The 288,358-nt window shown below is 46.0% G+C and overlaps 1 protein-coding gene across 1 annotated transcript; it reads right to left on the bottom strand.

The window, feature by feature from the left end:
- Nucleotides 1–74,826: 74,826 nt before the first annotated feature.
- On the bottom strand, nt 74,827–192,818 carry GFRA3 (GDNF family receptor alpha 3). Its single transcript, XM_078652715.1, has 8 exons — nt 192,083–192,818; nt 155,947–156,207; nt 153,648–153,740; nt 133,426–133,768; nt 127,789–127,898; nt 112,829–112,963; nt 88,922–89,037; nt 74,827–81,888 (listed from the first exon to the last, which is right to left on the bottom strand). The coding sequence occupies exons 1-8, from the start codon at nt 192,195–192,197 to the stop codon at nt 81,736–81,738; spliced, it is 1,326 nt and encodes a 441-aa protein (XP_078508841.1). The 5' UTR covers nt 192,198–192,818; the 3' UTR covers nt 74,827–81,735.
- Between the last annotated feature and the right edge of the window lie 95,540 nt (nt 192,819–288,358).

The following is a 288,358-nucleotide window of genomic DNA, read 5'->3' as shown; positions in this document are numbered from 1 at the left end:
CATTGTTACAGTCTGAGTACAGGAACCCGTGTCCACCCAGGACACCCGAAAAAGTTCCCACAGGATTGGAGCTCCGAGGAGCTAATTACTATGGCTGTGAGGAGGCCTAAAGAAATGACTCCCTGATGGGATGAGCGAAGGGGATACAAGGTCTCCTTGAGTACTCTTGTAGCAAGTGCCTGCGGGTATGCTTGGCCTACTGCACTGATGCTGTGAGTACACAGTGCCTAAGAGTATGATGTGCCTGAAGACCTGAGAATTTGAAGTTGCCTAAAGGTCTGGAGCCCTGAGGAGCCATCCTCCCTGGCAACTCAGGTGTTGGGAAGGCAGTGGCGCACCGAGCGGTCGAGTATCTAAGATACAATGGGGCAAGGCCCTTCAAAGCCAACACCAGATAGTTTGAAGAGGCCTTCCTGCATTATTGTCAAAGATACAAAGCCCTGAGGGTGTAAAGGACTTCAAACAGCTGAGTGTCACAGGGATCAGGAGCCCGAGGGCCTAATGTGGAGCAAACAATAAGAACCTGGGGCCCTGAGGGAACCAGGTATCTGAGGGTAAACCTGGGAAGTAAGATGTAACCAATTTCGGTTGGAATAGGGTTACCATAGCAGCCGGCTCTCTTCTTATGGTCCACATTATGGGTTCTACGGGCTAGATCCCAGAGAGGCAGAGGGATGAGGGTGCGATGGGGCCTGGAGCCCAAAGGTGTTACAATGCGGTGCTCTGTGGGCTCAGTGGAGTCGACCGGTCTGGAGCATGGAGTGTTCAAGCGACTGATGGTGCAGTGGGATTCACAGGCCCAGAGATATATGGGACTAGACATGGAGAATACATTAGGATGTGTCGTTCATTGTAACAGAGAGACTGGGTCTAATGGGGCATTCTAGCCTGAAACTCTTCAGGGCAAAGTGCTGAATGTGCAAGGGCGTGTGGGGACCTGGACACTGAGCAGCTGAGGGTGGATTAGCGCCTTGAGACCTTAGAAGCAGAACAGCCAATGGAGCCTCCTAACATAGAGCTCTGAAGGACAGAGCAGCCCGGGGCATGATCGGAAACACAACCAAGAGGAGCCGAGCATGAGAATGTAATGGGGCCTGACTCCAGACCTGCAGATCTGCGGGGCAGAGTTTGGCCCGGGTTGTAGAATCCAGTGTGGCTGATGGTGCAGGGCTAGGTTCACTCTATAGAAATACCACATGCATACATACATACGTAGAGGAAACCTCCAGGCATGGAGAGCTGTGGAGCTTATACAGCTGTGGAGCCATGAGTCCTAGAGCTCTGTATGCATGCAGACGCATTGTTTCTTTACTAGGAAGGGGATGGGTGTGTGGCACTTGTGATGCTAGAGGGAGCGCAAATGGTGCCCATGCCCCCTCTCCTCTATTTGTCCTGCCTCACCATCACAGCAGCTGGATGTGCCAAGCAAGACATACACTCACCTTGCCACACACATTAGCTTCTGCAAATACCTTTCACTACAAAGCAGTGGTGTTTGCTGAAAATGATTAAATCTGACTTTGTATGTATGTGTATATATAGGTATGTATATGTAGAAAAATATGTATACATACACACATTAAAAATCAGATTAAAATATGTTAATCTAAAATGTTTAGATAGACAGACAGACATATATAGATAGATAGATAGATAGATAGATAGATAGATAGATAGATAGATAGATAGATAGATAGATAGGTAGCTCAATAGATTGTGTGTTGGTGCCCTAGCACAATGCATGATCCCCTTAAAATGTACTTCTAGAGACAACACTGATGTCTGGGTTGACGGATTCAGCAAGAAGTTCTCGACAAAGCAAGGGAAATTAAACACTCTCCTCCTCTCTCTCTACTATTGCACCCTTTCCCCTCTAACTGAAGGTGCAAACGGGATCCTTCCACAGAGGCGGACTCTGGGATTCTGGGAACAGCGGAAAAAGAAGTACGTGTAAACCAGTGTCCAGAAGGGCGGAAGCACTAAGGCTGAACCAATGGCAGCACAGGCTCTGTTATGCCTCGGAAAGGCCAGTAGTGCTGGAGAAATGTTAGTCGCATGTCAGGCTCAGGTCAGTACTTCCAAAAGGCCAGTCCAAAAAGCCAGTAGTGCTGGGGCAGAGTTGCTAGCACACCAAGCTTGTGTCTCAAAATGGTTTACAGGACTGAGGCAGAAAAAGTCAGGCTTGGGTGTCCAGAGGTCCAGTTCTGCCAAAGACATTTCAGGTTAGGTTGGTCTTCTTTGGTTGGAGAAACTCGGACACCTGCCTCACCGGAAATCGTGTTGGGTTCAAGTTTGGATACATCTGGGTTTGAATCAGAGACAACAGCTGCGTGTGCAGAAAGCACAGTACAAGAGATGAAAATTCCAGCTACATTACATGTAAGGCTCCATGTTTTCCGTTTTTACTGATTTTTACAGATACATACAGACAGAAACCATTCATTTTCTTGTTTGTATTTATTTTTAAATGTGGATAAAAACAGAAATTGAGTGCTTTTTGAGTGATTCTAAATACACTTTGGCATGACTGCCATGTCAATAGCTGTGTGGATTGATAGGTAAGGGGGTTTAAAAAGGAATTTTAGTAAAGAGGCTTAAACAGCAATAGATATGCACTAGGCTGATACGGAAATGTTCATATGTTCATACAGGTCCACTGATTTATCTTCTGCGGCTGTTCATTTCACTGAAACCTGGCAAGCACTCAAGCATGACTGCATATTTATTGGTTAAATAAATGTAGAAATATACCAGTTTCAGATGTATTTTTTTCACTAAACCCATAATAAATATGGATAAATACAGATAAAGTTGACAAAAAATAAATATGGATAAATACAGACGGAAATGTCAAAAAAATAAATACGATAAAACCGGGAGCCTTAATGTACATGTTAGTCAAGCTTAGGTGACTGGCACTGCTCCATCCATACAGCCTGCCTACAGATCTTTTGGTTTCACGCCAGGCCAGTTCCCCAATATTGCTCCCACATTACAATATTGTAGTGCTCTCTGTAAGTTTCCTAAAACTCTAGACGGGAACAATGCATGGACCTAATGCGCTGCAGGCAGGGATTTAAGTGGGCCACGTCCTGGCGGTGCTCAGCACAGCAGTCCTAACAAGTATTGGCATAGTCAATAGGTCTTGCCTTTGGGACCTTGTAAGTGTTGAGCCAGAGCTATTGCCAATGTCTTTAAGCTTTGTTGTAGGTCATTATGGCTGCTGTGCAGCATGTTGAAAAGTTATAATAAAAAAGTGTTATAAGCATTTTTGTTACCTTATATATAACCAAACAAGACGTTATGCATGACCCTATTAAACAAAAGAATTAACATGAAAAATGTCTTCACGTTTTTTTGTTCTTGCAATGCTTTCTGTGATGAAGTGTATTTAAAAGTAAATAAAACAGTGCTACGACGCAGCCAGCGCCGGATGTCTTACAGCTTTTTTTGTGATTGGGGTGTGGGGCATAAATAATGGGGGAGTGTCGTGGAGTGGTGTAGAGTGCAGTAGCAAAGAGTGTAGTGCGGTGTAGTAGTGTGAGGTAGAGTGCCTTGGCATAGAGTAGAGTGGAATGGTGTAGAGTAGAAAGGCGTAGAGTGGACTTGTGCAAATAAGAGTGCAGTAATGCAGTGTGAAGTAGAGTGGTGTAGTGTGGAGTGGTGCAGGGTAAAGAGCAGTGGCGTGGAGTGGTGCAAAGTAGAGTGAAGTGGGATAACATGGAGTAGGCATGGTATGGTAGTATACTGCTATTAAAGACAACACATCTTCAATTGGAATGATCATTACATTATTTACCAGTACAGTGGTTTTGAATGATATGTTTTTTTCTTGTTGCAGTTTTATATATATCGCAAACTTGACCTGAAGGTATCAGAGCACTTAACAGGAGCACCAGTTACATTACAGACGGACACATCCATTTTTTCTTTTTTTTTTAGGAACAGTGAGATTAAGTGATTTGCCCGGAATCACAGGATGTTTGAGCCTCCCACCAGACTCAAATCTGCTTCCCCAGCTTCAAGGTTGGCCGTCCTAGCTGTTAAGCCTCACCCTCTACCCTATGTGGTAATCTTCCACATATATTTGAACCAACTGGTACAGATCAAGTTGTCAAAAGAAATCCTAGTCTTGTGTACTTTCTCTGCAGCAGTATTCTAATATAGATATTTTCCTTCAGTCTAGGCACAGTGTACAGCTGCAATTATGACCATTTAGGAACAGTTAGGATAACTCTGAGGGATGAGAGTTTTCTACAGATTGCTGTGTGCAGATTGCAGGTCAAAGGTTTTAGCTATGGTAGGGTCATCTCACCATTTCATCCTTTTGAAATTGATAATCTGAATGCTTTTCTACAAGACCTAATATTAGGTAGCAGCTGTACTCAAAACCTAGTATGAGGTGTGCCTGTGTAAATGGCCAACGAAAAAAGGCAATAGGTCTTGCCTGTGGAAGAGCTAGTTGGTCCACACAGGCCCAGTACTGTGGTGTCTGGTTTTCCTGGGATGCACCATCTTGTTTCTGGGTGAAATCCATGGACCCACAGTCCTGTGGGGGCTAATCAATCATCCAATGCAGTGCTTAGGAATGCCTGCATAGAATGATAGATAAACAATGGATAGGGTGTATACTGGTGTTTGCTCCTTGGTCATTCCGTGAGAACACCTGATGGAGTACTCATAAAGATAGATTATTTGGGGTACTTGGAGGAGTCGCCTTCGTGGCGAATATTTGGGTTGACGACAAGGGACGCAGAATATTTGGGGACGATCACTGAATTTACAATTAATGGAGGAACACTAATTTGGGGACTTATCACAGGGCAGCACCAACCTCCTTCCTCCTCGCCTTCTATTCCGACGAGGTCCAGCTACATATGTCTGGATCCAGCTGCATAGCTACAAAATATTAAGCTTGTCATGCGTTTACGTTACAACTGACGAATGGAAGTTGTAGCCCACCCCAAGCCCCAGGCTTTATTCTGTGGTTCGCATGATTGAGTTCATTCTATTCTGGTGTTTGAACCCCCCGACAAAGGGTAGATTGTACTCCGTCAGCGGATTGAATTAGAGGAATATTCATTTTACCGTCACTTCGCCCATGCAGGATCATGTGATCTGCATGTCAAGTCAAGTCTTTGGCTCCTCACAAATTTTGTTGGATTCACAGCAGTGGGGCGGGAGGTAGTTTAATGTGGTGAGCAACGGATTTAGTCTGGGTGTGGCTGGGACGACAGTGCAGGGGAAGAGTCACTGGGGCCGCATAGTCGATGGCCAACTTTTAATTACTGCTTCGATAGTTGTAGGACGTAGCACACACAGGCACACTGTGTGGGAGGAGCTATTAATTTTTTTATTTGTAGGGGTGGGAGTAGGTTTTTAACCTTTCCTTTGTCAAAGAAAAACAAGCAATGGCTGAGTGGGAGGAGGATAATGGATGAAGTAGCAACAAGGGTGGGCGTGGGGATGTAAACAGCATCGGAAAAGTGAAACAGTAGGACAACCATTGCGGTATTGGACTACAATCAACTGTGGAACAAAGGTGCAGAGCACCGCATGTTCCAAGCGCATACAGCACAGCGCTTACTGTAATGGAAGCCCCTTTCCAAATGTCCATCCACTGCAATGTTAGAGGACGCTGGTAATGGTAATGAATGTGTACAGGATCACAAACGGGTTGGGAGCAATTCACAGAAAGAAACAAGTGGCACAGGTTACTCTTTCCCTCATTAGTCGCACTGATGCCTGCTGGCTAGCAACGGGTGCTGATATGAGAACGAAAGGTAGTGACGGGCGGGAGGTGGTGGTGGGAGGGCACCGTGAGCTGAGGCAAAACAAAAAGTAGTGTGCCAACTGCCAAACCTGAATAAGTGGTCAAAAGTGAACTGATCCATATAACTGGGTCAGTCGCCAGGGCAGAAACATACAGGCACAAGGTGGGACAAAGACAACAAAGGGACCATAGGAAAATACGATTTTACGAGGGGTACTACAAAGAACAAATTGCAAGCGATAGGCATGACCAAAGCCCCTAGACTTAAATCAGCATGCCTCGCTGAGCAGCGCATGTGCGCTGCCTCTAGGCTCGAACTAAAAAGCAGGTGCCGAGATTGGTCCCTATTGGCTCTCCATTTTTGCCTTCACCCTCAGAATGATAAAAAATCTTAACTCTTCAGCAGTACCTCCCTTAACTGATTTGATGTAACTTCAAAGAGACCCGTTATAGTTCTTTCACCCTCATCATTTTAGAACTGAAGCATTTTCAGTATTCCGTACAACAAAGCCACAGTTGTAGCTTATTTATCCTATGCAACTAACAACCGTTGGCAAAGGCAATAACCCTGGCTTGGTATAGGTGTAATGTTACTTGTTGTATTATATATTTGGTTGCCTGACAGAAGCAGCAAATTACCAGTCGAGCGGCACACTATGTTAAGCACAGACTTTTTTCCACCCATCCTGGAGCATCCACACGCACAGCTTGTACGGATTTGGATTGTTTTTGTTCAATTTGGTGAATTTTTTTACTTTTTATCTGTACTTTGAACTTGCTGACGGGGATTGCTGACGAAGTGCTCCTGAAGAATTCAAAATTTGCGAACATACGTGACAAGAATTTTCAATTCTATTAAGGACAAGGAGGCGAGGATTATGCTTTCTCATTTCTTTAATGAAATGCCCAGCAGCCAATAAAACAACCAAAAACTACATTTCCCATGAACACCAGGGAATGACCATAGAGACTACAGTATAAAGGGTCCCAACATTAGTCCTTCCTCCTCTTTCTTTGTTGTGGAAACAGTTCAAGGTCAAAATAAAATCCAATATAGAATAATAAAAGCAACTCCAAACACGCCGCAGAAATCCAAAGGATCTGGAAGCAGGCCGTAGAAGAACTCTGGGTCCGTGAACCAGGAGAAAGCTGAATTGCAGAAGGAAGGCGGCAAACTCTACTTCGGGTCTGAACCTGAAAGAGATATAGAGCCGTAACATCCAAATAATGCAAGAGAGTCAAAAGCAATCCAGGGGGGGGAAAAAGAACAAGGAACATATGTCACAGTAGTATCAAATAGATTGCAGAATATAACAATGCACATCAAAACAACGGGTGGGATAATCCTCGCCTCCTTGTCCTTAATAGAATTGAAAATTCTTGTCACGTATGTTCGCAAATTTTGAATTCTATGTCAGGACAGGAGGCTCTGATTATGCTTGTTTAAAGCTGGTTCACCACCACAGAAGCAACATTATCAATCGGCTTATAATAAAAGGATTTGAAAATTGAATCAGAAGACCAATCTGCGGCCTTCATAATGTCAACAAGAGTGACCCCCATGGAAAAGGCTTTAGAGGCCATTGCTCCACGAGCAGAATGTGCACCAAACACAGATACATCAATGCCCGCTTCGGACATAAGCCAACGCACCCAGCGCGCCAAAGTAGCTGGAGCGACAGGGCGAAATGGTTTCTGTAATGCAATTAACAATTGACCCTGCATGTCGGAACGTAAAGAAGCAGTACTCACCTCATAATCTTTCAGGCATTGCACAACACAAAGATTGGGATGTGCGGGAAAAGACGGATAAGTAATGAGCGAAGTATTACACTTAGTCCGTCTGGAAAGGCGAAAAGAAACACCTTCAGGCGTGAAACTGCGACCCGCAAGATCTAAAGCACGGACATCCGAAACACGCTTACAAGAAAGAAGACACAGCAACATGGTCAACTTAGCAGACAATTGTTTACGGGACAAAGACGAATTGGAGGGCCAGGCCTCCAAGAAACGCAGGACAATGGAAACATCCCATAGCGAGACATACTTAGAAGTGGGAGGTTTCGAGAGATGAATACCCTTAAGCAATTTAGAAACGAAGGGGTGTTCCCCAGCTGGTTTGCCATCAATTTGGACGTGGCCAGCTGAAATAGCGGAACGAAAATTGTTGACCGTCCTATAAGCCAGACCTGAAGAAGCCAGAGACGCCAAAAAATTAATGATCAAACAGACATCCGCTGAAACGGGATCAGCTTCCCATTGAGCACACCAATCGCACCACCGCTTCCAAGCACCTTTGTATCGCTTGTGAGTATTGGGAGACCAAGCTTCACTAATGAATTTGGAAGCGTCGCTCGAAATGCCCGAGATCGTCCAGCGATCCCCGAGATTCGGCACGCCAGCAACTGGAGAGAGCCTGATAGAATCAGGGGATGCGGATCTTCTAGAGGATCCAACAAAAGATTCCACTTCTGGGGAAGTAGGAGAGGTGGCTCGCAACACATCTCCAGGAGAACCGGGAACCACGCTTGAGCCCTCCAGAACGGAGCTATCAGAATCAGTTCCGCACGAAACCGTTTGGTGTAAGCCAGAACCCTGGGAAGCATCATGAATGGGGGAAACGCATAGCACAGAGTCGACGGCCAATGCTGAAGAAAAGCATCCGTGGCCAGAGGTAGCGGATCCGGTCTCCAACTGTAAAACATGGGTAGTTGTGTGTTGAGGCGAGAGGCAAACAGGTCTATGCGACACTGACCCCAACGCCAAAGAATGGAACGGAACACTCGAGGATGTAACCTCCAGTCGCTGAAGTCCCGAAGATGTCTGGAGTGCCAATCCGCAACTTGATTGTTGCAACCCGGAAGATACTCCGCAATAACAGTGATCTTCTGCTGCAGACAAAAATGCCAAAAGTCTTTGGCTATCTCCGCCAACACCTTGGACCGAGTCCCGCCCAGTTTGTTGACATATCGGACTGCGGACACGTTGTCCATCCGGAGAGGAATGCAGCAACTGGTTTGACGCGGAGAGAAACACTTGATCGCAAATGAACCCGCTAGGAGTTCCAGACAGTTTATGTGGAGTGACAACTCCTGAGGGGACCAACGACCTCCCGTCGAGACAGGACCGCAACGGGCTCCCCAACCCCATTGACTGGCATCGGATTCCACTATCAGTTCCGGCGACTGTCCGAATAGAGCTCGACCATTCCAGGCCTCCATGTGGTCCAACCACCACTGCATCTCCCACTTCACGTCCTCTGACAGAGGAATTTGATCGGAGTACCTGAGACCTTTCCGGAGATGCTGAATCTTCAGACGCTTCATCGCTCTGTAATGGAGGGGACCCGGAAAGATCGCCTGAATGGAAGAGGCTAACAGACCGACTACACGTGCCAACGATCTCAGTGACACATTCTGTCTGGAAATAATAGACGTTAACTCCCTCTTGATGCAACAAATCTTTTGTCTGGGCAAGAGGAGCTGGCAAGAGATGGAGTCTATCTGGAAACCCAGGAAATCTATTGACTGAGTGGGAGTCAAAACTGATTTCGGAATATTGATCAGAAACCCGAGAGACTGCAAAAGACCGATGGACCACTGCAGATGTAGCAGAAGCCGAATCGGACAATCCGCCATAAGGAGGATATCGTCCAAATAAATAATCAGTCTGACCCCCCGAGCTCGCAAGTGTTCCACAACTGGCCTCAGTAGTTTCGTGAAGCACCACGGTGCTGACGAAAGGCCGAATGGGAGGACTTGATACTTGTACCAAACCCCTCGCCAATGAAACTGGAGAAACCGACGATGAGGCTCGAAGATGGGCACCGACAGATACGCATCCTTGAGATCCAAGCGCACCATCCAGTCCCCCTCGCGCAGGAGATCCCGCAAGAGATGGATGCCCTCCATTTTGAAGTGCCGGTAAACCACCCCACTGTTGAAGTCTTACAGGTTGAGAACCAGACGAGATCCGCCTCCCTTCATCTCGACCAGAAAGACTGAGCTGGCAAACCCCGTCGGATGACGGACGGTTGGAACAATCGCCCCCTTTTGGAGAAGCACATTTATTTCTTCGGAGAGACAAGCCTGATCTTGAAGGGAAAAACTTAAACATGGGGGAGGACGGGTCTGATGCACAGGGTGATAGAACTCTATCTTGAAACCTTGTACTGTTTCTAGCACCCATGCATCGTTGGAGATCAAGCGCCAGTTTTCTAGGAAAAACTGTATCCGACCCCCCAACAGCACATCGCAAGCATGAATCAGGCTCACCTGCTGAGTTGGAGTCCTGGTAGTGTCCTTGTTGTCCTCCGGAGCGACCTTTTCCATACTGGCCTTTCCCCTTGCGGGAAGGATAGAAGTTTGCTCTCGTGGAGTAACCGGAGTCTTGTGTTCCACCACGGTGCGAGGGGTTACCCCGGTTGTACTGTTGAGTGTGGCCACGGCCGAACGAGCGTCCACGTCCTCGTCCGGCCCTTGCAAAAACCGGACGCATAGCCCGGCGCAGGGATGCCTGCGCTTTGTCAATGCCACTGAAAGTTGAAACAAACGTAGTAAGTTCTTTTAAGAAGGGTTGTCCAAATAAGAGACCCTGCGCGTCAGGACCAGACTCCGATGTTGCAAGTTCGGACAGCTTCGGATCCAGCTTCAAAAGAATCGACCTACGACGTTCAGCAGACACTGCGCAATTGGCATTACCCAACTGGCAGATCGCTCTTTGTGCCCATTCGATTAGTACGTCTGGGTTCACAAGAGCAGAGGCCTCCTTTGCTTGAAAGCCCAAATCAAGGATCTTAGTAAGTGGTCCAAGCATGTCCAACATTTTGTCTTGACAAGACCGCCACGAACGGTCAAGGCCCTTTTTCGGGTCCTTAGCATATTTTTTTAAATACGTGACCATCATAGGGTCGACCTCCGGCGTTTCGGCCAAACGGTACGCGAGGTCTGGCCGTGGACATTCCGAGCGGAGTCGTGCACGGACTGAAGCCTCAAAAGGCTGTCGAATATGAGCCTGAATGTAGGCTGCCACAGCAGGCGAAGGCAACCATGAAGACGAGTTTGGATGCAAAATATCAGCCGGCTCAAAAGTGAGCACCGAAGGACGCTCAGGTGCGTCCACAAAATGTTCCTTACGGACACGCTTCTTAGGCGGGGGTGAAGCATGGTCCGAAGACGTGGAAGACTGTACATTGTCCGAATCAGTATCATGAGGAACAGAAGTACTGGAAGGCGCAGACGCCAAAGTCTTGGCCAGTCTCTGGAAATCCGATTTATGGGGATTAACAGGGGATTTCGCGGATTTGTTTGAAGGAGGTAGCCAGCCTTGCTGCTGGGAATACACATTCAAATGACGCTTCAGAGCATTAATTGCACGTACCAGTGCTTTATTAACCGACTTTTGGACACCTTTATCCAATTGTTCCACCAAATCATGCTCCAGGGAGCCTTCATCCTCATCCCCATAGTAGTAATCATCAGCATCGTCGTAGTATTCAGCCATTCTACACCAGCGTAGAAAATTAGAGCCCACAAGATGATTACAGCAAATATTGAGTGTCAAAACACAAGTCAAGGGGGAGTGTTAGACCCCACAACAGGCTTAATCAAGAAGCAGGCACAAACCTGACCCTGAAAGAGTTCAAATGTGGATGGAGCAAAAGCCTGCGCAGCTCAGAAACACTCTAGGCAGAGCCTATGCCACAAAGGTACAACCGGAGCCTTCCCCAGACTCCAGTGTCACACGGGGTTAATTATTTTGAGACAGGTTGTGGGCAGGGACGATGAAACTACCGTCGTCACTCAACCGGCGCTGAGGAAAGCTCAGAAAAACGGAAATAAAGCGACGCGCATGCGCGACCGCTGCCTGCCACCAAAAGACCGTCTCGAGAGCGCTCGCGCTCTCCTAACAAGACGGAAACCCCCGCTCCCGCTCCACCAGAGTCCGTGAGCAGCAGATATGCGCCCGGACTGAAAACGGAGGTGAGACACACGCTCCGTGCACAAACACCGCTGCGCACCGACAGCCAAGGAAATTTCACACGCGGAGACGGAGTCAGAGAACTCCAACGACGTGGCAATACAACGCGCTACAACCAGACGCGCTACATAAGCAATTAAGGCAGTAATACAGTAAGCAAATACAGCAATACAGATATCCAATAGCAATTATAAGGTAGAAAAACATAAAGCACTCAACTGGCTGCGGAGCAGCAAAGAAAGAGGGGGAAGGACTAATGTTGGGACCCTTTATACTGTAGTCTCTATGGTCATTCCCTGGTGTTCATGGGAAATGTAGTTTTTGGTTGTTTTATTGGCTGCGGAGCATTTCATTAAAGAAATGAGAAAGCATAATCAGAGCCTCCTGTCCTGACATAGAATTTGGCATACTTCTTGCGGTTCCTGTTGGCTGTTTTTGCTGTGCTTTATTGGTTGTTTAGAGCGCCCTGCTCTTATTTGCAGTGTGGCTCTTGTCACGCGCATTTGTTATTGTCTTCAAGCTTGCGGCGACTTTTGGGAGTTTTAAGAGTATCTCCCATGTTTTTGTAATTTTCGGTATTTCCCTGGATTCACCATATTGTGTTTGTGCGCGTGCTAGTAATCGCTCTATAGATATTCAATTGCCTTAGCAAAGCGCACGAGTCAACCGCGTTGTTGTGATTCGTCTTCAGCATTCCAACTATTCCAAGGACGTTTACCAACGAGATGCGCGTCATCGACGCTTGCTCTTCATCTATTCGTCACGACGGACGTTTCACGTTGACTACGAGACGCACGTCATCGCCGCCTGCTCTACATCTTGTCTTCACGGCGGACCGTTTATGCTGAAGAATCGTTTTTCAACTTTATATGCCCACCATATTGCTCGGGTTGGTTTGTATATGCTGTGCATGTCTGGGTGACATGCCACCTTCTTTACTTTCTCTGCGGGCCTCGGTGACACGCACACCTTTCGTTTTCTAATTTAAATTCTCAGTGTATGACATTTCTTTTTCATTGTTGTATTAACCAAATTATCATTATAATTTATATTATATTTATATTTTATTATTACCATGAGTACTCTTTGTGGAAATCCTCCACCTCCTTTTTACTCAGGTCCCAACCAACCCAGCATGAAATGGGAAAATGGTACAGGAAATTTAATAATTATTTGCCAGCCATTAATGGTGACAGTTTTTTAATGTAAAAAGAAAAAAAGTGTTACTTTAAATACTTTGGGAGGTCATGCCGAAGATGTATTTGAACATTTACCCCCATCTCCTACTCCAGCAGGAATGGAGAGTGGTGATAATGATTGCTTTACAGAAGCAATAGACAGATTCACTGAACAACCCCATATTGTTATGGAGAGATATAATTTTTATACTAGACATCAATTACTAAATGAATCGGTTGATGCTTATGTTGAATGCTTAAGACTATTAGCAGCTGAATGTGATTTTGGGGAGCAGGTAGACAAATATATTCGTGACCAATTAATAATTTGTTTCTCCAATAAAAAACTTCAAGAGCAACTTCTAAGACAACACAATCCATCTTTACAAGAGGCTATTGAAATTGCTAAAAGTGTTGAACGCTCTATCACCTCTTTCAATACTGTCAATGTTGACAGTTTATCTACATTTCAATTTAGATATTGCCCAGCCAGAGGTAAATAATGTTACAAATGTAAAAAAAACAGGTAATTTTGGATCATTTTGCCAAGCTAACAAGAGGGTTGCCAGTCTCTCTGATGTAAATATTGTATATTAAATACATTTTGAAAACACCATTATAACCATAACAGAAGGTGATTTTCAAAATCACAAATTAGGTCAAGTTTCTCACAATTATATTGATTCTGAGCCTTATGTGACGCCCATGTGTACTATTACTGTTGATGGCAAAGAAATAGAAATTATGGCTGACTCCGGGTCTCCTTATACTATTCCTTTTTCAATACGTCATGGAAGGATAAAACATTGGAACCTAATAATATTTGCGTCTACGGATTCGGTTTTAAAGAGAAAACTATACTTGGCACAGTTTATGTTGCTGTTGATGGTGTGGATGGAAACACCAGGGAAAGTTTAATATCACTTTATGTCCCAATGCCAAAACACAAGTATGTTTAGTTGAAGATTTACAAGAAGTACATAATGATCTTCAAAACCATGAAGAAATTGTCCAAGTCATTCTTAATAAACATAAACATTTTTTAGAAAAGAGTTAGGAAAAGTTAAAGGATTTTCTCACAGAATTGTTTTAAAAAATATGCTATTCCTTCAAGACATAAATTGAGAAATGTTCCTTTGTCTGTAAGGAATGAATTGGCTGACATGATCAAAATGTTGTGTGCTGATGGGGTTATAGAACCTGTCAACGCTTCGGAATGGATTTCTCCCATAGTTTTAGTTAAAAAACTGAATGGTGAACTTAGGATGTGCCCGGATTTGAGGTCTGTAAACAAACAAATTGTCATGGAATGTCACCCTCTACCTAAAGGTCAAGATTGTTTAGCTAAATTAGATGGTGCAAATTTTTTTACCACTATAGATCTCAAATCAGCATACCATCAGGTAGAATTAACAGAGGATTCCAGAAACATTATCACGTTTATCACATCAGAAGGCACTTTTTGGTACATTAGGATGCCCTTTGGCCCTTCTTCAGCTGCATCAGTGTTTCAAAGGTTAATGAATTGCTTTTTTTGAGATACTGATGGAGTTGTAGTGTTTCAGGACAATATCCTGATTTTCTCTGACACTGTTAAAAAACATCAGGAAACTCTTGACAAAGTATTGTCTGTGTTGTGAGATAAAGGTATGACCATTCCTCAGGATACATGCAAGTTTTTCTCATCTGAAGTTGAGTATTTAGGTCATCAGATTAATGGTATTGGTCTTTTTTCCTAAGAAAGACGTTCTTTTGTCCATCAAAAGTGAGTAATCCTCAAGACAAGGATCAACTTAAAACTTTCTTAGGATTATGTGAATATTATCTAGATTTGTTCCTAAGTTTTCTGACATAGTCCTTCCATCAAGACTACTGCTTAAAAAGGGGTGCAAGTTTTTGCAGGCCACTGATCATTCCCAAGCTGTTATTGCTATTAAATCAGTTATTGTTGGTTGCAATCCCTTGTATACTTTTTCTTCAACTGCTACCAACGTCATCAGTGTTGATGCTAGTGCCATAGGCCAAGATGCTGTATTTAGTAAAATCAAAGCAAACAATGAAGTGACCACTGCGTTCACTTCAAGACCATTGTCGATTGCTGAGTCTAAGTACTCTACTATTGAAAGGGAAGCTTTGGGCTGCTCTTGGGCTGTGGAACATTATAAAACCTATTTATGGGGCAAGTCTTTCAAACTCAAGACAGATCACAAACCATTAATTTCTCTTCTTTCTAACAATGGTGTTGGGAGAGCATCTTCCAGGTTGGTTCGCACTCTTGCTAAATTGTATGAGTACAATTTCGAAGTTATTTATATTCAGGGTGCTAAAAATATGAGCGCTGATTGCTTATCCAGATTATTATCAGATTCTCAAATTCCTAATCAGATTGGATGTTTTGAAGAATGTGTGGTTGCCTCTGTTGATGACATGGTTCTCTCAATGTCTCAAGTTATCTCAAAAGAAGAATGGTCAAAAGCTAGGGCATTGGATGAGGAACTTAAACTGGTACAAAAATATATTGTTGAGGGTTGGCCTTTAGAAAGGAATCTAAGCAAAGAACTTGCTGAATTCTGGAAAGTTAGAGAAGAGCTCTCGATCAACGAAAATCTTGTTTTAAAAAATTATTCTTTTGTGCCTCCGAAATCCACAAGGCAAAAACGTATATCTATTGCTCATTTAGGTCACTTAGGCCAATCTAGTACTATTAAAAAAGTTAGAGATTTATTTTGGTGGCCTTATATGGAGAGTTGCATTTTTAATTTTGTTAAAAATTGCTCTTTATGTGCGGATTCTGATAAAGTGTTTAAGTTACAACATTCAGATCTTGAACAAATTTAAGTTCCGGATACTCCATGGGAGAAAATTGCTATTGTAATCTTCGTATAAACACCAATACTCAAATCAATGTTAACTTCTTCATATTTATTTTCTTCAAATGAATATATTCCTTTAGTGATTTCATACACAATATTTTTTTTCGAAATTATTAGTTCATACTCCTTTTACTCCTTATGCTCCAATGCATTTCGGTATAACACCCTTCGTCAGGGAACAACAAGCTGTAAATAATATAAATTAATCTATTACATGAGGGGACTCTTTGTTTGATTAAATCAAATGGTTAGAAGTGGCATTTGACAAGTTGTGCTGGATATCATAATTAATGCTCTGATGGTATTCAAAACAAGTAGACAGTATTTTGAAAAAAACGTGGTTAGTTTGCAGCTGAACTGACTAGTGCCGTGATGCTGTTCAAGATCATTCTTAACTAATGGCAGTGAAGTTAGTGCACTGCTACCGGATCATTCCAATTGAAATACGCGAGTTAATAAAGTAAGATGACCCCCTGTTTAGTTTTGTACTCAGCATGGCCGTTACAGGTTATTGAATCTCACCTGTGTAGCTATTTCGGAGCTGCATGCACATTAGTATTAAACAAGGTGGACGGTTAACGTGGTGGGTTAGAAAAAAAAACGTGACCTTCATTTTCTTTAAAAAATTTGCAATTTCAAACAAAACTCAAAGCGGTGACTTCTGTTGATTGAAATGCAAAACGATTGAGACAAATAACTGACGGGAGTAATCGCGCATAGGCGTGCTCCGTTCGTGTTGCTCCGTCGGTTTGTAATAGTCTGTATCTCGTTTAGTAGGTGGTTAATTAAATGCCGTGCAGAGTGTAGACAGCAATAACGGACTAGGTTACTTACTCCATGGCCGCCATTTTGTAACGGGGTATCTAAGGGTGTATTAGGTGTTCTACAATACCATTCCATATGATACATTCAACTTGTTTACGCAATATATTGCCGGAGGGATTGTAAATATAGTGAAGGACTGCTAAAAGTGAATGTACAACAGAACAGTAAACCCCCAAAAAAACAGATAATATCTTCACAGTGCGGTGCATCTGTAATAATGACCCTATAAACAGTTGCATCCCAAAGTACATGTATAGTCAACTGTCCCACAATAAAATGTGGTTTGTCTGATTATATGGATCTTCCAGAGACTGCTATAGACCACTGATGAATTCTATAGGGTTTCTATAAGTTACAAGTGTATTCCATCCTACCGAATGGTTTCATGGGTTCAAGTAGTTTTATCCAATAATTCTCTCTCTGTAAGAGATACTTGTTATTGTCTCTCCCTTCCTCTTTAATGATGACTAAAGGAATATATTCATATGAAGAAATTAAATATGAAGAAGTTAACATTGATTGGAGTATTGGTGTTTATGCAAAGTTTACAAACTAATCTAACCCCTGTTGGGGCCCAGTTGTGCCTGAGGGGACGTCCCTTATTGTTGGGCACGCAGCTCACATTTATCCCAGTGTACATGACCGGAGTGCACACCCAAAGAGCACACAAAACCGTCTAAAACTCATCTTGAAAATAGGTTGTGTGTGAACAATTTTACTTTAGAAAATTGCTATTGACATTCTATGTCCTTAGTAAAAACATCCCTTGAACACAAGATGGATGCGATGGCAATCAATGTGAACCTCATCAGGGCAGATCAGGGGAGACTGAATGAAAAGTTCAAGCAAGTGGAAGTTACTGCCGCAAGTCTTGTCGGAGATGTGACGCAGCTTCACGGAGAGGTACCCGAATTACAGGGTCCGCAAAATCACAGACCTAAAACTTGATGACTACGAAGGACGCCTTCGACGCAATAATCTCCGTATTTTGGGAATTCCGGAGAAATCGGAAGGGCAGTCCCCTGACCTATTTGTGGAAGACCTCATCCTCAAACATTTACAACCTAAGGGCCTCAGCAAGTTCTTTGTTATCGAACGGGCACGTAGGGTCCCGGGCGGGCGTCCCAAACCTGGCGCTCCCCCACGGCCAATCTTAGCCAGAGTTCTTAACTATCGGGACAGAGACATCATCCTCCAGAATGCCAGAGCGGGGGCCCCCCTCCGCTATGAAAATGCAAGCATAACCTTTTTTCCAGACTTTACGCAGAGGGTACAGAAGCAGAGAAGATCGTTCCTCTCAGTGAAACGTGTACTCAGAGATAGGGGCCTCAAATATTCATTGTTATTTACCGCGCATCTTCGGGTTGAGGCAGATGGGACGGCCTGGTTTTTTGAACACCCCCAACCTGCGGCAGACTGGATCGAGCACCATGGGCGAGGGGCCCTGGAGAACATGACGGAAGGGAGAGCGAAGACGCTCGTCCTGCCTGAGGAAAGGGTCGTATTGACAGGGATGTATGACATTACAACGCGTGCTTTTACATCGCATGCCTTTACAACGCAAGTATTACAACGCAGTCCATTACAACGCATAGTGCTTTGGGGTGCTGGATAGTGAATAGTTTAATTTACTATTCCAACTCCAGTCCCCGTGGACACTAGGGAAGGTTATTGGATAGTAAATTAACCTATTCCCTATCCTAGAGCGCCCCCCAGAGCAATGCGTTGTAATGGTTGCGTTGTAAAGGCTCTGTGATGTAAAAGTTGCGTTGTAAAGGTTGTTTACCTATTGACAGTTATGTTTGGATTGAGTAATTGGGTGGCGGGGTACGGGTGGGCCGGGGGTGAGGGGTTTCTTATATCCGGTCCTCGTAGCTGGGGACACGGTTAGGCGTGATGCACTCGGATCACCGCAGATGTACATTTAACTTGTTTGGGGTCGGGGTGGCGGAGCATCTCTTCTTTCCCCCCCATCTCTTCTACTTTTAGTTCTTTACAAGGGGGACAGGCACTCTGCAAGGTTCTGATGGGCAGTTTTAGGCCCAGGGTGCAGGGTAGTGGGGTGGGGGGTTGTGGGGTGGGGTGTTTTATTTGCGTGTAGTTACATTGGCCAATTTTGTGAGTAGCATGACTGAGGCAATTGACTTCTCCATCAGACTCAATGCATACGCAGTGGGATAAGAGTGCCAGAATCCTGAGTTGGAATGTTAACAGGCTTGGGGACAAGATCAAACGAAGTATAGTCCTTCAATATATTAAGAAGCAGGCCCCAGATGTCGTTCCACTTCAGGAGACACAGTTGATTGGCAGTTCATATAAAGCTATGTGCCGGTTTGGATATAAGCTTGTGGCACATGCTGGGTTTACTACAAGTTCAAGGGGAGTGGGTATAATGCTGAAAAACACTTTCCCTCTTAATGTGGAATCTACCTGGATGGATGACAGGGGCCGTTATGTAGGTATTACTGGGTCCTGGGAGGGGTGCACCATCACTCTAATGTCTGTCTATGTCCCGCCTGGCCTCCAGACTACCACATTCCAAGACCTGCGCACCACTCTCCTTTCAGTACTTGAAGAAATGTTGATATTGGGAGGGGAATTTAATTTGGTGGGTTCGGGCATGTTAGATTGCCACCCTCCACGTGAGCTGGGGCCTTCACATGGGTGGATGCCGGATTTTCTGGAGGCCATGGGTATAGTGGAAGGTTGGCGCACATACAACCCTGATAATAGACAATACACTTTCCATTCCGGGGCTCACAGCAGCCTCTCCAGACTAGATTATATTCTGGTTCCGGCATCCCCCAGATCTCTTACATTTATGAAATCAGGCACTTAGCCAGGGGTATATCCGATCATTCGCCGATATGGGTACATATACTCTTTGATCAGGTTAGAGTGGGTAGGGTGGTCCCGATTAATCCCTGGTGTCTACGTAACCCCAAAATTCGTAAAGACCTCACTAAGACAATAGACATTTATTTCGACGAAAACTCAGGCACGGTAGACTCCTCCCAGACACTCTGGGAAGCATTCAAAACAGTGATTAGAGGGGAAGCTCTGTCCCTTATATCGGGACAGAGGAAGGAACAATGAAAGGAGGTGTCTGCTATAGAAAATGAGATCCACAATTTAGAGCGAGAGATGGAAGTGGCGACTACACCTGCCTTGCTCCACCTGTTACGCCTTAAACAGGAAGAATATAGGGAGCTAGTGACAGAGAAAGCTAAGACGCTAGGCAGAGAGAAACTTGGTAGGATCTATGACCTGGGGGACAAGGCCGGGATATTGATAGCTTGGCTCGATAGACGTGAGTGGGCAAACAGACTGGTCCCAGTTCTTTAGGACGCTCATAATATTCGCATAACTGAACCCCAGGAAATAGTAAGTCACTTTGCCAGACACTTTGACCTGGCGTATACTGCAGTGGCATCCTACACCGAGGATGAATATGCTGAACTATTAAAGGACATTACACTTCCCTCTCTCTCCTTAGAAGACAAGCAGCTATTAGATAGTCCCCTGACGAAAGCCGGAATAGCACAGGCGATCAGATCTCTAAACTCGGGTAAAGCTCTTGGCCCTAACGGCATCCCAATTGAATTATATAAACTTAGCCCTGATAAATTGTCTCCCTATCCTAAAGATATGTTCTAAGAAAGCAAAGAGAAGGGTGAACTGCCAATGGACCAACGCATAGCCAACATAGTAACCATACATAAAGAAGGCACACCCAAAATAGATTGCGCCTCATATAGGCCAATCTCCCTCCTTAATGCCGAGCCAAAAATCCTTGCTAAGGTCCTAGCGAATTGTCTAATTAAAATAATTTCAGAACTGGTGCACCCAGACCAGTCTGGCTTCATACCGCATTGAAACACGGCGCTAAACTTGCTTCGAGTTCATGGGGTCCTGGGTAGAGCAGGCACGATACTAGAACCAGTGGTCTTTTTTCCCTGGATGCCACCATGGCATTCGATATTATCGAATGGCCTTACCTCATAGCAGTCCTTCAGAGGCTGGGGTTCAGCCAGGAATTTATCCGATGGATCAGACTCCAGTATTCAAAGCCAATGACACAAGTTGTGGTAAACAATAGAAAATCAGATACTTTTGTTTTGAGTCGGGGCACCCATCAGGGATGTCATCTCTACCCTCTCCTTTTCGCCTTAGCATTGGAACCCTTGGCGGCATGGATCCGCCGAGATCCAGTCATTCGAGGTATGTGGTAGTCACCTGAATGGGAAGACCGCATTTCGCTCTATGCGGATGAAATTTTATTGTATTTAACAGATCCCGAAAAGTCTTTAATTGCTGTCTTGGATATACTGGAAGTGTTCGGTCGATACTCCGGTTTTAGGATTAACTGGACCAAGTCCCACCTATATGTTCTTCAGGGTGACCGGCCCGCCTTGCCCCACAACTGTCCAATTCAGTTTAGTGTCGCAGGATTCAAATATTTGGGGATTTTTCTGTCCCTGGACGCTGCACTTCAGTATGAAAAAAATCTCCTCCCACCGATGCTTTGCTTAAAGCGAGATATAACCAGCTGGAAGTCTCTTCCCCTCTCTCTCCGAGGCAAGGCAGCTCTTTTTAAAATGATATCCCTTCCCCGTTTCCTTTATGTCCTTCAAAATTCGCTCGACCCCGTCCCAGTGAAATATTTTAAAGAACTTGAACACCTCCAAAGAGACCTACTGTGGAACGGGTCGCCACGTATAGCTCTGTGCAAACTCACATTAAAGTGGTATGTTGGGGGCATCAGCCTACCGGACATAAGAAAATATTATTGGGCTGCACACTTAGCCGCTATCAACCAGAGTACATACGTAGGACTTGACAACCCGAGCTACCATATGGATAAATGGTTACTCCCAGGAGGAAATTACAATAGATCTCTACTCGAAACCCAACCGGTTCAGACTGACAGGCCCTACGGGGCACTCGGTCAAAGTGTGGCACGCTGCAAATCGATCCCTTGGGTGGGAGGGTAAATTAACACATGCTACCCCTCTATGGGACGCTGCACAACTGGGTGACCTGTGGACATCAAAGGGGTTTGATAGATGGGATTTGATTGGCATTTCGCAAGTTAAAGATATCTGGGAAAAGGGAGGAGTAAAACCCTTTGCCACCCTCCAGAGCCAACACGAGTTAGCTGATACAGAGTTGTTCCGCTACAGACAGGTCAGCCATGCACTACACTCCCTTATCCCGAGGGGCAAATCAATTCCCAAGACATCCCCGCTAGAGGACAGAATACTAGATGGCCACATTCCAGAGAAGACCATTTAATTGATTTATAATAAATTAATACACAACAAGGAAGATCCCCTTTCAGGATTGTGACAAAAGTGGGGGTCAGACGGCATAGAAATGGATGAAGAGGACTGGCAGGAGGTGATATCATCTCCTCGCGTGGTGGCCATTCCAGCTCGGTTACGACTAGTTCAGCTTAAAATCATGCATAGGATGTATGTGACCGGCCCCCGGTCAGTACAGATGGGGAGAGCGGAAACAGATGATTGCCGCAGACGTTGTGGCCAGACTGGTACCTTTTTGCACACTATATAGGAATGTATACTCATTCAAACCTATTGGAGGGAAATACACGCTGTGATGAGGGCTGTCCTTGCTGTTGACATCTAACCTGAACCACGCAGATGCTTGTTAAATATGTGGGACCGACCGACCTCCCTACCTATCAAACACAATGGGCCACTCTGGGTTTCATGCTTGCCAAACGAAACATTGCTCAGGCTTGGGGAGCAACAACTCCCCCCACTCTGGAAGCATGGGAGTCTAGTGTGGACTGGTGTATGTTGAGAGAAAAGACAGTGTATACTGCTCGAGGCTGTCCCAAAAATTGGTCCCCCATATGGTCACCATCGAACTCCTATCGTGGAGATATTTGCGCTCCCTCACAGAGTATTGAAAATGACGATTTGTTTTCTCCTTGACTGGTTCTTACTGTAAATGTAATGTGTAACGATGTTGCCTCTAAATGTCATGCAAACATGGATATCAAGCTAATTGTTATGTGCTACTATGCCAATGTTGGTTAAATAAAAAGATTGTCAACAAAAAAGGACAGTCAAAATTTTCTGGTGATTTTGTGATTCAAAAATTGGTAAAACATCTGTTCTTTTAAATAATTGCTCTTGGTGGAGCATTTCAATAAATGCTAAAGTCAATGTTTCCATTCCCAAAACTTCTGCATGTTCCTCCAGTCCAGATTTTGCCAGTGATTCAATAATTTTGGAAAAAGGAATGGACGCATAGTGTTATCCTTCTCATGTATGTGTTGATAACCCTGTTTCTTCTTCCAGCTCTTCCATGTCAGCTAGTTTCAAGAGACAGAAGTTATTACCTAAAACATTTAAAGATTTTGTATTCTTTTAATTGTTGTTCTTTTAATGTACTTATTGTTTCCTCTTTTATGTAAAGAAGGAAGATATGTAATAGTAGAATATTTACTTACAATGACATCTCTTGCATTCTCTCTCTATGGATGCATTCTATCCTGTATCTGTGGGCTATCATTGTATACCTTTGAATAAGTTGCATTTGTTCCATTTTCTGAGGAGCAGTTTGTATTGAGTTACACTGCTGACTTTCAGAAGGTGGATGCTCTAATAAATGACTCTTTAACTTACAAGAGTTTCCTTGGATTATTGGACTTACTTCAAGTCCTTTCTAGAGGATGGCTCAGTGAGTTAACACTCGCCTGTGACGTGATCTGCAGATTATATTGCTTCAGTGCAAAGTGCTTAATTTCTAAGGACTTAATGAATACTGCTGTCATGTATACAGACAACGCGAACACACACTTGAATCAATTCCAGGCATATTACAGTCATATAACAAACACATTTCATAATAAGATTCTCTTGGTCTTTCTTTTCTTCTTTATGTTATCCAGCCAGCCAACATGTTTCGTCATCTGGATTGTTACCCATGGCTTCCTCAGGGCTGTCTTCCTGTCATGTAGCTCTCAAGTACCTCTAAGCAGGTTATACTTCCGTCCTGGCAGGCACTTTAGTGGACACCAGAATCTGGATTTTTTAAAGCCTTCAAAATCTTCCAAATTGAAATTCATCCATATATATGTTGACAATTATGAGGTTAATAATAAAAGGAACAAATCACAAACAGCCTGATTCATGTACGGGCCGTTTTGCGTGGCCCTAATAGCGAATCATAGCGACTCGCTATTGAGGACACGCAAAACGGCATTCATGTAGGAATTGCTAAATCAATAGCGATTCCTACATGTTCTCTATTTGCGAGTAGCAATTTGCTACTCGCAAAAAAAGGAATAACTCCCCATTCATTCCTATGGGCCAAAAGGCCCATAGGAATGAATGGGGAGTATCCCTCATTTGCGAGTAGCAATTTGCTACTCGCAAATCAGATAGCGATTTTAAGGGTGCCAGGGGTGTCCAAAGGACACCCTGTAGCACCCCTAAAATGCACAATTGAACAGGTGTTGCGCACACACATGTCCAAAGGACATGTGTGTGTGCAACATGCAACTTAGAAAAATGCTTTTAAAAGCATTTTTCTGAGTTTTTGCTATTTACCGAGAGGTCTGACCTCTCGGTAAATTGTGGAAAAGTAAATTTTGCCATGTTGTATGTGCCTACGTGTTCCCCATCTTATGTTATATGTGCATGATCGATATGCATGTATACCCCTCTGATCGATTAAAGACGCAATTACAGTTGTGTCCATCTCTAGTATGCCAGTTTCCAGTCATCGTGAAAGCAACGAATATTAGGCCTATGTTAACCTACGTTGCCACATTTTACAGTGTGCACGTTAATTCATTGAATTGTCCCCGTTTCTAGGCCTCAAAAGGGCCCGGACTTAGATTCAGCTCCTGTCTCCTGAACCCTCTCCGAGGAGCGATACAGTCCCCACCTGCATCCCTGACCTTTCGCTTACTTCATGCCTCGCAGTGCCCGGCCCGGCCTGGCTCTGCCTCCCAGTCTGCCAAGAGTATGTTATGATTCTAGTTATCAGTCCAGCCCTCCTTCTCTGCATTCCTAAGTTACTGAATCGCATCAATAGTTTCCGTCATGGTCTAGCCTTACTGTCTCCATGTAAGAGAAATACTGTATTAATATTCATAGGATATTCCTCGTACACGCAATACATGTAGAATTATGCATGCATCAGTCCTAATGTCTAGTAGCCTTTGCCCTGATAACTTTTGGATTCTATCAATATGTACTCCAAACACCAGATACCAGATATGCCTTAGGTACATGTCGCTCTGACACTCCAGACTTTAGTCTCCTCTTCTAGCGCAGAAGTCATAGCCCCCAGTTCTTCCTGGTAACACGTCATTGCCCGTTTTCGCGCACCACTAGGTTAGAGGTCCCAGCTGCTTAGGTAGCCCCCTCCATGTTTCCGCCCCATTTATGACACTTCTGTTACGTTTACATCACATGTCTATGTATACGCCCTGTACACGCCTTCTTGTTACATCATTTTGCCCTTATCTTTCGCGACTGCTACGAGTCACGCCTACTGCTACGCCTACTGTATTGAATGTAATGCAATTGTTTTGATATATACTGTGAACTGTTACAAAAAGTTACCCTCCCTCCCTTGTCCTTTTCCATTCCCTGGCAGCTGCCATCCCGTACTATTGCAGGCTGTCCTGTTCCTGTCCTTTATGCCTGATTAAAGCCTGTAGACTCAAGCTACCTCGAATCCTGACTCTTATTTATTGAGCTATCTGTTTCATTCACTGTATTAAAAAATAGAACCGGTAATTAATTATTTATTTACCACATAATGGCGCCCGAACATGGACTTGCCCTTTCCCCACGCGCCGGAGAAGCCACGCAGGCCCCCTGATCCTCTGCAGCCGTGACGGAACCATACCGTGCACGTGCAGATATTTCTGCTTCAAGTATCCCTCAGGCCCACGGAGGAGACGGAGGTTGCGGTCCAGCATCCAGACGAGGCGGTGAGGAACGCGGCGAGTCCCGACCAGAGCCCAAGCCGAGAGTCCAAGGTCCGAGGTATCCGGAGGCCCACCTGTAACTGAAGTCCGAAGTTCGTAGTCCGTCGTCGTAGCAGTCCAGTCCAGTCCGAGGCCTTCCGTTCTTGCTGCCCGGTGAGTACCGTTGCTGGGGTAGTATCTAGACAGGGTCAATTAATTTGTCTCTGGTCCGTGGGTTTGGGTACGCAGATCCAACACGAAGTGTTCACCTAGGTGGACGCGGGTCCTGACGTGTCTCTTTATGGGACCGGTAAGTTTCGCGCTGTTTTAGCAGTGCATCTAGTCATTCTAGTAAGTTCTGTTCTCAAGAAATCCATGTGTTCTGTCCGAACTGTTATTTTAAGTGTTATTTCATGTGTTTTCAATGTCGTGGTATGAGTGATTTGTTTTTCCAGTTATTATTGTGTTTATCGTGTATTGTATTGTGTCCAGATTCCAGCTTAAAGAATGCCTCTATTCTCGAAGTTACGTCAGTTAAAAACCAGAAAAGGATTGCTCGAGGAAGCAGTTCCTGTCCCGCCTAGGGACAGTCCAGGTCATTTTATGTATCATAAGCATGGCTTAAGTGCCATATTATATCTAGACTTATGGGTGGATTACACCAAGGAATTAGAAGAGAAATATAGATGGCCCGTATCAGGTACGTGGGATGCCGAGTGCATCATGCGAGTAGAAGAAGCATTATGGAAAAAGAAAGCCAGACAGTCCCAGAAAGATGCCATCGAGTTATGGCGCAAGGAATCTCATAGAAGAACCGAAAAAGAAATCAGAAAAACAGAATTAAGTAGGGAATCCTCGGAAAGAGCCCAAGAAAGGGAATTGATCGAAGTAGGTGAACGAGTTAAAGCCGAACAGTCAGACAGACAGAGAAATGCCCTTATTAAGGGTATGTATCCTCTTCTTGCCGAGGGCTTGCCGAAAGCAACCCCGGAAGCACCATGTAATTTTCCGCCGCCATTAGTTCCGATTAAGCTACGTCACAAACCGACCGCAGCTGATATTTTTCTCTCGTCCTATTTGGACGACACAGTCCCAGCCTATGCAAATCCTGTTCCGTCTGCTCCTGTAAATAATGTAATTCCTGTTCCTTCAGCTACCGGGGCACCCGTTACAGCACCTGTTACGGTACCCCCGGTCCAGCCTACAGTACATGTACCCGCTACATCAGTCACTCTCCCAGCACGTACGATACCCGTAGACGATTCTAGTCTAGGGGCCACGGGGGGAAGTCCTCCTGGAACCCCGCCTCAACCCAGACGTATAACGTTACTCGAGCTACATGAACGAGCGTTGCAGCGTTCGCCAAAAATTCAGTCAGTTGCAGATATCAAGCGAGCCCTTACCGAATGCCGTTATGATCCAGTCCCAGGCGATGATGATATGGTCATATATTCATTGCGTGTAAGACGGGTGACCGAATATTTGGACACCCTACCGAATATGAAAGGTTATCTAGACAGAATATATCGTTTCATCCGTACAGGAGTAGATCCAGAAAGTATTCGCGACGCCATGGTTCAAAGAAAAGTCGAGATTCAGCTCATGCTTTTAAAGTTTCTAATTAATTGTTTAATAAGAGAACAAGATTATCCGGATAAAGATCCGGAAGAAATGAAAGTCCTGACCAGGTGGAGTGACCATATAGCCGAGGGAAGACACAAGACACAGAACTGTATAGAGAGTATGTACAAGAAAATCCGTAGGGAAATAATAAAGTTACACGAGAAACGAGAAGCAGCACAAGTAACCGAGAAAGAAGACAACTCGTCTACTGAAGAGGTAGACGACGAGAATCCCTCCAGAATAGCGTATGTAGGTAGAACTAGACTTCCCGACCGACATTCACGCCTAGATCACAAGAAAGTTTTCCCTCCTCCAGCACCAGAACAAGGTTCTCTTGAGCAAGTATTCCAAGGTACCGATCACATTCTGAAATCACGAATTGGTTATAGTGAACTTAGTACCATGCATGAACAAGAACTAGCCCGATCAGCAGTCCGGTGGACTACTGATTCTACCACTTTTCCAGACGAAATAGTGGCACAAATGTTTCTGAAACTGCCCCCAGCCGAGCAGCGACTGGTGGGTATGTATATGATCCAGCACCTCATTACACTGTATGAGGGACAGCATTCTGATCCAGGTCCGTTACATGATGTTCTGAACGAGTTACTCCAGTATAGATGGAGAGGTCTAGGTACTGATTTAATTAGTATTATTCTAGAACAGCGCCACAAATATCGAACGTTTCTGAATCCGCATTTTGTTCGTGTCCCACCTCCAGAAAGTAAATCATTTTAAATAGATAGACAGCATCCGTTACGAGAAGTACACCCAGTTAGGACAGCGGGTGGTGAACTAGAACGAGTATTTGTTTACACCCCTATCACAAAGATGGAACTCTTAGAGATGAAAAAGTTAATTCCCTGTCACGACAAGGATCCAGCCGGGTTCCATCGAGAATTAAAAGACATGCTCCGTATGGGAGAATACACGTATCCTGATATCATTAAAATGTTAAAGGTCCTGTTGCCCGCAGGGGTATATGAAAAACTCAAGGAAAAAGAATGGGAGGTGGGAGAGAAAAAGATAGATTGGACAGCTCTAGAAGCTGAAGATAATTCACGAGCACCAGGTACCGGTCTTGGGGGTAAAGTTAAAGAATTGCCCGAGTTATTGATACAGGTTTTGCCAAGATTACTAGCCACGAAAAAGGAAGATTGGGATGCAATCTCAGCTTGTAAACAGAAACAGGATGAAGACACTAGTGATTTTTATTCTAGATTTGAAAAATGTTTTATTATTAACAGTGGTCTGAAAACGAGTAGTGAATCGTACCCTCATCTTTTTGTTACCAAACTAGTCGAGAATTCAAGTCCACAAGTTAAAAATCGAGTATTGAAAGTCGAAAGTAGTTGGCAAGCTAATACTCCGTCACAGATGCTCCAAATGCTCCAGTATCACCAGAATAGAATCAGGGAAGAGCAAGAACACGAAAGGAGACGTATGAAAGACACAAAAATGAAAGTATTAGTTGCACAATCTGTTCCACAAGACAGTCAGAAGAGGGGTCCGAATCAAGCCAGTTATCCTGCAGCTCCCGTTAAAGGGACATGCAACTACTGTAAACAGCCAGGCCATTTTATAAACGAGTGTGCAGTTCTGAAACACAACATAGCTACTGGTAAAACTAAAGAAAGACCACGTCCGTCTAGACAAGAACAAGTTTCACAGACTTCTCAGCCACCACAGAATGCACAACAGACAGTTCCAGCGCCGCAGCCTATCGCTGCAACACAACACGTTACACAACAGATGTACCAGTACGCACAGTCAGAGTATCCAGATTATCAGCCTTATTCATGAAACAGCCTAGAGAGGGAGGTAGGCTTGCCTCTCATCGAGATACCTGTAGATCAAGAGGGTCCCTATGTACACAGTCAAGTATTAGGGAAAGACAGAAAGTTTTTGATTGATACAGGGGCAAGTAGGACTACCATCAGTCATGACGAGGTTCCAGGGGCTCCGCTCTCAGGCTCTAAAAATGTTTCCCTTGGATTTTCAGGAAAGCCGATTGTTAATGAAATTTCTAAACCAGTTGCTCTAGAAGTTGGTCCATTGTCCCGAACTACTGATTTGTTACTCACGAAATCATGTCCAGAAAATTTGTTAGGCATTAAGACATTAAAAGAATTAGGTGCAGTAATTTGCTGCTCCCCAGAAGGGGTCCGATTGTTCCTGAGAGACTTTAACCCCTTCCACGCTCATGACGAGCTGGGCTCGTCATGCAGTAGCCTCCTGCTACGCTGATGACGAGCCCAGCTCGTCATGAATAATGGTGTTCATGATTTCCCAGCACAGGGGAAAAATCCCCATAGCATTCAAGGTGTTAAAGGTCATTATGTATTACGTGATTTTGATCCAAGATTATTGAATGTACCTCAGCATTTATGGGCGCAAGGTCCAACTGATGTAGGTTGTATGCATATCACACCCCATAGTGTGACTCTAAAACAAGGTATAGTTTTGCCACGAATCAGACAGTACAGATTGCCACCTGAGGCTGTAGCAGCCTTATCCAAAATTATTGACGAACTTATTGCTCAAGGAGTGGTTGTAGAAACTGACTCCAATGTATGTAATTCTCCTATCATTCCAGTCCTGAAACGTACTGATCCAAATGCACCTCCAGTATATCGATTAGTGATTGATCTTCGGGAGCTTAATAAATGTATCATACCCCAGTATCCAGTAGTCCCAGATATTTCATCCCTTTTGACAGCCATTGATTCTGAAGCTACGTTTTTCACTGTTATTGATCTCAAGAATGCATTTTTCAGTGTCCCCATTCATCCAGACAGCCAGTACCTTTTCGGTTTTTGTTTAAATGGAAGAAGCTATAAATTCACACGAGCTCCTCAAGGTTTCACAGAAAGTCCTAGTATTTACAGTCAAGCACTTAAGAGACAACTAGACAATATCCGCATGCCAACTGACACTGCCCTGCTCCAGTATGTCGATGATCTACTGATCACAGCCCGTTCTGAACGTGACTGCGAGCGTGCGTCACTCACGGTTCTGTATTTTCTGGCCGAGCAGGGGCACAAGGTGTCCCCTTCCAAATTACAATTCTGTGTCCAGCAAGTGGTATACTTGGGACACTTACTGTCCAAGTGGGGTAGGCAGTTGACACCAGACCGTATCCAGTTAATAGCGAGTCTTCCACAGCCCAAGACACAGAAGGAGGTACGAGCTTTTATTGGCCTTACTTCTTACTGCAGACAATGGATTCCTCAGTATGCATTTCTAGCCAAGCCACTGATACAGTTAACGACACAGGAGGCAGCCGTATCGACTGTCCTCCCTTGGACCCAGGAACATACACTTGTTTTTAATGAATTAAAGAAAGCCTTATGCCAAGCACCTGTTCTAGCAACACCGAACTACAGTAAGCCTTTTACACTTTTTGTCACAGAACGTGATGGTGCTGCATTATCTGTTCTCACACAAGATCAAGCAGGACAATACAAGCCCTGTGCTTATTTTTCGAGCACATTAGATCCAGTAGCCCAGGCTCTGCCTGCGTGCCTCAAGTCAGTTGCAGCCACAGCTCTAGCTATCAGACAAAGTGATTCCATAGTGTTAGGACACTCCCTGACAGTACAAGTTCCACACTCCGTGGAAGTTCTTTTAAACCGAACACAGACTCAGCACTTGACAATTGCACGTATAACAGGTTATGAACTGACACTGTTCCAGCCACACATAGAAATCAGACGCTGCAACATTCTGAATCCCGCTACACTGTTACCGTCAGTTACTTCAAATCCTGCCACACATGACTGTGTGGAAGTTGTTAACACTATGACAAAGCCAAGACAAGACCTGACAGACATTGCATTACCTAATCCTGACCTGACACTTTATGTGGATGGTTCATGTATGAGAACAAGTACAGGAGAACTAGTAGCCGCGTATGCAGTGACTACTGACACTGAAGTTATAGAGACACATCGTATTGACACCCTGTCTGCTCAAGCAGCAGAGCTAGTAGCTCTGACCCAAGCCTGCATACGTGCCAAGAACCTGAAAGTAAACGTATATACAGATTCACGTTACGCATTCGGAGTTGTACACGACTTTGGAGTGCTCTGGCAGGAGAGAGGTTTCATGACTTCTCATGGAACCAAGATTCAGCATGGTCTCCTCATTCAGGCTCTGTTAGACGCAATACATTTACCGACAGCTATCGCTATCATGAAGTGCAAGGCACATACGAAAGTTACTGACGTCATTTCCCAAGGTAACGATCTAGCAGACCGAACAGCCAAGCTTACAGCTCAGACCCCAGACATCCCAGTTAACACGACACAGACACTCACTCCAGATCAGACTACTTGTATGACAGTCAAAGACCCTACACAAGATGTCATAGACATACAGTTACATGCTACTCCCGAAGAAATCAAGAAATGGTCCGAACAAGGAGGGGTCCAGACAGATCAAGGATGGTTGACGAAGGGAAAGGCCACATGGTTTCTCCCCGACTCTATGGTTCAAGTCATTATTAATACCGCACATAATCCAGCACATCTAGGAGAAAGAGCTATGTTAGACAGTATTCAGAACCTTTGGTTCAACAAGCACTTACGAGCTGCAGCCAAGCAGAAAGTCCGTACCTGTATGATATGTTGTCAGTTCAATCCAGGGAAAAGTGTCCCGGTGGAACAAGGTGGATTCCAACCTCCTGACCACCCTTTTGAAGTCCTCCAGATGGATTATATTCAGATGGAGCGATGTCGAGTATGTCCTTGTAGTTGTATGCGCTTTGTCCAGGTGGACAGAAGCATATCCAGTCCCAGTCCAGCAATCCAGTCGCTGACAGCAATTTCAGAGAGTGGATCACCACCTCCCTGGACTCCGTACTCCCACTAAGAACTAGGGAGGATAAAAACGGAAAACCTGGGTCCGCCCCGTGGTATACCACTGACCTCCGACTCCTCCGTAAAAACTGCAAAAGAGCCGAACGGCTTTGGAGGAAAGACTGGCAGCACTCCAGCAAGGATGCATACCACAATACAGTCAGACTCTACAAAGATGCCATCAGGCACGCCAAAGCCTCCCACTATGACACGCGGATTACAGAATCTTCTAATTCAGCCAGGGAATCCTTCATAATCGTAAAGGAGCTGCTCAAAGTACCCCATTCACCGTCCTCCAGTGTCCCATCGGTGGACCGAAGTAATGACCTAGCCACCTACTTCAACGATAAAATCGCCCGTATACTAGTTTCCCTCCCCCCTCCCGGGCCCACCAGCCACTTGGACAATCCGACACCCCCCAGTCAAACCGAAAGTCATCCTCGTCCTCAACTTGAGACATTCAGGCCAGTAACATGTCTGGAAGTCGAGCGAACCATGACCAAAATGAGAAGTGGTTCACCACTTGATGCGGCTCCCATCAGATTCCTCAAAACCGTTGCCCCTGTCATCGTTCCCACGGTCACGGAGCTCATTAATAGCTCACTTACCCAGGGATCTGTCCCTGCCAGCTGGAAGAGTGCGGTGGTAAAAGCACTCCTTAAAAAACCTCAGCTCGATCCAGCAGACATGGGAAACTATCGACCAATTTCTCTCCTACCGGCAATCAGCAAGCTAGCTGAGAAACTGGTCAACAGACAATTGTCCCAGTTCTTTGAAACAAACAACATCTTACGGGAATCCCAAACTGGTTTCCGCCCGGGCCATGGCACAGATACTGCCCTCCTCGCCGTCATCGAGGAGGCAAGGCGCATACTGGATTCAGGAGGGTCAGTGGCAGTGATCCTCCTGGATCTCAGCGCAGCCTTCGACACAGTCAACCACCGTGTCCTCCTCCATCGGCTCGCGGCAGCAGGGATCACCGGGACGGCACTTAGTTGGACAGAATCCTTCCTCACCGGACGCACGTTCCAGGTATGGGACGGCATCTACCACTCAGCCACCCTCCCCCTCACAAGCGGGGTCCCTCAGGGATCTTCCCTGAGCCCGACGCTGTTTAACGCATATATGGCTCCCCTGGAAGACGTGGTGACACCATTTAACATAAAAATGGTAAGCTACGCTGATGACACTCAACTGGTCGTCTCTCTATCCCAACTAGCCGACCACCCAGAGAAACTGGCGAACTGCCTTACCCAAATACACAGCTGGATGAGTGATTCATCACTAAAATTAAATGGGTCTAAGACCGAAGGGATGCTCCTGGGAAAACAATGGGCAACCATCCCCCCAACAGTCTGGCCCGACGTATTCGGAGAAATCCCCTCCCCGAAGCGTGAAATCAAAACCCTTGGAGTATGGCTCGAACCGGAGCTCACCATGAAGACGCAAGCGGCCAAAACTGCTGGCACCTGTTTTGGGCTCATGCGCACCACCCGTAAGATCCTCCCATTACTACCTCCTCCCTCTAGGAAACTTCTCATCCAGGGGCTAGTTTTGTCCCGTCTTGACTACAGCAATATGGTCTACCTGGGCGCTCCAGAGGCCACCCTGACTAGACTACAGCGGACACAGAACGCTGCGGCCCGTCTGCTCACGAACCTTCCTTCGAGAGTGTCAGCAAAACCAGCCCTCAAGGCCTTGCACTGGCTCCCTGTTCGCCAAAGGGTGGAATTCAAAGCCATGTGTACAACACACAAACTTATCAACGGATCTGGCCCTACTATCCTCAGCAGCCTGGTCACCCCCTACAAAGCATCCATATCCCTCCATTCAGACAGTGAGCACCTGGCCAACGTCCCCAAATTCAAAAGGACCCGCACCGGAGGCCGACGATTCTCGGTGCAAGCGGCCGTGAGATGGAATTCCCTCCCACGCACCCTCAGACTGGAAGCCAGCTACCTGACCTTTCGCAAAAAACTGAAAACGCACCTATTCCCGAAATAACTGTTCCTCCTCCCTCCCTCTCCTTACAGGATAAACAATCTCCTTACAGCGCGGGGATGCCCTTGGGTCACCAGGCGCTATACAAATCGCTAAAATAAAAAAATTAAAATTACACAGCCGCGACCACTGCTAGGCAGTTGGTTCGTGAGTTCTTTCCCCGCTATGGACTCCCTAGGGTCGTGTATTCAGATAACGGCCAGCCATTCTCATCTGAGCTCATGAAACATGTTTCCCTTCTGTTAGGGTACCAGTGGAAGTTCCATTGTGTGCGCCATCCTGAAGCAGCCGGTCTCGTAGAGAGACATAATCAGACTCTGAAAATACGCATTGCAAAAGTATGTAAAGAAAAAGGTGTAGACTGGCTAGTTGCCCTGCCAGTTGCTTTATTTTATATGAGGATGGTTGCACATTCCAGATCAGGTCTGTCCCCGTATGAGGTCGTATTCGGCCGCCCCCCAAACATGTGGGGTACACCTAGACCCCGCAGTATTACAGATGTTTCCAGTAATATGCTGACAGATTACCTAGCTTCCTTGATGTCTGCCCTACACTCTTGTCGTTCACAGGTTGCCGCCGCATTTCCAGACAACACCGAGGTGAAACCGCATGAAGTCGTTCCCGGTGATCACGTATTTGTCCGAAATTTTGATCGTTCAAGTCCGCTGGAGCCCCGTTGGAAGGAGCCTCGCATGGTATTGCTAACAACAAGGACCGCCGTCAAACTTGAAGGCAGGAAGGGGTGGGTCCACCTGAGCCATATTAAAAAATTCCATGGATTACGAGAAAAGACTTTTGCTAAGGACTGCCTTATTCCTAAAGACTGCCTAAAAACAGACTCTGAACTCAAAGTTCCCCTGTTAGAGAAAACTCCGCAACAGGAGTATAAAGAGAAACTCCGGTCTAGTAAAATAAGTCAGCCAGTTTAATTGTCTAAGTCCCTCTCGGGTGAAACGGTTAGACAGGTTCCTGACATGTATGAAATAGACCCCCACAGTGAGAGAGTTAGTCAAAACTCTAAAAGATGTATTATTGTTCTATGTTTTCTATTATTTTTGAGTCTTATGGTTACCTGCACAAGTTATGCTTTACATTTATGTTTTCCAGTTTCACATGTACATATGTTTTCTAATGCTACAGTAGAGCACACATTTAGTGATCTGCCTCCTCACGAGCTATCCTATCGTCTTGCTATGCGAAATAACACATTCATTCGAATGTTGCATTATTCACACCAGACCAGCAATGTCACCAATTGTTGGGTGTGTGGTCGACTCCCCCCTTTCCAGACACCGAAGGGAGTTCTGCCACTCTTTCCTTATCCGTTCTCACATAATGGTTCATGTGGAGCATGGTCCACTTTAACGTCATCCTCCCATGATATGTCCCTTCTGAATAGAACATGTTTTCCAGACAAGCAGGGTCTCTCCCATAGAACAGGGTTAGATCTAGAAAATGAAGTATATGATTTAGGTAATTATTCTTCGAATTTCATGGTCTTGAATGTTCAGTCCGATACTACTCCAGATTTGCCTGCTATTTCAGTACTACCAGTCAAAGGCGAATTATGTGTCAGAAAGAATGGTTCCGCACATGTAGGACATAGTGATTGTACTACTACTGTCGAGTATAGTGACAGTGGGAAATCTATTTTCAAAGCCTCACGTCATTCTTATTTTGTCTGTGGTCAGACCGCATATGTTCGTCTGCCCCTCGATTGGGATGGAACATGTTATATTGCCTTCCTACTGCCACCAGTTTTTCTAGCCCCATCTGATTATCACAGAAACACACATCTAGTACACGTCAGACCTAGAAGGGAGATCGAGTCCCCAATTGTCGATCAAACTGAAACTACTCTAGAACAGTATCAAGACTTCAATAAAGGTTTCTTCTTCTTTATAGGACCTATCCAGAATAGTAAGTTAATACGTAGGTTAACCAGAACCCTTGAAGCAGTAGTGAATGAGACTACTTCTGCTCTAGGTAACTTAACTGAAGAGCAATCTGCTATGAGATTTGTCGTGCTCCAAAATCGTCTCGTTCTTGACGTCATCCTGGCCGATAGAGGAGGAGCATGTAGAGTCATCGGATCTAGTTGCTGCATTTTCATTCCTAATAACGCGCCGTCTGTTTATTTAGCTATAACCAGACTTCATAAAATTGCCCATCAGTTACACCAGAATCCAGGCACCTGGACATGGTCCGGTTGGTTCTGGAGTATTATATCTGCCTGGGGATGGAAAGTATTGTCATTCCTAGGTATTGCAGTAATGATCATATTCAGTTGCTGCCTCTGTATACAATGTGGCCCTGCGATTTGCGGCATGTGCGCTACCTCTTGTATTCCTAGTCCTAAATCCCGTTCCAAGACAATTCGAGACGAGCAGATGATGCTATATGAAATGATAGATGGTATCATGAATATTGATGTTTCCTGAGGGAAACGTAGGGCACAAGGAGGGAATGTGGAAAAGTAAATTTTGCCATGTTGTATGTGCCTACGTGTTCCCCATCTTATGTTATATGTGCATGATCGATATGCATGTATACCCCTCTGATCGATTAAAGACGCAATTACAGTTGTGTCCATCTCTAGTATGCCAGTTTCCAGTCATCGTGAAAGCAACGAATATTAGGCCTATGTAAACCTACGTTGCCACATTTTACAGTGTGCACCTTAATTCATTGAATTGTCCCAGTTTCTAGGCCTCAAAAGGGCCCGGACTTAGATTCAGATCCTGTCTCCTGAACCCTCTCCGAGGAGCGATACAGTCCCCACCTGCATCCCTGACCTTTCGCTTACTTCATGCCTCGCAGTGCCCGGCCCGGCCTGGCTCTGCCTCCCAGTCTGCCAAGAGTATGTTATGATTCTAGTTATCAGTCCAGCCCTCCTTCTCTGCATTCCTAAGTTACTGAATCGCATCAATAGTTTCCGTCATGGTCTAGCCTTACTGTCTCCATGTAAGAGAAATACTGTATTAATATTCATAGGATATTCCTCGTACACGCAATACATGTAGAATTATGCATGCATCAGTCCTAATGTCTAGTAGCCTTTGCCCTGATAACTTTTGGATTCTATCAATATGTACTCCAAACACCAGATACCAGATATGCCTTAGGTACATGTCGCTCTGACACTCCAGACTTTAGTCTCCTCTTCTAGCGCAGAAGTCATAGCCCCCAGTTCTTCCTGGTAACACGTCATTGCCCGTTTTCGCGCACCACTAGGTTAGAGGTCCCAGCTGCTTAGGTAGCCCCCTCCATGTTTCCGCCCCATTTATGACACTTCTGTTACGTTTACATCACATGTCTATGTATACACCCTGTACACGCCTTCTTGCTACATCATTTTGCCCTTATCTTTCGCGACTGCTACGAGTCACGCCTACTGCTACGCCTACTGTATTGAATGTAATGCAATTGTTTTGATATATATACTGTGAACTGTTACAAAAAGTTACCCTCCCTCCCTTGTCCTTTTCCATTCCCTGGCAGCTGCCATCCCGTACTATTGCAGGCTGTCCTGTTCCTGTCCTTTATGCCTGATTAAAGCCTGTAGACTCAAGCTACCTCGAATCCTGACTCTTATTTATTGAGCTATCTGTTTCATTCACTGTATTAAAAAATAGAACCGGTAATTAATTATTTATTTACCACAAAATAGCGGCCCAAAAGTGCTAAATCGCAATTTTTTATTGTGTCATGAATAGCATTTGAGGAATCTCTATTAGAGATTCCTTAAATGCCATTCCTCGCAAATATGCGAATTCTTAAATAGCGATTTTTGCATTTGGGATGATGAATACCAAATGCAAAAATCGCACTCGCAAAGGGCCAGATTCTCAGAATCTGGCCCTTTTGCGAGCGCTTTTACAGCCTGATTCATGTACGGGCCGTTTTGCGTGGCCCTAATAGCGAATCATAGCGACTCGCTATTGAGGACACGCAAAACGGCATTCATGTAGGAATTGCTAAATCAATAGCGATTCCTACATGTTCTCTATTTGCGAGTAGCAATTTGCTACTCGCAAAAAAAGGAATAACTCCCCATTCATTCCTATGTGCCAAAAGGCCCATAGGAATGAATGGGGAGTATCCCTTATTTGCGAGTAGCAATTTGCTACTCGCAAATCATTTAGCGATTTTAAGGGTGCCAGGGGTGTCCAAAGGACACCCTGTAGCACCCCTAAAATGCACATTTGAACAGGTGTTGCGCACACACATGTCCAAAGGACATGTGTGTGTGCAACATGCAACTTAGAAAAATGCTTTTAAAAGCATTTTTCTATGTTTTTGCTATTTACCGAGAGGTCTGACCTCTCGGTAAATAGCGGCCCAATTTTGCTAAATCGCAATTTTTGCAAGTGTCATGAATAGCATTTAAGGAATCTCTAATAGAGATTCCTTAAATGCTAATCCTCGCATATTTGCTAATTCCTCATTAGCGATTTTTGCATTTGGGATTGTGAATCCCAAATGCCAAAATTGCACTCGCAAAAGGCAAGATTCTGAGAATCTTGCCCTTTGCGAGTGCAATTTTGCTTCATGAATCAGGCTGTATGCTACATGAATCAGGCTGTAAATGTCTTCACTATCTCAAGGCGCACCATATCCTGTCACTCTTCCAGTGATCTGACAAGGACGCTGATCTGCGTCTTGCCAGCAGGAAAATAAATACTTCAAATTTCAGGAAGGGCAATGTATTGTGCCCAGATATTTACGATTTCTAGTGAGGACGCCATTACGCGTCCTGACGACTCGCTATCTCCCGCTGTGTTCATACTGCTGTCTACTGCAACTTCCTGTATATAGTCATTTACCCTTATACTTTTGTATTGAGCACGCTTTGGGGCTGCTGTTTTGTTCACCAGCAACGCGTATTCACTTTTTCACACTGAGCACATTTATTTGGATTAAATAATTGCTTTATGTCTGTTATGAAAAAACCTTCTGGTTAGTAATCTATATATGGCTGGTCATTATTTTCTGTTTGCCATTTACTGTCTGCTCTCATCCATGGTATACAGCAATATAAACTATTGAATCTTTTTTCGTAAATGATACCTGGATGGCCATTGTTGTCTCTCGATGTAAGTACAACCCACGTGCACCTAAGATGTAGAAGTTGCTCCTGATGTTTATTCTTAATCCTGTTTTAAGGCAGTGCACCAATTGGAATAGTATCACCTGTAATTTATAGATCTTAAAAATGGCAGACGTGCGGTATGAAAAGCCATCTATATGCTCTTGTTTGAACAGTATCCCTGAAGAGAGTGAGAAAAAGGATGTCCTGCAATAGGGCTGAAGAGACGTCCTTGGACTGGTTCAGGGCTCCAGACACTCCAGGAGTGGAGAGGTGTGGTGCAGTGGCCAGGGCAGCTGACTTCGGAGGACAGGGTACACGGTTCGATCCCCGAATCCGGCGGCAGCTCAGTTCAGCACCATGTGACTCTGGGCAATAGCTCACTTAATTTCCACGATGGCCCCCAGCGCCTTGAGACCTGTAAGGGTGAGTAGTTCGAGCTTTACAAATACAGATTTACATTTTATATTTACACTAGATCACCTTGTTGCGTAGTGCCATGAGGTGTGGCGTGGAGATTACCTGGCTCACATCTCACCCTTTCAGGGTTAGGGGGGTAGTAGCATTATTCATCTGATTGCAAGACCAGTGGGGCAGTATCTAAAGCCTGAAAGAGTGATTCTTATAACCCTCTGACGACCAAAAGCATATATGTCCTGTGCTTGGAATGGGCAGTGGACAACCATCTTCCTTTATTCTGGAAACTGAGGAGAAGACATGAGACCAAAGTATTGATGACCTACCTCTCAGAAACCTTTGCCACTTTAAAAGTCCCCTGGGAGCAAGATGGCAGCCGCCTAAGAGGTCGTTAGCGATGCTAGCTGGCAGTGGTGGTCCGTTTGCTGTATGAGACCCGACTAGGAACGAAAGAAACTACTCCATCAGGTTCTCACATGACCTATCCCCCGCTTCTGATGCTGTGCTCCCGTGAGTCCCTGTGGACACACCAACCCGCAGCGGCGCCTCAGTTAATTAGGCGCAACGTGGAAGATTACCTGTTGCGATTGTTGCATCGGCTGGCGAGGGAAGGTCTCGGTATGGCCCCGAAGGTTGCGACAGGTGGAGCTGCGCCAAGGCAACTGCGGCAGCAGCCGCCCGTAAATCTCGCAATGAGGCGGCGGCGGACCCGGCTCCCGTGGGAAGCTCCCCGGATGCCCGCACCAACTGCGCTTGCCGGACCCGCCCGCATCAAGGAGAGGAAGAGGCGGAGTAACTGGCGGAGGACCTGCAAAGAACCGCCTGGTGGGTCCCTCAGTAGTGGAGGGATGTATGACATTACAACGCATACTTTTACATTGCATGCTTTTACAACGCGGTTTTTACTACGCATACCATTACAACGCATAGTGCTTTTAGGCGCTGGATAGTGAATTGTTTAATTTACTATTCCAACTCCAGTCCCCGTGGATAGTAGGGAAGGTGTTGGATAGTACATTAAACACATTCCCTATCCTAGAGCGCCCCCCAGCGCAATGCGTTGTAATGGTTTGCGTTGTAAAAGTTGCGTCGTAAAGGCACTGCGTGGTAAAAGTTGCGTTGTAAAGGTTGTTTACCGTAGTGGAGCTATTGCAGCGAGCAAAGGAGCCGTCTGCTGGTGGGGAGAAAGGTGTTGTGGCTGAAAACAGCGAAAACAGTCCCGGGAGAAGGGACGGCCGGTCCTGCGATAAGGAGGTGAGTCCGGCATCTACCAGAGTGGAGATCCAAGATGTCGCAGACGGATTGAGTCTGATGAACACTGGTCTGATTTTCTGCGCTGGAGACAAGGGTGGCGGCGTGGTATTGCCTGACGCGAGTGATCCCGCTCTGGTTGATGTTGCTACGGTTCCCCTCCCTGAACAATCGGTTAATGTTGTGTTACTTGAGGACTTTGGCGAAAAGGGCAGCTCAGGCAGCAAGGGGATTGGTGGTAAGGGGAAAGGGACATTCAATAAGCAAATGGTCGGTCCACCCCGGGCTCGGGAAGAAGAAGAGAAGAATCAGACTAACAGGCAGCTTATGGCCGTGGTGTCAGAAAGTAATGCATTGATTGTTGCGGGAGAGCTGCTAGCGGATAAAAGTAGGGCTGAGGCTGAGAAAGAGCCCAGTGACTGTTTCTTGTCTGTCTCGGAGGGAGCGGAATGGTCGGATGACATTTTGAGCACATCGCAGGGGGCTAGTAGCCTAGAGTCAGTCCCCAAGGATAGCGAGGAGGATCGCCCCTTAACAGCTAAAAAATCCGTGGGACAAAATGGTATGCAAAATAGAGGAAGGAAAGATCTATCAAGGACTATTTGCTGGCACTCCACTTTCGGGCTCCTCTGCAAGAAAAACCCCAGTGCTAGTGGACGGTGCCCCCCCACGCTGGATATTATATATGAAGCTATTCTGGCTCATAGAGAGGAAACCCGACAAGATAGCCAGAAAGCTCAAGCAGGGATGAGAAAAATGCTGGGGGTTGTTAGGAAGCTCTCTAAGGCAATTCTCAAATATGGGAGAAAGAGTGGCGAATTTGGAAGAGAGAGTGGTGGATATGGAAGCGGATGCGACTAGTGCTGTAACTCTGGTTGAGGCCCAAGAGGCTCAAATTAAAGACATACAATGGAAACTAGAAGACTTTGAAAATAGACAAAGAAGAAACAATCTTAGAGTTCTGGGGGTTCAGGAGGGCTTAAAAGGGTCAGATACTAGGAGCTACATAATTGGTCTTTTTAAGGCAGCTTTTCCTGAACTGTCCGAGTTGAATTGGGCAACAGAAATTCAAAGAGTTCATCGTATTCCGTTTAAACTGCGAGCACCAGCGAAGGAGGGTGACTTTCTCCTGCGGCAAACTATTTCTGATAAAGCAAGACCGAATGCTAAAAGATCAAGTGGTGGGATCTCATTTTTTGTACGGCCGGATTTCTGCCATATAACGGTAGAAAGGCATTTAGACAGTGGTTACGTGATTTAACAACATTCAATGTATAGAGCTACATTAAGACAATTGCAATCCTGTTCAGTTTCTTAGGAATGGATATCGGTTTATTAGTTCCACAACCAGCCGACACGTGTTTCGTCGCGTGGGAACAAATCACTGCCACTCCTCAGGGATTCGGACACGACCTCAAGTCTCATAGATTTGGAGTGATGTGTCTACAAAGTCGGATAACGTGTCAAGATAGTAGTACTCCCCGTCGTCAACGAGTACTCCAGACAAGTTATTTGAGTGGGAGGAGAGGGATGACGATAAATGCCCAAGGTGACATCATGGGCCTGCTAACTTGGTGCATATGTTTTACCACTGTAGTATGTTAAGTAAGATCTGTGCTGAGATTGTGCTGAGATTGAACATTTTTGGGAGGGGCTGCTAGGTGTTAAGATCAACCTATCCCCTACCCTAATGATATTGGGAACAGATTGCAACCTGGGTTTGAAGAAGGAAGAATGATGAACCGGGCCTTTGGGTCTGGCGGCGCAGGGCACGCCTGAAATCTTCAAGTTCACCTGCCTTGTTGCACAGAGACACGGAATACTCTGTTGGCGTAGAAAACCAAGTTTATTAGCTGCAGCTAAGCACAGTTGTCCAAGAAGTACATCAAGTAGGTTCTCAGGAGACTGCCACTTTACTCCGTGGCTCACAAGCTTTTATCGCCAAAATACATCTGTACAAACATACACCCAATCAGTGTTCCCTCGAACGTGCGTGCCTGTGCACGCGTGCACATCAGTGCCTCCCAGCATACAGTTCTTTGTGTTTGGCGCGTACACATCCCTGAGAGCATTCGTTCGCGCCACCACTGCAGCGCGAAAAACTGGCATTTCGATCTTGCATAGGAAAAGGTATTTAGCAAGTGCTCCAGGAAGGGAGCACTTGCTAACTGTTTTCTGTTTTCTAGAGTGTGGCTCTGGAGCTCATTGTGTGCTTTTGAGTATTCGTGTTAATTTCAGAGTCCATAAGGAGCTGCCATTAAGATGAATGCTTAAAAAAAAAAACACACAATCGGCCCTGCAGCCACACTCTAGGAAACAAAAGAAATGCAGCACCAAACACAGTGTGTGCTTTTAGAATCACCTAAAAGCACACACTCTGTTTGTAGACTGGTTGCATTTCGTCTCTTAATAGTGCTGAGCTGCGGGGTGATTGTGTGCCTTTTTGGTAAAGTTTTCATGTTTATTGCAGGTCATGAAGGGCACTGCCATTAACATGAAAACGTTAACAAAAGCACAAAATCAACCAGAAGCTGTTCTCTATTAAGGGAAGAAATACAGCAAGCATACAAACGCGGCATTTGCTTCCAGGGACCAGGTGACATATTTGAGGACCAACGGCCCGGGCAATGAACATGTAAATAGAAATAAAGTGATTAGTGTGAACAAACAAGTGAGTGAAGTGATAGATTGTGAAAGCCTTGCTTTTACTTCCTCTCCTTTTCTCCGAAGGCTCAGGATCCTGCCGTGTCGGAAGGGAGGCATCCAGAGGGCAGAAGATATGCATTCTCTACCCTTAACTTGCACTTCTGAGGGGTAGCCATCAGCGTGGACTCTCAAACTCCCGTAGCCCGACTGTTCCTCTAAGGGCCTACACAACAACAACCCTTCCCAACACATCACAGGAAGAGCACTTGACTGGAGTGGAGCTGCAACCTTGGGGCCTTGATGTGCGTGCAGTGTGAATACAGAGTAATGTGACTGTATGACTGTAGGGTGAGTGAAGTGCCCGTGTGACTGCAAAGTCAGATATGTGACTGTACGAGTGCAGGGTGAGTGGTGTGCTTTTGTGCCTGCAGAGTGAATTATGCAAGTCCACTGTATTGGAGCATGGCGAAGGATGTGCCTGTGTGAGTGAGTGTGTGGAGGTTCATTAGTGTGCCACTGTAAGAGCTGGGGTGAGTGATTGGGGTGCATTGGGAGTGATGTGTTTGTGTGAGCTTACAGTGAGTTGTGTGACTATGAGTATACTGGATGAGAGGTGTGAATGCACTCAGTGAGTGGTGTGCACTAGTGAGAGCAGCGTGAAGGGTATGATTATGTGAGTGTAGGCTGAGCAAAGCGGTGTGCATCTGTGAACGCAGGGTGGGAGGAGCGATGTGTCTGCATGACTATAGGGAGAGTGGTGAGTCTTTGTGAGGTCATTTGCATATTCTCAATACATTTTTGCAAGTTTTTGTGAAATATATGTTGGAAATGCACCATTTGCGGCCATTTTTTTCTAAATTTTTCTTATGAAATAGTACCAAACTAATAATTAGTCTCATTGTAACCCCGTCTCCATGGTTGATTCAAGCTCAATCGCTGCACTCTCTCGTGCTTTCTCGCACTTTAAATTCACCTCAAAGTTTTCAGCCTCACCTCTTTTTAAAAGCACCATCCACCACTGCATAAGCTTAAAAGTAGAAGCACAAACCATTAGTCTCCGAGCCATAGATTTTCTGTCATCAGCACTTGTTCTCCGTTTTTCAACAAGAGCAGTTCAAGCATGAATGGCAAAATGTTCTAGTTTACAAATGTTTTCTACATAATTCTGGTTCTGCAATATTTTCCCCATAATGCATCATCTGCTGCATAAATGGACCATTTTAACAAAAAAATAGTTTGTAGCTCAAATGGATCAAATGTTACTAAAAAATGTGACTAGTGTTTCTGCGAAGTGGACGGCCCTTTGCAAAGGTTGACTGATCAGCTTGTCACTGCTGGTTTAGTATGTCATTGGTGTAGCTACCACCCACCGGTGTGTCCAATCTTCATGGGTGGTGTGATTGTGGGAAAACAGCAGGCAAGACCCGCTCCGTGGATCACCCACGTGATGGCTGGTACCTCCAGAGTAGACTCATAGGAAGGCTGGTTGGGGCACGGCTAATTGATCTGTTAAATTCTGGCCTGCCTGCTCAGCCCTGTTCATGAATATTCTATCTCTGATGCATAGCATTTTAAATATGATGGCGCAGTTGCATGCTCATATATGTTAGACAATTTTAGCTTGCTGAATGGTGCTGCCTCATTGGCAGTGTGCCTCAATTGCAGTATTGTCAGAGGGGCATGAGAATGCGTGGCTAATGCATTTTAATGCGGTGATGCGGACACTAGCGTTAAAATGCGTTAGTCGAAAGCCTGATGCAGCACTACCCTAACCCAGCCCTGAAACTGCGAAAAGTAAAATTATATTACCAACGTTATTATAACTTTATTTTTCCTGCTCAAAGAGAGCACTTGTTAAAGTTTTCATGTCAATCGCAGCACCCATCATGAGCTGAAATTAACATGAAAACTTGAGCAAATGCACACAATCACCCCGCAGCCCAGCTCTATTAAGAAAAGAAGTGCAGCAACATAGCTGCCAAGGTTTAAAATTGCTATGTGGGATGGTTTCAAACCTGCCTTGCCCTTAACATCATTCATGTGGATCTGTATGAGTAGAAATGCACTGTCTCTTCACTTTTTTAAACAAAAGTTTGGAGTGATATTTGGCGCTGCACCCACACGCGCGTCTGGTTACTGGCGCACATAGCCTTGGTTGCAGCGCACATAGACCTTACACTGCCGCACACAGAGGAAAGAAATTAGAGGGAACATTGCACCCAATGCACAAAGTTTTAGCCAATCAGAAGAGTTTGAAAACAAGGTGTTGTGCAACCAGAATGCTCTCTGCTTACATGCTGTGTGTTATCCAGCCCCCAAAGTTAATAAATACTGGTACCCATGGTTCAGTGTTGCAATGGCAGGACATGTCTGTATGCTTCAAAAGAAAGGTTGTGAAATAGGAAAACACAGGGAGAGAATAGCGAAGGCCAAAAGATAAGATACGGCAAGAGAAGAACACTAAAGGCTAACAGATAGTTGATACAGGGATTAGGTAGTCCAGACAAGGATTAGTTAGGCCGGCTGGTGTCTGAGATTGGTTTCAAAACAAGGACGGAGGGGGTTTTAGACACGTTGCAGTCCAAAGGGCAGAGACACTTCATTCATCGAGCAGCCTGTGTAAAGGCAACACAAAATGGCGGCGAATGTAAGATGGAGTCAAAATTAAAGAACTTCAAGAGGAATCTTTTGTTTTTACTTGTGTGGCGGTTCTTCGAATACTGTTGGCTGCTGGCTGGAACGATTCCATGGCTCCCTCCTTTCAGATGAGGCTGTCTAGACTTTTGGGGATCCATAATATCAAATCCTCTCTTTATTCCCATAGGGTCAGGAGGGTGAGGGAGTGATGCAGCGCTTACCCAGAAAAATCACCAACCCAGGGTCCAGGTGACTCCGGTGGGGCCCATAACACCGAAGTACAACACACCTAGTCACACACACTTTACCCTAGACCCTTGCAAATATATATATAACAATAATGGGTTGAGTGAATTCTCTCCTATGACAGGATACCTTTTAAGCACAGATTTTAACACCAACATTTGTTTTCATCAATAATTCTACTAACTAATCTATGCATCAATGTACCCCGCCAATTAGGTCGATGGACCAATTAGTTGAGTAAGTTGATGGTGATTGTCAAGACCAGCTTAACCTCACTACAACAATACATTGATTTGCATAATTAATTGACTCTAAAGAATCAAAAACACCTGATATCATTTAAAAGATTTTATATAATTAATTTGCATATAACAAAATTAGCTTTTATTCTGTCATTGTTAATTCTCACTGAGCATTGCCATTTCTTCAGGAAATACATCAAGGAAACTGTTTAATAAAAGACATGAAGAGAAAATTCAGGTTCACATTAATTCCATTATTCTCTAAATAAAAAGATCAATCAATCCTTGGTCATGTAACTGAAAGAGAAATTCTTTGTGAAAAAGATCAGAGAACCATAGTTAAAACATGCATTTTAATTCTAAAGATTTCTACACTAAAACCTTCCTACCCATCACTAAAACCCAAACTATACTTACTAACCCAGGCCTCCTCGGGCGGACCTTCTTACACAGGCTAGTGTCCCGTAACAATCTCCAACCTACAGGGGTTATCAGTGAGCCTTCTGGCATAGTTTCAGGCTCCGAGCATCTCTGCAAACAGCTGCAGTACAAACAGCATCTCTGCGTTCAGCTTTTCTCTGACAGACAGACCCCAATTTTGGTGTGATATTTATACTGTATTTGCTGGCTCTCTACCCTCAAATGTTTCAACTCTTGTCGTTTCCCTTTCTCTGATTGGTCATTGTAGGACTTGGCCCTTTTCCCAGAATTATTTTGCTTTTTATTCCTTTAATTTAGGATGCCCCCTATTGTAACAAAAGAGAATAGGCCTTGTGTAGTGGAGATGCCCTGTGTGATGTTAAACTAATGTTAAGGTGCAGGTGCCCTCTTCCCCTAACATGGCTGCCCCTGATCCCTGCTACTGCAGCGTGGTCCATTCAGGCGCATTCTAGTAGCCAGGAGCTGGCTGGAACCCTCCAAACAATGTATCAATACTAGCCTGCCAGCCTGCCCATAGCCAGAATGGTGAAACCTCCTAGAACCTCCTGGAACCTTCTGGAACAGGTGAGGTGACACCAACTGCCACTGCCAACTGTCAACTGGCACTATATAAGGAAAGGGAGGGAAACTTTCCTGTCAGATTGAGGGAGCACGGACCTGGGGAAGAACCTACGCAGGAAATTTAGGCAGTGGGGCCTAGTCAGGGACCTATGATACTGGGAGTGACAGGGCTTAGGTGTTGCCTTCCAAGTGTTGAGGAATCCTGAACTTACCCCCTGATCTGGCCCGGCGGGAGGGGAACCCAGAGTCCACCTGAGGTGACCGGCTGAGGAGATTTGATACCAGCCATCAACTCCAACACCCATCCTTCAAGGAACCCAGAGACTGCTATTTACAAGGGCGCAAGAAATATAAAGCACCAAGAAGAAACCAAACCACCACAGGACTATTGAGAAATCAACCAGGTATTGGCGCTGTGTCGCTCCCCGCGCTCCCTGACGCCACCTGGGACCCCTTTTGCTGGTTTGACACTGTTGTGTGGCCTGTCCTGTTGGTCCTCTGACCTGCTTCCAGCTTAAATAAACTGTCTGCTGGCTAAGCGCTATATTGCCCCTCAAGCGCTTATCTACTGTGTCCCTGTGAGAAGCATGGAGTGGAACGGGGGGAGGCGGACTCTCTGGGTTCTTCCGGCGAGGAACGAGATGATCCACTCCAAGGCTGAACCTTGGATACCGGTGTTGCTGCCAGAGTTCGCTGTGATTCTTGAGGCTATAGTGGCCCTGAAGCGCTAGAACCCTGAAGCGCTATATCTGCCTGAATTGCTGCAACCCGATTGATCTGCTGATGTGACTGCTACTGCGCCCCATGTGGCGCTAGCTAAAGTGCTGACATCCCCCACAGCGCTGGTCAATCGGTGCACCGTGCCCCTGGAGCCCTGATTGAGGTACTCACCGCAGCTGCGCGGGAACCTCTGTGCCATCTTCTGCCCCATAGGCGGCCCCCGGTGCCAGGAGAGGGCCGCCGCTACGTCCGGAGGAGTGGGCAGAGAAGACGTTGTGTTCGGCGTGCCCAGGGGCCGTGTTCACCACCGCAGCCCGGCCTGATTGTGGAGAATTCCCGCGGCAGCCCCGAAGCCTGAGGTAGGCCGCCGCGTATGGTAAAAGGCCGCGCTAGGCCCAAAGGCTGCAGACTCGCCTCACGTGACGGGGGAGCCGTGCGCGTCATCGGCCCCGCCCCTGCAACTAGTGCCCGTGATTGGAGGAGAGGCTTGAAGAGCCAGGCTTTTTAGTGCCCAGCGGCGCCAGGGGCACGCCCAAAGTCTTCAGGTTCGCATGTCTTAGAATACAGAGACACGGGAAACTTCTTGGTGGCGTCAAAGATCGAATTTATTGGCTGCAACCAGAAACAGAGGTCCACGAAGTACAACACCTCGTATATTCGTAGGAGACTGCTCAAATTTGTAAAAACGAGTCACATTCCGAGTCAGAAACCACATTCCGGACAAACACCCATTATTTACAATTTGTCCAATCGTAGGCATTATTACAGAAGGTATCGCATAACGGCAAACCCACTTTTCGGTTGTCCGGCCCACCATCAATTATACAGAAAAGCCCAACATTCCTTCTTACATAAGTCGGACAGTACCCATAATAAAAGGACCACAACCCATGTCATAAAAAAGGCCATAAAGGAAGAAACAGAAATAGATACAGAGCAAGATAAGGTGTGTGTGTGTGTGTATATCAAACTTTACAATGTCCTGTGCTCTGATCCTTAATCTTGATCAGCTATAGGGCAAGGAACTGGTTCAGCAAGGTCAGCTTCAGGCAACGAGGTCAGTTCACTTGGTTCATCCAGAAGTCAGCACGAACTCGAGCCGACGTGTACGTGTACCTAAGACTCGCTCGGCCGCAGTCGACGGCCTATGTGAGGGCAACCAAAGAATGGCTGCCATGCACAAAATGGAACCCATGGTTTGGAACAAAATCTCCAAATACATAGTGAATCTGTAGGTCTAGCATGACGAGATCACTCGTACTTGCCGAACTCACTAGTTACGGTTTGCTACTATAAAATTCGTAACGAAACCATCTATTTATAGAACGGATTCAGAATTCACGGAACCACAGCCCCTCCTTTTGCCCTTACATAGGCAGTCCGCGTCTGAATCGATATCAATATTAATCAGATCATCAAGATGCTGCTGGAGCATCATCCTATTACTCAGTACTTCTCTCTAGACAGGTCCTCTCACACACGTAGTAGCACAAAGGCCACATATGGCAGGACCACACTGTACATAGAGACAGCATGAGAAGAGAATCGCTAAAACCATCCCGATGATCATTAGAATCCTCCATCCCCAAGTTGATAACAGCCCCCAGAACCATCCAGTCAACGACCAATCTCCTTTATCCACATTTATAGACTCGGAGATCTTATGTAACCTAGAAATGGCCTGGTATACTGTAGGAGCATTATCTGGTATGAAAACGCAGCAACTCGATTGGATCAATTTACATACCCCACCTCGGTCTGCAAGTATGACGTCTAAAACCATTCGATTCTGTAATGTCATAAGGCGATCCGCTTGAAGCTCAGAGGTCAAATTACTAAGGGCACCGGCAGTTTCATTTATGTTGGATTCAACCACTCGCGTCAATTGCCGTAGGTTTCTACTATTTGCCATAGGTCCCCAAAACGGTAGGAAACCCTTGAGAAAGTCTTCCACTTCTTGTCCCGTGGTATCTTCCTGATTGAAGACACCCCTAACAACTCTCGTTCTGTGGTAATCTACAGCAGCAGTATACGTAGGAGGTGACAAATATGCGACATAACATGTTCCCGAAAAATCAGGAGGTAACCATGTGTATGCTCTATCATAGCAAACAAAATACGTGCCCTTAGCTGCTACAAACGGTGGGAAAGTTTGGGACGCAAAGACATACGTCTGAGTACAAACACTCTTCCCTAACTGAGCTCTCGGATTCTTGCCTTTACCTTGCAGACAAAAATGACCACGATGGGGTACGATCCAAATCGGAGGTGACCTTTTTCGTCTCTGTTTTTCATTCAGACTAACACTATATCTGGTCACGTTCCATCCGATATAAGCTAATGCCTCATCCTTAGGAATAGTCTCATATGTATCGATATCTCTGATCATATCTGTTATTCCCTTCACCAAGGCACTATTACTCGAGTTATCTTTCATGGAACACAGGGGATAGACTTCGTTGGCATAAATAAACATCGTCTGATATGCCCATACAGACCCATTGTAACTGAATGGCAGAACCAAATAGGGAATACCTCTATCCGTAGTATGTGGCATAAGACCACACACCCAACAATTAGTGGTGTTCACTACCAACTGGTGTTGATGGAGAAGTTGTACAAAGGAATTATTAATAAACTCTGACCTTCTAATCAGTTCATGTTCAGGTAAAGTGTGGAACGAATGCAAAGAAATAGTAGTAGGGAAAGACATAGGTTGGGAGGTAGGTGCAAATGTCAATTGGGTAGCGTAAACAATCCAACCCACCAGAGACAACATCATGCTAAAAACCACTATAAGATAAGTTATTAAAAAACATTTGCTACGAATCAATTTACACAATTCTGCCTTAAAGTTCATTCTTGCAACAGTTCTCTCAATCTCAAAAAACTCCATCCTCTAACCGTGCTGTTTGCGGCAGTTGGTTTTCTTCGCTCAGGTGTGCGTCTGTAAGTCTAGGGAACGCCCTAGAACAAACCAGAACCGTTGACCTTGCGTCTACACGGTTTGCCACTCCAAGTTTTGATGCCTCGACCCTACAGCTGAACCCGGATGGTCGTTCGAAAAAGAAGGGAAAAAAAACAGAACAAAGCGAAACAGCTTCTTGGATGAAAGAGTGCAGGAAGGGCAGAAAGAGATTATTCTTTTATTAGTCCATTGTTTCTTGGTCGCAAATTATAACTGCCTTTACCAGGCACCGTCTGATCTTGGAACAGCAACTCAGGCTCAGTGGTGTCCAATCTCAAAGGCGGAGGCACAGCTGCTTGCAAGATATCGTCGTCCTCTCGCTCAGACCTGGTCCCTACCAAATGTGCGTCGCTAAATGGCATAAATTTCGGCACGCTTTCTGTTTCTGAATCACCAATACCCTCACGGATCCACTGGTCGTACGGTAGAGGTAAAGGTACCCTCTTACAGTGTACGCCGTGTATCCAATTTTTCTTGCCGTGGACTCTTACTGCTGTTTGTGTTGATAAAAGTACTTGGTATGGGCCGGTCCAACGGGGCTGAATGTTCTTGGTCCGCTGGAAATTGCGCACTAATATCCAATCTCCAGGATTGATGGTGTGACCTGGATCTTCAGATGCTTGTGGGAGGTTATCATGAACCTGTTGATGTAAAGCGCGTAATTTAACCGTCAGATCATACAAGTAATCAACCAACACAGGATATTCGATGTCGCTGAACTTTGTTGGTCTCGGCACTCCCCACACGTTTGCCGGGCGACCAAGCACAATTTCGTACGGACTAAGTCCTATTCGGGAATACACTGTAGTTCTAGTTGACAAAAGTGCCAACGGCAACGCATCGGGCCATTGGAGACCAGAACTTGCCTGAATCTTGGCTAGCTTAAGCTTCAGAGTACCATTATAGCACTAGACTAAACCAGCTGATTGGGGTGATTCGCAGCATGAAATTTCTGCCTTATGCCCAAACCCTCACACACTCTCTTCATGATCTGGCCCACAAACTCACTTCCATTATCACTCCACACCATTCTTGGCAAACCAAACCTCGGGGAGGATTCCTTGAGCAGAACTTTAGCTGTGGATACAGCAATGTTATCCTTTAGGGGATACGCCTCTACCCATCTTGAAAAGGCACAGACAACCACCAGGACGTATTTCAGATTGTTACATCTCTCCATGTGGATAAAATCCAATTGCAACACCTCGAATGGATACGTCGGAGGCGCGAAGTGACCGGCTGGAGTTGGGGTTCCCTTGCCAGGATTATGCATCAGACAAACCATGCAGTTCTTGACCAGATTCTCCGCACACTTAGGAATTCCACCATTCTGCCACACTGGAGCCAACAACTTACAAATCCCTTTCGCACTAATGTGAGCCATTCCATGTGCCATCGTAACCACTGCAAGCACATACGCATCAGGTAACAACCATCGCTGGTGTTCCGACAATTCAATCCAACAGCCAGTCGAATCCAACATTCCCGTACTCTCTCTCCACACACTCAATTCTTTCTCAGTAGCTTCAGCCTGAATCAATTTCACACTCTATTGTGTCTTCACACATTCCTCTATCCGGAACCCATCTCGCTGGACCTGCAACATACATTCGACTCGTCACATCTTTCGCCGTTTCTCTCGCTACTTCATCCGCAAACGCATTACCACGACTAACGTCATCTGTCACTTTCTTATGTGCACTGCATTTCACAATCGCAACTTGCGTCGGCAACGTAAGCGACTCAAGAAGTTCATTCACCAACTGTCCATGCTGAATCTTCGTACCATGGGAAGTGAGGAATCCACGTTCCTTCCACAATCGCCCAAAGCTATGGGCGACACCAAACGCATATTGACTATCGGTATACACAGTCACTCTTCTTCCTTTTGACAATACACACGCTCTTGTCAGTGCAATCAATTCTGCTGCTTGAGCTGAATTCTGTGGAATACGTGAAGCTTCAACGATCGTATGCAAAGTCGTAACCGCATACGCTGCAGTCGTATCGCCATTCGGAAACTTAAAGCATGAACCATCTACCCATAAGGTACCATCAGGATTTAAAAGAGGAGTATCTTTCAGGTCAATTCTACCCTTCGTCTCTTCGTCTGTCCTGAGAAAGCAATCATGTTGCTCTTGAACATCTGTCTCGCCAGAAATCGGCAACAACGTGGCTGGATTCAACGTGTTGCATCGCTTTATGTGCACACGACTCGTCAAAAGTGTCAGCTCATAACCTGACAACCGCGCACTAGTCAAATGCTGAGTCTTCGTTCTGTTCAATAAAGTATCCACCGCATGTGGAACCATCACAACCAACGTATTGTCCATCACCAAACCAGCAGACTGTCGAATAGAAACAGCCGCTGCCACTGTAGCTCTCAAGCAACTCAGCAATGCTTTAGCTACCGGATCCAAAGTTGACGAGAAATACGCACATGGACGCTGCTTGTCACCAAACTGTTGCGTCAAAACTGACAATGCACAACCCTCTCTCTTGTAAACATAGAGTGTAAAAGGCTTACTGTAGTCGGGAGTACCCAACACTGGAGCAGAACACAATGCACCACATAATCCAGAAAAACTTTTCTGACATTCGTCAGACCAAGGAAGAGGATTCGGAGTATCCTTAAGAGTAAGTGCCAACAGAGGTTTCGCAAGTAATGAAAAATTCGGAATCCACTGCCTACAGTACGAGGTAATACCCAAGAAAGCACGCACTTCTCTCTGTGTGGATGGCACAGTCATTTGCGCAATCGCTTGAATTCGTTCTGGGGTCAACCTTCTTCCCTCATTCGACAAGAGAGGACCTAAGTAGGTCACTTCTTGTCGACAATACTGCAACTTTGAAGGTGACACTTTATGGTGAAGGTCAGACAAATGTCGCAACAAAGAAAGAGTAGCTTCTTTACAAGTTTCCTCATCATCAGCAGCAACTAACAGATCGTCCACATACTGAATTAGGGCAACACCAGCAGGCAAGACAATTGCATCAAGCTGTGTTTTCAAAGCCTGACTATAGATGGAGGGACTTTCACAATAACCTTGGGGAGCGCGTTTAAACCGGAAGCTTCGGCCTCCTAAAGAGAAGCCAAAAATATCTCTACTCTCCTCGGCAATTGGAATACTGAATAAAGCATTCTTCAGATCTATAACCGAAAACCAGGCAGCTGAAGCAGGAATCATAGTCAGCAAAGCAGTAATGTCCGGAACAACAGGAAACTGTGGCACAACAATCTTATTGACCTCTCGAAGGTCGATCGCAAACCTGTAAACAGGCGGCTGAGAAGAGTCAGTATGCTTCAGAACAGGCAACACAGGACTATTACACACATTACCTCTCGTTTCTTCAATCACATCTTTCTCAATCAAATCATAGATGATCGCTAAAAGCGCTCTTTCACCATCGCTAGAAATCCGATATTGGGGAATACGTGGCAATTTAACATTCGCTTTAAGCGTTACAACATAAGGTGGAATCTCCAAAAGACCAACATCATTAGGACCAGTAGCCCCAAGAGTATCAGGGAGAGAACGTAATTCCGGTGGGAGCCGATCTTTAGACAAATACATCGGAGAGATCACTTTCTTACCCAATGTAAGCTGCACTCCCGAAGGAGAACAATGCAATGTCGCATTCAACCTTTTCAACAAATCCAAACCCAACAAATTTTCACCACAACCTGTCGTTAAAATAAGGGGGGCTTCCAATTCGCAAGGCCCGATGGAAAGAGACAAAGGACTAGAAACTGGATTACGAACTGGGGCGCCAGAGAATCCTACCGAAACATTAGTTAAGCCAGACAAAGGTGCGCCAGGGAGTTTAGAGTGCATGATAGAACTCTTCGCTGCACCAGTATCCAAAAGAAAAGGCTCTACTACACCCGATGTGACTACTGCAACATAAGGTCCACTCTGGTCTACTGGAACTGACACTACTCCCTCCCTTTGTCGTCGGCTATCCTAGCAATCATTATACCCAGTACTCTCGCTCTCAACGTAATAATCATCCGCATAATATTGAGCAGATCTGCCAGTCGGAACATTCTGCTGATCAAAATAATTCATAGAATTCTGTGGGGGAAAGGAACGCTCGTTCTGAGGACACGCGCCACGCCCTCTACCCCTCGATACTTGCTGGAAACCACCACGACCTCTCGGACCCGACATACCACTCGCACGTTGTCGTAAAACAGGACAATCACTCTTGAAATGCCCGTCCTCCCTACAATATGCACACTGATTCTGACCTATGGGCGGCCTTGGAGGAAAATACGCAGGCTTCTGTGATATCCTCTGAAACTGTGGCTGTTGCTGAAACTGCGAACGTTGCTGTGACTCTTGTTGAGTCGGGCGAGGCGGGTACGCCTGCTGCAACAGAACCTTTGTCTTTAAATCTTTAGTCTTTTTCTCTACTCTATCTTCTCATCCTTGTCCCTATTCTCGTAGTACTGTGCAGTCGCCAATATCTGGGACGATGAAGAAACAGCCCATGAACTCTCAGAATCTTTCAACTTGTTACAAAGCTCGGGTAACAAATTAAAGACAAACTTGTCTACGAACAACCTCTGACCACCTTCCGTACTCATACCCTGACCACTATGATCTATAAATGTTTCCTCAAACCTAGTGAAGAAATCAGACACACTTTCATCTTTCTTTTGCTTACATGCGGCTAATTTATCCCAATTCACTCGTAAAGCCGGCATCATTGTCTTCATAAGATCGATAATCCTGGCAGGTAAATCTGCAACTAAAGGCTCAGGCTTCGCTCCTCCAACCTGTCTACCATCTGCAGCAGCGATATTCACCCATGTATCACCTAACTCTGGCGCATGGTCCTCATGACGAATCTTCGCCCACAAAGGTTGGGGAACCTTGTTACCCAACAACATGTCAATGTCAGCTAAATTCATGATGCATGCGTCAACTGTCTGGGACAACTCCTTGTAATATCCAGCCGGATTCTTACGGCAATCAGGTAAAGACTGTTTAAGAGCCAAAACCTCAACTCTCTTCCACTGGACATTTACCCATACTCTTTGAAAATGTGCTGGTATAGCTGGAGGAACATTATTCGCACCAGCGGCTACCGCATCGCGCCATACTGGAGGAACTTCTCTCGGATACTGTCTCACTTTCCTCCTAACGGAAGGATCAGACTCAAACAGTGGCTCAGACGGAAGCTCGCTCCTAAATGCGAGTATTGTCGCAACTGCTTTCTCAACGCCGGGACCCACTATCGTCCCTTTCGCAAACTCGGACTGTACATTGAGTAACTCCAACGGGACTTGACCCGATTCATTATCTTCCCATTCCTCACGGAGGAAAGTACACATAACATCAAAAACGTCCCTTTACTTCGGTGCTTCCCACTGCTGGAAGACATCCATAACTGACTCTAGATCATATCTCAAGATATTCGAAATCCATCTACGAGCCAAAAGATCTAACACTGCCCGTTCTTCGTGACCAGGAAGCTGGCTACGTAATTGTTTACGTACAGAAACAGGGGTCATACTCAATGACCCAAAGAAAGGAGACAAAAGACCAGTAACAGTATCAGTCATTCTTTGTTGAGCAGAAGGAGAAGCTGTCATGAGGACAGGAGACTAAGTATTTTGAGGCGATAGAAACGTAGCAGTAGTAGTAAGAGAAGTCGAAGGTACAGGAGAGTGAGACAAAGAAGCTTGAGGCAGAACTGATAGCAAAGTCGGCAGCCCCAGAGGAGGCTGCGCCGTAGGAGGAGAAACTAGCTGAGGAGGAGCTGGTGGCTGAGCAACAGCAGGAGGTTGTGGAGGTGCTGTAGCGCTCTGCACATATGGGGGTGGTAATCTCAACAAATGTGACATCAAAGGATCCTTTTCAGGGTCCTTTGTTGCATTTTGTAGAAGAGAGGGCAAAGCTGGATAACATTTATCGATGGCCATATTATGTTGCCTATGCAACTCCTCAATCGCTTGATCCTCTTCATTTTCTTTAAACTGCTTAGCAGCTTGCATAATCGATATACCCTTTTCTCTCTTATCTCTTTTAGCTTGTTTAATCTCTTGTTGTTTGGCTTCCTTTCGCCAAAGGCGGAAAGAGTCAAACATTGCCGGCCGGGCTTTCTTCCTGAATAGTACAGCTTCCAAATTATTTAAAATCTCGGTATTGAAACTACCATGTTGAGGCCATCGTAAGACACCATCTTTCCTAGTGTAGCAGACCTTAACTACATTAAACGGAATGGGACCCACGCCATGTTTAGAATAGAGCTCATAAGTCGGAGTTCCAACCGGAGGTATGGGACATGAGTCCTCCAACCGGGAATCCCTGTTATGACCACAACAAAATATCTTCCTAATTTTGCTAAGACCAGGCATCTTCGCTCACTGATCTAGCTTCAAACTTCAAGGGATTTACCACAAACGATAGTCCCGTAAATGTACGAGTCCCTCAGCTTTGGTAATTGCAAGAACCAAATCAAAGACCCAAAGAAACCCAAAACAAAGGACTGGGAGCGACCCACTTATACTTAGCTAAGGTATCAGTCACGCCACCAGAAGACCCGTCTATCGTCTCGCCGTACAAATCATCACAAGGGGGGGTGTCCAAGACAGGGCGACAGTCAGGGCAGCAGTCCTTCGTAGCCGTCAGGAAAAGCGGGAAGCCTTGCAGCAAAAACCTTCAGTCCACGTTCGACATACCGGGGTCGATGAAGTGGGGGCCCTCTTCCGGAATTTCCTCACAAAGATCCTCGCAATCTTTGGGCTTGGACCGGTACCAATGAAGTCGCCCCACGTTGGACGCCAACTGAAGAACTGGGCTTTTTAGTGCCCAGCGGCGCCAAAGTCTTCGGGGTCACCTGTCTTATAATACAGAGTCACAGGAAATTTCTTGGTGGCGTCAAAGATCGAATTTATTGGCTGCAACCAGAAACAGAGGTCCACGAAGTACAACACCGCGTATATTTGTAGGAGACTGCTCAAATTTGTAAAAACGAGTCATCTCTTTTATGCCAAAAAACCACATTCCGGACAAACACCCATTATTTACAATTTGTCCAATCATAGGCATTATTACAGAAGGTATAGCATAACGGCAAACCCACTTTTCGGTTGTCCGGCCCACCATCAATTATACAGAAAAGCCCAACATTCCTTCTTACATAAGTCAGACAGTACCCATAATAAAAGGACCACAACCCATGTCATAAAAAAGGCCATAAAGGAAGAAACAGAAATAGATACAGAGGGCCCGATTCACAGAATGAACTTAAGACTAAATCCTAAACTTACTACTATTTGGTATTCACAGAATGCACTTACTACTTTCGGGATTCACAGAGTGAACTTATTACTTTCGGGATTCACAGAATAAACGTACTACTTTCGGTATTCACAGAATTGATTTAAGACTACTAACTCTAAGTCCGAACTCGGGCCGGAAATTCCGGCCCGGAGGCGGAGCTTGCGGTTTGAGGGCGGAGCTTCCCGTCTGGAGGCGGAGCTAGCAGCTTGTAGGCGGAGCTTCCGGCTCGGAGGTGGGGACTTTAGCCATGGCTGAAATCTCCACCTCTGGGCCGCAAGCTCTGCTTCCGGGCCGGAAGCGCCGCCTCCAGGCCGGAATTTCCGGCCCGAGTTCGGACTTAGAGTTAGTAGTCTTAAATCTATTCTGTGAATACCGAAAGTAGTAAGTTTGTTCTGTGAATCCCGAAAGTAGTAAGGTCACTCTGTGAATCCCGAAAGTAGCAAGTGCATTCTGTGAATACCAAATAGTAGTAAGTTTAGGATTTAGTCTTAAGTTCATTCTGTGAATCAGGCCCAGAGCAAGATAAGGTGTGTGTGTGTGTATATCAAACTTTACAATGTCCTGTGCTCTGATCCTTAATCTTGATCAGCTATAGGACAAGGAACTGGTTCAGCAAGGTCAGCTTCAGGCAACGAGGTCAGTTCACTTGGTTCATCCAGAAGTCAGCACGAACTCGAGCCGACGTGTACGTGTACCAAGGACTCGCTCGGCCGCAGTCGACGGCCTATGTGAGGGCAACCAAAGAATGGCTGCCATGCACAAAATGGAACCCATGGTTTGGAATGAAATCTCCAAATACATAGTGAATCTGTAGGTCTAGCATGACGAGATCACTCGTACTTGCCGAACTCACTAGTTACGGTTTGCTACTATAAAATTCGTAACGAAACCATGCTATTTATAGAACGGGTTCAGAATTCACGGAACCACAGGCTGCCTTGCCCCACGGGCCGCGCTGCCATTGGCGGCCGCGGGCGCGCCTCCCCTCCGTCTGCTGCAATTGGTTTGCGGGCCCGGGGAAGGCCGAAAGAGGCCCAGGCCCGTTCATCGGCTGCCTCCTCCGGTGCTGAGCCCTAGACTGGTCCCGAGACCGGTCCCCCACGCAGCCCGGACTGTCTGAATACCGGGAAGCCCCAAGAAGAGCGCGGGACTCCCCTTGGGCTGCACATCTACGCAAGGGCCCGGAGGGCCGACGATCACCAGGCAAACCCCGGGGGGGAGGGCGGAAGGCCGGAGAAGGCCCCGAGTTTGCCCCTCCCCGGGAGAACTGTTGCTGGGCCCCGTTGGCCCCTGTTGTGCCTGCAGAACGTCTGAGACTGGGCGAGAGCCCCGGTCAGAGCTTAGGGACTGCCCAATTAGTAGCGTTAACCCCTGCCTGGGGTCAAGTTAATTGCTCATGTTACTAGTGCACTGTTTATTACTGCCTTAGTGGAATGCTACTGTGACTGTCGGCACTGGTCATTGTTGATTTAATGACCTATTCTACCCATGCTGGAGGCAATGTGTAAACTTACCTGGTGCCTTGTTCTCTTTGCCTAAGGAAATGGTTATTCTTCCATAGGAAAATGGTGGTTAATTACCCACCAGTAAATGAGGAAATGTTCCATGCTGGGTTAATGAAATGCTGGGGTTGTTATACTGAAATGCTTATTAGGAAGTAATGAAAGGCTATGCCTTCAATGTATGTGCTGCATTGGTGAATTGCTCCCTTTACTCTACCCCAATGTTTACTCTGGTATTGGACTGTTTTAGAGGTCCCAAGGCCCACAGTTTATAGGCCTCAATCCATAAAGGGTTAACCCCTGATGAGGGGCTGTAATAGAATCCCTACAGTGCCAGGATGAAGAGTATTAGCGAGGGCTAGGCCCAAACCCAGGGATTATCCATATTCCGCCTAGTGTCCTGCTCAGCCTAGGGCTTGTGCATGGATTACCTATTATTAAATGTTTACTTCTGCTAAGAGAAGTGGTTACCTCCTGGATGAAATGTTGATGCATAACTAATGAAAACTTCTACTCCTGTTGCTGAACTGCTTAATGCCCTAATCTAGGAAATGTCTACTCCTACTGGGAGGGATTCTTAAAATGAGTAATCCTGATTAAGGAGATGGTTTTATCTGCATAGGGGAGGTTGATTCTTAAGGAAATGTTTTCTCCCATTTAGTGCCGCATTTACGGGAAGCCTACCGTTATTTATTTACATGTTTTACTGCTGTGGAACGCTCACCCTTGTTTGGTGAGAAGTGTGTAATATGCCTACAGAACTAATAAGATGCAATGTCATTTGGTTGCCTTTGTGATGTATTCCTTACAGGTGCTGACAAGGAGCAAGGCTAAGGTCAGGTCTGTGGTTATCTATACTTAATATTACCTAATATTCAACTTATTCCTCTGAGTATTTATTACAAAGTGTTGAAACATATGAATTCTGAAGGAAAACTAATAAGTAATTGACACTGTAATTTTTGATTACCCTGACTCTGCTCTATATAAAAGTTATCTAAATTTTATACAAACTAACTGGAGTGGCGTCACTCATTGCGTGCCCATTTTACTGTCTCAGTGGATGCGTGTGCTGTCTGGTCGCTTTACACGTAAGCTTTCGGATGCCTACCCACTTGTGCCATGCTACCCTCGGGGAACTGGTGACCCCAGTTCCAACAGTCATGACAGTGCAGTTCTTAGCTCTCAGGATGTCCGTTAATTGACAATGTATTTTTTTAACTTTCAGGATGTCCATGAATAGCTTCCTGATTAAAAAGCTGACAGATACAAATTCGACTGTCCATGCATTTCTCAACTTCCAGGATGTCTGTGAATAACTTTGTTTGACAAACTGATAAATACAAGTTCGACTGTCCGCATTCATCATCAGGTATTTAAATGTTCAATGGCAGTGATTCAGCTGTTTCCACGTGATCATTTTTATGGAAGGCATTTGACTTTTCTCCTTGGCAGACATTCAGCTGTTTTCGTGGTTATCATTTTGGCCCACAGCCACTCACCGGCATTCATATCAAATGGCCTCGATCATAGTCAGCTGAAGTTGCAAAGTTTTCAGTGAAGCACAGAGCAAATACCAGTTTCTTTCAGCAAGATGATGTAAGCTTTTTCTACTGCGCAGAACCGGGAAAAGCGAGGCCATTTTGTAACTGGCAACCAGCCAAAACTACGATAAACACAAAAAGAAAATGTAAATAGACAGAATATAAGTGTTTTCTGTCCCCCACCCACCAGTGCTAATATTTATCCTTTAACCTCTTGGCCGCGGCGGTAATTCCGCCGTGGCGCTAGGGGGGAGGGGGGCCGCGCGGCGCCGCCATGCTCGTGACGGTGCCACTCCGTCACGAGCCGCGGTAGCGCTGTGCTTGCGACGGAATGGTTCCGTCACGGCCCAGCCCGCTCAATAGAACGCGCCGCGCAGGCGCGGCGGCCGGGCCGTGACGGAACCATTCCGTCACCAGCACAGCACCACCGTGGCTCGTGACGGAATGGTTCCGTCATGAGCATGCAAGGGGTTAAAACTGTTACCTAGCAGAAAAGCATCACACTGCAAGCCATTAAAAATTAAGCAGAAAAGCAGCATGCAATGCACAATGTACATTACAACATAGACGTGTACTATTACACCACTTAAATGCACAAAATAGATTAAACATGCGTTTTACATCTTTAATTAATATGTTAATCAAACCTATTAGTACAAAGTATTTCCCATATGTAATGTGTGTGTTTTGGTTAATACACAGCAATCAAAATGAATATATTTACTTTGTTATGGGGGTGATTGATCCGAATGGGGTACACACAAAATCTTCTGTACCTCGCTCTATCAGGAGATGGGGCAGAACATCTGTGCCCCCTCAAGGGCTGGAGGGATTCCAGCATATAAGTAGGCTTTTTGCCAGGATATTATGGCTTCCCTGATGCTGATACGTGTGTAGTAATGCTGTGCATATGTCTGGTTCTTGCTATTTTTAAATACACCCTAGTAACGAAACCCTGATCACTGTTTACTGACATATTGACTGATTTATATTGTGATATTTATTGTTTGTATAATGTAATGTTTTCTAAATGATCAATGACTGGTGAAGATGCGAGCCACACACACAGATAATCACCCACAATACTTCCTGCTTAATCCTTTTCAAAGATAGAATATTGAAATCTGTCCCACAATTTACCCAAACTCTAATCTTCACATCTGGTAAAAGAATAACAGCCACAATGATTACTTTTCCTGATCAGCTCACATCTAGCCAATCCCACAAAGTGTTAAACCAAATTCAGGTTTACTCTCTCAAATTAAAAGCAGAATGAACTCTGTACAATCTATTCCAAATGGCACCCCAATTTTAAGCGAAACTGTAGTGAAGGAAGATCAAGATTCATGTAGTTTCAAGTATAATTTATTTCAAGTAGATGGTACAAGGTGGTGTGTCCATAGGTACTAAATAAGGATAATAAATAATAACCCCTTGTGTCCATAGGTACTAATTAAGGATAATAAATAATAACCCCACCAGAAGCAGGCTCCTTTCAGCTCAGCCCCAAGCTCCCAACTGAACTCCTCAGAGCCAGGAAAACCAACATTCTAATACATCATCAATGAATGCTAACATTCCACAAGAAGACAACAGTGTATGAGCAAGGAAGGAGAGAAGCAGACACTACAGAAACCCAAGACCAAATCCTCTTTGGTTTTGTAAGAGCCTTTCTTTTAGCCAATTTCACTGTACTGCTTTGTGCCACCTTGAGAAACCAAACAAAATTAGATTTGTTTGATTCAGTGAAATCCGTCACTAGTCATATATATTTTTGGATTCATCAAGCACCGCATCAGGACCAGAGTGGAGTCAAAGCGCCAAAAATCAATCACAGAAAACTGATGATGACTGTGCAGGTAACAGTGCAATCACCAAGTTTTAATGCCTCCACCCAAGTCGAGATGCTCATGAAGCTATGTCATGTGCTGGGAATGTTCATTCTATAAGAGAGCTGCCCCAGTAGCGATGGCTAGAGCTCAGTTATAAGATCTGTGGGACAGAGGTAGTGCCAGCCAATATAAGAATCAACACAGAGCATCTTGATTTCTAACAAGTTGAGTAATTCAGAGTGGTATGTTAGTAGAAATATAATCTTGCAAGTTATATGCGTAAGATTAAACCCTAAAACAGTTCCTGTGAATGGTCAGAATCTTGTGGAGTTGCCGACTTTGACAAACGGCGCTGAAAATATAGATGAATATAGTTCCAGCCCTGGCTGGTTGGACCTCTGGTACATCTTCTGAAACATCCTGGCAAGCGGGTTCTATTCCACCAAGGAGGGAAACACCAGGAAGACCCATCTGCATTGATACTCCCTCTTCCCGGTGAGAGGCTTCCTTCAAGTTCAGTTTCTGTGATTTAGCCCAGAACACTTCCGCCAGCCAGGACTACCTTTTCCTGCTCTGGTGATTGACTAAAGCACGGCAACCTGGTTTTCTGTAAGGACAAGAAGCAACTTACCCCGACAGCGTGGAATATGGCCACCAGCTGGCTCCAGTTGGAGGCTTGACAGGAATTTTGTGACGGTCACCATTCTTGCACAGCACGTCCCTCACCAGGCTCTCAGGCGTGATGGCTGGTGTCTTAAGCCAGGGCAACCACTAGTGAAAGAATTGCAGGCAGATATCGCTGACCTGTTTTCTGGAGTGACTGCCATCAGAACCTCACAGCTCTGGGTCACCAGTCCCCAGCCTCGTATTAGGCACTATGTAGGCGAGGCCCAGAGGCCTCGTCAATTTCTCCTCCAAGTTTCCCCTCAAACTTCACCAGTGGTCAGAACATTAGTCTGCTGGTTCCAACACACACCTTGGCGTATTCTACCTTTCTTGTGCGGGCATCAACTCATGCTCCTCACCTGGGCCTTCGACTCATGCTCCTCACCTGGGCCTTCGACTCATGCTCCTCATCTGGGCCTTCGACTCATGCTCCTCACCTGGGCCTTCGACTCATGCTCCTCACCTGGGCCTTCCATTAATCCGGGAGATAGGATATCCATAACATATTACTGAAGAGGGAAATGGCCTTTACAATGCATGAAGAGACATGCTTGCCATTTCCTTGCCGGCTCAATCACGCATAACTTAATCACTCCTGCCTTAACCACACATATGCGTGGTTAAGGCAATGCGCGGTCTAGATGCTGGGATGGGCGGACTAAGAAACAGGAAGGATCGGGAGGGGATGCAGTGAGGCAAGTGGGGCTTGTGGTGGGTTTTATGTGGGTTTGTTTTTAAGGGTTGGGGTAGTTTTTATGACTTAGGGGGTGCTAGGGTAGTTTTTAGGACACGGGGAGGTCAGGGTAGTGTTTAGGGCTCAGGTAGTGTTTAGGGATGCGGGATTGGGGCAGTTTTTAGGGCTCGGGGGTCGGGGTAGTGTTTAGGGCTCAGTGAAGTGTTTAGGGCTTGTGGGAAGGGGTATTGTTCAGGGCACAGGAGGGGGTCAGGTAGTATTTAGGGCTTGGGGGGTCAGGGTAGTGTTTAGGGCTTGGGGGTCGGGTCGTTTTTAAGACTTGGAGCTTGGTGCAGGAGTGTGATCTTTATCACACATCCATTTACCAGTCATTCCTTTTGTTAGAATTGGGGTCTCTGGTTGGCACAGGCATGTACTTGTGACAAGCAGTGACCCTCTCCTCTAGTCAGGGCAAGGGACTTACTCTCAGAAATAACCCCTGCTAACCCTCTAGGCGGCGTGTAAAAGCTTTCACGAGTATGGTGCGTACTCCTCCACACCACGGGCCGCAGCTGTTCACGAACGGCGGCGGCTGCGTGTCACAAAGCAATTCACAGCGGGGAAGGCAGGCACAAGGCGAGGTCCGGTCGGCACGGTGCGAGCTACGGCTCGCAGGGGGGCCACGTAGTCACGGTTTGTGGACCAGACGGGTCCTTTCTTGCGGTGCAAGTTACAAGTCAAACAGGCGGCCGTCACGGTGCTTGGGCCAGCGGGGCTGGTCTTTGCGATGTAAGCTGGGGCTTGTCAGGCAGCAGTTGTGTTGCTTGGTGGGACGAGGGTGCCCAGGGCCTTTCAGAGTGCACAGTGGATTTCCACGGTGCGCTCAGCTTTCCTCAGTAGAACTGCGGGGAAAATGCAGCACTCACAGCAGCTTCTCTTTCCAGGAGGAGGATAGAGCCCAATGGTCCTGGGGCTCAGTTCAGGGGGCAAGTTCACAAGCAAGTCCTTGGAGATTGTCAAGATGCACAAGTTGAATTTTAAAAGTCTTTCAGTCTTTTCTTCCTCTCTCCTTCTTGCAGCAAGGCACCCTCCACAGGCCAGTCTCTCAGGATTAGAGACAGTAGTACTCCATGCAGCTTTCCCAGGGCCTTCTGTTCAGGCAGAGTTTCTTCTTGGCGTCAACAGGATCTGATTTCTTAGGAGCAGGGCTCCTACTTTTATACACCATTTCTTTCGTTCTTGCAGGCCAGGGGGGCCTTTGCCTAATCCAGTCAGTCTCTGAGCACTTTGTTTTTCAGGCCCTGGCTTCTTCTTTCAGTGTGCAGGGCAGGGACATCAGGCGCTCCGCAGGAGGTGGAGCCAGCATTGTGATGACAAGTACAGTCAGGAGCACTCTGTTGACAGTCTTCCCTCTTCCTGGACCTGGTGCAGGGCAGAGTCATCAGTCGCTCCCCAGGGGGCGGAGCCAGCATTGTGGTGGCAGAGCACAGCCCTATTCAGAGTCAAGTGGCACTCCCCCCACCCATCCTGGTGTAATCTCTCTATTCACCACCTGTCAACCCCAGCCTGTCCCCTGGAATTCCCCAGCCGTATCACACACAGAAACCAGACAGCAGATACACATCAGAGCAGAGGCGGGCTGAAATGGTTAGGCAAGCAAATACTAACTTTCTAAAAGTAGTATTTGCAAACACAGGATATTAAAATAAATTTTACTAAAATAAGTATTTTATTATTCTGAGTTCAGGCATACTAAACTTGACTTTCTACCATGCTCTCTGAGTCTGCTGGGATTATAGAGTGTAATAATTCCAGCAGCCCATTCTGGCCTATGGAGAGTAGGTAGCCTTACAATAGTGAAAAGCGAAAATGGCTGTAATTCACTATTAGGACATGCCACACACATCAGGGCTTGTCCTACCTTATGCTTACAATGCACCCTGCCCTTGGGCCTACCATAGGGGTGACTGATATGAAGTTAAGGGAAGGTTTAGGGACTGGCAAGTAGGTGTACTTGCGCAGTTCGCATGACAGTACCAGACTGCACGCAGGTTCTGCAATGGCAGACTTCAGGCACATTTTACTAGGCTGCTTCTGTGGGTGGCACAACCAGTGCTGCAAGCCCACCAGCAGCATTTTCATTTACAAGCCCTGGCACTCCTGGTGCTCTTTACTGGGGTCTCACAGTAAACCAAATAAGTCAATCATGGACACCAATCACACATACACTTTTCAGTAGGGAGAGAATATGCACTTTAGCACTGGTCAGCAGTGGTAAAGTGCCCAGAGTCATTAAACCAACAAAAACAGGTCAGAGAGAATATTGGAGGAAGGCAAAAAGTTCAGGGATGACCCTGCAGAGAGGGCCAAGTCCGAACACCTTTAGTACGAAATTGCATGCTAAAGGAATGCTTGGTAAAGGAATGCATTGTTTAGACCCATTCATTGTTGGGGCCACGTAATAGAGACATGCATGGTTTTAGCCATGCCTGCCTCTGTCATACAACCTACTGAAGAGGATGTAGGAATCCTTCAGTATAGTCTGTGCTGCATTTGGTGACTGGATTGCTGCCCACGATGCGAAGTTCATGGGACTCCGCAGTGCTGAAGTCCACTGGTTCATCTAGTGGAGCTTCTTCTGAGGCCATTATTATTATTATTAATTGCATTTGTAAAGCGCATGGTTACACTTGCTAGTGTGTCCCCGCGCTGAATAAAGCCATAGTCGACTCCCCTTCACTGTTGTTCCTCATGGCCAATCAAGCAGCTAGCCCCGTCCTAGCCTTTGGAACAGGTGGGTTTTCAGCTCTCTGCGGAATGCCCACTCTGATGTCTCCAACCGGAGCTTCTGCGGGAGTTTGAAAAAATTTCACCCAAAAATCTTTTAAGAATAATGGTGGGCCAGGAAACCGTTTGGTCAAATTTCTTCTATTTCTAGAAAAGGGTGTTCTCAAAGACCTGGTGCGGGGAGAGGATGTATGACATTACAACGCATGCTTTTACCACGCATGCTTTTACATCGCAGTTTTTACAAGGCATACCATTACAACGCATAGCGCTTTGGGGTGCTGGATAGTGAATAGTTTAATTTACTATTCCAACTCCAGTCCCCGTGGATAATAGGGAAGGTGTTGGATAGTAAATTAAATCTATTCCCTATCCTAGAGCGCCCCCCAGCGCAATGCGTGGTAATGGTTTGCGTTGTAAAAGTTGCGATGTAAAAGCACTGCGTGGTAAAAGTTGCGTTGTAAAGGATGTTTCCCGCGGGGAGAGCATGCCTGATCCTGCTGGCAATGTCTCAACAGGCGATATTCAATTAGGCTATTTGAGAAGCATGCACATAGGTTTAGTGTTGAATTAGTATAGTGAAATATGAAAGTGATTTAAGTGGTGGATAGGCTAGTCAGTTATTTGGATTCAGAAGGTTAGCGGAAGGATAGAAGAAGGTAAAAAGGTTTGTATTTACATAGCGCTTGTTACCCCTGATGGGGTGTTGAAGCGCTTTTTTTTTCGGCCAGTAGCACGCTACTCCGGATACCATATGACTCCACTGCTTTCTTCTTTTGATACCAGGGACTCCCTACATTGTTTTGGCACCGGGCCCTGTGACTCTTGGGCTGAGACCAGCGCTATGTCTATCATAGTTGTGCATCTTCCCCTGGTTTTCATTTCTCTACCGGAAATGGTGCTGGCTGCCCATTTGAGCATCCCGGATCCATCATCCGAAATAGCTGCCTTCAAGCTGTTCTACACACAGTCCAGAGCTGAGCTTACACACCCGCTAAAGAGGGAACTTCTCTACCGGCTGCTGCTCGAAACCTAAAATAACAACAGAAAACAAAGCTGCAAGCCTTAAAACTGCCAACAATTTAGATTGTAAACAGTGGAATACCCAGATTTCCACCACGAGAGATGGAATCAAAGAAAAAGGCTCTGCCAACATCGATGCAGAATGGTTTTTTATAGAAATAAATCGCTCAAAATGAATACAAGGTGTTGAGTTGTTCGTTGCTTCTGTGATCACAAGGTGGAATAAAACAGTGAGGAGCAGACAAGTGTGCGTGGAAACTAGAGAGCAGAAATGAGGTTTAAACAAGTTCTATCCCGTCCAGTTGTTGAGTTGAAACCGCTCACGGGTGACATGGGAATCGTTTTCTGAAAATAAACCTTACTGTCGATGACGTTTCGACCCCAAAGGACTCCGGGAGCATCATCAGGACAAAACACAAGAGTGGAGACTGAAAGCACCAATTAACGAACAGAAGTAAATGGATTCGTGAGTATATGAGGACCGAGAAGCCAATGTTGTTGAGAAAATAAATGGCAGGGCAAATGACATACAACAGAAGATGGGTTGGCTGGTCACGCCTAAGAGTGGATGCCAAAGAGAGAGGGTGCCACTGCTGTTCTAACAAGAAAGGGAACAAGCCAGCCAGAATACCTTCTAAAAAGGGCAAAGAGAGGGTATGATGCACGCGTGAAACCACACCACACTGGTGAACAATGGTGCCACGCATGGTGTAATACTCACAATGAAATAACGACACATGGGTGCGAGGGTCAAAAAAGGTAAATTAAATTAATTGAGAAGGAACCGGTCCCAGGCCATAAAAACACATAAGGAAAGAGATGCAAACAAATGGGAAATAAAGGCTTAACAGGCGTAGACAAGCAACGGATAAGCAGTTGCCAGGGCCTGGGTGTAGAATGGTATCGCGGTGCAGATGTTCAGGAATTCACCAAATGCAAATCAGACCATAAGCTCCATGAAAGGGAACAGATACACTATTTCCAACTGAGATATTGGGCCCTTTACCCCTGCAACAAATTAGCAGCTACCAGTCCCCTATTAAGCTGGGAAAGGTTCGATCCCAGGGTCCCAAGGGGCTTACCGCCAATATTTATAGGGCGTTGGCAGAAGGGGCACCAACTTTATCAAGGACATTTATGGAAAAGTGGTCCCTGGCTTTGGGTCTCGCTGTTCACAGTGGGTGACACTATGGTCTGACATTCCCACATTAGCGAAGAGTGTACAAAATAAAGAACTGATGTACAAGATAACGATGCATTGGCACATATTTCCAGCATGCTGAAAGCAGATGTGTTCCTCAGCAGAAGGAATGTGCTGGAGGGGATGTGGACAAGAGGGAGATACCCTACATGTTTGGTGGCTGTGCCAGAAACTGACCATATTTTGCAAGGAGATCCTTAGCCACGTTCGGGGAGTGATAGGGTACCTGTTGAAACCGAACTCAGAAGTGCTCGTACTGCACATCCGCTCCTTGGAACTGGCCTTTTGTGTGCGGTAATGCAGAAAAAGGAGGAAAGGTCAAATAAAATCTTTGCCTACGGTCACTGAATTTGGTTATGTAGGGAAGCCACAATTACTCCCAGGTTTTCTGGTTTCACTACATACAGATCAGCCACTAAATGTAAATGCGAAATATATCCTGAGCTAAAGTAAACAGTAAAATGTGTGCAAACAAATGACAAGTTGTGTATTTCTTCTTTTCTTTCTTTATTTAACAGAAAATCTTCTCAACACAGTCTAGCCGCCAACACGTGTTTCGTCTATAGTGGTATCGACCACAGACTTCTTCAGGGCTACCAATTTTGGATCATTTGATAGAAATGTCAATGAATAGAAGGTACGTCTCATACGATTTAAAATCCGATTTTTCCAGTTCAGTATATTGAAATTCCAAAGTAAGCTCCAAAAGTAGGGAAGAACCAAATAAGTCACCGGGCACAGAATAAAGTCCTGTACGGTTAGGCGAAAACGGCGTCTAGCTAGTGTTTACTTTAGCTCAGGATATATTTCGCATTTACATTTACATGGTATTGATTTTTTCATACCTGTTTGGATGTCGATGGATGGCCTTCACCTTATCCTTTGAGTTTGTCTTTATTGTCCATATAGAAACTTGTTGTTACCATAGCCATCCAACTCTGCTTCCATCAGCCACTAAATGGTTATTTACTTGTCTCCACTTGTTACCTCATAAGTTAATGTTTTGCCTTTAACTCTTTGTGAATGAAGGTGGAGAGGAGGATGGCAGAAGCCAAATGAAAGCTCACCTCGTTTTGGGCTCGAGGTCCCAGGAGGACCTCGAACTGAGCCAGGGCCAGACATCTGGCTTAATCCTGGCTCGAACTTCCAGTGGCTCGCCCACTTCTACCTACAAATATGACAATTCTGACTATTCCAGGCCACCCAAAGCTATAAGAAGTGAGTGGGCAGCAGGAGTTATTGATTTGTATTCTTTATTGAATTATTAAACACTCTTGTGCTCATCTCAAAGTAAGATAGACAGCGCCACCAGGTGGAGGACTGTCATTAGTGCTAGTGTTGAGAATTAACTGCCGTTGCTGAGCACCGAAAACCACAGGCTCAAATTAAGCACTGTATCCGTCTAAGAATCTATGCACGCAAATCAGGCTTATATGTGTAGATGCAGTGCCACCATTTCATGCACAAGGGGGTCAGTGTTCATTTCTTTCAAAAACAGTTAATGTCCACAATATATATTATGTGTCACGAACATTGGACAGTCCGATGTACAAAGGCTCATTTTATTTAGCACAGAAGTAAGGAAAACGGGAAACCTCACCCGGCCCGGACACGGAAAGGATTGACAGATTGATAGCTCTTTCTCGATTCTGTGGGTGGTGGTGCATGGCCGTTCTTAGTTGGTGGAGCGATTTGTCTGGTTAATTCCGATAACGAACGAGATTCCTCCATGCTAACTAGTTACGCGACCCCCAGCAAGTCTCCGTTTTCTTACTTCTGTGCTAAATAAAATGAGCCTTTGTTCATCGGACTGTCCAATGTTCGTGACACATAATATATATTGTGGACATTAACTGTTTTTGAAAGAAATGAACACTGACCCCCTTTTATATGTACCTAATTATTGGCCCAGGTCAGGTAGTTTTAGGGTATACCCCGTTAAAACTTAATACCATTTCATGCACGTCAGTTCAAGAACAAAGAAACCTCCTAGCATGGGAAGGGACACCTTCCTGCACATAAACAATCATTCTCTCAACGCAGGCACCCTTGTGCAGCTTAATTTAGCGCCAGCGCTAGGGAAAACGCAGGGAGGTGCCATATCTTTGTAAATACTGTTCAACCCTGCGTTTTCAGAATGGCGGAGCGCAGTGCTCGCATTTTGTGCTTAATGCCACGCTCCACCATTCCTTTGTAAATATGCCCCAAAGTGTCACAAATGGAAGCGCTCTTCAACTTTTTAGACCAAAACACATTTAGGCTGAAAAGTTGAAGCATTTGTCATAGTGCGCAAATCCCTTATCTATGCAATGAAGGTGTAATGGTAATCATGGGACAGAAATACAGCAAACACTGAGAGGTTTTCACTCAAATCCAGATCTACTAAAAAAAGTTTCCCTGGCTTTTCAAGAAAGAGCAAAGGGCCATATGTAGGTAAAACGTGTTTTGCGATTCTCAAATTGCAATTTTTAGGAAATTGCAATTAGAGTATCGCAAAACGCAATGTAGGTCGGATTAGCAAAATATTTTGCGAATCCCACATATTCCTTATTTGCTAATCGCAAGTTGAGAATCTCAAATAAGGAATACCTTCCCATTCATTCCTATGGGCTAGAAGGCCCGTAGCAATGAACTGGAAGACATTCTCAATTAGAGAATCACAAATTGAGAATGCAATTTCAAGGTTCCAAGGGTGTCAATAGGACACCCTTTGCACCCTTGAAATAAACATGTGTGCACATGTGGCGCACATACATTCGCTAAGGGCATGTATGTGCGCCACATGGCACTTTGAAAAATGCACAAAAGTGCTTTTTTCAAAGAAATCGCAAATTACCACTAACCTGAAGTTGCCAAAATCGCACAACTTGGGTGCTTCCTACATTGCATTTAAGGAATCGCAATTTGGGATTCCTTAAATGCATTTGCAAAATAAGGAATTGCAAATTTTGCGATTCCTTATTTTGCATGTGGGTTTTTGTGTGCTACATAGCATACTGCCCAAATTGCGATCACAAACGCTGAAATTCTGCGAATTTCTGCATTTGCGATCGCAATTTGGCTACCTACATATGGCCCAAAGTGAATTCAGGCACCAAGAAGGAGCAGACGGAACATAATGTGATCTACTAGTGGCTCGGAGGTGTAACTACATTGAAATTACACACTGTATGCGATTTAACCTTGGACATGTGCCCTCACGGTGAGATGTGTGGAGGCGGGTGTACTTTGAGCACACATATCAAGCAAAACAGAATTCAATCACCTCTGAGCTGGAGGTCAATGATTAAGGTACATTCTAAAATGGTAGAATACGTCATACGTGTATAATTTTTTTTGTTTTATATAGCGTGAACTCGACTAAGCGTGGGCGTAAAATCCGGATTTTTGGGAAATCCGCAATCCGCGTATTTTGCGGATTTCCCACAAAATCCGGAAAAAAAAATCCGCGGACGTAACGGGTTCAAACTCGTGTGCACAATGGCGCCAGCAAGCTGCCAGCGCCGTTGTAAAATAGTTACAAAGTTAGCTTGCACAGGAAGCACTTAGATAAAATAAAGCAGCACCTGCTTTATTTTATCTAAATGCTTCCTGTGCAAGCTAACTTTGTAACTATTTTACAACGGCGCTGGCAGCTTGCTGGCGCCATTGTAAAATAGACAGTGACCCCTGCGCCCTTCGGCGCGATTGCATAGTAACACACACATGGTCGCTGGAACTAGTTGAAGCTCAAATGCAGTGACTCATTCATCAGCCCAGAAACAATCGTGAGCGTCGTGGAGGCTGGGCAGATGTGCCTTCTTCCCAAATCTCCATCGAAAATCAGCTGAGATGCTGGATAGAGGCCTTTGCATCCTTGCCTTTCACGAGCGCAATCCCCGTGCTGTTCCTGTGACCAGGAGGTTCTGTATCTTCATCTGCTGGTCTGATCGGTCTCGGACCTTTTATACACACAAGAGGCATGTGCACTCGCATGGGAGCCCGCCCGTTTGGCCCCGCCCACACACTTGCGGTGGGCACCGTCTTCCCGCCATTTACCCACTATGATGGACAGCTCACTCAAGGGACCCCTGCGCCCTTCGGCGCCATTGCATAGTAACACACACCTGGTCGCTGTAGACAACTCTCTGGCACTTTAGGCAGCTGTAGTGTAGTAAAAGCACTATACATTTACCCAACGAGGTAGCACTTACTGATTATCCAGTAGAAAGTCCTCCAGTTGAGTAGAGGTATGGCACAAAACGGTGGCGTCTTCTTGAATAAATATGAAGGGCAGGGTTCATTCTGGCACGGTTGTCCTGTCACAAAAATTAAACCTCAACAGGAAGCACTTACAGATATCAATAAAGCATGTGCCCTAGTTGAAGCTTAAATTCAGTGACTCATTCATCAGCCCAAAAACAATCGTGAGCGTTGTCAAGGCTGGGCAGATGTGCCTTCTTCCTAAATCTACCGTCGAAAATCAGCTGTGATGCTGGATAGAGGCCTATGCATTTGTGTTCGCACGGGTTTCTGCCCGTTCGCGAGCGTTTTGTACAATAAAACCCTCGCGAACGTGCAGAAACCCGTGCGAACACACAAAAAAAAAAATACGCTAGGATCCGCGGATTTTGCGGATTTTCGAAATACGCAATTACGCAAATCCGCAAATCCGCGGATTGCCGATACGCAAAATCCGCCCATGCTTAAACTCGACCTGAAGTTATCAGAACGCGTTACACGAGCACCAGTTGCATCACAGACCGACACCTTTATTTTGTTAGGCGCGAGGAGGTTACATGATTTGCCCAGAATCACAGGATGTTGAGCGTCTCTGCCGAGACTCGAACTCCGTTCCCCAGCTTCAAGGTCGACTGCGTTAGCCGATAGGCCACATTCTAACTAACTAAATATAGGGTTAAGCATGTTTTAACCATTCACAGCGCTGTGCGAACTGCGAACTTTATGAAATCTGGGCCTGGGTCTACAAACAGTCTACAGATACAGCATGAAATAAAATATACACAGGGCAGCGTTAATGAAATTAAACTTTTTATTTATTACACAACAAAAATATTTACAGCTGTCAAACACAATGAAAGCAGAGTAGAGGAAAATGTTATATATATACATATATGTAAAGTTAACAGTTGGTTCCTTCTCACCATGTGTGTAGTGCCATGTTCTGGGTATTTATCTACAAACCTCATGCATTCTGGGAGATGTAGCACTGGCTCAGTTCAACTCATACACCTGAAAACAATGATTTTTCAAAGAAAAGTCCAGGACTTGAAGTATTGCGTCCTTGCTGATATGGAGGCACCTTATAGATATGTTACAAATGCCAGAAGGTGCAGCAAGCCACTCAAGACATAACAATATTTACACTGCTGACAGCACAAGCATGATGGCACCCTCTCTCTGCCTGTTGATTGGGCTGGGGTGGACCTGCTCACTCCCCTCACAAATCCCTGTTGAATGCCTTCCTCCTTTCTAACACCACAGCATCCTTCCTCCAAGACTATCGCCCCACTCTCACCTCTCAAGGGCTAGTCTCATATAAATCCACTGGCTTTGGGCGAATAGCAAAGGATCATGTGTCATTTACTGTGAACACAGATACTTTCAATGAACTTCTACAGTCAGTCCTCCGACTACTGCCCTAGAATGCCACAGTGGTCAAAGGGCAGAATAGCACAGCTTAACGGGACTAGAGGGAGTCTGGGCCGTCCCTTTCCCACTGCGTATATTAACACCATCGATGCGGCGCATTTTCCCGCTGTGCGCTAAAGATTCGCAAATCCCGCGGTTCATGACGAGCTTAGCTCGTCATGAGCGTACGAGAGGTGTACTTCATGACGAGCTGAGCTCGTCATCAGCGTCGAAGGGATTAACACCGCAAGAGAGTAAAGGTACCTCCACACAAAGGTAAACAAACACAAAAGTTATGGTGGAAATGTGGAAAATGTCCTATCAGGCATTTGCTTAGACACTAGGATATACTATTAGCCAATCTGATTGGATGTTGGATCTTTAGTGGATGAAGGGGTTATTGTACCCATAATCATGCAACACACCATTTTAGTCATACCTGGGACACTAACGAATAAAGGTCATTCATTTAGGTTTACCTCTAGGTATCTTTACAAACATCTGTATCCCAGCGTTGTCGAATCTAAGCTGTGTCAAGAACTTCTTCTCATTGACGTTGATCTGCCCTGGGAGTATCTTCTCACCAGGGTGGGAGGAGGCTGCCGATGATGAAGCATGCCGCAAAATGTGGGTGATGCTTTCTCATCCAATATATTAAACCCAGATCTTTTGACTGGGTGTGAGTGTTTGATTGGTTCAGATGCTCCGTCCATCACCACCCCCTTTTGTACCGCTTCTCATCCAATATGACTGTCTCGTTATCATATCTTAGGTTCTAAGTGAACAACCGTATAGGACATTTTTACTATTTCCACAGTACCTTTTGTATTTTCCTTTCCCACAGAACACAGACTGTTGAGATCCTCAGAGCAGAGAGTCAGCCACCGAAGTCGGCTTTTAGAGAGGGTGAAGCTGGAGACCATACACACATAATACAAAAGAGGGTAGCGGCTGCAGGAACACCGTGCAAACATCTCGAAAGAAGCCAATCCTGCACTGTGGAGATAGGAGGTCAGGCACTCTGCCCTAGCAGGCCCAATGTCAAGCGGTGAAAACTACAGCTCTATTTCTTAACACATTAATCACAAATATAACTTTTACATAAGAGCATTGATGGCAGAGATTGTTACAAATGCACAGATAGAGAACACACAGGGTGCAGTAGTTGCGGACAGAAAGTGCTGGTTTCCCCCCTTGTTAATGGAAAAGGCTGGAGAGTTGAGGGTCAGTTGAAGCAATTCTTGGCTGCTGCAGTGAGATGGGGAAAGATGCCTGTTTGTGCAGCCCTCCCAGACTCTGTGGAGGACTGCACTGTGCAGTGGACTAGGCACAGGATCTAACACAAGAGTGTATCTCCCATCAACCTTATCCTATGGGGAACCTATGGGGAGACTAGAGACTCGCACACGCCACCCATGTAGTCTCCCAACCCTTAGGGGCTTTGGCTGGCCAAGGCTTGGTGTAGTATGACGTGTTCTGTGGTTATGTCTACTGTTGTTTGTGTAAGTCAGAAAGAGTAGAAGTACAGCGTATTAGTATCTTGCATACCTTACCTGCAGGAGAGCTTTATCACTGGAAGTGTGTCTCCTGTGGCCATCAAAGTATATCAGTAGATTAGATGAACTTATAAATTCCTGGTGGGGTGTGTTACTTGGAACCAACATACAGGATTCTTCTAAGTTAGGCCTAAAGAATAAAGTTATCTGTGTTTCCACCTGTACATGTGGACTTTCTTGAATGTAACAGTTGTGTCCATCTCTCTAGCACAATTGAGAAATTTGTTGTCGCTACTATGTGTATTCTTCGCCACTCCCACTTCGGGTGGATTTCTTCTCCTGTCATCCATGGGATGATGGGCTGGTAACAGGACCAGAGGACCTTTCCATTGATGATCTATAGTGTACTGTGATATGCAAGAACTCCCTTTGTAGGAAGATGGTGTGTAAACTCAAGAGAGGAACAGTTAAAGGAAACACAAGGACCTAGATTTAATAAGGGTTGCATGGGCACGTGCCGAACGATATAAAATGTTTGGGCCGCACCAGCAGACTTTTTTAATGGTAAGTAAACAGATACTATTTTTGCATCGCTGTTCATCATGCGTCACCACGCAAAATGTTAGTAAGTATCCTCCAAAGTCTTCCAAATGAGACAAGTGGCCTCCCTCATCACAGGAGAGGAGAAGCAGTCAAATTACAATATGGCTGACAAAAATCTGGCAGGAGTCTGGACCAAGTCAATGGCAGGAATCTGGCTTGTGCTAAGATGACCAGAGACATTCATCATTAAATCGGTAGAGTAACGGTCTAAATGAATGGCGATCTGGGTCTGCCAGTGTTAGTATTTAGAAGCAGTGTATGTGTCCTTCTTGTATGTAGGGATTGTTGTTTGAGAATGTGTGGATGTTTTATGTGTCCAACAGTTTGAGTTCTATGTGTACAAAAAAGCGTTCCTACATTCAACGGGTCCACGTAAATTGTGTGAAAGTCTGTGTGCAGAGTGTGTAAGGCAATGTGTGTTTCAGTGCCCAATGCACAAAGTATTCTGTCTGTTTAGTGTGTACATGCGCATCTAGGTATGTATACTGATTGTATGATGTTACAACACATGCTTTTACCCCGCATGCCGTTACAACAAATTTTTTTACCCCGACTTGCTGTCGGGGGTGGGCTGGAGTTTGGAATAGTATAATTCACTATTCCAACTCCAGTCTGTGCTACAGCAGGGAAGGTGTAGGAGTTAAATCCAACACCTTATACCTCCTACAGCAAGCCATTTTCAGTGTAATGGCATGCGGGGTAAAACATGTGTTGTAATGGAATGTGTTGTAACCGTTGTTTCCAGGCCCGGACTGGCCGTTGCGGGCACCGGGCAATTCCCCGGTCGGCCGCAAGGGTGGGGGCCGTTTTTGGGCCCCTGGGGGCCGTTTTTGTGACAGGGCCGTTTTTGCAGCAAAGCTGCAAAATCGGCCCTGTCACAAATTTGGCGGAAAAGCGGCCCTGGTAAAGAGCTTGGTGGCATCCCCCCTCTCCCCCAGGGGGAGGAGGGGGGCCGGCCGAGCACTTTGCCAGGGCCGGTTTTGGTTCCCAGTCCGGCCCTGGTTGTTTCCCATGAATACATACTATGAGAGAAAACTTGTTGATATACCTACATGGAGAATGCAAGCTTGAATATATGCATAGAAGGCATGAATGTGTTTGAGTCTCTTCAATTCAGTAGAACATTGAAATGTAGGGAGCTCTGTTGAAGGCGATCTAGTGGCTCAGGGCCAATATGGCTGGTAAAAGATTTCTGCTCCGATATTCCAATGTTTACCTTTCTGCTACTTCCTGGTTAATTTAGAACATTCTGCTTTCAGTTAGCAGAATGTTTTAAAAGCTTTAAAGCCCTTCTGGTCAGGCTATAATGGTTATTAAAGGCCCTCATCCTCATTATAGACCCTCGCCTGTGGCTGGGGCTCATTACTCAGGTCTGGGCCTTGAAAAACTGTTATTGCCCTCGGCAGCGGGGTATAGCGCTTAATTAACTGGATGCCTTAGGGGCAATAACGTGAAAGAAAACACACTTAGATGACAATATTGATATACACCACAGGCAGAAATGTGGTGGCTGGGGCATCAGAGCCCAGCGATGGAGATGGTGATGGGGAGTTCCCACATATGGGCCTGAAACTCTACAAGGATCTTAGCATGACACAGTAAGGCTTTAAATACCCCCAGTGTGGTAGTGTGAACATGGATGCGGATTGGCCAAAATGTGAGAGAAAGTGATATCACACAACCTTTGTCCCTTGGAGACATCACATGGCTTATGCCAACTCCAGACTTTAGTCCGTTAAAAGCCTGGGGGGGGGGACATTTGGGGGAAGGGGCAGGAGTGGAACCTATGGAAAGTAAACAGGGCACCTAAAGTTCTGTTTCCTCTCTAGTCCTTCAACTACCTTCATGACTCCATAGATAGCAAGGATAGCATCAGGAGTACCAAGGGGCACGCCCAGGGGACAATTGTTACCCCTAATTAGCACCCACCAATGTAATGCAAAATGGTGGTGCAACCTGCAAAATGTTATGAGGAGTCTTCAAAAGTGCATTTCACATGGCCACTCCACAGACTGTGAAGGGCTTCGGCTGATTGGAGGAGCCTGCAGAGGGGTTGTCCTTACACCATATGGTTGAAGTGTCAGTCATAGGTTATACCCTTCATCCCAGAAGGTAAAATGTGACTCCAGAACCGACCCTAAGCATATGCTCCAGTCACAGAATTGGTGCTCTGGAGCAGGTACTGCACTCCAGAGGGGAGTCTGGCTTCCATGAGAGGTGGTGGAGGGAGCCACACCTCTGTGTACAGCAGCTGGACTGTCCCAGGTGGGTGGACTGTGTCTGCAGGAGCTGTAGAGCAGCATGTGGTGCAGCAACTGAAGGGGCCATACTACAATGTGCAGGGGCTGCAAACCCAGATCACCGGAGCAGAGTCGATAGAGCTAGAACGCAATCTGCATTATTTTAGAGCGGGAGAAGGGTAGAGAGAGAGGGAGGGGAATGGGGGAGGGTAGTTTGGGAGGGAGGAGGGGTATTGTGTGCAATGCCTGCAGAGAATAGCCCGCCAGAGAGCGTGCAGAGTCCAGACGGAAGTTAGCATGCTGGGGCTGCAGAGGCAGGGGCGCAGGCCGGAAACGGGGGCAGACTGTACATTTTCCGCTCTGCCGTTCAGTTAATGCTTAGCCACGTGATATAATCTGTAACATTGTTGTATTTACAGCCCCACTCTCTAAGTGCTAATTGAAGCCTACTGTCGCCCCCGCCGCGGCCCATACCATCCAGTCAGTACCAGTGCTCAATATGGTATTGTCCAAGGGAAGAATGCGCCTCTGTTCCCTCAGCTCGGCCTCCGCTGCTCCATAAGTGCACAGAGGAGATGGCAGGAGTCGCCCATGACTGCCTCGCTGGTCTGGTACATGACCCACATTGCCCCGGGCTTCTTCCTGTTAAGAACTTCCGGGCAAGTGTCACTTCCTTGAAACAAGACCAGGCCCAGTAGCTTCATGCCTGATTGATTGCATGTACACCATGGTCCAGTGAGCTCCAAGCATGGCCGAGCCAGACTCAAAGGTGCACCCAAGGCCGCTAGGTCTTATGGCTAATGCCTGGAGGAAATGGACCCTAGGGCACATCAGGAGAGCAGTGAGCGCCACGCCGCGCCTCCCTAGTGGGTACTGTGCTAGGGCAGGTGGTTGGCATGTCTAAGGGAAGGCATGTTGGCACGTGCAAGGAGAGCTTATGCTGATTGGGATAATAAGTACATGCCATTAGCAGTTCCTGTGCAGAATGAATGGCCTGTGAGCACACCTTGTTATGGTAAAGGCACGTTCATGGGAGCGTCTGCTCGCACATCCATGGGTCTATATGCATATCCACGAGGAGACTGTGTGAACATCCTAGGGAGGGTTTGTTTACGTGTACAATGAAAGCGCTGTGAGAACTGGCCATTGAGTTTGTTCCTGGGAGCTGCCGTGCACAACGAGTCCGCCATCGTCAAACATCAGACCACTGCTGCAACCTTCCTTCCAGTGATATTTCTTAGGGTGTTAACCCCCTCCATAAAATTGTGGCAAGGGTTGGTCCAGCTGTGTAAAGTGGCGCCAAGGGGTGATAGGCTCTGTAAAGCGATGCCAAGGGCTTGTCCAGCTCCCTAAAGCAAGGTCACTGGCTGGCCCAGCTCTTTGCAATGGAGACAAGTGCTGGCCCGGCCCATGACAGCATGGGGCAACCGCTGGTCCAGTCCATGGAAGCACGGGGAAACCACTGGTCCGGCTTAATGAACCCGGGATAAGTGCTGTACCAGCCCATTGAAGAAGCAGTGAGTGCAGAACAGACAGGGAAGAAAGATCGGCTTCTGTCCCCACCCGTAGAATAAGTGGATGTGCTGTTGGGCCCAGCGGGGAGGCTGCTGGTCCAGCGCAATGAAGTGAGTGGTAGGACTGGATGGCGAGAGCTGGTACATCTCGCCGGAGTGAGGGCGGGAGCTTGTCCACCCCGGTGAAGCAGGAGTGAGTACTGGAACAGTCTGCGGAAGCGAATGCAAGTACTGCCCAGCCAAGAGATTTGACAATGAGTCCTGGTCGGCTGTGAGTGAAAGGCTCTGGGGGAAGAGTGACAGTCTCCGGGTTGGTAGTAGTCTTCTACAGTCTTGTGGAATGTCCCACTCAGAGCAGAACTTTGCCCACTGTGCCGTGTCCACTCGAGGTTGCACCCTGTTCAGGAAATGCCAGTCAGTAGCAGATAGGGGGCCCGGCAGCATCAGAGCTGAGTGGCCTGCAGAAGGCCTAGAAGCAGTGTCAGCGGAAGAGAGGGCATGAGAGAGCCTGCGGATGTATTATTAGAAGGGGCCCCGGAGCCCCAGGTGGTGATTTCATGACGTTCAGCAAATTTACCAGTGTCCACCTCCACCACCTGCGGAAAGTAGAAACAACATCCGGTCAGACAGTGGTCAGTACAAACAGAATGCAAGAGACACAACAGGTTGACCACCCACCCTCTCCCCCTGCAAGCTGCCTGCAATTCTGAAACTGGCAACTATTCTCAGTTCAATCTTATTCTTGATACACTCTCCTTCCGAGCCAGTAGTCCTGTAAGTCAACACAACCAGCAACCAAAAGCCTCACGAACACCCTGAATCCTGTGAAAAACCCCAACCTCACCAACCCCCCCTTTAATCGCTCTTGCCAGCTGCCCCCTTTTTCAACCGCCCTTGAAACAAAATCAGCCTCTGTTCTGCCACCCACCCCATCAGCCTGCTACTGGTTCTAGTTCATAAACTTTTATTCGATTATAATGTTACATAATCATAAAAAGTACAGTTTTATAAAAATTCAGAAGTTGATACATTAATACACATATGTTAGTTTAAAAAACGATTTCATGTCGGGCTTTTGTTACTAATTTTAAAAAGATCGCTGTCATTTTAGCTTCATGCGGGTTCTTCGGTGACTGGAGATAGGCGAGAGCTGGGTATGTACATCTAAGTCCGCTTAAACGGAAAAGGGGAAGGATCCATTTTTTCCTGGCTGCTATATAGTACTTACAGAACAGAACAACATGGACCGTTGATTGGTTGGAAACCCCGTCACAAGGACAGCGTGGTAGGCTCCTGGACCAGTTGTTCGGTTCTGGGAATGAGACCAATCGGAAAAAGAGGTCGAACCGTAGTCTTGTCAGTAAAAACTTTTCGTGGTTCGAGAGAAAGAATGTCAGGTAGGGCTGCAGTGACCTACCTGACTGTAAGGAGCAGATTTTTCCATTTTGTGTTTTGGCAATCTCGGCCTGATTGCGAAGTTCTCTTAGATGGTCCATACATAGTTTTTTCAATTGTTTCTTCGAAATGTCCTCTATTGACGGGGGTTCGAGAAAGTATTGCTCCCGGTCAATGTCTTGGAGGAATTTATGAATATAATTAAGCCAGGGTATTTTCCTCCAGTGGACTAGGCCAAGGCATTCGGTGATGATGGATCGCGTGATGTGGCTTTCAGAGTTGCACCATATACGGTGCCAGAGTATAATGGGCTGGCAACGTATGGTGTCTGTCACATAGTCCATTCCTAACTCCCGATGGGACACAAAGATTGGGGAGCTTTGGGGGAGGGCTAAACGTATTTGATAAAAGCGTTCTCCGTTACCTGGAGCTGGTCGATGCTTCCGTAGCCCCAGATGCCTGCTCCATAGGTGGCCACACTATGGCATTTTGCGTAATATATTGTTAGCAATTCCGATGGAGCTGGTTTGCCAAGTTTTCTGGAGAAGGCACTTAGTGCTGAAACTGATCGACGGAAGTTGAGATTTCTAGTTTCAATAGCCTTGCGCCAGGTCATTGCATCGTCCACAAGTATACCCAAATATGGGTATACCGATGTTTTTTCCAGTCGATTTTTGTTAATATACATGGATCTTGAACGTCCGTGCTTTGGACCAATGGTCATTGTGAATGTTTTTTGGATATTGACTTTGAGTCCCAGTGAATCCATAAATACCACGTATTTGTTCAGCTGCCGCTGAAGTTGATTTGCTGTCCGGGCCAGGATGACCGAGTCGTCGGCGTAAAGGAGGATGGGTATTGGGCGGCGTGCTATCTGTGGAAGGTCCTGACTCCCTTCCAACAGTGCTTGTTCAATCCCGTTGGTATATAGATTGAACAGGAAGGGAGCCAGTACACACCCTTGCCTTACTCCCCGGGTTATTTTGAAGGGGCGTGATAGATCTCCTGCAATGCCATAACGGACTCGGCCTTCCGCGTTGCTGTAAAGTTCCCTAAGAAAAGCTAATGCGGATGGATCCACTCCGAGGTTTGCCATGATCTCCCACAACTTGGCATGCTGGACGCAGTCGAAGGCCGCAGTAAGGTCTATGTAAACCAGATAGATTTTTCCTCCTTTCGCGCTGGTATATTTTCCGGCCAAGAGGGTCAGGTTTAGTGCCTGTTCCACCGTCCCGAGCCCCTTCTGGAAGCCATATTGCAGGTCTGTGATGATGTTGTTTTCCTGGGCCCAAGATTGTAATCGGTCCAGGAGTAATCGACCTGCAATCTTGCCTGTGGAATCCAGAAGGGAGATCGGCCGGTAGCACGCGGGGTCGTTGCGGTCCCCTTTCTTGAATATTGGTAGGAGGGTGGAAGTAGACCACGATGGAAAAAGGCCGATTTCGGTGACTGCTGTCATTACCCGGGTAATTATTAATGACCAGTAGTCACTGTTATATAAAAACACGTCCATAGGAACCCCATCAGGGCCAGGGGCCTTGCCGGTTTTAGACGCAGTGATGGCCTTTCTGACCTCGTTGACGGTGAAGCGTAGATTGATCGGACAGAATTTGTCCTCTACTTGTGGTTGGTCTTCTGTTTGAGGGAGGGCAGATTGCGACCCGAAAATTTTTATGAAATGGTGGACCCAGTCAGTTTCTGTTATTGCCACATCTAGGTGGTGAGGATCTGCGGCGTTGTCTAGGAGGGGCGATCTAATGGTCTGCCAGAATGTGGTGCTGTCTTTTTTTAACGCACTCTCGTGAAGTTGAGACCAAAGGTCTTGCTTTATCTGGCGCCTTCGCTTTTTCCGGGCAGTATTATACTCTTTCCTCAGGATTGAAATTTTTTGAGCGTCTCTGGGTTTCTGTTGGAGGGCTTCTTTGAGTGTCGTAAGGGCCTTTCTGCAGTTAGAATCAAACCATCTCTTTGTTGGAGGATTTGCTTTGTTTGCAGTATATTTGAATAGCTCATCCCTTATTGCTCCTTGGATTTTATGGAAGGAGCTAACTATTAGTTCTGGGGAGGCCTCTGCAGACAGACAGGCCCTTGACCATGGTTGAGTTTTTTCGAGAAGCCTTTGTGAGGTAACTTCGGGGTCTATCTTTGACCATTTTATGACGTACCCGTTCTTCTTTTTTAAGGCAAGTGATTGCTGGTCGAGAGGGCTGATTTTTGTTTCGGAGGAGCCCGTTTTTTCCATAACTAGATCCACACTCAGGGGGTAATGGTCACTAATCGGGCTAGACCCTACTTTATAATTTTTAAGTGAACCTTTGCAGGTGTTTGATGCCAGAATAAAGTCAATAGTTGTCATGCAACCACGCCCATGAAACGTGGGTTGAAATTCCTGGGCCGGGTCGACTAGTTCATTGGCAAAGTCTAGGTCCAAGGTGAACAAAGTTTCGTTAAGCTTGTTCCCACTGTGAGTGTGTACAAAGTGTGGGATGGGGTCTCCGGATTCGGTCTGTAGACCGCAGATGCCACTTTCATGGTTTGGACATATTGTTTGGTTAAAATCGCCTCCCCAGATAAAGTTTATTGTCGAGTTTGGGTTACCATTTTGTAGTGAGGATATGTGATCTAGCATATCATCTAGATAGGTACAACATTCCTGGGAGCCTGAGTTGTTATAATAGTTTATGATTACGAGTAAATTCCTTGACGCTGTTGTCTGATGAGTGAGTAGGATAATTTGATACATGGATGTTTCCTTTATCAATTTGGCTGTTAGTGGTAGGATGTTAGAGAGATAGATTTGGAGCCCGCCTTTTGGTCTTCCCATTGTACTTGGCGTTGCTTTCGTAAAAAATGACTTATAGCCTGCAAGATGGAGTGGGGATGTACGCCAGGTCTCTTGTAAGCACAGGATTTGGTGGCTCCTTACTGCGCTCAGCCATAGAGGGCATGATATTTTTTCCGTTAGGCCTGCAACATTCCAGAAGGCTATGCCTATGCTCATAGCCTCTTTTTGTTCCGTGATGGTGGATACTGTCCTTGCATTGGTGTGGATTACGATAGTTGTGTCAGAGTCGATGTTTGATCTTTGGCTGGTATCTGAATCTGCTAGGTGAGGACTGGTTAAGAGATTGTTTGTATCAGGACTGGTTAAGAAATTGTTTGTATCAGTCGATAATGCTTTTGGTGAGCTAGGCGGCTCTGGTGAAGGTGTAGGATGCTTGTTGGCGACGGAATGGTTTACTGACATTGCGTTGCGTTTGTTAGGTGTGTCCATGAAAGGTCAATCGACCATGTCAAGGCACTCAAAACGATTGTTGGTCTGGAAGCCATGCCATCCTTCATAAGCATGATAGGGTCTGTCCTGCCAATAAGGTATTTGGTGTTCGACGTATCTACCTCTTGGTCCTCCCCTGTCTAGGTAGTCACGTGGGTACTCCCTCTGATTCCGTGGTGTTTGACACCAAGGATCCTGATTTCGTGGGTTTTTGAAATGATCATTAGGATAATGGTGCCATTCCCATGGATGAAGGTTATGGTGTTGTTTAACTGGGGGATAAAAGAAGGAAAGATGGCAGGCATCTATTCCCCCTTTTTTCTCAAGTTGGGGCCATGCACAAATATGGTCTACAGTTGCGGGATCTTTACAAGTAACGATGATACAGTCCCCGCGTGATACTTTCTTTGTTTTGCCTATCCAGGCTACCCTTCGGGCTGCAGTAATCCCTCCCGAGAGATGGGATTCAAGGGGTCTGTTTATGCTGAGCCACTGCATGGCCTTATTTTTAAGTGACCATGCAGTTTCTGAGATGCCATCAGTTAACTCGGGTACTCCTGTTAGGACTATTGTGAAGGGAGTAGCTTCCAGAGGCAAATGGACGGGACGCCTAGCTGTGGGAGGTTTTTTCGGCGTGGTTTTAGGTATGGGTGTGTTCTTGGATGTATTGTTAGGTGTTTTTTGTGAAAGCGATGGATTCGAGGGCTGAGAGACAGGCTTTTCTGCAGTGGTTCTACTGCAATCTAGTTTAGCTGTTGAACCTGGTGTACCTATCATGGCCTTGCCTGCAGTTACTACTTGCTGTGGTTTGGGATGAGGTAGTTTCTCCTGCTGGGGAAGAGATGTGTTTACAGTGGGTTTGGGTGCAGTGGACGGTTGTTTTAGAGTCTTTTGTACTGCAAGTGTTGTATTGGAATGGTTAACTGCTTTCTGTACGTGTGATTGATTTTGTTTTTGTTTTATTGGTGGGTGTGAAGTGTTGCGTTGACCCCTTACATCGATCCGGGTATTCGTATCTAGAAGGGTTGCCGAAATTATTGTTAATTGAGCTTCAAGATTCCTAATGCTTAGTTGAATTGGCTTTAGGTACTGATATAATAAGTCCTTAGTTGTAGTGAGAACTTGTGAGGTGGTTCTGCAGGTCTTGCATTGCTCCGGGATATTATCGCTTGAAATTGCCTTGTGGGGAAGAATTGAATCAGAAATGTGTAATATGCTGTTAGAGGTTTCCGAGTTGGAATGGGTTGGTTTAGGTTCCTGGCAGGGGGAACTGTGTGTTCCTTCATTGATTGGTGATTGAATTTTTGAGGTTTCCCCACCTCTCTGGCATTGCTGGGAAGAGTTATCTATGAGTTGGATGTCTCCTTCGGTTAGGCAACCGGCAAGGTCGGGAGTTGCTTCCAGATCATCCATTGTTATTGAAGGATCCGAGTCGGAATGAGTGACCGACAAATCGACTACCGATGGGACTGTGTTTAAGTCTGAGACAGAAAGAGACACGGGAAGAGAGCAGTTTTGGGTGTTTAGATTGATTGGAGAGGTGGCATTCGCTATTGCGCCTAATGATGAGCGCTTAGCGTTTGCACTTATGAGGTCCATTGAAACTCTCTTCTCCATTAGGGCTATACTTTGATTTATTGTGTCATTTACCCGTGATATGAATAAGTCAATTGGGCCAGTTACTCGTGCTACCTCCTCGGCGTGTTTTGATTTGGAATTGGAGGCACTGCGGGTTTTAGGCGGCATGGTTATTTGTTTCTTGGTCGTTGATGAAAGAGAGTAAGCCCGGTCCGGTCTCTTCCGGGCACTAACGGGCAACAACGGGCCCGCCCTTGGCCCGGGCTTCGCCCCGGGCTGCGTCCCGCGCGCGTCCCGCGCAGCGGGTGCCGCGAGAAGTTGTAGCAGTCTGCTGGGGGCGGGGCACTGGAAGGGGGCGCGGCTCTCGCAGGAAGAGGACCAGCTGGAGATGGTGAATGCTGGTCCTCGCAGTCCTGGGGCCGGCGCCTCGACCTCCTCGGCGGCCTCACGATCTCTCACTCAGCAGGGCTCTGACCAGGAAAGGTTGTGCTACTCCTGTAGCTAGAATACCGGTGGCGGGAGCAAGAAACAAGAGTCACAAAAACGGTGGGTCTTCCACGAGTGGCACCCGCGCAGCGGGTGCCGCGAGAAGTTGTAGCAGTCTGCTGGGGGCGGGGCACTGGAAGGGGGCGCGGCTCTCGCAGGAAGAGGACCAGCTGGAGATGGTGAATGCTGGTCCTCGCAGTCCTGGGGCCGGCGCCTCGACCTCCTCGGCGGCCTCACGATCTCTCACTCAGCAGGGCTCTGACCAGGAAAGGTTGTGCTACTCCTGTAGCTAGAATACCGGTGGCGGGAGCAAGAAACAAGAGTCACAAAAACGGTGGGTCTTCCACGAGTGGCACCCGCGCAGCGGGTGCCGCGAGAAGTTGTAGCAGTCTGCTGGGGGCGGGGCACTGGAAGGGGGCGCGGCTCTCGCAGGAAGAGGACCAGCTGGAGATGGTGAATGCTGGTCCTCGCAGTCCTGGGGCCGGCGCCTCGACCTCCTCGGCGGCCTCACGATCTCTCACTCAGCAGGGCTCTGACCAGGAAAGGTTGTGCTACTCCTGTAGCTAGAATACCGGTGGCGGGAGCAAGAAACAAGAGTCACAAAAACGGTGGGTCTTCCACGAGTGGCCTGCTACTGAAAATCACAAACATTTTTTTTACAGCTGACCTGCTAACCACCCACAACCCTCCTAACCACTCCCGACATTCCTGACATGCACCCTCATTCTTGCAAATCACTGAAGAAGACCATCCAGAACCCAGAAAACTTTCATCTGTTCCTGCCATCAACCCTGCAACCAACCCCTTCCAACCACTATGGTTCCCTACCTCCTTCCTGCAGCAGGCCCTCCTTCCTCATTTGTTTAATGGGTATAAGGTGCAGAGCGATATATTACCTGCTGCATTTCAGACGTCAAGGAGGCATCACTGCCGTCCCTCTGGAAGGTGCCCGAGGTTGAGAGAGCCTGAGGCAGCACCGGGTTCAATCCCATCTGAGCTCGAATTGCCATCTCTACAACGAGAAGTTAAATCCTTATTGTAAGAGGTATTTCCATAAGCCGAAACTCGCCAACAGCGCATGGAAAGGCTTGTACATAACGCCGTAGAGTATTTATTGATGTCTTTATATCTACATTTATTGTAGAGGAGGAACAATAAAGTTTGCAGGTTGTAAATTGTTGAGTTAGTTAGTAATAGATATAATCTGAGTAAGTGGGTTTTCGAGTTTCCGGTGAAGGAATATATGTTGAGGCATATTGGGAGATCCACCGGCAGAGGATTCCATAGTCTTGCAGTTACGTGTGAAAAGGCCTGGTTTGGGGTCTTTGATTACTCTTGGGATTTCGAGGATCATCTGAAATTTGCTTCTGGTACATCACTGAGCGAGAATAACTATGGGGCATATTATCAAGGGATTTATCTCCGCTTTTTTGGCTTTAAAAGCCAAGAAAGCGGAGATAAAATTATCTCCCTATCAGCAACAGGGTGCTAACACGCAAATTTGCATGTTAGCACCCTTTTTCTCTACGCTTCCCCTTGCATCTCTAATGAGATGCAAAGGGGGCGTTCCAGAGAAAAATAATAGGAGAAATGTTGTTAAGCGACATTTCTCTCATTATCAAGGATTTCGCTAACCCTGTTAGTGATAAAAAAGCAGCGCTAACCGCGGTTAGCGCTGCTTTTTTTTACACCTGGTATTTTCCTGACTTAGCCATTAGCCATGATTTCCTATGGAAGGTGGATATCATGGCTAAGTTTGTGAGCCCCTATCATCAAGCTAACGCCAAACTTCGAGAGATTATCGTTGGTTTTCCAGCGATAATCTCTCATTTGGCAGTTAGCGCGAGGATTTTGATCACTTCTGAGATAAACCTTGCTAATAGCAAGTTATCTCTGCGATAATTTCTGGTGATGCTTAGCGATAAAAAATTTGTTGTTAAGCCTCGTTAGCGATAAATATCGCTAATCGTTGGTAGAATGCCCCTAAGTGTTGTAAGCAACGTTCACAACCTGCCAATGCATTGAGAATCTGGCATGGAGAAGCACCAGTATTAACAATGTGGCCATCTGATTGGTACTTTCAGCCCAAGGCTGACATCGGTTTCCACTGCCTCTCCGCCATGAGCATGATTTATTTTTTGCTGAAACCAGTCGAAATTTTTGCGAAATAACGCAGTCGTAAAATGAAAAATAAACCGAAATGTGTGTTGATGTAACCTGTCTAATGAAAATTGTACACGACCTCGTAGATATCCTGAAAATTTGACACAGGCACCCCCCTAATCAACTTTACTACACCCTCCCTACATTGAACTTTGGGATATGTAGTCAAACTACAGGTTAACTACGGCAATGTTTTGGCAACAATATCTTCTTTTATTTTCCACGTTAACACCTCAGGTACTCAGTTGGTCGAGCAGCTTGACGTGCTGCTGATGAGAAAATCACATCTTTTGAAACTATGGAGCACATTAGCAAGGGCCATATCGCCGCTTTAGTGGAACTTTTTGCCGCTAAAGGGGCACTATTTTTATCGCCCTATTAGCAAGCTGTCGCTAACAGCAGTTAGCAACAGCTTTTAGGCGATAGCGACCGCTTTGGGGCCCGCTTTGCATGTCAGCGATATTTATCGCTAATGACATGCAAAGTGGGCATACCCAAACTGTTAGCGACTGAATGCAGTCGCTAACACAGCTATCGCCTATTAGCAAGGTAGGCATAGCGATAAAAAAAATCGCGCTAAGTTCGATTATCGCTATAATCTAACGCCTGCTAAAAACATGACTTACCTGTTTATCAAATGGGAGGTGGATTTTCAGGTTAGGTCCCCATTGCGTTAATGCGTGAATATCGCTGAATTTCCAGCGATATTCACGCATTTCGCCACTATCGCTGGATATTTTAGCACAATGGAGAAAAACTTTGCTAATAGCAGGTTTTCGCCGCTAACATATCCAGCGAAAGGCAGCGATAAAAAAAATGCGCTAAGTGCATTTAGCGATAAATATCTCTTTTTCTTGCTAATATGCCCCTATGTTTCCAGAAAAGAAAATGTGCAAGCTTCATAGTGTCCTTTTTGCAAGGAACTATCTTTGCTCTCAGTTTTAAATTTAAAAGATACAGGAAACCTGATAAATGCCTTCACTGTGTGTACAGGTAGCAATTCCAGGATTTGGACAATCAGATACAGTTTTGTTAGTAATGGCCTGGGGTGGTATCTTTATTGGAGGCTTATTTGATCTAATATGTGATCTCTCTAGTGCTAGAGTTAAATCTGATGAGGCTGTCTGTCACTTTCAAACTATGCTTTTAATTTCTCTTCGGTGTCTGAGAATATGAGTAGAACTGGACTGTTGTGTGAATATGGTAGGTCTAAGTACAAGACGCGTTATTAGTATCGAATGCCTTATGCCGTTGCTGAGGTGGAAAGAGCAGCCAGTGAGAGCAAATCTGTTGGGTTCTGTTGCAACCAAAGAGTAGAATTAAGCTATTCATTGCTAAATCGTGGTTCAGGAGCATATATGTATGAATGAATGCAGTATTTGTAGACCGGAAATGCATTTTAGCACTGTACAGGGTTAAAGGCAAAGAAACAGTGAACATATGATAGAAAGGGTAGCCAGTCTGTGTACTGATACTGCACAGTGATGTGTGCCTTCAATTCTTTCCTAAGTTAGAGCAGGGTTGGGGCATTGTATAAGCCGTTTGAGCTTTTATTTTGGAATCTAATAGTGCTAAGCTAAGAAAGAAATTGATCTTAAAGCTGTGATAACCTCTGTCCTGTCTATTGTCTAATGGCCTCATCTGCACTAAATTGTCCCTGAAAGGTTTACTACACACTGCAGCATGTCTCATCAAAGGCCTGAAGAAGTTTAACCTCCTCATCCCAAAGCTGAAGGTTAAATGCTGGCTCCCTCTTGAAGCCTGCATCATCTTGAATATTACTTGCATTACACACAAGGCCACCAAAAAAAGCACTGCAGCAGACCTAGCAGACACAATAACCACCTCCAGCGGATAACGTCAAAGTAGGAGCAAGTACATTGCCAGACTATAGACGAAGACATTTATACGAGAAAAGACCAGTAGACAATCCTGGGTTATCTTTGCACCCAGTATCTGAAAAAACATCCTCCACAAGCTCAGAACTGCTCCTACCAGAGTGCAATTCAAAAATAAACATTGGCAAACCGAAGATAGTGGGCATTGACTACCATCCTTTCGAATTTCTTAATGCTTGTTTTGTTTTGCTATGTTTATTTGTAAAACTGTATTGTTGGAGGAGCTGCCAGGCCAACGTCAATATTTAAAAAAAGCAAAAATACTTTTTGGTCTTGAAAAACAAACATAATCGTAGCGGTCCCCTGGCACTTAAGGGATCATCTTTGTGTGTGGATGTGCTCCTTGTGAAAGAGCTGAAAGCCATCACCCATAGTGAAGTCAGCCAATGGCTGAAGTAGGATGAACATACTCTATGTTATGTTATTTAAGTTTATTTTTATATAGCGCTAGATCACCGACAGGTCTCGAAGCTCTTTAGAGAGAGAGGGGCCAAGGGCCAGTTGGAGGTAGCAGCAACAGCATTGCAGGGGAGAAGTAGTTAAACAGTGTTCAAGGCCTCCCTAAATAAGACAGTTTTGAGTTGTTTCCTGAAGGGGTGGAGTGCAGGTTCCCTGTGAAGGTGATCAGGGAGCTGATTCCAAAGTTGTGGGAGTAGGACAGAGAAAGCTCTGCCCCCTTTGGATATGGTGTTGCAACGTGGGGTGGACAGGCGGCAGGCCTGTGATGATCGCAGTGTACGGCCAGGAACGTAGTTCTTGACGCGGTCTTTAATATAGGATGAGCCTGAATATCAACCTGGCTGCGTTGTTCAGTACCACCTGTAACTTATGGATGAGGCACTGGGGGAGGCCGATGTAAAGGGCATTCCCATAGTCCAGTCTGGAGACAATAGTGGCTGACACTATCGTCTGTAGTGATGCCGTTGAGAAGATGGGGACAAGTTTCCGCAGTTGTCTCATGAGCCCTATACAGGTACCAACCACTGTGGTGACTTGGTTGGCCATGGAGAGGTCGGAGTCTATTTTTATGCCTAGGCCTTTCGCAACTGGTACTGGTGTGGAGGTGTCACCCAGGTCTTGGGGCCAGAAAAGATCATTCCAAGGATTATTTTTTGTGGGAATGACAAGGACTTCTGTTTTGTCTGGGTTCATTTTTAAATAGTGGGCTGAAGAAATGTGACTGCCACAACAGACCAATGAGGATGAAGAGGGCTGGCTGAAAGCCACAAAAAGTATGTATATTTTATATAGAATTTTAGTAACAAGCATTTGCAATGCAAAAGGACTCGCATTTACGAGAGTTTGAGCTATTGTCATTGTAAATGACGATGCCTTTTATTTATATGTCGTTTTTAAAACAGATAAATAAAAGGCATTGTCATTTACAATGCTAATAGCTTAAACTCTCGCAAATGTTAGACCTATTGCATTGCAAATGCGTGTTTTAAAAATTAAAAAAAGCGTTAGGAGAGAGTGTGACCTAGCTGCAACAGCAGGCAGGACAAAGCTATTTGAGAAAATAGTGCTTGGAGGCTGTAAGAGGGGGTGTCACCATGGGAGGTTACAAAATGAGACAATACGGTACTAAGGAGGGACTACTAAGCCTTTAGACCAATAAACAGCCACAGTTTACAGTGGACAGTGACACAAGCCAATGAAAAATGTGGGCGGAGAGTAGGCAGAGCTTCAAGTCCCTACCTCAATACAGCATGCCTCGCAGAGCTGCGCATGCACTGCCCAGGCTTGACCTAAAAAGGAGCTTAAGACATACCTCTTTAGAGAACACAACCTTCATACACAACAGGAAGAACCTCTTCGCACATTCGGCCTCTTTGGAAGTAATCACATCACTGGGCTTCTGAAGTTTGTTGTTCATTAGCTCGATTTGCGTTCTACAAATATCTGTACATACACACATCGATGTACACCGCAATGAAATGCTACACTTAGGAACATACACCCAATCGTAGGTGTTGTGGGGTTCTCGGCCCATGTGGGCATATGAGTGTAGCGACACATCTGTGCCCCTGAAGTTCATGGCTGGAACTGTGTGTTGAAGGCGACAGCCTACGAGAGCTCACTAATGGTAGCCTGCGATATAGGAATACCTCTAACAATGTAAGAAGACCCCAGATAATTTTGCGGCATTGCTGCTAAGTGTTTTGTCTCCTTCTGAAGATGATGCACACATGCTGGCCCTGGGCACCCCGAGAAGCAACCACTTGTCACTTGCTGTTCAAAGGCCTACTCAAGTCTTTTATAGCACTGATTTAGTTTTCAAATACAAATTACATAAAAGAGATGCCCAGGTTACAAATTGTATCTCTCTGCAGTAATTTCAATTCACAACACCATTAACTGGATGAAATAGAACCTTAATGGATTCATGTTTAGTGTGCGACGCTTTCCGAGTCGAGGCACACGCGACATTTCCTGTCATTTGGCAGGACATTTCATTCCTCTTGTGTAAGGCTCTTTGTTTCACTGCAGTACTGAAACATGCCTTCTTTGTGGAAGTGGGACCGTTTCCAGAGGATGTCAGAGGATTTCAATTGCCCCTGTTGTTCTGGGTCTCAATTGACTTTAAGACACTTGTTTGGCCGGTGACCATCTCCAGACGGGTTTCATTCGTCTGAAGACTGTGCCAGCTGAGCACTCAGTGCACGAGCTTGTGCTCTGGGTATTCTATTAAAGGGCTCATCCAGTGTAGAGAAAAGAAGCACAGATCGCTTTACCAAGTTCTGAATCTCCAGCAATTCCCATCAAACGGCATTCAAGAATCTGCCATTGTTTGATGACGTCTGCTTGGGTTTTTTGTTTTTGTTTTTGTTTTTATTTAACCCCTCCCCTGCTGATGACGGAACCGCTCCATCATCAGCCGCGGTCGCGCTGTGCTGATGACGGAGCGGTTCCGTCATGGCCCGCCCGGGACGCCAGCGCGGCGCGGTTTCAGCGCCTGCGCTGAGCGTTCTATTGAGCGGGGCGGGCCATGACGGAACCGCTCCGTCATAAGCACAGCGCAACCGACGCTGGTGACGGAGCGGTTCCGTCACCAGCATGCGCCCGCCGCTCTTCCGCCCCGCCCCCTTAGCACTGCGGCGGAATAGCCGCCGCCAGTGAAGGGGTTAAATGTGATGTCTGCTTGGGTTTTGAAACTTACCCAAACCCATCAACTGGTCCCACACACAGAGTTTGATTTGGTTAAATATGTGTTTGTGGGGGCAACAGGAGTTATAATCCTCGAATGGTGTTTACATGTTTTTGTTAATATGTTGATTGGATATTCCATTTTATATGTTGTTCGACTGTGCGCAAGCAGCGGCGTAAAGCAAATCGATGGGCCTCCCTACAAAATGTGAAGACGAGCCTGTGAGTCTCCCATATTCATTGGTTTTGTGCTGATTGGGGGGGGTCCTCTGAGAGATTGGGGCCCCCACAAGGGTTGGGGCCCTCATGGAGGTGCTGCAGGTGTCTACGTTACCCCCTGTGCGGAGATCCATTGATATCTTTGATATAGGAATTAAGAACATACAAAGAAGTAGCAGGAACAAGAGAAGAAGTAAGGGAGTGGAAATGTTAATCAAAAAAAGATCTAAGGGGGGACCTCAAAGACGAAATTAATAACATGTAGGTAAGTAGATTCAGGTGCAGCACTAGGCTTATCTTTTTTTACGCAGTGTGTACAGATCGGGAGCTTTTGAAGCATTTCTGTTAAGAGTGGATGTCTGTCAAGATGAAGTTGGGGCCCGTGACGCCAGGCCCGCCCCCCAGGACTGACTCCTTTTTCGCGTAATTTCTGGTATTTTGGAATACGCCTTCTTTATAGAATTGTGTAAAATGACACCATTATACTACTTTTCTTAATTTTGGAGTCACTTAGGTGCAAGTCCTCGAAGAAACAGAATGCAAGCGGCTCTTGATTGCAGCGCTGTTGTTTGTGCTTTTTCTTAGCGGAAAGTGTGCCATCCTATCAATTCAAATTCAGTGATGCATTTTGCACTAAACAGTAGCACAAAATGCCAGATTAGAATTTGATGGAATTTTGCATAATATTTTTGATATTTCACATTCTGCAAAAGAAAATTGTTTGAATTTCGCATACTCCTAGCTCAGTTCAAATTTTTTTATTTCATGTTTGAATAAGCAGTTTTAAATAAAACCTAGAATACGTGTCCAAAACAGGAATACTTTTAGAAGAAATTCCATTAGAAGCTGCAATTAACTCTTCAACGAACAAGTAGAACAATGTTACGTCCTTAGAGGGCGATTCTGTCAAAACCGGAGGCTACGAATATGCTTCTCTTTTCTTTACTGTACATTTTCAGCAGCCAACCACATTTAATTAAACAAAAAACTACATTACCCATGTAACCCATATGCATCACATACCACATGCCCCAATCACTGTAGAGCAACCCATATAAGTACAGACGACTCCATTTTGTGACCTCTTTCTTTGCTGCTGCTTCGTAGCCAGATAAGTACATTCCATGAACTTATTTTATTTTAAATATGTTAATGTGATATTTCAGTATTTTACATATGTTTCCCTGTTTTATTCATGCACGCTAATCAATGCGATGATTTCCCATGTGTTAGCGGTGTGATTGACATTACCGTCGAAATTTGTTTATGAAGGTCTTTTGTTAACCCCTTCCATGCTGATGACGAGCTCAGCTCGTCATCAGCGTTACCAGCCGTGTGCTGATGACGAGCTGAGCTTGTCATGAATCGCGGTAATTTAAAAAATGCCGCATACAGCGGGAAAAACGGCCGCACGCATGCGGTTAATAGTGTGTGGTGGCGCGATCGCTCCTCAAACGTCGGCTGTCTTCCGAAACCAAAACTGTGCCGTGGAGTGGGAGCAGAGAGCGATCTACGTCAGTCCTTGAGACGGGCATAGTCCTAGTTCTATCCTGAGCCTCACGAGGCCAACGAGCATGCCTGTATTTCTCCCTTGATGTTTAAACGGGGTCTCGGGCGGTGTCACGCGGAGGACGAGGCAAAATAAAAGAAATTTAAAACATACCTTGAGGCCGGTCCCGCGTCGCTGCACCTGCTCTCCCTACTCCGACAACAGGAACAGGAAGCAGGCAACCAGGCTCCCTCCCCAAAGAGTTGTGATTGGGCTGAGCGCCGTGACATGGCGCTCAGCCAGGGGCAGGAGGGTTGGGCATGTTCGCTATGCGAGCTGTAATGCAGCCTGCATGGAGAACATGGAGGTGCGCATGACTGGTTTGTGTGACCGAGAGGGCCGACCAAACTGTTATTGCACACTTAGGAGTGGGCAAACCACTCCTTCCCTGCTCTGTGAGCAGAGCAGTCCCGCCTGCCCCCAAAGCAGCAGGGCATGTAAAGTTATTATCATTTTATGTTTCTCTTCTTCACACTGCTTAAATGCAGTGGGGCGACGCTCCTCCGCCATAGCGGAGGAGCGTCGCCCCTGATTAAACAGTCAAACTATCAAAGAAATGGCACAGTGGGAGCCTTATCGGGAGGTTTTCCCTGAGGATAATGATGGCCAGTTGCAGCTGGTTTTGGTAGATGCACATGACTGCAGTGTGCAGTAGTCGGTCAATAAGGCCCTAATCCGGACTTTGGCCCCCTTCACTCACCATTTCCACGACTATGCGCACAAACAGGGCTGGCAGCCTTTGATCCCTGCAGCAGGAAGCAATGACGCCCCTACACAATGGGGAAGGCCAAAGCAAATGCCCAGGTTGAGGTGCATGCAGAAGCATTTGAGAAATTATGAGGCAAAAGGGTTTCTAACAATGATAATAGCGCCTACCCTCAGGGACAGCCTTCACACAGCTCCTTTTTCGCCGATCCCCATGAGTCAGATTATGATTCCTCCCACTTGGAGGTCAGCGATGATGAAGATAAACCTGGGCCTAGCAAGAAGAGATGATCTTCTTGCTCTAAAAACCCTAGAGTGCTTACCTTTGAGCCCAAGGAGATTGTACACCCCAGAGCTTCAAATTAGACCCCTCCTCAGGAGGTCGCGGACCATGTTCAATCGATTAGAATTAATCGCAGGTTGTGGTATTAAACCTACTATATATATCACAAAATCAGTATTGGGTTGGGTGGGGGCAGGAAATGTTATGTCGAGTGGGGATTGTTTTCCTTTTTCTTTTCCTTTTGATAACAGGACAGTATAATACATTTGCATCGCGTTACAGTGCTTTACTTGTTGCTATGTTTGTGAAAATACAATAAAGAGATTCGAACAATAAGAAAGGCCTAGACGGTGCACGGTGTAATTCCCAGCACAAACGCCTGGACATTTCTGGCTCATTGACAAAGATACTTTCCATGCCAAAGAATGCAACTCCCCTCTGGATGCGGATGTCCTAGTGGGTCGGGCGCAACGGGCAATTTGCCATCTGGGAAACACCAACTGCGCTATTTCCACAGAATGACGGAGATCTATTCTCATGCGCATCGACCCAAAACGTAATGATTTGGCCACCTCTGAAGCTGGCCTAGTGGCTGATGGACCATTGTTTGGAGGTCCATTTGTCAAAAAAACTTGCTACATTTTGCTCCAAATATTCCACATTGGATAAGGCCCAAATGTCGCCTGAAAAGTGGTTAAAAGAAACCTTTTTGGCAGGGGCCAGGTGCCTTGGAGGCAGGCCCGCTTCTAGCGGCTGGGCCGGGTGGGCCAAGCCCACCCAAACATGAGCCTGGCTCACCCAAATATGAATCTTGGCCCTCTCAGCTGAGACAGCTTCAGTTCCCAGGCACACACACAGCCGCACCCAAGCACTTCACAGGTCTTTAAAAGACCATTTACATGCTACCCAGGCTTTGTTGTTTTTCACCCCTTCTTAGAGCCCCTGCAGCTCCACTCTGCATATTGCTGGAAGAATCAGCCCCCCCCTACCCCCTCCCGAAATGTTGTTCAGGGCACCCCCCCCCCCCAATTTGGCTCTAGTACGCCTCTGCAGCAGAGATCCTCTGCTGTTTAAAATGCGGGAGGCAGTTATTTACCCACATTCGGTGAGGACATTTTCCTCAAAGTGGGAAGTGGCGTTTGTCAGAAGATGCTTATGATCTTCACGAGGATTTTCTTTTTAGAACCGTGGTTTGTGCCCACTCTGCTGTAGCAAATGCTCAGCCCATAATGACGTTTAATCAGATTTGCTTTATTTAATTACAGCCAATCACTTGGTGAAAAGTGGAATAGTCTGTGATCTGCGTGTGGAAACCAAAACTGGATGCGTTCGTCTTGTATAATGTAACCGGTGCTCAGTCAAAGCACTCCAACAATATGGCAACATTAAACGTGAAATGTGGCAGACAGTGCCTTATAAATCAGATCACTCAAGATTCCAGGCACCTGTCCTTTGGATGGAGTCGCACCAGCAGCGCTACGTGTTTATGCCACAATTGAGAGCTCTGGAGCGGAGACTACAGGGCACTGCACTTTTCTCATAGTGCCTGCGGTCAGTCAAAAACGTGTTCAGAATACATGTCATCCATCCTTGGCCTCTCGGCAGTGAGCACAAAGTGGTCACATACTCCTGTTGTAATTGTGATTCTGTTGAAATGGGTGTGAAGGGACCCTTTTGATGGGGCTACACAGTCTTCAAAATAATAAGGCTAAAGTAGAGTAAGAGGGGCATGGCCAAGATGGCGGCGTGATCGGACGCATAGTCCCGGAGCTCCAGCCGACAGCGATCTTCAGCACGGGCCTACCGGCCCTCTAACGCAGCATTCGGCTCTCCCTGCCGGTGGCTGAACCCCCGTGAGTCCGGGGAACTGCTTGAAGCTGGCAGACTTTGTCCCGGGGTCCCCTGGTGCACGGTCGCGGCTGCGGAGCTGAAGCGGCTGTGGTGCCTGGTGGGGGAGGTGCGGCGGACGGAGCGCCGGTGACCCGGCGGAGCAGGCGAGCGCCTGATAGAGCGCTACCGTCGGCGCACGGCGGCGACGGCAGCGGAGCACTGATGGGGGGCCTGCCGACGGAGGGGTGCCACCGCGGAAGGAGAGAGACGGCTCTGCACGGGCGGAGAACTGAGACCGCCCGCCATTTTGTGTGGACGCGACTACCGCGGCGGCGGGGACTAAGGGAGTGCGGGTTCCCCTGAGCCCTTCACCCGCGCTGGAGGCAGGGGCCGCTGAATCGCCTACTGCAGCGAGGGGACTTGCTTGGTTGACGCTGTTCCGCCTGCATGCTTGGCTGACATTGGACGCAAGCCTGATGGAGTAGGAGGGGAGCCGCCATCTTGAGGTTGAGCTGCCGAGCCGCTGCAGTGTGGGCCCTGACGAGAGGAGGAACAGCATTCGAGGCCGGTAAGACAGCATGAGCAGTTGCGAGTGAGGGTGCCTCGTCCCAGCCACCTACTGAGATCCTCCCCGGGGGCAGTGCTGGCCGATTGAGGTGAGAAGTGTCGCAGGACCTAGACGAGAGGGATCGACATTGGCCGTGCTCTGTGGTTGGCGCCTGGCCTATTGTGCTGCGGGATAGCCCCCGAGACTGGACTTGTGGCCTGGAGGGGCTGAAGTTGGAGGCGCGATTGCGGTGGTAGTGGCCTGTTCCGGACTCGGAGCATTTGGTGGCGCTCAGGGGGTCCCTCGCGCTGACGGGAGAGGCTGTGAGGTCTGGGTGCGAGCGTCGGAGATGGCGGGGGATGGCCCCCTCCCCTGAAGGCTGAGTGGCATTGCAGTGGACCGCGAGTTCTGGAGTGAACTGGTGAGTGACGACGCGGCGACCCACTGAGGCGGGTGGACTGCTGCCCTTGAGTGCACTGGCCGGAGTCTGACGCGCTATTGCCCCTGCTTAACCGGGGAGCAACGATGAGGGGTGCTGAGGGGAGGTGCTCACCTGCAGTCCCTCGATGGGCTGCTGGGACCGACGAGAGACTTTGGATGGCAGAGGACCTGGTCCACGTTCCTCGCAGTTCCCGGGGGCAGCTATGTCCACGGCGAGGGTCCGGAAAGATAGGACTGTCAAGGACCTGTTTGCCAAGGCCCAGGCGAATCAGCAAAATACAGAGATGGCGACGACTGCGACTCCTGCTGTTGCGGAGCAAACGGAGGGTGCGGAGCTCATTACCAAGGCCTTTTTGGAATCACTCTTCACCACTTTGCGGGAGGACATTCATACCTTACAAAAGGAGTTCGCCGAGGAGATTAAAGAAATACGTAGAGATGTGGACGGCATAGGGGAACGTGTAGCTGATATGGAGACTAAGAGTGACAGTCAGGACAATGAGATGGAGGCCTTGCGCCAAGAGATAGTGCGGATACACGATCAACAGGTGGACTTGCAGGCGCACGTGGAAGACCTGGAAAACCGTTCACGCCGCCATAACATCTGCATCCGGGGCGTTGCACTGTCGGATGCCACCAAAGACTTTTTGGGGTTCACCAGCGAACTGTTCAATCACATCCTGGGGCGCCCTGTGGACTCAGAGATCCGGATAGATAGAGTACATAGAGTGTGCCCCCCATGATAGTCTTCAGCCCCACCTCCGGACATTCTTGCGTGTGTACAGGACTTCCGGACCAAAGAAGAAATTTTGCAGAAGGCGAGACAGCTGCAGCCTTTATCCTTCAGGGGCCAGACTCCGGTATTGTACCAGGATCTATCCGCCCTCACACTTCAGAAACGCAGGACATTCAGACCGGTCACGGCCTATCTCCAGCAGCACAACATATCTTATAGTTGGGGCCATCCTTTTCGCCTGATTTTTAAGACGGACAATAAGCTACACCAGCTCCGGTCCCTAAAGGAAGCCTGCCGCTTGTTAGGTTTGGATCCACCGGCGGAGGCCGACGAGATGGAAGTGCCCGCGACGGAGCCTGAGGACGGCAAACCGCGGTGGCGACAACAGGGCAGACGGCGTCGTGTCCGTAGGCCCCCTGTTAGCTGTGATTAGGGACGGCCAACGCGCTGCAGTGGAAACTGTTTCTTATGGTCCTGATGCGCCTCACCCTAGCTGAATTCCACGCTGACTTTGCGCATGGTTAGGCTTTTGCATCTGAACTGGCCTTCGCTGTCGGCGGGAGGGAGGACCGCTATGTACTGTTTAGTGTTCCCCGATGCTGTATTCTACCATTCACCTGCGGATGATGGACAAAATCTGCTATTTGAAATGTTTGGGGGGGGGTTTGTTTTTTCTCTTTTTGGGGTTCTTTTGGGATTGGGGTAGAGGGGAGGGGAGGGAGGGGTTCCAGGTCCATGGGTCTCCTTTGGTGAAGTATGGCGCAATGGCCCTGTTAGCTGTGGAAGGCCTAGTTGGCTGCCACTTTGGCTGGGTTGTCAGTCCTCCTCGTTTGGGCGCGCAGCAGGGAGGGCGTGCTTCTTGGCTGATGGGTGAGTGGAGTCTGACGTGAACTATGTCTGCCACTGACCTACGAATTCTTACATTGAATGTCCGAGGGCTTAACAACCCAGTGAAGCACAAAACTGTCCTTTCTTTTTTGGAGCATTCAAAGGCTGATATTTGTCTTCTTCAGGAGACGCATTTATTGCAAAAGGATTGTCAAAGGCTGAAGTCACGTAGTTTCCCATTTCAAATTTTTTTCCTCAGCTTCCACCAAGATAGCGGGGGTGGCCATACTGGTGGCCCAGCAGTTCAGGGGGAAGGTTCTGCAGAAGGGGGCGGAGATTCGGGGGAGGTTGTTATCCAATAGATTTTCCCTGGGGGGGGGGGGTCAGAATTCACGATTTGCTCTGTTTATGCTCCCAATGAGGGTCAGGAAAAGTTTTTCCACTTAGCACTCAGCGAGGCAGCTGCGTCACCCGATCGGCATATTTTGTTAGGGGGGGACCTTAACCTAGTGTTTGATAACCTTCTTGACAGGTCAGGTCAGCGCTCCTCTCAGGCAGGGACTCTTTCTAGTGGGGGGTTGGCCAGGTTGGACGAAATGGAATTGGTAGACCTCTGGCGTAGCTTCCATCCAGGCACTAGGGAATATTCATACTACTCGAATGCACATAAAACCTATGAGCGACTAGACTACTTTTTCGCTTCCACCTCTCTCCAGGCCTTAACTGCTGAGGTAGGAATAGGCGCAGCAGCATTTTCGGATCATGCACCACTGCTGTAGTGTTCTCCTTCCCACCGGTGACGCAAGCCACGCGTTTCTGGAAATTGTGCAGCACGCTCTTACACCATAAGCACGTAGTGGATAAGATCAAAGGGGTCATCGCAGACTACTTATTACATAATAGCACCACCGACACCTCTTTGGCGACGCAATGGGCGGCACTGAAGGCAGTCTTAAGCGGCGAGTTCATTGCGGTCTCGGCGGTGGAGAATGTGGAGAGGGCGCGTAAGAGGGAGGACTCACACAGAAGACGAAGGAGCTCGAACACACACCAAAGGACGGGTGCGCCTAGGGTTTGGAAACAACTGCGTTTGTTGAGGCAGCAGCTAATTGCGCTGGACCAAGATCGAGCGGAATACGCTGCCTTAAGAGTGAGGCATTTGTATTATACCGGGGGGACAGGTGCGGGCGGTTATTGGGTCGCACTCTCCGAGAAAACAGACAGCGGCAAATGGTGAAAGAGATCAACGCTGGGCGTCGGACGCCATCCCATACCTCGGAATCCAGTTAGCGGACACACTGCAGGACACGGTTAGAATTAACTATGCTCGGATTCATCAGACTGTCCGTTTAGAACTGAGTAGATGGAAACACCTTCCTCTGTCCTGGTTAGGCAAAGTGGCTGGAATAAAAATGACAATCCTCCCGCAGATTCTTTAACTATTTCGTGCTATTCCGTTGCGGCCCCCAGACGGCTGGATTCGCCAGACCCAATCTGAGCTTGCTCAGTTTATTTGGAATGGCAGGGGGCCTAGAATGAAGCTCCGTTTAGCAACGTTGCCCCCCGAGAAGGGCGGACTGGGCGTCCCAGACTTGCTGTTATATTATCAGGCTGCCCAGCTGCGAACCCTCGTGGAATGGAGCAGGTGGGAATCCGGAAGACACTGGCTCTTCCAAGACCAGGCAGTTGCGGGTTGGCCGCTCAATGAGATTCCCTTCCTTCGCATGCAACATCGACCCCCCAATCTTTACGCCTCGCACGTTACGAGAGTTCCATTGGAGGTGTGGGATCTCACCAATGTTAAACACGAGTTAACGACCTTCCCATCTCCACTTACGCCTTTGCTGGATAATCCTGATTTTGGGCCTGGGCAGGACGCTTCGGCCTTTGCGCTGTGGCGTCAGGCGGGGTGTAGAATTTTGTTCCATTTATATACGAACGAGGGGGTAGTTCCGTTTGAAGCCTTTAGACGGGAGTATGGCCTGCCAGAATCGGAATGACTCAGATACCTTCAGGCGCGACATTGGGCGCTCAATGGCCAGATTAGGGAGGGGGCGGATCGACACCTACGACCATATGAATACTGGCTGATCACACATACGGCAGATAAAAAGCTCATATCGGATTTGTACCACATGCTTCTAGATCGATATACATACACCTACAACTCGGGGAAGCCGCGTTGGGAAAGGGACCTGGGGCGAACGCTTAGTAGCAAGGACTGGGAGGGCATTTTCTATCGTGTGCGACACTCTGCTTACCATATGGGACTGACTGATACCCTCACTAAAATTGTATCATATTGGTACTACAATCCTGAGAGGCTCCATGAGATTGACCACACGAGGAAGGTGTCCTGTTGGTGTGGGTGTGGTGAAAGGGGCACTCTTGTCCATTTATTGTGGGATTGTGCCCAGATCCAGGGGTATTGGAAGTTAGTCCTTGACGAGGTAAATTCACATATTGATACGGAAATCCCACGATTCCCCCTTACTGCTGGGATTGCCTAACCCTGTCACCTACCCATTGCGATCCCACAGGGGCCGATTAATTGCCATAGCTCTGGGTTTGGCACTACAGAACATTATTTCCCATTGGTGTACCCCAAATGTTCCCACATTTCAAGGATGGTTGCATCGCTTATGGCATGTGCTGGGCATGGAAAAGCTTTCTTTGGTTAGGGCGGGGGAGGGCTCCAAGTTTTCGGAACTCTGGCAGCCATTTTTGTCCCTACTTGCTACTGAATTTAGGGAGGTGACTTGTCCCCGATATCTACGGTTATTGCGCTTGTCACAGGAAGAGGGTTAAGACACACTACAGTGGTTCGTCGTATTGGCACGGGGGGGGTATTGGACCTGGGACGAGGGTGGTGGGTGGGTAGTTCGGGGGGAGGTGGGGGGCGGTGGGTTTTGGGGGTTGGTTATTGTTTTTGCTTTCTTTACATTGTTGTTTGCTCATGCAGGATAGCCGGTTATGGCGTTGGCCCTACAATCAGGTCTGGCTCTACTTGTGTTATCACCAGTGTGCAGGTAGAATAGGGGCATGGTGAAGGGGAAATATCTTTTCTTTGACACAAATGCAAGACAATAGTAAAAATGTCCAGATAACTCTGGTGATTAATGATCCTGCTGTTGAGCAATCCTTTGTCTGTTGGTAGTTTTTAAATGCAGACAAACTGTAGTTTATGTAGATGGCTCAGTTGGTTACTGCCTTGGTTACAGAGATCCTTTTGTTACTTGCAGTTCAGGAGTTATAATCCTAACAGGACAGTGACCTATGAACTGTCATCAAAGAGCCACATACAAACCTGAAAGGTATAATTAGACCTTCTTTTTTTTGTGCAGTTAATATTTCTCCAGTCTTTCATTATTCTAATGTTGCTATAAAGAGTTTGTTAGGGCGGACATACATTTTTAATCAGTAAAGCCCCCCACCCACACCACCACTTGTGTATGCTTTGAATCCTGTGATTGTGCTTTTCCAGACCAAACTCTCTTAAAACATACTGCCTGCCAGTATGGATGACATATGATTCCTACTCCTGGTAATCCTCATTGACTTATGCGACATTACCTACACGCTGATTTATATACTTGTATGATTCACTGTCTCTGCATAATGTGGGCACGATGTAAAGTACTGTGGCACCCTACACTATGAGTAGCGCTAAACAAATAAAGAAGTTCATATGAGGGAGGGGCTACATAGATATGAGAGGCACTGATGGAGGGTGGTAGTGAGGGAGTCTGTGGAGTAGGTCATGAGTTGGAGGGCTATCGGAGAGATGAGGGGCACTGGTGGAGCGTGACATTGAGGGCATCTGAGGCGGGGGTCATGGGGTGTAGAGGGGATACAGAGAGATGAGGGGCACTAGTGGAGGGTGGTAGTGAGGGAGTCTGAGGAGTAGGTGATGAGTTGGAGGGGTTATTATTGAGATGAGGGGCACTGGTGGAGCGTGGCAGTGAGGGTATCCGAGGAGGAGGCCATAGGGGGAGGGACTATTGAGCGATAAGGAGCACCGGTCGAAGGTGGCAATGACTGAATCCCAGGAGGTGGTCATGGGGTGTAGGGGGGGCTACAGAGAGATGAGGGGCACTGGTGGAGGGTAGTAATGAGAGAGTCTGAGGAGGAGGTCATGAGGGGGAGAGGCTACAGAGTGATGAGGTGCACTGTTGGAGGGTGGTAGTGAGGGAATCCGAGGAGGGGGTAATGGGGTGTGGGACTATGGAGCGATGAGGGACACTGGTGAAGGGTGGCAGTGATGGAATCCGAGGAGGTGGGCATGGGGTGTAGGGGGGCTAAAGAGAGATGAGGGGCACTGGTGGAGGGTGGCAGTGAGGGAGTTTGAGGAGGAGGTCATGAGGGGGAGAGGCTATATAGAGATGTGGGGCACAGTTGGAGGATGGCAGTGAGGACATCCGAGGAGGGAGGCATGAAGGGGAGGGGCTATGGAGAGATGAAGGGCACTGTTGGAGGGTGGTAGTAAAGGTATCTATGGAGAAAGAGCTCAGTGGTGGGGCACCAATAAAGACTTTTGCACCAGCGATAAAGCCCGCCCTGTCATGGCCTTTCGGTTTTGATTTATTTAATTAGCAGTCGGGTCATTAGGGCCTCTGTGGAATATATTTTAAAGTATGTGCTCAATTTTGTTTTACTGTTATATTCAAAGGTTTAGGTTTGAGGGTTATTTTCCTAATATTTTTTATCGGGAATAATGAAAATGGAGTCGGATAGTGGCTGATACAGAGGGCTGGAGCCCAATTCAGCTGTGAGCTAGGGTGCACAGGAGGTGCATGGTAGAAAATAGATAATCAGGCCAGGAAAGGAGTGTGCTGCAGAGTCCGGGGTCTCTGCAGGTAGTAATGAAGAGAGATTCTCTCCGAAGACTGGGAATGAGGAAGGCTGAGTAGTGTTACTTGCCTTATACTTCCACCTCAGAAACCTCCTCTTCCCATCAAAGGGACCTTACATGGGATACATTTCAAAAGAAAAATTAAACGTTTGTTTAATTTTCTAAGAGCAGGCAGTGGTCAGTGGGACCACTGCCTGCTCTTAAAAAATATGTTTGCATCCATTCACAAAGAGGAAGGGATCCCCTGGTGACACCTTCCTCTTTCCGAGTGGCTTACCGCCTACTTGAAGTAGGTGGTAAACTTCAAGTGTTTTGCAATTGCGGTTACAAAACAATTATACATACAAATGCGGCCTGCTATTAGGAAGGGATGCCCTTGGAATGCCCCTTCCTAATACAGTCTTGCACAATAGCGTTTGTACATCACACCCTTTTTTGCAGTAACAAACGGGAAAATTGCCCGTTGCGACTGCAAAACAAGGTTGTACATCTGGCCCTTAGTAAACAAAAAGGCAAGTCTGTTGTTATGTGTGCCTTACTTGTAGATTAGATTCTTTGTGCAGATGAAGCACTATTATAGTAGAATAATCAAAAAGAAAATGTGTTTTTAAATAAACTCGGTGTTGGGTGATAGGGCCCCTTGTGGTGTTGGTTCTCACTGTTAGCGGTGTACTCCTAATTCGTAAATAGTTGCTATGGTGCTCAATGGAGGGGGAAATCATCCACACCCCTGATATGTGACCCCTAGGGATCTACCTTACAAGTGAGAACAAGCCCGAGCACTCATACATCAAATGATGTATGAGTGCTCTGGCTTGTTCTCACAGAAAATATGTTTTGTACAGTGCACATCTAGAACACATGTATTTGAAGGTGCCCTCTTATGTGATGATGAATAAAGGAGGCTCAGGGAAATAAAGGTTTGGCTAGGATCACACAACTCGGTCAAGCATGGAAGCCAGGATTGATCCCAGGATTTCCAGTTTCACATTGTGCAATTCAGCAACTAGATGGGTGTCTCATTCTCCTGTATTACATTACAGATTGATGCTTTATCTTCCATGATTTTACTATTTTAGCACATGAGAAAGGAGTTCAACCTATGTATGGATGAGTTTATGAGGTAGTTTTCAAAGAATAATAGAAGGTTACCTCTACGACTGGACTGCTAAGTTTGAAATGGTCGGTGTGAAAACTGCTGGCAGTTTTCACAAAATACTAATTTCTGTTTTTTCAAATGCATTACTGTTTTTTAAGAATTTGTATCTTTGAAAGTACATCGCAAAAAAATGACAAGAAAGTAAAATGTATCAAGTTAAATTTGTGCAGCGAAATAAGTGTACAAATTGCAACAAGTAAATAGCTAGCCTTTCTAATACAATGATGTCAAGGCTTTTGTGTGGTAATAGGGACTTCCTTAATATTGAACTATTATAATATGCTTGGTATTCAAGTACTTGTATTGAATCCTGGCCTGCTGGAATTCGCGGGTTTGCAGTTAGGTCCAGACATTGCTCTTACTTTCAAATAACTCTCCACATGCTCTGTATACACACAGAATCAATCTGTGGTATCTTGGGGACTGTTTGCAAGTAGATATGATGTATTCTAGGGCTTGTAAGCTATCTTCAGAAGAAACTAATTGGGCCCGCAGTGCAGGGGCCGCTCCTACACTAGGGCGGAGGAGCGTTGCCCCACTGCTTTTTCGCAGTGCGAGAAGCAGAAACATAAAATGGTAATAACTTTCAGTTATTAGCATTTTATGTTTGCTTGCAGGTGGGTGGGGCTGCTCTGCGAGCAGGGCAAGGGAGGAGTGGTGTGCCCACTCTTGAGTGGTAAAGACTATTTGGTCGGCGCTGTGGGGCCACCCAAACCAGTCATACACACTCTGTCCTTCTCCATGCTGATTAATTAAAATTAATATTATTAAATTAAACCCCAGCGCGACACCCCCCTAGTCCCCCACCCCTCCCCCATCATGCCAGCCGTGACTGCTGTAGTGCTCCTTCCCGGAAGCACCCTTGGCCTACCCAAATACAAATTCCTGGAGCCGGGCCTGCTCGGGGGGCATGTCAGGCTGGGAATCCTTTCAAAGCTCTCAACAAGGATACTATCCCCCAGGAATGAGTGGATGGTATGGGGAAACAGCAGAACCCTGCTCTTGCCCAAATATGTTATTTCACCAACACATTTTTCTTCATTATTGCGCATGAAAGCACTTTCAAATATGTGAGTTCAGAATACAGCGCAGGTTGGGTCATAGCACTTTTTTACATGACTATCAGCCAGGCTAAACTGCAGTTGTGCTGCTATTCAAAATGGCTAAAAGACGTTGACAATGCTAAAAGCTTTCCGATTGCCAAAACCTATTGGCTTTACCACTGCCTGTTTGATTGGTGACCACTGGCTCTGGAGTTCTCTGCCCCCCCCCCCCACTGCCATTATGTACCCTGCTTCGAGTGTATGCCAGGCCCATATTTTTCCTTTACCTCCCTATATTGGTAGGGATGCCAGGGTCCATATTACGCATTTTCATTGTTTGCGCCAGGCGCACATTTTGAAAGGTGCACTGGGCACAAACAATGAAAATGTGCCCTATTGCGATGAATGCGCTGCCCCAGGGCATTCGTGAACTCGCGCTGGCCTTCGGGCCAGTGAATTCATGTGAAAACACAGAGCAGCTGTTTGTAGCTGCTCTGTGTTTTCCACAGTGCATTGTCACCTGCACTTTTGAAGGGGATTAGAGATCCCCTTGCAGGCGGGTGCAGTCAGTGACTGCACCTGCCTGCAAACGGATGTCTGGGGGTCCATAGGACCCCCTTTCCCGCGTCCAGAGGGCTTCTTTCAGGGGGTGCACTCACAGCGTACCACCTTTTAGGTGGCGCACGGTAAGCGCGTCCCCCGAGAGCTTCTTTGCCTCTGCCCCCACATCGATAATATGGCATGGGCAGAGACGGCATACGCATTCCCTCATTTGCACAGGGCCCACCCCTTTACAAATGAGGGAATGCCCGCTGAAGGTAGTGCTGGAGCTTTATGTGCGCCAGCGCTATCGGTATTACTGAAGGAGCCGCACAAGCGCCTGCACCGTCTTCTGTAATACCAAAGTTTCCCAGGAGCGTGCAGTGCGGGCCCAAACATCCATTGCGCCCCGGGGCACTTACTGTAATACGACCCCAGATGCTAAACCCCCCGCTTTGTGCCCAAACAGCATGCTCTGTTGTTTTTATTTGTAATTTTTTTTTATTTGCTTTCGGGTGCACCTGCCTCCCCTCTCTCCGTAGGTGTCAGCCGCCACTGCACATTAAGCTAGTGATCGTGTTTCGTGCCCTCATGCTGACTCCGTACACAGATCTCATCCCGTAGTATTGCGGCGCGTGTTCCGCGATCGCATTTATGGGCGCCCGTGGGCCTGTAACCAGGGGTCTTAGTGCCTTAGTTTGGCAAGAGTTTGTGTGATGTGTGCCTCTGTATGCCTACGAGCAGGGATCTGGCGTGTGAAACGGGTGTGAACTTCAAAAAGGAGGGATGTAAACATTCAACACTATTGTTTTCCTGCTTAGGATCCTAGGGAAAAGATGCTTTTATGAACATTAAATATTAACGACCCGCGCTGCCGGGGACGGAAGGAGCTTCACAGGGATTTTAATGCGCTCATTTCATTGTATTTTACTTAACAGCTTTTACCTTATCAATCTCTGGCAGAGACAGCACACACATAGTGAGAGACCTAGGTGTCTCTGTCCTACTGGTAAGAGACTTTAGTCGGATAGCAAGTTACTGTTACTACTCCCCAGCCCTGAATATTTCGTTTGAGTGACCTACATAGTTAATTGCTGCAGCATTGGTGGCTGGCTTGCACTGCGGGTGGTGAGTCAGGGGGCACAAAATAAATAAATAAATAGAATAGACGTACTAACTTGCAGCGCAACGTCCTCCTCCCTCGGGCGTCTTCTGCGAAGCTCCAAAAGCAAGAAACTGCACTACCCAATCCTGGCGCAGCTCTCACAGCATGAGAGCAGCACCAGGATTGGATAGAGCAGGCTCTCTCAGCGTTCCTAAGAGGACTGGAGGCCTGCGCTTTCTCTAACCCAGCTGTTCGAGACAGCTCGGTTAGAGAACTTTAAAATGCTCATTCATATCTGGTTGGCCGTCCCAAGATGGACGGCCAAAGAGACATGCACATTTTAAAGTTAAGAGCTCCCTGCTGCTGCCACTCACTAGCACTGGCCCGCCCCATCCTGACACTTAGTTCAGAACAGGTTGCTGAAAAATGAAATGGTAATACATAAATGTAGGAATATTTTATTTTTCAGCTCTGGGGCTTATGGGGTGACGCTCCTCTACTCAAACGGAGAAGCCGCCCCTGCCTGCAGTTCCTGATGAATAGGCCTCGGCAAAACATTTTTTGTTTTGTGGCATGAGGAAGCAAAACAGCTGGGATTTACATAATTTCGCATCTGTGCTCTCTTGAAACATGGAAAGCACATTTCACACAAAAATGCCATGAAACATTACATTTCAGGATTAGTTCTTTGTTCCTGAGTGGTTCTTGAACCACATCAAGGAAACACCCATGAAAAGTGAAACCATGAAGTTTTGTGACACAAAGTTAACTGTGAATTGTTCTGCTCATTAAATTTCCCAGCAGCTAGATTTAGCGTCTTTTGCATTTTGGCAGATTTTTTTGCCGACCTTTATAAAGGTATTTGTTGCGGGTACTTACACCAGGTGCCTGGCTAGCCTGTAAACAAGCATACATTTCTGGCACTTATGCTTGTATCTCCGGCAGTGTCATTGTGTTACCCGTTTTGAGCTAATTAAAGATAGCGTAATGCCCTAAAACAGTAAACTATGTTAAACTTTAAGATATCATCAAGAGGAGGCGACAATTATAGCTATGCGCACTTAGCGCTAGGATAATTATTGCCACCCAACTCTGAATTTTATCGCGGATATAGTGTGCTATCAGCAACGCTTATCTCCACAGCGATAATATTCGGAGTGCAAACTGTCTAACTGTGTGATTATCACTGGAAATCCAGCGATAATCACACAACTTTTGGCGATAGCTTGCTGATAGGGCCTCACATATTTAGCCATGATATCCACCTTCCATAGGATATCATGGCTAAGTCAGTTTCAAAGCAGGCGTAAGGAAAGTAGCGATAACAGAGGTTATCACTACTTTTCTTGTCGCTATGCTGCTTTGCTTGAGGCTTGATAATAGGAGAAATGTCGCTTAGCGACATTCCTCCCATTATCCTTGGGGAGGAAGGCCCACTTTGTATCTCATTAGAGATGCAAAGCTGGGCGTTGAGGGGAAGAAGCATGGATTCACACGTTAGCGTGTCCTTGCTAATAGGGCGTTAGAATTATCGCCGCTTTTCTGCCGAAAAGCGGCGATAATTTTTTAACGCCCCCTTGATGATATGCCCTTTGGTAATGGGATCACACAATAACAGCTGCTATATGTCTTGCTAGGGTCTAGGCAGAGATGGAGAAACAAAGAAATCATGGATAGAGGAGATCATCTTCCCCGGGGATACTGGCCAATTTCCCACTTTGCCTATACCTTAAAACGTCTCTGACTGCCGCTACTTACGCAGACACATGTTGCTGGTGAACAGGTGCAGAATAGCGTTGCATTCTTCCAGAAGGTTCCCACTTCCTTCACACGTGCACCAGAATGAGATGTCCAGACTGGAATTGCTGATGTAATTTGGAGTCAGTGTTGTACCTTCCTCGGAAAAAAAGAAAGAATAGAAGAATTTGAGACTTCAGTCTGTGAGTGACTCTGTGTGTTGCATTCACCGATAAACAAAATCAATTCTAGTTCTAAGACACTCACATACGCATCTTTAATGTAAAATGGTTATTTACACGTCCACTGGAATTCAGTGATTTTGTGGTTGATGAGACAGGAATATCCCCTTCCTGAAGTACACACCTGCTTCCTGCCCAGAATGCAAGTATCAGGTACCTTGACTTGTGATGATTTTGTCTCTAGCCTCACACTAATCTACTGTGTGTTCAGTGGCCCAGGCCTGTCTCTTGACATGAGTGAGGTCCTGAACCTGTCCTGTGACCTGAAGAGGCACACCAAGCGTGCCCTCATTTACTTTAATGGTCTGCTGTCCCTGCCATTGGCATAGCATGTTGAGTGGCAGTGGCAGCTAACCATGTTTTGTTAATTCTCAGCATGGTCAGGCCTTTTTATCTGTATCACTGCAGTGGAGGCCCACGCCGGTTTAAAGTTCTGCTTCTAAGCGATTACCTTGAATCCAGCATTACCATCCAAAGTGTTTGTTGCGCATGTTGGTGTACGTGACCCGTGTGGTACATGCATTGTGCGCATAAGTAGTGGAGGCCTGTGAATTATATTTTTGAAGCCCCTACCCTCCTTCTGTCCACAAGATGATGGTGAGGTTTTTCCATACAGCGGAAGTGTATTGCTCACATTCCTGAAGATGGAGGGAGGAGACCTAGACACTGAAGCAGTGACAGATGAGAGAAGCCTTCCTTACCCTTGACGGTTGTAGAAAAATAACAAAAGATACCTTGAAATCAAAAAAGAAATTCAATTAGACCTTTTGCTGAGAGGAGCTGCTGGTTAAGCTTTCTGTAGCAATACCATTTGGTAGGTGGTGTCAGTGAAGGGAGGGACTGCAGTCAGGGTTGGTAAGCTGAAAGGGACCTCTTTAGGTGAGGCCAGCCTTTTGTCTCTCCCCTAATAACTGTTCAGTGATGCTGTTGATATCAAGGTGCACAAACTCCACAACTCTGAATACTTCTGTTGTGGGTTCTCCAAACAAGAGACTATCCTGCAGTGAGAAGCATCACTCTACACAAAGGCTGTGTCTAGAGAACTACTCCACAAAAGAGGGCCCCTGTTGAAACAAAAAACAAAGAAGGCAATACCAGGTGGGAAAACCCCAAAAAGGAACCAAAATGCCAACTATACTACATTGATCGGGTATAGCTTCACGCTATTGGTCGGGGATAACTCCACTAGCTTAATTGAAAGACATAAAACCACAAATCAGACATTCTCTAAGATTTATTTATTAACCCAATTTTTACATATGATATTTGCTTTATACGTAAAATATTTCATGTCAAGAATGCCAAAGGTCTCCCAATTACATTTAAAGGGAGACGAAGTTACAAATCTACATATACACACTATTATTCCACTCAAGCTAAAATTTCACACTCATACCGACATCTGCTAAACGTAAAAACAACAGTTGCTGGACAGAATGCAGAACAATGTCATACATTCACCCCAGTACAGACATCTGGGCCTAAATCCATCGTTTTTTTGCTCACCAAGCCACCCCAATTCAGACATGGCCATATGCAAATCACCCTTGACCCTGTGCCTCATGGGAACAGTCCAGCCCGAACTACCAAGCCATGTCTTCCCTGGACCGGAATCAAGCATCCTAGGACCGGTTTCTGGCTATCAGCGGTCTTCAGCCATGATAGCTTGACTCCAGTGGCAGGGAGAGCACGGGACTCACGTCTGAGCATACCAGTCCCACTCGGGGATCTGCTAAACATCAGCCATACCCAAACATACACACCTCAACACATTAAAAACATAACATAATGTCATGCTGGGTAATAAACCCAATGTCTCTTAGAATTTGCTGGTAACAGAACAATGTCGAGTGACACGCTCACAATATCATTTGGAAAACAATTCTTCATAGAACATCAGAGGTAGTAATACATTGAAATATCCTCTATATTTGTAGGCCTTGGCTTCCAATCCATGTAGTAAATATGGCCCATATAAACACACTCCCCCAGGAGGTACCCGTGTAGGAAACTAGAGGATCTGGGGTCTCAAGGGTGAGCTGGCGTCCCAACACAACGTATGTTCACAAAATAAGCTCACCGAGAATTTTACAATTTATAGAGAAATGTGATGTACTCAGTACAAGTGTTGGGCATACAAAAAAATTTAACAGATTGTTCTCACACACCACAATGGGTCATGTTTCATCATAGGATAGTCTTCACTCTCCAAAACCTCCGCTTGATGGAGAGTGGGCCGACACCTGAAGTCAGGGATGCACTTCTAGTTAAAAATTGATTTGTGACATTAGTGTGTTAAAAACTAATGTGGCATCCTAAAACAGTTTATTCGCTAGACATGGCACTTGGTGATTAAAATCAATTGTGGAGATAAGGGGAATTAGTACCCCATCACCACTGTTACCAGTAAATATGGGCCAACACATGTTTCGGCGAAGCCGTAAATGTAAGCCACTTTCTTCAGGGTGCTAGACAAAAGACATAAAGGATATGGCAGCAACCATGTAAGGCAACAAGGAAGGGGAAGATATGTCGCACAGGTAGGAGAATGTTACAATAAGTGGAGGTACAGGGTCCGCCTTGTGGAATAAGTATTGACGAGAACTAAATAGACTCCAATCAAGGAGTCAAACGTGCAGCCAAGTCCTCACTAAGGGGACTCTCAGCACCCAAATCTGTAAGGCTGAGGAAAGATAAGCTACACAGGGAGCAGAGGAACAAAAGAATAGAACTTTGGATTCTCAGGTTCTTCCAGTGTGTTATGTTACGGTGAAAGGCCCAAGTCGCAAATATGTCGTACAGGTAGGGGCTAATCTGCAGGTCGAGGAACGTTCGAGATAGAGTCTGTGCTAACCAAAGAGCCGATAAACCAGCTAGAACTAGAGCTAGAGAACAGACTGGAAAGAACACTTGAAAGAAGCACCACCCAAACCGGTTCTGAAAGTGCAGACAGTGAATCAAAATCTCAGGTCTCCTTTTACTGTATAAAAGTGGGAGACACTGATCCACTTGCTTTTCCAATTCCAATTTCTCTTTGACCAAGATAGGAAGTGTTCCATTTAGTACTCAGAGGACTGATGTGCGACCACAGCTTGTGTCTGCCTGACAGCCAGCTTCCCAAACTTGTTGCACTGCACCACATTGCATTATAGAGCAGGATAGCACCCTATTTACTAAGATTGGTTCTGCTACTCTCTTTTACAGTGCTTAGCCACACTTTGACTGCCTTGCAGCGCACAAGCAAGTTGGGAAAACTTTTGAGAAAAGAAATGTTTCTCATACTTTGCGCCTGCCTCAAAGAGGCATATTTATAGGAGCAAAGCCCTGTCTACAAATGTTAGTAGAAAGGGCTTTCCATCAAAAACTGTGCTTGGTAGCTGGGGAACACCCATGTACCACCCAGGAGCTGTCACCTTGATGCAAAGTAGCACAAACCAACACATAGCACTACTTTGAGTTATTTGTAGGCAACTTGCCAGTGCAAATAAAGTTTTGTGGCATTTTTGGTGACTTTGCACCAGATCAAAGTGTCCAGACACCGGTCCATGTGTGGTCCTGGACAACAAGAAGTTTCACAGCAGGCACCTGCTTAAGTTGATAGATGTGATAAACAAAAACAAATGGCCAGACAGGTTCTATTTGAACTGCTACCCCGCCTAGTTTAATGAATTACTAGGTCGGACAACAATTTTGTTGAACAAATTTATACTTTATATAAGATTGTTTTGCAAAAGATTATTCTTATGTCATCAAAAAGAACACAGTAAGTGACACATATATACATTCTACAAAGTGAAACATAAATGGAACAGTTGTATGTCAAACATCACAGAAAATCACATAAACAACTATAAAATGCCTCTTAATAAATTGGTTATGAGGCACCAGTCCTTGGTGGAAATACAAACAGACAAGTGGACATTCTAATTGTTGCTCAAGCCTACTTGTCTACACCAACCTAAGACTTATATGTTCATTCGTAAAGGGTGCTACTTATAGGGGTTGAGCGCGGTGGAATGTGCAAAAGGAATACATTATTTTGTCCCTATATAGCCCCTTCTATTTTTTGTCTTAGGCGGAGAGTCAACGCGTTTCGAACCCTCTATCATTCGGAGGGATCTCCTCAGGATACGGACTGGGGGTCGTTGTCGCTTTTGTGGCCCGAGAGGGTCGTGGGTTGTCAGAAAACGCCCATACGTCTTCTTTATTATTGAGAAAACTGGTATAGACGAACGAAATGGGTACAGGATCTGTGATCCGGTCTTCGGTATTCTTTTTATCTCGGAATTGGAGGAATCTTTACGAGATGTGAATCTCGACTGGTCTGCAGGCGGTTTCTGGCGACAGCCGCCGCGCGCGGTTGTTAATTGGAGAAGTTAATTCGGCCCCTATCTCCCGGTATCCATTTTCTCACCGTGTGTGACACGTGTCACACACGGTGAGAAAATGGATACCGGGAGATCGTTCGTCTATACCAGTTTTCTCAATAATAAAGAAGACGTATGGGCGTTTTCTGACAACCCACGACCCTCTCGGGCCACAAAAGCGACAACGACCCCCAGTCCGTGTCCTGAGGAGATCCCTCCGAATGATAAAGGGTTCGAAACGCGTTGACTCTCCGCCTAAGACAAAAAATAGAAGGGGCTATATAGGGACAAAATAATGTATTCCTTTTGCACATTCCACCGCGCTCAACCCCTATAAGTATCACCCTTTACGAATGAAAATATAAGTCTTAGGTTGGTGTAGACAAGTAGGCTTGAGCAACAATTAGAATGTCCACTTGTCTGTTTGTATTTCCACCAAGGACTGGTGCCTCATCATAACCAATTTATTAAGAGGCATTTTATAGTTGTTTATGTGATTTTCTGTGATGTTTGACATACAACTGTTCCATTTATGTTTCACTTTGTAGAATGTATATATGTGTCACTTACTGTGTTCTTTTTGATGACATAAGAATAATCTTTTGCAAAACAATCTTATATAAAGTATAAATTTGTTCAACAAAATTGTTGTCCGACCTAGTAATTCATTAAACTAGGCGGGGTAGCAGTTCAAATAGAACCTGTCTGGCCATTTGTTTTTGTTTATCACATTGTAGAGGTCCAGGTCAGGCAGTGACAGGACCCAAGCCTTCCCTTGTTTCCCCTGTAAGTTGATAGATGAGCACGCAAAGCCTAGACATCTAGTGACAGCTCCGGCCTGGCTGAAAAAGGCCCGTCAATGGCGGGAAAACAATCTGTTACATCCAGCTTTATCTAGGTCACCCCATGCCTCTCAATTTTTGTTGTCCTATTGGCCAGAAGGATACAATACTACTGTTGGGTTATAAGTGATTAAATGTATCCCCCCCCCAATGACCACAAGATCAGCTCTATAATGGAATGTGATATCAGCAGTTGAGGGAGAGGTGGAAGGTGACTTCATCAAGGCCAGACGTGGAGAGTGACATCATTATGTAGGACAGGCAGTTTGTCCTCTTTAGCTGGTCTCTGGGCAGGGTTGGGCTCCAACAGTGCTGCTTGACACTCCAGAGAGCTGGGCTGTACTTTGTGTAAACCTTGGCACAGAGACCCGGTGAATTAGATCATCACCAGGGCCAGGATAGAAATGGCAGTAGCAGCCAGAATTATTTGAGCTGCAGTGGTTGAGTCTAAGGAGCACACCAGACTGGTCTGACACATGCTGTCCGGTCTGCTTTCCAGAAGATCCTCTGAGAGCAGGTAGTGTGGGAACCCTGAGGGACACGCCCAAGTGTTAGTGAATTATGCTTATTGATAGGCAATTTTTCTCAAGGTCATCCTCGTTTACCATCAACACACTGGTCAAATATTAGTTTCCCTTTGGAGTTTTGGAAAACTGGTAGAAAGAGTTTTGATGAGAAAAACAAACATGGTCTTCATGGCAATCCATTTCACATTTAGGTCCACATTACAAGTCACACAGAGCGGCATTCCTATCAAGTGAGTTGGCTTATCCATACTTGTTTTTATCTGGGTGTGGGAGAACCAGCACCAATTTTACTGTGTAGTAATTCTGTGCAGTAAATTCTCATGAGGTTTTCACTGCAGCAGCAGCCATTCCCCCATTTTTTTTTAAAAAAAGGGGAGCATACAATGTTTCCACTGCCAGAAAACACCCACCCCTTCCTGTTCCTACTCTTCTCAGCCCCTTTCTTTCTTCTCCAACCCAGCACAGAGATCCACGCATACATTTACCATCTGCTCAGAGCAAGTGTTAAATGCACGTGTTAAACCTCACAGAATTGAGAATTCTGTGTGGTTTTATGTGCAGAACATTCTGTCCAACACAGTAATTCCCCACGGGGTTTAACTTGTAACTGCACAGTACTAGGCTGGATTAACTGTATGATAATGGTAAATGACATGCAATTTTACAGTGCCCCAGGACCGTGCAGCTCGTAATGAAGGGCTTAGCAGTAGGTTATCAAATTTAGGTTTTTATAATATTTTTTCATACTGCATATTACCAGTGCTTTAAAATAGATGCTACTAGTGCTCAATTCAAAAGTACACCTGCTATTCTGATGACAGTAGAAGTCAGAATTTGTGCTAACTCACTGAGCCCCATGCGATTATATTTTGTAAACAATATTTAGGACACTATTCTTTAGACTATATTTTCGCAAACAATATTCTAACATGCAACTGATTTGATGGGGTCAAGGGATGAGGGGAGGGGGGACAGTGGTGGGTGTGTTAAGAGAGGTGGAAAAAGAAAATGGGGGAGGGAGATAAGAGGACGGCAGGAAAGGGGCGCGTGTGCTGGAGAAGGAGAAGATAGAATGGATGGTTGTTGCATGGTCCTCAGGGGTGAGGAAAGGTGACAAGGAATGGTGGGATCTCCGTCTATTGTGTAATGCTTCACAATGCATTGTGTGGGGGAGGAGACGGGCCAGGTTGGAGAAAAGAGAACTGAAGTTAGAAATGAAAAAGAACAGGGTAAGTATAAGGAGGATATGGGGCGATGTAAGTTTGAGAGATGGCTTCTAGAATGTGTGGGGCAAGAGGGAAGGACTGAAGGGGTTCCGAAGAGAGAACAGAGGTGGTGTGGGGAGAGATGGGTTGGCAGGATAAAGCGAGAAAGGATGAGATAGGAAGACATGGGCAGAGATGAAAGGGGCAGGTAGTGGGGTGTAAAGAGGTGAGAAAATCAAAGAACACGCTGCAGATTGTTTCCCTCTGGCTCGCACCGCACACCCCATACCTGGCACACCCGCCATCTTAACTGGACTATTGCTGCTTGCTATGCTAGCTAGTTGGTTCCATTTCCTGAGCACACAACTCTCTATAGGATGTTTTCTGTTGAGATTGGCACCTTGTAATGGGGTGAAGTTACAGCCCTCTATAATGTAAAATGTAAATGTAAATTGATACTTGTATAGCACACTACTCACCCGCAAGGGTCTCAAGGCGCTTGTACGAATACCGCTGTGGAACCCATCCTGGCTTTCCCTGTGAGGTGTCCACTCCTGGGCACCCCCAAGGTGGAGGCCAGGCATCCTTGGCGTTGTGGGGGCTGTTGTGGAGATTAAGCAAGCTATTGCCCAGAGTTGCAGAGTGGGACTCCATGATTGGAATAGGCACCGAGGCGAGAATTATCAGGTCCGTGGAATTTTGAGCCCAAGACCCGCCGAGGCGGGGAATTGAACTCTGGTCCCGGGCTAGACCTCTGCATCAGGGTCTGACGCTCTAACCATTGAGCCACACTTCTCCGCCAATCTAATGGGATTGTTTCTCTGAATCCTGCCTATGCAGGTGAATGTCATAGTTGCTCCTGGGTTACTGTTCGTTACTTTGGGCCTGATTCACAAAGATTCTTCTGTGAGTAGATGTAATTATCTAATTTGTGAACGAGGTCTGTTATTTTTCTTGTTTTTTTGTGCCTGATTAAAGAGCAAAAATCCTTTTTAAGCCTCTTGCTTATTTTTCCTCTTTATAATCGTTGACCTTCTGTAAACAGGTGTGCCCTTCTCTATTTCTATGCCCCTCTTGGGAAATTGCCACTTTCTACTACCACGGTATAACAGACCAAGTAGGACTGTACTGGAGTTCAATGTAAAGAACATCTGCCCAGCAATAGACACGTTTTTAGCGGCACTTGAGGAACAGTGGACCCAGTTACTCACCGAAAAGCGCTTCAATGCCTCGTCAGGAGTAGTAAGCGCTATATAAATACAATTACAATATTGTGCTATATCAGCGTTGGCAGAGCGTGCAAATCATGAAGACCGGCATGGAGAGACTGAGAAAGCAACTAAATCTGATAGCATGACAAGAAGCAACACAGAAACTAAAGTCCCTTTGTTCATGTTTACAATTCATACTGAAAAAACCTTTGTAAAGAGTGCTGACTGAGTAGCCTTGAGCAAGCAATGTATGGTGCAAAACATGTCTGCTGAGTAGCCACAAACAAAGGTAACGATAAATCACATTACAACATTGCAAAAACATTGCAAGATACATTGCATAAGAAATTAATAGCACACCCTGTGTATGCAAATACAGAAAAGAGCACTGGAGATGTGTCGCACTCATCTTCTGCCACACAGCTCACAAAGTCAACTCCATGTTCAGCTTGTTGTACAAACCAGGTGCAAAAACACTCCAGCACAAATGACTTTTGTGTTGAATACTGAATGCGTTGTTTTCCCTCCCTGGGCATAAAAGGGAGACTAACCAGCATGTGTCCTTTATTACATTACATTACAAGTTATGCTACTCTCTAATCTTGGAGTATCAGCTGTTTTGCGCTCTTTTCCTCAGAATTTATGGTGAATCCAACTCAGGCCCCTGTCTTCCACTGACTTGTAAATTTGACGAATTTGAGACCATAGCGAGCACAGGACATACTGATTGTAAAAGTTGACTTCGAATTTCTGTCCCATAAGCCACGTTTCATGTATTGATGTAGACAGGTGTTTTTTTTGCCCTGATGAAAGCCACTGACTGAAGCACATAATGTCGACACGTTGACACTTTTTTTCTAAGTCTGAATTGAGACTCATTCCCCATGGAGCTCATAGAACGTGTCCGACCCGAACTTCCTGCTTATTTTGGATTCGGCTTTGATATTTCATTCGGCAATGTATCCACAATCACCCACTCCCTTGGCCGCCTGCACTGCTACTTTTGCTGTTATGTGTGTATATCTAATATTAAAACCTATATGAATGATATAAGGACTGACCTGCAGTTCGAGCCTGATGCTCTTTAACACGTTTAGATTTTCACTACTGCTCAAACTGGGGAATGATCTGCATTTAATTCAAATTAGGAAGCACACATAGAACATGCATGAAATGCAAGTCCCACAAATACACCTTTGGAAACCCCTGATCTTTTGCATGTTTGCTAATTTTCTGTATTTTGTGTAAGCTTCTACCAGTAGCTACCACATTGGCCCATACGATATATAGAGCACCCTGCCCTGCGCCACAGCGGCGCACCTTTAAGTGGTTGTGGTGGTTGCCGACTAGGACAGTGCACGTTATCACAGCAAATGTGCTGTTCCCAGTGCATATGCAAATGAAACTATTGATGGACGGAATGTTGGACAATGCAACATTCATCCCCAGTCACAGGGTGTGGTGAGCATTCTTTTGCTCACCACACCACCCTAGTTTGGACCCAGCCATATGCAAATCAGTCTTGACCCTGTTCCTTGTGGGAACAGTCCAGCCTGAACTGCCAGGCCAGGTCCTCCCTGGACCGGAAACAAGCATCCTGGGACCGGTTTCAGCGCATCACCCTTCATCAGCCAGGCTAGCTTGAATCCAGTGGTGTAGTGAGCACGGGACGCACGTCTGGGCATACCCTTCCCACTTAGGGTGACATATGCAAAAGAAACAATTGATGGACGGAATGCTGGACAATGCAAACAGTGCAGGCACAAAGACACAACTGTACTGGGATCAGCACATTAGTGAAAGGAGTGCCTCTTTGAAGCCACCAGTCCGCCTTTAACTGCAAGCAGCAAAATGCAACCTCCATTTGAAAGGAGGGAAGAGATCCGCCTGCAGCTGTGTGCAGTGACTGTACCCACCTGCAAAGAGATGCTGGGGGGGGGGGGAAGCCCTGGTACCCATAGTTCCACTTCCCAAGTGGCACCTCCTGATGGCCTTTTTGCCCAGTGTGCACGTCTGTAAAATAGAGTAAACAAACAGGGAACAGAGTCCCTCATTTGCCTGGAGTCATGGTCCCATGCCAATGGAGCCCACCCTCTCTGGATTGGTAGGCGCGCATTTAGTGCATGCGTGATGTTTATTATAGATAGGTCACGCAAGTGTCTGCAGTCCCATCTGTAACACCAATGGGCCTCAGGGGCACATAAACCAGACACACATAGGCCAGTTGCGTACCAGGGGCACTTTCTATATTATGGACACTGACGTTGAATAAGAGGAAAAAAAACAGAGCAAGCAAAATTGGTACTTAGCTCTTTGTTGGTAGTGGTAAGAAACAGAAGCTAATACATTTATGCTCATTTTTGAACGACTACTAGGGACTAATTAACCTCGGGAGAGTGTACAAAACGGACAACTTAAGACTTGCCAATGCGTTCATACAGCTTTTGTGACATAGTAGTCTGTTGTAAGATAAATTTGCACTGGATTAGATCAATATAGGGATGGGTTATGAAACTGGTCACTTTTTTTAATAAGCATTTGCAATGCAATAGGTCTCGTGTTACTGAAAGTTTGAGCTATTGGCGTTGCAAATAATAATGCTCGTTAGATTTGTTGTTTTTGTTAAAAAATATCTCAACAGTAGCATAAGTAAGGGAGCAATACCTTATGTGGTTAATAGAGGTCCCTTTACAGCTCCATAAGGACACCTAGTAACAGCCTGTGGTACTGAAATCTTTTCTTGCTTTGTGGATGTTATTTCATTATTTATGCTACTGCTGGGATCTTTTTTAACAAAAGAAAATCTAACGAACATTATCATTTGCAACGCCAATAGCTCAAACTTTCAGTAATGCAAAACCTATTGCATTGCAAATGCTTGTTTCACCATCTTGGCGTTTTTACCACTAATATTTTTTATATGTGACTTGTGTTGTCACTCTTACTGTTTGTTATAGGTTTAGGCTTCAAAGCTCAGTGTTCTTTGTGTAAAACCTGAACTAGCTGAAGGTGGCTTAAATGGCGTGGTGTAATTTAGTAGCTGTTCCTATATTAACATTATCTAAAGCTATGGGGTAACCCAGTATCCCTCAGAACCTGGGCGTGTATGATACAAGTAACAATCGGTTCTGTCGGGTGTTAGACCAATTTCTTTGTGGTATTCGATATTAAATGAAAACACAGTGATTAAGTAAGAACAAACAACTTGAACACAACAGAGAATAAACTAATTTATCTCATTCATAAAGAAGAACGTATTTTACCTCATATTTGCAAATATTCCAACAAAGTCAAGAATTATCATGGCATCACTGTGTTCTTATATTAACAGTCTAGCTGGTAAAAGATTTGTGTGGTAAATGTTCAATGCGATGTAGGTCTGTGTGGTAAAAGTTCACAGTAAAAGTCAGTCATTTAGGAACCGTGTGGGGGGGGGGGAGCATGTGTGGCTAAATGAACTGTATGGTAACCCTCTGTGTGATAAAACTCTGGGAAAGACCTGTGTGCACCGACGAACTCAAGAGCTCCAAGAAGAACTGCCGAGCCCTCGAGAAAGTCTGGAAAAGGGAACCGACACCGGACAACAGGACCTCCTTCAAACTCGCCACCCGGAAACACCACCAGCTGATCCGCGCCGCCAAGAAAACAGCATTCAAGGACCGGCTGGACAACAACGCACACAACTGCAAGGAACTCTTCAACATCGTGAAAGAGCTTTCCAACCCCAGCGCAGGAAACAACGACATCACCCCATCGCAAGACCTCTGCAACTCCCTCGCTTCATACTTCCACAACAAGATCACGGACATACACAACAGCTTCAACAACCAACCAACGCACACCATGACCGAACAACCACCCCCCACCACCACCCTCCACGCCTGGACCCCGATCAGCACCGAAGACACCATCCGCACGATGAACTCCATCCACTCCGGATCACCAACCGACCCCTGCCCTCACCACGTCTTCAACCAGGCCGACGCAGTCATCGCACCCCACCTGCGAGACATCATCAACACATCCTTCGACACCGCCACCTTCCCGGAGAGCTGGAAGCACGCCGAACTCAGCGCTCTACTCAAGAAACCAACAGCGGACCCCACCGACCTCAAGAATTACCGCCCCATCTCGCTCCTCCCGTTTCCAGCCAAAGTCATTGAGAAGAACGTCAACAAGCAGATGGCCGCCTTCCTCGAGACGAACGGATCCCTCGACCCCTCACAGTCCGGCTTCCGAGCCAATCACAGCACCGAGACCGCCCTCATCGCCGCCACCGATGACATCCGAGCCCTGATGGACAATGGAGAAACAGCGGCCCTCATCCTCCTTGACCTCTCCGCGGCCTTCGACACGGTCTGCCACCGCACCCTAGTGCAGCGCCTCGACAACGCCGGAGTCCAGGGGAAGGCACTGGAATGGATCATCTCCTTCCTCGACGGAAGAACACAGAGAGTCCGCCTACCACCGTACAAGTCAGAGGCCACCGAAGTCATCTGCGGCGTCCCCCAAGAATCCTCTCTGAGCCCAACCCTCTTCAACGTCTACATGAGCCCCCTCGCGGCCATCGTACGCAAACACAACCTCAGCATTATCTCCTACGCCGACGACACCCAGCTGATCCTCTCCCTGACCAACAACCCCGCCGCCGCCAGAGCCAACCTGCACGAAGGGATGAAAGAGGTAGCCGAGTGGATGACGACCAGCCGCCTGAAACTGAACTCGGACAAGACGGAGGTCCTCATCCTGGGCTCCTCGCCCTCCGCCTGGGACGACTCCTGGTGGCCCCCCGCCCTGGGCACCGCACCCAAACCGACGGACCACGCACGCAACCTGGGCTTCATCCTGGACTCCTCCCTCTCCATGACCAGGCAAGTCAACAACGTCTCCTCGGCGTGCTTCAACATCCTGCGCATGCTACGGAAGATCTTCTGGTGGATCCCCACCGAGACCAGGAAGACCGTCACCCAGGCCCTCGTCACCAGCCGGCTGGACTACGGCAACGCCCTCTACGCCGGGACCACCGCCAAACTCCAGAAGAGACTCCAGCGGATCCAGAACGCCTCAGCCAGACTCATCCTCGACCTCCCACGAACCAGCCACATCTCCGGACATCTGAGAGACCTTCACTGGCTCCCCGTCAACAAAAGAATCACGTTCCGCCTCCTCACCCACGCACACAAAACCCTACACAACCAAGGCCCGAGCTACCTCAACAGCCGAATCAACTTCCACGCTCCCAAACGCCACCTCCGATCAGCCAACCTCGCCCTCGCCGCTGTCCCCCGCATCCGAAGAGCGACATCAGGAGGAAGGTCCTTCTCCTACCTGGCCGCCAAGACCTGGAACTCCCTCCCGACCGACCTGCGCCTGACCCAAGACCACCTCTCCTTCAGGAAGAAGCTGAAGACCTGGCTATTCGAGCAGTAGCGGCACCCCCCCCCCCCCCCAGCGCCTTGAGACCCTTCGGGTAGGTAGCGCGCTCTATAAGTGTCATTGATTGATTGATTGATTGATTGTGCACTGCGTTGGAGATGTCTTTGTATAAAGAGCAATTCCAGTGTGAGGACATCATATGGTAAAATAGTTGTCCAGAGGAGTAAATTTGTGTTTGGTAACATTGCCATGCGGTTGTCGCTTATGGTTGTTGTCTCAGTGCAGGCCTAGGGACAGCTTTGTATCTCGTGCAGTAACAGTCCACTGTGTCTGTGTCTGTGCAGAAGGGTTCCGTGAGTGTCCCATACAGGAATTCACTGTATCAATAAGGGGCGGTTGGGCTGGTATCCCTTCCTACACGTGAAACACTGCATCTGAGCACAGGCATCCGTGTCCCCAGCAGTGAAATACCATATATAAGGGCGACAGGCCCAGTGTGGTTTCACTATTAGGAACAATGGGCAGCAATACTACTTTATCGGCATGAGTACACAGATTATTTGTTTTACAGCAGCATGGAGTGTGCCAAGCAGGTTCCAGCCCCAAGCAGCACTTCTCTAAAAATAAAGAAATCAATTAGCCAACTATATAGACCAAATTTGCAACTGAGTGCTGTAAGCATAGGAAAGATTTGAACGCATATATTTAATGCCATAAAAACAACAACACGTTGCACATATGCACTATACCAACAGTTTGCGTTTTTAAAGTCAAAAGCACAGGTGCTGGCAATAGCTACTACTCAGTGTATTCACCAATGAAAAGACAGCATTTCTAATGGACAGCAACAGGAACCAATGAACACGATTGGTGTTTTTTCAAGCCCTTATCCTAGATACAGCATTTCTCGAAAACACAGTGTAAGCGCTGCCTAGGCGAGACCTAAAAACTACAAACGAAGGTAAAATGAAGATTTGACAAGGACATGCGAGGTACGTCTCCTTATCTCCCCTCTTAACTGTGCTTGTACATCAGCTGGCATGTCCTAAACCCAGGAGGCCCTCGGAGTAGACATAAAGCCCTCCCAAGGCCTGAGGGGGAGCATACATAAAAACAGTCTAGAAAGGAGAAATGCTAAGAATGGAAAGTAAAGAAACAACAGTAAAATTTACTAACACAGAGAGTGTGCAACACAAGGTTACAGGACTCACCTATCAACCCCATGTAGGACTGCAGGCACGCGTCGCGGTACACGTGAGCGCATGCGCCGTGGTCTCGGCCCAGGAACTGACACTGACTCTGGAAATGGGCCAGACGTGACCTGCAAGCAAACAACCAAAGGTGATCAGAGCCAAAGAGCACTACAGGAGAGCAGCAAAAGATGGAATATTGGGGAGCAGACATTGCTGTGCCATGCCCCTTAGTTAACCCCTTCGAGGCGGATGACGAGCTCAGCTCGTCATGAGTTACGCCTCTCGTACGCTCATGACGAGCTGAGCTCGTCATGAACCGCGGGTTTTTTAAAAACCCAGCGCACAGCGGGAAAACCGCTAGCGCGCATGCGGTTAAGAAAATAAACTCACTGCACGTTGATGCCATATTAAGTGCCGCTGGACAGGCATTTATTACCACAGTGCTCTTTACAAGGTTTCATGTCAGCCCACCACGCCTTGGCTGGAAATACATTAGGGCTATCCCAAATATGTATTTTGCAATAAAAATTGTAATTATTATGAGAAAAATAAAAATCATTGTAATGGGGCTTGAGAATTTTCCCACCCCGAGAAATGTAGACAAGAGCCGATGTTCAACTGTGTTTTTCAATGTATCGAAACAAAATCTTGCACTGAAACCATTACTATCGAAACAAACACCTTGAGGTATAGAATTGCATCTTAAAAAGCCACAAACTATGCTCTGCTTGGACACTTTTTTTCCTAGTCTCAGTTTATTGCGACAGAGTCTGTTAGTTTATTGTCACGAAATGTTCCCAATAAAAAAGTATTCATTGTTACCTTCTATTTTCTCACATCAACTTCACCAATTCATGCATTGCACAGATGTGATGGGGTCCCTGTTAACAGCACATGTTACCAAGTGCATTAATAACATTCTATTGCTTTAGAGACCCTTGTGAAGTGACTGGTAGCTTGAGATGCCCTTTTTGTCACAGAGGGGCGCCCCCTAAACATCACCCACTCTTGGGCAGATTGGGGGGTCACCCACAGTGTGAAGACTACTCCACAAACATGTTTTTTACTTTTTTTAGTGTTTTATATAGTGCAAACTAGACCCGAGAAATTGGGTAACAGAGCTCTTTACATAGCATCAGTTTCGTTACAGAAGGACACATTCGTTTTTAAAGAAAAGGAGCGCTGATGTGTGTGTGAATGCAAGTCAGCAAAGAGGTAACATGGAATATGGGAAGTCAAAGTTAGGGAGGTCCTCTACAAGGGAGCAGAGGTAGGCAACAGGCAGTGAAGGGGAAAACTACAAAAAACAAGATTAGGGAGTGGAGAGGGAGTGCCCTTCGTGGGCACTGGAGGTGGATACGTCCTCCTCAGGAATTCATACAAAACCAAACGGATCCACCTTCAAGGGGGTTCAAAGGAATGTGTTTCCTATCATGGTAGGATGCACACAGTGTTTGTTTAAATACCCCTCACACACCAAAAGGGACCTTGGTGTCATGCTTCATCATAGGGGTCTTCCCGCCCCGCTGAGGGACGGGGCAGGCTACGACCAGCGACTGCACGGGTGCACTGATTTTGCAGTACTATGTGTGATGTAGAGGCAATGAGACGAAGGGTCAAGGGTGGATGCGGGAAGTGAATTAAAAAGAACCTGACCTCATAGACTTAAAAAACCTTAATAGGTCAGGGAGGCTGGTGCTGTTAAAAAGGTGATGTGGTGTTGTCCTGCGGGGTATGTGCAGATAAACCTGATCAAGTCAACATGTTTCGAAGCATCAAGGCTTCTTCATCAGGACTATTCTATCTGTACTCACTATGTTGCTATCAATTTGTGCTATATACAAAAAAGTGAAAAAGGATGCAAAATGTCATGCATTCTTTACAATACCCAATCAGTAATGCTAAAATGTAAGCCCAATCAGTATTTCTGAAATGTAAGCTAGAGTAAGCAGGAGACCATGCTCCATGAGCCTTTTAAACGGGTGGGAAGGAGGATGCCACTGTATTGTCGTGGTCAACAGATCCTCGCCTCTGATAATGCCATCCCGCGGCACTGTGGGACACACCACGGAGCCGCGTAGTAAGTAAAGGGGAAAAGCCAGTAGAGCGGAATATATGAGCACAGACTAGGAAGAGGGAATCAAGGAAAGAAGAGCAGAGGGCGGGTAATACAGGAGCGAAGAGCTAGGGGATTCAGAATACAGGACATTAGATCTTGGCAACAGAGATTAAAGAAAAGCAGAGTTACAGAAATGTGAAATACGGGAAAGAAGCGCTTGAGAAGAGGGGATAACGGAAAGTAGAGCTAGTGGGATGTAGAATACAGGAAGAAAGAGACTGTAAAGCAGGAATATTTACGGAAAGCAGAGCTGGGGTGTGGGAAACAGGAGAACAGAGCTTGTGAAAAGGGAATTACATACAACATAGTTAAAGGTGTGGAATACTGAAGTGTGGCTTAGGAATAGGGAATAAAGGAAAGCCGAGTCGGGGAATGTGGAATACACGAGCAGTGTCATCATAAGAATTTTCGGGGCACTGGGCAAGAAATATTTTGGATCCCCCTGTTAGGATTACATTAAAATTTTATTATCTGTTTTCTGCTAATTCAAGCTTAACTGATGCCAAAAGTATTGAATTATATATTTTACCTTTCACACAAAACAGCTGAAAGTCTGTCCTGGGACCCCAACATTCCTAAAAAATGATACTTGGTAGTGCAACTCAGTGGAAGAGCTAGGCAGAGAGAGTTTCTGATGGAGAGAGTGGGAGAAAAATCACTTTACCAGGAGACACCTTGAAAAGTGTGGGCCTTGGGCAAGTGCCCACTTTGCCCATGCCTTAAAAGAGTCTCTGTATAGGAGAGCAAAGTTAAGGAACATGAAATAAAAAAAGCATAGTTACAAGATTTCAGGAAAGCGGGGATAGGAAACAGGCAATGCAGGAAAACAGTTGGACATGTGGCATACAAGAGCAGAGTGAATAAAGGAGAGCCAGCAGGAAGTGGAATATAAAGGAGAATGGGCGTAGGAAGAGGGCATCCAGTCAGAGATCGGGGATAGTTACCCCTGGTAGTATAGATTTTCGCTCCTGCGTACAGCCCACCCATACAATCGCAGGACGTGGATAGTCACTCCTATCTGAGTACAACTCAGGTATATATACACAGGGTGGGATAGCTACTCCTGGGAATAGAGCTTTTGCTTCTGCGTACATCCCACTATTACATGCACTTTGGTCATTCAAAACGGTCCACTATTTTCTAGATCATATTACCTGTATCATAAGATGATATCTTATATCACGGTGCTTCTTGTTCCCTTATGATCAGTGTTCGACCTGTCAGCTTTAGGGTGGTATTTTTACCTACTCCCATCCTGTTTTTGCTGAAATTCATTTTTTTGGCTTGAGGACTGCTACACAGTGCTAGAGTGCTTGTGCTTACTTCTTAAAACATAGTACAATTAGCCTACACCTATGTGGCACATTTCATTTACTTACAAGTCCCTAGGACAGTGGTACAACTTGTATCCAGGGCCTGTAAATTATATGCTACTAGTGGGCCTGCCGCACTCATTGTGCCATCCACTTAAGTAGTCCTTTAAGAAAGTCTCAGGTTTGACATTGCAGCCTGTGTGTGGTTTAAAACTGCCAATTTGACCTGGCAAAATAAGCCTTTTGCAAGGTCTAAAACTCCCTTTTTAATACATATAAGTCAAACTTTTACGTTTTACATGTCCAGGTAGTGAAACACTTCTAAACATATTTTTCACTATTGTGAGACCTACATCCCCCACTGGTTAACATTGGGTTGTTTTTACATTTAATAAATGATAACTTTTGCTTGGGAACAGGTAGAAATGTCATGTTTGGTCTCTAAAGAATAGTAATTTAAAATTCTCTATAATTGAAAAGTTGGATTTTAAGTGATGATTCTGAAAAATGCCACTTTTTTAAAGTGTCCATTTCCATGTCCTAACTATTTGGTGCCTGCAGCCTGGGTCCCTGGTCCTGGGTCACATGACTGGATTAGCATGGCAGTTGGCCTTTGTTTATTCCTCCCAGACAGTTAAACAGTGAGACTAAGGGGGACTAGGTGTTGGCAGGCTGGGACATCCTGCCAGGGTGAGTGGGGCAGAGTTGTTCCCTGCCCCACTTCCATTTCAGAGGAGTTACCTCATCACACACACACATTGAAGTTCATACTAGCCTTTGTCAGACAAGACTCCTTGGAGAAAAAGCAGAAAGAAAAGGAAATTCCAGAACCATCTGGGGAGGGGGGGGGGGCCAGAATTTTCTTCCACTTCGAAGCTGGCACCTGGTATACAAGTAGGACCCTCAGACTCACTCTTTAATTCACGCCTGGACCTGCGGAGGACACTCAGACGGTCTGTCCTGTACTTTAGAGGACACACAAGCTGCAATGTCAAGCCTAAGCAATGTTCACGGCACAGTCTCTCCCATGACTCTGCCCCTGACTCTGATGGCGCCTACTACAGTAGGCATACACAGGGCCATCTTTAAATGGCTAGAGCGTGGGTGTTTTCCTGTTAAAAAGGAAAATGCAGATTGCTGTTTCAGCAGGTAATTATCGGGCATTTTGTTTTAAAGCGACAACTGATCATTAAAGGGACAGGTATTTAATATATGAAAGAACCTTTTGAATTCCACTGTCAAATGAAGGACACCGATACCATAAATAACTCAATCGAACATATAATGACTGACGAGATCTGCTTATCTACAGGTCACTTGAGGACTCTAACATCGCCCGCTCTGGAGGTCCCAAATAGCCACAATCATCTTATTATGTCAATCATATAAAAAATGTATATATCACAGTGCATCCTGGCATATCATGCTACTTGATGGCCAAGAAGGCAAGCATATACAGGAAGACTGAAACACAGTTATTCCAGGAAGATGTCTGACTCACTTTTCTCTTTATCTACACCTGCCACATCTCACATTTCCTTAAGCTCCCGCCACAACCAACATACGACCCCAGACTGAGAACATTACAAATTACAAACATAATAAAGGGACGTGCAGAGTAAACCAGAGCTGCCAACATAGCACACACTATAAAATGTGAATCTTCCATCATACATTACACTTCCAAGCACTGTGTATCATGACATAAAAAAATGCACCTCGGAGTTTATCATACACAATATGAAAACCCATCCCACATAGGCTCTAAACAAAGTCAACACCCCTCCAACCATACTCCCTGCTTGATGTAGTTGGCTATCCATAGGTGTAAGTGCTTCGGCACCTCACAAAGGGGTAGTTTGTGCTAAAAGCAGAGCTTGAAGATGGGTGTGGGGAAGCAGAAGTTGGGAATGGGGCAACAAAGGACAACAGAGATAGAGGCATAAAACACAAGAAAACAGCACTAGGAAAGTAGGTATAGAGAGTAGCAGTAGAGATGGAATACAGAGAGATGAATACGAGCTTTAGAATATAGAAGAGCAACCCTAGGAGAACAGGGACCACAGACAAGTGTAGCTTTGCATATTTGGGAATGGGGAAGGGTACATATCAGGCAACTGGAACATTAAAATCATGGTAATGGGTGACACCGCAAACTTTAGCGAAAGGTGAACACTGCTATCTTTGAAGCATGGGTAGGCCAATGAGAAGTGGAAACAGTACCTACACACGTGGTCCCGATCATGTTTGCAGGACTCCATCAGCTGCAGACAGTTGCGCTGCTTGGGTTCCTCGTGGGCGCAGTGCGGCACAATAGTATTGCGCCGGCGCTCGGCGCACTGCGCATTCTCGCATGCGCAGAAGAGCATGGACCTGGTGAAGTCCTCTGGAACCTTTTCGAAGAAGTGTCGCAGCTGACGGTGGCACTTGCGCCGGTCACAGGACTCTCCTGTGCTGGTGGCACTACAGGCAGACACGTAGTCATTGCGGTGCTTCCGGCATCGTCGGTTCGCCACGCACATGTGTGCCACATCCAAACACTGATTGTGCCCACGGCCAAGAGAATCTGGAAAAGCACAAACATGTTAGTGTTAACCTTATATTGATCGCCATACACCGTTTACGCGCAGGAGAGTCCTTATTACTTCTTAGTTCTGTTTGCTCCTTCTTTCACTTACTGGTACTTGTGCAAAGATAGATCATTTATCTGAAGTAAAAGTACTCCATGCATGGGGACCATATCTTACGAAATGTAGGGGGGAATCTTCTACCATGATACAGAGATCTCTCAGCATCATGGCACCAGTCCACACCTCTACTGTCAGAGTCTGTGGGCTGCCCCAATTTTTGGTAGTTTCTCTCCAAAGTCACAAAATAGCACATTACTGCAAACAGATTCAATACTGAGTACATCCTGATCCTCCTATTCTCCTTGTAATGTTGTAATTGCTCCAAGTTCCAATTTAGATCTGATTGTCCCTCTGTTTCATCCGCAAACTGTTTCTAGTATCCTTGTGTCTGTGGACAGGACCATAGTATGTTTGGGAAGGAACAGTGCCCTCCATATCCTCTGAAACAGGTGTCATTATTCATACAACCAAACTTCAGTAGATGTGATCTTACACAGTATGTCTTAGGGAGGGTTTTTAACTGCACTAAGGGAAAATCTGCCATGATTTTGCTATGATTGTCACCTCTCTTGGGAATGCTAAAGCTTTGACCCAGGGTCCCCCATCTAGTTACCCAATATTCCTTTCTTAATTGCTTTTAGGATTTAGAGTATAGTAATCTTCCCTCTGTTGGGTATTCATCCTGTAGGGTTTCTTCTCCTATCTCTTCATGCGCAAGTGCATGTTTGTAGCCCGCAGTGCATATAGCAGGGGCTCCTCCGCTATGGCCGAGGAGCGTCGCTCCCCCATCAGCCTCAAAACTTCAAAATAAAAGTATTTATTATTGTATTATTTTTTGTACAATAGCCCAGGCTTGCGGGCTGGGCCGTCATGGAGGAGGAGTAAAGGCAGGGCACTGCTGTCAGTGCGCATCCGCCGTCTCAGGCAGGCCAGACCGTCATGCGCACTGAAACTGTCTGCAACCCGAGCTGCGTTGCCGGGTTAGATAGAGCAAGCACAAGCTCCAGGGCCAGATGTATCAAAGGGTTTTACCTATTCTGTGTCTATGGGAAAATGTGTTCATACATATGGCCCCCAGTCTCACTGAGAGTGCAAATCATCGGTGCGCAAGCCAATCCTGATGCTGCTTTCAGCAGCATGAAAGCAGCGTCAGGATTGGCCGCAGGGGATTCTGGGAGCCTGTGCTAGTGAGGACGAAGCAGAAGAGCAGAGATGAGGCGAAGTGGCAGGTACGTTTTTTTTTGTCTCCTTTGTTTGTCGTCCCCCCTTACTTCCTGCCCCTCCACTCTGCCGGGAAACGAGCCGCTCTCTAAGCCCACTATTAGCCCAAAGTGATGCTTTTTCATTGTGCCTTTTTGTGCCTACCATTGTCTTTATGTGTTCTTTTCCATAAGTCAACTACAGTAATGGTAGCTTCTGGGATTCCAGGCTCGAGTTTCCCTCCATAAAGTGTGTGTAATTTGTCCTTATGTCCATACGCTAACCTATCTAGTCGTACCGATGGTTAGTTTGGAGGTGTGAATGCCCAGACCCTAAGATTTTGAAGAGCGCAAATTTATTGCAGTAATTTATTCCAATGGGACACTTTCTGTTTATATCAATACTGTGATGGCTCTAGATTATTACAAAATCTGGTGCAGTCATTTGAGATTGATAGGCCCAAAGTATTTACTTTCTCTATTATTCGTTTTTCTATTACGTAACCCTCTACACCATCTCTGACAAACCCCATCAATGTACACCACCACTTGCATTTAAAAACATTTCAAGGGTCTTTTTTGACTCCAGTGCGTTTGACCTTTCTTGGGTAGAGTTACTTGGCTTTCTTGTTAAGAATGGCATAGTGTCATGATTGCAATACGTGCAACGCATCACCGTTGACTAGTTCCGCAACCTGAGCTGGGAGCAACACACAGCAAAACTACATGGCAGCATTACCTCCTCCCAGTTTTATAGTCCTGAAGGCCATGGACCCGAGGAAATGTCGCCAAACTCTCTCCTTTCATGCTCTCAGCTATCTGTAACTGGACCCGCTGGTTGATGGTCGCTGTATATATTTGTACTTAAATCTTATTTAATAAAGAAGCACATCAATGTGACAAATCCAAAAATTTTCTTCACTAACATCCCCAGTCACATCACAAAGAAAAGTAACAGACGTTAGACTATTAGGCACCTCCTACAGTCTAGCCGCACTTGTGTGACCACAGTGGATTCGCATTGATTCCAACGCAAAAGGGGGAAGGAAGATAGCAGAGAGACAAAACTTTAGGAATTTCAACAAGAAATTAAAAACAATATCTTGTTATCAGCCTTTGCTTCTTCCTCTCATGGGAGTACCATGAGCTCACCCATCTTCTGTCCCGCCCACCCATCCCTGGGCGAACCCCCACTGATGATCACACAGCCTTCACGACCACCTCCTTCTCACAATCAGAAGAGCTCTCTTTCTTGCCAGGATGTCCATATTTTAAATCCTGGAAAAACAGGAGCTGGTGAACGTCCATCTGCACCACCTACTCTGGTGAGTACAGGGTGACTATAACTTGGCATGAACTCTATATGTAGACCTCACCACTTGCAGTGCTGATTCAATTATTTCTTTGACCCCAAGAGCTGATTTGTCGCTTTTGTCATTTCAAAGAGCGGAGCCTCAGTGGGCAATGCAATTGGATTCTACTATAGGAGGCTCTTTGCATGGTATCCAGCTGTTCTATCGTCTCATCTAGTGTAAGGATTCCGTCAATCACTTTAGTTTTAAAGACCCGGAGAACTGGGCAGTGGTTTCAGTTGCAGCATGCGACGTTCTCAGCCACATGGCTTTTGCGTTGTCTTCAGAAGTTCACATCTCATGCTTTCCGCTCTACCCGTGAAGCCTTCCAACTTCCTCTCCACGGTCTTTCACAGCAGAAGCAATCTCCACAGTTCTTTCCACCAGGTCTGACCACAGTACATTGATCATGCGCATCAGCGCCTTTTCTCCATTGGTCAGGCCTTCTTCCTCAGTAAGCTGTGATTCTTTGAGGGCCCCCCTTATGTTCCTTGATCTCCCGCTCCATAGTTCAAAAAGGTTTCCTTTGTTTGCAGTTGATCATGGCCACAGCACGTTACCATATAGCTGAAGCGATAACTAGATGGGCCGGCAAGAACCCTCAGTCACATCGAGACCATTGCGGCAATCAGCAGCATAACCCCCAGTGGTGGGCAGCCTCTGAGGCAATGCTTCGCGTGGGAGGGCACTTGACATGCATTTTGAAGTACAGGTGCCGGTCCAGCCTAGGGATTACAGGATGATCTTTCTCACTGCGGTTAGTGCACAACTTCCCATGTCTGTCTCCTCTACCCTTCTGGGTGTGATTCATCCACATGAAGAGAAGAACTGCTTCAGGAGCCCGGAGTACCGGCAGACTTTCTGACCTTAGCACACGGAACACACCCAGGACATGTCCAGACTAACGCTATGGGTTTCCAACGTGCGGTGAAAGACTACCTCTACCATACCAAGGAATTTTGCATACCATCATTGAAAGGGGCAAGGGCTGCTACCGTTTTGAGTACCGTCTTTCCTATATTCAAGACGGGGAACATCCATTACGACGTGGTCTTTACACCGCACTACCATTACAACGCTGCTTTTACAACGCAAGTCGTTACCACGACTTGCGCTGGAGGGCGCTCTAGGCTAAGGAATAGTAGATTTACTATTCCAACACCTTCCCTACTGTACGTAGGCTGGAGTTGGAATAGTAAATTATACTATTCCTAAGTCCAGCACCCTACAGCGCAAGTCGTGGTAATGACTTGTGTTGTAAAACCAGCGTTGTAATGGTAGTGCGGTGTAAAGACCGCGTAGTAACGTCATACATCCATTCAAGACTGATTGAGCGGGAGGAGTAGTCAAGGGATATCAACACTCTTGCTACTCACATTGGTCTCTTCAGTTACAAGCGGCTAAAGCTTTGTCATGTGGTCTACCATTGAGGTGTTTCTGGAGGAGAAACGCAAAGTGATTCAAGGATCTCTTATAGCCAAAACTTTAGCGATGATATTTTAGCTTTTGGCAGGACATAGCAAGACACACAATGAAGTTCTTTTCAATGTTTGCATGCTCTTATGCTGCCAACCTCACTCTCAAATACGTAAAATGAAATTCGCTAAGATTCTATGGACACTTTGTATCATGAGGGCTTAAGACTTGAAACAGACAAAGTGGCCGCTCTCATTTCAGTGATGAAGGCACATAATGTCTCCTCCCTGTGCTCCTTCCTGCACATGGCTAGCTTCATTTGCCAGGCACATCCTAAATTTCACAACCTCAGTGCCCTTCTTAAGGTCTCAGCCAAGTTGGGACAATATTTCTGATGGTCTAGTGACTTCCACAACAACTTTGACACCATAATATGCTGTATATCTAAGGCCAGTGGCATGGCCTATTTCAAGTAATCTCTTCACCACAGTTATCATCAATGTCAGCCCAAATGATGCACATACCATTTTAGCTCAACATGAAGGAGACCCAGTCGTACTCCTGAGAAGTGCCAGTCACGCCTCACCAAATCAGAACTAGCATACTCCAGCTCTTACACAAAAATGGAGTCTCTCACTGTGATTTGAGGCTATGACATTTTCATTTGATTCTTTATAGATATTCATTCACAGTCATTGCTGACCACCAAGCTCTTGTGACCATTTTTGGCAACTCCAAGGCTAAAGTACTACAACATATCTAAAGATGGGGTCTTTCCCTCCAGAACTATTTCTGTACTTTGCCCAAACTTGGGAAAGAATGGAACCCCATGCGACTTTCCTCCTGCTTTCCACTCCCTGACTCCTTTCCCCACCCATTGACGGGGGATACTTGAGTTTTGTAGTTCAGCGAGCTGCTAGGTAGTGCTGCCTGAAAAATACAAAATGTGTGCCGCCGCAGCAGATCAGATACTCACTACTGTTTTGCTGGGCTCAAAGCTGGGGGGATCTGAAAACATTAAAAAAGACGAACAGATAGTGTGACTTTCAGGAACTCAAGTAATTTTGCAACATCACTGCTTTCTCACTCAGATCAGCCTCCTGCTGAGCTAAAACAGATTGTTCAGGGCCTTATTTTCCAGAAAATGTGGTTTCCTTATTTTGACCAGCCGGTGGAAGAAATGCTTAGCCCTTGCCATATCTGCTAGAGTTTCAGTAGAGACATTGCTCTTGAAGGGAAACAACCTTTACAACGCAACTTTTACAATGCACTACCATTACAACAAAACTTTTACAACGCAAGATCCCTTACATCGCATGCCATTACAACGCATGACACTACAACGCATACCACTACAACGCATGTCATTACAACGGAGTCATTACAACACATACCATTACAACGCATACCATTACAACGCATAGTACCCTTACACTATCCAACACTTACCCTACTGTTGCACCCCCTGGAGTAAGAATAGTAATTTTTACCCCTACACTATCCAACACTTACCCTACTGTTGCACCCCACTGGAGTTAGAATAGTAATTTTTACCCCTACACTATCCAATTCTTTCCATACATGCAATGTAATGGTATGTGTTGTAATGGTATGCGATGTAAAGATAGTATGCGTTGTAATGGAATGCGTTGTAAAGGTAGTTTTTAAAAATTCGTTGTTGTAATGGCATGCGTTGTAATGGATGTTGCGTTGTAAAAAATGCGTTGTAAAAGTATGCGTTGTAAAGTCATACATCCCTCTTGAACCCTTTCATATGTCTCTGTTGCCAGCCGGATATGAGAAGAAGCAGCCAATGATTCAATTGGTTCCATCTTTCTGGCTAGCATCTGCCCGTAGACATTATTCCCTGAGACTTTGCAATTACAAAGCACGTCTGACTGATAATACCTTCTTCAAATTGAATACTCTTAATGTACGGCATTCCTGCGGCTCTCAAGTTAGTTTTTTCCTTTAAAAAAAACTGTTATGATTTTGATGAATACATGGGGTTCCGACACAGCAAAATAATTGCACTATGACCTCAAGTGAGTGGCATGGTGGAGCACTTCATGGCAAGGCTGAAGACAGTTGTGCAGACGGCAAGCTCACAAAGAAGGACATTTCCAGCATTCTAAGCCATACGAGGAGAGACGCTTGAGAAACTGCTCATAGTACTTCTGGAAAGTATCTGGAGGAGCTGCTGTTTAGAGGGCAAGTACCAGAACTCCAAACAACATGCCACTTCACTTCTCAAGCCAGTCAGCCCGATTGCAAAGAGATGCACGGAGGACTCACTGCATGAAAGACTACACAGATCAAAGTAGATGAGCCAAGCCCTCTTGCCTCGGTCCAGCCGACATAGTTCTGGTTGTTCCATAGGGTCCTTCAGGAATTACCTTACATTTGATCCATACACATACCTCATCACAGATATCAAGGATTCAATGCTTACCCTGTGGAAGGATGGTCACACCATGACTAAGAACACCTCGAACTTCCACCCTCGAGGGTGAGCCACGCGCAGTTACTAGATGAAGTAGACATGTACAGTGGAGACCTGCCCATGGACATTTATGTGGATGTTGTTGTCGTCAACTCTTGTCCTCCTATCCCCAGAAACTTCCTGCTGAGTTGACACCTAACTAAACCTGTCGACTAATCCGGCCTCTGGAAAGTCTTATTATGGTTATCGGATAAGAAACTCAAGTTGTAACTTAATTCACGGGGAAATGTACATTGTCAGTGCGATGCGTTACCAATGGGACTAGTTCAGGTGCCTATGACTAGAGGAGCATGGAATAGAAGCTGATTGGGATGTCCTGAAAATGTGGCATGTTGTCAGCCTTTGTCGTCCAATGGCATCCACCCCACAGGTTTCTGGTGATCCAGTTCCATATCAGTAGGTCATAGCAGATGTGGAGAGGAAAGCCAAAACTGTCTTTACATGCCATAAGCTGTGTGACCTCAACTGAATTCCTCTTCATCTGCAGGAACTGATCTTTGGTTGTCCTTTTCAGGACTCATGAATGGTGGCAGAATCCTACCAACAAGATCTTTCACAGCTGTCCTTACATCTCAACCCCCAATGACCTTCACAGGACAAAGGAATCAAACTTAACAGCATTGCTGCACAAGAACATCAGTCATGACCTGATGTTCTTGTTCTCTGCGCTCAGTCACACTTATTCTGACACACCGTTCCTCTGCTAATGGGGATTGACAGAGATGCTGTGCACCAAGGCATGGACGTCACCCGTGGCTGAGAGCCAATTAGCTGCCCTAGCTGTGCTAGCGTTGAAGATTAGGAGAGGCTGCAGTGCTGCATGGATTACCCACAAGAGAAGAAGTGAGACTCAATACCACACAAATAGTTTATTGCCACTATTAGTAGTCTAGATGAGGCTAGGATAGGCTCCTGAGCGAGCACAATAAGCCGGCAGCCATCTTGGAAATCCACCATCTTGGTAAACTTTTCCACAAGGTATTGTGTGTAGTGTCTGCAAACATGAGACATTTACTTCAGAGTACCTCAGTAGGGTAGTTCTTACTAAATAGTTAACCAACGCAGGTCTGGTGGAATTCTTTATCCAAGAGAAAATTGTGATTACTTAACATGTTTACCTATTTGTGCCACAGATATCTTAATATACTTTGCTTTGTGCTTTCTAATTTGGTGTAATGTTCTCTAACGTGCAATTTGCAATTTTGAGAAGTCTCTTGACTAAGAGAAGAACAGCTGTTTACAGGTTCAGCGCAAAACCGCCTAACATCCATAAATGGATCAAAGATATGGAAGGGTGGGCAAAGACTGACCAGATCCAAATGAAAAGAGCAAGGATGGTTGATAGATTGCTGAGAGTTTAGCAAAATATGTGCTTATAATTCAACTGTTTACGGGCCCATCTAACACCAGACAACAATGAACAATCGAAAACCCCAGCAAATGCTATATTTATTTTTATGGAATCTTGAGTATCCCATCCATAGGGTATAGACACAATTGATATCTGATTAGACATCGAATTGTATTGTAAAGTGTTATAAGTATAACAAGTTAGCTTTGTGAAGTTATATATACATGAATATATCTTGGGCCATGTATACAGGTTCGAACTGTGAGCTAACCCGACTGCAGGAAACGAATATTTGCCATAAAGTGTATATAATTATTTTTGAATCTTAGCAATGTATATAACATAATTGACATGAAGAATGCATGTGTGTTTTTGCCAACGAGAAGTTTGCTTTACGTATTTTTCCCTATTGCATTTACTTATAGTTTGGAAGCGAAATTATTATAATGTATGCATGACTATGTACTACAAAAACTCATACAGTTCCTAAAAAACTCTAATTTGATAACAATGCATGTGTTAGAGCATTAAGCCCAAACCTAGAGGCTTTGACAATGCTTGTTTTTTTTAGGTCGAAGCATACGAGACAGCGCAGTTGTTTGATTGCTATGGACTTCTTGGGGACATTCTGAAAGCTGACCTAAAGCTTGCTTTCTGTAAACAGCCCTTGACATTTTGTTAATATATTGTCACATTTGCTGTGTATTCAAAGAAAGAGGTCACATTTCAGGCTCTGTCTTCCAAGGGAGATTAATGTTTACTTTTCTTTCTCTGACTTCAAAGTGAGAGGATTTATTTGACAATCTGGAGGTGTGAAAGTAAAGGCTTTTTTATAGCACACAGCAACATATACATGTCTATAAATAAACTGTGCAAATATTTCAGAATATATCAAATTTAGGAAAGCACAAATGAAGCATATTTTTGGTAATTCTGAAGTATCTTTTGGAACAAATATTTCAATATGATCAAACAAATCGATTCACTAGGTGATGCCATTTCCGCACATTGTCATTTGTGCGCTGTATAGTTTTATCAGTACAACTGTATGTCTGTGCAAATCTAATGCTCATTTTTAATTGAAAATGGGAAGTCTGTAATGGCAGTATGATACCACACCATGCATATTCCACTCTACGCTACTCCACTCTATGGCACTCTTCTCCACTCTACATCCCTCCACTCTACAACGCTCTACACCATTCCAGTCCACTCTATGACACTCTACGACACTTCCCACTCCACACAACTCTATGATATTATACACCACTGTACTCCGCTCTATGCCACTATACGACACTCTATGCCATTCTACTCCCCTCTATGCCACTCCACTCTACGCCACTCTATGCCAGGCAACTCTACGACATTCCACTTTACGTCATTCCAATATACAGCAATCAACAACACTCTACGACACTCCACTCGATGACACTCTACACCACTTGATGACACTCAACTCTACGACACTCTACACCACGTTATGATATGCTGCTCCACTCTACAACACTCCACTCCAAGATACTCCACTCTACCCCACTCCATTCTACAATACTTCATTCAGTGACACTCTATTCCAATCCACTTTATAACACTCTACTCTACTCTACATCACTCTATTCCACTAAACTTTACAACACTTTACTCTACGGCACTCCACAACACTCTATGCCATTCCACTGTACACTACTGTATGACACTCTACAACACACTATGGCACTCTGTGCCACTCCACTGGGCTTTATTACACTCTACGACACTCCATGCTATGCCACTCCACCCTATCACACTTTACTCCTCTCTATGCTATGCCACTCCCCTCTACTCCACTCCAATCTACATCACACTACGCTACAACACTCCACTCCACTCTATACCAAAGCACCCTGTGATACTCCACTCAAGGTTCCTCCATTCTACATCATTCCATTCTATGACACTATACACCACACCACTGTACCAGCCGCGGCCTGTGCAGGTAAGAGCGGTGGGGCCAGGTGTGGGGGCGGGGGGGAGGGTATTTTGACGGACGAAGGCAAGGGAAATCCCCCCTACCCGGCCCCACCACTCTTACCTCCACGTGCCGCGGCTGCACTGTACTCTACACCACGCCACTTTGCTTCACTTCACTTTAAGCCACTCTATGCTACTTAACCGTAGGGCACTCTTCTCCAATCTACGCCACACCACTCCATGACCCTATTCCACCCTATGCCATTCCACTCTACAACACTCCACTCTATGACACTCCAATCTACAACACTCTAAGTTACTCCATGCCACTCTACTCTACACCACTTTACTCCACTCATTGCTACACTACACCACTCCCCTCTATGCCCCTTCACTCTATGCCCACCGGTCTATGACTCTCTGCTGTACGACACTCCACTCTACAAACCTCAATGCCACGTGACGCCTTTCAATCGATGTTCCTCCACTCTATGCCACTCCACTCTATTACCCTCCACTCTTCGACACTCTTTGCCACTCTGCGACACTCTATTCCACTCCATGACACTATGCGCCCCTACACTCTACAACACATTACTCAACACTATTCTACACCCCTCCACTCTATTCCCCCACTCTACACCCCTCCAATCTATGACCCTCTACGACACTCTACAACATTCCACTCTACAACACTTTAATTCACTCTACGCCATCCTATGCCACTTCACTCTAGGACACTTTGCTCCACTTTACTCCACTCTATGACATTCCACTCTTAGACACTCCATTCTAAGACACTCCATTCTACTCTATGACGCTCTACTCCACTCTACTCCATAACGCTCCACTCTACCCCACAACACTCCACTCTACGACAGTCGATGACACTTCACTCCATGCCACTCCACTTTATACCTCTGTAGGGGAGTCAGGCATGGGTCGCGGGTGGCGAGGCAGGTGCAGACACGTGGGTGGAGGGGGCAGAGTCATGAGGGGGCGTAGGGGGAATGATAAAAAAGAGTAAAAGAAACACTTACCTTGCTACAGCAGTCCATTGTCTCTTCTCCTGCTCTCTGAGGCACAGGAAGCATTGAAAAGGCTTCCCTGACCAATCACAAAGCTGCAATGCAGCGTTGTGATTGGTTTTGAGTATCCTGGTTCGACGCTCAACCATGGAATGGGGGCCTGGGCTTGTTCTCCACGCAGGCTATAATGCAGTCTGCATGGTGAATGGGGAAAGTGCGCATGACTGGTTTGGGCGGCACAAGAGGGCCAACCAGTCATTGCCCACTTAGGAGTGGGCAAACCACTCCTCCCCTGCCCTGCTCCGAGAGCAGAGCAGCCCCGCCCACCTACCCGCCCGCAAAGCAACAGGACACATAAAATGATCATAACTCAAAGTTATTATCATTTTATGTTTCCTTTGCAGTGCACTGCTTAAAAACAGTGGGGCGATGCTCCTCGGCCATAGTAGAGGAACCGTCCCTGCTTCACTGTACTCTACTCTAGGACACTCTACTCCACTCTGCGCCGCTACACTCTACAACACCCCACTCCACGATACTCTCCTCTAAGCCATTAACTTTTAGCCATGCTGAACAGCAGCCACACTGGTGTACAACATGTCTAAAACACATTGGCAGAGCTAATAGCTCCTGCATAGGCAAGACCTATTGACTTTGTCAATGTTTATGTACTTTGCAGTTTTTCTGCCTTCAGCTTTATTTGTGAATAAACTATGCTTTCTTCGTCACTGAACACCCACACCCCACTCATCACTACCGCCTAATGCTGTACCTAAGGATGGGAGTTTTGGGCGGCCATGAAGACTACTTGCTGTACTGAGGCAAACGGGAATCTTTGTTTATGTCTTAATCTTAAAGCACGGCATTAAATCTTACTTACATCCACACACAGTATTATCACACAGCCAAGAGATGACGTGTGGGCCAATGTTCCAAGCACATGCAGCAGACATATGCCAGCTGCTCCTGGGAAGACACAGTTGATAATGTGAGCTGAAATCCAGGGACAGCCCCTCATAAATCCCGGGTTTTATGTGTACGCTGAGCGTAGTCATTAAATTAAGGTAGCTGCGACATTAAAAGCATAGGTTATTTAGCCCCTCGCGGGGACATTTCCGAAAGTCCTTCCCTCTCAGGCGGGAAAGGCGCCGCCAGGCTTGAATTTTAGGGTTACTTCACAGAGATGTAACCCCAGAAACAACCGCTCTGCTTCTGGACTCAGCCAAGGAACCTCAGTTGCGTCTCTAGTGGGAGCCCAGGTGTGTATACATATATAGATATATTTGTTCATACATAGAATAGTCAGATTTAAACATTTTAAGCATACAATATATATATAGTATCATTTAATATATATGTACATGTGATTGTGTGTGTGTGTGTGTATATATATATATATATATATATATATATTCCAAAGTGCCCTGAAGCAATAGGGGGTCACACAACAGAGCCTCGCCATGCGGCTCCTTAATGCAGCCTGCCTTCCTGCTCTTTTTAATGATCCCAATTGCCAACGCGTTTCGAGGAAAAACCTCTTCTTCTCGGGCTTGCCAGCAATGATACACCTGAGCCTCGCACTCCTTTCACTCTGCAGCTTTATTAAATTGCATCACTGCCCCTCAGTGGGCGTGTACTCCGTGCAGGTCTTGATGTGTGCTGGGACATGGAGTCCTGAATGCGAGCGTTATTGTTCCCTTGCAGTAAGTTCAAATGTCTCATTGATTATTAAGGCACATTTTAATCCTGTAGTAGGTTTTTAGCATTATGGCAGACTTAATTTAGCATATTTAGGCACTGTGCTGATAATGTCTTGGTTCGTGCAAAACAACAGCCTCACCCTGCTGGTATGTGGAATTCTCCTCCAGCTTTCGCGGCGATGGTGCTCCTCCTCACGGCCAGGCTGCCGTGTTAATTTTTATAATCCAAAGTGCCCTGAAGCAATAGGGGGTCACACAACAGAGCCTCGCCATGCGGCTCCTTAATGCAGCCTGCCTTCCTGCTCTTTTTAATGATCCCAATTGCCAACGCGTTTCGAGGAAAAACCTCTTCTTCTCGGGCTTGCCAGCAATGATACACCTGAGCCTTGCACTCCTTTCACTCTGCAGCTTTATTAAATTGCATCACTGCCCCTCAGTGGGCGTGTACTCCGTGCAGGTCTTGATGTGTGCTGGGACATGGAGTCCTGAATGCGAGCGTTATTGTTCCCTTGCAGTAAGTTCAAATGTCTCATTGATTATTAAGGCACATTTTAATCCTGTAGTAGGTTTTTAGCATTATGGCAGACTTAATTTAGCATATTTAGGCACTGTGCTGATAATGTCTTGGTTCGTGCAAAACAACAGCCTCACCCTGCTGGTATGTGGAATTCTCCTCCAGCTTTCGCGGCGATGGTGCTCCTCCTCACGGCCAGGCTGCCGTGTTAATTTTTATAATCCAAAGTGCCCTGAAGCAATAGGGGGTCACACAACAGAGCCTCGCCATGCGGCTCCTTAATGCAGCCTGCCTTCCTGCTCTTTTTAATGATCCCAATTGCCAACGCGTTTCGAGGAAAAACCTCTTCTACTCGGGCTTGCCAGCAATGATACACCTGAGCCTCGCACTCCTTTCACTCTGCAGCTTTATTAAATTGCATCACTGCCCCTCAGTGGGCGTGTACTCCGTGCAGGTCTTGATGTGTGCTGGGACATGGAGTCCTGAATGCGAGCGTTATTGTTCCCTTGCAGTAAGTTCAAATGTCTCATTGATTATTAAGGCACATTTTAATCCTGTAGTAGGTTTTTAGCATTATGGCAGACTTAATTTAGCATATTTAGGCACTGTGCTGATAATGTCTTGGTTCGTGCAAAACAACAGCCTCACCCTGCTGGTATGTGGAATTCTCCTCCAGCTTTCGCGGCGATGGTGCTCCTCCTCACGGCCAGGCTGCCGTGTTAATTTTTATAATCCAAAGTGCCCTGAAGCAATAGGGGGTCACACAACAGAGCCTCGCCATGCGGCTCCTTAATGCAGCCTGCCTTCCTGCTCTTTTTAATGATCCCAATTGCCAACGCGTTTCGAGGAAAAACTTCTTCTTCTCAGGCTTGCCAGCAATGATACACCTGAGCCTCGCACTCCTTTCACTCTGCAGCTTTATTAAATTGCATCACTGCCCCTCAGTGGGCGTGTACTCCGTGCAGGTCTTGATGTGTGATGGGACATGGAGTCCTGAATGCGAGCGTTATTGTTCCCTTGCAGTAAGTTCAAATGTCTCATTGATTATTAAGGCACATTTTAATCCTGTAGTAGATTTTTAGCATTATGGCAGACTTAATTTAGCATATTTAGGCACTGTGCTGATAATGTCTTGGTTCGTGCAAAACAACAGCCTCACCCTGCTGGAGACATTTGAACTTACTGCAAGGGAACAATAACGCTCGCATTCAGGACTCCATGTCCCAGCACACATCAAGACCTGCACGGAGTACACGCCCACTGAGGGGCAGTGATGCAATTTAATAAAGCTGCAGAGTGAAAGGAGTGCGAGGCTCAGGTGTATCATTGCTGGCAAGCCCGAGAAGAAGAGGTTTTTCCTCGAAACGCGTTGGCAATTGGGATCATTAAAAAGAGCAGGAAGGCAGGCTGCATTAAGGAGCCGCATGGCGAGGCTCTGTTGTGTGACCCCCTATTGCTTCAGGGCACTGTGGATTATAAAAATTAACACGGCAGCCTGGCCGTGAGGAGGAGCACCATCGCCGCGAAAGCTGGAGGAGAATTCCACATACCAGCAGGGTGAGGCTGTTGTTTTGCACGAACCAAGACATTATCAGCACAGTGCCTAAATATGCTAAATTAAGTCTGCCATAATGCTAAAAACCTACTACAGGATTAAAATGTGCCTTAATAATCAATGAGACATTTGAACTTACTGCAAGGGAACAATAACGCTCGCATTCAGGACTCCATGTCCCAGCACACATCAAGACCTGCACGGAGTACACGCCCACTGAGGGGCAGTGATGCAATTTATTAAAGCTGCAGAGTGAAAGGAGTACGAGGCTCAGGTGTATCATTGCTGGCAAGCCCGAGAAGAAGAGGTTTTTCCTCGAAACGCGTTGGCAATTGGGATCATTAAAAAGAGCAGGAAGGCAGGCTGCATTAAGGAGCCGCATGGCGAGGCTCTGTTGTGTGACCCCCTATTGCTTCAGGGCACTTTGGATTATAAAAATTAACACGGCAGCCTGGCCGTGAGGAAGAGCACCATCGCCGCGAAAGCTGGAGGAGAATTCCACATACCAGCAGGGTGAGGCTGTTGTTTTGCACGAACCAAGACATTATCAGCACAGTGCCTAAATATGCTAAATTAAGTCTGCCATAATGCTAAAAACCTACTACAGGATTAAAATGTGCCTTAATAATCAATGAGACATTTGAACTTACTGCAAGGGAACAATAACGCTCGCATTCAGGACTCCATGTCCCAGCACACATCAAGACCTGCACGGAGTACACGCCCACTGAGGGGCAGTGATGCAATTTATTAAAGCTGCAGAGTGAAAGGAGTGCGAGGCTCAGGTGTATCATTGCTGGCAAGCCCGAGAAGAAGAGGTTTTTCCTCGAAACGCGTAGGCAATTGGGATCATTAAAAAGAGCAGGAAGGCAGGCTGCATTAAGGAGCCGCATGGCGAGGCTCTGTTGTGTGACCCCCTATTGCTTCAGGGCACTTTGGATTATATATATATATATATATATATATATATATATATATATATTTTATATACATCAAAAGCTTGTCCTCGAACAAAGACACAGTCAGTCTTGAAGCACTTTGAAGATCTTGCTGTTTTTTCAAAATAAATCATAGTAGTACCTGCATGAGATTGCGTCTTTGTTCGAAGACGAATGTTTGATGTGTATATATATATATATATATATATATATATACAAGAACAATCCCCGACTTCCAAGTGCTCGACAGCACAAATCAGGACACGACCCACACGGCAAGTAGTTTCTATTGTGTGATTTTATTCCACCAAATAGACATGACGCGTTTCGTCCGGTGAACGGATATATATATCAAAGCTCCAAGGTTCCCATCTGTGGAGACGCACTCTGACATCCACAGCAGCAACCTTCATGAGGTAAAAGCCGGATTGGCGAGCAGATCTAGTTTACAGCATGCCTGTTGATTCACGCCTGACGCGTTTTGTGCTCATTGCACTCTTCAGACGGGGGAGAGTCATTTTGACACAGAGGTCACACCTCCCACTTAAAAATATGAGCACTCCATTGGACGACTCCAATGAGTCTGCGCTGGTTTCTGGGTCTTGTAGTGTGTACCTCAGTTATGTGCCGCTATTTGAGACTTTTCAAGTCCACCAGTGGGCATCCACTCGCACATCCAGCTTGTCAATCCTCCATGGATGCCTCCACATTGAGACTCCGTGGTTCGGAGCTCCGTGGCCCTAAATTTCCAAGTGGTGCATCTCCCACCGCTGGGAGGCCGCGTATAAATCAAAGCTCCAAGGTTCCCACCTGTGGAGACGCACTCTGACATCCACTGCAGCAACCTTCATGAGGTAAAAGCCGGATCGGCGGGCGGATCCAGTTTACAGCATACCTGTCAATTCACGCCTGACGTGTTTCATGCTCATTGCACTCTTCAGAGGCACGACAGTCATTTTGGCATAGAGGCCACACCTCCCACTTAAAAATATGAGCCCTCCATTGGGCGACTCGAATGAGTCTGCATTGGTTTGTGGGTCTTGTAGTGTGTGCCTCAGTTATGTGCCACTGTCTGAGACGTTTCAAGCCCAACAATGGGCCTCCACTCACACATCCGGCTTGTCAGTCCTCTATGGATGCCTCCACATTGAGACTCCGTGGTTCGGAGCTCCGTGGCCCCAAATTTCCGGGTGGTGCATCTCCCGCGGCTGGGAGGCCGCGTATAAATCAAAGCTCCAAGGTTCCCAGTTGTGAAGCAGCACTCTGACAGCCACTGCAGCAACTTTCATGAGGTAAAAACTGATTGGCGGGCGGACCCAGTTTAAAGCATGCCTGTCGATTCACGCCTGGCGCGTTTTGTGCTCATTGCACTCTTCAGAGGCGAGACAGTCATTTTGGCATAGAGGCCCCACCTCCCACATAAAAACATGAGCCCTCCATTGGGCGACTCGAATGAGTCCGCGTTGGTTTGTGGGTGCCTCAGTTATGTGCCGCTGAGACATTTCAAGCCCACAAATGGGCCTCCACTCGCGAGGGAAAATTATTATTTTTTTAATTCTCACTTGTGGTCGTCTGTCAAATACCCCCAACCCGGCCCCACCGCCCCATTGCTCTTACCTGCACGGGCCATGACTGCTTATGGCCCAATCAGAAACCATAAAAAATTAACTATTATTAATGACCAAAGTGAAAGTTAGGACCCCCACTGCCTACTAATTGATCCACTCAGAACAGTAGAGCAACAGTTACTAATAATATGTCAATGTGAAACCAAATGAAGAAGCCCCTCCCACATCCAAACTCAGAAACAACAGACAATTACCTGGCCAATTAGAACTTCAAAACGACCTCCTCAGCAGAGCACTCCCTTGTGAATTGCCCAGCACTCCCTTGTGAATTGCCCAATCAGTAGAGAGGAACAACAGCTTCTATTACTGACTCAATCAAAACCCAGGAATAGCAAGCCCCAGTCACAGACACTATTTATGACCCAATAAGAAGTGTCATGCCTCCCAGATCTGTAGAGGTCTGCCAATGGTCACGATGTGATGCCAGTGGCGGCTGGTGACATTTGAAAGTGGTGAGGCATAAAATTATTGGCGTACTGCACCGCGGTGAGCGAGCGCAGCAAGCTTGCCCGAACAACTTACAGGGGATTTGTGGGGGTTCTCCCCCCGAGAAATTTTTGAAAAAAAGAGTGCATACGTGCTGCATTTTCAAGCAAATTTGAGGAAGCAGGAAGGTTAATAGAGCAATAGGAGCACTTAGAATATCTGCCCCCATCCATGACTTTCTGAACCATGACAGCTTGTTTAAAATCTGCCTGCACCCACCGCATGGCTGTGCCGCAAACTGTTGCATCATTACTGCCTGTGCCTCCACCCACTGCATGCTACACCACAGCTGCCTGCACCATAAGCCGCTTGCGCCACATCCCACAGATCTACACAAAGTCTGCTTCTATGCACATATTAATTGCAACTAGAGTTACACCATGCCTGCACCAGAACATCTCTGCTGTCCTGCCCTGCTTTAACATCCTACGGCATATTCTGTGTATGTTTTTGAATGTGATGGTGTTTCTAGAAAGTGGACTGAAATGTGAGCGTCAGGTCGGTTTGTTTATGGTGGACCAGGTATTACACTTAGATGGCAGAGTAGCAGCAACGCCTCCTCCAACATTGTCCACACCACATAAAACACTCTTTATCACATAAGAAGTATCCATGCCATGTAAACACTGTCTCCGCTCCTCAGAAGAGCCGGTGCCGCACAAGTGCGCTCTCATAGAAGAATCCTCTACACCATGCACTCGCTGATTGTACAGTATAAGAACTCCCTATGCATACAGGCATTCTCCTTGCCATATAACAATTCCCCATAGATACAATTTTCTTTATACCACGTAAGAACTCCCTATGCCTGCAAGCGTTTTCCTTGCCATATAATAACCACCTCAACAGAACTACAAGCATCCCCATGCCACATAACCACTCCCTGTACATACTTGTATTCTCCATCTCGTTAGAACGTCCTATACATAGAAGAATCCTCCATGCCATTGCCATATAAGCACTGCCTGAACATTCACACACTCTGCATGTCAAATAAGAACTCTCATGCCAGGTATAAACCGCCCATGGTATTTAAAAACTATCCAGACAGTATAAGGACTTTTCCCGCCTTATATGAGCTCTTCCCTTCATGTATGAACTGGCAAGGCATAAGAAATGTCCCACTGCATAACAATTGTCCTGGCCATATAAATATTCTAGCAGCCGTCTAAGACTTGTCACCACAATGTATGAACTGTGCGTACAATTGGTCAATGTTAAATTAAAATAAAAAGAAAACGAACTTACCTGACACTCCACGCCGCCTCTGCTACTGCTCCTGGACCGGGGTCCAGCGTTGGCACGTACAGGAACAGCCGCGTCACAACCCCTCTCAGCCAATACTGACGCGGCTCCAGCAGCACCAGGATTGGCTTAGCATGGATACTCGACGCCACCTGCCCATTAGGAGACAGAGGGTTGCGGTGATGATCAACCCTCGCTCTCCTAATGCGCAGCCGCCAGCCAGACTCAACAATAGTGCGCATTACTGGGCTGGTCGGAAAAATTCTCCGACCTCAACCCAGCATGTGCACTTGTGCTGATCCCTGGTGTGTGCTCCGTGCCATTCCCTGGCCTGACAATGCATGTCAGTCAGCATGACGCCGGACCGCCCACCCCCTTCAGGCTCTGAAGGGGGTGGGCAGTTCGGCGTCATGCTAAATGACATGCATGGTTAGTTTACTTCAGTCAGAGCCGCCGCGGGAGCTGCGTTCGTGGGCGACTTGTGGATCAACGCCCCTGTGCCCTAATGGATGCACCGCCACTGTGTGATGCTGGATACCATTCGGGTAAAAGAGCGATGACCTATGCCCTGGAAAAATCTTTTTGTTGTCCTGTAGAAGGCAGTAGCCCTGCATTCACAGAAGAACAAGGTGGCCTGGTGAGAGAGGTTTGCGAAACTGGGCTAGATATGTGTAATCATTAATCTATTTAATCATATCTGAAAGTGGGACAGTTTAGGCATGAGATGTCAGTACTGTTAAGCTAGGGAAATGCCTTCTTTGATCCATGCATGTAAGTATCTATTCATTGAGACCACAGACAGTTCTTCGAAGTCTGTGGTGTTAGCCGCGTTAAGCATTGCCCATTCATTTGATCATTGGTTCATGAATTTATTAATTCCAGAATCTTTTGTTGAAAGCCTGAATTCTAACCCTATGTGATCCTGGGCTAGACTAGTCTGGTCATACCGGAGAGCACTGCAGCCAGGCGCGAGAAGTCCGTGGTGCTGGGCTGTTCCACCTCTGTCACCTCATACGGCGAGTCCTCCAAGTCCAGAAACCCTAGAGAGGCAAAATGGAACCAGAGTTAGGAATACCTCCTATCAAGGTAGGATCTGGTCTATACATACCCAAAATGATATCATATGCCTCCACCATGCCTGCTGCTGCCAGGCCACCAAATTTACTGATGTCAACCTCATTGCAGACATTTTCCCCAAGGAGCTCCAGCATGCCTGGTGTGAGCTGACCTGCCATGCCATCATGGGGAACGTCATCACTTACGTTATTCCTAAAGACAACGCCCAAAGTGGGGAACCTTCTTCTAAAAAACATACTTAATGGCCCCTCTTGCTGGGACTTTCTTCCGAGCGCATGGAGGATATTTCAGAATTTTTTTTGTCTAGGATCAGCATGGTTTCCATGGTGGTCCTTGACAAAAAGATCATGTGTCAGAGGTTTCAGAGAGGCTCGACTGTCCTAAATTGGGTGGCCGCTCCGAAGCAATGACGCCGTTTCCACCTGATTCAGGCTCATCATCCTAACAGAGTTCCTCCAGGCAGTGGTTCCCCCACCAGAAACATTGAATTCTCTGCACTACTAATGAGCCGTGCAGAGGCAGAGGAGGGCAGGAGAGCATCCAGCTTTTTTTGGCAGCTGTCCCTTTAACGCCTTCTGCTATATAAGGCCCTGGGCTTTTAAATACCACTTACCGCTACTCCTGTGCCCTTTAGAGTTGATGGATTTTATAAGTGTTGGTATATATCAAATAAAATGGTACTCAGATAGAAGACACCTTGTCAGCTTATATTAAACATGTCATCTCATTCTCTCTTGGCAGGTGTCACCCTCTTTTGAATAATATTCACCCTCCTAAAAAGCAATATGCCTCCATTGACTTCTGTACGGTCACCCGCTTTGCAAACCTGCAACAGTGTTTTCTTCTCTATTCACATTAATGGGATCACCCTCTTAAATATCTGTATAATGAACAGTTGCCCTGGCAGAGAGCACAGCCCAGCACATATTTGTATGTGCTTTCACTGTCTAAAGTACATTCAGTTATCTCTGAGTTGGTGCATGATTTTCAGAGTACAGTTCAGAAGCACTCTTGGCTCTTTCCAAGCTGCACCATCTGAAAATCATGTACTAACTCAGAGAAATAACTGATTAAATGAATGCACTTCAGACAGTGGAAAAAGCAAAAAAATAAGCGATCGGATCTGCACTGCGCCTGCGCGGCTGTTCATTAAACAGTCCTTGGCCGCACCACATCAGATTTTCCATGTGATATACAAAGCAAAATAGCATAACTTGAAGTGATATAGCGTTGGAGAACAGCTGCATGGCCACTGTGGGTGTTCTGTGAACCCAAGGGGGATTTCAGGGTAAACGTTAGGCGATACCATAACATAATACACGATCAAGCAATGGCCGCCACCATTCTAAGGAAGCCGTGGCCTCGTCACAGTGAGGTTCAGCAATAAGAAGTCCAGACCTAACTGTCTTGAAACCACTGGGCGATGAACAGAGTGCAGTGGCAGCCGGCACAGGTAAGAGTGGTGAGGCTGCGGAGTGGGGTGGGGGAAGTCGACAGATGATGGGATAGGTAAAAATTTAATTAAATAAATAAATAAAACCACTTGATGAAGCAAACGCAAGGTAAGTGGTTTTATTTCTTTTTACTTATCCCATCGACTCCCCCACCCCGCCCCCGTCCTACCGCTCTTGCCTGTGCCGACCGGCACTGACAGAGTGCATGGACACCACCAGAGAAGAACCACACACCATGCGGGACTCTGCCAGTGGCAGCCGGCACAGACAAGAGTGATGAGGCGGGAGGGATTGTGACAGACGACGGGATAGGTAAAATTAAATGAAACAATAAATAAAACCACTTACTTTGCGTGCATTGCTGACTCCGCAATGCGGCGAGCGCAAGGTAAGTGGTTTTATTTATTTTATTTGACCTATTCCGTCGTCTGTCGACGTCCCCCAACCCCGCACCACCCGCCCCCACCAACGCCCTTACTATTGCCAGCCGCCACTGGACTCTGCAAGCATTCTTTGGTAAATCCCAGCCTCGTTAACACCAGATTTGGACAAGAAGAGGTTTGTTCATCATTACACAGGGTGAAGATGCGTTGCAGAGCCTGGTAGACTGTAGCCATCACTGGACTCCATTCCCAGGTCATTACAGAAGGGTGTCTGTTCCCCTGGGGTAAAGATGTAAAAGCCATCCCCCACCCTCACCCAGGATATCCTTTACCTGTGGTGAAGTCTGGGTGAACAGCCCAGTAGATCCCCAGGCACTGCTTCTCTCGGCTAATCGTGCGTGGACACTTGCACATCCCGAGGAAGCTTCGGTGGAGTGTTCTTTTGGCTTCCAGGCATTCCTTCTGCGGCGTTTCACCATGGTTGGCACCAGACTGGCACTGCTCAAACAGGTGGTAGCTGGCATTGCAGGATGCTTCCTGCAGGCACAGATTCTTGGCGTTGATGCAGTCTATTTGCGTGCTGGACCGGGCACCTGTTGAAAGCAAGGACATAAGGGAAAGTCACCATGGGCAGTGAGAGTCACCATGACTGGAACACACCCCATAAGCAGACACACTCTCCATAAACAAGTACAGTCACAATGAGCAGGCACAGTCACCACTAACAATTACAGGTTCTTGCAGAGGAAGAGGCACTGTTGATTAAACGTCAGGGGCGGCTCCACCACTGGGGTGTTTGGGTCTATGGCCCACCAGCCGAGGAGGTCGACTGCTCTGCTGTACTCCCACTGTTGAACCTGTCAGTAAGAGTGCAGAAAAGAATCATACTCACCCTGGAGGTGCAAGAGTGAGCACCTTTAATTTCATCCTGAACCCTGTGCGCCGCTGTATCATTCAACCATCTCCTTTCGGGAGATTATGATTATGAGTTACTTAAATCGTATTCTGTATCTCGAGGTGCTTGCTTGTCCACCAGACTAAGTAGGGTTTTAATAAGATGGCCAGATTTATTAGTTAGAGAAACAATAGTAATGAAGGACTCATGGGTTTCGCCCCACCTGAAAAGCGTGCGTGATGAGATGGATCCACAAATCTTCCATCCGGACTCGTGTTCTTTGGCCACAATGCAGCTCCAATTGAATGTTGAATAGAACTGCATTTTGTCACCCAAAAAAACTAGGCTTTCGTCCTCACAGAGGGACAGAATCCCCATTAATTGATATCCAGTACACTATTTGGAAGGTAGCGGACTCTGGGATCTTGATATTGCTGGAACTCCTTACAGGTTTTGACACCGTTGATCACAATACGTTGTGGACAGACTGGCGTCAGTGTCGAAGGAGTCAGAGTCGCCACTAAAGAGGATGAACTCCTTCCAGCCTGGTTGAAAAGCTAAGGTGGCCGTAGATCATCCATCGGCCAAGACAATTGCAGTCCACTATGGGATGCCTCAAGGTTCCTGTTTGTTCCCCCTTCTTTTCAGCATATATGTTCAGCCTCTACCTCAGCTCCTAGTCAATCTTGAAGCCGATTTTCCAAATTCTGCATATGATACTCAGATTGTGTATCAATTGTCCAAAAACCTGCTGTGGACCATACGCGAGAGGCCATGGCGTATTTAACCATCCAAAACATGATGAATAGGAGGTGCAGTAAAACAAAATTCTTGCTCATTCGTACTGAGCGATGGCTAAAAACACAAAGCTTGGGGCACCATTCCTTTCGGGTAGATAATGTTGATATTCAAGAGAAAGATAAAGCCCCAGGATATTTTTTGACAAGTGGCTTGTACTGGCCACAAAGGTAAATCATATTACATAGTCCTCTGTCGCCTTATGTTTCCATCTAAATCTTGTGATATGTTATCTCAAGAAGATCGGTCAACTATTGGTAGAACCATCGCTGGTTACAAAATATACTATGGAAACGCTTTGCTAGGAGGGACTTCGAAGTCCATTGTCAACAACCTTCGGGTGTTTCCGGATTCCAGCGCCAGAGTAGTTTTTAATTTACCAGAGCATGCTTATGTTTCTTCGTGCCTGTGGAATTTGCATGCATTATGTGAATTTAATTCAAAATATTGATTCTGGCTCAAAAATCTCTATTTGTCAACACTTCCAGTTACACAATGCACTGTTTTACCCCTTAGCACCCCAGGAAAAGTCTGAAATTGGTCATCCGCTGAGCATCAGAAAAAGCCAGTGGGTAAAACCTTCCCAATCATCGTAAGCCGTGGTGGAATCTTCTCCCAGAAGATTTGCAGCAGCTATATAAGCTCTACCCACTCTTGAAGGCGTTAAAAAACACCTAGTTTGAGTGTGCCCCTTGGAGAGAGACCTAGTGTCTCTGGTTAGGTTATTTAGATCGACAAACAAATCTTTCTTTCGATCTGATTTGAGGGTTTTCTGGTTTTGAACACTAGTAGAAGGTTAAAGGAAGGACAGCAAGTCTAATTTTAAATGTACAGTTTTAATACCAGATTTTTCGTTTTTATAGAACTAAGAGTACTCAGGCTGCATGTAAAGGTTTCCATTAATCTAGAGCCAGGTAGAACAAAGACCTAAGACCCATTTTGGTGCAACAGAGGTTAAGTCCAGTGAGCACAGCGAGGCGGGAAGACTGGCCGGAGAGGTGAAACTTGGCCTACAGGAAACCGGGTCCTAAAGCCTCAACCGCATGTTAGGGATATATTAAATTACAATTATATTCTTTAGGCTACTACGTGATCTCTGAGGTCACAGTATCTGACGCCGAGAATAAGATGGGCAGCAGAGTTTTCTATGAGCAACAAGAAAATTAAGAGAAATTTAAGGAGACCGAAATAAAGTAAATTGCTGTAATCTAGGGTGAGGAGATGACAGCAAGAAATGGCAAACGTTTTTTGATGATATATGACAATTTATAACACCACGGCGCATGAGGTATCAAAATTGAAAACAAAGATGAATGAATGGATGAAATAACATTTATTGAGTGCAGGTTTAACTGGTGGTATCCTGACACGAAAAGATTCATAATCTGGTTGTAGATAGAGTGTAGTCTCTGATATTACCCCCTCATGGGTCCTCCCCGTCCCAGTCCTTACAACGTGAGGCAATCCTGCCTCCACCCACCCAATCACAACGCCAGTATTCAAAAGCTTACATAAGCCCCTCCCACCTACCACCATGCCTGTTATCAACAAGACTCCGACACAAACACAGAGGATAGAGGACTGGGACAGGGAGGACCCCAATCGGGGTAACGAAGATTACCGGTAAGTAATAAGACATTAGGTTTCAAGTAGATGGATTTTAAAATTCTTCTGAAAAGACCCCAAGTGTGAATGAAGATGCAGAGCCAGGTACAGCGAGTTCCACCTTGCCATGCCTACAGAACCCACTAATCTTTTGGCATCTTGTGGGATAAGTCTAAGAATCCGTTTAAACTTTTTTAGTACAAAGCAATATGTGGCCACTGTTGTGAAGATTTGTTTTCAAGTTTCAAACCGGCCTTAATATTGAAACCAAGGCTCTTCATATAGTTTGGGGGGATAGGCCGAGCACCTAAGTTCCTTGGCCAAAGGATTAAGTCCCATACTACTCGTTTATGGCCCAGGTCAAGAACCACTGTTTGTGTTCATTTTGAGCCAGTTATGTTCCATCCAGCGTTTAACCATTCTAGAGTATCAGATGGTCCATTAGTTTTGAAGATAAGTCATCTTTCAATAAATCATCTTGAACTACTACCGCTCCACTTAATCTCATATTTCCCAATACTAATTCACCACTAATCCTTTTTAGGTTCCGGAGTACCGTGCTACTCGCTGAAAAGCGCTTTGACGCCTAATCGGGGGTAGTAAGCGCTATATAAGTGCAATTACAATAAGGGAAGCGTAAGTGCTTCTATGAGGGTGAAAGCCCATTTGGGTGTCATGCACAATGTTGTTAGATTGTGACAGGACGCGCATCACCATGGTTTAAGTAGCAGTATGTAGGAAACGTGGATGGAGCTAGAATGCAAACAATCAGAAGCGCTTCTAACCTCATGATGGCTGCTGGTGATCGTAAGGATAGAAATAGCAGAACTACTCCTAGGGAGCCTACGTGGACACAGCAAAATAACGGCTACCCCGGAATGTAGTTGCCATTTTGGCTTCTGAATCAGATCCTTGGCAAAAGAAGGAAGTCCCTCGAAACGAGTGGCTATCGCTGGCTCATGGGGGTTATTTCTCATATGAGATGGTAGAGCATGGTGTATTTCTCCTAAATGAAATGCTTATGTTTAGAAGCATAATATTTGTATTTTCATGAAATGTCAAGCTGAACTTATTAACTAAAAAGACAAAAAACTCATTTTTGAGGCAAAAATAAATGTTGTTTCACGAAAATTACAAGCTGATGTTTCAGTTAAACGTATTACCTTTTTGTACCACCTTTAAAATTAATGTTTAAGTGATAGTTTGTGCTGATCAGTGGACATTTATTGCTGTTGTTATTTCTTTGGTGAACCAAAGAGGTATGCAGTTCCTAATATGTGGAGCAGGTGGAGGTAATCATACACCAGGGCCCTCACACGCACTGCACCCAACGGCTAAAGTAATAAAGATCTCTGCCAAGTAGGCCCCGTCACGGGTGCCTGATCGGGTATTGCAACGCCGACCCGAGAAGGCGCAGACCCAATGATGAAATAAGACACCTGCTTGTTGGGTGTGTGAGGGTCTTCTTCCGTAAGGACGAAACCCTTCTCCTGTATTTGTGAACGTCCACTCACTGGGGTTCACCTTTGAGATCACTTACCTCCACCTGCACCACATATTAGGAACTGCATACCTCTTTGGGTCACACTAGTTATTGGGCATGTATGCTGGACCTAAGTAAAAAAAAAGCCCTCAGTTCCCCCTCTTGGAAAAGGTTATTTCTTTGGTGTCTGAACTGCCGAAGTTATTACATGTTTCAGTTGGGAAGAAGCATATAATCATAAGCATTGAGATAAATGTTTATACCTTTATTCATCATCTCTACTGCCGAATAAGGCAGGAGTCTGTAAAATTAATGTAATCTAAACATTCTCTGAACTTCTGGGAACTCTGTAAGCCGAACAGTCACCCTGGTGTTTAAACCTGTGGATTCTCTATAACCTGAGGGATACAACTTTGCTGTCTATGGCCGGAGATTGAGAAATCTGTGCAACTATTCATGTTTCCACCCTGACAATTTCTAAGTAAATTTTCCAACATAACATGGGCATAATAATCTACTTTGAAGAAACAGGATGGAAAAATTAAAGGAAACAGAGCAGGAAGGAGACAAATGCTATATACATCTTCAAAAACGATAGGCCTTAGAATTGAATACCATGTTGTTTGAACTACAGTCTAACTATATGGCTGCTGCTCCAACCAAGTTTTGTACAAATTGAACAGGAAAAAAACCCTGTTTTTCCACCCTCGTATTAAACTTTGTGGGGCGTAGGGTACCCAAATCATCACTCCTCTGGAGATGTGAACTTAGTTGCACAACAAGAAAATATTGAGATATTTCATGAGTGCCTTTTCAGAAATAACTATAAAACCAGTGCCTTTTATCAAGTTTATTTGAAAATTGTATTTCAAAACGCACCGTATGGACCAATATTTTGGCACGTTTGTTTATTACATTGGATTGACAATGTATGCAACCTTACACGTGATGCTGTCTTTGTTTGCGTATGAAGGGGCAGATTTATAATAACTGGTGCATTCCTGCATATCTGCAGGGATGCGCCAGTTATCGTGCGTCACGGCAGACACCTCTTGCGCCACCATGGATGCGTCGCATTTACAATGCGGCGCACCATGGGGCAAGAATAGACAGATGCGTGAGGCATCTGCTGCCATAAGGGTGACGCATTGCTGGAGTTGTGTCGCAAGCGCGACGCAGCTCCAGCAAGGCTCGGGTGCCCCTATGCCTAACATGATGCGTCAATCCTTACACCTGCTTCAAGCAGGCGCAGGGTTTTGACGCAGCATGGCCGTAAAAGTGACTGAGTGAAATCTTGTAGATTTCACTCAGCCACTTTTAGGAGGTGTTCCTGCACCGGAATGCCCCGCCCAGCGCCGAAACGCCCACATGTGGCGCAGGGCTTTACAACGTGACGCATCTCCCTAGATGCGTCACATTGTAAATACCCCGGAGCATGGCGCTGGCTTTGTGCCGCCGCTGCGTCACAAAAGTGATGCAACGGCGGCACAAATCTGGCATACGGGGCTTGTAAATCTGCCCCTAAAACCACAATGAAAACAGTAAAACAGAAAAGCATGCAGCACCCTTGATCTCCACCTCTCTGGGGTGGACGGAGAGCTTTGTCCGCCAATCCCTGACTTCCCAGCTGCCCGTGCGTGTATACTCTGTGGTCCTTCATCTACAAGTAAATGACGCAGTACGGCGCCGCAAGCCATTTAGTGGCGCCGTGCTGCGTCATTTTTTTAAAAAAGTGACGCACCGGCGGCGCGTTGGGCTTGTAAATAAGCCCTTGTGTGTTTTTAAGTGTGGCACATGAAATGCGAACGTTAATGCATATTCAAAGAGAGGTTAGCTAAGCTGGAAACCTCACGGGGAAACAACAGGAAGAAGAGCTTCCTTTTGTTCACATAAAAAAGAAAGCGTTGTTTCCTAATGCTTGGTGCGGCGGTTTTCCTTGAGTGTTCTCTTTTGTCCTGTGGTAAGGGGAAGAGAGATGATTTAGTGAAGTTTTGAAAAAATATGGAAAACGACATTCTCGCGTCTTTTGAGAATGGAATAGAAATGCGTGTGAACGATCTATTTTTAGGTTTGATTTATTACCGGAGGCACATGTTGGTCTTCAAACTGAAGGTATTGTTTAAGCTCAGCACCCATGTCTTGCCACTCTGCCCTCCGGCGTGCACTTTAATTGGAGGGTTGGTTGGGGTGGGCGGCTCGCTGGCTCGCTGGCTCGCCCAGTCTCCGCAGACAGTCGACCTATACCAAATATGAGGTTCCAGTCGATTCAATAAATGCTCCCCTTCTAGCTCAGAGTTTGGTCGATGTTACCATGAGCACGACCTGATTTTCTTCGGGCCTCCCTCTATGTTACACAAATTGAACATTTCCGAAAAGTCCATATAGTTCTGCCAGTTTCCTGCCGCTAAAACAGCGATAATTTTAACTAAGTTCTTGCTAATATGCCCCTCAGTTCTGATACTGTAGTGAGGCCCACACACATCCGTGCCACTGTGATTCACCTCTGGACCGCAGTACCTCCTGCTCTTCCGGTACACACAGTTCAGTCAGAGTTATGCCCCAAACTAGCTCTTCCAGGTCCCACACATAGCTCTGCCGACCCATCACCCCATAACATGCAGGACCTCATAGCCACCTACCACCCCTACTAACTATCGCGCGCTGTGAACTCTGACCTCTAGCACCAGCTACTGTTCCAGGCCTGGGGCCCGTACACAGCTGTGCCGAGCCATCGCCCATTAACATGCAAGCCCTCATAGAAGGGTCGGACTGAGATCACAATTAGGCCCGGGCACTCCCAAAAAAGTGGCCCACATTCCCTGCTCATCCCTTTTATGGATCACCCTCTGTTAGTCTCACTGGAACCTGGCTGGTTATTTTTTGTTATAGTTTTGTATAGCGGCCCAGAGTCATTGGAGACGTGAGCATCAGGTACATTACACAAGATGAAATTCATTTTCAGTATGGATATTAGGTGATGTGCCCAGAATCACAGGATGTTGAGCTGACGCTGGGACTCAAACCTAGTTTCAACATCTGCAGCTCTGACCATAGCGCTACATTCAATTATATGCTACCCTCTCCTCTCCCCCAACAAGACCTAAAAGACTGGGGCTGAGCTGACAACACCTGGCTGCTATGGAGGCCACTTCTCTTACCCCCGCAGAGCGTTATAGCCTCAGGGCATTTCGCTGGCAAGGGAGGTGTCAAAAAGTTCATTGCTGCTGCTCAGGGGAGGTGGGGGTGGGGTTTAGGTGAGAATAGCCCAATATCACCTGCCTTCCTGCAAGGCACCTCTTTGCAACACACCCTCCTTGCACTCCCCATGGTCTAAAAGTGATGGCCCGATAGGGAATAACACTGCTTCTGGCTGAGCTGTGCGCCAAGGTGAGAGTGCCCCAAAGGCTAAAGCAACACCTGGAAACCAGGCTCAGTTTACAGCATGTCAGGGGAGTGCTCTGTGATGCTGGCCCCACATTAAAGTGGCCTGGCGGGAAGTGGAGAAGAAAGTCAGGGGCATATTATCAAGAACGGCGTTAAAATTATCGCCACTTTAACGGCAGGAAACTGCCGCTAAACGGTGATAATGGGCTTGATAATATGCCTTTGAGAATTTCAATAGAAGCCCATGTTCACACCAGAACATGGGCTTCTATGGGAATTCACAAGGACGTATTATCAAGCCCATTATCGCCGGTTTAGCGTCAGTTTCCTGCCGTTAAAGCGTCGATAATTTCAACGCTGTTTCTTGATAATATGCCCCTGAGTCTCTTGGGTCGACATACAGGGGGCCAAAATAAACGGCTCCCAGGTGACCCTGAGGCACATTGACCAATGCCCAATTGCCCGCCTCCCCAATCTGACCCTGCCACCTACCACCCCGGGCTGAAGAACACATCTCTTCCAATACATGTGAACTCTGACCATTACAAACGCCTGTGGTTCCAGCGCGGGGACTGTGCACATTGACTTTGCCCGGGAGCCGGGCACGTGCACAGTCCTATCCTCTCTTGCATCCAACCCTCTCTCGTCATCCCGCACTCCTCTCATTAACCTCTTCCGTGCGTCGCATGGCCCCCGGCCGTTTGACATCACGGTGGGTGTGTGCGGAGGATGGCCGGGACCGTCCGAACCGCGCTCGCATCAAATTCCTCAGCACCGCGGGGCAATTCCGGCCGCAGCGATGCGGTTAAATACAGGACAGGTGCCCGGTCCGGCCTTGGGGGGCATCCGGCATTTTCCCAGGAGGCTGGAAGGGTGGGGACCGTTTTTGGAGCGGTGAGGGCCGAATTTGTTAAGGAGGGCTGTTTTTGCAGAAATGCTACAATATTAGCCTCCAGTAACAAAAGCAGCAATGCTGGGGGCCGGATTTGTTAAGCAGCAGTGCTTCACACTGTACCCCCCACCCGGGGGTGGGGGGTGGTCCGACAATATTGCCAGGGCTACTTTGGGTTCCCTGTCCGCCCGTAGGTGCCTCCACCCATCATGACATAACCCTCATTAGCTGGGGCAGAGGAAAGGAGACCCTGAGGCAGGGCATCAGGGCTAGCAGGTGGGCCGAAACATGCATGTGCATGAAGGCAGGTCATAAGGGCCCGACAACCCGTCCACTGGGAAAAACAACCTGAAGGCAACAGTATATATTCCCTGTGACCCCATACATCACCAAGAAGCCATGTAAATGGTAAACTAAGAACTATATAAAACCTCCAACATAAAATAGCATTCGATACACATGCAGTTATCTGTCTGCCTCAGTCCACCTCTCCACCCATAGAGTTAAAAAGCCCTCCCTCCATAGTCAGTCAAATCCTTGCAGTAAAATTCACGGACAGAAATAAAAATAGAATCAGGTGAAGCCCTCTGAGCTGCTGACGTCCTCCTGCGAGGTCTCTAACTTTAGTCTTGCATTCTTTACACTATTGTTCCCCTATTTTGGTCTCAGGCATGCTTGAATCCTTTCAGGTTTACTTTCTGGGGGTCCTTGTGATTAAAAACAGGCAGAATGATGGGATGCTCTAGCGATGAGGCACAGCATGAACTAGCGAGTACTAGTGTAGACCGCGTGTGCTCATGCTTAGTATGCTCGGTAGGAGCCGTACAATGTGAATCCATTGCAGAGCTGCCGACTCACATGGTGCCACCGTGTGTCACATGATATCGGCTCCCTTCACATGGTCACCCAGTGTCAATATCGCACTCTGTGCACACCATGAGACCCCTGCCCAGAGCAGGTTTCCAGCTCATTGTTTAGAGGGTCTGCACAGCCGATGTCCATTCCAGGGTGTGAAACCTCCCTACGACAATCGGCAACAAGTCTCGAAAACGTTGCTATTTTCATGGTGTGAGGTGGTGAGTTACAGTGCCTCGGCTGTGCTCGCGACAAAGCGTCCCCCACGTCAAAGCCTCGCCCCCTCCTCACACAGTGAAACTTTTTCAGAAATTGGCAGGTTAATATTACCCTCGATATAACCTAAGTACTCTATCCAGGAGACGAACTACCTTCATTATGTGTACCACCATCTTAATCAATGCTTGAACCGTGTACTGCTCGTGTCCAACAGCTGCATTTGTCCTGGTCGCAGCTACTGATGCAATATGTCTGAACGTAATTATTGTAACTGTGACTGCCTGTACCCTTGTATCATGCTACTGTTGTAAAGTGCTCTGCTGCCTTCAGGCCATGTCGGCACTATATAAAATTGCAAAAAATAAAATACAAAAAATAAGGTATCAAATGGAGTGCCCATTGAGGTGTCAAGGGTGTGCCGTCCTTCAAAAAGTAGGTTTCCAGCTCATTGTATCATTTACAACCATCCCAAGACGTCAGCGGAAGCGTCAGAAACCTTTGTAATTTGTTTTTGCGGAAGAGTGATAGGGTCTACTCAGGCGCTATTTGGCTCTAAGCCCAAGCTCCTCTCACTGCCCCCGTTCTGTGGCTAGCCAGGTGATTATGTGCTCAATGTCTCACCCCCACCCCATCCCTTCAAGGCCTTGCCCCTCAAATGGTAACACTACTGTCAAAGTTGGGAAGTTTGTATTCACCCAGTTAGAATCATAGGGTATCCTATTGATGCTACAGGTTGTGCAACCAAAGGCTGTCACGTGTGAGTGTTTTTATGTTTGTTAGGTGTCACCGAGATTAGAAGTAAAGGTATGGGGCAGCTTGAGCAACATTTCACGCAATGCCGCATAGCAAAAAAAGGGGAAACATCCTTTACAACACAACTTTTACCACGCAGTGCTTTTACATCGCAACTTTTACAACGCAAACCATTACAACGCATTGCGCTGGGGGCGCTCTAGGATAGGGAATAGATTTAATTTACTATCCAACACCTTCCCTACTATCCACGGGGACTGGAGTTGGAATAGTAAATTAAACTATTCACTATCCAGCACCCCAAAGCGCTATGCGTTGTAATGGTATGTGTTGTAAAAACTGCGATGTAAAAGCATGCGTGGTAAAAGCATGCGTTGTAATGTCATACATCCCAAAAAAAGATGTTGCACTGTGCTGTGTGAAAGGGAGAGAGCAGGGCGGTGCCATATGTACTATAACATAGCACTGTTTTCCTCTCTCCCTGCCGTGGCACACTTCTGGCTGCCATGTGCCAACCTACACACATACCCTTGCACCAGATTGCAAGGATGAGTGTATTCTGTCAAGCATAGGTTTGGTACTGGAAGGGAAGCCTTCCAGAACAAAAACTATTCTTTAATACTTTTCCCACTTTGTGTGTGTGTGCTGTACAGTGCAGCACACACGAAAAGTTGAAAACATTTGCAAAGTTTTAAAGTTTGCTCCAATGTTATGCCTGTATTGAAAAGGCGTAAATATTTGTGCAAATCCCTGTCTACAAATGTTTTTAAAAAGTGATTTGTGTCGAAACCCATGGATGGTTGTATGGGAATGCCCATATACCACCAACAGTATGCCCCCTTGATGCAAAGTAGCACAAAGCGGGCATATCTCCACTTTGTCTTACTTATGGCAACTCTCCATCGCAAATAATGCTTGGCATTGGAAAGTAAATTCTACCACAATGCTCTGTGCCGGGTTTGCATCACAAAAGTACCAAACCCAGCGCTAAGGGTTAGTAAATCTGGGCTTAGATTTGCATCCAGTGAGTATCGCAATAAATATGTGCGGCCAAAGGGTGTGACCCAGTGAACATTCAATGAGATTGGAGGTATGCTGCTATTGGTGGCACAAGGTTAAGACCTAGTCAGTATCACAGAATACACACTGAAAGTATCATACAGAGCGTTAATAGTGGGCGTCATGGTTTGTACATCAGATGCATTCCGCACAATCAATGCCACATAATGTAAACACAATTGGTGTCATGCAAGGAGCATCACATCAGTGTGCCCTTTGGGATCCATCTGTCAAAACTGATATGGGGTAGAGTAAAGTTTGCAAAACTGTACAAAATGGCTGTGTAGCAATAGAGGAATGTGTGGAAAACCTATTTCCTAGTTCGAGACTTAAGATGACGGTGGTTTGCTTGGTGTTGAAGTGATGCTAGACTAGCTGGGATAGAAGCCCCTAGCATAAGGAATAATCATAACAAAGCCAATAGGCCTGACATTAGCTGCTAGCTTCTTGGGTTTGACTATGCTTCTTTGGAAATCTTTTGTGCCGGGAGAGCTTTGAGGCCTCACCAAGATAAAAAAAAAACTTATTTGGTAAAAGCAGAAATATTTCTAGGTGTAAAAAGCACACATTGTCCTAGTAGTATCAGGCCCTCGGTGAAACTACTTTATGTGTGGATGAACTCCTTGTGAAAGAGCAGAATGTTGTCATTCACACTGAAGTTAGCCAATGGCTGAAGTAGACTAACCAATCGCTCCATGCAGTAGTAGGATGTGCGAACCAGAAATCCACATCACAATTCTGCTCCGCACTACTTGTATTTGGGCCCTAAAAAGCATGATACAGAAAGGAAAACAGACGTTTCAAGCAGCTTCTGCAGCAAAAAAATAATCTCAGATGTGACCATATGACAGAGTGCCTGAATAGCTTTAGTCATGACCAAGACTATCATACAGGGGTGCAGGCAGGTAACCTGGAAGACTTCAGGCCTTGTCTGTTTAGTAAGAGTCTCAGTCGACAGGGCACACATGCTACTCATAGATGCTAAAAGAACAGTCTATCCATGCTACGATCCATTAGGCCCTGAATACTATTGGTGTCTTGCTTTGGGTTCAGCAATGGACAGCTCAGAAGGTTAAAGTGCCAGTTGCTTAAGCCTTTCGCATAAACCCCCACCACCCAACCATCAAGGGTCCCAGTCCATACATTCAATAATGACATTTTTAGGATGCTAAGAGTGTTATTGTCCAGTTACAGTGGCTACCATGGATCCAGTGACCAGACAAGTAACAACGCAAGCAGTAGCTGAGTTTTTTAATGGTGGCAGGAGTGGTGGTTGGTCAGCACTCATATTAGGCCTAAGTATGGCGCTAAAAATCCCATCATGCAAAGCGCTGTTGCTTAAAAAGTAGGACTGGTGAACATATTATAACTTATGCGGCCAACTTGAGAGAAATAAACTAAAGGGCTTTAAGTGGCATCGTCGCCTTCGGGGCTCAGACTTGGTAGTAATTAAAAACAGGCACCGAAACAGGACCCTATTCGGCCCCTTGTTCATGTCCTTAACCTTACTGGCAAAAACTTTGATCCATATCTGAAAAATGAATGTAAAAAAGGGTAAGGTAATCAACGTCATTGATTTTGTTATATTTCACGTTTTAATTAATCTTGCATTCCCTAAGAGTGAGTGCTAATCCCAGGACAATGTGTGCCTTTATTTGTATTTGTGAAACACATTACTCTTGTAATACTTTAAAGTGAGTCGCCTCCAGGTGTTTATAACAGGCTATGATTGAGAGCTTGGAGTTATGGCTAAAGGAAGTGCGAGTTTGTCACAGTGCCTTTCAGTGAGTCAGAAAGGTGTTCAGAATACATGGTCATCCAATCCTTGGCCTCTCTGCAGAGTGCAGAGAGCAATGGTCATGTATTCCAGATGCAGATGTGATTATGTGCAAATGTGCGTAAAGGAGGTATGCAGTTGTCAAAATATTGACAAGTTGAAAGTAAAAGAAAATGTAGTGCTTAGAGGTGAGTGGGTGTGTTGTGTCTTTTAGCGTGATGGAGGTGAAGGAGATGCGAAAAACTGCCTTTCAGGAGAGAGTGAAAACTGAAGCGGAAAGTTATAAGGTGCAAGATACGCAGGTGGAGGCGATGTGGAAACAAAAAAGGGCAAACATGTTGAACACGGAGTGAACATAACAATAGAGGTTGAGACACTGAAGATCACTACCTCATCCACGGCACGAGTAACTGACTAATATCCACCACTGAAATTACTTCATATTTCACCATATTAATTCACCACTAATCCTTTATATGCTTCCTGAATAGCGTGCGTCAACAAGCGCTATATAAATACAAACCTCTGTCCTCTATCCTTCTGCTATCATTCCAAATCCAAATAACTGACTAACCTATCCACCACTTAAAATGTACTCGCATGTTTCACTATACTAATTCAACACTAATCGTCTATGGGTCCCGGAGTAGCGTGCTACTCACCGAAAAAGCGCTTTGACGCCTCGTTAGGGGTAGTAAGCGCTATATAAATGCAATTACAATACAATACAACTAATCGTCCTGACTGATGTTGGACGTCTATCAGTCGTTGTGCTATATATATATCTGGATGCAGTAACAGAAAGCTCAGAGAAGCGCACAAATATAAGTCGGGTCAGAAACTATGGAAATCACAGAAATGTAGTTTACATTTTTAAGCCACACCCTTAATTATATAGGCCAGGCCCCTTTTAAATATCCCATCTCACTTTTTTTCGTCCCACTGAAGGCCCTCATAAGCTACATCACAACATAACATGATTTAAATCAGAAAGTCACGCGAGAGGTTGAGGCAACGCACGCCCATGCAGGAAACGTAGAAAATAGCACATGCTTGAAAACTGTAAATAATAAATGTTCATATCGTACTTGTCGAGCTATGTGGGCAGCGTGAGAAGTGCTTAGCTGCCTGCAACAAAAAAAGCGATTACTTATTAATTAGGCTCTACGAGTAAACATTTACTGAATATCTCCTGTCATTGCCGGCATGGCATGGTGGTTGTGCTCTCACTCAGTAAGTGGGGTCAGACAAGCACTTAGGTTACATGTACCCAGAGATGGCCCTGGTTTAAGGACTTGGAAATGCACTTCAAGGGGGCATGGCAGGCGCGCCTGGGTCCCCTCCTCTCACACGGTGATTTTTGTTTTTTTGTTTTTTGGGAGTTTGTCAGGTCTGGTATGCCCAAACGACGTGTGCTCACATTTGCAAATAGTGCGCGCCCTGGGAACGTGTTTTGTGCGTTTTTTGGCTTTAACGGGCTGCGAGGGGGGAGGTGGAGGAGTTTGTTTACAGAAGTCTGGACCCGGGTGAAACATTCTGGAAGTTTCCAGCTGCTGCTCTTTACCCGGTGGCCGCCCGCCGTGTTTGCTCCTCAAACACCTCCAGGTGGGCGAGGCGCCGGGAGCAGGTGAGGCGACATGTCCGCCTCCTGCCCACCTGCTGTCTGTGTTTGTGCTGCGTTTGTACACTTCTCGCGGGAATTACTGTTACATCTATGGCCGTGTGTCAAAACTACAGTTGCAAAAAAAAAACAAGAGACCTGGGAGGCAGCTTTACCATCAATCAAACACATGAAAGCGCAGCTACCGACCCCACTTCAAGCACACATTTATTGTCCTAATATCGTTTGTCACCAAGCCAGTTCAAGAAGCCTTTCTGCTCGTTGTAGCTTTAATTCCATTCAGCAGAGGCCAAAAGAGGTACAAAGATGGAGAGTACGCACAATTAAATAAGGAAAGTTAGGGGCATATTAGCAAGAACCTCGTTAAAATTATCGCTGTTGCCGCTAAAATGTCGACAATGGGCATGCCTATATGCGATATAGAATTCAGAAAGAAGCACAGGTTAGATGTGCAGGACATCTAACCTGGGCTTCTATTGGAATTTTATAACGCATATTAGCAAGCCCATTGTCGCCGTTTTAGCGGCAGTTTCCTGCCGCTAAAACGGTGATCATTTTAATGAGGTTCTTGCTAATATGCCCCTTAATTATTTGTTGCGGTATATATTGTGTTGAGCTGGGATAAATTAACCTCGTCAACAACATTAATTAAAAATAGCGCTTCTGCTGTGTTTAAGCGCTGTAAATAACGCATGATGCTAGTATTCTAATTACAGTGTTTGCCGCACTTAATTAGCTGACCTTTGAAAGATAGAAGGCAGAGTTCGCCTTTTTTGGGGACCGAACAAGAGACCTCGGATCCCTGCATTTTACTTGGGCTATGGAGCAGAGTGCTGCCCGGCTTAAAGCGCTTCAGTGCCTCATCGGGGTAGTAAGCGTTATATAAAAGTAATTAGAATTAAAGTTTGTCAGCAGCAAGCTTCAACTGTCCAAGCCATCCTATACAGAAACAACAGGAATTGACACGTAGTAAAGAGGGCCAAGCCAAGACTCGGGCATAGCTTCAGGAGGGGATGTTTAGGGAGTAACATCCCTCTTAATAAATGTATTCTCTGATAAATAGTTGGCTACAGGTGCTTTCGGTCTGGTATTTTTACATAGACACAAACACACACTCTCTCTGTTTTGAAAGTCCTCAAAAATAGTGGCTATTTAACAAAATATTGTGTTTTCTCTCTTAGTACTCCTACCAATCCGCATTCCTCTCCCTTTGCACTGCCCCTTAGACTCCTCTCGTGTTCTCTGCATTCGTATTATGTATTTAAACATTATATGCTAGCCCGATTGGCGGAAAATCTGAAGCTCACCCCCTCTCCCCCAGTTTTACTGACCAAGCTACGCCCCTGCCAAGACTCACACCAGTAGTAAGTCTATGGGCCTCATTATTAGTACCCCAGAACCACATCTGGTAAGTCCATACCGCCAGAGGTAACATTACTGGCCGTTCACCACCATACCCAGCTGGTGGTGTCTCTCAGTCAACATGATATGAGTGATAAGAACTTGACCTCTTGCCTGGTCAAAGTAGCTGAGTGGATGGATTTGTCCTTCCTTAAATTGAACGGCTCCAAGACTGAAGTCATGATACTAGGACATGCAGCTCCCCCTAACTTAGACCCTTGGTGGCCCAGTTGTCTCGCCCCCCCCCCCCTCTACCAAAGAAACAATCGCGCAAAGTGGCTGCTACTTGCTATGGCCTGATCAGATTGAAGAGGAAGATCTAGCCACTCCTTCCCTTTGACGCTGAACGTCTGCTGGTGCAAGCCCTTATTTTGTCGCTGCTTGATTACGGCAATGCGGTCTACTTGGGTGCTCCACAGGGGACTATTAAGATCTTACAGGTTGTCCAGAACTGTGCTGCTCGACTTCTAATGAATGTCCAGAGGCGCACCTCAGCTAAGTCAGCGCTCTGTCAGTTGCACTGGCTTCCAGTGCAACAAAGATTTTGGTTTAAGGCCATGTGTACCGTGCATAAGTCCATGACCGGCAATGGACCCTTAGTGATCCTTCCGATGCTGCAACTGTATCAGGCTTCTAGGACACTCAGATCCGACAACAAAAAACTTTTGACGGTTCCCAGGATTCGTCTGGCACGTATGGGTGGCCGATGTTTTTCTCTCCATGCGGCAAAATTATGGAACCGGCTCCCGAACCCGTTCGCCTTGAACCTAATTATCTCCTCTTCAGGAAACTGCTGAAGACCTTTCTCTTTTAATGAGTAGCGGAAAAGTTCTAGTGTCCTAAATGCGCTGGGATGCCCTAGGGTAGCCATGAGCAATATAAATGCGTATTCATTCATTAATTCACGTAACATCATGCTGCGTTAGTGTGTATTCTCTATAAAATAGAGTTTCACCTGAGAACTGGGGCATTACCAGACGAATCAGTAATTCTGGATCCATTTCAACTAGTTTCCCCCCATTCCTCCCTGCGGTTTACCCATGAGTATTCGGCTGTTTCGAACAGCTAAAAGCCGCAAGGGAAATAATGCCGGTTGGCTGTATTTCAGAAGAACTCATAACTCCGATTGTCCTGGTAACTCACATTTCCGAGATTTTCGGAATTAATGGGTCACTTGTAATGAGAGTTTATGTTACTAATGGTTTGGAGTTGTGAGCTAGGGGCGCAAAGCACTTGGTGTTTTTTACCTCTGGCTACAGAGAGATGCCCCTGCAGTACCCTCTAAGATTAAGGAGAACCATATCAGCACCAAATCAGGGACACGTCGCCTGAAGAAGCCAAGTACATGACGAAATGATCACTACAAATTTCACAGGGCAAGCTCTCTGGACTTACCACATAATACAGCACTTCACATTAGAAAGAGCTAAATATAAAGTATAAAGAATGGGAATAATCTTTGCTATTAATGCAATCTATCAAAACATAACATTTCAGTACTGTAGACATCCAAAAGATACACCAAGGATACTACAACCAATGCTTTATTAGAGCGGGTGGATGCAGGTGCAGCACTCACTTTTGGTGATCCAGGATTTATTTTTCAGTATCAGACTTTGACCCAGAGCAAGAGAAAGAGAAACAGCTCACAAAGGGGGGTGAGAGATGGAAGAAGAGAATGGTGGTAAAACAGCAACAAAGGGAAGAAAAAACCTGCAAGAAGGAGGCTGGTTATGTAGGGTGGTGGAAGAAAGAGGCATAAGGTGGAGTAAAGACTAGACAGTTTTGGTATTCATGAGCATTAAGAGACAGGAAGTGTACGTTGGTGGAAGAAAGAGACATGGAGTGGAATGAAGGCTGGACAGCCTTGGTACTCCGAAAGTCTGACATTCGGCAGCACTAGATACATGCTACTGAGGGCAATTCTGGCCACCAGAAACAATTAATTAGCAAAATAAGTACTGCCTACATGTGCACCAGCCCATATGTGACAACCATCAATCCCTTTTCTGAAGTTTTTACATCCTCATCTTTCATGCTATCTCCAACAGTCTCCTCCCACTATATTCCAAATCCCTACATGAAAAATTGACACTAACTTTAAGCTGTTGGTTCTTCCCTCTCCTCCATGCTACTGAATCCCCCCTCCCCTTACACAGTCTAATCTCTCCTAGTGTAGCCTTTTCTGCTGCTTGCCGGACTGCCTTACTCTCTATTATCGTATTTCTACACACTGCCCAAACCTCATCCCATAGATCACAACATCTCCTTCTCAGACACCATATCCCTGTAATCTAACAACAACTAAACTCCTCTAGCCTATGTATTCATCCTTCCAATCATTTGCATGAATTCACACTAATGATTACACCTAACTTTTATTAACTTAAACTACCACAAAGAAAATGGAGTAAGTGCATAGAGTAGTTTTATTGAGAGCACAACACTAATCCCAATTACTAACAATAGTGAGCAATACAGTGGCGTAACATAGGGCCCCCGCAGCACCAGCGGTGCGGTGGGGACGAGCTTCAGGTGGTTCCTCCAACACAGTACCCTGGCCAGATAGCTCTTGACTGCGTCCCGAGGGGGCCCCTCCCTGTACTTTGCAGGGGCCCCCCCTCAAGTTTTGTTATGCCATTGGAGCAATAACCAATAACCATAGGATTCACCACTAACCTTGGGTTTCCAGAATATCATGCAGCAACCCATAAAGCGTTTCAATGCCTCATCAGGTGCAGGGCCGGACTGGCCGTAGAGGGCACCGGGCATTTCCCCAGTGATCCGATTTGTTACTGGACCGTTTTTGCAGCATAGCTGCAATATCGGCCGCTGTAACGAAATTGCCGAAACCGGGCTTTTGCAAACAGATCGGCCGCACCCACAACCCCGGGCGGGGTGGCCAAGCACTTTCCCAGGGCTGGTTTTGGTTCCCTGTCCGGCCCTGATCAGGTGTAATAAGCACTATATAGATTAAATGACAGTACAGTGCAATACACAACTGTGACATAATACACATGCATCTGGCTAATATGAACAAGAAGATCTTGACCGCATTTGTCCACCTGGACAATCTGCTTGTCCACCATATATCACAAAGCCCCCCACATGGCACTGAAAGTTACGAGTTCAAATCACCCTGAGTACCTCAGGGCTCACTTTTAAATAGATAAAATCATTCATATACTTCCCCCCAAATGACCTTCGTAGCCGCATTCATAGTCTAACAGAGTTGTCAAACACCCAGGCATCTGAGATCAACCACTTACTATCCATCTAAGCAGATTTAAACTGTTTGAAGGGGAGTCCCTCCATGTACCACCTTCCTGACTGGAATATCCCCTCACATATCCGACTCAAGGTGGAGAATTCCTTGAGATATGCAATGGTGTAAAGGCACTCTCCTCAGGTTCGCTTCTGACTGCTTAACATACCACATTCTCAGTTTGCGCCTGCTCATGTAAAATCTCTTCTATCATGCTGTTTACGCAATGTACTACAAACACACTTTGAAATCCCAACATCCCCTTATCTGAATTTTCTTTCCAGTATTCTCGGTATAAGCAAAATACTTGCTCTCAATGCAACTGAGCAGCTTAACCGTGCCAGCACCTTTCCTTATATATTTATCGCGAAACCCTATTTTTCTCAACTACAGCTAGAATTCTTTGAATCGAATCTACATTTTGGACTATATATATATATACAGTATTTTAAACAGGGCGGAGTTCATTGGTGCAGGACTCGAGGGCATAAGCGCTGAGGAAGGCTGTCATGTCCGAAATGCATTCGCTGCCGTTGGGATCGAGTGAATAAAGCATGCTGTGAACCCTGTCACCCCCTCCGACCTCTGATTTCTTCTCCTAAGAAATGTTATGCCATATTTTCTGTGCCGGCCAGGGGCGCAGTACAGAAGGTCCCGCTGCATCAAGTATCACGGATTTACACTGGCACCCGGCTGCTTGCAGCTCTTGGAAGTCGAGGTATCGATTAATCCGGAGATCGCCAGAATCCACAAACCGGCATGGGCGGACTGAGATATTTCATCTCGATAGGGCATATTGTCTCCATTTGGCAGCCCCTGCTCAATCGCGGGACTGTGCGATCTGGCAGCAGTGGCGTGAGGGGACTCAGGGCAGCGGCTGTGGACTTTGCGTGATCCAGAGGTTCCCTACACCACCCACCTGGAGGCTAGCACGGACCTATTGTCTTCACTCACCCCCTATGTTACACACCAAGTCTTGCCGCTACAGTGCAGTTTGGGAGATGGAGTTCTTCAATACACCACGAACTTCCATAGGTGTGCCTAGTGCATTAAGGGGAGGAGTCTACGTTGTGAGCCAGTGTTTTAAACAGGGCGGAGTTAATTGGTGCAGGACTCGTTCGAGGGCATAAGCGCTGAGGAAGGCTGTCATGGCCGAAATGCATTCGCTGCCGTTGGGATCGAGTGAATAAAGCATGCTGTGAACCCTGTCACCCCCTCTGACCTCTGATTTCTTCTCCTAAGAAATGTTATGCCATATATATATATATCTATATATATAAGTTAATCATTTAAGAATGTGCTCTTTTTTAAGCATGTCTTCTTTGACATTATCTTCTCTAGACCAACACTACAAAATGTATTTTACAATTTGTGCATGTAATGAAATATATATATTTGTATGTTTCAGCGCTTAATTTGGCAAAACATAAGTGCCAGGGCTAAAACGTTTGCTCAGACTACAGTGACTGGCACTATCGAATGTTGGGGGTGGCAAATACCAAGGCTACATAGTTTCCATCTCATGCCTCTTTCATCCACCACCAGATACTTCCGGTCTCATTATTTCACTTTTAGAGGTAGGGACAGCTTAAGAATGTTGGGGGCCCGGGTCCAAACCTCTTTTGGGGCCCTTGTTATGAACAGGTTTGAATTTATGATCTTATTTCAGCTCGTTCACGCCCTCTTTGGCCCTGTGCACTGACAGTGCACAGGCTCACTCATCCAAATTATAAAAATGTTCACATCTATTATTCATGGATAGTGACTGTGTGTTTTCAATATTGTAACACAGCAGTGTCTCACTAAATAAGTACCAGCCGGACCCACCTGCAACCACCGGCTCAAACGAAGCACCGTATGTTTCATAATCTCATGTGACAATGCCCATGCTACAGGAAACCTCAAATAAATAAAGAAATAAAGAATCCTTCTGGTACACAGTTACAGCTTGAATGTTGTCACCACTGCTCATTGCTGCCTGGTCTGATGCCTAAGACCAGCCCAACATCTTCCGCCACCCCGTGAATCTGTTCACTGACACTCACAGCCCTCTTCACGGAGGTTTTACCACCTTACGCCTTCTCTCATGCGGTTTCACAGAACGTCTGATTCTACCTGAATCTACCCAGCCATCTGTTCAGGTGCAACTCCAGGCGGCTGATACCAATTGCAACAGCTGTCCTCCAATGGTAGGCCTGAAATCACACCACCTTCCGACTTTACTATGCCATCTGTATACCAGTGCAGCTGCCAACGCATCTGTTGAGCGTTCTGAGATCGCTACCAACTGAGTAATTATATAAAATCATGAGTGTCCCAAGGGCAAGAAGTCAAATTTGACCCCCACATTGTTCTGTCAAGTCTAACATTATTATGCACCCCTACTGTGCCTTCTTGTAAAGTTCAGGTTCCCCTTCTACTCCAACACCAACATCTAGGTTCACCCCAATTTCTGTGTCCCCGGGATCAGTCCACGGCAGAATCCAAAACACCCTGTTGGAAGGGATGGGAAGGAACAACATCAAATGGAGGGGCCTATTTACAAGCCGAGCTCCAACATTTCCAAAATGTGTCGTATTTACAACAATATTGCACACCCCTGTGTTTTCCCTAGCACTGGCACTATAATTAGCTGCCTACCGCCAATGCATGCACCCTTTCACTGATATAGGCACTCTTGCACCGTAGTGCAAGGGTGCCTGTGTTGCAGGGAACAATTGTTTATGTGCAGGAGGGTGTCCCTTCCGGTACATAAACAATCACTAATGGCGATTTGTAACTCCTATGTGTGCTATATTGTGCAGCAAACATAGAAGTAGCAAATCATCATATTTTGATGATTATGTGCAGGGAGGTATACCTTCCTGCACACAAACAATCATTAATGGTGTTTTACTATGTCTATGTGTGCTGCAGAATGCAGCACACATAGAAAAAGCAAAAACGAGGAAAAATAAAAGTATTTCTCCTTATTGCGCCATTCAAATGCCTGCTATTGCATTAGCGTTTGTTTCTGGTGCTGCCTTATATTTATACATCCTTGTAAATCTGGGACCACACCAAAATGCAATGGGTGTTGCTGTGGAACACCCATAGCAACACCCACTGCATGCTCCTTTCACACACAGTGATGCGTGTAAAGGGGCCGTATTTACAAGGCAGCTTGAAGCCACTCAAAGTAGCTTAGTGCCACTTTGTAAATATAGAGAAGGACATAGTGCCACCACAATGTTGCTAAAAGTGATGGTCTGGTGGCACTATCCCCTTGTAAATATACCCCAAAATGTCTTTAGGACCAAAAAAGTCCCCCATGGCAAACAACACACACCTTAGTATTGACCGACCACATCCATCTGGTTCAACCACCCAGTCACCTTCAGTACTTCACAAGAAATATAGGTTGGTTAAAACCCATCCACATCACCCTCACCTGCCTCAACTTCAGAAACTGATGACCAGCCCTACAAGACTATCCAGTCTGCAGTGGAAGCTATGCATGTGCCTCCTCTCACGCACCCTGCACACCGATGAACACACATCTGGCGACACACGAGTACCTGAGCTCTAGCTGAACAGCTATCGGCACCTCCTGCTTCTATCCAGGTGTCAGGGCTCTTGTTCAATTGACATTGGAATAAACCACGTATTATGTCAGCAAGCCTTTGGTGGAGATCCCCGGAAGAGGGATCTCCTATAAAATGTCAGCACCCTATCTTTAGGAGTGACCCATGGGATGGGAAAACATAGAAGACTCTTTGTTTGTTTAGAGGCTCAATGAAGGATTGCTCTGCACCTATTCCAGCACACCTTCTTCAAAAAGACTCCTGTAGCATAAAACCGAGGTCTCATAACCCCTTCTTCAGATGGACAGCAGACAAGAACAAGCCACATATAACAGTGCCAACAGCCGCAAGCATGTATCTGTGGCAAAACACTGAATATAAAGTCCCTCCCTCAAAGCAAGTCTCTCCTCCAAAAGAGCTTCATCTTAAGAGCCCCCACCCATTTTTCTAGGATGCTCAAGAACATAAGTGCTCCATTGGTCTGGTTGGCCACTGGGCTTATCTATGTGGACAACTTCTTCAAGCAAGGAGGGTGCACAGTAGTTTGGACCAGCACCAAGCCTACTCCCACCCCCTACGGTTGACACCCATGGCGGTGTTCCGTTAGCAGCTACACTGCCAGCTTCCCTCCAGGTGGACGAGCACCTGTGAGCTGCTGTTTACTCTGCACCACTCAATGTACAGAAGAATGGAGTTAATGTCTAAGCCGCCGTGCACCCTGCCCATGTCTGTCACTGGACCAGGACACAACCTCTATTCAGGACACACATGATGACTAAAAGGCTCTTTTTACACTGGTACAAGGTTTCAGATTTGGAACATCAGTGAGGCTGATAAATCCTAAGGGTTCTGGCCTAGAGAGTAATTCACCACGTGAGCTTCCCATAGGTCATGAAACCATAATGTAGACTGGGGCACAAAGAAAGCAGACTGCACAACGCTCAGTGTCTGTATCCACACCAAAAGAATCCTCGAGAGGCCAAAACAGGCAGATAGCACTATTTGAGAGCCCACCAACACAAGACAGCCAAACACAAAACTCAACACAAACTACAACTTATTGTAATGTAAACTACCACCATACAGCCCAACACATCTCACCCTAAGCAGCATTGCTTACAACAACCCACTCCACCACACTCCAAACACAACAAAGCCTATCGGAACAAAATACAGTCCAGCAGTACTTATCTGAAACCAACCAACCCTACCCTGCTACTATCCAATCTTACATGACTCAGCACAATCTCAGTTAACTCAATACAGACCACAACACGACACCCCCAAAACAAATCAACATAGCCCAACATACCTCAACACAAACTGCAATGAACCACTATAACCCAATATAGCCCAAATGCACTCAACACAATGCAAGATATCACAGCCGAACCAACTCAATGCAACATAACACAACACAGCCCAGAACATCCCAAATCCATCACAAGTCAACAAAGTCCAAAACAAATCAATACATACAATTACAATTCAGAGCACCACTACATTCCACAATTAAAAACAATCAGAAAATGTGAGTGCAAAGCAAAGACACGAGTTTTAGATTGGGTCACTGATAAAACATGGCAGATAGACATGTGAGAATTATAACCTTGCTATGCCAACAGACTTAATAATAAATATAAGGCAAAAGCTATGCTGGCTTGGTTCAAAGCGCCTCAGGCAAATCTATATTTTTTTCAATAGACACATTTAAAAAACCAAGCTATTTTATCTAATAACTCAGGGTTCATTCAACATGAGGTCTATTGCATCTTCAAACACTGCTATTAAGAGGGTTGCAATTGTAATTACCAGAGATCTGCCATGGGAAATAGTTACGGTTTACAGAGATCCAGGTATGCATTTGCTATGGATAAAGATTAAGGTGGCAAATCAACTGATTAATCTGGTGCTCTATAATGGTCCAATAGAAGATTCACTAGGGGCTTTGCATACCCATACGATATGGCAAAACGTGAACCGTGTATCCTTATTATAGAGGGCAATTTTAACATTGTTTCTGATATCACATTGGACTCATCTCGCCTCAATAGAGCACTGAATAAACAAACATCAGTTAAGTCTTTATGCCACCTGATTAATGAATTTGCCTTGATAGTTCCATGGCGTAGCATACACCCTAAAGAGAGGCTTTATACATGTAATTCAAAAAAGTTTAATTCGAATATCGTATTTTTTTTTTAACTCGCATACGCTTTGCAGAACTCAGTCAGACATAATATCTAACCCTTTTTTTGAGTTCATTCGGTACTAACCGAACTTCATAATGCCGGATCAGGGACAAGAAAACCAAAGATGAATTTTTGATAAATCCCTTTTAGCCAATGATTAGTCGGTTAATCAAATGTGACAAGCATTGACACTGTTCTTAGAGCAGAATGTGGATATGGACTTGGAATTTTCTGTTTGGAAGGCTTTAAAAGCATTCTCTCGGGGTGAAGTAACTACTTTTTTGATAGGGCAAAAACAGGTTGAGAAGGATAGGCTTTAAACAACTACAAACAAACTTCAATTAGGTAACAGCAGATTTTGTAGCTGCCCCTTCAAATCAAACTAAGTAAGCTGTTGCTCAGGCTGGAAATAAGCTAAAGGATTATTTCCTGTCAAAGGAGTTTCTAAATCAGAACACAATTTTACAACAAAGGTTCGAAGAAAATGAACATATTGGGAGATATTTAGCATGGTCAGTTAAGTGCAGGTCAAATGCTAATTGCATTAAAAAGATTCATGGGCCCAATTCAAGACAGGATTATAACCCAGTCACAATGGATAGCAGAGGTGTTTTTGTGTCACTATAAATACATTTACTCAGACTCATATGGTAAATCGTCCCAAGCAATAAGTAACTAGTTAGAAAACTTCAACATACTGACTTTGGTACGGGAGCAAGGGGAAGCATTGCTTAATCCCATCACTCTAAAAGAGGTAACGCAGGCAAGAAATCTAGCTGAGAATGCGAAGGCCTGTGGTAATGATGGGATCCCTGTCGAAATATATAAAGTATTAGCTCCCCAGGGTAATCAATTTTTTGTTAGATCATTTAATAACATTTTGGCAAGTGAAGCTATTCCAATTTCGGCCACGAAGCAGTTATTGTTGGCTTCTCAAAGAAGGGTAAGCCTGAGCTAAATGTGAATTCTTATCGACCAATCAGTCTCTTAAACCATGATTATTAACTTTTTACAAAGATTTTAGTAAATCGTACAGCCCTGGTAGTACCCACAATGATTGATAGGGATCAAAATGGCTTTATTTTGGGGACACGGATGGCAGACAATACACACTATCTAATTCAGGCAATAGATTATTTTTCAGCTCAGAACATCAAGGCAGCTATTATAATTCTGGACGCAGGAAAAGCATTTGATCGCGTCCAGAGGAATGTTTTGTTTACAGTTTTAGATAGATTTGCTTTTCCAGCTGTGTTCATTTCAGTGGTAAATAACGTATATGACGGAGCAACAGAGAGTATAATTATAAATGACAAAACAACAGGAAATATCACTATAAGTTGTGAGACTCTTCAGGGTTGTGCCCTTTCAACAATTTTGTTTTCAACGTTTATTGAACTACCGGCCTGCGCCATCAGTCAGGACCCCAATATTAATGCTCCGATTCCTGCGGCATCAAAATTAAAGCTATTCACAGATGATATGGTGCTTTACCTAACTGCGGATAAAACTAATGTAGTAAATGCAGTCGTAAAAATAGGAGAGTTTTCTAAATTGGGAGGGTACAAGGCAAATCATTCTAAATCAGAATCTCTTCTTTTAACTGCACTGTGGATATACTACCTCCCACTATGTACTCATCTGGTACGCTTGTAAGATACCTAGGGATATTTGTAACCACTAATATAGAGGATTTGTTTGAGCTAAATTTTAAATCCACCTTAGATAAGATTCATATGATTTTAAGTCAATGGTAGAATGTTTCCATGAAATTATGGGACGAGTAGCCTGATAACAATTTGTGTATTCCTGTTGTTATTATTTGTGCTTGCAAACATTTTGACTAAAATTCCACAGTTAGTTTTTATATTGATAGATACTGCTATTAAAATTTTTATTTTACAGGGTAAAAAACCCAGATTAAAAATTGATGCTATCCAGATGGATCTTGAGGACAGAGGGTTAGAACTGACCAATGTGAAGTGTTATTATCAGGCATCATTTCTCAATTGGCTTGTGAGGTCAAATTTCAATATTCCTAGCGACACTCATTTTTATTTAGAACAAATGGTGAAACCATATAAAATTGGTTTATCTCCTTTTTTTTTTTTTACAAATCTCAAAGCTTCCAAAGAAGTCAAGATATAAGACACCATGTGTTATTGTAGAATGGTTCATTTGGATTTGGGAAAAATTGGAAATTCCTAGGCTTTAACCCCAGTCGAAAGTAGCAGATTGTAGGCTTGTGGGTCAGTGCTTATCTACTCATATGTGCAATAGGTGGGGTAGGCTGGGGTTTCGGAGGACTCAAGATTGTTTTCATAATAATGAATTCTCGCAATGGCAGCGACTGGTTAACTTGAATCCTGCTCTAGGTGACTCATTATTATTTTTTTCCTTCAAATCAAGACATTTTTTGCGGACTTTATGATAAGGGTGGGAACTTTTACAGAACCCCTCAGTACAGCCTAATTTGTGTCTAAATTAATGGGCATGAGGAAAGTGGAACAGATTGCTGCAGTCTAAAGGTAAAGAGATGTTTATATCAGAGATTTTACAGCGAATACAATTTTCAACAGGGTGTAAGCTGGATTGTTTGCAGTTTAAATTGTTTTATCGTATCTGCGCTAAGGCAGTGTGAGCTACAAATTTAAGAAGAATTTCTTTTTTTATTAAATGGATATTGTATCCCAATCCAGCTAATATGCATAAACTTTACCCTGGGGTTCAGCCTAAATGTTTTAGATGTAACAATAGGAATGGGGACTATCTCCATATTATATTCACCTGCAGTCAAATCAAGTCATGTCAAGTCAAGAATAACTTTATTTCGGTTCAAAGAACCACAAACATTTCACAGTATAAAATAAATGATTTTAGAACTCACAAAACATCAGCAAAGAAAAATTAAAAACAACATAATTCCCCCTTATAAAAGACAGCAAAATTAACAATATCATTCCCTGCCAATCTTATGCAACTTTCACTCATCGCTTTCTGATCACAATAGAGCCCCTTATAAAGTGTGCTACCGCGATAAAGTTGTCAGTAGAGGCCAATGAGTAAAAATAATTAAAACCATTGTTATATGAACATGGAAGAACATTTCTCAATAAAGGAAGCAGAAATCTAGTTCTCACTGACTTATATAAAGTGAAAAATAAAAGAAAGTGTATTGTACTTTGCCTAGAAGAAATATCACACGGCAAGGTGTAAGCTTGTCCGTCCATCCTCCTTGACAAGTGAACGCTAACAAAAAGTGAATAGTGCATAGCCGAAGCCTGGTATGGTAAAATCTGATCTGGGAATTTGAGGAGAAAGTTAGATTAAATTGTGGAGGGGCGGAAAGCAAGTGAGAAACTCCTGAGTAACCTCGGTGATGACAATTGCGCATGTTGACCCAATTAAGGAACGCCTGTTTGATAATGGCCTTAGCATTTGGAGACATTCTTTCAGGGTATTCAAAAAAGTATCCTAGACCTATCTCTAGTACCTTGTCCCTCAAGAAGTGGAGCCAGGGGTTCTTTACAGCATTATGCGTATTAAGGCAGTCCTTAATAACATCTCTTCAGAACTCTGAGTCCTCCAAGAGCCAGATCTTAGCCCATAAATACAATGGGGCACAGCCAATACGGTCCTCTATAAACTCTTGTCCCAGTTCAACATGGCAGAGTGATGTAGGGGCCCTTTTTGGTATCATCAGTAATCTTTTGATAGATGTATTATCTACTAGTTGGAGCTGTTGGCTTCTATTATATCCCCAAACCCCGGCCCCATATGTAGCGATAGGAAGGCATTTAGCTCTATAAAGAGTTAATCAATATTTTACTGATTTTTGCCCCAGCTTACAAGTGAACCGAAAAAAAACACAACCCTGCCTGTCAGCTATGCTCTAATTGTCAAGAGGGGTTCCCATTTCATTTGATTATTAAATAAGTTGCCCAGGTATGAAAAATTACTAAATGTTTCTATCTCCTATCCCTGGACAATGAAAGTTTTCGTTTTTCTGGTCTTTGGGCCACATACCATAATATAAGATTTAGTAAAATTTACTTTTAAATCAAGAGATGTCATAAAAACATTTTAAAGAATCAAGAGATTCCTGCAGACTCATAGGTGTCCTTGCCAATAACACTGTATCATCTGCGTATGAAATCAGGGGGACAAATTTATTACCAATGCTGGGGAAATCAAGCTCCCTTTTTAATAAAAAGGCCTCCAGCCCATTTGTATAAATTAAAAATAAAAACTGGGCTAAATTACATCCTTGGCGAACCCCCTCCGTGGAGATGATTGGGTGTGTTTTTTCTCTTTAATACAGTACCTTATGGTAACTGAAGTATTCGTATGAAGCCTACGAAGATGGGTTACTAGTGCTTTTTCGACACCCATGTCTTCCATCATGACCCATAATTTGTCCCAACTGACAGTATCAAAAGCACAAGATAAGTCCCTGAAGGCCAAATGCATAGAGCTCTTTATGGACCTCAAATGCTTACTGACAATTAGGGACAAATTGAGACATTGTTCAGTCGTGCCCAGACCCCTTCTAAAACCCTATTGTGTGTTCGACAAGACCCCTTTAATATATGTCCACTCTTCTAAACATGCAAGATGGACCCTGCACAATACCTTTGCTGTTGCTTCGATCAATCATATGGGTCTGTAACACACAGGATCACTTCTATCACCATTTTTAAAAACAGGAACTACAATCGCCTCTTTCAATGACCCAGGCAGTGGACCAATAATGGCTGCTTTAAACATATTCATTTAGTAGTGGTGCCCACAAGTTAGGGTTTCTCTTAAAAAGATCAAAGGGCACCCCATCTGGGCCTGCAGTCATGTTATGGGGTTCTGGCGAGACAAATTTGCAGAAATGAGTGCAAACCTTAAGCTTAATATTTCTTGAGACGCATATGAAGCATTGTTTGGGATACTGGTCCCCTCAATAGATATATCCATTAGTCAGCGTCAGCTAATATTTCTCTCCATGTTGGTGGCCAGATCATTAATATTAGCAAACTGGAAATCTGATACAGTCCCTCTATATTCCAGTGGATTAATAAGATTATTAGATTGCATATATATGAAATACTATATGGAAGACGTATAGGTCTATGCAAAAAATAGCTAAAGTCTGGAAAAAGTGAGAGGAGTAGACATGAATTTTGCATTGATTTTAATACTTTGTGGAACCTTGGGAGGGGTTATTGGAAGGACTGGATGGTTTTGTATTATTTGCACATTTGATTTGCTTTGCGTTCATGTAAAGGGCTATTTTTTGTATCTAAGGATCATGCTGCATCTGTATAAATAACAATTAAAAACAATCAAACACCACCCAAATGCAATCAGCATGATATATTTGATCGAAACTCAACAAAGTCTGAAAAAAAAAAGTGCAGAACAGCATGTGTCATCACAATTTAGATCAACAAAGCAAGGTGTAACAAGACCTATGAACACAGATCCTAATACAACACAACCAAACATAATGCAACTAAGCACAACAAACCAACCCACTCTTAAACAGCACATAAGAACTTAAACTATCACAGCTCAACACAAACATGTCAGGACAACTCAATCTGGCACAATATATCTTTAACTAAGCACAACCTACTGTAGTTTAACCCCTGGATTTTCATAAGGACACTTACAACAACCCAACACAATACCACCTACCTCAATACAACACAGCACAAACAAACCCACTGCAGCTCAACACATTTAAGCAACCCACAACACAGTTCAATATAATTTAACACTGCGAGATACAACCAAACAGAATGCATCCTAACATAACACAGTTTGCCAAAATTAAAACAACCAAGTGCAGCCAACATAACACAAAAACCATTGTCAAAACCAGCACACCACTCTAACCCTAACACATCAGTTATAAGAGACTTCAACCTTAACTCAAAACAACTCAGCAAAGGCCACAGATCAAACTAACTCACTAACATGCACAGCGCACCATGGCCCACATATACTAAAGATTTGCATGAGTGCTTGCACAATGCAATTCGAAAGGTAGCGTCAATTTACTTACCATTTTAAAACCTGCATGTGCAGCACTATATTGCATTGTGTCGCACAAGTGCCCAACTTTTGAAAATGTGGATCTATGACTCAACTCAGCAAAGTATAGCATAAAAAACAAACACAACTAAACTCAAACCACACCGCTCCTGAGGACAATATATAGCCACTGGGCACAGCAAGGCCCCAAACCATGCCACTAATCAGCACAACATAACAAAACCCAATACAGCCTAAATTTTATAAAAACCCAGCGCAATGTACATACGACAACAAATATCTCTCTAACCCCTTAAGTCCAACTGCAGCCTAAGCTTGTCCCAGAATTTTACATTTTCTTTCCATCCCCCAATCTTCACTGGGCCAGCCCCATATGTCATCCCACTGACCCTTAGCCCTCAAATGGTAACCTAATTGCTCTCCTTAGTCGCACTTCCACATGTCACCTGTTCAGTGTGTCTCTACTTTCTGACTTATAGGGTGTATGCATCAAAACCGCTGTATATGCATCAAAACCGCTGCTTACTCCATTCTGAAAATTAAAATCTGCTTCCCCTTCCAACCCTTGAAGTTACCACCCAGACACCTTCTTCTCAACAACCTTTGGAAGTATCATCTTTTTTTATGTATCTCAAACAATGGCTAGTTAGCCTGTGCGATTGAGGAAAGGCAAGGGAGTAGTCAGAAAATTAAAATGCCCACATTTGAAACATACCAGAAACCACACCAAACAAATAAAGCAAGCAAGACCAATCCACCTTAGAAGACTTCCTTTCACCGTTTCACCCTTCCTCCATTCATCCATCAATTCACCCTTCTATCTATTCTTTCAATCATCTGTCCATGCTCCCTTCTTTCCATTCTCCCACCAATCCCCATCCAACCATACCCTTCCCCATACACCCATCATCCATTGGTTTCTACTTCCGTCCTTCCAATCATTCACCCTTTCACCTGTTGCACCTTTCACGCTACCATCATTCACCCTTCCCCTTTTATTCACTCTATCATCTTTATATCCGAGATTTCACCTTTTCCGTTCTTTCCTTACATGTTTCCATCTTTCCTGTCTCCTTTCCTTCCTTCCTCTATTCTTTCACCCCCTATCTCCCTATTTCTTTTGGACGAAAAGCGGCGATAATTTTATCGCACTATCAGCATGACACGCTAATGCGTGTTTACATGCCTCAACACCATTTACTTTAACGCCCAGCTTTGCATCCCTAATGAGATGCAAAGTAGGCGTTCCTTCCCAAAATAACTGGAGAAATGTCGCTAACCGACATTTCTCCAATTATCAAGCTGCACGCTAACATGCATAGCGATAAGAAAAGTAGCGCTAACCGCGGTTATCGCTACTTTCCTTACGCTTGCTTTCAGTGTGACTTAGCCATGATATCCAATGGAAGGTGGATATCATGGCTGAGTCTGCTCTACCCTATCATCAAGCTATCGCCAAACGTTGTGCGATTATCGCTCGATAATCGCACATTTGGCAGCTTGTGCCTGGAATTTTATCGCTGTTGAGATAAGCGTTGCTGATAGCGATAAAATTCAGCATTAGCCGGCGATAATTAGCCTCGCGCTGAGTGATAATTATCGGGGGGGTCTTGCTGATAAGTACCTCAATGTGCTCTCTTTCTCTGTATACTTCACTGCACGTGCCACCCTTTGGCCCACGACCCTCTTTCGTGGTATTCCTTAACCTTGTTATTTATGAGCGTTGTTTCTGCACAGCTGCAGACGGAAAGGCTCATAATCAACTATGTATTGCTTAAGTATGAACTAGAGTTCGCCAGCCCTTGAGGCTCGGTGGCGGGTCCTGCATAAGATGACGAAGTCCTTAGGACTCTGGGTCATGGTAAGGAGCACTCCACTGACACGGACCCCCCCCCCCCCCCTCCCACCGCTCGCGCTTCTCTTCCTCCAACCACTATCACCATCCACTGGCGTAATGAAACTTGACCCCCTCCCCCCAAGGTACATGGAGGGACCCCTTCCAGACTCAATTGGGAGCTCCCTGGCCAGAGTACTGTGCTGAGGCGGGCCCTGGACCCTGCCCCCCCCCCCCCCAACGTTCCACAGGGGCCTGTTGCACAAGTGTCCCCATCTGCCCTCCATTCTCACCCTCCGCTTCCTCTCAGCTGCCCACACCCAGTCGGTGCGCGTGTGCCTTCCACGCCTTGCTTGGTTGGGGCTTACGGGGCTTTTTATTTCTTTTGAAGGTTTATATAGCGCGAACAAGACTCTTGCTAGTATCAGAGCGCTTTACAAATCATAAGTAGAAGGCAAGATACAGTATACAAAGATCTATGTGAATAAGTTATACATAGTTCTTAATTGAAAGAAGACAGTACTAAACTAGTGCAATAAAAAAGTGTGGACTGAGAACCGCGCAGAGATATCCCAGGGCTCCCTCCATGGCCCTCTACCCTTCTCCCCTCACGGCGCCTCTCGGCAGAGGGCGCGCGGCACGCGCTCTAGACCCTTCGAGAACACTCTGCGCGCGCGACGCGCACCACTGAAGGGCCACGCGCTGCCTCGCGCACACCTGCGCCGGTCCCTCCTCCGCGCCAAAGACCCTCTAGGTTCAATTCGCCCCTCCCTCTCCGTCTGCTCCCACCTGGGGGGGTCTTCAAGCGTGAAATGAAGCGCTGCCATTCATCTCGGGAACCGAGGCACTGCCCCGTTCCGAACAACTCAGCCACCTATTATTCTTTTTTCTTTTTTTTACAGTTTTCTTATAGTGCCAACTCGCCCGTCGGATATTGGAGCGCTTTACACAGCCTCTTCCAAACACCCCCTCCTATTTTTATTTTTTTATTTTTTTAGTTTTCTATAGCGCCAGCTCGACCTTCGGGTATTGGAGCGCTTTACATGAGAACAAGTTACATCACACAAGGTCGAATTCATTTTCTAGGCAAAGGGAGATTAAGTGATCTGCCCAGAATCACATGACATTGAGCGGACGCCGAGACTCAAACCTGGTCCTCTCCCCTTTTCAATTCGGCCAAGACTCCGATTAACGTTCGAGTGCCCAGAAAACCAGAGCCCGTGAAATGTCCTCAGACTACCTCACCATCACTCCCTAGGCCCCCAAAAGAGTCCTTAATTCCACACTTAACTCCCTTCAGCCACCAAGAATGGTGTGTCACTGCGTACCCACCTCCATGACGGACCCTCTCCTTGTAGTTCTCTGACCAGGCCCCCATACCCCAAGACCACCTCAGTAACACCACATTCATTTACACCAACAAGCGATTTGCCTCATTTTACTGCTGGCGACCCAAAATTCGATCGCCCTTAAACTTCAGTGAGAGAAATATCACTCCTATTGCACCTTTAAAGGGGCCCTACCACGCCACCATGAAAACACTACTCCGTCCAATAAACAGAGAGACAACCAAAGCCCCTGATGACTGGACTCACTCTGATTAAGTGCATGTTGCTCACTGCTCGGCTGCTATGTGACTAATGCATCACCTCACTATGCACCCCTCCCGCATCCTTTTATATTTCCAGACGCTCCACGTGTCCCATGTACTTGTTCGAAATACTACCTCAGGCATTGAAAATTAAACATGTAAAATACAAATGCAATTCACACACCTCACCACAAAAAGATAAGAACATTTAACCAACCCAATCCAACTTCACCGAACACAGCACGTCGAAACTCATCCACTGCCCCACCCAACATAGCCCACCATGAGCGGCTACAACCCAGGCCTGGCCAGTACCCCAACCAAACCAATCTCAATTTAACACAACACTTGCCAGTTTAACAGACTCTAAAACCTGCTATCTCAACTTAATCCGCATCGACCAAATAGGACACACTTCACCGAAATAGGATCTACTCCACCAAAATGCAACATTTGCTAACCTGACATGCATGCCACGGCACAACTAAATACACCCTAACCCAAAATACAGTCAACCCAAACCTCACAGATCCACTGCAGATAATGCAGCCCAACCCAACACAGTTTATGCTCAAACAGAGATGTTGGCCGAGAGGGAACTCTGTAGCAACGGAGTTCACTTCTCGCCAATATAATGATCTGCACTCCCAATTTAAATTTGGCGGTTCCTGTCAATGCTTGGAATATCCGCTGGGCCATTTCAAAATTGGCGGGCTACAGTATCTGTCAGGGCGAAGGAGTAATTTGCTCTATTGCCCTGGCGGAGGACAGGCCAGCCGCCAAATACTAAATCAGGCTCTTAATTTGCAAATAAAACGTTTTTTCTTTGGAGCATGCCGCTAGCGCTGCCAAATGCCAGGATTGCCCAATAATACGGCTGCCTCGTCTTGATTCCAATGTATGACTCTTTCTTCCACCACCCTACACTTCAGTATCATTGTCTCGCTCTTCAGGTTCTTTTTCATCCCTGCTTTCTCACTGTTATCCCATCTTTTGCTGCCCTTTCCCTCTCTCTCTCTCTCTCTCTCTCTTGCTCTGGGTCAAAGTCTGATCATGAAAAATAAGTCCCGGTGCCCAAAAAAGCGAATACCAGTACCTACCACCTGCAACCACCGGCACAAATTAAGCACTGCCTCCAAACTCAATAATACACCCCAAAGGAAGCCATCACATAAGCAGTCCAGCGGAAGGCAATGAAATCGGGCCGCTGTCAGTGGAGAGAGATGCGCTTACCAGACAGTAAGACGCCCAGCAGTACCATCCATGCCGTCAGTGTGAACTGCACTCCGGGGGACCACGTCCACTGACCTCCGAGGGGGCCCGGGATCTGAGCCCTGAAGAACCCCATTCTGTCGGTGCCAGGGTTGGTGGACGCCCCCTCCTTCAGGACATTCTGGTGGGCATCTCTCTAAAGTCCGGCGTTAGCACTTTTGAAATCCGAGGTGGCCATAAACTCACTTCCTGGACGCAGTGAGTGGCGGTGTCAGGGTAGACTTGTGACTTCTGAGCGCTACAAAAATGAGCTCCGGGCGTAAACACAGAACTTGAGGTTCTAGTGCCTATGATTATCTAGTCCTTGCGGTAATAATGAGGCATCTGAGCGCTACAAAAATCTGTACCCGACGTAAATACAGAACTAGAGGTTCCGGGACCTATGATTATCTGCCCCTTGCGGAAATGGAGAATGGAGGCTTCTGGGCGCTATCCTGGTGTTCTTCGCACGGCGTTATTAAACGCTATGAAGATCTGTTCTGAAGGCTGCGAAGATCTGCTTCGGGCGCAATACGAGAACTATATGCGGGCTCCACCTGTGGAACAACTCTGGACCCCCCTTCAGCTCTCGCTCCCTCTTCCGTCCCTTCTCTCTCCCTGTCGTCCGTCCGCGCTCCCCTCCAGTCCGCTGCTGTCCTTCCTTGAGCCGCCCGCTGTATCCTCTCCGCCCTTCTTTGGTGGCTGTTCAGTGCAGACTGAGACGGGGCAGAGCGGCTCCCTCTAACCCCTCCCTCCACCCTCCCGCCCTCCCTCCTCTCCATCCACCCCCCCCCCCCCTTTCATTTACACAGAAAACCTTTCTGTCCTGGGTTGCTTTTTCTGTAGCTGCCACCCATGCCTTTCCGAGTGACCGAGGTACACTGAGGGAGCTGCCTGTGGCGGCTTTCGGTACTGGCATAAGAGGGGTGAAGCCGAGGAAGAGAGAGGTGCATCAGGAGAGAGGCGCAGGTGCGCGTGTATTTCAAGGAGGTGAACGAGGTGGGGGCAGCCCCGCCAATGGAAGAACAGGGAGTGCAGCACCGGGGAAGAGGTGCATTGGCCGAGCTGCGCCTGATTCTCTGCTCTGAACAGCAGAGGGCGCTCAAGGGCGGGGCTGGACCAGTAATGGAATCGAAAGGGCGCTCAGGGTCAGAACTGCGCCGCACCATCAACTTTCTTCTGCACCATAGCGCCCAAACTAGCTCCTAAACTATGGAACAGTTCCCGCATAAAGATCCCTTAGCTTTCAGCGCTAAACATGCGCCTGTGAGAAAGCTGTTCTTTTTGCACCGTAGCGCCTAAACTAGCTCCTAAACTATGGAACTGGTCCCGCTTAAAGATCCTTCAGCTGTGAGTAGGATCAAATAGGGTAATATTAAGAAATAACTTATTTCTCCTCACTTTCTGTTACTCCCTCAGCGGCGGAGTTACAGCAGCAAAAAATCTGGAGGAGGCAGAAACGACTAATTTGTAAGGAGGGGGCCCCTGCTACTAAGGGACACATTTTCATCACCCACTTACAACCAGGGCAGTAGAATTACGTGGTATTGGACGACCAAGTTGCATAGCAGGATTGACTACATTAAGCAGCAAGAAAAGCAACTCATTAATTGGCAGTATTATTTTGCCACTTTAACACGCCCTAATTACTGGCTGGGTAAATGTTTCTCCTCATTGGCTCCAGTTTAACACCCCCATACATCACACAAGAGCTGAACGGTGGCCAGTTACCTCTGCGAGGGGTCTGCCTCTGGTGGCGCCGTGTATTTATGCCCCTTTTAAGGTCTCGCCTACCAGACGGCACAAGCTGCCTGTGTGCGAAAACACGTATTATCAGCTGCCCATTGCTTAGCATTAATTAGCTTTATTGTCATTCTCATTTCCTTACTTCTTATTCGTTAGCTTGTGTGGACTTATCTTCCTCTTCTGGTGTTAGTCCCTCCACTACAGCATGGCCTCATTACTTATGTTCTTCCACTGCTTTTCAGGCACTACTTTTTTCTTTTTGGGTAAGCACTCCATGACAGTGCATGTGTTTTCCAGCTGTCTCCCTCGTGTGCTTTTCTTCCTCCCTCCACAGTGCTCTGTGTTGCTCTCTCTCGCCTGTGTGCTTCTACCCCACTCACTCTGTGATGCACTTGCCCTCGTGCTTCATCCACACAGCATTGCTTTCCTGTCTGTATGCTTTTACCGTCAGGTCCACATTGCCCTCTCTCTCTCGCCCATTCCCACCTGCGCCCTCCATCCTTCATGTGGTACAAAAGGGGGTGGTGATGGACGGAGCATCTGAACCAATCAAACACTCACACCCAGTCAACAGATCTGGGTTTAATCCACCACCGTTCTTTAGCCCACTCTGCCACCCCAGTTCAGACATGGCCTTATGCAAATCAGTCTGACCCTGTGCCTCATGGGAACAGTCCAGCCCGAACTGCCAAGCCATGCCTTCCCTGGACCGGAAACAAGCTTCCTAGGACCGGTTTCTGGCATTTCAGCCGTCTTCAGCCAGGCTTGCTTGAATCCAGTGGCAAAGTGAGCAAGGGACTCACGTCTGAGCATACCCTGCCACACTTATGGCGGACAAAGCGATCCATCACCACCCCCTTTTGTACCGCTCCATCCTTCATGTGGCGTCTGCCGCACCCATGTTGCTTACATTCTCACATGCCCTAATGTTGTTTTCCAGCCACCTGCTTTTTTCTTTCTATTTACCTATCCAACTCAGATTGATGAAAAAAGCACCCGCAGTATTCTGCAGGTGCGCACTTGCGTGAAATGTGCACCTATAAAATGACACAGCCAGGCGCATCATCGTTTTTAAAAATGTGGCTTTATCCATATGGCTCAGCATCAGGGATGCTGTGCAGCATCGCTAAAACCCATTAGGAAAGCCAAAAGATTCCGAAGGCGAGACCTATTGGCTTTGTGAATGCTTGTTTCTTTCCATAACATTTGAGCTACAATATTTTTTTGTCGAAATCTGCCAGTCATGCAGCAGATGAAGGATAATGAGGCTAGTGGAGTAATTCAACAATTATGTGGAACATGCTGCTGAATCGCATAATTTCAGTGGTCAGATAAATAATATCAGCATTAGGGAAAGTCTGGGAGCTGTCCAAGGTTCTGAAACTGCCATCCCCTTACACTTCCCCATTAAAGTCTGGGGGAGCCTGAAGCTGCAGACATTTCGAACTGAATTAAAGGAAATTGTTCAACAGAGCTAACAATCCAATCCTTTCCAAGTCTTTCTGAGGAGTAAACTAGTGGTTCTGAAAGAAGCCCTTAGGTATGTGTTCCCCAGGCTTTGATAATCTTGGTCTTTGTTATAAAGGATTTTGCGCTTTGTAACTTTTGCGAAAATTTGTGCTAAAAACTTCTAGTTTTCACAACAGAATTAATGGCCGTTTCAATGGAAAACGTCCTGTTTGTAAATGACAATGCGCTACCACATAGTGCTTGCCTTATGTCCATTTAAGCTAGGTGGGTTGCAAAAGTTTTTAATTCTAAAAAGTGGGTCGTGGTTCTAAAAAGTTTGAGAACCACCGCTGTAGACAAAGGCTCCTCCGAGGCACTTATTGTTTAGACTCTAAAGTTCTGAGCACCAAATGGTCTAATAAATGGAATTATGGTTTATTTTAATGTATTCCGATTGGCTTCTTGGATAGATGCCACAGTCCAGCGGAATTTCTTGGATTCCTTATAATTAAACTCCACAACTGTCTCACAAAAGGTGGAGGTGTGTGATTTGAAGAACTATATAAAAACACGTTATTATAACGGTAACAGGTGTTGGTTACAGTGCAATGAAACGGTAAACGTGTGATAAAGCGCCATATAAAAATTACGATGTTACATTTCGGTACAGAGAATGAAACTCATGTCCTGCTATATATTTCTGTCAATGTCTTGGCCGGTTACGGTTCAGATCAGGGCAAGACAAGCCGTAGCGGGCATCGGGCAATTTCGCGGTAGGCTGGAAGGGTGGGGGCTGGATTTGCAGAAGTGGGGGGCTGTTTTGCAGCATTGCTGCAATATCGCTCTCCTGTAGCAAAAGCAGCAGTGCTTCACACTTGCACCCCCGACCCTGCCCGAGACGGGTGGCCAAACAGTCATGCGCACTTTACGTGCAGCAGCAGCCACGCCTCCTCCCTGTGACGTGGGGAGCCTTGCCCGCCCTAACCTGGAGGCAACTGCAATACTAAAAATAAAATGATAATAACGTTTTGTTATTATCATTTCATTTTTTCCTTTGCACTGCTTTATATAAAACTCACAAACAAATAAATAAAGCAGTGGGGCGACACTCCTACGCCTTAGAGGAGGAGCCGCCGCTGGATGGAGTTCAGAAGGTAAATGAGCAATGAAGATTCCTTTACATTTTATTTTTATCTTGTCGATTTGCTATTCCTTCAAAGGTAAAGGTCAAATATAACAGCAGTTAGGAAAGCACAAATTAAGCTCTTTTGTTTGTAATTCTGAAGTGTAATGCAAAATAAGATTTTAATAAGATAAAAACAAATCAAGACACTTTACTTGGTGATGTGCAAATGATAAATATTTGTTGAACCCGATTTCCCTGCACTGTTTGTGCGCCATGTAGTTTTTTCAGTAAATCTCCATGTCAGTGTGAATTTTAATAGAAAATAGGCTATCTGTAAATGACAGTGCGCTACCACCATGCTTTAGTAATATATTAGTGGCAGTGTGCGCCAAAATGCACCACCAGCTATGTACCATACCCATACCACTCTCCTGTACTATGGGCGTGAAAACATGCTATACTTGCTCTTTGTGTGACGCTTGGATTTTTCGCAATCCCTATGTATTTAGTTTTGTATAATTGATACAAGCACCCCCACTTTGAAACTTGTTCTAGCACCACTACTGGGGATTCTGTATGCTGTTCAGAGCCCCTGAGAGCTAACGCATACTGATGACAGCGACTAACACAACTTCTCAAGGCCTCATTGACATCACTGATGAGGTCACTGGACTCGGTGAGATCACCACAATCTTATCAAATCTTATTGACAAATAACATTGAGTCCATCAAACAGGAGACGCGCAGCGGTCAAGCAGCCACACGGCAACTCAAAAGCATGCATGGTCTGCAAACCTGATGACGTATAATTATCAAGGACCCCCTGAAGACATAGATATTATGATTCCTAGGTCAGGGATTAGTAAACAATTGGCATAAAACAACTTAGGCAATCAATGTTTTGAACTTGTTAAATGAAATATTAAAAGAGGAAAAGCTACCAATCAGATCAGTTTCTAATTTTTATTAACATTTGTATTTAAAAACATCAATTACATGTCAAAAAAAGGGTTTATGGACAAATAAATTAATCACAGTACATTAATGCAAATGGGTACAACAAAACAAAGTTGGATTACAATAAAAAAACTTTTTAAAAATAAAATAAAAAGTGGCACGATAATTCTCGACGCGCGTTTCGGCGACCAGCGCCTTCTTCTGGAGGGGCCACGTATTTTCTATAAATTTAATTTATAAAAATAAGAGATAAAAGACAAAGGAGAAAAAGAATTAGAAAAAGAACAATTCAATTTTAGGATAAAAAATTGATTGACAAGTAGCCTTATGTAGACCTCTTATATTAAAACAAGTTCAATAATAAAATAATTTCAACATTCATTTCAACTCCTTGTATATTTCCAACCAGAAAGGGTCAATTCTCAGGACAGCTAGGGAGGGGAAAAAAAGGGAAGAAGAAGGAGAACAGGGGGCATTGGGGAGTGTCTCCGGGAAGGAAGGACACAGGTGACTAATTCTCTTATAGATTCATCAATAAACCCTGTTATCTATAGGGAAGTCGTTAACTAATTATGGATGAAAAACTCAAGGCTTATCTTAATGAATTCAAACATAAATTAAGATAGTATTGTTCTATAAAAAAAGGAGAAAACAATTAATTCAAGCATGTCTATAACTAGGTTTAATGCCTAATTTAGGGGGACCTAATTCCATGTTTTTCATACTTGCAGGTCAGGTTAGAGAAAGTCGTGATGTATTAAGGTCAGAGCTTGAATGGCTCGATTTCTTTCTTCACGATAGTTTTCTAAATAGCAGGTCTCAAAACTGTGAACAACATATCACACTTAGGGTCTCCAATGCCTATTTTTGGGGGACCTAATTCCATGTCTTTGATACTTACAGTTCGTGTTAGATAAAGTCGTGATGTATTAAGGTCAGAGCTGAATGGCTCGATTTCTTTCTTCACGGTAGTGTTCTAAATAACGGGTCTCAGAACTGTGAAAAACATATCATAATTAGGGTCTCCAATATGATGATGGATAAACTAGGCCGATGTCTAGCGAATGCCCTTCAAGCCTACTTTGAAAATTATAACATTTACCTATTAAATTTAGTTCGGTGCGTTCCACAGACATCACTTTCCTTAGGTGTATGATGAAACGAAGGGATAACTATTTATTTTCACTCGTTTTCCCGATTCCTATATCATAACAAGATTTAGACATAGAGCGGGGATTCCCCTTGTTACAATCACGTTCCGTTCCTGACATGTTGAAAAAAGATTAATATATGGCAAAAAAATATATAATTACCCTTGTATGATGTCGAGCTCTAATATAGAGTTGATGAGTACTTGTAGTACTGGAATTTATGCCCAGGACAGAGCAGGGTCTATAGGGTAAGAGATATATTAACATGTCGGCGTACGAGGTTCCCTTAGTACTTAAGGTCACATTCTTATTCAGTGACAATATGGTATATTCAACTACATCCATGGTCACTATGTATGAATAACCACAAATGAACTGTGAAGACATATACCTGATATATCTAAAAAAGGGTGCCCTCCCGCCGTCCGGACTGCCGATTACTTGATGATTTGCGAGCTGGAGACAGAAAGTAAAATGGGACAAAAATGATTATCCTTTCAAAGAACGCCATAATGATAAAGGAGACTCGAAGGATGCGAAATATCAGCATACCTTAATGGCCGTGCAGATTCCGTCTATATCGGAAAGTCCTCCTGATGTGGGGAAATTCCTTCTTTTTCAGGTTCCTAATAATTTATGACAAGGGTGCATTGTTAGTTGTTACCGTCGGACAAGGCCAACACATACCTAGATTTCTGCTAGATAGCGTAATAGAGCACATAAAGTCGCATAGCTCTTACCTAATTATGTTATTGTAAAGAGCTCATAAGGTCCGGAGGCGAGAAGCGGGGTTCTGGAAGTAACGCCAAACAGCCGATATACCTCGAGTAATGGGCAAACGACGCTTTTATAAAACGTTTCTAGGAGTCATCGGCCTCAGCTGTGTATGATATGTCGTCATCTAAAATGCGACGATACTTAACTCTGTTTGTAAAGATCAAAAATGGACTATTGTATCAGATACTAAGGAGATACAAAAGAAGGACTTCCCATCTCTGGAATACGGCGGGGTGATAGAGCGAAAAGACAGACCACATACTATCACACGTAGTACGCGGAAAACACCGATAGCACTCTGTAACAACCTATATTGGTTTGTTGATATTCTGACAGCTACATAGATCCGCAAGTATTCGAAATAATAATAAAGGAAAAGTAAAACATCAATTTATTGCTATATCCACTACATGATGATATAGATAGATATTGCGATAATCTTTGACAGAACTAGATGGGGCATGATAAAACTAATGAAACCCATTTTCTGTAATAAGGGTAATCAATTCAAACATCATTCCAACGTTCTCGTGTTGGATATGACATATAAAGAGTACAAATCCCGATATTATGTATCGCAGAGCCAGGTGTACCGCTAATATTTTGTGAATCTTGAGGGTCTAAAATGTTTTAACTCAAGAGTCGGTCCCAGTTATCTAGTAGCATAATTATAATGCTGATCCACTATGTATTATTTTCTGAGTCATAAATACTTAATGGTCCTAATATGTATCACTGGTCCTAATTAACAGATTGCCTCATTGACATCACTGATGAGGTCACTGGACTCGGTGAGATCACCACAGTCTTATCAAATCTTATTGACAAATAACATTGAGTCCATCAAACAGGAGACGCGCAGCGGTCAAGCAGCCACACGGCAACTCAAAAGCATGCATGGTCTGCAAACCTGGACATTTAGACGTGTGGCGAGGCCGTGTAGTGTGGGAATGTGTGATACGGTGTGAAAATAACTGAGGCTGCATGAGTGTGTGCGAATGTGAGGCGCTGAGACTGTATGGGGGAGATTTACAAAAAATTCATGCAGTGCAGCCCCCCGCGAGCCTGTGCTGCGTTGCGCGTCAGGGAGGGAGCAGGAGAGCGCCATATCTTCAGTGATATGGCTCTCTCCTACCCTTCAAAACAAATAGAAGGTTCCCCTGTTATTCATGGCAGGGAGGGGGATCGTGACAGCAGAAAAAGTTTAGCGTCCCTGACTATTAAAGTAGCAGATTGGAAATGGCTGATTTAATATTTGTGGACGTGGTCTAGCTTCAGGGGGATAATTCTCTATACCATCATACAAAGAACTAAAATACACACTAGGCAAAGTGAACCGCTGAATCACAACTTAATAAAATTAAAAGCACAATTGAATATAACAGTCAAACGATTTTTGTCATATTAAAAATGATCATAGGAATTTATTATTTACCTCCCAATTGGGTTACAATCTAAAATGTTATCACAAATTAAATTAAAAAAAAACACCTAACGTGGTAATACAATGAAATGTCACAAACAAGTCAAAGGTTGAAAAACAGTCGACGCAGCGTTTCGGTGCTTTTTTTCTCTTGACACCTTCTTCAGGACCTTAAAACATTTGACTCCATTATCTCTGTGTTTTAAAATTGATGCGTTTCAAATGGTTTCCACAAGTACTACGAGCTGCTCAGGTATTTCATTTATCCTTGAGCTCTCATTATAGAGATACGATCTTCTGAGTGCACGGAGGAGCCACCGTCGGTGAGAAAAGAAACTTCTTATAGTCTTTAGACCTGTTATAAATTTGGCCGAGTCTTTAGTTAACAATATTCATGATAGTTTATATGCTTCTTGAACTTTATCCAATTGTTCTCCTTGTGAGCGGAAGAAGAGATCTTGTGTTCAGATTACGGCCTCCCTGCTCCTCCGTGCTATCGTCTTCATGGGGATTCGAAGAGTATCTCTATAATGAGAGCTCAAGGATAAATGAAATACCTGAGCAGCTCGTAGTACTTGTGGAAACCATTTGAAACGCATCAATTTTAAAACACAGAGATAATGGAGTCAAATGTTTTAAGGTCCTGAAGAAGGTGTCAAGAGAAAAAAGCACCGAAACGCTGCGTCGACTGTTTTTCAACCTTTGACTTGTTTGTGACATTTCATTGTATTACCACGTTAGGTGTTTTTTTTAATTTAATTTGTGATAACATTTTAGATTGTAACCCAATTGGGAGGTAAATAATAAATTCCTATGATCATTTTTAATATGACAAAAATCGTTTGACTGTTATATTCAATTGTGCTTTTAATTTTATTAAGTTGTGATTCAGCAGTTCACTTTGCCTAGTGTGTATTTTAGTTCTTTGTATGATGGTATAGAGAATTATCCCCCTGAAGCTAGACCACGTCCACAAATATTAAATCTCTCCTACCCTTTCCCTTGCGCCAGTGCTGATCACAGCTGCCGTGCGCCAAGCGCACACCTTAGCTCCATAGCACTAATGTGTGTGCATTAGTCTAGCAAAGGTTTGGTACCGGATGAGTACCCTTCCTGTACAAAATATGATGCCCAGCCACAATGCAAAGTTTTCCCCACTTTGTATGCATGCAAAGTCAGAAAAGGAAGGAGAAACGAAAGCATTTCTCCTTCTGTGCACCAACTTGAAGAGGGCGCAGTTTTCTCACGCTAAACCTAATCTACTTTATTTAGTAAATTGGGTTTAGTGTGAGAAACCTTGGGTGGTGGCATGGGATCGCCCATGCTCCACCCTTGGTACACCGCATGGCGCAAAGTAATAAGAGCAAAACAACAGTTGATGGGCAGAATGCTGAACAATGTCATACATTCACCCCAGTACAGAGATCTGGGCCTAAATCCATCGTTGTTTTGCTCACCACACCACCCCAATTCAGACATGGCCATATGCAAATCAACCTTGACCCTGTGCCTCATGGGAACAGTCCAGCCCAAACTGCCAAGCCATGTCTTCCTTGGACCGGAATCAAGCATCCTAGGCCCGGTTTCTGTCTATCAGCCGTCTTCAGCCAGGATAGCTTGACTCCAGTGGTGTGGAGAGCACGGGACTCACGTATGAGCATACCCGTCCCACTCGGGGTGACAAATGCAAAACAACAGTTGATGGACAGAATGCAGAACAATGTCATACATTCACCCCAGTACAGAGATCTGGGCCTAAATCCAAGGAAGACATGGCTTGGCAGTTCGGGCTGGACTGTTCCCATGAGGCCCAGGGTCAAGGTTGATTTGCATATGGCCATGTCTGAATTGGGGTCGTGTGGTGAGCAAAAAAACGATGGATTTAGGCCCAGATCTCTGTACTGGGGTGAATGTATGACATTGTTCGGCATTCTGTCCATCAACTGTTGTTTTGCATTTGTCACCCCCAGTGGGACGGGTATGCTCAGACGTGAGTCCCGTGCTCTCCACACCACTGGAGTCAAGCTATCCTGGCTGAAGACGGCTGATAGCCAGAAACCGGTCCTAGGATGCTTGATTCCGATCCAGGAAAGACATGGCTTGGCAGTTCGGGCTGGACTGTTCCCATGAGGCACAGGGTCAAGGCTGATTTGCATATGGCCATGTCTGAACTGGGGTGGTGTGGAGTGCAAAAAAACAATAGATTTAGGCCCAGATCTCTGTACTGGGGTGAATGTATGACATTGTTCTGCATTCTGTCCGTCAATTGTTGTTTTTGCAAAGTAATAAGAAACAGCTCTATGTGCTGCTTTGCATTACTTTTCAGTTATTTCCAGCGCTAAACAAGTTTCGTGCTGGAAAGTAAATAGGGAAAAAAAGATTTTGAGCCGATTTGCGTCACTTTTGTGACACAATCAGGCTGCAAAATCTTAGTAAATCTTCGCCTACGAGTGTTAATCTATAAATTTACGTGAGACTGAGAGGGCGATTGCAAGACTGAGTGTGTGTCCATGGGATTGTGACTGTGCTGTGAGGTGTATGTGAAACCACGTGAGACTGAGACTGTGTTAGATTGTAGAAGCAAGTGTGTGTGTGTGTGAAAATGTGGAAATCTGAGTGTTACACAGAATGCGGGAGACCATGGGGCATGAAGTCACTTTTGCTACCCCTGGCCTGCTGGGAAATGGTCAACCTTTCACAATTGACAGATGCTGTGTGAGTGACTGTATAAGACTAGCTGTCGGACTAGTTGCCCGGGCCTGCACAACTCAAGCGCAGATAGGCAGTTTTTGTAACAGGTTTTGCTGCAGTCACTGGAAAGGCCGAAACGTCGTGTGACGTGGGTTTCCTGTACCAGAAAATATATCAGGCCTGCTAAAACGTACACATTAGCAGGCTGTTGTGTGGATACTGCACCAGGGATTTTCAACCATATAGTCTGACTGTCTGAGTGTGGTGTTCACCCCAGTACTACTGGAGTCACATCTGGTAGATCCCCTTTGTCACAAAAGGAAGAGTGTTCCCACAAAGAGGGGTGTATAGAGTACACAATTATCACAATTAAGACAAATTTCTCAATTTGGAAAAACTGCCCTCACGCACTATCAGTTCAGCCACAGGGTGTTCTACACAGCTTTTCACCTCATTTTGTGTTACGTGTTGTTTGTATTGGAATTATTTTTTGGTGTACGTCTAGTAGTGTGGAATTTATTATTTTTCCCCCTCCCTAATGCTCCGCCCTGGATGTGGCTACACCAGGGCGTTTGTAGCAGGCCCTATGATGAAGCATGTCACATACTTCGGTATGTGAGTGAGGGCAGTTTTTCCAAATTGAGAAATTTGTCTTAATTGTGATAATTGTGTACTCTAAACACCCCTCTTTGTGTGAACATTTATTATTATTTGGGGTCCAGGGGTAGTAGAGTCTAAACAGGAACGGCCCTTTCCCCTTCTTTGTGTTTAATAAAAAAGGAAGAGTGCCATTTGTTTGAGAAAAAGATAACTGGTAGGTCATGGAGCCTTAGAAGTCAGTAATCTGTCAGAGAATCTCTTATCTGCAGGTGAACTAGATTCCAGCCAGTGTGTCCCTCAAATCAGTATGCATATACAATCATCAGCATTTTAAGAGTTACATGCTTATTTATCATGCCATAATTTGTCTACAAAATATAGGTATCAGAATGATAATAATCATGATACCCTCTTGGGTCGGGTTCGCGCTATATAAAACTTTATAGATAAAATAAATAAATAAATGATAAACAACTCAGTAGATAATATATAAACTAGGGCAGATGTTAGATAGATCCCAATCGTACTGCGCAACACACCCGTAACCTATTAGTCTATTCCGCACCCAAGTGTCAAAAATACTGCCAATCATCCAACTTATATGACTGTATTCGTTTGCTAACCTTATATTATGTGAATCGTGTTTAGTTTCTCCGCATACTGTATGCTGTCATTGGGTCAGCAGTCGTAACCCAGTCGGTCAGCATCTCCCCTCAAGCGATCAGTCCACGCGTCTAACCCAGCCCCCGCCCCATTGGTACCTTACATACCTTTAATGCGAGCCAGGAGGGTCACTCGTGCTCGGCTGCTGCTTTAAACATGTGCCAACAATGCCTCTTTGCAGAAGCATGTGGAAGTGTGTGGAAGCTAATCTAATGCCACTTTTCCTCCATTCCTTCTCAATATGGATCTCTACAAGGTTGTCTTCCCACGTAGCCGCAGTTTAAACACGTGCACCAGAGAAGTGGAACAACTCTCCTTTGTCCGTCCGGGCAGTTTGAACAGTGTCTCAAAACATGGAGCTTATAAGCAGAAAACATGGTGGTTGAGCACACATTTGTTAGCATTGCCACTCAAACATCAGCCTGCTTTGTAGGTCCTAAGCCTATCACATGCTCTCTAGTATTACATGCAGTAACGTTAATGTACAGTCAGGCCTGGCTTGTATGTACCGTGTATTTTCATCATACAAATGCCCTGCCACACACATGATGAGGGTTTGCAAGGCTATTTGTGATACTGTGGGATTTTATGTAAGACCCACATGGAAACACCAACTTGTGTCATTGACATCTAATTATAACAACAAGGACACAACCCTACATTCAAATTCAGAGAGCCCTGCCCAGAGCACTCTGCCCCAGCACTCCCCTTTATAAAAGCATCTCTTTCCTCCTGGTCACTCTGGGAGATTGACTCTGCACCTCACATCTTTGCATCTTCTTCAAGGACCTGAAGACAGGCACAACAGGCTGAAGGGTTGGAGAATGCTGGGCGCTGAAGAGAAGCCTGGACCCAAGTAAGACATGTGCGCATGTATGCCTGAGTGTGTGTATAGCCCAATCACTGGAGACCGGTAGCTAGCTGCAATTGGTGTCTCTTTTCTCAGAAACCTTGGAAGGCACCAGGCAAAGGTCTGCGCCCTACCAGCCTATTGCACCCCAAACACATTCTAATGCATGCAGGAACTCATCGGGCCTACTATACACTTGCCAGCTGACTAGAGCAGGCACACCTACAGTCTAGGAGCAGGGCTAGAGTTCAGGCAGCCTAGGCTGGGCTGCCCTTGACTTGGAGTGTGCCAGTGCCTGTATGTCAACAAACCCATGATGGGCGGTGTCTCGAGCCCTGGAAGCCCACCTCTTCCACAAACTCCAACTCTTAGGGGAAAAGAGACAATAGCCCTACCCTTCTTTGCACTGCCTTCGAACTCTGAGTTCCATGAAGCGATTAGCGAGAAAGAGCAAGCCCGCCTACCTGTTCCTACTAGTAGCTGGTACAAGGGAGCAGCTAGCCAGTCTGTCCCTCCTGACAGAGGCCTGAGAACACCCTTGCACTGGCAAGGAGCAGAATGTCACTTAGCCAGACATAGGTGCAAAAAACCACGCGTCCACCTTCTGCTAACAGGAGAAATATCTGATTCATTCCCCTTCGACACAAATAGCATCTCCTCCGCCACAGAAAGCAAACTACTCCTAACTTGCCGCAGTCATCCTTCACTTGCCAAAAAGAGCTGAGCTGCCCCTCCCCATCAGTAGTCCAGTCCCCTGATCTTCTTCTGACTACTGCCTCAAAGACTTCAGGGCTTTCCACTCATCGGGTTTCAACAGTAGAGGTGCTTCTCACCTGTTGCAGAGACCAGATATCCCACATTGGTTCCAAACAGCAGAGCTATGCCTGCTCCTACAGAGCTATCTCTCGTACCTGTTGGATTAAGCGTCCATCCGCCTACCTGTCTGTCTGGTTTCTCACAGGGAACCAGGGAATAGGAGGCCTTGGCGAAAAAGAACGTCAGAGGCAACTCCGCTGGAGAAAGAAATCGTGAGGGACATGTCTGGTGGGACAGGGAACACAAGGACAGTGAAACATGGGGGGGAGTGACACCAGGACAGAAGAATCTCACAACAGAGCAACATTGGGTTGGGAAACATCAGACACAATAACACAGGAAGGTTGCAGCCAGGATCAAGACCTGATCCAACTACTAGGAGACATGTGAACAAGAACCCAAGATTGAATGATATTACTCCCAATCTAGACCTTAGATTGGGAGTAATACATCCCAGAGGAGAAACAGAAGTTCCACAAGCACTGCACCACAGAAGACTCTGATTCAAGGTCATCTAGAAGGGCACAAGATCCATTGCCCCTATGAGACAGCACTGCCATGGCTGTAACAGAGTGCCTCAAGACCCAGCCTTCCACTGTAAACCACCACACAGAGAACAACCATTACACACTCAACATTCATACTGGTTAGTCCGGAAGGTCTCAAGATTCACCTATGTGAGTATCTCTCACACCGTCATAGTTCAGGAATATAATCCCCCAGTGGATAGCCTGTCTTGGATGAATCACAACAGAAGGATGATGTCTGCACAAAGCACCAAGAGGCCAAGTAATTGGTAGATGCTGTGCTGTACAAATAATACACAACCTAACCTAAACTCCCAACCAACCCTCCAGGGAGAGAAATTGCAAATACTAAGTCACTTTTTATTGCTTGTCACTTAGGTGCCATCCTGACAGAAACCACCCCAAGAGGCTCTTTGAAACCTGTGGTCCATTTCTACTGCATCAGCTCTCCTTGCAGCCTGGGAAATCTGGTTTGAAAGCTAATGATGACACCAGTCATAGCGTTGGACTAAACAAGTGGTTCAAACTTCACACAGAAATTACAGGAAGGGAGGAGATCCAATATCCTGGCACAATCTCCCAATGCAAGTACATAAACAGGGTTTTCTGTTTTTTTCTGGGCCTTTTTCTTTATTTGATTCAAAACTCAGCAAATTGCTACACGGTGCACTCTGTATTAAATTTCAAGTTTATTGCGCTAGAAATTGAAAATTATTGATGGTTAGGCCCAGTGCTTAATTTGTAAAAGAATGAGTGTCGGTGACCAAAGCTGTGCTCAGAAGCCTGTGGCCAGTGGTAATAAATATCAGTGTGGCAAATATCAAAGGGGCGTAGTCTTGAATCCGTCTCAGTCCTCCTCAATCCACTACCAGATACTTCCAGCCTGTTTATTACACTCTTGCCAGTCCCTGCTCACTCACTACGTGGTCTTTTCAGTCTTTAACATGACTTTGCCTTTGTGTGTTTTTCGCTTTCTTGCTCTGGGTCAACATCTGATGAAGAAAAATAAGTGCTGTTCCCCAAAAATGAGTGCTGGTGGCCCCCACTGGCAACCACTGGCTCAAAATAAGCACTGATTAGGCATGTACTTTTTTGGGGGGGTTAGAGATCGACCCCACGCATTCTTTGTCACTGGTAGGAAGTGGCCCTCCCCTGCAGAACCACACAGGCAAGGAGTCATCAGCTGTACAAGAGAACCTGCAGAGACAGCCAAGATTGTTGACCAGAAGCCTTCCAGGCATAACCATAGCCAAAAACGAAGCCTGCCCTAACAAAGCTTAAGGGAGGCAAGCAAAAAGGACTCATTATCTTTAGAACTACATAGTTAAATAGAGAATGCCAGCAATTTGGCCTCTTGTTTTGCTTTCCTCTTTATGCTCAATTTCCTTGATGTTTTGACTATACTCCAATATGGGTGCAAAGTCAGAGTGCTTTGGGGATAACCTCGTGGTAAACCAGGTTACCCACCTTCTTAAATGTGTCCTCAGGGAAGGGAGTTGAGGTAGTTGTAGGCATATAACCAGGGGTGTAGCTTAGTGAGAGAGATTTGGGTTGGTGGAAATCCCAAATTTCCCAACTAAAAAAGTGGTGGGCGGCAGCGTGGTGGGGGGGGATGGGGTTAGATGATGAAGGGTTACGGCACTCATGAGAGGTCACACAACTGGGAGTACAGCTTTCTGACTGGTCTTGCAATCAGTCACTTTTTATCCAATAAATGTTTTTGGAAATTGTGTTGTCAAATGAACTGCTAAGCTCCAAATTTGTTTCAGATTTCGTTGGTGGGAAAATCAAACATTCCTGGAGAGGGTCAGACTGTCTTGTGTCTTGTCAGAACAAGAAGGAACACAGATTATAACATTTTCCAGGGTATTTTCAGCTCACCGTCCAGCTCTGCAATATTAGGCATAAAAATACCAGGAGATTTGTTGTGTTATTTTGACCTGCTGGCTCATTTCACACACCACTGAGCCAATGCCTTCCTCCATCTCATAATATGGTGATATTTTGGGCCCAATTCACAAAGTCAATTTTATTGCCCAAAATGCTTGCCTGTCAAATATCCACTAAAGAACACCTAGCAATTACTAGGGCATAATTGTGCATCACACATTCATTTATTTTTTAGCAGTTAACTCTATGTAAGGAGTTGGGAGTGGGAGGGTCAACCAAAATGTCTGTCCCTTTTGTCTGACCCTTTCCGAACTTGGAAATATTCTGACATTTGCTTCAGCAAAGTGCTGAAATAAATTATTTTCCAGGGTTTAAGCGGAACAGCCCCATATTTTTGGGGATGTAGGGCAAGGTGTTTCTCCAAGCCGAGAAATATTTTCCCTGAGGAGAAAAAAATATTCTGAGAAAGTGTACTATTTGTACAATCTGTGCTTTGGAAATAGTAAAGTCCATAAGGACCAGGCGTACAAAATGTCACATAGCATTGCCAGTAGAACACCTGGAAACCTAAGACCTCTGTCCATGGCTGCTACTGCCAATGTTTGTCAATTCCAAAAAGTAGTTAATCTGCACCCATTCACCGGAGTGGTTCTAGGGGTGCAGTTTTACTGTTTTATTTGTAAATCAGTCACTACATATTTTTTAAGTTACTTTACCAAAAAATAAACAATTTAAAACTGTTTCTGAAACCCAACGCAGACAGCAGACTCCACACAGGACCCCCGGACGCAACTACAAAGAAAATAATGCATTTATTCAGTGATGTGACACCCCAACGCCCTCCCCCGCCCCCCCCCCCCCAGCCCGAAGTTACGCCCCTACTTATAAGACATTTGACTTTTTTGAATGTCCTTTTAGATTGCTTCAGGCTTCTACTTTTTAATAAACTGTGTCTTCTTTAGGGATTCACCCTTTGCTGATATGGGGGTTAATGTTATCATTGTTAAACTGAACACCTATCAGGGGCAGCTCCTCCCTGAAAGCGGAAAAGCATCGCCCTGCTAATCAAAACGCCCTTAAGCCCCAGAGATGAAAAATAAAATGGTAATAAAGTTAATGTATTACCATTTTATTTTTCATTTGCCCGTCCCGAGTCAAAAGTCAGGACGGGGCAGGACTTACTGAGAGCAGCAGCAGGGAGGAGGGTTGGCTGCCGGACAATGTCCCTTTGGCCGCTCGTCTTGCGACTCCCAGCCAGACATGCGCACTTTGAAACTTCTAACCCAGCTGTCTTAGAGCAAGTGCAGGCCTCCAGTGCCCTCAGGAGTGCCGAGAGCTGCCGCTCCCTCCAATCCTAGCACTGCTTTCATGCAGCAGTTTAGAGCAAGTGCAGGCATCCAGTGCCCTCAGGAGCACCGAGAGCTGCCGCTCCCTCCAATCCTAGCACTGCTCTCATGCGGCAGTTTAGAGCAAGTGCAGGCATCCAGTGCCCTCAGGAGCGCCGAGAGCTGCCGCTCCCTCCAATCCTAGCACTGCTCTCATGCAGCAGTTTAGAGCAAGTGCAGGCATCCAGTGCCCTCAGGAGCGCCGAGAGCTGCCGCTCCCTCCAATCCTAGCACTGCTCTCATGCAGCAGTTTAGAGCAAGTGCAGGCATCCAGTGCCCTCAGGAGCGCCGAGAGCTGCCGCTCCCTCCAATCCTAGCACTGCTCTCATGCAGCAGTTTAGAGAAAGTGCAGGCATCCAGTGCCCTCAGGAGCGCCGAGAGCTGCCGCTCCCTCCAATCCTAGCACTGCTCTCATGCAGCATGAGAGCAGTGCTAGGATTGGAGGGATTTCCAATCCTGCACTGCAACTGCTTACCTTGCCCCCCCCCCCCCCGCAAGTAACAATCTCTGAATGATGTGGCTAGAGCATTTAGACTAGTGCAAACCAAGTTAAGTCTCTGTCTTAAGGGCGATCTAGTTTCCAAGTTTAAAGCACTTACAAAATCAGGCCTGACAAATACTGTCTCATTCAGGGCTCCTGTCCTGACACACTGGTATTCAAAAGTAGGGTGCTAGTACTCCATGGAAAGTCAGGTCTCGCTACGCTGCACAACGCTTAGTTGAAATGGTTTAGCATGAAATCCTAGGTTACAGAGATTATCAGGAGGTTCACTCTACGCAACGCAACGCATTTGCATTTAGCGCTGTGCATGGATCTATTTGCAGCAAAAAAACTACTTTTTGCATTCAGAAGTTGACTGCTGCTCTTGTTTGCACCACTTACCATTGTTTTTATGTAGAGTGAGCACTTGAGTTAAAGTTTAGTGGATCTGTAGCTAAGCCCTCTTTCTCTTATGAAGCGGGGGTGCGCCACCCATTGGGATGAGAGGTATTAAAATCCCGCTCCCTCCACCTGGTCAGGTTCCATGGGCTACGTTTGTGCTGCTGACCCAGTTTCGAATTATCCTACAGGGCATCAGGCAGTGCCTGATGGGCTGGTCCGACAGGTAAGTGTGGGACGGTCTTTGGCTGTTTTTTGGCCTGTTTTATGGCTTGGCGGGTCGGTTTTTATTGTTGAGTTTCTTATTGCCACAAACATTGCCTGCAGTAAGCACAAATGCATGCAGTATCTGCTAGCTTGCAAAACACCTATGCAGTGTGCCTTTATCAAATCAAAACAGCCCCAATTTGAAAATATGGGCCACTTTTTTAGCTATTTGATTCACTAATGGGGCCCACTTTTACTTTGTTCCTAGAGCCTGTTTCCTGTCCGAGTACAACCCTGTGCTGACCTGATCTCCAGACCATATTCTGCTTGTCCTCCGAAGGCCGATTTATAGCCTCCTTTGTATATTTTAGGTGACAGCCTATCAGACAACACAGCTGTCTGATTTGCTAAAAACATCTTGCGGACATTCAGAAAGCTGACCTAGGAATGCAATCTGCCTGTTGCTTTACTTGTGGTTTGTAACTCACATTTTCTGGCTTTCTATTTGCTGGCTTTAGGCTGTCCAGCTTGAGTACGTCTCTCTCGTTGCCAAAACCTTGTTTACTGTATTCTTTCATGATCTCGCTTTTTGTAAACAGGCCTTTAACCCCTTGGCCGCGGCGGTAATTCTGCCCCGGTGCTGTGGGGGTAAGGGGGGTGAGCGCGGCGCCGCCATGCTCTTGACGGAACCACGCCGTAATGAGTCACGGGCGAGCTGTGCTCATGACGGCATGGTTCTGTCACGACTTCGCCCACTCACTAATTCGCCCGCACAGGCGGGGAATCAGTGCCTCGTAGGCGGAGCGGCCGCAGCATGACGGAACCACGCCGTCATGAGCATACGCTGCCCTTGGCTCATGATGGCGTTGTTCCGTCATAAGCAGGGAAGGGGTTAAATTCAGGGGAGGCTCTGAGAACAGAAGCTTGTGATAAGTGGAATTTGTATGTCCGCAGTGCGGAGACAAGGATTATGTAAATTGATGTGACACACCTGAATGAAAATGTACTGTTACTATGCAAAATGCAGATAAAAAAATGTGAAACAAAAAAAACAGGCCTTTAAATGTTGTTCTAATTTATTACACTACTCTATGCCAATGCACTCTACCCCACTCTGCTATGCACCACTGCACTCTTTGCCACTGCACTCTACACCACTCCAGTCTACGCCCTTCCGCTCTGCAACACAGCATTCTAAGCCACTACTCTATACCACTCCTCTCTACCCTGCCCCACCCCACTCTATCACACTTCACTCTACTCTGAAGCAATCTACTCTACACCACGGCACGTTATGCCACTCCACTCTATGCCACTGCAATCAACTCTGCGTCACTCTACTCTATGCCACTGCATTCTACCCTGCACCACTATACTCTACCTATCCACCACTCCACGCCACTCTACTCTGAAACAACTCTATGCTACTGCACTCTACGCCACTCTACTCTGCGCCACTAAACTCTACAGCACTGCACTCTTCGCTGCGCCACTCTACGCCACTGCACTCTATGCCACTCTACTCTAAACCACTTCACTCTACGACAATTCGATTTACACCACTTTACTCAAAACCAATGCACCCTACTCCACTGTACCTATGCCAACTAAGTTTCACCATTGCACTTTACGCCACTATACTCCATTGCAGTCTACATCACTGCATTCTATGCCACTCTATTCTACTCTGCACTACTATACTTTAGGTCACTCCTCTCTGCACCACTCTACAGCACCGCACTCGCTGGGCCCGATTCACAGAACTAACTTAAGACAAAATCCTAAACTTACTACTCATGGTATTCACAGAATGCACTTACGACTGTCCTAAGTTTACATCGGCACTTGGGCCAGAATTTCTGTCCCTGGAGTGTAAGCTACACACCCGGAGTGTAAGCTCCACACCTGGAGCGGAATTACCACCATTGGGCCGGAATATCCGCCTCCGGGCCGGAATACCCACAATCTGGTGTTAATTGACTATATCACTGTGCACCACTATCACCACTATACTCTACCCCACTCTATACCATTGCACTGTCACTTTACTCTGCACCACTCTATACCACTGCTCTCTACACCAATACACTATACGACACTCTACTCTGCAGCACTACACACTCTACCACTGACTCTGTGCCAGTCTACTTTATGCCACTTTAGTCTATGCCACTGCGCTCTTTTCTGCATCATTCTATGCCTCTCTACTGCACTCTATGCCACTGTAATCTACTGTGCACCACTGCACTCTGTAACACTGCACTCAACGCCACTATACTCTACGCCTCTCTACTCTATGCCAGCACACTCTATCCCACTCTACTATGCACCACTGCACTGTGCACACTGCACTGCTCACCACTGCACTCTACACCACTCCAGTCTAGGCCGCTCCACTTTACGCCACAACACTCTGCAACACTGCACTCTGCTACAAGCATTCTATGTCACTACTCTATACTACTCCTGTTTAACCTGCACCACTCCACTCTACACATCTTCGCTTTACTCTGAAGAAATTGGCTCTATACCACTGCACTCTATGCCACTCCACTCTACACCACTGCAATCAATGAGGCACCACTCTACTCTACACCACTCTATGCTACTGTACTCTACCCTGCACCACTATACTCTACTCTACACCACTCCACTGTGAAACAAACTACTGTACGCCACTGCACCCTACGCTGAGCCACTCTACGTTATGCCACTGTATTCTAAACCACTGCAACCTATGCCAATGAACTCTACATCACTTTACTAAAAACCAATGCACCCTACACGTACGCCAACTATTTTGCACCACTGCACTTTATGCCAGTATACTCGACAACATTCTACTCTATGCCACTGCACGCTCTGTCACTATACACCATTGCACTCTATGTCACTGCACTCTATTCCACTCTATTCTGCATGACTGCACTCTGGGCCACTGCACTCTATGCTACTGAACTCTACTCTGAACCACTCTACTCTACATCACTATAGAGCACGGTCCTGCACACCACTACACTCTATACTACTGCACTCTACACCTATGCGCTCTATGCCATGGCACTGTGCGCCACTCTACACTACACCTCTATCCTACACTACTCAACCCTACCCTGCTCCACTCCACTCTATGCCACTTCACTTCACGCCGCTCTACTCCACTCTGTGCCATTCCATGCCATTGCACTCTACCCCACTGCATCTACTCTGTACCACTCTTCTCTACGTCACTGCACTCTTCGCTAATGCACTCTACATCACTTTACTCAAAACCAATGCACTCTACTCCAATCTGCTCTTCTCCAATCTACTCTGCACCACTGTACTTTATGCCACTTCACTCTAGGTCACTCTACTCCACTCCACTCTATAAGGCTCTACTTCATTGAATTCTGCTCCTCTGACACTGTACTCCACTCTAAGCCACTCTACAGCACTCTACTCCAATCTATGCCATTCAATGACACTACTCCACTCTACTCAACTCCCTCTTTGCCATTCTGTACCACTTTACTCCACTCTATTCTGTGACACACTACTCCACCCCACCCTAAACCACTCCATTCTGACAATTTACTCCAATCTATGCCACTCTACTCTACAACACTCTACACAAGACCCTCTACGCCACTGCAATCTGCTCTACACCACTCCATGACACTCTCTGCCATTCCACTCTTCGACACTCTACTCAACTCTGACACTGTACTCCACTCTAAGCCACTCAACACTATGCCCTTCCACTCTGACACTCTACTCCCTCTACAACACTCCTTAACACTGTACGCTTCTCCATGACACTCCACTTCATTCCTCTCCACCCCACTCAAGTCTACACCACTCCATAACACTCCACTTTATGACTTTCCACTCCACGTCGCTCTCCTTTACACCACTTAATTTTATCCTTGCTGAAAAGCAGCCATTCTGGTGTGCAACATTGGTAAAGCATATTGGCAAAGCCAATAGTTCTTGCATAGAAGAGACCCATGGGCTTTGCCAATGCTTGTTTCCTCATTGCTGCCTATGATTGATGCTACCCCACGCGCTCTATTCATTTCGAGTCCATGCTAAATGGCTTTGATTGGACTTTTGGAAATGTACAAGGCAGGTCCACAGGAATGAATGCTGCCTCTTGACAAATCCCTCCCAATCCGCAAATAAACATCACGGATAACTAACAACACTCGCCTTTATTAAGAGGTAGTAGATCAGTACCCATCAAAAGGACCTAAAAGTGCTATGCCATGGGAATTCTGCCTTCCAAAGAAAACGTCTAGAAAATATGACCAATCTACTAGATGACAACTTTCATGTTTATTGTGTTGTGCTGTGTTTTCTTATTGCTGGGAGGATATTCATAATAATTTATCCTCATGGCTGCTGCCGACGGCCAACGGCCGTCGCGTGCACTACCTGTGGAGTGCTGCTCACGTCCTTTGGCCGTCACGGCCCCGCCTGCGCAATAGAACGTTCCGCACTAGCGCGGACCGTTCGGCGCAGTTAAGGTGTTAAATGTAAACTGAACGAATTAAACATTGTATTTTGACATAAGGTAAAAACAGCACTAAATTTGAATGAATGAATGAGATTTTCTAAAGCGCACTGCTACCTCTCCGGAGGTGTCCCAGCGCTGACGGTGAAGTAACGCGAGGGTCAGGCTGGCAGTTAGGTCTGCTTAAAGAGGCAGGTTTTTAATGCTCTCCGAAATTCTATTTCTGATTTCAACAGGCGAAGGTGAGGCAGGAGAGAGTTCCAGAGTTTTGTAGATTGTACCACGAAAGATCTACTGCCCAATCGCTCTTTGCAGAAGCGCAGAACTTTTAAAAGTCGCAGATGGTTGGATCTCAAGACCTGATCTTGATGGTAAAGCTGCAGCCTCTTCCGGAGGTACATAGTTCCCAAGTCTCTGGATTCTCTAAAAGCAAAGATCAGTGACTTGAACACTATCCTCTTAATTACTGTGAGCCAGTGAAGCTGTCTCAGATAAGGAGAGATGTGGTGACGCAAAGGTACCCACCTAATCAGTCTTGCTGCTGAGTTTTGGATAATTTGTAGCCTATGAATCAGGTGTGATGTTACCCCAAATATAGGCTGTTTGCGTAATCCAAGTGTGAAGTAGCCAAAGCATGGACCACTGTCTTCCGGTGTTCCCCCGACAGGAAGTGTATTCATTTTCTTATTGCTCTCTTCTTCCAAAAACACGCAGAGGAGATATGTTGCATCTGGATAGTGAAAGAAAGATCCTTATCCAGCCTAATTCCCAGATTTCTGTCTGAATCTAATGGGATTGGGGGGGGATTCATTTCTGACAACCACCAGAGATTGGGCGGAGGGGGGGACACCCGGCTAAAGAACAAGGCTTCCGTTTTTCAGCGTTCAATTTCAGGCAGTTCTTATTCATCCATGCTGAGACTTTTTTAGGCATTCCGTGAAATTGTGAAAACCGGCCCCTTAGTGTTCTTTAAAATAGAACACCAGCTGCGTATCGTCCGCATAGGAGACCACTTTCACACTCCAGGATTCAATCAATGTAGCCAATGGCGTGAGGTAGATGTTAAAAAGCAAAGGGCTAAGTCCCGAGCCCTGCGGTACCCTGTACCTCAAAGGTTTCTACGATGAGAGAAAAGGGCGAAGAAACACCTGTTGAGAGCAATTCTCCAGGACTGAGCGTAGCCAGGACAGTGCCGTGCCACACACTCCCAACTGATTTACTCTCCTAAGCAAGATAGGGTGTGCTACTGTGTCAAAAGCTGCCTATAAATTCTGCAGCACAAGCATGGCAGTAGCACTTTGGTCCACAGACTCTCATACAAATTCAGAGACTTCTAGAAGAGCTGTCTCTGTGCTATGGCCAGCTCTGAAGCTTGATTGGGAAGGATGTATGACGTTACAACGGATACTTTTACCACGCATACCTTTACAACGTGGTTTTTACCACGCATACCTTTACAACGCATAGCGCTTAGAGGTGCTGGATAGTGGTAAGTATAATTTTCTATTCCAACTCCAGTCCCTGTGGACACCAGGGAAGGTGTTGGATAGAAAATTAAACTTATTCCCTATCCTAGAGCGCCCCCCAGCGCAATGCGTTGTAATGGTTTGCGTTGTAATGCCAGCGTTGTAATGGTATTGCGTGGTAAAAAATGCGTGGTAAAGGTTGTATACCGATTGGGAAGCATGTAGGAGACCATTGTTTTCCATGAAACTTGCCAATTGCTTGTGCACGTCCTCGCTAAAATTTTGACAGGGGCTAGTAGCAAAGAAATAGATCTGAAGTTACTGAGAACCCCAGGGTCAGCCTCAGGTTTCTTTAATAAAGGGAGTACGAACGCATGCTTCCATGGCTCAGGGTAAATGCCTGATTTCAAGGAGGCCTCCTGATCTGATTATGTCTGGGGTTTATCCAGTGTGCCAGCATACTAAAAAAGCGGGCAGGGCACGGGTCCCCGGGGGAGCCTGATTTACATTTCAGTAGCTCAGACAATGATTCCTCAATAGACAGAAGGACAAAATCATACAATGAGGTGTGAGAGTCTGGGAAAGGCAGTAGAGAAGTAGATTCCAACACTGGTGGGAACGTGGACTAGATATTGTGAATATTTGCTTCAAAACATTCCAACAAGCTAGAGCAAAGTGCCAGTGAGGGAAGGAATGGGTGGTCTAAAGCTGTAGGATTCGTAAAAGATTATGCAATCCTAAAAATTTCTTTGGCGGAGCTGTCTGCATTCTTAATGCAGTTGGCAAAATATTCCCCCATCTTGTAACGCTTCAGCCAACAAAATCTTTCCAAGCCTTCTTTATATAAGCCTTTGTCTGCCGGATTATAGGACTTTCTCCACGTACGTTTCAACGTCTTGCAGTGACTCTTCTCCCTTCTTAGTTCCTCAGAAAACCAAGGGACAGAAGGTTTGGGTCTTTTCAAAGAGGCAGGCATTGTATCAAAGACAGTCGTGACCCATTCGTTTAAGCAGGAAAAGTCACTGTCTGGGTCACCTGTCAGCTGTAGCAGAGACTCTAAAAGTACAGGCCCCAGGGCATCTGTGGTCACTTTCCGCCAGTCCTTCTTCCTTTCCTCATTTGTCCTATATACTGAGGGCCTAGCCTCTACACTGAGAGTAAACAGTACCAAAGAGCGGTCAGTCCAAGTTAAACATAGGGGGGCACCGACTCTAAAGTTCGCATGATTAGAAAAAATCAGATCTAGCATATGGCCCGGTCTATGGGTAGATACAGTGACCAGTTGCCTGAGGTTAAGGCCATCCAATGTCTATAAAAAGCTGAGTCACCTGGGCAGAGCTATGGTCGTATGCATGTAAATTAAAATCTCCTAACGCTGTTAGGTTACCAAACTGTAAAGAAAGTTGAGCGATGATATCCCACAGCTCTGGTAGGGGGACGGATGGGCAGTCTGGGGGTCTATATAGTAATTACCCAGCCAAGGAGGTGGTTGGGAGATCCTAATGCAAAAGGAGAGTACTTTGATATTCCCAATGGGACTCAATCTCTCTGAGGTAATCTCCCATCCGTCATTTAGGACGACTGCAACTCCACCACCTGCCCAATTCCCCACTCGGTTGGCACAAACTATTTGAAATCTGGGGGGATGGCTAGCATTAGGTCAGGGTTAGTGCCGTCCTGTAGCCAGGTTTCTGTTAGGAGAAAAGAAGGGTGGGAAACCCAATATACCCTTGCGGGCTTGGGCAAACTTAGAAACTTGAATAAAGTGCCAACAAGGGATTTTGCTTGAAAATATTAATAGCAGATAACAGATTTACAATGTATTGTCTATATTTATCTGTTCCAACCCAATTGGTATCTGATAAATTAATTTTAAGTCTAACTATTAGACAGAAAAAACATTTAAATGAGAAGGAAGCAACACAGGAAAACTTTTTAATCAAAAATATCTCTTTTATATATATTTCGAGTAGAAATTCATAGGGTACATTTTAACAGTGAAAACTGATCGTAATGCTTTCAAATGAACAAGAAATTAAGAACTTATTCCTTCAATTCATTTGAATACAAAGTCCAAACCAATGCAAACAAAAGACAAGTCACTCTTATTTTTTTCTAAAGTAAAGGTCACTTGTGTAGTGAAAAGCAGATGAAGTAATGGACTCAGTAGTCGACGTTTCGGTCTTGTATGGTATAACTCCTTCAGACCTTCCTCAGGACCAAAAATATTCGCATATAGCTGTGACCCCTTTTTCGAATATATCCTGTTTTGACTTCAGGCTCAATATGGTCTTAATTGACTCTTAACAATTGTCTTGATAATCTGGATGGTCCGTATTTCGTAGGTTGGCTGACGCTCAAAATTTTCTTTTTGTCACGAGCAGTCGTTTATCTTAATTCTTTAAATTTGTTGACCATCGTTATTGTGGCCAATTTGTAAAAATATGGTGCCTGCACCAAAGTGGAGATGCTTAGATCCTCCTCTTCCTGGCACCACTCCTCCTCTTCCTGCCATCACTCCTCCTCTTTCTGCCATCACTCCTCTACCTGGCATCACTTCAAAACGGATATATTCGAAAAAGGGGTCACAGCTATATGCGAATATTTTTGTCCTGAGGAAGGTCTGAAGGAGTTATACCATACAAGACCGAAACGTCGACTACTGATTCCATTACTTCATCTGCTTTTCACTACACAAGTGACCTTTACTTTAGAAAAAATAAGAGTCATTTGTGTTTTGTTTGCATTGGTTTGGACTTTGTATTCAAATGAATTGTAGGAATAAGTTCTTAATTTCTTGTTCATTTGAAAGCATTACGATCAGTTTTCACTGTTAAAATGTACCCTATGAATTTCTACTCTAAATATATATAAAAGAGATATTTTTGATTAAAAAGTTTTCCCGTTTTGCTTGCTTCCTTCTCATTTAAATGTTTTTCTGTCTAATAGTTAGACTTAAAATTAATTTATCAGATACCAATTGGGTTGGAACAAATAAACGTAGACAACAAATTGTAAATCTGTTATCTGCTATTAATATTTTCAAGCAAAATCCCTTGTTGGCACTTTATTCAAGTTTCTAGGTTTCCGTTAGGAACATGATACTCCGTCCGTTCACATCTAGGGAGAGCCAAATGTCGTCAGCATGCTTCGGGAGGGATCTGCAATTAATTAGGCAGGCTTTGACTGTCAATTTATTGTCTATACTGGGGCCTAGGGGGGCAGTATTTCCTCTTTTCAACCCTACCTCTTTCACTAGTGTAAATTTGCATACAGTGTACCAGAAGCAAGGCGGTGAGGACAAAGAAAAGTGTGCGCTATAGTCACTGTTCGTTACTTTTCTTGAAAATTTCCAAAGAAGACGCTCAACTCTCCGTAGCCCACCGCTCCTGGCCACAATCCTCAATATAAAATCGCAAAATGGAACGGAACGTCTGGTAGTAATACCAATATCAACAATTTATAATTGTATTTCTACAACAGTCAGCAGCCCAAGTTCCAAAATAATATTCCAATTATTATTCCAAAATTGTTGCAGATGAATCATATATTACATTTCATGAAGTCTTTTCAGCCTACGCATTTCGCCCTTTACCGGACGTCATCAGGGCTGAAAGAAAATAATATATACACCAATCAGTAAGAGAAAAACAATTTTAATAAAAATGTTAACCATGTAATCTGTACATGACAAATCAAGATTCCTTCTGAACCCACACTCACTCCAACGTTTTAAAGTCTGCCTGTCTCCATTGTAATATTAGCCACAACCCAGGTTAACACCGAAATTTAATATTCTATACAATAGTTACTAATTCTCTTAAAAAACATAGTTCATTATATCACTCTTAATTACAACTATTGCACCCCATGAGACCCACGTCAACAACTTGATTCGTTTCCTGACCCTTTATTACTCTTCCTACAAATCCTTCAACCCCTTAGTGACCAGTAGTTTATAACATTAGCTTAGTATACCATTGTATGTCTGACACATACCTCTGTATTCAGATTTATAAAACGTTTGATAGATTTCAATCTTAATAATGATTCGATCGATTTCTTCTTATACTCTTTTCAATTATATCTAAATGATGAACAATTATAAAAAATAATATACAAAAAAGAGTCACATTAATAACTCTACTTCCCATGTGTCACCCACTATCCCTAGGTTCAAAAGGGGGAAAGGAACATACCTATTTATACGTGATAATATTTTTTATTTTTCGGTCAACCTCTTCTTACACTCCAGACAATTCTGGCTAAATAATGTTCAATTCTGGAAAAGTATGGAAAGGTCACATTAATGACTAAATGGCCTATTCGTTTTTACCTATCCCGTCTGAGCCGCCGCAGACGCATTGATTGCAGCATGCAGACCAGGAAGGTGATCAACTGACTACGCTTGCAGCGATTAAGTCCCGGTACTGTAGGACCTTGCAAATCTCCTAGACGGTGCACCAAAGTCCGCCCGAAGCCACACCCAAATATACTCAGGGACGAGCAGCCCTGCTAAAGAGAAAAGCTTGGCCGGCCAACGATACTTTCACTTTCGATTTACCCATTCTGACGGCTGCAGAACCCCTCCAGTAAGCAACTGCATTAACCACTGGAGCCCTCCAATGGATCACATCAATTGGCTCTTCCCCAAATAGGATCTCCAGTACATCGCTGTCCAGACTGGACCCGGCGATTAATAGAAGCGCCTAGACCTCGAGACTATACAGAGACACGTGCGTCATTCCCGCTACCTGCCTGAATACGACACCACCGTGCTGCCTCACAGGAACACAGACACAACCATTCCCCTGGAACAAGAGTGACCGCCAGCACACGAAGGACAAAGACTCATCCTTTCCTACTTCGATCTTTCGATCCCCAATTGATAATTTCAGATTGCTCACTCTATGTCCTGAAGAAGATCTTAACTAACAAAAAGATCGAAACACAGGAACACAGGAACTCCATCCATTGTACATATTTAATTGGAGTTCCCTCATGTTGTCAATGTGATGTTATGTTTTTTATTTCACTTTCACTTAGTCACAATACGCACCTACCTACTCATGTGAGCACCTGAACGTATTTTTGAGCTTCTAAGTGTATGAATGAAAATAAACCATAAATGTTGCCCTACAACCCTGCTCCCTCTTGATCAAGTGTCAAGCTTAAATTGAACGTACCCTCTCCCCACAAGGGCAGAAGATATAGATACACAGTTTCTCTCTCTGGACCTAGTAAGGACAACCCTGAACTATTGTACTTCTTAAACTCAGAAAGTAAGACGACACTGCCACTTACGCCGCGAAACACCACTTTGCAACGCGCAAACTCCCCCACAAACCTTTACTAAATCTGGGCCTGAATATTTAGTCAAACCTTTTTCTTAATGCACGTAGTACACATCTGGATATGGGTGTGTATAGGGCCCAGTACTGTGCCTACTGTATACTTTTTTGCACAACCTACAGGTTTTTTAATTCCATTAAGGGTGCCTCAACCTTTCATCCTTCTACGGTTGATAAAAAAGCCATTACTGGGTAAATAACCAAACTTTTGTCTTTTACAGTAGTGCAAACTCTTTTTTAGCTTGATGTACATTGAACACAAATTATATGTTTGTAAATGAAAAAATGCAAAGGTTTCAATGCATGTTAAAGTTACCACTGATGTATAATGGAATATCTTAAAAAGTCTCCATAAATACATCAGCAAAGGGGCTTTTGCGGTGTTGGGTACTGCTGGTCAGCCAGAAATAGTACATGACATTATTTAACAATATTATTGCATTATTAAAAATCACATTTACTGATCTATTTCAATATCTTTCAAGAAATTGTTTGAGTAGTCTACACCCATCTCAAAGAAACACAAGGGGCCCATGGTTTAAAGGAGAACGGGAACAGGGGAAAGTAACCACAAGAATGCAGAAAATCGAACAATATCGATTCTACTTTTCATCATTTATCTATAATCCTTGTTGTCATGTTTCAAAGTAAATCATTTCCAGCATCACAATATTCGCCAGTCATTTCATTAATCCGTATTCAACATTTAACTTAAATGTGTACCCTGCCAACGACATTCCTACCTTATATACTCCACTCAAACCAAATCTCTCAATACTTAGAAACCACGATAGTTCTAAAAAACACTACAATTTTCTTCTTTTCACTGGAACATATAACACCTCTATCAAATATATTTACTCATTTAAGCAATATGGGGAATCCCTCATGTTTTGCATACATATACAGTGTTCAATTTCACTTTTATTTCCTGGTATGCTGAGAGGGCCCCTTGGTTGTAATTCAGTCATTATTGCCTATTGAGTCATGGTTTTTTTCAGATACATACTGGCAGAAGATGACCTCTTTCAGCACAAGCCCGCACTATAGGTCAAAACCTGAACACATTTAAAGTGTTTTCCTCAAATCGCTAATGCTGTTTTTACCATTTTTAAAGTACACTTGGGTTAAAAAGTTTATAGGGCTCTGTGCATGGAGGAGGAGTGATGGCAGAAAGAGGAGGAGTGATGCCAGGAAGAGGAGGAGTGATGGCAGGAAGAGGAGGAGTGATGGCAGGAAGAGGAGGAGTGATGGCAGGAAGAGGAGTAGTGATGGCAGAAAGAGAAGGAGTGAGGGCAGGAAGAGGAGGAGTGATGCCAGGAAGAGGAGGAGTGATGGCAGGAAGAGGAGGAGTGATGGCAGGAAGAGGAGTAGTGATGGCAGAAAGAGAAGGAGTGAGGGCAGGAAGAGGAGGAGTGAGGGCAGGAAGAGGAGGAGTGATGGCAGGAAGAGGAGGAGTGATGCCAGGAAGAGGAGGAGTGATGGCAGGAAGAGGAGGAGTGATGGCAGGAAGAGGAGTAGTGATGGCAGAAAGAGAAGGAGTGGGGGCAGGAAGAGGAGGAGTGATGGCAGGAAGACGAGGAGTGATGACAGGAAGAGGAGGAGTGGTGCCAGGAAGAGGAGGAGTGATGGCAGGAAGAGGAGGAGTGATGGCAGGAAGATAAGGAGTGATGCCAGGAAGAGGAGGCGTGATGGCAGGAAGAGAAGGAGTGATGCCAGGAAGAGGAGGAGTGATGGCAGGAAGAGGAGGAGTGATGGCAGGAAGAGGAGGAGTGATGGCAGGAAGAGGAGGAGTGGTGCCAGGAAGAGGAGGAGTGAGGGCAGGAAGAGGAGGAGTGATGCCAGGAAGAGGAGGAGTGATGGCAGGAAGAGGAGGAGTGAGGGCAGGAAGAGGAGTAGTGATGGCAGAAAGAGAAGGAGTGAGGGCAGGAAGAGGAGGAGTGGTGCCAGGAAGAGGAGGAGTGATGGCAGGAAGAGGATGAGTGATGGCAGGAAGAGAAGGAGTGATGCCAAGAAGAGGAGGAGTGATGGCAGGAAGAGGAGGAGTGAGGGCAGGAAGAGGAGGAGTGATGGCAGGAAGAGGATGAGTGGTGCCAGGAAGAGGAGGAGTGATGGCAGGAAGACGAGGAGTGATGACAGAAAGAGGAGGAGTGGTGCCAGGAAGAGGAGGAGTGATGGCAGGAAGAGGAGGAGTGATGGCAGGAAGATAAGGAGTGATGCCAGGAAGAGGAGGCGTGATGGCAGGAAGAGAAGGAGTGATGCCAGGAAGAGGAGGAGTGATGGCAGGAAGAGGAGGAGTGATGGCAGGAAGAGGAGGAGTGATGCCAGGAAGAGGAGGAGTGATGGCAGGAAGAGGAGGAGTGGTGCCAGGAAGAGGAGGAGTGAGGGCAGGAAGAGGAGGAGTGATGCCAGGAAGAGGAGGAGTGATGGCAGGAAGAGGAGGAGTGAGGGCAGGAAGAGGAGGGGTGAGGGCAGGAGGAGGAGGAGTGAGGGCAGGAAGAGGAGGAGTGGTGCCAGGAAGAGGAGGAGTGAGGGCAGGAAGAGGAGGAGTGATGCCAGGAAGAGGAGGAGTGATGCCAGGAAGAGGAGGAGGAGTGAGGGCAGGAAGAGGAGGAGTGATGCCAGGAAGAGGAGGAGTGATGGCAGGAAGAGGAGGAGTGATGGCAGGAAGAGGAGAAGTGATGACAGGAAGAGGAGGAGTGGTGCCAGGAAGAGGAGGAGTGGTGCCAGGAAGAGGAGGAGCGGTGCCAGGAAGAGGAGGAGTGAGGGCAGGAAGAGGAGGAGTGATGCCAGGAAGAGGAGGAGTGATGGCAGGAAGAGGAGGAGTGAGGGCAGGAAGAGGAGGAGTGATGCCAGGAAGAGGAGGAGTGATGGCAGGAAGAGGAGGAGTGATGGCAGGAAGAGGAGAAGTGATGACAGGAAGAGGAGGAGTGGTGCCAGGAAGAGGAGGAGTGGTGCCAGGAAGAGGAGGAGCGGTGCCAGGAAGAGGAGGAGTGAGGGCAGGAAGAGGAGGAGTGATGCCAGGAAGAGGAGGAGTGATGGCAGGAAGAGGAGGAGTGAGGGCAGGAAGAGGAGGAGTGATGCCAGGAAGAGGAGGAGTGATGGCAGAAAGAGGAGGAGTGATGTCAGGAAGAGGAGAAGTGATACCAGGTAGAGGAGTGATGGCAGGAAGAGGAGGGGTGATGGCAGGAAGAGGAGGAGTGGTGCCAGGAAGAGGAGGATTAATGCCAGGAAGAGGAGGAGTGATGGCAGGAAGAGTATGAGTGATGCCAGGCAGAGGAGTGATGGCAGGAAGAGGAGGAGTGGTGCCAGGAAGAGGAGGAGTGATGCCAGGAAGAGGAGGAGTGGTGCCAAGAAGAGGTGGAGTTTGCTGGCCGGCGTGGCCATGTCACAGGGTGGACTGCCCGAGTCGCTCTTGCCCAGGCTGCTCCAGCAGTCAGTTTCCCCACTGGAGTTCCAGTGTTGTGCTGTCAGGTACTTGACTTCAGAGGCATGAGATGCAGACAGAGCTTTCTGTCACTGCCTCCAGCCTTTCATGCCTTTGTGATTGTGACATTCCTGCCGGTGACCGGGTGTAGGTGGTCCCTTCATGTCATGTAAAGATAGAGCCACTAACTTCACCTGTTGAATCTAAGATCTATTGTGGTGCCATGCATACATAGTATCTCCACCAGTACCATCTGCATTTTCCCCTGCGGTCGTGGCAACTACTTCCTAGGCACTTATTCAGAGAACCCAGGGCTGCCTCATGGCAGACATGCTTATTGTGTTTTGTCAGATCTCAGTGCCACTCGCCGGCAGCATTGTTTTATCCTCTTCGTTTTCATAATTTTCCGGTTATGGGTCTGTCTACTATGCCAGCCTCCAGATTTTTGCCCTGGAAATTTCTACTTTTTTTGGGGTAGTCGCCAGGGCAGATTGACCTTCGGTGGCTTACTGCTGGTTTCATTGACTTTACCGGAGTTTGATTCCTGGACTTCCTGTTGCATCAGAAAATGTAGTGACATCTTGCCATTTTACATGTTCTAGCATCTAGTTCCATTCCTCGCACACAATGAAAAACCTGCTCTGATGTATGTAAGTATGTATGTATATGATATATCTATAGGGCGAACCTAGCTAAAAGGCAGCACTGTACATTGTCAAAGAAAATCATAAAACCAACGAGTAAGAGAGGATGGAGCTAGGTCACGGATGGTTAACGCATTGCGATATAGTGTTCTTAAAGAGGTGAGTCTTCAACACTTTCCTAAATTGGAATAGCATTGGGTGGCCCTAATGTATACATTAGACTATACCATGCTGTTCCAGGTCCTTGGTGCATCGATGGAGAAGGCCTGCTGTCTTGATTTTCTTTTCTTTTCTTTTCTTCACTTCATAGTCTGGAGTCTGATGGTGTCCTGACTGCGGGTGTGCCGAAAGCCACCAGAGAAGAGATAAGTACTGACCAAATGCATTTCCTGGGTGTTTCTGTTCCAGTCTTGTTGCTCCTAATTTTTTCTGCTGCCTTCAGGCCCTTACTCTCTTTAGCATCTAGGTCTGAAAAGACTGCTGGCTCGAGGCATGATTATCCTCCGGCAACATGCAACCTCTCCAGCTAGGTTGTCCATATTTATGGCTTTGTGGACATCTGTTGGATATGAAAAGCACTTGCAGCTCACCTAACTCATCCTTTCTCTCAGGATTTCTTTGTAGGAAGTCAGATGAGCTAGAGGCTTTTGGGGGAAGGCTCATTGGATTAAGATGAAGAGAGGAAGGTCCGCTTTCACTCGTTTCTTGTTGTCTAAGGCCTTCCACAAGACTCTTCCGTTAAACTGTCTGAAAGTGCATAGTTAGTTATATGGTGGTTATCTCCCTTATTGGCTAAGAGGAATTTGCTTCTTAAGACCTGACTATTCACTCTCTACCAGTCTTTTACCAGCACCAGGAAGCCTTCCCATAATCATAAGCTTTGAAAATATTTTAAATACAAAAATAAATGATCTGTTGTTGGGGATCTCAAAGTTTCATTTCTACAAATTAGTTAGAATGTGGTATTTTCTTTCGCTCTTCCCCTCTTTATGACTGTGTTCTTCTTTTTCCCCCATTTAAGTTGTTAAGTAGTATTTATTGCCTACTTGCCCATTTCCTAGGTCTGTTCTTGGAGATTTATACTCAAATGTTCTTGGTATTTCTCCTCGTTTCTTGTGGGTCCTCCACGGAGACCTGGTATACAGATGGATTATGGGTTTGCATTCTACCATGTTGGTTTCCTCGCAGTGCGTGGCAATATGACTGTGTATCTCTTAATGTATCACTCTTGTTATAGTACTGGAAAAACTAAAAAAATAATTGAAATGCAAAGAATGTGGTGGCTTGCCTTTTTTGTGGCCTTTAAATACATGACCGTGCCTCCATACCACTCTCTAAAGTCCACAAGTGGATCAAGTTCCAGCGGTGGTGTCCGGTTCATCAGGCAGTCAACGGATCTGGCCCCAGGGACTGCCACAGCAAATTCTTTCACTGCGTCCCCTCGTGAACTAAGGGACCCCAGGCTCTTCTCACTGTTGTGCATATTCATCGGATGCAGCATCCATTCCTTTTTAGGTCTCAACTAGCGTATTGCGTAGCAATCGCTCTGCGAGCGATATAGAGAGCTGCTCCAGGAAAGCTTACCGAGGGGCTTTTCAATGCGGATTATCTACAGTGAATGTGCTTCGTGCACGCGCGCGCCATTTGCTCCCCCCCATCCGACTTGAAAGGAAGCCGCTCGCACACCACCATTCCACCATTTGTGCCTCGCATCACTTCAAAGGCTCCCCCATCAGACTTCAAAGGAATGCCTCCCCCGTCCCAACACAGCAATGCCGAGAGCTTGGTTTTATTTCAACCAGCAACTCCGAGCAGTGCCCCTTTTTTGTTTGTAAATACCTGATCTACGGCCTAACGATTTTCATGCCTACTTTTCACAAATGCTATATTTATTTGTAGTCTTCCCGAATATAAATATATTAAAAAAGAAAAAGAATTGCATCCCTCCAATGCATGTGGGCGGTGGTAGGGATCGCCGTGATGTTTCTTTCAATGTTCCCCTCGTTGGTGTTTTCAAAAGCTCGTCAGCGGTGCCTTTGTCTGATAAGCAGCCGTTAATGATCACAGACAAGCCCAGCGATCACGTGACTGTGGCAGATCATTAAGCAGCGTTGCCTTTAGCTCCGCAGTTTAGCTACACATCAGTGATGAACCGAAAACATCTTGGTACTCCACGAAACACACAGGGGGGCTTGCAGTACCGCCCGTACTGTAAATAACATAAAATGTGCAAGTGTCTTTCAAGCGACGAGAACAGAAGTTAGCATCGCCACAAAGACAGCCTTCCTTAAAATGATCCGAGCCAGTCAACTACAATGCTGCCGGGTCATAGGTAACCACTATTCAAAGCCAGGTATGTATGCTAGTTTAGTACGCAGATTAAAGCTTGCGATTTGCTCAATTGGCTGCCCCTCAGCTCCCGTTTCCCACCAGTACCGCTAACCAAAAGGCTCCCCACTGAATCGCTCTCCTTTTCGAGGGTCATTGGTTCTGCTATACATACCGTGAATACGTTGAAACACACAAACATGGTAGATATGTTTACTGACCACGAGCAGTTTGAAATAATTTTGCAGAGACCAACCCTAACGCATCGTGCGTGAGAATCACGTAAACTGGGGTAAGAATCAGCTGTCACACCGAGAAAGTCATTGTAACACACAAAGAACCCTTGAAATACAGTCGCAATGAAACTGAATGCAGCATGTTGACAGGCAGAAGTGCTCATTACTCAGTGTAAAGGCTAATATTACAACCAATCAGAGTGGGCTGCATCTTTTGGTAAACGTGCTCTTTCGGGACGTTTCCAGGCTCGACGTCATGGGCAGCTGTCGCTCAGGACAAGGGGCTCGAGTTCTCGGAACTGATGCAGCTCGACCGAGGGTGGCGGGGAAGGGAGGACAGTATAACGTCTCTGCCGCGGCCCCTGCACACTGCAACCAGTCCACTCCTGGTGAGAGAGACTCGGCCTAACACTTGGCTCCAGCAATGCCCTGGATCATATCTGTTACTTGTGAATGCTTTGTTTCACTTTAAAATAACACAATTTGCCTCTACATCTGAGAAAATGTTTTTAAACATGAACTTTGGCGACCTTCAATAACAACTGCCATAAGTGAATCACATGCAGTGACATGCACCAGAGTCCAGGCGGCGCATCAGCGGCAGTAGTGTGGCGAGGATGCCGTGCGCCCTGATACAAGACAGGTAATCGACACCCCTTTGACTGCTGTTCGGGTTGTAAAACACAGCAATAATCTGGGTTTGGGTTAGCTTCTCAGGGCTCTGGACCCTGGTGCCACTGCACCAGCTGTACCAATGATAGTTACGTCCCTGATGAGCAGCACCCTTGCCCAGGCCCACATTTACTCAGGTTATGTTTCTCCACTATTTTTGTAAGCAGTAAGTTTACTTTAGTGACATCTTTGACGGTATTTTAAACTTGCCTTGATTTAATCATTTCATTGATGCCCCTTCTTCTCTTGCCATTAATGTCAAATTTTGTGTGCCATTGCTCCCTGAGACATAATCATATTATGCTAATTAATTCTCGCTACTACATATTCTCCAAGCTTGAGCGCTGATGTCATGATTAAGTAAATGTTCTGCATCAGGGTAGCCAGGCAACATCAATAACTGTACTTCTCTTTTTGCACTCAATGCAACATACACTCCAAATACCACTCAGTGCCACATAATTACACGCCACATAATTAAACTGCACTCAATGCAACATACACTCCAAATACCACTCAGTGCCACATAATTACACGCCACATAATTAAACTGCACTCAATGCAACATACACTCCAAATACCACTCAGTGCCACATAATTACACGCCACATAATTACACTGCACTCAATGCAACATACACTCCAAATACCACTCAGTGCCACATAGTTACATGCCACATAATTACACTCTATCTATCGCATCACCACAGCATCACTCAACACCACCAAAGCATCACTCAGGGGCACCACAACATCACTGCGCTACCACAGCATCACTGAACGCCACAGCATCACTAGTCATCACCACAACATCACTCAGTGCCACCACAGCAGCAATCTGTGCAACCATTCAACAACAACTGGTTCAAAGATGTTCTCTCAATGTTTCAAGCTTTATTAGAAATGTCACAAAAAGATGTTAATATTTCACTTCCACTGTTCTTGGATTTTCGTCACAATAAAATACACTGAACATTAGCTTCACAAAAGTTACTTACAAAAGTTTAAGCTATTGCAATTATAAATTACAATAACTTTTATTTAAGTATTAATTATAAAAAAAATAAAAGCAATTGTTATTTGTAATATCAATACATCTAAGTCACATAAATACAACACATAGTGCATTACAAATGCTATAGGTGTCACATTTGCGAAAGTTAAAACTATTGGCATTGTAAATGACAAAGCTATTCATTTTGCTATTTTCAAAACCAACACATAAATAAAAAATGTGTCATTTACAATACTAATAGCTCAAACTTTCCTAATGCGAGACCTATTGCATTGCAAATGCTTGTTCTACTGTTCTGTCTTTCTCTGGAACTCACTTCCTCTGGTCCTACATACCACGTCTGACCACCCTAAACGGTTGCTTCCCTCTTTAGTTTCACTTTTGGAATTCAGATCCAGGACACCTGTGGTGAATATGCGCTCTACAAATTCATCATCATCATCAAGAACTACCAAAGAATGAGAACTTGACCAGCTGTAGGGATCTGACCAACAAGTACGGAGGGAGAAAAGGATGAATAAGGAGGAAAAGGTCCTCCCTTACCAATAAATGGTCAGGGAGGACCAGGAGAGACAAGGAGGTTGTAGTCAAGATTAGGGTGATTGTGAGCAGAATAGAGAGTGACAGATTACTTTCATTGTGCACTGTTCAGAAGATACGAAGGCAGGACAAAGAGAGCTCCACAGAGACAGGAGCCTACCCCGCGATCCATAATGTGTACAGTCCTTCTAATAGTTACATTTCCCTGGGCCCATAGGATTATTAGAGGTAGTCGGTCCTCATCATTTAAGGGACTTGGGGTGGGCTAGGTTCGCAGGAAGGGCAGTGCATAAACCAGACAGTATACATGCATCAAATGATTGTCCTGGAGTAACTGCTTCTCGCTCTGAAGAGAGAATATTCTGCAACTCTGTCTTTTCTTCATGCTATGATTGATCCCATTTATCAAAGTTGTTCTTTACTCCTATCAGGATCCAATCTACCATATATTTTGGAAGCATTTTGTTATGTTACTGAAGATTCCCCCAAGTTGCCTTATTTCATGATCCTGAACAGGCGCCCCCCGCGCCTAGGGGAGGGGCGCCCTTAGTTGCGCCAAGTGACTGAGCCCCCTACGGGTTGGCTAACAAAGGGGGCGGATCGAGCAAGGAGGGACAGTGAAGTCATCAGAGCGCACAGGAATGTAGGCGAGTGTTATTTAACCACATTGGTGCTAAGGCAATTCCCGCTGGGTGCTGCATTCCATGATTTCCCATTGTTCATGACGAGCTCACCTTGTCATCAGCACAGGAGCAGTGCACTGCATGACGAGCTGAGCTCGTCATGAGCATGGAAGGGGTTAAGGCTGCGCCCTGCTGTACTCTGCCTCTTTGTACCCTCAGACCTCCAGCAAGCTGCAGAAGCGTTGTTGACAAGGCGAGAGGTCCAGTCGGCGGCGTGCTGAGAGTAACACAGGAGGTTTGAGGGGGCCGGTGGATGGGTCCCAGGAGGGGGTAGGATCCATGTGTGCAGAGGGTAGGCGGAAAAGGTGGACCGACCTGACGGTGGTCCGGGACGCTACTGCCCTAACCCGAAATGTATGGACTGAGTAGAACCTTGGGGAGGCTGCCCGTGTTCAGGCACTCCAGAAGGCAGGTGCGTAATGCAGTGCCCTGGATATCATGTAATGCAACTGTTTGCTGTGCGTGTTGTGGCCTGACGGCACAATATGCGCAGCTGCGTGGAGAGCTTGGCGGGATGAGTCAGACAAGTTCCATTGTATTGCCAAGCTCAAGTGTAGGTGCAATGTTGTGCCTAATTTTCTTACTGCCTTTGACATATGGTTGCCGCTAAAGTGTAAGGCCAAAACTGAAGTTCAAGTAATGTCGTGCCTGATTTACTTAATTCCTTTAACAAGTTGATGCGGTAAAGCGTGATGCTGTGAATAATTGTACATATCCAGACAGGGTGTTTTTCTCCTATTGGTCTGTGAAAATGTACCTGGTTTGATGTGAATAAAAGGCTACGCCCTAGACAACATGTTCTGACTCTGAGAGTTCTTGGGATAGCGGGATAAGATTGTTGGAAATGGAGAAGGGGGAATGTCACGTTATGCGCATACTATTTTACCTCACCAAAGAATTCCACTAAAACATACTTACCACTTTGTCTTTAAAACAAATGTTTCACAGACTTCTGCAGAATTCTTTTTCCTGTATCATTGCCAAATATTTTCACACAGAATTACTATTGAACGTTCCTCCGCTACTTAAGTTTGTGGACTTGGTGCATGTTTGGCGTCGGTACTGTGCTGACATGGATGTCCAATCACCAAAGCGCGACCCAAGGAAGCGGAAATGACATCACACGTTTTGTCTACAAATGTCCACAAGCAGCTGGCATTATAAACCCAGAGGCAAAGAGAGTGAACTAATGGAAAGCCAGACTTTAGGACTCGATTAATTTCTGATCTTGCCACTGTTGTGATGAACTGAGACCAGAAATCGCAGGCAGGACTGGAGTAGTGCTATTACAACACTGCAGGCACACAACGCCCATTGGGCTCAAAGGGCTTCAGCCCCCTCTGCCGTGTGTGGCAGCCCGGGATGAGGCAGCTACCTGTGCACACACACAGCCGCACCTGAGCACTTCACAGGTCTCTTAAAAGACCATTTGCTTGTTAAGGAGGCTTTGTTGTGTTTTCACCTCTTCTTAGAGCCCCTGTAGCTCCACTCTACCTATTGCTGGAAGAATTACCCCCTCCCACCGAAATTTGGCACTAGTTGCGCCTCTGCCAAGGCTGCTCGGGTGGGGGGGGGGGCCCGAAGGGGACCCTCCAACAGGGCGGCCGCCTTAGTGCCACAGGAAGGCACAGAAGTTGGCGGCCCAGGCGCCCTGGGCGATAGACCACAAGGGTCTGTCGGCCGCGTCACTTCCGGTCATGGGTGGGGGTCAGGTGTCATGTGGTTTATTTATGTATGTTGCTGTATGTGAATGGGTGAATGTTGCTGATATTGGCACTATGCCACACTGCACATTCAAAGACACACTGGGTCCATGACATTGACTGTCCCAAAACCTATTGCTAAATTCCACCTCTTTTTTAAGTCGACTCGTACAATGTGTATCAAAATGAAGCATTTACCAAGGATTCTTCTAAAATTCCTTGAGGACGAACCCTCATATAAAGAGAACAATGTCACTGCCCCAGTACACTTTAAAATGCAAAAAAAGCTCTCAATGTTGTGCGGTGCACCCCAGCAGTGAAGTGGTCAGCCACAAGCAGTTTTGACCCCAGTTCGGAGGATGGACCGTTCGCACCCCAAAGCTTGAGTCTAGTGCACACCTTAGCACGCGAATCAGAAAGGTGCTGCTCACGTTACACTTAAAAAGAAAACAGCCATCTCTTCCACGTCAACATTACCTTGCTGATCATTTATTTCAATGCCCACAAAATAAAGAATTGTTTGATATAGGTTCCAGGCTGCGCTGGGCAGGCGGACGTGTCTCCCGCCTGGGCGCCTCGGGGCTTCGAGGCGCCCCGCTCGGCTGCAGACACTAATGGCCTAGAAGCCTCGAGGCGTCTCACCTGCTGCAGAGATCGAATCTGCGATCACGCCAGACAGGCCTCATAAATCTGCCTAGAATGTTCTATAGATCACGAGGTGTAGCGAGTCGCGACCCGCAGCCCTGCACAAAACATCACACATACCCGAAAAAAGCACAATTAAACACACAAAAACACTCCCATCGGCTGAAGCGAAACATATATCTTTACTCAAAACATCACGCATCGTTCTGTACATTCTGCGCAAGACTAAGCAAAACACAACACCTATAACAAACACACAACGACATGCGACCCAACTATGCACAAAACTGCACTGCCTGATGCAAAACACAAATCCATAGGAAAAATATCCTCAACAACTCGCTGATCGACAGCAATCGCACAACACTACGCAAAACTCAATGCCTACCACAACATACACACGACTACAAAGAGCTCACAACTCTAACTGAAACATCACATGGCACCGCATACAAAACACACAACCCTGGAGCTTGTAGTGTCCCAGAGTGGGCCTGCTGGACAGAGGTACAGACACACACGCATTCAAGGTAGTGGTTAGTTATCTCCTGACCACGCCCAGAGCCCTGGGCTATTTATTCAACCAGGCGCGCTACCGCGCTCACGCAAGGGGGAAACCAAAACCCTGCACGTCCCAGGGGGGGAACACACAGGAATAGGTGGGAGGGGGCGTGGGCTGCAGTGGTACGCCCCACTGGCAGCAACACTACATTCCTCCTTTACCTAGGGATAAAAACAGAAGTATGCAAAACATTCAAAATGTTCAAAGTCTCTCTCTCCAAAGTCTATCCGGTCAGCGACCGTGTGGAGGCATGGGGCGGTGACATCGACGTGATAGTTCACCAACTGTCTCTGGTTCAGTCTCTGATCAACAGGCAACATAATATAACACTTTAACTGTAAAAACAGAACAGTCTTACTTCAGATCTCGGCGGGGTCAGCCATCTCGATCACTTCAGCGCCAGCACTGTGCCACGAAGTCGCGATACCTCTGGGAAGGCTTTGGGCACGGACGTAGGCTGTATCTTGTCTGGCTTCGACTCTCCCCGGAGGCTGCAGGTGATTCTTCCGAGTCTCTGATTTCCTGAGTAGTGGAATCCTCCACAGGTCTCTGCGTGACCTGGATGCCCGGGGCATTGTCCTCTACTTGGCTTGCTGCGGTGCTGGTATCCTCGGAATTTGAGGGCCGCTGAGGAGTGGCCGGGTACCACTCATCCTGGTCATAGTCTCTGTTCTCCTCAGGCACTTGCTTGAAAAACGAGATATTTCTGGTGACAGACTCGCCGTTCCTGGTAGCTGTGATCATAGTTCCATTTACTTCTGTCACTGTCCATGGATTAAGTTCAAAAGGCATGCGGAATTTCCCTCCGGGGTGACGGTCCTTCACTAGGACCATATCTCCGACTTGAATTGGACTGTCCATTGCTCGCCGTCGTCGGGACGCTTCTTGATTGGTTTTGGTGCGTTGTTCCATGGACCGGTTCTCTGGGTGCGGGGCACTTTCCCACGCAGGGTGGTGCGGGATGGTGTCTACTACGACTCTATTGAAAGAGAGTCGGCTTGGAGAGACTCCTGTAGTGCAATGTGGGGTCAAACGATACTCTCTGAGGAATTGGTAGATGGCAAGCTCCAGACATTGGCCGTCTGCGACCGCAATTTGTATAGTCTTGTTCAAAGTCCTCATTAGGCGTTCGACCTCTCCATTTGCCTGAGGCCACCTGGGCGTGATCCGTCTGTGCTTGATGCCTTGGCCGTGGAGGTACTCCGTGAATTCGCTGCCATTGAAGGGTGGTCCATTATCGGTGCGGATTTCTTTCACGAGCCCATGGGTGGCTAGTATCTTTTCGAATTTTGGTATCACTTCCCACGTTGCGGTTGACGACACAATCTCTACTTCCGGGTATCGGGAGAAGTCGTCCACCACTACGAGCATGTACTTGCCCCCAGGGAGGCTACCGAAATCCGCACTCACTCTTACCCACGGGGACGTGGGGCCCTCCTCGGTCACTATTGGCGCCGGAGGATTTGGGAGGCTTGTCGCTAGACACACCGGACACCTGTGGATCACTTCTTCCACTGCTTTGTCTAGCCCCGGAAACCACACTTTGCTTCGGAGCCTGTTCTTGGATTTGACGATGCCTTGGTGCGATCCGTGTGCTAGGACCGCGGCTTGTTGGGTCAAACTGCTGGGCAGCACTAGGCGAGGGCCTCGCAGGAGGCACCCTTCTGTGGATACGGACAGTTCGTGCCGAACTTGGTACAGGGCCTTCAGGACGGCTTGGGCATCCGATGTGCGGAATGATGCAGGGCTCTGGAGTGCTTTCCAGTCTCCACTCTCTATGGCATGGATCGCGATCTGGAGGCAATCATCGTCCTTGGTGGCACTTGACACCTCGTCCAGAGACATGGGACGTGGTCTTGACCTTTCGACGATCAGTCGGACATATTCTTCGGTGTCTGCTGCTTCAGCTGCCTCTGCCTCAGAGACAGGTCGGGCATGTCTCGACAAGTAGTCCGCAGGATTGCGCGAGCCTGGCCGGTACTCCACTGTGAATTGGAACTCCTGCAACTGCAGCACCCACTTCTCGATCCGTGGGGGAGGGCGAGAGGAAGAGCCTTGGAAGAGGGGTATCAGAGGCTTGTGATCAGTGACTACTGAGAAGAGATGTCCATAGAGGTAAATGTGAAAATGGCGGCACCCCCACAGGATTGCGATGGCCTCCCGCTCTATCTGGGAGTAGCGTTGTTCCGTGGGTGTGAGGGTGCGGCTGGCGTAGGCAACAGGGGCCCACTCCCCACATGGTTGACGCTGTGACAGGACGGCGCCCAGGCCGGTGGGGCTGGCGTCTACAAGCAGTTGGGATTCATTCTGAGGGTTGAAGTATACCAGTGTCGTGTCGGCTGAGAGAGCTGCTTTCGTGTTCACAAACGACTCCTGTTGGTCCGGACCCCACGTCCAGGCAGTGTTGGATTTCGTGAGATCCCGGAGTGATCCAGTTAGGTCAGACAGGTCCTTTATGAAACGCCCGCAGTAGGTCACCATGCCTAAGAAGCTGCGGACTGCGGTTACTGAGGTGGGTGCGGGCGCGTTGTGGATGTCTTGTACTTTCTCCGGGTCTGGGCCTACTCCTTGATCGGAGAACTTGTACCCGAAGAAACTTATGTCTCTCCGCAGGAACTCGCACTTGTCCTTGTGAAGAGTCAGCCCTCTCTCCTTCAGGCGGTCGAATACTGCGTGGACGCGCCGGATGTGCTCATCCAGAGTTGGGGCATGCACCAGGATGTCGTCACTCACGTTTAGCACCCCGTCGAGGCCTTGAAGGACATTGTGGATAATGTTCTGAAACACTTCGGCGGCGCTGGAGATGCCGAAGTTGAGCCTCGTGTACCTCCACAAGCCAGCATGGGTGGAGAACGTTGTGATTGGGCGCGTGTCTTGGTGAAGCGGGATCTGGTGGTATCCCGATCTCAGGTCCATTTTGGAGAACCACTTGGACCCGGCGAGTTCCCCGATGATGTCGTCAATGGTCGGCGTCAGGTGACGTTCCGTCTTGATGGCCAGGTTGGGAAGTCGCATATCCACACATATCCGTACTGCATCGGGCTGCTTCGGCTTCTTCGCCACCACGATGGGGGACACCCACGGGGTGGGCCCAGTCACTCGCTCGATGATTCCTGCTTGTTCTAACATTCTCAGCTCGGCTTCTACCTTGGGTCTGAGGTGGAACGCGATCCGCCTGTGTCGCAGGGCAACAGGGGCTACGGATTGGTCAATGTGGAGCTGGACAGGAGGCCCACGGAGGCATCCGATGCCTTCGAACAGCGAGGAGTGTTCGGTGACCAGATGGTCTAGGTTTTGGGCTTGCACGGTAAGAGCAAAGTGGATGAGTCCGAGCTCACGTGCCGTCTTGCAGCCAAGGAGGAATCCAGACCCTTCTTGGGACACATAGACTTTCGTCTGTAGTTGCCTGGCGTCGTGGGAGATGGTTGTTCTGAATACCCCGCATAGGCGTAGGGGCCGCCGAGTCCCGTAGGCAAACACCTGCACTCTGGTGGGGTGAAGGGCGGGAGCGTCCACTAGGTCCCGGTACACGCTGGCCGCCATGAGGTTTATCGTGGCACCGGTGTCGATGAGGGCTCTGATCGCTTGGTCATGGACTTGGACAGTGCACATCGGCTCGGACGATGATGCGGCAGTCAGGGTGTTGAGCATGCGCACCACGTCGACAGACGCGGCATCATCTTCGTCGTCGTCCATGTCGCTGCTGGGTGACGTGTCTGGGAGCGGCGCCACCTGTCGCGCCCTCCTGGGTGGGCCGCTGGGCTTCTTCCGTGGCGACGACATACAGACGCTCGCAAAATGGTTGGCTTTGCCGCACGCACTGCAGATTTTACCTTGGGCAGGGCAGGCTCCTTTGTGCGGAGTGGCGCCACCACACCACATGCAGGGTCGATCCCGGGTGGACTGCGATTGCTGGGACTGAGTGGGTTCCAGAGGCCTCGGCCTGCTATCTTGTCGTTGTGTCTTGAGTGCGCACACGGGTTCAGATTTGACCTTGACAGCAGGACCTGGCTCCATGTGGGCCGCTCGGGCTTTGGAGAGCTCCTTGGACCGTCCTAGCGCGAGGATGTCGCGCATGGGCATGGCATCAGTTTCGAGGACTCTCTCTCTTAGTTTCAGAGATGCGCACCCTTGAATGAACTGGGCGCGAATTTCGTCTTCCGCGTCCGGGAGTGTACACGTGCTCGCCAATTTCTTCAGACGCGCGTAGAATACATCGACAGACTCTTCCGGGAGTTGGCGCGCTTGTCGGAGCAGGAAGCGTTCGTAGTCTGCGCTGGTGAAAGGTTCGAAATACCTGGTGATGGCATCACGCAGGGTGGCGTACGTGTGCGGCGGGTCGCCTTCCGTGATGTCTTTAGAGATGTCGTGGATAGCCTCTCCCCCTAGGTGCAGGAGCATTGCTCGGCGTCTCCCTACTGCGATGTCTGCTGCAATAAAGTAGGTCTCCAAACGTTCAACCCACTTTTTCCACCGAGATGCTTGAGAAGGTGGCGTGCCGGTGACGGAAAATGGCTCCAGGGGGGGCACATTAGCCATGTTGGCAGTAGGAACACAAAGCGGGGAACACCCCCAGCACTGGCAGGCAGATGCAGGACGTCTCGGGCCACCCAGGCACAGCAGGCAGGAGCAGGCACCCCTGGGGCACAGGCAGGCTTATTTCCGCGAGATGCGTGAGGAATTGTAGCCCCGGAATCCCGAAGACACGCTAGATGCGTGAGGTATTGCTCTCGTGTGAACCGCGCATGCGCGGGACCGCCGGGCTGACGTGCGGGTCCGGCGGCGTGCACAGAGCGGAGCGCGGGCCCCAGGCAGAGCGAGAGAGACTGAGGCAGGGCGTGGGGGCAGCCGTGTGGAGCGGCAGGCAGCAGCCCGTACCTTGAATGTGAAGAGATGCCCACGTGGAGGCACCGGAAGGCAGCGCCGGCAGCCGGCAGGTAGGCTGTTGCCAGGGAAGGCGCCGCGAGCGCTGAATCCTCCTCCGCCGAGGAACGGGCGGGCAGGGCGAGGGATGGAGGCGTCGCTGAGGCTGCGGGCCGGCAAGGGTGACCGGCAGGGTCACAGAGTACCCGGGCACGCGATGGTTCGGGGATAGACCCCCTCGTCGCCAATGTAGTGTCCCAGAGTGGGCCTGCTGGACAGAGGTACAGACACACACGCATTCAAGGTAGTGGTTAGTTATCTCCTGACCACGCCCAGAGCCCTGGGCTATTTATTCAACCAGGCGCGCTACCGCGCTCACGCAAGGGGGAAACCAAAACCCTGCACGTCCCAGGGGGGGAACACACAGGAATAGGTGGGAGGGGGCGTGGGCTGCAGTGGTACGCCCCACTGGCAGCAACACTACAGAGCTCATCAGGCAAAAGACGCACAGCCTTGCTTAAAATATCACAAACCACCCTAAACAAACTGCAGCCCTACAAAGCACACGAGACACACCTGACACAAAAAACCCACAAGTTGAAACACAATCCTACCCACCACACTGCACACTTTCCGAAAGAAACTACTAACACAGGCAAAGCACCACCTGAGACTAAATACACAATGCAGCACACTTGTAAACAAAACACAACCAGCTGCACAACACAGCTCCTCGCAAAACAGTTACTGACTTTATTGAAAGTTCAGTCATTGAGAGTTCTGATTACATATATAATAAACCATAGACAAGGCTACACGTGTGGAATGGTGTAGCGAATGTCATCCATAGCTTCGAGCACATAAGGAACAAACTAACCTCGGATGCCCTGCCAAACAAGCATTTGCAATGTAATAGATCTCAAATGTACGGGAGTTTCGTACATGCGACACCTATTGCATCACAAATGCTAGTTTGTTAAAACGCCTATGCGGCACTTTAACTTTAATATTGGCCGGGACCCTTTCTTTAGGCGAGCCATGTCTAAAGAAAGGGGCGTGGCCGCCATTAAAGTGAAAGCGCAGTATGGGGCGCTTTTACAAAAAAAATCATTTGTTGGTTAAGTTGACAAACGAATGCTTTTTTTTTGTAAAAGTGCGCCATGCCACACTTTCACTTTAATGGCGGCCACCTCGCTTTCCTTAGACTCGGATCTACGTATAAGGAAAAATAATAAAATGCGGCTGCGTTTGGCGCGGCTAGTAAAGCAAAGGCACGGCCGCCACTATCCTCGTGGCGTGCTGTGCTATGTAAAAAATAAAAATAAAGCTGTTGTGAGAGAGCACGTCCTGCCTGCAAAAGCAGGCATGCAAAAACGATTAAACAAAATAGTGCTCCGAGGCTGTAATTAAAGCCTACCGAACAACAGCACATGTAAAACGGGGTGTCCTCATGGGAGGTTAGAAATGAAGACAAGGCGGTACTAAGGAGGGACTAACAAGCCTATTTAAAAACCGTAGTGTAGGAAGGGGGTGTGGTGAATGTGGGCCGTCCTGGGTGTCATCACTGAGGGGGTGACAAAATGGCAAAAATATGTGTTTTAAAAACATATTTTTGCCATGTGTCAAGCGGGGGAGGGGGGGGGGGGGGGGGACAAGCAATTTTCCGCACCGGGTACCACCTGACCTTGCTGCGCCACTGTTTACAAATCAGAAGCCAGCATTTACGAAGGATAATGACACAAGCCAATAACAAATATGGGCGGACAGTGGGCGGGTCTTCAAGTGCATACTACAATACAGCACGCCTCGCAGCGCTTGCGCTACCCAGGCTCGACCTAAAAAACGTAACGACAGCTAAACTAGAATATTTGAGAGTGCCAGCTACCATCGTCCTTCAAAACAAAGAATTCTATGCCCCCCCAAGAGGCAGCCATTTTTACAATCCTGCAGAACTGTCTAAACCACACCTTAAGGAGCCACGCCCCTGTTACTTCATCCCCAGGTCAAAGGGAACTTCCAGTGATACTATTGACACTGCGTTGCACCACCGGCGTGAGACATGCAGCTAGGTACAGTTTATTTATTTTTTCAAGCCAGTCAAGGTCGAAAATAGAGGGCCCTGGTTCAATGACTTGCATTTTTGCTATGCAAGGCCCTATCTCTGGGAAGGAGGAGCTAACCCATTTAAAACACAGTGAACACGGGTGAACTCATTACCATAACAACCAGGGTGAGCTCCTCGCCACAATTAAGACCTGTGGCTTGCTTCTCACTCACAGTTAGCGACAGAGAGCGCTACTCACCATAACCAAGAACTACGGCAAGCTTCAAACTTTAGTTTATGGCCAAGAATGGCTTCTTGGTGTAACACATGTGTGAAAATGAATTACCTAGAGATTGTCAAAAAGGCTGCTCTGTTAGTTTTCACAATTGGTGCTGAGTGGCAGCAGCAGGGGGGGAGTGGTGGACTGTGCACTTAAGTTTAAAGTGCACATGTCACTTTGGCCAGCTGTCTTGCGACAGCCAGCCAGACATGCGCACTTTAAACCTTTATAACCCAGCTATCTTAGATAGCTGGGTTGAGAACAAGCGCAGGCCTTCAGTGCCCCTAGAAGCACTGAGAGAGGCTGCTATCTTCAATCAATCCTGGCACTTCTCTCATGCTGGTTAAAGGCATTAGAGCAGCCCAATGATTGGTTAAGGGAGTTGGCCGGGGCCCGCGCTGGAGGAGAGAAATAACACCGGGACTGGAGCTAGGAGGACGTGTCGTACAGCAAGCTAGGTAAGTGACTATTTATTTTTATAATTGAGGCGCCTTACATGTAGAGCAGGTTCATACATCCACCCACCACCCATGTGCCCATCCCTCTTCAAAGTTGCCAGCCACCACTGTCTGGGCCCCACACTGAGTATAAGTCATAGCACACAGCTCTACACAACTCAAAGTTCCAAGTACGCAAGCCTTCACAAATGCAGTGAAGAGCACAAAACTCTACGTAATGGCTCAGACCAGAAGCCATTATGGACTTGGCGCATTGGCAGAAAAGTGAGGTCGTTCCACCTTTAACTTAGCGGCAAGACACTTTGAAGGTAGAGGAAGGATTCGAGTATAGAAAAGCTCTGGGTAGTCTTGGCATGGCACATGTACCAACTGTGACTTCATTGTTATAGCACATTGTTCACTGTGCAAGTGAGTCATGCACTCTGCTGGGGCAAGAATGGCCAAAAAGATTCATGGCCTACGCATGAGTTGATGCATTGTTCTTCAGGACATTCACACGGGCACCAAGCACAGAGCAGCACGGTGAGGCAGATAACCCACCTGCCCTGCACTTTAGGGGTGTGTAGCTAGAAGGTCTCATCTCCATATCCCAAAGCCCAACTGTTGTCTCAAAGTAGGAAACGTGAGAGTCTCACAAGGTATGGTGGAGCCACAGATGTGTTTTAAGTAATACCTGTAAGTCCCAACCTAGGCCTCATTCTGCAGAATCCAAGGATGTACTTTAAGTTTTTTGTTGGATGGTAAAGCATTTTTTGAGAGACAGGAAATATTCTAGACCAATCAGTAGGTACCTTGACCGGTTGTAAACATGTATTAGATCAATGTATGGATGTGTTTTATCAGGTGGGGCATTCAGTCCAATTATCACCACAGCAGAAACTAGTTCACAGCACAATCCCACTGTGGAACTGAAAATGCATGCATCCCTTTCAGCTTCCAACTGGTGGTGTTAAGGAAGTGTTGCATAGGTAGTGAGAAACAAGTGGGTTTGCTTAAATGCCTTCGGCAAAATCTCCGTTGTTGCGCTATCTGGTGTCTCGCAACTAAAATGTGAAGCTAAACTGAGGAACTTCCTGATGACCACAGCAAAGCCTGATCGGGACATACCATTTCTGGTCTGACTGGCATATCTTTAATGGAATCAACCAGATGGCAAATAGCCTTTACAACGCACGCATTACCATGCAATGACTTTACCTCGCATCATTGACCATGCAAAGTTTTACCACGCATATGCCTTTACCGCGCATGCCTTTACCATGCATGGTAAGCATAGTTAAGGTAAGTATATGATGTTTAAAGATAAAAGTACCTTTAAATTTAGGTGAATTCCTTAATGACAACATTAACATTTTGAACCCAAAAAAAACCACAGAAATACACGCTCTAGTAAGCAGCCCTAACTATAACTTGTGGCCCTGCTATGTACTGATTATAACCTCACATATTACATTACTCATGACATGTCTATGACATCATTTATGACATCTCAAATGAGATCGTTAATGACATTACTGATGACATCATTCAACGAGTGTGTTAGTTAGTTTTATAGTTTATGTAGTGGCAAGTGACTACCATATTACTTTTACCTAATTTTGTACAGCCTGTGTCCAGTTAATGGGTGCAAGTGTTTACAAAACACATGTGTTCCTAATGCACCATAGGTGTGTAAAGGTATTGAACATGTTATAATCTTTGTATTCAAGAGCAATGTTACTCTTATTTTTTCCACTGTGTGCAGCAATTTAAGGTCTATGGGGCATATTACCAACAAGTAGCGTTACTTATCGCTAAATAGGCTTAGCGACGATTTTTTTTATCGCTGTGTATGTCAGCGGAGAAAACATGCTATTAGCAACGTTTTTCTCCATTGTGCTAAAATATCCAGTGATAGCGGCGAAATGCGTGAATATCGCTGAGAATACAGCGATATTCACTCATTAGCGACGAAATGCTCTTAGCCATGTTATCCACCTCCCATTGGATAACATGGCTAAGAACTGGTCTGAGCAGGCGTTGGTTTTTGGCAATAGAGGGAATATTTCCATCGCTACGCCTGCCTTGCTAATAGGCGATAGCGACGTTAGCGACTGCTTTCAGTCGCTAACAGGTTGGGTACGCCCACTTTGCATGTCATTAGCGATAAATATCGCAGACATGCAATGCGGGCCCCAAACCGCTCGCTATCGCCTAAAAGCTGTTGCTAACATTAGTTAGCGACAGCTTGCTAATAGAGCGATAGAATTATCGCCGCTTAGCGGCCAAAAACGGCCGCTAAACTGGAAATAATTGCCTATCGCCACCCTTGGTAATATGCCCCTATGTGTGCTGCAGCTAAGGGTATATGCGCCAAGAAACTGACAATGCATGCATGTGCAGCTACCAAATTCAGTGGTATACAACCAAACCAAAGAAAGCAGTATTTGTACAAACATTACTCCATGTAATAGGTTCTTAACACCTTCCATGCTGATGACGAGCTCAGCTCGTCATCAGCGTTACCTACCGTGTGCTGATGACGAGCTGAGCTCGTCATGTAACGCGGTAATCTGAAAAATGCCGCATACCGCGGGAAAAATGGCCGCACGCATGCGGTTAAGGCAATTATGTGATCTGTGGCATGAAGCATTAAGTAGCACCTACACCTGAGGTATAGAAAACAACAGGATTCAGAAGGGTAACCATTATGAAATTGTACTGAATACTCTCAATTAGAGTGCTGATGTAGAGGGAGGGTCCTATATACCGAGCACACCCCTGTTACAGTAGTACATTTGATGACAGGACTACAAAATGACATCATACTTGGACATCACTTTAAGGAATGAACATGAGACTGTGAAAGCACAAAAACTTGACACTATATTACTCTAAGATACTGACTCTAATGTGACATCACTTTGAAAATGCAACTTCACGGTGTGACGTAAGATCAACAGTGCAGGAAAAGAAAACAGATTGTGACTGACACGCTAATAGCATTTACGGTCAGGCTATTATAATGTGAAACAAATCTGACTTAAAATTTTCCCATCTGTAAATGAAAGCTACCCCAGTGATATAGAAGCTATGTGTATGGCTCTTTACTGAACAGACTGCATTAGCAGAGTTAAGGAGTATCCTTAAAGAAGACAAGCCACAAGTCAGCAATTACGGTGTTGTACAGGCCCAAGGATTTTGCTAGGATCCTGCCACCAGTGCTGCCTAATGTCGGGGTTGCGGAATCCACGGCTGTCTTTCTCTTGAATCCACCTTATTCTTCTTTACTCCACTACCCTATATTTCTTGTCCCCTTTGCTTATTTTTGCAGGTTCTTTTCTTCTATGCTTTCTCTCTTTGCCATTATTTTCCTATCTTTCTCTTTCTCCCTCTTCTGCCTTTCACTCTTGGACAGGGTCACAAAATTCAACTCACCAGAGGTTAAGATCTGACACCCTCATCCTCCATAGAGGACACACATAACGCCTACCATTGTTCACGTAAAAAACTTTCTAGCAGACAAAAATACACTTTGGGGGATATTCTCAAGAACGTGTGATAACTATTGCAAAATTAGCTTAACGCAACTTTCAACATTGCAGTCTATCGCTGGAAAATAACGCAGTGTTAACTAAGTATTCACAACACGGAGGCACCATTTGATAGGCCCCAGACAACACATCAAATGTCCGTGAAAAAGTAAACGCGAAGCCGCAAAACTGCAAAACACAAACGCAAAAAAAGTAGTGATGAGGCCAACCATGATACAAAAAGCGGCGAAAACCAGCGAAAGGCCTGCAAATTGCAGACGTCAGGTGGGAACACACCAAAAACAATTCAAAGTGCGTAGCAACATGGATGCACCCGGACTGCATGCAGAGGTCAACGCGAGCCCCACAAGCCCCACACACTACCATCAAGGAACAATGGGGTCGGGGAAGGCCAAGGAGAAGAGGGAGAGGAAGTCGGGGTGCAGTCCGCAGGCAAACAAGATCAGCGGCACGGAGGTGACAGAACACTACCATCAACTGACCCACAATTAGACTACTGTGAATGCAGTTGGAGTGTCGAGGAGGTCAATGGAGGAGGCCAAAAGGCGCTGGCATGATGTGAAAACTAAACCAAGCACAAACCCTCTGCCAACAGGAAGGCAGCAATGGCAACAGAAGGTGGGAGTCCAGTGCCACAGGAGGAGCTGGAGGAAACGGAGGCGACACTCATCAGTGTGGAGACGGTGCAAGGAATTGGGAGTCCGGACACAGCTCTAGAGGACATGACACAACATCATCAGGGTGAGTAATGACTAGGGACTGGGGGGAGATGGGCACAATAGCACACATGCACAACAATGTGTAGCACACTGCACACCCACAATGACCCTGGATCATGTCCCTGATCCCCGTAGCACACTGCAGCACACAAACATAGCAATAACAGCACATCCACATTGACGACAATGTGACACAATGTACAACCCCAACACTGCAGAACAAATGACACAACTGGCTTCGCACATGCGCAGAAACAGGCCAACTGCATCTAACAGAGCAGGAAACTGTGAGATGGAAATGTACGCATACAACTTCACATCTGCCATGTTGTCCAAATGTCCACTGTCCCGCATCAAAATCCAGCACCTCCCAAACAATCACATTGTACAATGGTATACAGTCTGCATGTAAACAAGAACAATGCGCCAACATACATGTCAACACAATGTCAACATGCCTCTCCCCTTCACGTTGCAGAGGGACAAACAATACCTCCAGCAGAGCAGAGCAGAGCAGAGCAGAGCAGACAACTCATCAGTGATGCTGGAAAAGGACCACCACACCTTCGACATAGACACCCTACAACAGCTCATGGACATCCCAGGCAACCCTTCACAAGGGCAGCCAAGTTACATAGAGGAGAACCCAGCCCCTACACAGACCACACAGCAGAAGCACCCGCAAGCACGGCTGGCTCTCCCAACACTTCACCGAGTCACACATGCCATTCCAATGCCAGGTGTCAGATTGCAAAAAGGAGGTTGCCGAACAGGTGCGGGTGGGGGCCGAACAGGTGCGGGTGGGGCCCGAACCCATGGAAGACGATCTAGATCACATACGTGGGTGTCTAATACCCGTCAGGGACCACCTACACCCCACAAAAGAGACCCACACTGCTACAGAGACACATGCATTTGCACATTTCCAGTACAGAACCACGCCCAGAGGCACGCAATTATCATTCACACACCCACGCTGGACCTGCTTACGATGGCCAAGCCCACCTATTGAGTGGGTGAAGACAAAGCTGCCTGCGGTGACATGTTTGCATCCGCTGTACACAGCACAATATAATGTTGTAGGGCCCAGGGCCCTCATGCATACATTATGGCCACACGGACACACGCAGATAGTATGTGGAATTGGCTACCGGCACGTGCGCCCGGCCCCTTTATTGGCAGGACCACATGAACAGTAAGGCCTGTGCTGGATGTGTGTGTGGTGAGTGTAAGCCAGCCCTCACAGAGTGGTTGGTGCTGGCAACAACTTGAACAGTGAACACCATTAAAACAGAAACTGAAAAGACCAGCATAACAGAGACAACTGCTGAGCATCATGGAGGTGGCTGAAGCAAGTACAAAGGTCACCAAATATGCAAAGAGAAGTGTCTGTGAGTTGCAGTACACTGAGGTTGGGGCACTAGAGCTGAGCGCGCTCATGTGTACAAATTGTCTAGGATTGTGTCCCTTCTGGATATACCTGATGCAGCTGCAGTGGGGTGTGTTACACCTGCATCATCTTCCTCATCATCATCCCAGGTCTCCCACACTGCCTGAGGTGATATTGCTGCATAATCTCTCCATGGCACACAACTCAATCAGTAACGGTCCATGGGTTCCGGTGCACTGAGTTAGTGGCACCTGGAGTGCTGAGCAGAGTATCAGGCAGATGATGGTATCCACGACAGGTGTGAGCAACTCTGTTAGGCTGCCAGTACGACTGTTTCGACTCTGGCAGTAGGCGGTTGGAGGTGGTCCTGGCAATGGTGGCATGTGCCCCACTGCGGTTATGCAATTTCTGGGCAGGTCAGGACTCGATTTGATGTGTGAGCCCTGGTGGACCACAGCTGAGGACAGCGCAAGGCCGCAGACACATGGCGTTGATGACCCCAAGGCCATCAACTAAGAGACCATCCAATAATCAATCAGACAGGGTCCCTGACTTGAGCTGCACAGAGTTAGTGGCCCCAGATGCACAGCGGCCAGCACAGGAACACCGCCACGGGACTGTGACTTGCGGTGCACTGAGGTAGGGCCACGCGGACTGAACGGGTCCTTCTCAATGTCCAAGGAGAATGTGGCCGAGGGTTACAGGGAACAGTGGAAGGTGTCCTCCACGGCATGATGCAAAGGGCAGTAGCCTTCCAGAAGCAGCAAATGGAGGAGTGGAATGCTACAGCCTCGTTTTCACCACCAATTCAGTATCAGCTACATGAGGATGAAGACAACCCCCAGTCCATAGACTCAGGTGCCACCAAAGTTCAACCAGAGAAGTCCATGAATGCTGGGGAACAGACTTAGTGGCACCGGGGCTGAGAGGGGATGCAGTCTGCGATGATGCCGGTACAATGAAATGAACGCGGCCATTGCTAAATCAAGGCTCAGTCCCAAATGTGTGACCTACGCGACCGCAGTGTAGGCCAGAGGCAGCAATCAGCAGTGGCCCACAGCCAGGGCAGTTGTTGGTAGTGTTCAATCACCTGTGTAACGATGATCCCTTTTTCATCCTGATTGAAACACGTCATCCTCTTATACCTTTTCTTGCGTGCCATGATATGTACTCTGCCATTGAAAAATCAAGACTCAGTTCCAATTGTGTGACCTACTCGAGCACAGTGTGGCAGCGGGCAGTAGTCCGCGTGGGCCCACAGACACGTATGGTTGGAATGCTATACACAGACTTGGTGGCACCACATCGAAGGGAGTACAGTAATATCAAACGTCCCATGAACATATGAACTCGCCCATCAGGATATCAGGACTCAGTTCCAAATGTGTGACCTACTCGAGCGCAGTGTAGGCGGAGGCAGTAGTTCACGTGGGCGCACAGACACATGTGGTTGGAATGCTATGCACAGAGTTGGTGGCACAACATCGAAGGCAGTATAGTGATATAAACTCTGCCATAAATAATGTTGTCTGCCACAGTGTAATCAAGACTCAGTTCCAAATGTGTGACCTGCTAGTCCTGTGTATGCCGGTGGAGTACGTCAACAAGAAAGGAGTACTGCGGAACTGTGTCGCGGAGGCCTTGATAGTCTGAGGAGGCTGCCAGGGTCGCGGCCCTCGGGCTTGGAGCTTGCACCAGCATGTGGTGGGCCCTCTTCGACACACCCCGGTGTCGGCAGGTGAGCATTGAGGCCTGAGTGCGCAGGGGCGGGCAAGACCGGTTCGAGGACCAGCGGCCCGTGGTGCAGCAGGTGCACAGGATTGCAGGCACACCGCTCACGGCGATGGCAATGGCCTCGTGGCGGGGTGAGAGTACTGCCCTGGCATTCCGGAAGAGAACCACGCCCAGAGTTACGTGCTTTTTATTCACAACCCTATGCTGGCCTGGCGTATGCCAGGCCAGCCCACTTCGCTCACGCTTACGGGGGGGACATAACAAGCTCCATTTCCGTGATCTTCCCCACTGGCTCGGGTGACATGGTTGCGTCATCTGTCCACTACACTCCAAAAACCAGTGGTGTATGTCCACATGGATATGTGTGCGGTCTGCATACTGCAGTCTGGCCCTCACATCCACGCCACACTTGGCATTGTGTACATTCTCATTTATCGGTCACATGCCTCCTTCGCACATGCCTGGTCCCCACCTCTTCCCACAATCTGCTATTGTGTGCCTGGGGTGCCATGCCATTGATGGCTTATGTACATGGCTGGCCCAGGTTCCCACAGTAAGTTGTGCTGTCGTGTCTGGTGGGTGGGCATGTTGTTTGCCATGTTGTATGTGAGTTTGTAATGTGTGCATTCCCAGTGTTGTGAGTTGCATGATTGTGGAGTTGAGGTGTGTTGTGTGGTCTTTTGGTACTTGCCAACGAGCAATGTATTTCCTTGGGTGCCATACTGGTAGCGCTAGTTGATGATGGACTGTCAGAAGATATAGGTATCATGCACACTACCTGGGTTGTTGGCGTCGACGTTGGTGGAGATTTCCCGGTGGTCCTTTATTGCAAGCACATTGATGGAATACATGCACTTTCTGTTGCGGTTGTTGTGTGCAGTGTTGCCAGGGGGCAGTCAATTGCCCCATAACACGTGCGGGAAGCCAGCTGTGGCGTAGACGCCTTGCTTGGTCTCCAGCTGTTCCTGCAAAGTGTGGGGGAAGTATAGATAGTAGGGTACCAAGCTGATGGTGTCATCCATGACCGTTTCTGAGGGATGGATTGGGCTGGCTGTGTGACTCCTCTGACTCCGGCAGTTGTTGGTTGGAGGGTACCAGAGGCCAACACGTGCAGCACAGCCAGCAGCTATGTCTGAGGTGGGATGTTGGTTGTCCGCTGTGTTGCTACAGTCAGCCTGTGGGCAACGGTGGTCAGGATGCAGAGGATGGTTGTCCCTTTGAGCCTGTAGTGGGCAATGACATTCTCCGATGTTTGGTCAGTGAGGTTGGTGCATTTTCTGAAGGTCGCTGTCTTTGTCTGCGCTGCCTCAGTGTTAGTTACGGGGGAGGGGCGGTGGGGATCCGGGGGGGCCTGGGGGGGTGGCAGTGGGTGTTGTGGCCCCCTTGGGTGTCCAGCCTGCATGATCAGTGGCTCCATGGCATCTGTTGCCCATCAGGTGTGGCTCTGGGCTGGGCTCCCTTTTGTGGTACAGGCTGTCGTCCGACTTTACACCAGGTCAGAGCAGGTGTTAATTTACTACTGCTAACGCACCTTATCGTATTTTTTGTGATCTTATCGCCGATCTGGCTGGTCATTGAGAATGTTGCGGAGTGGTGTTGTTGCGGCTTTTTGCACGGGAACGCCTACTCTGCATCTCGTTAGCGATAGTTGCGGGGTCTTCTGTGGCGATGTTTTTTGCGGCTGCTATCGCAGGTAAACTGGTGATATGGGCTGTTAGCACCAACTTGTGAATGGGGCGATAAATTTATCGCCACTCTGGCTGCAATAAAGTGCAGTTAACTCGGTGATAAATCCTTGAGAATATGCTCCTCTATCTTTAGACTAACAAAGCTGAGCATCACACATTCACCTTCGAAAACAACAAATGAACATTTATTAAAACAAACACAGAACAGAAATGAAGACACTCCGTAGGCCACAGCCTGCAAGAAAAAAATCATGATGAGAAGGTGTGTCCTGCACACATCAAGGGACAGAGAGAGAGCCAAGGAGAGAGAGAGAAAGGGAGAGATAGATAGACGGACAGAGTGGGGGGGAGAGAGACAGACAGACAGAGTGGGGGAGAGAGAGATAGACGGACAGAGTGGGGGAGAGAGAGACAGACGAACAGAGTGGGGGAGAGAGAGAGACAGACTGTCAGAGTGGGGGAGAGACAGATAGACCGTCAGAGGGAGAGAGAGACAGACGGACAGAGTGGGGAGAGAGACACAGTTTACAGAAGAGAGGGACAGGGAGAGAGAGTGCTGATACTGCACACCCAGGCCCCACGGCACACCTGCTGTCACCGGTGTCTCCCCCACCACGTGTCGGTACGTACGGCAGTTCACCAGGTCCCACATCTGAAACAGATCCATCATCTGAAACAGAGTCCAGATATATGAATGGCACAGTACATACAATTGCACACATCATCGCGTGATCGCCCCTGCGCACCCAGGCAGCTGCACCCCAACCCCTCGCGCCGCCAACGGTGCATGCCCGCCCCTGCACACCCAGGCCTTACTGCTCACCTTCCACCACTGACGTGTAGAAAAGAGGACCAACCACTTGCAGCAGCAAGCCACTAGCCTGGGGCCTGCTGAAATGGCACCCTAAACGTCATGCAACCCTGCTCCGCAGGCCACCATGTCTCATATTTGGTGCTGGGTTTTGATTTCTCCATGGAAGAGGACATACCAGTGCACCCTGCATCATCGCACGCTGCACAGCCGCTCAGCATTTAAGGTGCCCCTACCTCAGTGCACCGAACGTCACAGCCCCGTGGCGGTGTGCCTGAGCCGGCCGCAGTGCATTCGATGCCACCAAGTCTGTGCCCCGCTAGTCATGGACCCTCTATGATTGGGTATCGTGGTGCGGACGCCATCATGTCACCTCCGGGCCTGCGGGATGTAATGTCGCAGGTCCCTGGGCCCCCATGCCGACAAGCACCCCACACGGATACACCCCGAGAGAGGTTGGAAATGGCGTTGTGCATGTGGGCCTGGCCCTTTTTATTGGCAGGGTCACATGTCCTGTGACACGTGTGCTGGATGGATGTTGTGTGGGTGTATACCAGCCGTGAGGGAGTGGCTGTGGCTGTGGCATGCTGTCAACTAGACCTGTGAGTAGCAGTTCACCACAGTGAGGTCCTGGCACATGTAGCGTTGTTGACCCCCCTGGAGCGTAAGCGCAGTGGGCTGACCTGGCGTATGCCAGTCCAGTGTGAGGGTTTGAACCATGACCACGAGGCTCTGGGTGTGGTTCCGTACGGGGCTGGACAAGGAAGTAACTAATGTATGTGTTGCTGTTGTTGCGTGAGCGCCACCCGACAACATTCGGCAATGTGTCACCCTGTGACCCAAGTCCAACGACATGAGCCACATGGACGTAGGGGGAATTCACTGACCCTAATTTCATCAATACTACCACACATGAAAGACCATTGACACAACACATAAGTGTTGTTAGGAATGTTTAATGCAGATTCAGTCGAGTGTTGCTTCTGGAGCAGTACAAGGCCATGCAAACCCCACTTTACATTGTTGGTCCTTGGAGGGCCAGCCAGAGTCCTTCAGGGAATGACAAGTCCAAAGGAAGATGAGGAGTTCAGTCCGCAATCGGTTTGCTGTGTCATTGGCGATCAAACATAATATGGCAGTCCATTGTGAGGTACGAGGTGAGTGTCGCAGAGTGTATCGGGGGACAGTGGAAGGTGATGATGCAGAGGGCAGAATCAAGCTGAAAATGGCCATATGGCAGAGATGCATGCAACTGCGTCCTTCTTACGACAATGGTGCATACATCCGCCTCTTCATCCTCTGCTGGGCCTTGTGCCTCAAGTGTGGGTGGTGCTGGCCTTTATCCAGCAGTGTGTGGCATTAAACTTCAGGGTGCGGAGATGTGAATATGGTGGTAGCAGCAGCATGCATCAGCGCCAGGGCTTGTGGCAGCAATGCCATGAGGATGGTTTTGAGGTAATTGAGGCACCCAGCTACCACTCGCTGGTGTGCGACTGAGGCAGCCGCTCTTTCCGCATTGGCCTGCTCCATGGTCTCCATGAGCCTCCACATGTTTCCCACCTCCCGGGCGAGCTCGATAGAGCCACTCTGACTAGTCAGTCGTTCTTGTCTCTGAGTCAGGACTCTGGGGATGTCAGCCATGGTTTGTTGGAGTGCATGGAGCGGACTGTGGGTGTCCGTTAGGGACTGTGAGTGGTCCCTGATGGGACTTCGACACCCACGTATGGCATCTAGTTTGTCTGCCATGCGGTCGAAGCCCACCCGCACCTGTTCAACCAGTTGCTCCTGGCATCCCAACACACAGTGTTGGAAGGCCATGTGTTCTTTGTGGGGGTCCTGGGAGGCAGCTGTGGTGGTCGGTGCTACCTGCTGTGTGTTCTGTGCAGGGGGTGGTGTGTCCTTGTTGCAGCTGGGCTGCCCTGCTCCTGTAGGTGGGCTACTGAGGCTGTCAATGAACTCTTGGAGGGCATCGGAGTCGAAGCTGTGGTGGTTCTCTTCGTCATCAGAGAAGAGAGGGTCGGGCTGCTCTGCAGGTAGTGTTGGGGAGATACAGTTTACCAATGTGTTTACATGTGTCTTGTCGCATTGTACATGTTTACATACAGACTGCATGACTTTGTACATTGTGGCAGTTTGGGGGGAGCTGCCTATTTGATGGGGGACAGTGGACATTTCGACAACAGGCGTGCGTGTGTTTGCACTTGTACATAGTCATCTCACATTTCCCTGCAATGCCACTTGTGATTGGCCAGTGTCTACACCCAGTCGGCACCAGTTGTGTTCTGTGTTCTGTTGTGGATGTGTTGCGGTTTGTGCCACATTGTTGCCAGTGTTGCTGTGTTCTGCATGTAATGTGTGTGTGTGTGTGTGCTGCATTTCGGGGGTGTGGCCCTGCTGCTCTGATTTTGCTGCCCCTTATCCTTTTTCTGCGATGTGCCTTTGACTACTGTGCTTATACAGTGCTGAGATGTTGCATACTTGTGTACATTGGTTTCGTGGTGGGAGTTGGGGTCTGAGGCATCGTTTGTCCACAGATGTGCTCAGCTCAATTGTGCATATGTGCCATTGTGCCCATCTCCCCCATCCCCCTAGTCCCTGGTCGTTACTTACCCTGTTGCTGTTGTGTCCGGTCATGTGAGCAGTGTCAGGTCCCCCGACTCCAGTCACCGTCTCCCCACTGATGACTGTGGACGGTATACATTCAAAATATCGAGTTAAAAATATAGAATTGCAGTAATATCGAATTAAAAATATAGAATGGACAAAATATCGAATGGTCAGAATATACTACACAAAAATATCGAATTTAATGGACAAAATATCGAATGGACAGAATATAGACATCAAAAATATCGAATTTAAGGTAAGTAAGTTAATATCGATTTACATAAATATAGAAAGTCAAAATATCGAAGTATATAATATAGGTATTAAATATATCGATTTTTAATAATATCAATTTTTTAAAGTGTTTTTTATGTTAGTATATGTGTGAAAAGTGTATATTTATTTTATAATTTATTTTAAGGAATGAATTTTATGGTATTTAATTTTTGCGTAATTTAATTCTGTAGCGGGTTGTGGGTTTATGGGGGAATAGGGTAGGAAGTGATTTAATTATAATTACTTAAATGTTTTAATTTATTTATTGGTATTTATCTTGAATTAATTGTTAATTAATTTTTAATTGGTAATTAATTAAATTATAATTGGTAATTCATTTTTATTAATTGCTTAATTGATAATTATGTTAATTTTATTAATTTATTTTCTGTAGCGGGTTGTGGGTTTATAGGGGAATAGGGTGGGAAGTAATTTAATTATAATTGATTAAATGTTTTAATTTATTTATTGGTATTTATCTTGAATTAATTGTTAATTAATTTTTTATTGGTAATTAATTAAATTAAATTATAATTGGTAATTAAATTTTTTAATTGCTTAATTGAAAATTATGTTAATTTTATTAATTTATTCTCTGTAGCGGGTTGTGGGTTTATAGGGGAATAGGGTGGGAAGTAATTTAATTATAATTGATTAAATGTTTTAGTTTATTTATTCGTATTTATCTTGAATTAATTGTTAATTCATTTTTAATTGCTAATTAATTAAATTATAATTGGTAATTCATTTTTATTATTTGATTAATTAATAATTATGTTAATTTTATTAATTTATTTTCTGTAGCAGGTTGTGGGTTTATAGGTGAATAGAGTGGGAAGTAATTTAATTGTAATTAATTACATTTTTTAATTTATTTATTGGTATTTATTTTGAATTAATTGTTAATTATTTTTCAATTGCTACTTAATTAATTGTTAATTGGTATTTATTTGTATTAATAGGTAATGATTTTAAATAATTAATTTTTATTTGTATTTTTAATTGATTAATTATTATATTAAATTGGTAATTATTTTTAATTAATTTTGTAATTGGTATTAATATTTAATTTATTTTAATTAATATATGAAGTATTTACTTTCCCTACTGTTGCACTCTCTGGAGTTGGAATAGTAATTTTTACCCCTACGCTATCCAACGCTTTCCCCACTGTTGCACTCACTGGAGTGGGAATAGTAATTATTTCCCCTCCCTATCCAACGCTTTCCCTACTGTTGCATTCTCTTGAGTGGGAATAGTAATTTTTACCCCTACGCTATCCAACGCTTTCCCTACTGTTGCACTCTCTGGAGTGGGAATAGTAATTTTTACCCCTACGCTATCCAACACTTTCTCTACTGTTGCACTCATTGTAGTGGGGATAGAATTTTTACCTCTACGCTATCCAACGCTTTCCCTACTGTTGCACTCTCTGGAGTGAGAATAGTAATTTTTACGCCTACGCTATCCAACGCTTTCCCTACTGTTGCACTCACTGGAGTGGGAATATTAATTTTTGCCCCTACGCTATCCAACGATTTCCCTACTGTTGCACTCTCTGGAGTGGGAATAGTAATTATTAGTCTTACGCTATATAACGCTTTCCCTACTGTTGCACTCACTGGAGTGGGAATAGTAATTTTTACCCCTACGCTATCCAACGCTTTCCCTACTGTTGCACTCTCTGGAGTGGGAATAGTAATTTTTACCCCTACGCTATCCAACGCTTTCCCTATTGTTGCACTCACTGGAGTGGGAATAGTAATTTTTACCCCTACGCTATCCAACGCTTTCTCTACTGTTGCACTCACTAGAGTGGTAATAGTAAATTTTACCCTCCCGCTATCCTACGGTAAAAATATTGTTTATTTTTTATTAATATTATGTTCTCATATATATATATACATATATATATATATATATGTATTAAAAAATCAAATTGTATGTTTTTTTTACTTACATTAATTATTTATACATTTTAAGGTTATTTAAGTATTTTAAGTATGTTTAATTAATTATATTTATTATTTCATTCATTTTTAATTACTTTTAAGACATTTAAAAAAATTCGATATTTTGACTAACTAGATTTTTTACAACAATATTTTTGTACTTACCTGTTTGGAGATAGGAATTAGATATTTTTGCATTCTATATTTTTTCCTCAATATTATGGTAGTTCTATATTTGTGTCATCGATATTATGTCAGTGATCCACTGTGGACACCATTTCCTCCTTCTCATCCAGCTCCTACTGTGGCGCAGGACTCCCACCTCCAATCTGCATTGCTGCCTTCCGGTTGTTTGCGAGTTTCAGCTTGGTTTTGCGCTTAATGTCATTCCAGCGCCTATTGACCTCTTCCATTGTCCTCTTCAGCACTCCGACTGCAATCACCTTGTCCACGATGGACTGCCACAGTCCATTTTTGGTTGCCAATGACACAGTGGAGGTGACAAACAGTTGTTGATGGTGTTTGACCACCTTCGTTATCAGGATCCTGTTTTCCTGCGGACTGAAGCACTTCTTCCTACTCTTATTCTCCTTGGCCTTCCCTAAACCCGAGGTCCCAGGCAAGTCCTCTGGGGGGCTTGTGGGGTTCTGGTTCTCCGCCGTACTTGCTCTGGCACCATCCATTGTGCTTCGCTGTCGTTTGTCAGTTTTTTTCTACTTTTATGGTGATTTTTCCTGTCTGACGCGTGTGCATTGCAGGCCTGTAGCTGGCTTTTGCTGTGTATCGCGATTGGCCTCATCACAGCTTTTTTTGCGTTAGTGTTTTGCATTTTTGCAGCAGGGCGTTGATCTCAACGCGATCATTTGATGCATTATCTGGAAAGTATCGCCTGGTACAGCCGTGTTGAGAATGCTTGGTTAACACAGCGTAATTTTCCCGCGCTAGATTGAAATGTTGGAAGTTGCGTTAAGTAACTTTTGCGATGGTTATCACACGTTCTTGAGAATATGAACCCATGTATACAATATCTATTCTAGACCAATGAGTAACGGGCAGGAATCACCAGCTGTGAAAATCCCAGCTGCTCATATGGCAGCTTTGCCTGAGGAAGCTCCTATAATAGAGGGTGGGGACTTCAATTGCCAATTCGCAGTCCTAGATGTGAGCATCAACGACTTTATGTTAAAAGAGGATAGAGTCTGGGCCGTGCCGGACTTGACTGCATATCCCATTAAGCAATGGTCTCCACTGGCCCTAGAAATAAATGCCCTGACTCTAAAACAGTATGTACGCGCCTGCAATCGGAGAACCCCATCAGATAGTGAAGGGAGGCATACTTTTAATCAGAATTGAAGCACTAGTCTAATAGACTATCTGTTAGTTGATGTTAGACTTTGGCCGTACATCACCGACATGTCAATAGTACCAGGATATGACAGTGATCATATCGCCCTTGCAGTTGACATGAATCTCCCAGTTAGCAAGGCAACAGTTATTCAGTCTGACCACTTTGATGGTAGGCATCAATTGGCAACAAATAGGCAAAGAATCAATGGATCACAATTTTGAAAGCGCAGAAATCAGTAAAGTCTATATACAAGCTGGTAGAGAGGAATGTAGGGAACCTGATCAACATAGACCCTCTTATGGGCCATTTAGACTGAGGGTGGGCAGAGTTTGCAAATTTGCCCTACACAGAACTCTGCGGAGTTGCATAAAACCTCTGTGGAATTCCGCGGAGTTCAACTCCGCCCTATGGGGGACTGAAATCAAGGACTACTCTTGAGAGATCGGGCGGGGGGTCAAAGAAGCTTGAAGAAAAGACCTTTGGTGGGGTGAGTTGGGTCCCTTTAACTGGACTGAAGGGGGTTGTGATTGGGACAGATTTTGTGACAGGAAGAGGGTGAGTCACTGGGCGCAAGATGCACGGTGTCCAGAAAGCAGCTCCTGTGGCCTTGGGTGGAGGTGTCACCCAGGACCCCTTGGCAGGTAACCCACAGGGTGATGCGCAAACCCTGCCACCTACCTTATCTGATCTCCCTTTCTTGCTCCTCCTGCAACATGCTCTCCGTGCCTGGCCTGTGTAGCCGCTGACGTCTATCCTCCCGCCGGTTTCTGCCTCTTCGCCAGCCACAGCGCCTTACTTGACAATCTCCCGGGGGCTGGTACCTGCGGCGAAGGAAGGCAGGCACATTGACAATGCCACAGCAACCCGGGAGAAGCAGCGAGCTTCTTCGTCCTCCACCACACCCATACAGGGAGGAAGTAGGAAGAACCAGCGGCATAAATCACCACTCGCAGAGGGGGTTCAGTCTACAGCGGATGCTAATTAGGGTACCAGCCAGTAGCCAGGCCCCCTAATGTCGCACCTCGGTACAGTCCACTAACAGTCGAAGTGGACTGAACCATACCAGCAACAGCCAAGAGTGGGGGGGGGGTGTTATGTACTCAGCAGAAATAACATAGATGTGCATACTGGGTCTCCTTTCACATCAGTAAATTGTGTGGAGATGTAACCGTGACGTACACTGTCTCTGGATTAAGATTGAAGTGATATGCATTGAGGCTCTAGAACTGACAGTGTGTCCACGAGTGACTCTGGAAGGTGGGATTATGAGCTACAATCATAGAAACGTAAATGTTGAATAAGGTCAGACTGTGCTGGACAGCAGAATCAAAGATTTTGCCAAAGCTCAGCTCTCCCAGCGGACCGCGGAGTTGACAAAACTCTGCAAACTCCGTTAGCGAAGCAGAGCTCGCCGACCACACAATGTAGACTCTACTGAGAGGATTGGGGAGGTCCACAAACAACTATTTGAAGGCCTCAAAAACATCTTCTATTCCGAAGCTAAATCTGTGTGAGTTTGGCTTAATAGTCACTGTAGAGTCGCTAAACTTGCTTTAATTAATTCGATTAAGTCCCAGGACAGAAAGCAGATTCAAGGCAAGAGAGCTGCTTATAAAAAGACTGTCAACATAGCGAAGCAGTGGGACCAAGGGAGATGGGACGCCCTTTATGTTGCAGCTACACAGAATGATCACACAACTCTTTGGATTATAGTAGCCACAGGAAATAAGGAGGTCAGTGTTGTTATAGAAAATAGAATTGCAGCAGATGACTGGAACACACACTTTATGAGCCTGTACACCGAGATGCGAGGAAGTTGTACATCGCTAGCAGTGGCAATGAGTCCCATAGTGATAGGCATATGGGAAGCACCCGCCAGCAAAGGTTATCCTATCATCACTAGTAAAGAAGTGATATCAAGAAGATTCATCCACACAAAGCACCCGGCATCAATAAGATTCCTATTGATTTGGTTTTGGCCGAGACTGATGCCTGGGGCCTTTATATTGCGCTAATCTTTAATGCCATCATGGAAGGAATGTCCAACTCTCGCTCTTGGGTGAAGGTAGAAATACCACCCATCCACAAAAAGGGCACCCGGTTGTTGCCACCTAACTACAGACCCATTAGCCTCATTGACCCCCACACAAAACGTATTCTGTAAAGGTCCTAAGCCCCATGCAAGCAGGCTTCCTAACTGCACTTCCACCATTGATCAAGTTGTTAGGTTGCAGTTACTTTATTGGAAAACCGTGGCCCTTGAGGCTGGTAGGCTGTACATGGTGTTCATAGATAAGCAGAGTTTTGCCCAGGTTTGCTGTGGCCGGCTGGGGGAAGTAACTGTGTCATTCCCGGTTAACAAAGGCATACGGCAGGGCTGTGTCCTTGCTCCAACACTATTTACACTGTTAGTTAACAATCTTGTTGCCCGCCTGAATATGTGCGACAACGATGCTACTTGGTTAGCTAACATGAAGGTGCCTGCCCTAATGTTCCCGGACAACACACTTCTTTCTAAGTCGCCCATGGGCATTCAGAAGGTCTTGGATGGATTTAGCAGCTTTTGTGCATAGAGGGACTTGGAAATTAATGTAATCTTATGCTTTAAATCCTTATGCTTTATGCATAAGATCTTCACTAAAACAGCCCCCAAGTATCTACAAAAACTAGTCCGTCTATATCAACCCTCTCGGGCCTTGAGATCTGCAACAGCCAATCACTTTGTTATCCCTAAAACCAAACTTGCACGTATGGGTGGTAAATCTTTCGCCTTCCTTGGACCCTCACTTTGGAACGCCATGCCACTTGCACTGCGATCAGAGGTGAGATATATGAAATTCAGAAAAGCCCTAAAAACATGGCTATTCAACATCTAATATGCCTGTCCAGTTACCTACTATTGAATCACTAGCGCCGGGAAACCCTTTGTTGGGTAGCTGTTGCGCTATATAAGTTAAATAAATAAATAAAATAAATAAATAAATACATGTGGATAAAACATGGTATTTAACCCTTGTCGCTCAACACAATCTAACCCCATGTTAAATGGGATACAATTAGAGCAGGTGCATACCTTTGAGTACCTCAGGATCACCCTTAGTGAGCGGATGGACTGGGCAGCACATATTTCCAAATGAAGACTAAAGCTAGAGCAACATAATGGTGAGTTACTAAAGGTCCATCAGAGGTCCTTCTCTAAACCAGTCTCCTCGGTAATAAGGATCTATATACATTAGGCTTTGGGCTCTACTCTATGGTGCGGAGCTCTGGGGTCACAAGAGAATCCTTTGCTGAGGCAGCTGCTGAGCCCCTCGGTTAGCACTCCGTTGATTCCACCTATCCTGGATATGGGGCTAAGGCCAGTTTCTGAAGGGACTGCTATTGGGCCTCTACAGTACTGGAAGAGAGTCTGTGTGACCCCTAAGTTGTTCCTGTATCGACGAGGCTTGGAAGAGATACTTGGCATGCAGAGGACAGGCGATTTCCCATAGATAAAACATATTAGATGCACTCTGAGGGGTATTGGGGCAAAAAGGCTCTGGGAAGATCTGGGGCGGGGGGGGCAGAACCCATATTACTAAATCGGACCTTAAAACGAGTTTTAAGAACTTTAAATTGAGTATCCTCTTACCAAGCTCAACTCTGGGAACAATGACACGCTGTTTTGATCGGCTAAAGGATTTTTACAAAGCCGAAGAGTTTCTGGATGAAATTGAACCTAAACTGGCAAGAAAGCATTATGCCCAATTTAGATATGGGTGCCTACCACTGTGAGCATTTATCTACAAATGGACCCTGTTGGAAAACGAGGCAGTATACGTGAGGCCTGCATAAATAACATGACTACATTTGTCCTTCACTGGGAACCAAACACTCAATTGTGGCGCCTGACTCTCAGAGGATAACGTTGCAGAGCAGTCTGAGGCTTACTCAAGGGAGGTGGTGTGGGCTAGTAATCGCCATTACAGGTGTGCAGCAATAACACTCAATATTTGATTGTCCAGTCTGTACTTTGCTTTATAAAAGTAAGACTACTTTTATTAAACACACATACCACACAACACTATGCACCAATTTACAAATATACATAAGCTGTTGGCATTACTTTGTGACATTGCATAACATCTCCACCCCTCCCGCAGGGGGGGATGGGGTCTAGTACCACCACTCCCATGTATGCACATCATCTTTCCACCCAAATGCAGTTAGTTGAACCTAACCTGGGGCGAGGGCCCTGCACACTGGCATTATCCCAGCGGCGACTCACCCCGTTCCCTCAACAAACATTTAAAATAGATACACCTGCCCTGGTGACACACAACTCTGACTGAGCATTTCCTACTGACCATGAAGTATACACCTCTACATCTTAAGGGCTAAAAGTTTGTGTTCTTCACCTAAGCGCAGCAGCAAGAATACATGTTTAAGCATCACTTTAGAATGACAGTTCTCCTCACATATGTTGATCATTAGAATGCGTTGCAATAACAGCCCCTAAAGGCATCACAGATGAAATCACAGGATTACGCATATACAACCAGACACCCTAGCAGGAATGTCAGGCAACATTACCCACTTTGCTTATGACATCACCTTACACAGGTACTTCACATTACACATGTGACCTTCAGTCCTTTTAAAAGAAATAATGTTAGCAAATGCGTGTCTCTGGTGCAATTACACCTCTTCACCGGCAGGGGATGCCCTTCTCCATACATCCCTAGCTCAGTCTTTCATACCATGGTGCACTCCTCACTCCTCTTCCAGCTGTAGAACAAAAGTTCCAGCCCAGGAAGAGCCCTTGAGGGGTTATTTCTTCCATTTTCCCAAGAGACTTAAGAGGGGACTTTCCTCTTCGTGCTGGAGGAGACTGCGCTTCTCCAGCAGCTCCCCCTGCACCTCTGCACTCACTGGGTGGTGATCCCATCCTCCTGGGGCCACCACAATCAGAAAAAACGCTGTTTTCCCTCCTTGCCGGCCGGTCCAGGCCTTCAAGGCATTATGGGCGCTTGTGCATATGAGAGCAGCGGATCTCGCTCTGCTCCGGGGAGAGCCGCGATGAGGGCCTCCGGCCACGTCTGCATGCCGTTAGAGGGTCCGGTCCCACCCGGACCCCCACTGAGTGAAACAGCAAGGGGAGCCCACCCCCGGCCAACTATGCCAATTTTTGGGGACCTGTCCCACCCGGGCCCCTTGCACCACACTCTTTGTTCTTCTGGGGTCCCGGTCCCACCCAGTACCCCCGCATGCCTTCACGGTGGAGGGCAGCCCAGGAAGCCCTCCCCCGGCTGCCCCCGCCGGCTCCCCGCCCGGCCAGCACCCTCTTGTGCTGCCGCTGGAGCCGGCACTCCTCTTCTGGTCTTCCCGCTCCGGCGGGCCAGACACGGGGACTGCTGCCGACCTGGCGAGGCCTCAGGGAAGTGCGACGGCACTCCCCCCTCCTCCTTCCTGCACCGGGGCCCGGAGATGGGGCCCCGGGGCCCTGAACATCTTTAAAGAGGGCACAACAGCGCTCCCCTCCAACCCACATTCTCGGAGGCCAGGGTGGTCACTTGGCACCCCGCTGGGGGTAATCTTCACGGGGAGCGCGCCGGCGCTCCCCGGCTTTACTTCAGGCCCGGGTATGGGGTCCCGGAGCCCTAGGGACCTCCTTGGGGGGGCACCCCATCTTCTCCTCTTTGCGGGGGGCATGACGGCGCTCCCCCTCCTTCCACTGCACACAGGCCCGGAGTTGGGATCCCGGGCCCCTGGCACTTTTCCCAGGGGGTGCGACGGAGCTCCCCTGCTCCAGTTCTTCTCGGGGGCCATGGTGGGCTCCTGGCACCCCTCGTTACCATCTTCACGGGGAGCACGACGGCACACCCCGGCTTTCTGTCTTTGCGGGGGCAGCCCCCAGGACCTGACCCACCCCGGGGGCCCATCTTGGCCCGGCGGCGGAGCCATAGGTGCTCCGTCGTTGGTCATGGCAAACGTCAAAGGTCGCCTACCTTCTGGGGGGCATGTCTCAGCCCCCAGGGGTCCACATCCCCATAGGAGAATAATGAAGTAAAAACAGTAAAACACACTGACTTTCCCGGCATGTTTCTTCCCAGTGTATAAAGCCTATTCAATGTCACCACCCAATTCTGCATAAGTCCTGCCACACCATTCTCTTTGTAGCTGCTCCCGGGCTGCTATCTCCCCTGCGCAGCCCGTACATGTGTGCCCCTTACTCCCGCTGCTGTGCAGTGGCCTAGTCAAGCTAGGGGGACACCAGTAAAACCCATATGCAGTCTCTTTCATCATGAGTTCACTGTGGGTGAGTCCCAACCTATGAGGCTCTCCCACAGTAAAAGCTCAACAAATAGGTGCTCAAAAAGCGAAAAATCAGGGTGGCCCAGAGTGTCAGACCCACCTTTTAACAGACCCACTTTGATAGATCAGTAGAGCCGCCCTGCCCGTCCTGTGGCCTGGCTGCAGAAACAGTGGTCCATGCCTTGTTTTTATATCCGGCGTACGGCATGGCTAGGGCAAAATGGATCATTTCTGTTTGCAGAATTTTGGGGTTTACACAGCATGAGGTGGCCTATAGAATCTTGCAATCATACACTAGGCCAAATATAGTGTTTGCAGTCTCTATATATCTACTTGCAATGTGGTGAACTAGGCAAAAACATATTTTGCCAGTCGCCTCTGAGAGAGAAGCTGAGGCGCTCTACGAGGAAATCACTTTTACTAAATGTCCTTCTTTGCACAAGTACCATGCTGAAGAACAAACACTATTTATATTGCCGTGAACTTTGATGAACTGGTTGATTTTACTTCATTAAAATTGTTTGATGAATTTCATAGTGTGCACTGCCATGGTATCTAATCTATTGCATGTTTATAGACAGCAGTGTTTTAACTATTTTATATCTTAAACTAAACAACCATATGTATGTGGGGGTTGGTTGTTTCAACAAGTTCTGGCTCTATTAACTCAAGTTTGGAGCATATTTTTTTTTTCTTCTTTGTATTTTCTCGTGTTTTTTATTTTTTATCTGCTTGTTCTTTTATGGCGCACCGCCGAAATGAAGAGAATTGACTGACTGACACTGAGAGCGATGAGTCAGCCACTTGGCTATATTCTTTTTTTATTTGTTATGTGCTAAGTTTGTTTTCTATTTTCAGCATTTGCTTTGTCTTATGCACATAGTTAGCAGCATAAATCTGTGCGTCGGACTGTCTGAATTTTTGTTATGAAGCGCGACATGAAATGTTATGAGGAACGCACTGGGCGTGCTATAGTGTTGCAAGCAAGCAATATTATGGAAACTGATTTTCTCTACCCCTGTGATGGCAAGATGACTTGGCTAATTTTGAAAGGCAAGCACTAACAAGTGCATATGTTCCCTATGTTTATGGGTTACGGTATAATTTATAAGGTGATTGTGCACAATGTGCTTTTTAGCCCGTGAGGAAGACCGTTTGGTTGAAACGCGTTGCTTAATAAATCTTTGAAAGCTCATTAACTGTGGAGTGCCGGATCTTTTGTGCCTAAACCCTGACACTTTGTTACCTGAAAATAATAAAAGAGGGCCTGCACCCGTTCTCTGGAGAACATAAAGTGCTTAATTTGAGTCAGTGTTTTCCAGTGAGACAAGCACAACAACAGTTGTTTATTAATTTAATATACATTAAAATGAGTAATACTTGCCTCCCACGCCTTTCTTACACCTTTAGGGGCCTGGAAGAGTCTGAATTGTCACACTTGTTGAAGTGTGATAGTAGTTGTGTTGGTACTGTCACCTGCAGCGCTGGCAGGGGCAGTTTGTGGTGCAAGCTGCAGTGGCACTCTGACAAAGCCCTGATACTTTTTGTTTTTTAGGTCTCGGCCTAGCGTTACACTGCGCAGCAGTGTTCGCGCAGCCGAGATTTTATGTTTTGCCGTATGGGGGCTTGAACCAGCCCCTCTTCTCCATTGGCTGGCTTCCTAAACGGAGGCCAGCCATTGGAGGAGAGGGGTGTCACTCTGTTCAGGCCCCGTCTTTTTCCCATTTGGGGGCGTGTTTTTTGCGTTCTTTTTCGTCGTGACGTCATCCGTCACTCAACAAAAAACACGCCCCCCAGTCGCAAAATGGCGGCACGTTTCTCCGAGGCATTTCTGCTTAGCCTCGGAGAAACATGGTGGTGTGGAGCGCTCCTCGGGGAGACCGGCGTGCTGGCAGCTAGCGCGAGTGAAACATTTTGTAAGAATTGCACCGGAGACCACCGTCACCGCTGCTGGCTCAGGTGAAGCATTTTTAAGATTGCCCCTGAAATCACCACCGCCGGTCCCGAGTAAACAACCAGATTCAAATTGCCCGCGAGCCGTGATGAACGAGTTACCCAGCAGGATGTCAGCGTCACACCGAAGAGAAGAGTTGCGCTCGACTCAGGAAGAGCCCTCCTGTTCCCCCGTCTAGCGCCCTAAAAGTCACCTAACCCAGAGACCGGAGGAGCCTCGCACCGGCACCCGCCTCAATCCCCCCAGGTAATACTTAGCGCAGTGCTGCATTGGGCGGGGAACGGGCTGCGGGTCGGAGGTTGCCCAGGCAGCAATTCTGAGACCGGGCCGCCGGGGACTGTATTAATTTGATAGCGGGACCTGTGGGGACACTCACCTGATCGCGGGGTCTCTCCCCCCTCCCCTGGTAACAATCTTGGCCCGTACGTGCCCAGCATGGCCTTGTGATACCGGGACCTTTTACTCCTGAACTTGGGGTAAATTACAAGCATTTAAATAACCTATCCCCCGCATGATTAACCCCAGAGTCCATACTGCAGCTTTGCCTGGTTCAGGACAGCAGCTCTCCTGCCCCCTCCCTGCCCGTGATCCGAGCTCCATGCATCCCCCCTGATTGTGCCGTTTCCCCTCTTTGCTTGTTGTCCTTCTGTGCCCGCCTACCCCCTCGTTGCTTGTTGTGCCTTTGTGCCCCCCTGCCCCCTCGTTGCTTGTTGTGCCTCTGTGCCCTGCTTGTGATCCGGTTTTTGTGCCTCGGTGCCCTGCTTGTGATCCGGTTTTTGTGCCTCTGTCCCCCCTACCCCCTTGTTGGTTGTGCTTGCTGTCCTACCCCCCTCGTTGGTTGTGCTTGCTGTCCTGCCCCCCTCGTTGCTGTCCTGCCCCCCATCCTTGGTTGTGCTTGCTGTCCTGCCCCCCCCTCGTTGGTTGTGCTTGCTGTCCTGCCCCCCCTCATTGGTTGTGCCTGCTGTCCTGCCCCCACCTCGTTGGTTGTGCTTGCTGTACTGCCCTCCCCTCGTTGGTTGTGCTTGCTGTCCTGCCCCCCCCTCGTTGATTGTGCTTGCTGTCCTGCCCCCCTCATTGGTTGTGCTTGCTGTCCTGCCCCCCCCTCATTGGTTGTGCTTGCTGTCCTGCCCCCCGCCTCTTTGGTTGTACCCTGCTTGTGATCCGGTTTTTGTGCCTCTGCTCCCTGATTGTGCCTCTGCTCCCTGCTTGTGCCTCTGTGCCCTGCTTGTGATCCGGTTTTTGTGCCTCTGTGCCCTGCTTGTGATCCGGTTTTTGTGTTGATCTCCTGCCCCCGCGTTGGTTGTGCTTGCTGTCCTGCCCCCCCCCTCCTCGTTGCTTGGTGTGCCTCTGTGCCCTGCTTGTGATCCGGTTTTTGTGCCTCTGTGCCCTGCTTGTTGAAATGTGCCTCTGCTCCTCTCCGTGTTGCTGCACGTTAGCCTGCCACCCATTCAATTTTGGGAAACTCATCTACCTTAGGTAACCTGCCCCAGCCCCTGTGTGCGGTCTTTCCTGCTTTCCTGCCAGGTTGTATATTGCGTCTTTTGATTGCCTCCTCCCGACTCCGAGTTCTCCCACTAGCATCCGGGCAGTATTTTCACAATCAAAGGGCTGTTACTTTTGCCTCGAGGCATGGACAGCATGTTTGGTCCCGAGGCTTCCTGTGTTGGGAGAGGATGTGGCATAGTGGCCAAAGCTGGCAATTAAGGGACTGGGGAACCAGGTTTGATTCTTGTTTTTCTTGCCTCTGTTCTCTGCTTCTGATCGTTTTTTTCTTGCCTCTGTTCCCTGGGGCGTTACTGGGCAGAGATGGGCGTGTGGCTGACCTAGACTGAGGGATGTCTGTGTGTGTGTTTGTGGCTCTGTGTGTGTGTGTGTGTGTGTGTGTGGCTCTCTCTCTGTGTGTGTGTGGCTCTCTCTGTGTGGCAATGCCATTTATTTTTAATTTAAAAAATAAAAATGTGTCATGAGCAATGCCAATAGCTCTACCTTTAATAATATAAATGACTATGCCATTTATTTATGATTTAAAAACTAAAAAAAAAAACAATGTCATAAGCAATGCCAATAGCTCTACCTTTAATAATGCTGAGGCCTTTGCATTGTAAATGCTTGTTTAATTAAGCACTGGAAGAGTGCCCTCCCTTTACCCTTGCACCGTGGGGGCTGCAGAGACCTGCGTTAAAGTTCTTACACGATACATTAAGGTTGTCTTCTGGCCGTTTTTTTTTAACCTGTTATTTGAGAACCCAATCGCTCCCTCCAGAAGCACTGTTGCTTGGCATGAACCATTTGCCACACTTCTTATTCGTTTACGTCTTTTTATTCCAGATATTCCAATGTTTTTAAAGTTTCAATCCATTACATCACATGAAATCCTTTCAATGTATAACAAGTCTGATGCTGAAGGTATGCCCATCCAGGCCTTTTCACGACAGCAGGACCGATACATGTTACATCCTCAGTAGTATTATTCCATCCCAATGCATTTCGAGCGTCATCTTCGCTCCTCGTCAGGGGTTAACAGCATGACCAATATGTTAATTAGGGACGGCTGGTATTAAGGGGCGAAGTAGGCGTTGCCCCCTCTAACAGTAAACAAAAAGAATTCAATGCACACCCTTTTGGAGCTACGAATGCCTTAGTGGGCTGTAGCCGGGCTGCAGCCCCAGCCCGCATGTCTCCATTGATCTGCTGGCTGCCTCCGGGGAGAGCTGGACGTCTGCATTAGGAAGGTAAAAATAATGGCTAGCAGTTAAATGGTGCGTACTTCCAGAGAGAAGTCAAAAGCAGGCAGTAATTACACAATCCTGTGCCATTTTCATGAACATACAGTGGCGCCGCCACAAACAAAAAGTGGTGAGGCGGGTGGGGTGGAGGTGGTACGGGGGAACGCGGGAGGGGAAGTTTAATTATAACTTTCTATTTAAAGGAAGACTTACCTGAAGCTCCCGGCCACCTCCCGCGTCGTGCCTCTTTTTTTTATCCTGGTCCCTGCAGACACTGGGACAGTATCACAGACTACCTGTTCAATCCCGCGTTGCTCTCATCCTATGAGGGCAGGGCAGGGATTGGCCTGAGTGGGCTGGTTTGACTCTCCGCATAGGTCAGGGATTCTGTGCTGATTCTCCAGCCCCACAGCTGGGTTGGAGAAACCTAAGCGCGCATGTATGTTTGGCCAGCCAACCTGCACACTTAGAAGTGCACAAACCAGTCCTCCTCCCTCATCCCATGGCCTCAGTCGCACCCCACCCTATGCATGCTGGCTCAGCCAGCAGGTAAAAAATAAAACAATGATAGAATATCCCTTGATTTTTCATCTGCCGGCTCTGAGCCAGTGGATCGAAGGTCCTCTGCCATTGCGGAGGAGCCGCCCCTGTGAACATGTTCAGTGTAATTGTGTTTGTCGAAAAGTATGTAAATTAAATTCCATTCCACTGGGCCAGCTCTCTCATCCATACCCACGTAACATACATTGATTGGGTGGAGAATTAAATAGACCGCGCTGATGTCCAGTGGCACTCTGACCTCTTGTACCGAAACCAAATAAAAGACTGAACGCTGGATCTGGGACATCCGGGTCTTTATCCTCTGCCATCCAAAGTTAGTCTTACAATGCTTATATGAGTGCAGGGTGATGGAGCCGCTATATGAGTGCAAGGTGGGTGGTGTTCCTGTATGAGTGCAGGGTGAGTGGGGACACTGTATAACTATAGGGGTCAGTGGGTACACTCTATGAGTGCAGGGCGGGTGTGGATGCTGTATGAGCTCAGGGTGAGTGGTGTCCCTGTATTAGTACAGGGTGAGTGGTGTGCTTGTATGAGTGCAGAATGAGTGGGCACGCCGCATGAGTAGTGTTAGTGGGGATGCTGTATGAGTGCAGGTGAGTGGGGATGCTGTATGAGAGGGGATGCTGTGTGAGTGCAGGGTGAGTGGTACACTGTATAAGTGCAGGGTGGGTGGTGTGCCTGTAGGAGTGCCCGGTGAGTTGGAAGCTTGTATGTGTGCAGGGTGGCAGTGTGCCTAAATGAGTGCAAGTGAGTGGTGAGCATGAATGAGTGCAGGACGAATGGGTATGCTGTATGAGTGCAAGGTGAGTGGGGTGCTGGGTGAGTGGGTTGTGTGACTGTATGAGTACAGGGTGAGTGGGGATGCTGTATGAGTGCACGGTGGGGGGGGGGTGCCTGTAAGAGTGCAGGGTGAGTAGGATGCTGTATAAGTGCAGGGTGAGCAGTGTGCCTGTATAAGTGCAGGGTGCGTGGGGATGCTGTATGAGTGCAGGGTGAGTGGTGTGCCTGTATGAGTGCAGGGTTAATGGGGATACTGTATAAGTGCAGGGTGAGTGGGGAGGATACCGGAGTGTAAGTGGGGGTGTGGCTGTATGAGTGCAGGGTGAGTTGTGTGCCTGTATGAGTGGGTATGCTGTATGAGTGCAGGGTAAGCAGTGTGACTGTATGAGTGAAGGGTAAGTGGGGATGCTGTATAAATACAGGGTGAGTGGTGTGCAGGTATAATTGCAGGGGGAGTGGAGATGCTGTATGAGTACAGGGTGCATGTTGAGCCTGTATGAGTGCAGGGTGAGTGGGTATGCTGTGTACGTGCAGGGTGAGCAGAGTGCATGTATGAGTGCAGGGTTATTGGGGGCGCTGTATGAGTGCAGGGTGAGTGGGGATGCTGAAAGAGTGCAGGGTGAGTGGAAACGCTGAATGAGGGATGTATGACATCACAATGCATGCTTTTACTCCGCATGCCATTACAACGCAGTTTTTACAATGCAAGTCGTTACAACGACTTGCGTTGGGGGGCGCTGGATAGTGGAATAGTTTAATTTTCTATTCCAACTCCAGTCCCCGTGGATAGTAGGGAAGGTGTTGGATAGAAAATTAAACTATTCCCTATCCTACAGCGCCCTCCAGCGCAAGTCGTTGTAATGACTTGCGTTGTAATAGCTGCGTCGTAATGGAAGTGCGGAGTGAAAGTTGTATTGTAAAGGATGTTCCCCCTGAATGAGTGCAGGGTGGGTGGTGTGCCTGTGGGAGTGCCAGGTGAGTTGGAGCCCTGTATGAATGCAGGGTGGCGGTGTGCCTGAATGAGAGTAGGGTGAGTGTTGTGTCTGAATGAGTGCAGGGTGATTGGTGTGCTTGAATGAGTGCATGGTGAATGGGTATGCTGTATTAGTGCGGGGCAAGTGGGGAGGGACACTGTATAAGTATGAGTGGGTGGTGTGCCTGTATGAGTGTAGGGTTAGAGGGGATGCTGTATGAGTGCAGGGTTAGTGGGGATGCTGTATGAGTGTAGGGTGGTGGTGTGCCTGTATGAGTGTAGGGTGAATGGATAAGCTGTATGTGTGCAGAGTGAGTGGGGATACTGTAGGAGTGCAAGTGGGTGGTGTGCCTGTATAAGTGCAGGGTGAGCAGTGTGCCTGTATGAGTGCAGGGTAATGAGAGTCTACTGGGTGAGTGGGGTTGCTGTATGAGTGCAAAGTCAAGTGTAGGCCTGTGTGAGTGCTGGTTGAGCAGTATGCGTGCATGAGTGTAGGGTGAGCAAAGCATTGTATGTCTAACTGCAGGATGAGAGGAGTGAGATGTCTGTAAGTGTAGGGTGAGTAAGGTGCCTGTGTGAGCGCAGGGAGTCTGGCAAGTCTTTGTGAATCCATGTGCTTCTTTTTTTTTAAATGGTAGCAAGCTTTCTTGAAAGATATACTGAAAATAGATCATTTACACCTATTATTCCTCAAATTCACTTGTGAGGGGAGAAGCCCCTGGATCCCACCCCCTACTCACGTTTGATTCAAGCTCACTCACACTTTATATTCAACTCACAGCTTTCTGCTGCACCACTTAAAATGCACCAGCCGCCACTGATGTTAATGTCCTGTACAGTACAAAAACTAGAGAAAGCACCTAAAGCTGGTATGTTTGCCCCCTATCAATACAAACTCTACACAGTAAAATATAAGACGAAAGCACTTTAAAGTGTGTTTTAGAGCTGCCTTAATGAGCCGTGACTGACAATGAAAGTAAATCAAGACAGAAAGGCCGTGGTAAAAAGGAATACAGAGAATCTTAAATAACATTCGATTTTAGTTTTATTTCCGGGCCTTTGCATGATTGTAAAACATGAACAAATGGCTGGCACTTTTCTCTGGGAACGATGGAAACCCAAAGACAGCGGGATTGCCCCAAGACCCGGCCCCAGCCCCACTTACCTCACTGCAACCTCTCCTGATCCTTCCACTTCCTGTGCCTGTCCATTCCCCAGCGGCGGCCAGCATGGATCAGAGGTAGGGGGGCAAGGGTGGCGGAAGGACGGGGGGGAGCGCGTAGTAAAAAAACAAACTCACCTTCATGCCGCGTCACTGCTCCGTAATCCTCCCTCGCTAACCTGAACCACAGGAAGCACACCCAGGCTCCCAGTCAGCCAATCACAACGCTGCATTAGCAGCGCTGTGATTAGTTTTCAGCACTGTGTTTCGGCGCTCAGACGCTGACTGGGGGCCTGGGCATGTTTTCCACTAAGGCTGTAATACAGTCTGCATGGAGAACATGCAAAGTGCGCAAGACTGTTTTGGGCGGCCCAAGAGGACCCGCCAAGCAGTCATTGCGCACTTAGGAGGGGTCGTCCCGCTCCTCCCCTGCCCCGCCCCCTCACGCAAAGCTGCGGAAGTAGGAGAAAATACAATTGTAGTAACACAAGTTATTCTAATTTTATTTTCTCTTTATTTCACTGCTAAAAAGTAGTGGGGCGACACTCCTCTGCCTTAGCAGAGGAGCCGCCACTGCCATTCCCTCTGCATCTAGATTGTGCATTGCCTTAACCAAGCACGTTTCCCATATACTGGCCTTTGCACAATTGTACAACATGAACAAATGGTGGTACGTTTCTCTGGGAAAGGTGGAAACCCAAAGACAGCAGGCTTGCCCCAAGACCTCAGGTTAGTGGGACAGTGTCGAATGTAGACAAGCGTCATACACCCAGATTCATATAACTGTCCTGTTGGGCCTTTCTCCACTACCCAATAAAAATGAAATCATAAAAGAAACAATTACACTCACATTAACTTTGGCCAAATAGCTTGTCGTCATTAATACTGATACACCCGAGGTGAAGGTCCAGGAGAGGGCTTTGCAGTAGTGGGCCAAAGCAGAGGAGATGTTTAAAACTAGTGAGACCAGAAGTTACAGAAGGATCTCACTGATTGGAGATTATGCTGACATTTCTATTCACACAAGATACGTACCACCCATGATACAGAAGAATAAGGAAACGAGACTGGGATTCAGGAATTTAAGCGACAAAACGAAGGAGAAGCCCAGGTAAAAAGCAAAAAAGGCAGCCCACTACTGGACTGGATCCACAAGCAGGAATTAATTCATAGTAGCCCACTCTCACTGCGCTGAACAGAGCATCCATAACAAACTACCATGACCATTCTTTTTAGGTTGAGGCTGGGAAGCGCATGCGCAGCTCTGCGAGGCATGCTGTATTCAGGTAGGGACTTGAAGCTCCGCCCATGTCCCACCCATCTTTTCAATTGGCTCCTGTTACTGTCCTGAATCATTGCTTTTCATTCGTGAATAGGCATAGTAGTCCCTCCTTGGTACCGCCTTGTCTGAATTTGTAACCTCCCATGAGGACTGAACTTTTTACTTGTGTTGTTACTCAGTCTGCATTATCTAGGCTGTGAGCACTATTTTCTTCAATGATTTGTCAATATTACACTCACTACGTGCTTTCCTACAAGCAGCACGCCGCCCGCTTTTATTTTAATTACTAATGGTAGTTCGCTTTAACTAATGCTGCCGCGTTTCTTTATTAATTTACTTTAGCAGTGTGGTCCGCTTTAAGTATAGCAGCTGCGCTTATTTATTTATTTAATTTAGCAGCACGTCTGATTTAACTTTAGCAGTTGTGCTACTAATTTTTTGGGTCTTCAGTGAAAGCCCCATACCATGCTTTCAGTTACATAGTGACCACGCCCCTTTCTTTAGATGCTGCTGCCGTATTCGGGTTACAGCAAGCCACGTCTAAAGAAAGGGGCGTACACACCATTAAAGTGAAAGCACAGAATGGGGCGCTTTGTAGTGTAGTTCCTATTATCCCAATAGGCTCTGCGCATTGGAATAATACCTCCAATAGTATAGGCCTAGACCAGACGTTAACTAGGTCTTCTACTGTCGATATTAGACTTAAAGTTTTGGGTTTGCCAGCTAGCTCAGAGTTCACTAGAAACTTTCTCGAATAGGCAAGGAGGAGTTGAACCTCCCTGGATAGACAAGAAGGGATTTAGTTTCTGACAACCATAGAACATGACAACTTTGCTCTCCCCTAATCAAGAGTGTATCTCTAGAGTCGTGTGAAAACAAAAGACAACTTATTTTACTCAGTCAGTACGTGCATTCTTAGTTTCACCAGATTGTAGAGAAAAGGAAGAGACGGGCGTGTTCAATAAAAGATGTTATTTATTGATCAGTCTCTTTTCTCGTACAAGAGAAATGAATCGATATTATTGCAATACTTATGGTTAAGTAAAGTGCATACAATAAAAGCAGAATTATGAAATAATACTGTAAAAGCATTGATATGGTTTCTAAGCCATATGCTATTTAAAATGGATAGAATATATATATACACATATACATTTGACTAATCGTACTCAACTGGTGCTTCTAACCACGCCTACCCCGGTGTACCTGACCTAAGCCTAATACGTGGGCTGGAGTAGAAAGTAGCAGTTTTGAGTTAAGTTTGTTTTGCCAAGTGACTGACTCAAGAATTCTCTGCAAGGGGTTATTCAGTTCTGTACCTGAGATCTAGGATGGTTGAGGGATGGTATCTCTCGTCTGTGGTCTCGATATTCCAAGCTGCCTGCAAGGGCTGCTCGGAAGCGCCGGAGCTGGATTTCTCGGCAGGAGAAAGGCAGCGTCTCGTTCTCAGCGCGTCAGGAAGGCGGGGCAGCGCCAGTGGGCTTCGCTCTCTGCTGGGCTTCGGCAAGTCTCGCTGCTCCGATCTCGTCACCACCGCGTGTGTTTGCTTAAGGCAATGTCGGTAATATTTATACCTGTAAGGTGCCGAGATTGACGTAAGGATGGACATAGATACGTCAATAAGGATGTCATACGAGCTGGTCGTTAGCACATTCTTTTACTGAAGTTCTTTCAGAAATCAAAACAATGGCCGCAGGGATTTTCCCAGGTTGTCATAGGTTTGATTTGTTTTGAGAACTCCGTATGCCTTATCAGGGGCTGGAGGAATATTGCTTGCCTAATTAGATGGCAAGCGTTATGACCTAATCAGATAACGCGCTCCTGTGCCGTGGTCTGGCTTAATCAGATAACGGTTTCTGCATCATGGGATGGCTGCTAGTTAATTTGTTAACCAGAATAGGGTCAGGAATATGGGGATCTATACAGAACCTATAGGAATACATCACACCCACTCCACGCTAACTATGGCCATATTTACGAATCTAGGCATAGTAAAACATACTGTAGAGTATCGTGTATACCTTACCACCCCAAAATACACATAATGCATTTTGAAATTATGTAATATACGGGAAAAAAATAGTCACATGTACTATATGCACTCAAGCAGTAGAATAATGCTAAATTAATCACGCATATGTATACATTATTAGTAATAGAATATGAGAATTACACATGAAATGGCTCTTAATACAGAAGAAAAGTTCGAGACCACTTCATCACAGTTCAAAAATATTTATGAATATACCAGCGGGCAGCTAATGTCTATGAAGTGTCTAAAAACAGAAATTAGTTCTCTAAGAATAGTTCTTACTTTAAGCAGAAGATAAGTGTCCCGAAAAAATTATAAAAATATTTTGGGGCTGCTAAAAAAATTGCTGTCCGTGAACTGGAGGAAAAATTGTTCTTGCTACTTTATTATTAAAGTTGAAGGCCAAATTCAAGGTGTCGGGAACGCCGTGTGCTAGCTTGCTCAAGAGTCGTTATTTCTGCTCTGGTGAGAACATCATATCATTGAGACTGCTGAAAAAGCTGTCAACAGCTTCCTGTGAGAGTTCCACTAACTCGGAATAAGATGTAACCATGCATTCATGTGCATGATTGTCTCCATTGACGTTTTGAGTAGTATTGCTGACAGAAGGTCGTACCTGATCGATGCTGCTTTCATCTTGATCTTCACTACCCCTCAATCGTAGTGGTGAAGTTTCCACGAATGCCGTCATCAGGATTGGCAGCCGTTGAGGGCAGCACAATGCATGAGCCGTTACAGGACCCAACAATGTTTCTGCATCCATTGGCGCATCCGATTGTAGCGTCAGACAGGTGTCCAACACGCATTCTTCTCCGCACAGCATGCACCTTAATACAGGTAAAACACATCTTTGCCATATCGGCCGAAATGAAAGAAACCAAGTCATGTTCAGGTCTCTAAGCCGGGTTAGTCCCAGGATTTTTGATATCTGGTCCCGGTATCCAATGGCTCTGATTGTTTCTTCCCTTGTCGCAGGTGTTTTGTCTGTGACATGGTTTGCCATAACGAAATATAAGGACCAAGAATAGGATTCCTGCAATTAGTCCCAAAATTAGGGGAACTCCTCCAAAAATCGAATGGACGAGGTCTGGAAAAATACCCAGTATGGCTTTGAATGGTGTTAATGCCCCTGAAAACAATGTCTTAAATACATTTGAGACTCCACTGGTATCAGAAATATTTAAGATTTCATTCAGGATTTCTGCGAAATGTATGGGGGAATTAGTTGATAACAATGAGTGAATCTCTGCAGTCGTCCTTGCGACTAGGAGATCATACGTTTCTTTTGATGACGTGAGCCTGGTCGGCATCTGAAGAAGCACTGTTTTCATTCTGCTTAAAGTATCAATTCGAATAGAAGTAATTTTCAAGTTAGGCCATGTCCTTGCCTCCCTGTCTGGAAAGGAGCTGGGGAACAATAAGCGTCCACAGCACATGACCTTCGCAGTCGTACTTATGAGATAAGGAACCCCGGGCAGTAGACTACAACATCTGCGATCCACAATTAGGATGCAACTCCCGTTCTAGAGTCTTTTAAAGAACGGTTCTATCTGTGTTGCAGGTGTGCCTAGCTGGTGACATGAAAGGTTATTTGAGTTCCCTTCACAGGCTCCATGCAAACTAATTCCATTACACAGAAGTGTACCGCTTAGTGACATTGCACAATTATTGCCACTAAGGAACACTTTCTGTCCTTTATTACTGACACATGCATGTGAATAGGGCAAGTTCCATGTTGTTTTAATGTACCCTTTTCCCAATTTTTCGTACATGCCAGCCTGTATATATTTTTGGCAGTATTGAAACCTGAAAGTAGATATCTAAATATTAATTATCCCATGTATTATCCATTCAATGACAGGTCGTTCTGACATTGTCAATGGTAATCTCTCGAGTTTCTCAATGCTCAGGATTGTATAATCAGCACCCTTTTGTGCCATACTGATTTGTTTATCAGTAAGGTTAAAGATATTGAATAGTGACGTTGTGTTGATTAAACGCCAAGGCACATAGCCTGAACGCAGATTTTGTAACGTCCATCCAAGCTGTATAATAGAACGCAATTGCGACTGACCGTGTTGTAACAACAGTAAGTCTTGCGATATTATGTCGATTGCTGAAGACACAATGCTGTCCAATGAAAAAATTCTGGAGGACAGAGTCATTAACCCATTGTCCACTACAGAAAGCGATTTTTCCAAATTAATACGGTCAATTTCCCGTATACTTTCTGCTGTCTCAATTTGAGTTATCTTCCAGGCCTCGTTGTAAGCTGCATATATAGAGGCTGCTATGAAGCGTTTTTGACGCTGTTTGCGCAGTCCCATAATGAAATCACGCAAGTCAGCACCATCAGTAAGTAAAGTTAGATGTTGCTTAATTTCTGTCAGTGTGGAAGTTTGTAGCCATTGAAGGCAGAGTTTGCCCACACTGTAGATGGTGATTATCCCTGGGTGTTGTCTTTGGGAATATCTAGGGTCTGGCCTGGTCAATGTGAACCCCTGTGTTTTGTTCAGGAATCTGTCTTGATAGTTATTAGTATCTGTGGGCCAGATTAACCATTGTTTCCATTCAGGATTTGTTCTGTTTTGGTTTAATACATAGTTTACGTCTATCTCTTCATCTGCAGAGTTATTGCTGTTCATTGTTGGTTTTGGAATAGACGGTTTATTTAAGTCTTTGATTTTGGCTAATCCAAGACAGGTAGTTTGTTGAATAGTGTCATTCAAGAATATAATTTGTTCTGGGATCATGCAGGCTCTAAACAATGATTCTATACCCTGAACTTGCCATTCTCTTGTACCCCAAACACTTTTAACTTCCACATTTTTGTCCCAATAATCAAAACCAAATGTATTCATTTGTTCAAAAAATGAGTCCGAATATATCAATTTTGTGTTTGTAAGCATGGTTTTTGTTCCTGTCTTATTTGACAATTTAAAATAAAATGTTTCAGCTTTACTTGTATTCAACCCTGAAAAATATGAATATTTGTCATAAACGGTTCTTGAGCTTCCTTTTGGAGGGGTTGCACAATGTTCCCATTGATTATAATTTAAAACATTTCTAGGTTGTGCAGATTTATGTAGAAAATGGTTACCATAGTGGTTGTAGCAGTACATACTATCATAATTAGACAAACCCTGCAAATAATCATGTTTGGTAAACTTAGCAGACATCACTAGGTCAGACATCATGTCATTAATACTTTCAAAGTCCCAATCATCAGCAAATGAGTTTGGTTTTACAAAGTCACTCAACGAGATCTTGATTTGGTGTGGATATTTGAGGATTTCAACCGGACCATAAATTTCATAGTCAGTATTGTCACATGCTACCCCACCCGGTATTGGATTGGCTGTGAAGTTGACTGAAGAAAGTTCTCTTTTCTCGACGTGTGAAGACGTGTGTGGCTTGAGGATCACGTTGATTTTCTGGCTTGCTGTGTCCATTTTTGCATATTTTCCCTCAATGAAGCGTCCCAAGCATAGTACCATGATGAGCCAAAGTATGAGGATAAATACACCAAAGGACACCCAAAATTCAATCCATGGAGAAATCAGATAGGTTTCTTTCAGTTGTTTCAAAAGTTCCTTAGCTTTGTCTTTAAGGGTTTTTGTTGATGGCTGTGTCTTTGATTCACTGAGGTCTTCAGAGGAATCATTGAAGTTTATGAAGTAGCCGGATGCTGTTCTATCAATTGTTCCAATTGCTTCAGGATTACTGTTTCTTGCATATTCATTTGTTACTTCATTGTAGGTTGGTGTGTCTCTACTTAACGTTTTTATTTGGGTTTTCAGAGGTGTGAGTTCTATTGCATTGTTGCATAGTCCTTGTTGTTGTTCTGTAGGCGTTTCGAATGTGATTAGCCTTTTAGTTAGCACCTCTGCACTTGTAGCAAACCTCGGTGTTCTACTACTTATCGGGAGTCCACTTGGCCTACTGTTTGTTATCGGCCACATGATTGTGGTTTACCAGGTCGATGGATACAACTCGGTTCTCCTTTTTACCAGCAAGCGGCGGTAGTACAACTGATCTTGTCCCGTTGATGGACAAGACAGGAACTGCTTTTCTGTAAGAAGGCCCAAATTCCTTCTTTACCGCGATCTTTTCTCTGACTAGATCCCCGATTTTTGGAATCCAGACAGGTCTTGCTGGGACAGGCGGTGTTTCTTCAGTGGTTGTTGGCTGTTGTTTCAACTTTATGTTGCTCAGGTCTTTTCTTGTTTCGTTTAAGTCCTGCAAAATAGCCAAACGATCTTTGATATCAAAGCTTTTTTCTTTCACCACTGAAGTCTGACTGTCAAGATCTAAGACTAACATCCTAGTCCCAAACAATAATTGGTACGGACTGAATCCCTTCAGAGAATTTCTTGGCAGGTTGTTTAGACTACGTTGGACACTTATTAGATGTTTGACCCACCCAGCTCCCGAACCTAATACCTTTGCTGTTATAGATCGCTCTCTGCCTTTGGTTTTTTCTTTACACCATCCCGTATCCCTCAGGAAGGAAGTGAGAAGATTCCCGCAAATGCAATGCTCATTCTGGCCAAGCACTCCCCACAAACCCGAGAGGCAAATGGAAAGATATTGGTCAGTACGTAGCATGCTTCTAGCGTATATGCCATTATAGACTTGAAAATCTTGATATAACAGTTCTGGCGTCAGCCGAAAGTTGGGGTCTACATTATAAGTGAAAACTAGTCTCTGTATGTTAATACGACGCATTTTTCATATTGGGATTATTTTTATTGTTGATCCTTTCTGGTGTGAAACGCCAAGGTAATATACCGTTTCTTTCACCACTGCGATTTCTGTTACAGTTTGGGCAGTTTTTTACAAAAATGGTATGATGCAGGCCCATGCCTGGCCACCAGTACACTGATTGTAATTCTTCCAGAGAATCTTTTAATTTGAGGTGTCTGAGACCCTCGCCCATATGTGCGTCTGCTATTAACAAGCCTCTCCTGTCCATGTTTGGAATCACTCTATCCCCCACTCCAGGGATTCAAGCAAAAGGAACGGAGTTTGCATCGATTATGTATGTATATTTGAGTGGGTAACTGATCGGTAACGCTGAGCAGTCGCCTTTTGATGACGTTTTCACCGCCAGCATTGTTTCACCGTCAATGTATTTTACTGCACGCTTTTTCTAGCTACGGAAGCCGATTCAGTTGCTACCGCTGTGGCTTTCTCAGCCAATGAATTCCCTGCAACGTGAACGCCATCACGCTGATGACTCAGTGAGTGTATCACGTGAGTCTTTGGTAGTTCTTTTTTTAACAGAACTATTTGTTCCCAAAGCAGTTTTTGCTTTATTGTTGCACCTGTGTCATCTTTGTAACCGTTTTGAATCCATTTCTGGAAATCGCTGTTATATGATTTGACGCAGTAATATGAATCGGACACTATGAGTGTCGGGAATTCGCGATCTGCATTATCTAGCGCCATTTTCAATGCTATTATTTCAGTATGTTGTTCTGAATTAGTTTCTACTGAGTGTGTTTTTGTTAATAGAGGTCTTAGTATACCTCCGCGCCACACTTCTTTTGTAATCTCACATGTGGGGTTGTATGCTTGTTCTCCCCAAACGGAGGGTTAAGCATGTCCGTCTGTATAGATTACACAAGCGTACTGTCGTAATGGCAGAATGTCGATTGGCAGAGGGAATGTTCTTTCATATTCTAGATATTTTAGTTCCTTTAGTTCTGGATCAAAGTAGTATTTTACTTTGTCCATTGTAATGGAATTCACCCATTGTATCCATTCCGGATTCAATGCTGTTGTTGGTAAATTACACGGGGTTGTTAATGCCTCAAAGGCTGATTCTGCTGTTCTGACTGCGATGTGTCTACCGTCAGCTTTATCTTTTTCTCTAGCTATTGCGGTTTGAACTGCATGAACAATGTTTTCTTTAATGCTGAATTTCTTTTCAGCTTCTGTGTACAAGTGTGATTTGAATGCAATTGGTACCTTTTCTCCCTCGTTAGAGGTCAGGTATGTGAATCCGCATCTTCCTGGGATGACTCGAATCACAAGGTTGCGTGTGTTATCACGTGTTTCTAATTTTGTTTTAATTAACATATCTGTTTGTAAGGATCTCAGAATTTCTGTGTGTATTTGAGTCCAATTGTTTTTTTTTAAATCTGGTTTTATTAGATCATAAAGGGGTTTGACCCTTTCTGCGTAATTTGCAATGTATGTTCTTCCGAAATTTAGGAAGCCTAGAATTGACTGTAGGTTTTTTAGTGTTCTAGGTGCTTGGAGTACGGCACATTTCTCTAGGAAATTGTCAGCCAGGCTTTTGCCTTCACTTGATAATTCATATCCTAAGAACAGGACTGTTAGATGGGCAATTCTAGATTTTTTAAAGTTGAATTTGTAACCCTCTGCTGCGAACCCAAGTATTATGGTGTTCACTCTCTTCAAGTGAGTATCCAAGTCATCATCTGTTAGGTATATGTCATCGACATAAGATAATGCTTCGTCATCATATGTTTGTAGTAACTCTGTTACTCTCGCTGAGAATAATCCTGGGCAGTTCTTGTACCCCTGGGGTAACCGACAGAATTCTTTTTGAGCGCCATTTATTGAGAACGCTGACAAGTATCTGCTCTCTGGTGCTATATTTTGACAAAAGAATCCATTAGAGATGTCTAATGTTGTTTTATATTTTTTGCGCACTATGTTATTCATTAGTGCAGCACTATGCGAGTTTTGTTCTGCAAAAGTTTTGCAACATGAGTTAAGGTGTCTGTAATCCAAAACTAGACGATATGAATTGTCTGGTTTGGAGACAGGAAACAAAGGGTTGTTCATTTGTGAGGTGCAAGTTTCAATCACCCCCTGGTATTCTAGTTGATCTAGAATTTCTTTTACCTGTTTTTTAGCTTCTTGCTTGATTGGATACTGCCTTTGTGCAGTAGGTTGTGATTTTAACTGGATTTTGTGTGGAGGAGATTCCTCATCCCATCCCACATGATTTTTATATAAAGCAGGAGCTTGAGCTACTGCCCACTTTCTTGCAAGTGTATATTTTTTATGAATTGGAATATGATTTGAGAAGGCAGGCATAATTATTTCTTCGCCATGTGGGCACTCCCTGACAAACTCTGGTGGCCAATCTTTTTCAGCTAGAAGGATGTCATAGCCCTTGGAGAGATTATCCCAAAAAGGGCCCCTTATTTTTCTAGTCTTATCCCCTTCTATACGTAAAGTTATTTCATATATTTTGTGAGGTTTGCTAACTCTGGTGTCTGCAGTTTCCACTTGAATGTATTCATTCGTGTCCACTGTCTCCAGATGATTCATAAGGACTTTGCGTGCTATGCTCACTTCTGCTGCGCTGTCTAGCATTGTCTGAGCCCACTCTCCGTTTTTCAGCTGTGTCCTCAGTATTCTCGGCATTGTTGAATACTTTAATACTGGCTACCTTCTTCTTTGGAAACTGTAATTTTTTATTTGGATGAGCAGGTTCCTTGTCTTTGGACTTGACGTGCCCTTCCCTGGGTTCCGATCGTCCTCTTCTTTCCGATTTCTGCGAGGAAGTCTGAAAAGATTGAGAGGGACGTGTATCAAAATCTTGATATCTATCAGGTTTCTTTATGTTATCCCTATTTCTAAGGTTGTATCTTTTCACAGAGGGCTCCCTTTGGGGAGACTTGGGTCCTTGGTCCGGAGATCTTTCTCTCCGCCGAGGAGACCTTCCTCTGGACTGGAATCTCTTTTCTTTTGGATTGGATTGTTTGTTTCCATCCCAGTTCTTCTTTTGACTGTTTAGATTATTTTTAATAAATATTTTTTCAGGACTTTCAATTAGTTGGGGCTTCACTGGTATTCCACCCAAACTATCTCTACCTAGTTCTTCATAGGATTTTTCTATAATTCTGGCAATTTCAGCTGGTTGGTCTGCTATATCTGTCTCTTTTAACCTCTGGCGGATCGCCATATTCGCTGCTTCTCCTTTTATGTTGGCTAGTAATATTGCCGAGACCTGCTTGAAGTCTTTTAGTAATTTCATACCGAGAGTTAAAGCGGGTTCTGGACCGTATTCGTCTTGAATTTGTTTTAGCACATCTGGTATTACTGACATGGATGGAACTCCATGTGTTTTTGTGTAGATGGAAGCAAAGACTGTACCCCAAGTGTCACAGTCCTCCACGTGTGGTGCGATTCCCATTGGAAGACAGATAGTCAGAATCCTGTGTTTTTCTACCAGTTTGGTATCTGGAAATACCGCCTCTATTTGGGTGATTTTTTGTGCTAACCAGAATGGTATTTGTTCCTGTTTAGCTGGTACTTTACCTAGGCAGGACTGTATGTTCTGTGGTGTAATTTTATTTGTGTTCCCCTGATGAGGGGTCAGCTGTGGAATTTTAATTACTGGTTGGACAGTTGAAGTCCGCATTACATATTGGACTAATTGTCTATATATTTTAATTAATTGTTTTAGTTGTACTAAAAGATCTGCTGCAGACATTCTTTCGATGTCTGGATGTGGTGTGTATCCGGCTAGGACCGGCCACGTTGCTCCTGGTCTACCTAGTGGACCGAGCCTGGTGATGTGATTATTATGTTTTAGGGCGCCATTAAACAAGAGCAGGTGCTCTTGGAATTTGAGTGCTACTTCCACTTCCTCGAAAGGAGTGTACTCATTAGGAGGTTCCTCTATTTTATAATAGTGGAAGTCCTTTGTTACAGCATTTGCTGCTGGAAAGTTTATCCATGAATAGAATACCTCTGTCTGCCGATATTCGTGTGCCTCAATTACGAATATGACTGTACCACCTCTTGGTGTCAGTCCATTTTCTATAAGTTTTAACGTTATAGATCTTCTTATGTTGACCGGGATGAGTTTTATATCCGGGTCTGCTTCTTGCATAGTATTATCAGCTTCTATTAGTTCAGCTGCTAATCTAACTCTCTCTCTTTCATCATCACTTTCTGACATTTTACTGTCAGGAAGGTTATTCTGTTTGTTTGCAGATCAGGTTCCTTATGGAAACAAAGATTAGATGCACAATATTTTGGAACAGTGTATCCTTCAACGTTGATTGAACCAAGAACCATACATAGGAGTTCCCTCCTGCGAGGTTTGGCGGATTTTACCTCTCACCCACTCCAGACGTCTTTGGAGTATTATGGGAAAAAAGGGTCTGAGTGAAAGAGCACGACTGAGTTACTCTAAAGTCTTGCGTTAGTTTTATCGCCTTTCCAAACGTTGGGCGCCATGTAGTGTAGTTCCTATTATCCCAATAGGCTCTGCGCATTGGAATAATACCTCCAATAGTATAGGCCTAGACCAGACGTTAACTAGGTCTTCTACTGTCGATATTAGACTTAAAGTTTTGGGTTTGCCAGCTAGCTCAGAGTTCACTAGAAACTTTCTCGAATAGGCAAGGAGGAGTTGAACCTCCCTGGATAGACAAGAAGGGATTTAGTTTCTGACAACCATAGAACATGACAACTTTGCTCTCCCCTAATCAAGAGTGTATCTCTAGAGTCGTGTGAAAACAAAAGACAACTTATTTTACTCAGTCAGTACGTGCATTCTTAGTTTCACCAGATTGTAGAGAAAAGGAAGAGACGGGCGTGTTCAATAAAAGATGTTATTTATTGATCAGTCTCTTTTCTCGTACAAGAGAAATGAATCGATATTATTGCAATACTTATGGTTAAGTAAAGTGCATACAATAAAAGCAGAATTATGAAATAATACTGTAAAAGCATTGATATGGTTTCTAAGCCATATGCTATTTAAAATGGATAGAATATATATATACACATATACATTTGACTAATCGTACTCAACTGGTGCTTCTAACCACGCCTACCCCGGTGTACCTGACCTAAGCCTAATACGTGGGCTGGAGTAGAAAGTAGCAGTTTTGAGTTAAGTTTGTTTTGCCAAGTGACTGACTCAAGAATTCTCTGCAAGGGGTTATTCAGTTCTGTACCTGAGATCTAGGATGGTTGAGGGATGGTATCTCTCGTCTGTGGTCTCGATATTCCAAGCTGCCTGCAAGGGCTGCTCGGAAGCGCCGGAGCTGGATTTCTCGGCAGGAGAAAGGCAGCGTCTCGTTCTCAGCGCGTCAGGAAGGCGGGGCAGCGCCAGTGGGCTTCGCTCTCTGCTGGGCTTCGGCAAGTCTCGCTGCTCCGATCTCGTCACCACCGCGTGTGTTTGCTTAAGGCAATGTCGGTAATATTTATACCTGTAAGGTGCCGAGATTGACGTAAGGATGGACATAGATACGTCAATAAGGATGTCATACGAGCTGGTCGTTAGCACATTCTTTTACTGAAGTTCTTTGAGAAATCAAAACAATGGCCGCAGGGATTTTCCCAGGTTGTCATAGGTTTGATTTGTTTTGAGAACTCCGTATGCCTTATCAGGGGCTGGAGGAATATTGCTTGCCTAATTAGATGGCAAGCGTTATGACCTAATCAGATAACGCGCTCCTGTGCCGTGGTCTGGCTTAATCAGATAACGGTTTCTGCATCATGGGATGGCTGCTAGTTAATTTGTTAACCAGAATAGGGTCAGGAATAGGGGGATCTATACAGAACCTATAGGAATACATCACAGCTTTACCAAAAAAATAAATATTTGCGCACAAACAAATGTTTTATTTCCGGATAAAAGCGCCCCATGATGTGCTTTTACTTCAATGGTTGCCAAGCCCCTTTCGTTAGACGCGGCTTGCTGTAACTTGAATGCAGCATGCAGCGTCTAAAAAAAAAAGGGACACAGCCACAGTGACAATGCTTTTTATATACGTGTTGGTTTTGAAAACACACAAATAAAAGTCATTGTCATTTACAATGCCAATAGGTTAAACTCTCGCAAATGTGAGACCTATTGCAGTGCAAATGCTTGTTTATGTTTATTAACATGATTTTCCAGTACATAATTTGATTAGTGTATGTAATGCACCAGGCCGTTGTTTTTTAGGTCTCGACCTACAGCATTGCTTTAGCAATGCATGTTTGTCGAGATTCTAGTAAAGCGTCCGAAAAGTCTCCCCAAGCTGCGGATTAGACACAGTTCATGTGAGCCAGGCGCGTGCACATCACCAGCCACTTCGCACATCGCAAGCCATACACCATTTGTCTGCAACTTCAAAGCAAGCCGCTCCCCCGCCCCCCATCAGACTTCAAAGGAAGCCGCTCCCCCGCCACTTTTGACGCCGAGCGATTTTTTATTTTATAGACTGTTGCTAGAAGCTAGCTTCAGTAACAGCCGTGTCCCCTGGCCGGATATGTCCGCACAGACCAGCTGCTACTCCCCTCTGTCTGGTGTCTCTCAGCTGAGTAACAGTCTCTTATCACAAAGGACATAGCTCACACAGAGAGTCTGCTTAAAAACATCCCATTCCGTAATACACACTGCTACAAACGCCGGATCGCTTTCTGTTTTGCCATGACATGCTGCCAAGGGACAGTCTTTGCGATGGTTGTCTCCTGCTATGAAATGGGGGCAGGACTGGAAAGAAAACAGACTTCTGTGGCGAGTAGAAAGGACCAGCAGAATGTGGCAGCAATATGGAAGTCTGTGCACTTTCAAGCACGCAGCGCAGATATTCGGTCCTTTAGTCCTGCGTATTGCACCACCCGAAACCTTGCTGTCACATTTCAGCCTTCACATGATTTTTGGGGGGTAACTCGTGTTTTTTTTTAATTATTATTTATTTTCAGCCCGGCCTCGCGGCCAATGCTTGTTTTTACTATTACATGTGTTGATTGATTTTACAACAAGTAGCAAACAGTAATGCCATGTAGGAGTAGTAGATTAGTCCGAGGACCGACCCACCGAGCTATGTTAAGGAAGGCACAAGCCAATGACCATGTCACGAGGAAGCAGTCTTATACACAGCAAGACGCCTACAAC

Source organism: Lissotriton helveticus, chromosome 7 (genome assembly GCF_964261635.1).
Source record: "Lissotriton helveticus chromosome 7, aLisHel1.1, whole genome shotgun sequence".
Classification (NCBI taxonomy): Eukaryota; Metazoa; Chordata; class Amphibia; order Caudata; family Salamandridae; genus Lissotriton; species Lissotriton helveticus.
This window is presented reverse-complemented; position numbering and strand designations above follow the sequence as displayed.

Excerpts from the sequence above, each read along its gene's own strand:
- GFRA3 (XM_078652715.1), bottom strand. The coding sequence starts at position 192,197 with ATGGGGTTCTTCAGGGCTCAGATCCCGGGCCCCCTCGGAGGTCAGTGG. Across the intron at positions 156,208-192,082 it reads GCTGGGCGTCTTACTGTCTG|GTGCCCGGTCCAGCACGCAA; the intron begins GTAAGCGCATCT and ends TGCTTTCAACAG. Across the intron at positions 112,964-127,788 it reads GTCCTACATGGGGTTGATAG|GTACAACACTGACTCCAAAT; the intron begins GTGAGTCCTGTA and ends TTTCCGAGGAAG.